General features: G+C 52.0%; 3 protein-coding genes across 6 annotated transcripts; 1 reads left to right on the plus strand and 2 right to left on the minus strand.

Moving 5' to 3' along the window:
* Positions 1-11,720: 11,720 nt before the first annotated feature.
* On the minus strand, positions 11,721-14,767 carry LOC133094936 (tubulin beta-2B chain). The gene is made up of 4 exons (XM_061195674.1): positions 14,607-14,767; positions 13,752-13,860; positions 13,384-13,494; positions 11,721-13,042 (listed from the first exon to the last, which is right to left on the minus strand). Exons 1-4 carry the CDS (start codon positions 14,661-14,663, stop codon positions 11,982-11,984), a joined length of 1,338 nt encoding a protein of 445 aa, XP_061051657.1. The 5' UTR covers positions 14,664-14,767; the 3' UTR covers positions 11,721-11,981.
* Positions 14,768-41,029: 26,262 nt separating this feature from the next.
* Positions 41,030-45,963, plus strand: PSMG4 (proteasome assembly chaperone 4). Of its 2 annotated transcripts, XM_061195679.1 has the most exons (3): positions 41,045-41,298; positions 42,819-42,894; positions 45,764-45,963. In XM_061195679.1, the coding sequence occupies exons 1-3, from the start codon at positions 41,125-41,127 to the stop codon at positions 45,883-45,885; spliced, it is 372 nt and encodes a 123-aa protein (XP_061051662.1). In that variant the 5' UTR covers positions 41,045-41,124; the 3' UTR covers positions 45,886-45,963. The 2 variants fall into 2 exon arrangements, with proteins under 2 accessions (XP_061051661.1, XP_061051662.1); XM_061195678.1 differs by lacking the exons at positions 42,819-42,894; positions 45,764-45,963 and adding an exon at positions 41,838-42,140 and having other exon boundaries at positions 41,030-41,298.
* Positions 45,964-47,355: 1,392 nt separating this feature from the next.
* Positions 47,356-197,785, minus strand: SLC22A23 (solute carrier family 22 member 23). Of its 3 annotated transcripts, XM_061195675.1 has the most exons (10): positions 197,153-197,785; positions 162,583-162,686; positions 157,344-157,498; positions 89,182-89,350; positions 73,341-73,468; positions 68,271-68,373; positions 65,813-66,045; positions 64,223-64,255; positions 62,958-63,081; positions 47,356-50,905 (listed from the first exon to the last, which is right to left on the minus strand). In XM_061195675.1, exons 1-10 carry the CDS (start codon positions 197,783-197,785, stop codon positions 50,548-50,550), a joined length of 2,040 nt encoding a protein of 679 aa, XP_061051658.1. In that variant the 3' UTR covers positions 47,356-50,547. The 3 variants fall into 3 exon arrangements, with proteins under 3 accessions (XP_061051658.1, XP_061051660.1, XP_061051659.1); XM_061195677.1 differs by lacking the exons at positions 47,356-50,905; positions 62,958-63,081; positions 64,223-64,255; ... (2 more) ...; positions 73,341-73,468; positions 162,583-162,686 and having other exon boundaries at positions 89,258-89,350; XM_061195676.1 differs by lacking the exons at positions 47,356-50,905; positions 62,958-63,081; positions 64,223-64,255; ... (4 more) ...; positions 157,344-157,498; positions 162,583-162,686 and adding an exon at positions 195,132-196,983.
* Between the last annotated feature and the right edge of the window lie 88,439 nt (positions 197,786-286,224).

Genomic DNA, 286,224 nt, shown 5'->3' on the forward strand with positions numbered 1-286,224 from the left:
CTGTGGTGAGTCGTCAGGAGAGCCTGGGAGACCCCGCTGCTCGAGACACACGTGGGGTCACATTAACAGAAATCTGGGGTTTTCTCCCCGGACCCCAGCGATTTCGTATGGTTCAGCGTCACACTTGGGGAGCGTCCAGAGTGTTTCCACGCTCCCCTCCTCGCTCAGGGCGCGGTGTCACCAGCTTCTGCTCGCTGACCTGGGTGCCAGCCGTGCCTCCTGAGAGATGGCCAGGGCTTCCAGAAGGGCGCCATGTTCAGGAGGTGACAGTTCTCCTCACCACCTTGAATGTTATCAACAACAACAATGACCACTGATAGTAACATCAAGTGCTGCCGTGTACCAAGCGCTGTTCTAGGGGCTGCGTCTGTATCTGACCCACGGGGCAGGCATAACAACCGTTCCTATTTCGTAGGCGCAGAAACGAAAGCCCGGAGGCGTTAAGTACTTGCCCAGTTCCCGCAGATTGTAAGTGGAATGACACCTGCTTGCATCTGGGCCCCGGTGGCAGAGCTGCCTGATGCTCTGACAGCACAAGATTTCTTGTCACTTCCTGCTGGGCATACACGCTAAAGACTCAGAGGAGCCAGAGACGTAGTGAACGGTCTAAAAGTGGGTGAAGAAAGCGAGGACATGAAAAGAAGCTGGTCATCCATGCCACTGTGGGCAGACATGTTCCCAGGAACCGAGGGGCCCCCCTGGGTCCCACAGTCTGCAGTGTGATCTGGCCCAAGTCTGGCCCGTGTCCCTGGGACACATAGACCTCACTGAAGCACACAACTATCACAGACAATCAGCTGTGAGCGAGGACGGCTGGACAGGATGGGAGACGTGGGGAGGGGTGGGGGAGGAGTGCCAGGCCAGGGCCTGAGACCTCCAGGAGAGAAGCCCCTGAAGGCTTTGTCCAAGAAGCCCCCAACTGGAGGTGCCTTCACCTCAGTGGTCTAGGGGTAACTGAGGGGACAGAACAGAACCGCCGGGGCGGGGGTGAGAGAGAGAGAGGAGCTCCGTCCCAGGTCCACGGCGGCCCGAATGACCGAGTCTGTCTGGTTGGCGACCATCTCAGACAGCGTCAAAGCCAGGAAGGGGAGGCGGGAGGGGAGCCCACGTGGGAGACGGCTGAGTTAGGACGAGACTCCTGGAGCTTGGAAGTCCTCTGCTTCCAAGCCCTAGAATTTCTAATTTCCTCCAGGAAGTCTCTAACCTCATCTTACGGACTTTATCTGGCAAAGGGAACTCCTCACCTGGACGAGGAGTCGGGGTGTCGCTGAACCCCTAGAGGCCAGGAGCAGCCTGGCCCTGCAGTGACCTCCTCAAGGCCTGGCCGTGAGCTAAGGCAGCTGGCGGAGGGGCGGCCGGGGGGCCGCCGACCCCTTCTCTCCCAGACTCCGGTCCTCCTCCTCTTTTGGTCGAAAGCTTTGGGCGGTGCTCACCCTCAGCGGGCTCCCCTCCTGGGTGCTGTTGCTGAGGCTGGCACAGGGGAAGGCCTTGCTGACACCATCGTTCTCCCGCCTCCTGGCCTCAGGGCTTGCTTCTGAGCTCCTGGGTCTCTAGGAAGACATTGCACGTGGACGTGCTGCTGGTTCCCAAGCATAACCACATCGTCTACGTCTCCTTAAAATCTCTCACTTAACCTTTGCGTAATTGAATACCAGATTCAACACTAAAAAACCAAAAACAACCAAAAAAATGCACTCTTATGAATAGAAGCAAGACACGCACATTGGTGCCACGTAATGAAGATCTGCCCACAAAGACTGCTCTGGGTGGAAGCTGGGCGGATGGCAGCCTGCCCTCATACTGTGCCAGCACTCACATCCACCCACTGGCTTTTTCTGAGAAATATCCAAACAAAGGGGTACGATTGTGTGAAATGCCAGCCAAGGAGCCAGCCTGCGGGCCTCCCCGGGGTGATGGGAGGGGCTGGGCTGGGGAGGCTCGTCATGGGTCAGGAATGCAGGTGGACTCAATGCAGGACTCCTTTCCGCAGAAGGACGGAAAGCTACAGTCTGGGGTGTCTGCCACCAAGAGCAGGAGATAGCATCTACACCAAGCACAGCCACCCTGCTTCTTCCCAGACACCTGTCAGGATTGCTGGGGGAAGAGGAAAACAAATCAAAGACGAGGGAGGCCAGGCTCATGGTGATGGTGAGAGGCACGCAGCTCTGTGAAGGAGACAGCACTAATTATACAGCCACATTTTCTGTAATAACAGCTTGGCTGTTTCAAGAGCTATCGTTTAAACCAGCCCGTCGTCTCCTACAAGAGCCCTGATTCTCATTAATATGTGAGTCACATTAGACCTTCCAGTTTGGGGGGATGTAAATGTTGCTTTTCTATGGAAATTGGCCTGATTTCAAGCCAATGAGGGTGCATTGATGCCGTCTCCGTGTTTCCATGGCATCTTTACAGCAGCTACCGCGGCCTGGTTGCACTTAATTGTGCTTCTGTTTGTCTCCCCAGCGGCGTGGAAACTCCTTGAAGGCTGGAGTGTGCTTATTCCTATCTGTATCCTTAGCACAGTGTCACACACGCGGCAGGTGCCCAAAGATTATTTGTCGAAGTAAATGGTTGATGAAATAGAAGCGTGACGATCGAAAGCGAGACTTCAGAAATGACTGGATCCCAGGGTCCTTGGGAGACGGCGGCGGGGTCACAGCTTTGAGTCTCCCTCAACCATCTTCCCCCCATCAAAAACAGGCCAAGAAACTGACCCTAATCAAACTAAAAAATCAAATCTCCCTTTCAGAACTAGCCTTATAGTAAGAAAAGCTGCTGGAAGCAGAGTCCATAATATGGAAGCTGGGATTAACAGCATCAAAGGGAAGAAAAGATCCTGGTAAAAATGAGGGAGGGAGACTGATTGAAGCAGATCTCAGAAAGTAAGCTGGTTAAAAAAAAAAAAAAAAAATCACTTTCTGAAAACAACACAAGGGGGAGCAATAGAGCCATGCAGCTCTTAAAACTATGCTGGCCTTTCTTTTACGCCTAAAACTACAGGAAAACCCATTTCGCTTTAAAAAGGGCAACAGAAAAAAATCGTGCTCAAATCCCATTCAAAATTATTAATAAAAGCAAGAAGAATTATAAGCAGAATGATGTCTCTACAGATAATGAAAGTATGCCAAAAACACAACAGATTCAAACGGATGAAAACTGTAACCTAAAATTTCAAATTATCTAAAAAAAAAAATCAAGCAAAGGATAACAATTATGAAAGAAAAATGCATTAAAGTTACAAAAACCCTGAAATGAGATTCTTGGAAAAAAAGTATTTCTATATAGGTGAAAGAAGTGAGAAAAAAAGTAAAAAGAAAGAAAAATCATAAATGAAGTCCAAACTAAAAGGAATACAAGAGTAAATACACAGGACAGATACTGCCGTAAGAGAATTAGTAGTTGGAAGGGGGAAAAAAACCCAACACCATTTTAATCAAAAGGAAATGAAGAGAGGAATTCTACTTTCAGCCAAGATGGGGCAACAGGAATTGGATTTACCCTCCTGACTGAAACAACTAAAAACCTGGGCAAAATATATGAAACAATGGTTCTCAAGATGTTGGACACCAGGCAATCAATGACTGGCCGCTGAGGAAAGGGAGACGAAGTTAGCATGTGATTGCCCCAGCTGACGGTTTGGAGGCAGCTTCCAGGCTGCAGTGGGGACGGGGGGAGGTGGAACCCAAACAGGGTTCGGTGGTCTCAGTGAGTTGAGGACCGAGACATCAGAATTCAGAGGGCCTAAGTCAGGCAGGGGCACAAGGCAGAAAACAGAAGAGGAAGGAGCGTCACAGAGAGAGCTCTGGGGGTCTGCAGAGAGGGCCTCTCGTGTCTTTGGCTGAGAACAAACGTGCACGTGCAAGGTCGGAAACCACTGCTCAGGAACAGGGGAAAAACTGCTGGAAAGCAGTAGACCAAACAGTTCCTAGAGCTCACGCAGGGCTGGGCATGATTTGTGTTCCTATTAGCTGGACTGAAAGCACCTCATCATGCGTGGGCACTGCTGTAATAGTGGGGTTAAATTATCCCTGGGTCAAAGACCACTTTGGATTTACCCTAGTAAAGCTTAGAAGCATGTTTCCAAAGGGCCCATTTGATTCCAAGTCACGTAACTGTGTGCCAGAACAGAGTCCCATAACATTTAAAGGACCATAACAAAATCCAGCAGTCAACAACATGAAACTCACAATGTCTGGCATCCAATCAAAAGATACAAAGAAGCGGGAAAATATGGCCCATGACCGCGAGAAGGATCAATTATAGCAATAGATCTGGAAATGACAAAGATGATGAAATGACACACAAGGACCATAAAGCAGTTAGTGTATTGTATGCTCCATACACTCAAGAAAGTAGAGGAAAACATGAACATGAAGAGGAGAGAAATGGAAAATTTTTAGAAGACACAAATAGAACTTCTAGAAATTAAATATATAATATCTGAGATGAAAAATACTTGTATGAGATTAACAGCAGAGAACAGTGAATTGAATGTACAGCAGTCAAAACTTGAAGCACAGAGAAAAGACTGAACAAAAAATGAGCAGATTATCAGTAAAGTGTGAGACTATGTCAAGAAGTCTAAAATGGAGCTTCCCTGGTGGCGCAGGGGTTAAGAATCCACCTGCCAATGCAGGGGACATGGGTTCGAGCCCTGGTCCGGGAAGATCCCACATGCCGCGGAGCAACTAAGCCCGTGTGCCACAACTACCGAGCCTGCGCTCTAGAGCCCGCGAGCCACAACTACTGAGCCCGTGCGCCACAACTACTGGAGCCCGTGCGCCTGGAGCCCATGCTCCACAACAAGAGAAGCCACCGCAATGAGAAGCCCACACAATGCAACAAAGAGTAGCCCCCGCTCGCCGCAATTAGAGAAAGCCAATGAAGACCCGTGCAGCAATGAAGACCCAACACAGCCAAAAATAAAATAAATAAATAAATTTTTAAAAAAAGTCTAAAATGCATGCAATTGGAATCTCAGAATAAAGTAGGAGGATGGAAAAATATTTGAAGAAATTATGGTAGAAAATTTTATGAATTTGATGAAACTACAAGCTCACAGATTCAGGAAGCTCAAGAAACCCCAAGTAGAATAAAGAGGAAAGCACCCCAAGGCACATCACCTTAAAACTGCTGGAAAATAGTGATTATCTTGAGATCATCTTAAAAGCAGCTAGACAGAAAAATAAAACATTACATACAGGGAAACAAGGTTGATAATTATTGGTGATGTCTCATACAGCACAAGTTAGGAGACCATAGAATTATGTCTTTAAAGTGCTGACAGAAAACAAGTTGTCCACCTAGAATTCTATATCCAGTGAAAATATCTTTGAAAAATGAGGCAAAATACCTTTCTCAGCCAAACAAAAGCCGAGAGATTCATGGCCAGCAGGTCTGCACTACAAGAAACGTAAAGGAAGTTTTTCAGGCAGAAGGAGATGTGATCCACCCCCAAAGATGAAGTGACCTGAATTGGTAAATATTGTGGATAAATCTGTTTTTCTTAGTTTTTAATCTCTTAAAACTATATATAACATCATGCACTTTGGAGTCAGAAAACCCTGGGATTTATACACAGGTCCTCCACTTAGAGCTGAATGATTTGGGGGCAAGTCACTTAACCCGAGTTCTATCAGGAACGCTCAGTTCCCTAAGGAAGGATGAGACTGCCAGGCACGTGGCCCGTCCTCGCCCACCTCACAGGAGGACAGGTAGTCCAGGCTAGTCAACCAGCATTGCTTTTCTCTGACCACATGACCGATCCAGGGATGGGCACACAACATCTGTCTGGCCAGTCTGGGTTCTTCTTTTCTCTGAGTCTCTAGGAATAGGGTGGAACGAACCTAACGTAGCCACCAGGTGGGGAGACCCTGCCTCAGCATGAAGCCCAACAGAAAACTGCAGAGCCAGGAGAGCAACAGAGAAGGACAACGTTCTGAGAACTTATTTAGAGGCTCCAGATGCAGCCATGAGACAGCCAGAAAGATCTGCCCCTGGACTTTTAAGTTATGTGAGCCAACAATCTCCCAACCTTACCCCTTTTGTAAGTAAATTTTGAATTGATTTTGGACACAATCAAAAGCACCTAAACTGTACAGTATCTCTGAGAGGATGAAATGAGACAAACATGTAACCTACATGTTCAATAAACCCTGCATGTTATCACTTTCTTATCACTACACATAGCTTAATGCCCTTTAACCCTCCGTACAAGTAAGGTAAGAACTCTGTTTTATAAAGGAATTTACAGAGGTGAAGTGACTCATTAAGATCCCGGAGTTAATAAATGACGTGACTGAGAACTGTGTCCCCTCTACACTGTGGTCTCCACAGTAACATTCCTGGCACGCGGTCGGCACTTGGTAAATGTTGATTCCCTGCCCCTTTCCTGTAAACGAGACCCTAAAATCATGCCTGTCCGCCCAGAGATCTAAAAGAAAGTAGAAGCTGAACAGCTGCTTATCTTGATTCTGGCTCATTGCGGTATAGTTTGCTCTTCAGAGCATTATCTTTGAAGGATCTGACCTTCTCAAGGCTTGAATCTTCCCGTCTTAGCCTCCGAAGGCTCGTCCCTCTCAGCTGTCCCCCCGGGGTCTCCGTTGCGTCTGGAGGTGGCTGTCCCACAGATTCCCCGCCCCGGCTGGCCCTCCAGCACACTGACTTGCATTGTTCCCTGGCATCTACCAGCGTCCTCCTGGGCAGGCTGTCCCCGTGACCCAGGTGGCCCCCAGCCGCTCATGCCCTGTGTATGCCCTGTACCCTCTCCTCCCACCCAATTCACCAAAGTCGCCTTGGTTCGTTCTCCTCAGTGACCAGGTGTGCAGGTCACATTGAACACATTCATGAAAAAAAATCCCATTGCTTTGGCCAAACAAATGTTCACAATCGGTGCAAACTGACATGACCACTGCACTACAGATCATTGAAAGGAATTTTCCTAGACGCCATGGGTATGTGCTGTCATCAGTTGACTAAAAGTTAGGAAGGTCCTGAAGTAAGAGGAGTAAACATTTCGATCCAGGAATTTGAATCAAGAATCTTCTTTGAGTCAGTCTTCAGCTCCCTGTTTTAGAAAATGGGAACTCTTGGCATGAAATACTTTGCAAACTCATGTCTGCAGAGAGCCCTGCAGCAGGAGCTAAGAGATCGGGGTTAATGTCACTCCTTAGACCCCCTCTGATTATGGGAGAAACTTCTGGTTACCCATCCAGTGTCCATTCTCCACTTCTTCCTTCCCAAAAGAACCTCTGAGCTGGTGGCGGGGGCAGGGGGATAATGTGTGCGCATCTAAAAGGCTACTTCTCTCTGCACCCCCCGCAAAAAAAACGTGGCCAGTGAAATACAGGCAGAGGCCATGGAGGGGGCTCCTGGCACAAGTCTTTAAAGTGGCTTACTCAGCCAGAAGGTGCCTCTTTACCCTCCTCCTTCCCCCTTCTTGCCAAGAACCCAGACACCATGACCAGAGCTGCAGCAGCCATCCTGCAGCCCAAGGAGAACTCGAGGTTGAAAGCCAGTGGCAGCAACGGGTAGAGAATAAAGAGGATATTGTAGAGCTAAGGGCCTGGACTGGGTGTCTCTAGACTGTTTTAAGTTAGAGGAAAAAAATAACTCCAAGCCACTGTTGCTAGGAGCTGAACGTCAGCCTCAACTGGACAGAGTGACCTGAGGACATTGCTTACTTGGAGCCTTAGTTTCCTAATTTATGAGCTGCTGGAGTCATGTGCCATCTCTACAGTTCCCTCTGTTTCTAAGACTCTATACAGATGCACAAGTACGAAAACCCTAAGGCTCATCGGATCTCTATTCCACCTTGGCCTCCTGGGCAAATTTGAAGGCATCTATATCCCTAGGTGGAGTCACAAGGACTATAAATTTATACCACGTGACCCAGCAATTCCACTCCTGGGTATATACCCAGGAGAAATGAAAACACATACACAAAAAAAGTGTGCATGAATGTTCATAGCAGTATTATTCTTAATAGCTAAAAAGTGGAAGCAACCTAAATGTCCATCAATTGATGGATGGATAAACAGAAGGTGGCATATGCACACAGTGGAATATTATTCATCCGTAAAATGTCATGAAGTACTGACACCTGCTACAACAGGGATGACCCTTGAAAACATTGTGCTAAATTAAAAAAGCCAGACACAGAAGACCACATGTTGTATGACTCCGTGTATATGAAATGTCCAGAAAAGACAAGTTTGTAGAGACAGATTCGTGGCTGCCAGGGGTTGGAGGGAGAGGGGAACAGGGAGCGACGGCACGTGGGTGATGGGTGATGAAAATGTTCCGGAATCACACAGTGGTGATACTTGCACAACTCTGTGGATATGCTAAAACCCACTGACTTGTACTCTTTTAAATGGTGAATTTTGTGTCATGTGAATCATATCTCAGTTAATAGAAAAATAAAAAATGACTATGCAGCATTTTGAGTGAAATAGACTGCACCAAACCAAGCTTCTCTGGGTACGTGTCAGCAAGCATGCCTTAAGAAAAGCACGAAGGGTCAGAGAGGTACGGGAAAAAGCCTTTAAGAAACACAGGTATGAATGAGTCTTTTCAAGTAAATGGCTCAACTTTGAGCCATTTAGAAAAGCATGACCTTGCAAGAGAATTTCTCTTACACACTGGAAATAAATCAGCATTATAATAGTTGTCAAGTAGTGTTGTGCAGTATGCAAGTCACAACTAAAATGGGGGTGTGTAAAAGGCGGTACTCCAAGGAATAGTCATGAACTTCCCACTCATTTTCACAATAAGTACCCCCGATGGAGTATTCTTCTTGCAACCATAATTGCAGTAGGACATACGTGTGGTGTTTCAGAATCAGGAGATTCAGCGTTGCCTGACACTGACCCCATCAGAGACAAAACGCTCGACCCTGTGCCCAGCCCATGTGGGAAGGATGAGTGTGGACCTAGGGACACCTTTGGGTTTTTCCTTGAAGCCAGGACATTTCTCTTTCCCTCCTTCACAATCCTCGTGTGGCCTTGTAAACAACAGGACCTGGGAGGTGCGGCTACAGAGAAAAGAACAGAGTCCAAAATCTGATTTGTACAGAAAGTTCTGTGAACTGAGACAAAATTCTCTGACCCTCCATCTCCTTACTTACAAAATAAGGAAGTCCAACTAGATGACCTCTTCAGGTTACTTTTAGCTCAAATTTCTATTAATCTAACACACTGTTAGTGATGAAATGGGAGCTCAGTTTAGGTCATCAGCTTAGGGCTGAGGCAGAGGTGCAGGCAAATCTGGAGCACGTTGGGGTTCCCATTCCTTCTCAGACGCTTGGGGTGACTCCAGCTCACCCTCCCTAACCCCAGCCTCAGAATCCTGCATCACATCCCAGTGGGTCTTGTAATTCGGGTACCATGCCTGACCAGAAGTGAATGTCCTCCTGGTGGCACCTCAGGGAGGGCTGGAAGAATTCCTTTGTAGAAATGGTGTCGAAAACACACACCGTCACCATCACCCCCACTACTAAATCCCGGCACACGATGCTAACGTGACAAACGAAAGTAACAGTTTCAAAAAGTATCTCATGATTCAGCTGTTGTTCTGTGCATTTTCCTACTGTCGCAGTGTTTTCCTAAGTGTGCATTTCAAATCACTTTATACAACTGGGCTTTTAAAGCTTCGCCCTGGAGCGTCTGCTTGACGGGTTGGTCTGGCACCCCTGTTCCAGTCATGCAGAAGCGAGCCCTGGCAGCGTGCGTGTGTGGGTGTGCCGACGGGCTGGCAGGCTGGCCTGCTGGGTGCCTCCTGTCCGCTCTTTTCTCACAAGGTGGAAAGAGAAGCAGGACGCTTACAGGATGCCAAGAGGCACCTGGCAGGATTCCCTCTCGTCTCCAAAGTTACCCATCATGTGTCTGACAGGTCGTGGGAAGGCATGGCCAAGGGCGGATCCAGGGGGCCCTGGCAGCTGCCCCAAGTGATCAGAGCTCTTCAAACCCATGTTCCCCTTCAGCGAGGTTGTTGGAAGCTTTACACTAGCTCAGCAGGAAATGCACCTGCCTGTTCATTGTTAAATGTAGAAAATTAAAGCAGAATCCACTGGTTCCTGACCCGTTTGACCCTCCCCTTCACTGGGTCTAGTTTTTATGATGTATAATATTCAGAAGGTGAACTGCTGCTCATTTCCATTTGGGGGGCATTTGGTAGAATGAGCTTATTTTCACACTGTTTAGAATGACACTGCTCACACTTTTTCTTTGAAACTGTTTTCATACTCCAGCCTCTTCACCCCATATCTTTCTCCTTCTCATCTTCCTCCTCCTCTTCCTCCTTCTTTTTCTTCTTTAAAAAAATAAAAAACACAAGTAGGAATAGAATCAAGTAGAATGAAATAAACACAGGGTCAGATTTAAAGTAATATTTTCTCTAATTTTGAATTTGTCTAAAAATTAGAGAAAAATCATAAGCCTACAGTTTCCTTGGTGTGTTTTTCTTCCTAGAGGGGTACGTAAATATGTTTTGCACATTTGTTTATTACCTACACTCCACTCTTCTCTTCCCAAAATGAGAAACTGACTAGCCCGGATTAAGGCAGAACATTGGCACATTTTGACGAAGTATAACTGATCCCACAGAAGCGTATAATCTTTACTGAAAGTCACTTGTTAAAATCCCACAGCTTCTTTGGTGATTGAGTTCAAGTCTAGAGGCAGGGTTGGGTTCAAATCCCAAATTCCAAAGCTGCATGGTAAGAACACAATAAACGGAAAATTATAGTGGCTTACCTATTCAAAGTAAAATTCTCCAATAATCCAGAATTTATAATTTCATATAAGTTCAAAGGTAGTTAATGTGCAAATAGTTTGTAATGTAGTATAAACATAATTGCTGGGAGAAAGGTTGCTTGAGAATTTTAGTCTATTAACAATTTATAAATCTATGGTGATTCCTAAGTACAGGGGATTTCATTAACTTAAAATGTCACAGTATCATATACCCTTTGACAGAATATTCCACTTAGAGAACTTCATACAATGATATATGCACAAACTTATTCACTGTGGCACTATAAGATAAAAGTATAAGCCACCTACGTGTCCATTGGTAGGGAACTGGTTAAATAAAATATGGCACAGCTACATAATGGATACTATGTATCCATTTAAAGGAGGCAGCTGCTCTGTATTTTAAAGATACACTGTTCAGTGAAAAAAGGCAGCAGAACAGTATTCGTATCATAACGTGTGAAGAAAGAAAAAGGGACTAATCTAAATAGGTTTCAGGACTCATGGAATATTTCTGCAAGGACGCAAGAAAGATAACAATATAAGAATGCTTGCCGTCCGGGGAAGAAAATGCATCAAGAGACACAGGAGGAAGAGAGGCTTGCTTTCCACTCTCTATGCTTTAGAGTTCTGTGCTGTGCGCATGTCGTAACTATCCCCCCCAAATTTTTTTTGGTAGACGAAATAAAGGTATAGTAGGGTTTCTCCATGAGAATAGTCAGTGTGCTTTCAAGCAGGCATCTCTCAACTCATAACATATTTACTTGAAGGCATCTTCAAATTCGGATTGCTCTCCCCTCTTAAATTGGGTATGATTGTGGTTGGTTCAGTTTTACCACACTGAACAGTAAGTTCATGTGAGATTTTACCCATCCCTTCGCTTTTCTGAAGGAAGGATTCAATATAATGTGTTCTGAAAGTGCCATTTAAATTGCTAATAAAGAGGAGACAGAAAAGAGGACACCATCAGGACACAAACGTTTATGTGATTTTAGCCATTACAACAGTAGTTCAGAAAGATCTCAGATGTTACATGGATGTCATCAATATTACAAAGAGGAAAAACAAAAAACAAAAAAAAACGGACGGGCAACAGTGACGAGAACCAGCTCCCAGCCGCAGTGACCCCAGCCCATGCTTCTCTCCTTCCGCGAGCCCCCCTCCCCCTCGCTCTCCTCCCGGCCTCCAGCCACGCGGCCTCCGGCCACGTCCAGCCGCGCTCGGGGCTCAGGCCTCGTCCTCGCCCTCCTCCTCCTCAAACTCCCCCTGCTCGTCGGCCGTGGCGTCCTGGTACTGCTGGTACTCGGACACCAGGTCGTTCATGTTGCTCTCGGCCTCGGTGAACTCCATCTCGTCCATGCCCTCGCCCGTGTACCAGTGCAGGAAGGCCTTGCGGCGGAACATGGCCGTGAACTGCTCCGAGATGCGCTTGAACAGCTCCTGGATGGCCGTGCTGTTGCCGATGAAGGTGGCCGACATCTTGAGGCCGCGCGGCGGGATGTCGCACACGGCCGTCTTCACGTTGTTGGGGATCCACTCCACGAAGTAGCTGCTGTTCTTGTTCTGGACGTTGAGCATCTGCTCGTCCACCTCCTTCATGGACATGCGGCCCCGGAAGATGGCGGCCACGGTCAGGTAGCGGCCGTGGCGCGGGTCGCAGGCGGCCATCATGTTCTTGGAGTCGAACATCTGCTGCGTGAGCTCGGGCACCGTCAGCGCGCGGTACTGCTGGCTGCCCCGGCTGGTCAGCGGCGCGAAGCCGGGCATGAAGAAGTGCAGGCGCGGGAAGGGCACCATGTTCACGGCCAGCTTGCGCAGGTCGGCGTTGAGCTGGCCCGGGAAGCGCAGGCACGTGGTGACCCCGCTCATGGTGGCCGACACCAGGTGGTTGAGGTCCCCGTAGGTGGGCGTGGTCAGCTTCAGGGTGCGGAAGCAGATGTCGTACAGCGCCTCGTTGTCGATGCAGTAGGTCTCGTCCGTGTTCTCCACGAGCTGGTGCACGGACAGCGTGGCGTTGTAGGGCTCCACCACCGTGTCCGACACCTTGGGCGAGGGCATCACGCTGAAGGTGTTCATGATGCGGTCGGGGTACTCCTCGCGGATCTTGCTGATGAGGAGGGTGCCCATCCCGGAGCCGGTGCCGCCCCCCAGCGAGTGGGTCAGCTGGAAGCCCTGCAGACAGTCACAGCTTTCCGACTCCTTCCGGACCACGTCCAGGACCGAGTCCACCAGCTCCGCGCCCTCCGTGTAGTGGCCCTTGGCCCAGTTGTTGCCGGCACCGCTCTGGCCTGCCGGAGGGAAAGAGTCTTCATAAGACCCTGATGACTGCCTTCAATTCCTTTTCCCCCTAAACCCTTTAATAGAGCTCAGGGAGTCAGTGTTCCGAGAAGATTATTTCAGGTTGTCGTTAAAATGGCCAGACATTAAAATATTTGGTCATGGACATAATTATAAATAAGGAGGGTTAGGGACCTGGCTATTAGAGGTTGAACGGCATTTTGTTTTAGGTTATATTGAGACAAAATCAACACACAGCTCTATACGTTCTCTAAGGCGGTCACACCCCTCCACCCTGAGCTGCCCAGGGTAAAATGAGCCTCCCAGGCCATCAGCCATGGCAGTCACTCACCAAACACGAAGTTGTCAGGCCTGAAGATCTGGCCGAAGGGTCCAGACCTGACCGAGTCCATGGTGCCCGGCTCCAGATCCACCAGGATGGCCCGAGGCACGTATTTGTTACCTGCGGGGACAGAGCAGGACTCAGACCTGCAGGCAGGGAGCTCGGGAGAGGAGGGCCTGGTACCAGCTTCCTTTTTGCAGGCGCTGCTTGTTTCCCCCAAACAAAGAAGGACATAGGATGACAGGGTTCTCAAAGGGGCGCCCGCGGGAAAACCTCAGGGAAAGATGGGAATCCTAAATCCGCTAGTCTACCCTCCCCTGGGGCCACACTCCTGGGGTAAGTCCCCGGGGGAGAGGGGAAGGGGTAAAGGCAATCACCAGTGGCTTCATTGTAGTACACGTTGATTCTCTCCAGCTGCAGGTCACTGTCTCCATGGTAACTGCCGGTGGGGTCGATCCCATGCTCATCGCTGATGACCTCCCAAAACTGAGACACAGAAAAACCTTGCATTTAGCCACGCCCCACCCCTCAGAGAGGCCGTGACTCACAGGGAAAAGCCCCGACTCAGTTCCGATAACCCAACCTCTCAGGAGCTTTAGGGCAGCGGGACCTGCACAGACGCAGGGCTTGCATTTTGCAATGTCACGGAGCTGAAACTGGGCGTTTCCCGGGCGAACAGCTGCTCGCGGCAGGAGGCGGGGGTCTGGCGGGGAGGGGCGGGCGCGCAGGGACCCCAGCGGCGCCGAGGGGGCGGGCAGGGGAACAGAGCCCGGAGGTGGCTGAAGGAGGGGGGTTTTAGGTTCAAAGCACGTCCAGAGACCTCGGGAAGCTCGCTCTCCGCCCCTCCCCCCGCAGCTCGACTCGGGTTCGAGCGCGTCAAATCGATTCTCCTGGCGTCGGGGCCCCGCCCGCAAAGCCGCGCACACGGCCCGGCGGACACACCGCCGCGCTCTCCAGGCCCGCGTGCCGGGCTAGGAGAAGAGCCGGGAGGAAAGGGAGGCCGAGGGACCGGGATTCCAAACGAGTTACAGCAGAAAGTTGAGAGGTTCCTCCCCATCCCCCCCGAAAGTCGCCTCGGGCCCACGTCCCGCTCTGCGGCCCAAAGCAGCCGGGAAGAACTGCGCTTGGCGAGCCGCGGGCCTGCTCAGGACCACGCTCGCGCCAGCAGCCCCGAGGGGCGCTAGGCCGGCGTCCCAGTCCCCACCCCGACCCCTCCCGGGCGCCGCGCCCACCTTGGCGCCGATCTGGTTGCCGCACTGGCCCGCCTGGATGTGCACGATCTCACGCATGGTGCCGGCTCGCTTCTTCTGGCCCCGGTCGGCGTCTGGTCAGTCTGTCCGTCCGCCTACACACCCACTGCGGGGTCACCGGGAACGCGCTCGGGAACCAGCCGGCTGAGAGCGTCCGCCCAGCGGGCTCGGTCTTTTATGCGAGGAGGGTGGGGCGCCCCGCGCAGGCCGCGCCCCCAGCCCGAGCCTCCCAGTCCCCTTCGGGCTAGCGCTCTCCAGGCCCCGCTGACGTAATGCTCCGGGCCCCAGGGACCGTCCAAGGGGCTGGACCACGGGCCCGCGGCCAATCAGCACAGGCTTGCGGACCGGGCGAGGCATGGGGGCTGCGGGGGGTAGGATGGGGGCGTGCGCATTGTCTAGGATGGGGGGGGGATGTGGAAACGCTGGGCACTGCGACTGCGGGGTGGGTGGAGGAACCGAGGGCGGAGGGCGGCGACGCGAGGGCGACCAGGGTGGCAGGCCGGGTGTCTGGGGGGAGAGCTGGCACTGAACGGGTGGGAGCCAGGGGACTGGAGCCCGTGGAGAGGCTGTCAGGTGCGCCGGAAAGGAGAGCGCTGTGCCCCGGGTGCTGGCAGGTGTCAGGGGTGGCGGGGTGGCGCAGGTTTCGCTACCAGCGAGGATTGCGGCCCTCCTCCGCCCAGGGCCGGAGACCCCTAAGCCACCCTCCCTGGTGAGACCACTGCCCCTTTCCCCAGCCCTTAGAGGCCAACGGCTGTCCTGCAGCCGAACCTCGGTCGCACAGAGTCTTGGGAGAGGACAGGCTGCCCCAGGAGAAAGTCCTGTGTGATCAGTTTGTTGGGGTCTGAAGGCGGCGACCTTGGACACCTAAGGCCCAAGAGCCCCGGGGTGCCCTCCGCCCCGCCCCCCAGCATCCGCGCGTCCTCTCTTTTGTCTCTGCCAAGGGCCCCTTCTCTGTGGCGGCAGCATCCAGGGGTGGGGCGACCTCCGCGCCTCCTCCGCCCTGCGCGACCCTCTCCAAGAGTCCACAGCTCCCCGGCTGGTACCCAGGACCCCTCCACCCCGCGGGTCGGCTTTTGTTCCTCGGGAGTGGATGGGGTGGGTGTGGCCGGCCGCGCGGGCTGGACTGTCCAGCGGTCAGAAGAGGGTGGGGTTCGGGGGCGGGGCTGCGGCAGAACAAAGAGCTGGAAAATGCGGGGGCCACCCTCCCAGAGCGGAGCATTTAGAAAGCACTGGGTTCAGTCCATCTATTGTCCAGAAAGGGGATGGGTTCCAAGGGAGGTCATCGCCCGCCCCACCGCTAACATTCTCGTCATCCATCAGGCGCCGGACCCCGAGGCGGCCCCGAGGTCCCCAGCCTTCTTGCTGCTGATGCGGGTGAGGGACACGCCTGAAAACTGCGGCACCGCGAGGTAGAGGTCACCCGAGACCCCGAGGCGCTTTCCGCGCGCGTGCGCAGACGCGCAGCCCAGACACTCCTTCAAACCCACAATTTCTACAGAGTCCAAGAAGGAGCTGATCTCTTTGTTAGTTTTCGTGTGTGTGTGTGAGTGTGTGTGTGTGTATGTGTGTGAGAGAGAGAGAGAGCGAGCGCTGGAACCTGGCTCCCGCAATTCCGGGGGTGAAGCTTCCCCTCCTCCACCCTGACCCTTGACGGGTCTTCTGCGAGGTGACGTGACCCCTTTTCATCCTCAGGCGCGAGGGCCCGAATGACCCGGGTTCCCGCGGCGGAGCGGAGCCCGCAGCTGTTGAGTGAGACCCTCCCAGAAGTATCAGCAAGCTGTCATCGCCTCCCTTCCCGCTGGGGGTGGAAGGGGGGCTTTCAACCCAATCCCTGCGCACAAAGAGAGACAGAACAAAAGCCCAGCCGCCCCCAAACACCCCTTGTGCCCGACTGCAGCTCGGGGCAGAGGTCCCCAGACGCGGCGGCCGGAGCCAGGGTTGGGAGGGGTGGGGCGGGGGGCAGAGGGGCGGAAGGTCGGTCCACATGCCCGCTTGCGGGGCTCCAAGGACCTGAGGCCTGGCCCCGAGTTACTAATCCAGCTCCCACAGATGCAGAAGCGTCCAGGGCGAGTGATGCCCGAGGTGACACAGCAAGTTAAAGACAGGACTCAGGCCGGAATCCCGCTTCCCGGCTCCCAGCCCTGGGCAAGGAGACCGCGTCCAGGCAGAGAGGGCTGTGCCTGGTGTCAGCACCGGACCTGGGGGTGGTGGCTCGGGTGGGACCGAGCCGCGCGGGAAGGACCCAAGCGAGGGCCGCACACACGCTGCGGGTGTGGACGCGCGCCGAGCGGCTAGAGCCCCGCCCGGGCGCAGAGCGCAGCGCTCCCGGGGATGAGCTCCTCGCCCGGCACCTTGAGCCCCACCAGCTCCCGCACCTAACGGCTTATTTCTCAGCTCCCGTTTCACCGCCAGATTTCCGCGGAGTGCCCGGCGTGGAAACGCGTGTTCAAGATTATGTGGATAAAAGGACCCTTTCCTCCAGGGTTTCTTTTTGGGAAGGGGCTTAGGATAAGGCGAGGCTGGAACTCATCCTTCCGAAAGCCTGGATGCCCTTGAGGACTCAGCACTTTTGGCTCAAGGCCTGCCTTCATTTCCTACCATTTGCCGGTGCTGTCCCGCATCCCCGCCTCTACCGAGCGGGCATTCTCGTTAACCGTTCCACGGTCCCTCCACAACTTGGAAGTATGATACTGCGCATTTTAATTTTCACAAGGAGCTGGTTTTGCGTCGGAAGGATGTGTTGATGACAGCCAAGTCTTCCCTGAAGTTTTCAGTTTACCTGCCAACCCTTATCACCCTTATTCTGCGTAGCTCTCACAGAAGAGGCCGGTGAAGGGCTTTCAAAGAAAAAAACAAATCGCTCTCAGTTGGGTCCTTCAGCATCCAAGCATTTCTTTTTGTCTGTGTATTACACACAATTCCTCTCCATCTCGGTCGTTGTACATCAGACATGAAGGCGTCAGAACAGTATATTTCATCGTCACTTACATGCTATTAACTTTAATGATGCACTAACATTTCTAAATTTTCCCTTCCTGAGACCATTGTAGAAATTACACATGTAAAATAAAATTCAACCTTTATTTTATGAATAGCATTGTGTGGCTGAGGTGAGTAAGATACCCCCTAAGCTATTAAAATCCTATTTGCTCTCACACTTTCCAGAGTATTTTCAAGGGCACATTCTCAAGTGATTTTGCATTTATCTCTTACGTGGCCACAGGGTTGTGTTAATTAACTGAAGTCTGATAGAAAGGGGACATTACATAGCTGATTTGGTAGTAAATTTTCAAAGCGTTGTTTTCTTAAAGCAAGATATATGTTTTTACGCACACTGAAATTGCAAGACTTGTAGCTTTCGGATTTTCCCACTGCCTGCTTGCATTCACCACTTAATACACAGCTCACAGGCCCGGCAGCCTGCCAGCAGACTCTGCAGCCGAGATGCACGCGGTTTCCTAGGCAACCGACACTTAGCCAATGAATGAAGAGGAATCGAAAGAAAGAGACTGCAAATCCATCATTATTTCCTTTTTACTCGTCTCAATGCTCTCCAGCTAGAAATATTGGAAAGCTACCAACCCTAACATTTATGCAAAGGAGTCAAATGCCCAGAGAATTGGGCCTAGGAAGGGGTCCAGCCCCGTCTTGTGACTGCGGGGAGGGGGTGGTGGAGGGGGTTCACGGGACTCGCCGAGACATGTGCTTTCTCAGCTTTGTCACTCCCCCTGTTGATGTCCCACTGTCCCCCGTTTCCTCCCAGGCCTTCCCTCCCCCCATGAGAAGCCAGCAGCTCCCGGCAGAGCTGCCCCAGGGGCTCTTTAATCAAAGGGCTGCCTGGGTGGGAGCCTCAAGCCCTTGTCCTTCCGCAGTCGTGGGGCTCTATGGGGACCAGAAGGCCCAGGTAACAAAAGACGAAGATGAGCAGAGGAAATTCCGAGGCCGTGAATGCAGGGCGTGGGGCGACATTTACTTTTGTTCCGCCGTGAGGCTGGCTGTTTTCCCATGGCCGGTGACTGAAACTGGGTTAAAATGGCCTCAGTCCAGACTGAGAGCGCTGAGCTTTCACCGAAGAGCTTTGCCTTCTTTGTCCTACAGATCGGCAGAGGGAGTCGGACCCCGGCTTTCCCGGGCACAGCTTCCCTTTTATAAGCGGCCTCCCCTCCCCTACACTATCAGGGATTTATAAGATTCTTGGGCTGGGGGAGGGCAGGCCAGAGGATGCGGGCTCTGTGAATCCTAGGTGAACGGCATCTCATGACACAGAGTCAGACTGGGTGGAAAATAGAAGCAGAGTAGAAACCACCCTTGAATGGGAACATTATAGCATACTAAGATTGACAGGTGCAGCCCATGAAGTCAACAAACATAGAAATAAACTCCTTATGAAATGAATGCTACACACAGAAGGTACGAGGGGAGCCATTTTAAGTTTCAGCCCAGATCGCTGTAGTATTGATGTGACTGCGGGGCTGCCACCCCCCGACCCCCCAGTAGAAACCGGTCCACCAGCCACTGGTGCTCATGGAGATCCAGGCAGCTCACCATTTTCCCCAGACCTTTGCTTGCTACTTAAATAGAATTAAAACATGTGTTCAGATAGATAGATGCACACATATACATAGAGTAACACCCTTGGCCTCTTGGATTTACATGTCTGGTCACCATTAACGATGTCTTCACTGCAGAAACAGGTCACCTTCTGAGCAGGAACTCTTGGCTTGACGTGTCCAGCCTCCTTTTTAGTGGCCACCACATATTCATGGTACATTTTCAAGAAAATAATGCATTAAGAGTACCTCTGGGAGAACCCTCTACCTCTTTCAAAATAACCACTGGAGAGGAAACGTATCAAAAGATTTGGTTTCTCACATATCTCCGGAAGAATTGAAAGCAGAATTTCGAAGAGATATTTGTACACCCCTGTCCACAGCAGCGTTATTCACAATAGCCCACAGTGGAAGTAACCCTAAGTGTTCAGCAATAGATGAATGTACAAAAAAACCAAATGTGGTCTACACATACATGGAATACTCTTCAGCCTGAAAAAGGAAGGAAATTCTGACACCTGGTACAACATGGATGAACCCTGAAGATATTATGCTCAGTGAAATATGCTAGTTATGAAAAGACAAATACTGTATAATTTCATGTATACAAGGTACCTAGAGTAGTCAGATTCATAGAGACAGAGAGTAGGATGGTGGGGGCCAGGGGCTGGGGGGGAGGGAGTGGGGAGTGAGTGTTTAATGGGGACAGAGTTTCAGTTTTGCAAGATGAAAAGTGTTCCGGAGAGGATGGCGGTGACAGTTGCACGACAACGTGAATGAACTTAACGCCACTGACCTGTGTGTGTAAAAATGGTTGAGATGGCAAATTTTATGTTTATGTGCATTTTACCACAATTAAAAATAAAGAATTAGTTCCTCACTATCTATGAAATATCTAGTGGCACCTTTTTTGTCTTGATGCTAATATGGTGCCCCAAGTTTCTCAATGATTGATAGACAGATACATAGATAGATACATAGATGATAGATACATAGATAGACAATAGATAGATATTTTAAAAACCAGTATCAATTTCATCATTTATTGCTCCTCCTTCTGCCCCGAAAGTGGTGTCAGGCATCTCAGTACTGTTGGCTCCTGGCTCTCCTTGTTCATTCGTCTCCATGGACTCCCTGTGGTCCACAGTCTTAGCGCAGAGTTCAGGCTGCTCCAGCCTGGGTGATCTGCCATCCCAGGGTCACCTGCACCCTCTGCCTCTACAGTACATCCCAGGAGACTTGGATCTGCCCACCCATCTTCTTTCAGGACGTGTTCTCTCAGCCTCTGAGTCTCTGCTCATGCTGTGCCATCGACCTGGAGTTACCCTCTCCTCTTCTTCAGCCGGTGACATTTCAATTGTTCTTCATGCTGCAGCTCAGCTATCTGTGATTCGTCCCCCTGTTGCCAGGAACAACGAACTGAAGATGCTCTGCTCCGCCAGAGGCTTCTTCACGTGGTTAATGCCAGTTTTGCATTTGTTGCATTAAAGCAGTGATCACTGGGCTTTTTCATTGTACACCTCCACCCATTAAAAAAAGAGTTGAGAATGCATATTGCCCAATACTGTATATGTATATTTATTTATCCATAAATTGTACATATTTATTTATTGTAAACATTTATTTTATTTATTTTTGGCTGCATTGGGTCTTTGTTGCTGCACGCAGGCTTTTCTCTAGTTGCAGCGAGCAGGGGCTACTCTTTGTTGCGGTGATTGCCGTGGCTTCTCTCGTTGCAGAGCATGGGCTCTAGGCGCGTGGGCTCAGTACTTGTGGCACGCGGTCTCTAGAGCGCTGGCTCAGTAGTTGTGGCACATGGACTTAGCTGCTCCACGGCATGTGCTCTTGCCGGACCAGGGCTCAAACCCGTGTCCCCTGCATTGGCAGGTGGATTCTCAACCACTGCGCCACCAGGGAAGTACCCTATACTTATTTTTATGAGCCAGTATCTCAAGGTACCATATACTTAGTATGAGTTGTACCGTGAATGATATCAGAAGTTAATCAACCTCTCAAATACACTTTTGTATAACTTTTAATTTTATTCTGGCGAACATCTCGCCAGACTTGAGTTCCTCATGGTTTTCTTACCTGGCAATGGGCTTGACTAAGAGCCCATGGAAGGAGCAGAGTGTCAGCTCTGCCATCTTATTTGTTTATATATTTGCATCACTAATATCATCTTCACTTTGCAATTTCTTTGTTGTAGTGTTTTGAGCCCCTCCCTTGCCCAGTTGTGAGAGTCAGGGGAACAAAATCTAGATAACGTGTTGGTAAACCCATCGTTGTTTCCTCCTTTCCAGGGAATGATTCACAACACGTAACCACAGGACGCAGCGTCCTGCGAGGCGCCAGCATCATTGGGAACATTAACTATTTAAAGTATCATTTCTTTATTTTTATGGGAAATAAGTATAAAGAGGAGTTCTCACAGTTTCTTCCCACGCTGCAAAGGCTGCCTGTCCCACCTCAAGACCTCTGCGTGAGATTAGAGTTCATCCCATCGAGGCCTCTGTTGATGGCAGGAGCCATGCCTTATTAGCCTTTATATCGCCCCCATTGTCTGAAACTAAGTGCAGGCAAACAGTAAATATTCCTCCAGTAAAGAAAATACCCCGAATATACGGCAACCAGAGAACCCAGCTATTTCCAACCCACACAGAAGCAGGTTAGAGACAGAAAAGAGACCAAGTCATTTACAAAGGTGGGAAAAAAAAAATCACAGTTGTCCAGACTTTTCTAAAACAATATTCAATACTAGAAGATGATAGAACAATTCCTATAATATTTTCAAGGAAAGTGTGCCCAAATATTTGTATATCCAGTTACATTGCATTTTAATTTTAAAGGTAACAAATAAATATTTTTGAACGTAGAAGAACTGAGGAAATGTAGTTTCTGTGAGTCATTTTGGAAAGAAAAAAAAAAAGGATCCAGAGAATGTAGAAATAGAAATAAATCTTTGAAAGTTTGGCTGTTTGAAAGCACGTGACCTAAGAGATAATGGTATCTCTGAATATAGCCCAGAAACAGATACAGAAGCCCTTCAGTTGAGGAGTTCTGTGGAAATGCTTTTCCGAGATGCTGGTAGTGACCCTGCCAAGGACCTGAGGCTGCCGGATCATCATCAAGTTCCCTGTAAATTGGAATTATTACCTCCTTACAGGGAATTGGTTGTTTGCCAGTTTATTCTGGAAGCTTCTCTGCTACAAAGAGTAGAAGATTTCAAGTGATGGAACAACAGATGCCCAGACATTGAAAAATGTCCCATGAAAATATAAAATTCTCAACAAATTGTAAGATTTTAGAGAGAAGATCAAAGCAACAAAGGTATCTCTTGAAGAACTCAGGATGCAAAATAAGAGTCTGTCTGAGGAGGTGAGTGGGCTTAGAGACACGCCGGGGCCTTGAAGAAAGGAACCAGATTGCAGTAGAAAATCCGCTTCTTATTTTGATGACTAAGGATAAATGCCATGGAAAGAAACAGGACAAGCTATTGGGAAGTCAAAATTCTATGGAAATAACACAGTTTTTATAAGGAATTCTGTAAAACTCACAGAGGCCCTCCCCCCCAAAATGCTGTAATGAAGCTAAATTAGGAAAGATGAAGTCTAAGGTCCACCAGGCTTACGAAGAAAATGACTAAATTTAAGAGCAGCGCGGAGCAGCGATGGAGGAATGAGAAATGCTCTGAGCTCAGTGAACTAATAAAATTACGTGGAAACTCTTAGAAAGATGTGTGAGGAGGCTCGCTTGCAGAGAAAAGGAAATTGAAGTTTTAAATCATTGCATTTTGCAGTGGAAGCACAGGCCAATCACTGGAGTGACATTATTTTTAAAGAAACCAGAGAAGGAGGAAGATGAAGAGCTCACAGACAAATCTTTGCTAAATCCTTTGTTTCCAACATAAGCTGACTGCTGAGAGGTCAGTTGGACCGACATTTGGCCGAAATTCTGCTGGAAAATGAAACAAAAAACCTTGCAGCGCAAAGCAGAGATCTGTAATGACCTCTCTCAAAAGAAATACCATACAGGGTTCTGAAAATGCAGCTGATTCACGACTGGTATAAATGGGAAAAGAAACGCAGAAGCCGCCAGCTGCAGAGGAAGTGAAACCTTACAAGCAGAGGAAGAAGACACACTGAATGCAGAATGGCAGCAGAGAGATCTCACAAAACCCCAGGCTGATCCTTGTGGGGAAAGCACGTGACAGCTGGCCCGCTGTTCTCGCTGGAGTGGAGGGGAAATATGCCAACCGAGGACAGAAACTGAGGCAGTCAAACCTGTGACTTCCGGAGGGAAATCCCCTTCTCCCCGCTGCTCTGCTCACACCCACGAGGACACGGTACCCAGAGCTCTGGATTTCTCTTCTCTTAGGGAAGAGATACGCCCCAAATGATCTGCGGATGGGCCGAGGGGATCATATGCAGTTTCTGGAACAAATTTGCCTCTGCCACGGGCTCCAGGAGCCATCATCAGTAAACCCAGAAACCTCTTCCCTTTGACAGTAATGATGTCACAGGTGAGGCTGGCCTCAGAGAACCCCGGCTTTCAACTGGAGGACGGAGGGTGCCCACGGGGTCCGGCCTCTGCGCTGTCTTCCACCCCTTGCTCCCGCCGGGCTCCCCCCCCAGTCCTAGGGAACACTGCCCACTCGGAGGGGGCTCTCACATGGGGGGAGGCCCTGCAGAGCCCCGCTCTAGAATCCCAGGCCCTCAGTGCTCTGCTCTGACCTCAGGCAGCCTCCCCTGCCCTCCTCCCATCCCAGAGCCCTGCACTGCTTGCCTCCACCTTTTGCAAGATTCAGGAATGTCTTCAGGCTCCAGAGGTGACCCTTGTCTCGTGGCTGCTCACAGGACGACTCTCAGGCCTCTCCCAGACCCTCGTCGTGACGATGAACGGGCTGCTGGAAACAACCCTGTGCTTCAAATCCATTTCTATTGTTCTCTTTTGTATCGAATTCTTTATTTTCCCAGGCTGACCTGAAGCTGTGCCCTCTGAGCCACAAATGAAGAAGACTCTGCAGATGCAGCCGCCTACAGTAGTACCTGTTTTATTTTGGTTGCCATCATTCGAGTTGGCAAATTACTTTAAACATTATGAAAATATGATGAAAATGAAATACCTTTAACAAATATTTTTAGAGTTCAAAAATGTTGTCAAGGTACCTTAAGAGGGAGAAAGAAAAAACCTTATTGTAATTGGAAGTGTAGCGAGGTGCCCACCTTTGTTTTGCATCGTAACAATTTCCTCACTCGGGAATCAGATGATCTGGAATGACCACAGGGGCCTGTTCCTTTGTCCTAGTCGCTGCCTTCATCCTGGAAACCGATTGAAATTAGGTGTGTTCCCGAGCGGGTTAGCACTCTGCCACTTGAAGGGTGCACAGACTTCTCAGGCCCAGCTTTTTTCATGATGAGAAGGACCCGGGAGAGTGGGTTATGTCACAGTGGAGGGTGAGGGTGAGGAAACAGAGCTCGCTTCCCAAAGCCACTCTGGTTCTGGCGCTTTCCCCCGGCGGGCAGAGGAAAGGGCCTGGTGGGCCTTTCCCGGGGAGGGGAGAGCGGGACGGCTCTGGCCTCCTCCCGAGGGTGAGCTGGGACCCCCATGGTGGGGTCAGGGCCAGGGTCTCGGCCTCTGGAGGTGCTGTCTTGCAGCTGGCACACCCAGCTTGATCCTTTAAAGTGGACTTAGAGGCCACCGAATTCATCCAACAAATATTTGCCGTGTGTCAGGCTCTGTTCTAGGCCCAGAAAGACAGCAGTGAATGAATCGGGCAGAAACCCCTGCCCTCCTGGAGCTAAGCTGCAGCCGAAGTTGTCAAGTTAGAAAAGTATGGTTCCTGGTTTTTGATGTTTTTTCTTCCTTATTTCCTTGCCCTCATTGGTTTTGTTCATCCCGTTTTTATGCTTCTCCAAACCTTTCTTTTCTCTGTTAAATCAAGTGTGTGGTCAGACGGGTAATTACAGGTTGCAGAGACCTGGTGACAGTGAGTCTGGGACGGCTTGTGAGACGAGGTGCAGTCAGGTGCGTCACGCTGACACTCGCGGTAACGACACTAACCCATCCTCCAATCTCCTCCCACCCCCCTACCCCTGTTCTGTTTCTCTCTGAACGATTATAGATCCTGGTGTGAGAAAACAAGCGATTGATTCTGGGATTTTGTTGGAAAAAAAAAAAAAAACAAGGAAGCAAACTCTCCGCCTAAAAATTGGCATCTTTAGTCATTACAGGGTCATCACGAAGGTGACCGCTAGGCCGAAGGCAAAGGTGAACCTACTTTCCATTGTCACCTTGAAGCCCTCTTTGCTACAGACCAGCCACGGGGAGAGAGAGAGAGAGAGAGAGACAGAGAGAGAGAGAGAGGCGGGGGGGGGAGAGAGAGAGAGAGAGGGAGGGGGAGAGAGAGAGAGAGGGGGAGACTGAATCTCCCTAGGGCCCCAATCAAACTCCCGGGAGAGGGACTCCGCGTGGCCCAGGCTCCGCGTCTGCTGGGCGAGCACGCCAGGAGCCCGCCGCGGTGTCGGCCAGGGTGCCAGGGAGGGGCCTTGTCTGGGAAAGTGTGCGTGAGGGGCAGACGGGGCGAGGGGCAGGGGGTGGGAGGCTGGGCGTGGGGAGCTCCGTGACCCTCGTGGAGGGTTTTCATTTTAGCCGCGAGATGGCGATTCACGGAAGCCCACCCGCCGACTGCGGCCCCTTAGCTGAGGCCTGTAGCAGCTGTGAGAGTCTCCAGAGCCCACGGGGCTCTGTGAAGCCGGCAGGTGAGCCCGGTTCTCCTTGCCTCGAGCCCCACGCGGGTCTGAGCGGGGCAGCTGCAGGCCTGCGGCTCCCCCCGGGCTCCTTCCTCCACGGGCTGCAGGGTTTCCGCGGCGTCTGCGCAGGAGGGATGGGCTCGGAGGGCGGCGGGCGGGGCGCTCGCCCCGCAGCCTCAGCGGCCATCCTGCAGGGCCCTGGAGGGCCGCAGGCGGGTGCGGGCCCGTCGAGCACAGGGGTTGCGTTGCTGTCGCTCTTGTTGCTGGACTGGGCCGTGCGGAGGCCAGGGCCGGGATACCGGAGAAGTGCGGGTCAGGGAGCCGGTGACGCAGTTAGACGTGTGGTGACGTCCTCTTGAACCTGGAACGAAGGCTTAAAGACGCTACCAAGGGGAGCCCAGGTCGCACAGACGAAGCGGGAGAGCAGAGTGGGAAGAACGTCCAGTTTGGGCTCAAACCGCGACCTAAACGGAGAAACTAGGGCATACGGACGCTCCCCCGGGTCGCTGACGTGTGGACGTGAGGCTCAGGCAGCGGCCCCCAGCGCCAAGTAGGTAGGTGCCCGCCTGGGAACGACTGTCACCGGTAGATGAGGGGATGGGAGGGCATAGGACCTTGTGCCAAAATGGTTGGGAAGAACCCAGCGTCAGAACTGGGACCCGGAATCGCACCGCCGTGCTGCAACTGGAAGGAAAGTACAAGGAGTTGCGAGGTGGAAGTGGGCAAGGCACAGACTTCATGCCTGGAATCCTGTGGGCAAGGAGGTGGCTCTTCAGCCTTGGCCTCCGCAGCCTGGTGGTGAGGCTCCAGGTGGGCTCGCTGTGGGGCTAGTGATGGCGGGAGGGCAGGCCTGGGCAAGCGGTGGGCAATGGCTGAACAGCGGTACTTCTGGGCTGGGAAGCCTTGCTGGGGAGGGGAGAGGCTCTTAGCAGCAGCTTCCAGAGAGCAGTGCCCAGAAAGGGGGCAACTGACCCAGTGGGGCCCTTGGAAGTGAAGTTGATGCAGAAGTTTAGAGGAGAACTACAACGTTAGTAACAATTTGTGATTTGCTCTGGATTCTCGGAGTGTTACCAACCTGAGTCCTTGGACTCTTTATTTTTTATTCATTTATTTAATTTTTGGCTGCATTGGGTCTTCGCTGCTGCACGCAGGTTTTCTCTAGTTGCTGAGAGAGGGGCTACTCTTTGTTGTGGTGCGCGGGCTTCTCATTGCGGTGGCTTCTCTTGTTGCGGAGCACGGGCTCTAGGCACGCGGGCTTCAGTAGTTGTGGCACACGGGCTCTAGAGCACAGGCTCAGTAGTTGTGGCACACGGGCTTAGCTGCTCCGTGGCACGTGGGATCTTCCCGGACCAGGGCTCGAACCCGTGTCCCCTGCATTAGCAGGCGGATTCTTAACCACTGTGCCACCAGGGATGCCCTGGACTCTTTAAGCAATAGAAATTGGGAAGAGGCCAGAGGAGAACTCCAGGCAAGGCTTTATTAGGACTCTGCAGCACGAGGGAGCGAAAACAAGTAGCAGGTGCCTTTACTTGCTCCCTGAGGAGGGCAGGCTGGTCCCTTAAATGGGCTGCGGATGGGGCGGATCAGAGGTGTGGCTTAGGTGAACTGCCCACCCCTCTGGTGGCGCCGTGTGCAGGGGACATGCGCAGGACCCTGCTTTTGCTCCCGGCACCTCAGAAGTGGCAGCTGGGTTTTGGCCTTGTTGTTCATAATTTGCCCTAGCTGGGCATGCGTGCAGTTATTTTTCATCCCTTATAGTGTCTTTGTATTTTGGTGCTCTAGGAGGTGTTTGTTCAGGTGCAAGCACTGCAGCAAAGGGTCCCAGGTCCCAGGCTGTCTCAAGAGGACCTGGTATAGTTTGGGCAGCAGAGTGCGTGGAGGCTTCTTAGGGTGATGAGACTTGGTTAAATACATCGTGTGAATGTATTTGATCTTCTGAGCTAGGGTCACCCTTTTTTTAAAAAGAATTTTAATATTGGTAAAACACACATAACGTAAAATTTACCGTCTTAACCATTCTGAAGCACACAGGTCTGTGGTATCAAGGACATTCACACGGTTGTGCAACCATCACCACTGTCCATCCACAGAACTCTTTTCATCTTGCAAAACCGAAACTCTGTCCCCATTAAACCCTAACTCCCCATTCCTCTCGCTCATGGGGCCCTGCCCCACCCTCTACTTTCTGTCTCTCTGAGTCTGACCCCTCTAGGGACCTCATAGAAGTGGAACCATCAAGTATTTGTCCTTTTGTGTCTGGCTTATTCACTGGAGCACCATGTCCTCAAGGTTCCTCCGTGTTGTAACCTGTGTCGGAATGTCCTTCCTTTTTAAGGCAAGGTCAACACTCTAAGTGGGTGTCCGGATGCTCAGATGAGGCTTTTCATTGGGGGGATCTTGCGGAATTTAATCCTCCCTTTTCCCCTGTCTCGCTGCCCTTTCTCAGCTCATCTCTCTCCCTATTCATTTAACAGGCTCTGAGCCTGCTCTGTCCTGTGCCCCCAGCTGTGTCCTCAGTGCTGACCCCACCTTCTGAGCGCCCTGCACTTTCCCCCCCTTGGTGCCTGTGCCCAGCCCAGGCCTCCCACCTGGTCCATCTGACTCCTCTGCATCCTCCCACTCCACTCCACCTCTTCCAGGAAGCCCTCCTAAGGGCTCAGTCTGCGCTGGGTGAACCGCCCAAGTCACTCTGCTTACTTTTAGCCCAGTCCTTATTGAGCTGCATTGTAGCTATTTGCTTTTCCATTTCTTTCACTAGAAAGAGCTTTGTCTTCATTTTTTTTTTTTTTTTGTTCCCCTGGTGCCTGGCACACAGTAGTCGTTCAATAATTGTTTGTAGGATAAACATATGCATGAATAAGTGAAAAACTGCTTGGGAACTCACCTCTGTGCAAGCCAGGGGCCATCATTAGGATCAATGGGCTTAATTGCTGCATTTTATGAACTGAGATAAAGACCTTTTTGGTGGAGACGCGATGAAGCCTGGGATGAATACGGAAGGGACCAGTACCGTTTAGATCTGGTTCTGTGCAAAGGTAGTATGTAGAACAGCTGCCTTTAAAGGCCTCCTGCTGTCTGAGTCAGTACACAAACATCTGTAGAGACACACAGCTTCTTAAGCGATTCAAGGATGGATTCAGAAAGTGCTCAGAGCACAGCGCACGGCTCCACGGCTGTCCTAGCGGCCACTGCACACCTTCCAGAGCCCCTTGGTGGCCTCCGTCCCTCGCCCCAGACAGTAACCGCGGTCCTGACCCGTGGCACCAGGAACCCAGCGGCGCTGGATGCGTCTGCGCCCCTCACTGTGAGGTCCATTCATCCCGGCGCGATGCGCGTTCATACACCCGCGCTCCCGGCCCTGCGACGCGGTGCGTGGGTGGAGGGGGGCCGCCCTCCCTCTGCTCGCGGCCCGGGGAGCGGGGTGGGCAGCCGGGGGCGGGGCGCGCGCTCAAGGGCATCTTTGTGCCCCGGGCACTCAGCGCGGGGCCTGGAGCACAGATGGCCTCAGTAAATGTTTGCCGAGTGAACCCGTGAATGGGCGTTTTGTCTCTGGATCTTTTCATTTTTTCCCTTGGCTTGCTCCCCGCTCTCCTTGAAATACAGCTGCTTTCATGGGCCGCGTCTTCCTTTATTGGGTCGCTGGGCTCGTCTTCAGGGCCAGGAAGAAAACACCAGAAACGGACCCGCCCAGCAGCCATGTTCCGGGCAAAGGAGGTGTCCTTTGTGCCAAGAACAGACCCGTCTACACACTAGGAGGGGGCTCGGGGCCAAGGGGCTGGCCCACGGGCCGTGACTCACGCAGCGTCCGGGCACCAAGACGGGGAAGGGGCTTTGACATTCTTGAGACACCCCCCAACGTGCCGAGCAGCCAGCCCCATCGGCCCCTCCCACTGCAGGGCCTCTGCGGATGGATGCCTGCATCACATGATCCTTTCAGCAGGAGACCCACACACACGCACACACGCACACACGCGCGCACACGCAGGCTTTTGTTCCCTGTCCTCCGTGTCTGCTGATGGCGGGCTCAGCTCTGAAGTGTGGCCGAGGATTCCGCGAAAGCCTCAGGGGCTGCGCCCAGAGGTGGGCCCGGCGCTGGGCATAGGGATGTAAGCTCCATCTTACGCCGGCAGCTGTGTCTCTGCTTCCTTGTGAGTCTCATAGTGCCACCGACCCCACCTGCGCCCCGGAGCCTTCAGGTCACCCCCCCCAACACAGTCACACGCACGACGACCACATTTCCCCGCCCCAGGGGGTACACGCCATCTGTGAAAAAGGTCCCCCTCCAGGTGTGTGAGTTTGCTTATCTGAAAAGTGCTGAGTCACAAAGTAAAATCACATTGAGACCAACACTTACTTCACTGAAATATGAAACACCGGGATTGTGGGGAATTCTGAGGTCCGGGAGGAGAGACAGCAGGTCCCACTGACGTTGGTGACACGGCCCCAGCGTCGCTGTCCACCTTCAGGGCCACAGCAGATGTCCGGCTGTGGGAGCTGCCGTGGGAGGGCGGCGTGGAGCAGCCCCACCCCGCCCCCCACCCCGCCGACACCCCGCAGCCCGTGCATCCCCTCCACCCTGGCTCCCGGCGGCGTTCAGCCCCGCCCCCTGATGGGGGAGGGGGGAGGGGGAGGGGGGAGGGGGAGGGGGCCCCGGTGGTGCCCATAGAGGCCATGCTCCGCCCGCAGTGACCAAGTGCCTTCTGGGCCCCTTGTCTATCCTGGGCTTCATTTCCTTGCTTGAAAACTCGAGTCACAACACCCACCTCACAGGATCGTCGTGAGGGTCTCCCACTCGTGACCCCCTCCTGCCGGCTGGGCTTCTCTGCTTGCAGGACACACGCTCCCCGGCCTGGCTCACAAGCTTCTCCCTGTCTGCCTGATTGTCCCCCATCAGGCCCGGCGCCCTGCCCGGACTAACCTGGCCCCCAGCTCCCCTCCCAGTGCGGCCCTGCACCCACCCCCCATTGTTAATTATCGTCAGGTGTCTGCGTGGGGGTCAAGATGAAATGCTCTTCCCCCAGCTCCGTTTGCCCTAAAAGCTGCTGGGAGAAGCAGGGGTCAGCGGCGTGAGGACACACGGCCACGCCCCTTGTTGGAACCCCCTTTCCTGCTTTGCTCCCCTAAATCCTAGGCTCGTGTCGTACTTCCCGGGGACTGTGGGCGCCCACGCGGCTGCTCCCCTGGCCAGCCGGACTGGGGGGAACCTTTTTATTCGTCACTCATGGGTCAGCCAGAGGCAGGGACCAGACCTGCTCCGTCCTAGGGTGGAATTGGGGCTCCTGCCGAGTCCGGCGTGGAGCGAGGGCGTGGGAGGCCGGTCTGCGGCAGGCGCTGAGCAGGTTAACCTCTGGGGCGGGGGGGGGGGGGGGGGGGGGGGTTGGCAGGCAGGGCTGTACTGAAGCGTAGTTGATAAAGAAACTGTATTGACATCTTTCAAAGAGTTACAGGAAAATCGCAGGGCGGATGATTCTGCGATCACAGTGACAACTTGTGTCTGTCCACTTTAAAGTTTGTTTCCCTCTGGAGCAAACTGATAGGATTATCTAATTTTCCTTTGGTGCCAGAGCCTGATGACATCAGGACTTGGGCACGGGTTTCTTTTGCGAGCTAAGGAAAGCTCTGGGACAGCTGCTGCCAGCACAAATATTTTGTCTGCACTTGTGGAGACTGGGCGGGGGAGGCCAGGGAAGAGGTGGACGCACTGGGAATATAGCTTTTGGGGGATTCGAGGACTGACAGGGGAAATTAAAAAAGAAATGGGAACGGTTCTGATAGCCCCCAGGAAGGGGAACATTCTGGAAGACTTCCCTGGAAACAGACTGCTCATATTAGGCAATTTTGGTTGGAGAATCTAATCCTATTTCAAAAATGAGGTAAGAGGAAAGCCACTTTAAAGGACTCACTCTGTTACGTTGAGAATAGATGGTAAGGGGATGAGGGTGGGGCAGGGGGACCATTTAGAAGGTTAGCGCCTGAGTCCAGACGACAGGCGACGGCGGAGGTGATGCACAGCTAGTAGGATTTGCTGATGAGGGAGATGCAGGTGTGAGAGGAAGATGCCTGAACACCTACGAATCAGGGGCCACGTTCCGAGGGGGGAGACAGCGGGGGTGGGGGGCAGGCTTCCTGGGGGACCCTTGTAAAGTTAGAGGTCTCTAGGCACATTCAGATGGAGATGCTGGGTGGGCAGCCGACCTTATAGGGTTGGGGCTCAGGAAGGAGGCTGGCTCCAGAGACACAAATTTGGGAGAAGTCAGTGTGTAGGAGGTTCGTAAGCTATGGGCTGGGGGGCGAGAGGGAGAGCAGCTAGGGGAGAGGGTGGACCCCAGAATAGAGGAGGCTGGGACTGTGACCCAGCACGAGGGGGAGACAGCCTGGAACAGCCTGGAAGCCACGGCAGCCCAGGCTGGGAGGAGACCGTGTCGGGCTCCGGCTCTGACACGCCGGGCTCTTCGGCGGCCTCAGTGGCAGCAGCTCGGTGACGGGAAGGGCAGCCCAGGGGAGTGAGTTCAGGAAAGAAAGGGTGAGGAATTGCAGGGGTGGGGGTGATCAGAGTCAATGGGGAGACAAAAATAGGTTTGAAGGACGTGTCTACACCCTGACGGGAATAGTCTGGAAGCGGGGGCGGGGGGGGGGCGCGGAATCCTCCAGGGCACCACCCAGAGATACAAACCTCTGGGTGGTGCCCTGGAGGTTAGGCAGGGCCAGTGTGTGAGGAGGGCTAATCTTTATCCACAGGCACAGGACGGAAGCGGACTTAAGTTCAGTTGGAGAAGGTTCGTCGGCTTTGGTGGGGGAACAGATCTGGAGCAGGATGCGGGTTATCATATACTCTTCGGGTTAGACAATGACTCAGATAGTTCAAGCACTTGGGGTGGTAGACGCAGCTTTGGGCCTCGCCTCCTGACCTCAGGCCTCTGGAAAATCTGGACAACGCTGGCTGGCAGATGCAGAGGCTCTCAGTAAGTCATGATCTGTTTTGTCACTGTGGCAGGGACATTGGTGCTCATCAAACACTCCATCTGCGCCCCACAGCTTGTAACCCCTCTACCCCCGGCAGGTAGGCAGTGACAGGTGACTATTTCTGGCTAATGGGCTACGAGAGGGTGTGATGTGTCACTTCTAAGTTGGAGCATCGAAAGGCTGGACCCAACCCTGCCGCTGTGACCCAAGAAGCAGTCTGGGTCCTTGAAGGACCACGTGGAGCAGAGACCCCACCCTACCTCTTACCCCCTTGCCTGCATCCCAAGCTAGAAATACATCCTGAGCTGAAGATAGAGTTTGTTACATCACGGCACTGCCATTTCAGGGCTAAAATGTTACCACAGCAGAACCTGATCTATTACTAACCCAGATACCACATTACCAACCATGGCATATAAGAGAGTTTGGGTTTGATTTTGGATTAAAGGCGCAAGGATCTCGTGAGAGAATCCTGTGATGCTGTAAACATCCTCGATGTTCCTGTGACTCACTGGGCACGTGCCCGGGGGCAGCTGCATCTCCAGGTGGGCACATCACTAACCCAGGACTCACCTTTCCTCACTTGGTGGGGAGCTGACAGGTGTCCTCCCCATGGGCAGTTCTCTTAGCCATCATCTAAACCCTGTAGTTCTTGGTTCTTGGTGAATGAAATTCACACCAAAGCTCACAACCCAACCCGGTGGCAGAAAGAAGAGAGGGATGAGTCGAAACACCGGGGCACCTTCCTCTCTTCAAGCAGACAGCTGGTAGGCTGGCCTCTTTCACAGCCTCCTGCTGGGCCTTTGCATCTGTGGGCCGTGGGCTACCTGGGAAACAGGACCTGCTGTTTCATCTGAGTGTTCTAAAATTGCAGAGTTTAGAGAAAAGACTGGCCCTGACGGAGATCTGAATGTTCTAAAATTGCACAGTTTAGAGAAAAGACTGGCCCTGACAGAGTTCCCCGAGTTGAGGGTAGGAACTCAGGCCCTCCCCATCGCTTTGCAAAGCCAAGGCCACTCTGCATGGAGCCCGCCTCCTTCCCACCTGCCACCCTGTGGTCCCCTGCGGAATTACACCCTCCTGCTGGGGTTGGAATGGAAGGATCTGGTTACGGTTCTGCATTCTTATCTGATCTTCACAGGGTATTAGCCCTAGAAGGCGCCCTAGAGATAATCCAAGCCAATCTTCTCCATTTACAGCTCAGGTAACGGAGACCTAGCAGAGGGGCCCAGGGCTAATGAGCGGCAGGCCAGGCCTGGGACCTGCAGCCTTGAAAAGTTCTGTTTATTCTTCCCGCATTTCCTCACTCAGTCAACCACTCAATCAATATTTGCTTTGCCTATGACATGCAGGGCCCCTGCTGGCTACCGCCCGGAAGATGAGAGACCCCGTAGCTGCCCTTAAGGAGCTTCCTGAGAAGGAAGATGGGCATGAAAAAGGCCACTGCATGAAACGACTGCTCTGTGGGCGGTAAAAAGGCAGGCCAGGAGAAGCTGCAGCCCGTCTGCCCGAGGCGGGGAAGGCTTCCTTAAGGGGGCAGAGTCGGGGCAAACCTCCGGGGTTTCCCCTGCAGGAAAGCTGGGGCGGGCAGGGGCACGGCGTGCAGTGGAGCACAGGGCAAACGGAGGTGGTGGGTTCTGGCCGCCTCGTGGAGCTTGGTGTCAGCAGGGCATCAAGTCAGGAGGTGAGGGGCCTTGATGTCTGCAAAGGTGTTAGGTCTGCACACCGTTGAAGAACAATTAGGGGAAGTAACGTGGGCAGGTTTATTCACTCAGTCCATCTCTCCATTCGTTCGTTCGTTCGGTGAGAAAGACAAATTGGGAGCCGGTGAAGCAGGCGGCGGGGAAGCCAGTCGGAATGCCACAGCGGCAGCCCAGGCGACAGACGGGCGGGGTCTGTGCCAGGACGGAGGGCGGGGCGTGCAGGGGGAGGGCCGGAGGGGGCGTGGGCGACGTCTGCACTCTTTGCAGAAATAGAGAGGATTCCTGAGTTTGTGTGGGGAAAGCGGGGGACAGGTGTGCATTCACCAACGGAGGGACGACAGGAGGGAGAGGGCTGGGGGCGGGGGCGGCGGAGGGCGGAGATGGTGGGTCCAGGTGCTTGGGCACACTTAGGAGGTGCTGGCCGGGAGGCATGTGTGCGGCTCGAAGAAGAGCGAGGCTGCCTGAAGAGTCACACTCTGGAGAGTGGGTGATGAGCAAGGTCAGGTCCCTGGATGTAATTGCCCAGGGCAAGTGCCAGGTGAGATGAGAGCAGGCCCCGGAAGGAGCTCTCCCGGGCTGGCTTCTGCAGAAAGCAGATTCAGAGAGCTGAGTGTGAATGCTGATGAGAGAGGACGCTGGGAATCCACACCCATGCAAGGAGGGAGAGGATGGGGCTGGGCAAAGGGAGCAGGAAGGTGCAGACCCCAAAGCCTCGGTTGACCCTGGGAACTGGGACCCTTTGCTGCAGAGCTGGCACCTGGACAAACGTCTCCTTGAGCAACAGAATAGAAAGTATAAGGGACTAAAGGTAACTGCATGCATACGCAGCTGGGGCAAATTATGAACAAGATACAAAGAGACCACAAACCAGCTGCCACTTCTGAGGTGCCGGGAGCAAGGGCAGGGTCCTGCGCGTGCCCCCTGCACACGGCATCACCAAGCGGGTGGGCACACCACCTAAGACACTCCGGCCAGACCCACTCATCCACCTCCACCCTTTAGCCCGTTTAAGAGACCGGCTCGCCCCCTCGCCCACTTAGGGAGCGAGTAAGGGCACCTGTTTCTTGTTTTCGTTAACTTGCGCTGTAGCAGGAGTCCAATAAAGCCTTGCCTGAATTTCCCGTCTGGCCTCTTATCAATTTCTATTGATTAAGAGATTAAAGGGTCCAAGGACCCAGCTTGGCAACAACCCCATGGGGGGCTCCGGAGCTAAAATGGCTGTAGAGCCCCCAGGAAAGACCTTTGGGCAAGGAGGCTCTCGGCAGCCGAGGTAATCAAGAGGGGTGACACTTGAAGGTCCCAGACCGCAGGGCCCAGTGACAGTTCTTTCCTGGAAGGGGGATCTGCCCTTAGGCCAGAGGTGCTTTTTGGTCCGCTTACTGTCACAACTGGGCAGGGGATACCAAATCACTCGCAAGCAGGTCACCTAGGAGCAGGACATTTTCCTCCCTACCCCTAGGGGTGACAACAGCCCTAACCGCCTCCTGACATCGGGGTGCACCTCCCTGCTGGGATGCTGCCTCTGCTTCGAGACTTGCGGGGCTCTGGACACAAGGAGCCCAAAGTGCTAGCGACAGCCATACACAGCAATGGCTTAGCGGACTCCTGCCATGTCCCCTGGGGGCTCTGATCCTGCGGTGAGTGAAGGTTTGGGGAGCACCGTCCCCTAGGTGGATTTTTGGGAGGATGGTGAGTGCGGTTGCTCCTGCTGCCACCCCTGGCGTCCTTGGTTCATGAGGTCTTCCTCTTGGGGACGTGGCATCATGGGAAGCACTTCGGTTCCAGTTGTGTGGGGCATCCTGGGGGATGGCTCCCCATCCTCACCATCTCTGAGCATCTCTTTCTTCGGTGGGCGGCAGCTTGTGGGTGGCAGAGGGTGATGTGACCAGCGGCTCCCGTGGGTCTGGGCCCACTCTCCCACCTCTTTCACTGTCTCAGTGACGTTACGTGGAATGCCACGCAGAGGACACACTCTGTAAGCCCTTGGATGGTGGCGCTCTCTGAGGCCCTGCGGACAGGAGGGCAAACCTGTACCTGGAATGTGGCCCCCATCAGAACAAATCGCTGGTGCCTCTGGGTGGAAGGAGCCCGTCACCACCACCCTGCTCCCACCCTTGGGGAGCAGTGCCAGAGAAGGGCTGGGGCCTGGGTCTCCTGGCCAGTAGGACATCTGGTGGCAGCAGTTGCAGGATCGACTTTGGGAAGTGGGATTCCGTGCTGCTGGCTCTTGCAGAACCTCCATCTCTGCTACCGTGGCTATTTTGTTCTTGGCCCTTTGTGCCAGCCCTGGGTGGTGGCAGACAGGGCCGACCAACATCAAGTGATGGAGTCATTTTGTCACTTAGTTGATAAATTTGTCGCCTGTGGTGCCCATTCTCTGCTGGGTGATAGCACATGACACAGTGATCGCCACACTTCCTGGACAGTCCATCCACACGCCTCTTCCCCAGACTTCCCTGTCCTCCATCTTCCAGTCTTTCTTCCTACAGGTCCTTGACCAGCCCAGCCAGGTCACTGGCCATTGCCCATGAGTCTGTGTATACTCTAACCTTGGGCTACTGCTCTGTCGACACACAGTAGATGACCAGGTGCACTGCCAGAGAGAATCTGTAATGCAACTGCCATCCATTTGTAGCCTGCATTGACCCATCCAAAAACCAAGCTCAGGCTTTTACCCCATTCTTCAGCTATTTTTATGGGATCCTGCATACAGCCATAAGTGTGAGCTGAGGACGACAGGGCATTGGTGAAACAGAGGTGACAGTGATGTAATGCATCAGTGTGATATTATGTGGAACGTCTATAGACAGTGTAGAGCTCTTCAGACTACATTTTGTCAGGGGATGGAGAGCTAACACAGCCTTGGGCTATGAGTACTGTTCATATAAACGAATATTGTCATCCATCCATGTCAATGCAAACTGTTTCTGCTCCTCTTTCCTGATTGGAAGAGAAAAGAATGCATTTCCCAAATCCTGGTCCACCTACCATGTATCTGAAGACTTACTATTCTGCTCTGGTAAAGATACCACAGCTGCTGAGGCAGCTGCAATTGGGACTGCTTCTTGGTTGAGTTTATGGTGGTCTATCGCCGTCTTCCAGCCTCAGCTGGTGACGTAGAGAGGGAGGAGGACCACCGCCACTGCATCTTTTGGATCCACAATGCTCCATCCTCCTCGGGATGCAGTACTGCTTGGCTGAGGAGGGGCCGTATCACAGGCTCCCCCGTGGTGTTCTCCACTATGGTAGCTCCTACCCCAGTTCAAGGACCCAACATGGGGGCGTGCCAACTTCCAAGTGCATCCACCCCAATTACATGTTCAGGGACCAGGCGAATGGCCCCAGATGGGTCTGCAGACCCGGTGGACCCTTGGCCAGCACTCTGTTTATCGTCTGGTTCCTGTAGGCCCCCGCACTAGCAGGAGGGCAGTGATGGCACTTCCGGTCCTCAGATCTCAGCGCCAGCTCTGACCCTTGAAATGCCTGGGTCTCCCTCTTTCCTGAGTGTACCGTTACCTGAGTAAATGGCCACTGGTCCCTTTGGGGAAGGGCTGGGGGTCACAGTGTGTTGCAGGGGACCTGGTCACCTCTTCAGTTATTTGGTTCCCAGAGACGGAGCAAGGGACCACAAGATCAGGGTGACTGCTGATCATCCGTCCTCAATGTTTTGTGATGGTGTAAGGTGACTACTAACCTTGTATCACCCTCACCTTATACCCTTAGCTGACTCCGTGGGCACTGTGGAGCGAAAAGGGCCCATCACAGCTGTCCTGCATTGGGCTGAAACAGCCTGGCCTTTACACAGCTGCCTCTGCCAGTCACTGGGTGTGGGCTGCCCTGGGGAGGGTGTACAGACACTGCAGGAGGCCCCAGTGGGAGGCTCTCTGCTAATGGCGTTGCCAGCAGCTGGGACAACCGGTCCTTTCTTGAAGGGGTCTGGGTGGCACATCTCAGAGTCTTTGGAGAAGCCATTGTGGTTGATGGAGTGGGTTCCTGAGGGCGTGGAGGAGGAGAGGGTCAGAGCACAGGGGGAGAGATCAACCTGGGATGAGGGGAGGGGCATCTCCTGCTTAATGAGGGGGAGAAGGAGGTAGGAATGGGGTCACATGAAGGTAAGGGTTTGAGAGGAGGGACAAGGAGTTGGGGAAATCGAGCTCGATGACCTCTATTTTCTTTGTAAACTCAGAAGCTGGGTCATCTGCTGAATGTGGGCTTGGGTAGGGTTAGGACTTGAGGAGAAAAGTCCTCAAGGTAAATGAGAGGGTGCAATCTGGGGGCCACAGGACAGTGCGTTGAGGGGCAGCTGAGGATGGGGGGCCTGGAGGTTGCGAGCCCTGCCCGCTGGGTCATGTGGCTTCCGCAGCGGTTACCTGAGCCCGCCGGCGGGGCAGAGCACGCTCCCGCTTGTGGGGGGGGGGAGAACAGGGGGCAACAGGGTGTTAGCTTGTTGCCTTAGTTTCCGCAGACAGCTCTTCAAGACTCTTTAGAAAGAAACTCTCTGTTTTAAAAATGGTGTTTGTCTTCTAAGGGGACAAAGCATTAGAGGGTATTAGAGTTGATGTGTGGGTGACATCACCTGTTCCGTCAGTCCAGTTCATCGATTTATTCATTTATGGATCATGCTTTTGGTGTTTTATTGTGAAATCTTTGTCTGATTAAAGGTCACAAAGGTTTTCTCCTATGTTTTCTTCTGGAAGTTTTACAGTTTTAGGTTTCATGTTTAGGTCTCTGAACCATTTTGAGTTCACTCTTGCGTATGGTGTGAAGTGTAAACTTAGGTTCATTAATAATTAAGTAAGTGCAAATTAAAATCACATTGAAATACTCCTTAGAATGGCTAAAATGAAAAAGACTGACCACACCAAGCAGCTGATACGGTCCTGGCTGTTTGATGAGGATGTGGAGGACCCAGAACTCATACTCTGCTGATGGGAACATACAAGGGTACAGTCACTGTGGAAACAGCTTGTCAGGTTCTTAAAAAGTTACACATGGTACAACCATTCTACTCCTAGGTCTTTAACTACAAGAAATGAAAGCATATGTTCATAGAGACTTGTACACATGTGTTCATGGCAGCTTGACTACAATATCCCCAAACTGAAAACAGCCCAAATGGGCATCACCATGTGAGGGATAAACAAGCAGTGGTGCGTCCACCCAGCAGAACGCAAAGGAAGGAACGACTGACACATGCAACAGCCTGGATGAATCTCAAAATAATTGTGATGAGTGAAAAGGCAGACCAAAAATTATACCTACTGTACAGTCTATTTACATAAAATTCTAGAAAATGCAAACTAGTGACCAAGTATAGCACAGTGTTTGGGGGAGGCAGGAAGGGTTACAAGGGGCTTGAGGAAGCCTCTGGGGGTGATGGACATGTACATTCTCTTCATTGTGGGGATGGTTTCATGAGTTACACACGTGTCACAACTTCAATTTGTATACTTTAAATAGTGCAGTTATTGTAGGTTAATTATACCTTAATAAAGCTGTTAGAAACTATTGACCTGAAAATCAAGTACATAATTGAATCATTGATAATTAGCGGAGGGAACAAACTTTTAACAATACTCTCTTAAATGTCAATTTAGTCAACTTAGATCTATTAGAGATTTAAAAAGCACAACTCTGATAGTTCTGACATAAAACCCAACAGTCAGTTGTAACAGAATCTGACAAAAATGGGCGCTGTGTGCGTTTACCACAAACAGTCTCTCTCAACACACTGAAGCCTTCCTATGTCAACTCCGAGTGTCCCAGAGTGACTACAAGTCAAGGTCCCCAGCAGGGATGACAGTGGCCCCCTTTCACCTGCTTCCCACGCCTCTGAGAGGCACCCGTTCTTCCTTCCACTTTGCAGATGGGGAGACTGAGTCTCAGGGGTTGAACGGTTAGCCAAGGCCCACGCTTGTACAGGACATCAGCTCGGGGGGTCTGGGTCCGAAGGCGTGCCAACCCCCCCCCCCTAATTCAGTCCATGCAATTTTCCTTTCTAGAGCTTTCCCCAATGTCGCTGCCATCCTCACGGCTAGCTGCATTCAAGGCTTCCTGCTGTTACGGGGGTGCTGGGAGCAGGAGGATTTTGGAAAATCGAACCGAGCACGAGGGACGGAGGAGGCTGCTTTGAGTGCTTGCGGCACCGACTGAACAGCGCTGCCCTCTGCTGGGCGGCGCGTCTCCAGCAGGTAAGACGCTCCCACAAGTGTACACTGCTGTCCGCAAGGACGCCGCCCCACGCCGCCCCGCCCCGCCCCCTCCCGGGACCCGCCCCGCCCCGCCCACTCCGGGACCCGCCCACTCCCGAGACCCGTCCCTCCGGCCTCCCACCTGGGCCCCGCCCTTCCCCGGAAAGCCCCGCCCACACCGGGATCCGCCCCCGCCCACTCGAGCCCCCGCCCCAGGCCCCGCCCCCCCACGGGATCGAAAACGAAGGCGCGCTCGACCTCTCGGCGCTCGCCTGCTCGGGTCTGGCGGCGGCGGCGTGGCTGGACCGGGTCGGGCGCGTGCGGCGGGGCTTCCGGGCGGCATGGAGGGGCCGGGAGCTGCTGCGCGGGGGAACGTCTCCCTGCACAACTTCAGCGCGAGGCTGTGGGAGCAGCTCGTCCACTTCCACGTCATGCGGCTGACGGACTCGCTCTTCCTGTGGGTGGGGGCCACGCCGCACCTGCGCAACCTCTCCGTGGCCATGTGCACCCGCTACGTGAGTGCGGCGGGAGGGCCGTGGGTGGGGAGAGGGGCCGGGGGGGAGGGAAGGGGCAGGCGGGGAGGGGGACGAGGGGGCTAGGGATGCGGGGGAGGGATGGGGTCCCGGAGGCTGGGCCGGTGGGGGCCGGACGGTGACCGAGGGCCTCAGGCGCGCGCCCCGTGCCCACCAGGGGCCCGCCGGGGAGACCGCGGATTTGGTGGCCCCCAGGGCTGTCCCGGGCCGGGGAGGGGCGCTTGGGGCTCCCCGGGACCGGGGTCGGGGAGGGCTGCGCTACCCACCCGGGGAGAGCTGCGTCCCGCCGCTCGTCTGGTCCTCCTCCTCCATCTCTGGTTGGAGTGTCAGGGCTCCCTCGTGGGACCTCTGCTGTCCGCTCACACTCGCCCTGGGGGGTGGCATCTGCCCCTGTTTTTCTTGCCGGCTCCATGTTGACCACATTTATTTACATTTCCGGCCCAGACCTCTTTCCCGCCCTTCCCCTCCCCTCCCGTGTCTCGCTGGCGAGTGTAATAGGCATCTCTCACTCGGCGTTCCAGGCTCCGCTCCTGCTCCTCCGGCAGCCAGCCCCTCTGTTACAGCAGCTCCGTCCCAACCTTGGGGTCATCTTTGGATCCCCCCTCCCACGCTCCACGCGCCCAGTGTCAGTGAAGCAGCAGGCACTGCCGTCAGCAGACCCTGCAGAGTCCAGCCTCTTCTCACCTGCTGCCTGGGCCAAGCCTGCAGGCCCCCTTTGCCACGTTATGGGTTTCTCAGAGCTGCTGTTGCAAAGTGCCACAGACAGGGTGGCTGAAAACAACGGAGGCTGATTCCCTCCCAGATCTGGAGGCCAGAAGTCTGAATCAAGGTGTCAGCAGGGCTGGTTCCTCCTGGAGGCTCTGGGGGAGAAGTCGTCCCCTGTCTCTGGGCTTCTGGTGCTGCTGGCACCTTGGTGCTCCTTGCTGGCAGCCTCGTCACCCCAGTCCTGCCGCCAGTGTCACAGGTCTTCTTCTCTGTGTGCCTCTGTCTCTTCCCTTCTTCTGAGGACACCAGTCCTACTAGATGAAGGGTCCTTCTCACCTTAACTTACATCTCAATTACATCTGCAAAGGCCCTATTTCCAAATAAAGTCACCTGCACAGGTACCAGGGGTTAGGACCTGGACGTACCTCTTGGAGGTCGTGGCTCAGCCCTCGGCGCTGCCTTACGGCCAGTTCTCCATGGGCTGCAGTCAGTATCGTCACCCCTCTGCTCAGACCTTCCGAGAGGCCAGAGCCTGCACTGAGCTCCAGGCCCTGTCAGCTGCTGGGGTGCCCCTGCTGCTCTGTCTTTGCACCCACTCGCCCCTCTGGGCTGCTCCAGCCCTTCACCGGGCAGGCCTGCCTGCTGCCAGGAGAGGCTGCAGAACTAGGACGACACAGGCCCACTGCAGGGGGAGGCCAACCTGGGACAGGAAGGGGGCCGTGGGACCCTGGGTGCTCAGGTGATCCAGGAGCGTTGGGCCTTGCAGGTGGGGCAGCACTGCTCTGTTTTCCTTGCAGGACCCCATCCCTGTGTCCACTGCCCTCCTTGGGGACATGTCCGACACGACGTCCACCGGCCTCGCCCAGCGCTTAGGTAGGTCCTCCAGCTTAGCTGCCCGAGTACCTGGGGGGGGACCTCGTTGTTCAGCGGAGCCGGGAGGCGAGTCACGGAGGAGGAAAGCTCTCTCTGGGAGGCGGACCCCCGGTCTCTGCGGGAAGGAAGGCCTCGTACACTGGGCTCCTCGGGAGCTGACCTGGTACCAGCACCGCTCGGGGCTTGTGCTCCCCACAGGCTCCCGTGTCGCCCTGGCTGCCGTCCAGGCCGACCGGTGACACGTGATTTGCTCCTCCTCGTGGGAGGAGAGGGCGAGTGATGCCCACAGTGCCTAGTGGGCAGCGGCTCCAGGCAGCCTCTGGGGGTTCGGTGGGGCCCCGCGGAGCAGGAGGGACTGCCCTTCGCCGCAGGCGATGTTGCTCAGAGCTCAGAAGGGTGACGGCCTGGCCTGAGGGTGGCGTGAAAGGGCGTCAAGCAGGGCCCCGAGGTTGAGGGCTCCAGTCCCCCTGCACCCCAAACACGCATCCTGCAGATGCCCAGGTGGTTCAGGTAAAGATGCCCCCAGCTGGTACCCATGACCGCCGGGTGGTCCCAGGCACCCAGGGACTTTGACCGGCAGGGCAGCCTTGTCCCCTGTCTGGCCTTCGTGTTCACAGTGTCCCAGCCACATGCGGAGCCCCGGGTCCCGGCTGGGGTGTGGTGATGAGGCCCGGGCCCTGATTTTGAGGAACTTATTTTGTAGTTGTGTTGACAGTCCTGTTAGCCTGATTTCGGGGGAGTGGGGATGTGTGTGTCAGTCGCTCCGGGACGCACGCATGCGGACAGCACGGCCACGCGGTGGAGGCACTGCCAGTGCGTCGAGGGCCGGGGCTGTCACAGGTGGCCCACAGGTCGCACGAGACGGGGCAGAGACCTGGCGGCTGCGTCTCGGGGACGTCCACCGCGCTTGTCCTTTAGCCTGAAGCTAGAGCAGCCTGACTAGTAAGTTATTTTGGGAACTTTTTATGAGGAAGCAATTTAAAATTTACAGAAAAGCCACAGGACAGATATAAAGGATTCCTGCCTAGCCTTCGCCTGGACTCCCAGGCGCTATCATTCCTGCTCTACGTTCGAGCTGCTAGTTTTTTGTGAACCACGTGAGAGCAGGTGGAAGGCCTGATGCCCCTTTGCTTCACTGCGTATTTGCCAGCGTTTCGGGGTGACGCACCCCCAGCAGGCAGGCCCCGTGTGCCGGGCCTGGTGGAGGAGGGAGGGAGGCTGCTGGTTTGTGGAGCTGGGACCAGTGGGTCCCCCCCAGTGTGGAGAGTCCGGGAGAGGAGGGCGGCGGGAGCTCGTTTGATGAGCCACGAATCAGCTGGTTATTCCAGTGAAGTGAGATGGGCTCCCGGTGTTCTTGAGATGAGGCCTGGAAGCAGTTTGTGTGCGAAAACTAGGGTTCTTTTTCTTTTCTGGGGCATTTTGTGCAAACGTTTAGGCTCTTTTTAACATTCTTTTACGTGGCTTACGTCGATTTATAATCTGCATAATTTGAAACAACACAGACCAAAAAATACATTCTTTCTAACTTAACTAAAGTCAGACATTAATGGAGGCTCCCACCTGCCTGTATCGGCAAACCCTGCAGCCCTCGGCCACCGCCCAGCAGGGACGGGCACACGTGGTGAGATGCCAGCACCCCAGGGGGACAGGCGACGCGTGTGCTGAGGCCACAGGGGACCGTTCCGCAGGGAGGTCACCTGCAGTTGAAAATGCGTTATTAACCGCCGTTGGTTGTCTGGAGGGTGCTGAGAAGAGAGGTGCCCTGAGACAGTGTCTTGTGTGGAAGAGGTGAACGGCCTGGGGGCGCGGGGGGCTTCGGTGTGGACGGGGACCCCTTGCCCTGTGTGGCTCTGGGGGGCGGAGGGGGGGCTGTCGGGTGGCCCATGCAGGCGGGATGGTTCTTGGCTCGCGGAGGGACTGGAATCAGTGGCCCCCGGGGCCGGCGACTTTCCTGCCGCTGAATGCGGGCAGGCTGAGCGGCTGTGGCTCGACTGCCTCGCTCTCCCCCGTCCCCACCGCTTTGCCTTTGCCGATGGGACTGACGTAGCCCCTGACTTCGGTGGGGGGAGGAGGGGCTTGCACCCGCGCCCTGTGGGATGGGGCCCAGGGAGGAGCTGTTTCACCGGAAGAGGAAGAGGGGACCGGTGCCGGTACCGCCTGGCTCGTCCTCGGGACCTGTCCTGCCTTCAGGTTATGGGTGTGCAACCGCGCGTGCTTTTGGCGGTTGGAGCGGCTCACGTCAGCCGTGAACGGTGCCGTAGAAAGGCGCTAAAACACGTCTGTCGCATCGCGTTGCGCAGTCGTACGTGTGCGCGTGCGCCTGCACGTGCGTATGTGTGGGAACGCCGGCTCCCCTCTGTGGGCGGGGGGAGTTGCCGGAGGGGGTGGTACTGAAGTATAGACAGATGTTTTGGGCCGTGCCCCGCTGCTCGCGGGATCTTAGTTCCCCGACCGGGGATTGAGCCCAGGCCCTGGGCGGTGGAGGCGTGGAGTCCTAACCGCTGGACCGCCAGGGAAGTCCCAGGACCTTAGTGTTTTAAATACTTGCACATTATCTGCGGTTTTTAAAAAGCAGCACAACCAGCCAGCCCCGTGTGCAGAGCGGTGGGTCTCAGACGGTAGAGGCTGAGAACAGACTCGGTGGGTCTGGGCGGGGCCGAGGGTCTGCATCTCTCACGCGGTCCCGGCGCCGCGGCCATGGGGACCGGACCTTCAGAACCGCTGTTCGGTGCCTGTAGTCTGGTCTGCAGCAGCTGCCCGTGACGCCGCAGGTGTCAGAGCTCGCTTCTCTCCCTGGAAGCCCGCCTTCCTCTTCCAGGCCTTTCCTGGCAGTGGGTCGCACGCGTCCGTGTGCTTTCTCTCGTTTCAGCCAGGAAGACCAGCAAACAGGTGTTTGTCAGCTATAACCTTCCAAACACCGACAGCAGCTTCACGTTGCTGGTAGAAAACAGGATCAAGGAGGAAATGGAGGCCTTTCCCGAGAAGTTCTAGCCGAGGCGGCAGCAAAGACGCGGACGCGCGCGCCCGGACGGACGTCTGAATAAACGCGTGGGGTCTCGCCAGCCGTCAGCAGGGTCACGCGTGACGTTTGTTTCTACAAGTCGGTCTTCCCGCCGTCACTGGAGTTGGGCCTCAGGGCTGCATCTGCAGGAGGAGGCAGGCGAAGGGCAGGGGAGGTTCCTCGCAGTCCTGGGGGGAGGGGTTCGGGGCCGTTGTGGGACGGAGGGGCTGCTCTCTGTCCCCGGAGGGGAAGTCAGTCACGACTCCGTCAGGCCCGAGGCCCGAGGTCTGTGAGGTCCTTCTGTCGTGTGTCCCCGCGTCCCGCCGCTCCCCGAGTCTCACTTCTCTGGGCCCCATTTCCTCACCTGTGAAGTGGGACGGTCTCACCTGGCTGGGTTATTGCTGGAAATGCTTCGCAAACCCCGGTGCTGTGGCCCCTAGGACCTGGGTCACGGTTTTACCCTCTTTGTTGAACGGATCCGAGTGTGTCAGCCCCTCCCTGGGCTTCCTGCTACCCTGTCTGTCCTTCCGTCCCCTCTTTTCTCCAGGTCCCAGGCCCCTGCTGCGTCGTCTTAATCCTTGGCCTTTTCCTGCCGCTTCAGGTGGAGGAGGCCAGTCTTTCTGGAACGTGTGCTCCTTTCCAGAAGCCGGTGTTTCTCAGGTCAGTGGCTCTTAACTTGACTTCCGGTCGAATTGCTGGCGGAGCTTTTACAGGTTCCCCTCCGCAGACTCAGGCGGCCGGAGGCCCAGGTTTTGTGGGGTTGGAAAGCCCCCCACGTGCTTCTTGGCGCAGCCAAGGCCGAGGACTACAGGCAAAGGACTCTCTGAGCTTTGGGGTCCACGTGGACCCTTTCTGTCATGAGAGGCGGACGGTTTCGGGCCCTGTGACATGGTTCATGCGATGGGTGGCAAGTCCCGTGTCGAGCCCGTGCAGGCAGCCAGAGCGGTGACACTTTGGCCGGGACGGAACGGCCCTTCCGGGGACCAGGTCTGGGGCTCAGGACGCTAACCTGCAAGGCCCTGGCCGGTCGTGGTTTGGAAGCACAGCGGGCACCTTTCTAGGAAGAGCAAGTAACGCAAAATCAGGGCTATGGAGAGGAGAGTTTGGTATAAATACTTTATTAAAGAAATATTGCTTTCTTGTTAAAAAATACTACATTAAAGAGAGCTCTGGGTTCTCAGTCTCTCCTGACCGAATCACAGTGTCAGAATCGTTTCCTGTCTAGGAACCTTCAGGCCACGGACTAGATTAGCAGGACATCCACACACAGGAGGAAAGAACTCTGAAACCTGCTGGTGCCCCCCATTTCTCGGGGTCTGCGAACGGCAGTTGGATGTTTCCTCTGCCTCTGCCCGCCTTTACGACGGGGAATCTGCAGGCAGAGAAGCCACCCGCGGTCCCCCGGGGGCAGAGCCGAGGCTGGGTTTACACAGGCGCTGAAGTAGGGACATAGCGAGACCTGAATCAACAGAGTTTATTACTCGTAGCCAGTGGTCATGAAATGCCCTTCACTGGACACCGTCAGATGAGGTAGGGAAGACATTCCAGAGGAAGTTTGTTAATGGGGCAACATTTTTATTTCTGTACGTTTACATACAAATCTCCCCCCAGGGTACAACAGCTGTGACGTCATGCAGACAGGAACGTGGAAGGGCAGGTCAGGACTGGGTGCGGGTTTGTGCTGGGAGCGGGTTTATGCTGGGAGCAGGCACCTCCAGGCGTCCCGTCCGTCCGCGGGCCACACGGTTCTCACACTGAAACCTCCGGCCCGGGGCTGCTGGGCCACCAGGGCACCCCCAGCGGCACGCAGGCCGCACCGCGTCCCCACCACCCCGTGGCCCAGGGGCTTGTCCTTTGGCGGCACCTCAGCCGCCCTTGTGCGGCGCCAGGAAGTGGTATTTGCGGGCAGTACTTCCTCTGGGCGGTTTCTTTCTCCTGCTGTTCTGTGGCCGGACCAGCTTGCCAGCCCCCCTGCCCCTAGTCGCAAGTGGTCATACAGTCTTTCAGAAAACACACCATTTAGAACGTTTACTGTGTGTCTTGGGTGCGAGTAGGCAGGGTATCGGATGCGTTGTTACCGACTTCCAGACGGGAACCGAAGGCAGGAGGGTCACGCTTGTGCCCGACTCGCTGGAAGGGGCTCCTGGCTCCCGGCCGGCTGGGACGGAGGGTGCGGCGTGATGCCGGAGGACGAGCTGGACCTTCCCGGGCGCTGGGCCGGGGGAGCCGGGCGGTGGGCGTGCAGCGGCGGGCGCCCGAGAAGCGTCTCTACTCGGCACGGAGGGACCGGGGCCGAGGGGCCCCGCGTGACCACGGGGGTCTCACGGAGCAAGGCAGGACCGGCCCCGGCTGGGCTGGGGGCTGCCTCGCCCGCATGGTGTGGGGTCTCACGGGGCTCAGCCCACAGGAAGCTTTTCTGCTTTGGCCACGCTCACAGCTGTCCCTCGGGGGACCAGCCTGACCCGGGGCCGCGGGAGGGGGCACGGGGGAGCCAGGAACCTCCCCTCCCTCACACCTGCCGCGACATCCCCTCCCTCACACCTGCCGGACTTTGGTCCCGGGAGCCCCGGCCTCGCAGCCAGCTTCTCTTTTAGTCCACGAGCTGGTCCTGACCGCGGCGGACATGGTGCTGGGTTCCGTGGGACCAGCGTCTACTGTCGTCACTTAAGATGCACCTCTGAACGGGGGTCTGGGAGTGCTGTGCCCACCTTCCTGGAGGTGCCGGCCGCCCCCTGCGGCTTGAGCACGACCCCTAAAGGTCTACACGGCCAGCGGGAGGGCACGCACGGCCTGGGGTCCGGCGAGCAGCCTGGCTGCAAGGTGTCCTGGCGCTGAGGTGGTGGGTGCAGACACACCTGGCAGGTGTGGCCCAGGGACCCCGCTGGCCCTGTGCCGCACGTCCCGCCCTGGACCAGGGGCCCTGCGGCCGGCACGCTGAGAGAGGCTGAGGTACTTCCCAGGTTTGGCACTCGAGCTGCACAGGTGTGAAGAAAGGCCTTGTAGATTAAGGTGAATGCGGACGGACGCTGAAACACAGAACAGACGTGACTCAAGACACCAGGCAGGGCCCCGAGGAGCTGGGCCGGGGGCCCTGGCACCGTGCGGTTCAGTTGCTGGCACCACGCAGGCCTGCGAGTCTGCTCGCCTCCTCACGACGTTCTCACCGAGCCGGCGGCTCCTCCCTGTGGCCGCCAGCTTGTAGGGGCGCCGTGGGGGGTGGTAAGACAGACCGGAGGGGACGGGAGGCGAGCCACCGTGGGCTGGGAGTCCCCTCGCTGCTTCCCACGGACCCGGGGCCACGCCTTCCCTGGAAGAAGAGCCCACGGCAGAGGCACCGTGGGGAGGTGGACCCTTCCAGGAAGAACCCAGGCTGTCCCGGCGCTGCCACAAGGCAGTGCCTGCCTGGCCAGCGAGGGCTGTTTCTCAGCATCTCCCGTGTTTCTTGTGAAATGGCTCCAGACAGGTGCAGAGAGCCTGACCTGGAAAGGCAGGGAGACGAAGTGAGGAACACGACGAAAACCCTCGGACACCGGGGACGGGGTGGGGCTCGAGCTTTGGTGAGTTATTGCTTCTCTCAGTTGGTCTTGATGCTCTCGGAGGCTGCGGTCAGCCGGGCTCCCCGGTGAGGGGCCCGCTCCTCGCCCCAGGCCCAGCTCCGTGCTGACGGAAGCAGAGGGCACGGGGCCATTCCCCGCAGGCTCTGGGGGTCTCCGCCGGCGGCCAGCGGAGCCGAGGCCTCCAAGCTGGTGATTTCTGCGCGGTGTGTGCTCGGGACGCGGCTGACGGGCCGTATTTGCGGGAGCACCCCTCCCTCCTGGGGGGCTGCCTTAGTTGCCTGTTTGTTTAGTTATTTTCCTATTGGTTTTAGTTCAGGAAGTAGCCGTGTGTTCAAGTCGTGCTGGCAGAAAAGCTGACTGCAAGAGGGGACTTTCCTGCTGGAGCTGAACCGGGAGGAGGGGTCATAACAGTAACTTGTCTCCAACTCGATGCGTCTGCTGCTCGGGAGCTGAGCTGGGCAGACCTGCCTTGGAAGACTGTGGCGATGCCGCCACTAATCAGGATTTCTGGTGAAATCGTTAAGCTTTTCCCCCAAAGAGCTTCCAGCATCAAGTATAAAAGGCTGATCTTGCAGGAAAGACTAAGCTGGTTTTAATGGTACTGTGAGCTGCTTTCCCCCAGCACATGGAGTAGAAGCTCTTACCTTACAGAAAAAACCTTTAGAAACCATACAGACTCTCGCAAAACCCTAACCATTTACATTTCAGTCTGAATAAAGCGCAGCTGTGGGAGTGCTCCAGACGGTGGCTGGTCGGTCTCTGCGCACGGCCTCGGGGACAGCTGGCTCTGAGGGCGCAGCCAACCTCCCGGGGAGCCTGGGCTGTGCAGTCCTTACAGCGTGTCCTCGGCCACTGCGTCCCTCTTCCCTAGGAGGTGGCTCCATTTTGAGATCCGTGAAGGGAAGGGAATAAAGTGCTTCTTGTAAAAATGACCAAAATAAATACAAACGTTTAATGGCAGAGAGGAAAGTCTTTGAAGGGTCGTTTGCAAAGTCCGCTTCCTCAAACATGGGCTCCTCGGGGGTCCCCACGCCGGCCTCAGCAGAGTGGGCCCGCCCGTGGCCACGCTCAGCCCGGTCCGCCCCCAGGGCCCCGCTACATGGGCCGCCCGCCGTTGGCCGTGGTGCCATCCGGCAGCCCATCGCCCGCGGCGGCCGCGTCGTGCAGCCCCGAGTAGTCCTTGAGCTCGGCGTTGGTGAGCAGGAGCGGCTGCTCCCCTCGCCTGGGCGGCAGCAGGGGCTGGCGCGTGTAGTGCTCGCCGTCGGGGATGCTCTCGGGCAGGTTCTGGTCCCGGCTCTCGGGAAGCAGCAGGAGGCAGATGATGCAGATGAGCGTGCAGCAGGCGAAGATGATGTGGTGCAGGAAGTAGCCCTTCTGGTTGTGCAGCTCGATGATGGGCGCCGTCAGCATGCCGAAGCCCGCACTGGCCAGCACCAGCCCCAGGCCGCCGCACCTGTGGGGAGCGCACAGGTCGGCAGCGGGTCGGACCCACAGGCACGGGGCCCCAGCACCAGCGCACGGCCAGCTCCCCCCAACCCCCTTCACCTCCTGCATCTACTGCCACCGCTATTCAGTGAACGTTTTCCTCGCCAGCCCAAAACTTCTTACTTCATTTAGTTTGAAAGGTGACTGTAATAAATACCACCGTAAGGGGACAACCGGCCTCACTCGCCGTGAATAACATAACATTTTGTTTCTCAACCCTGTATCCATTTACGCTGTTTTTCCGAGGCTCGCTCTTCATTTAGAAGCGGGGAGGGTGGCCGGGGGTTAAAGAAGGCATTAAGGACACGTCGACAGGAGAGCTGCCCAGGTGGTGGAGCTGAAAGACCCCCCCCCCAGCTCGCCTCTTCCCATGGGCACGCCAGACTCACAGCTGCACGCAGAGTAACCATTGACGAAAAGGACCAGAGCCTGCCAGAAAAGATCTACAACTGAAGACATAAAGCAGGAGCCACAATGAGACGGGTAGGAGGAGCAGACGTGCGAGATGATCAAGGCTCATGACCCCCACCGGGTGGGCGACCCATACACTGGAGAGGGATTACATCGCGGAGGTTCTCCCACGGGAGACAGTTCTGAGCCGCACGTCGGGCTCCGTAGCCTGCGGGTCCTGTACCAGGAAAATGGGCCCCCAGGGCGTGTGGCTTTGAAGGCCGGGGATGGGGGGCTTTCAGGGGTCCCAGAGGACTGGGGGAAACAGAGACTCCACTGTTACAGGGAGTACACAAAATTCCACGTGCACTGGGACCAAGGGCAGAGCAGTAACTTGATAGGAGCCTGGGCCAGACGTACCTGCTGGACTTGGAGAGTCTCTCGGACAGGCAAGGGGGCAGCTGCAGCTCACCCTGGGGACATAGATGTTGCTGGCAGACATACTTGGGAGCTTTCTACCACGGGGACGCTGGTGCTGGCGACCACCGTCTTGGCTCATGAGCTCCAAGACCTGGTACCACCCAACCGCTTGTAGGTGCCGGTGCTGGGACGCCTTGAGCCAACCAGCAGGGTGGGAACACAGCCCCACCCCTCGGCGGACAGGCTGCTTAGAGACTTCCTAAGCACACAGCCACCTCTGGACACGGCCCTGCCCACCAGAGGGCCAAGATTCAGCTCCACCCACCAGCTGACAGGCACTAGCCTCTGCTGCTAGGAAGCCTGCACGAGCCTCTAGACCCGTCTCACCCACCACGGGGCAGAAACCAGAAGCAAGAAAACCACAATCCTGTAGCTTGCAGACCTCGGCTGCTCACAGCAGGCCAATGCAAGCTTCTGGACACCTCAGACCCCATACCCAACTGTGTTAGGAACTGGCCCCAGCCACCGGCGATCCTACACCAGCTCTGAGATCCCTGGGCCCTGCAGCCAGACTCCAGGACCCAGCTCTGCCTGCCAGCAGTCTGGCACTAACCCCAGGACCTGGCTTCACCCACCAGTAGGGGGTCAACAGCTCCAGAGTTGCCTGGACCCTGCCTTCACCCATCAGTGACCTGGCACTAGCCCCAGGGCCCCCGGGGATTCTGCAGTCAGCCGCCTCCTGACCAGGCCCCACCAACCAGTGGCCTCCACACAAGGCAGAGCTTGGCAGTCAACCAGACCGGGTGCCAACTAAGCCCACCAGACCACCCACATAGTCAGCCCTCCAAAACAGAAGGAACCATGCAGCCCTCATGGGGGCACCCCTAGAGCGTACAGCTTGGGTGATGAGGGGGAGCGTGCTGCTGGGATGCATAAGATGTCTCCTACAGAGGGCCACTTCTCTGAGGTCGAGAAACGTAACCCACCACATACATAATATACAAATAGCAACTCAGACAAGATGAGGTGGCAGAGGAACATGCTGCAGATGAAGGAACAAAATAAAACCCCAGGAGAACAACTAAGTGAAGTGGAGATAGTCTACCCAAGAAAGAGTCCAGAATAATGATCGTAAAGATGATCAAAGAACTCGGGAGAAGAATGGATGCACAGAGCGAGGAGTTAAAAGCTTTTAACAAAGAGTCAGAAAATATAAAGAACAACCAGACAGAGATGAAGACTACAGTAATTGAAATGAAGGCGTCAGCAGTAGACTAAGTGATACAGAGGAATGGATCAGTGAGCTGGAAGACAGAGTAGTGGGAGTCACTGCTACTGCTGAACGGAAAAAAGAATGAAAAAGTGAGGGCAGTGTAAGAGACCTCTGGGACAACACCAAGTGCACTTAATATTTGCATTATAGGGGTCCCAGAAGGAGGAGAGAGAGAAAGAGGCACAGAACATATTTGAAGACATAACCACTGAAGACTTATTTAACCTGGGAAAGGAAACAGACATCAAGGTCCAGGAAGCACAGAGAGTCCCAAACAGGATCAACCCAAAGAGGACCACACCAAGACACACTGCAATTGAAATACCAAAAAATAAAAATAGAATATTAAAAGCAGCAAGAGAAAAGCAACAAATAACATACAAGGGAACTCCCATAAGGCTACCAGCTGGTTTTTCCAGTGGAAACTGCAGGCCAGAAGGGAATGGCATGATATATTTTAAATGATGAAGGGACAAAACCTACAACCAAGAATACTCTACCCAGCAAGGCTCTTGTTCAGATTTGATGGTGAGATCAAAGCTTTACAGACAAGCAAAAACTAAGAGTTCAGCACCACCAAACCAGCTTTACAACATATGTTAAAGGGACTTCTCTAGAAGAAAAATAAACGGCTACAACTAGAAACAAGAAAACTATGAAATGAAAAAACTCCGTGGTAAGGGCAAACATATAGTAAAGGTAGGAAGTCATCCACAAACAAAGCTAGTAGGGGGGTTAAAAGACAGAAGTAGTAAAATCATCTATATCCACAATAAGCAGTTAAGGGATGCACAAAACAATCAGATGTAAAATATGATGTCAAAAACAGTCATCGTGAGGGGAGAAGAGTACAAATGCAGGGTTTTTGTTTTGTTTTTGTTTGTTTTTTAAAAATTTATTTTTGGCTGCATTGGGTCTTCGTTGCACGCGGGCTTTCTCTAGTTGCAGTGAGCAGGGGCTATTCTTCGTTGCGGTGCACAGGCTCGTGGTGGCTTCTCTTGTCGAGGAGCACAGGCTCTAGGCTCGCGGGCTCAGTAGTTGTGGCGCACGGGCTTAGTTGCTCCGCGGCATGTGGGATCTTCCTGGACCAGGGCTCAAACCCGTGACCACTGCGCCACCAGGGAAGTCCCAAATGCAGAGTTTTAAAAGTACATTTGAAATTAAGAGATCAGCACCTTGAAACAGTCACACATATATATAGACTGCTATATAAAAGCCTCATGGCAACCACGAGTCAAAAATCTGTAATAGATACACACATAAAAAAGAAAAAGGAATTCAAACATAACACTAAAGATAGATAGTCATCAAATCACAAGAGAAAAAAGAAGAAAGAGGGATAAAGACCTCCAAAAACAAATCCAAAACAATGAACAAAATGGCAGTCGGAACATACATATCGATAATTACCTTGAATGTAAATGGACTAAGTGCTCCAACCAAAAGACACAGGCTCACTGAATGGATACAAAAACAAGACCCGTATATATGCTGTCTACAAGAGACCCACTTCAGACCTAGGGACACACACAGACTGAAAGCGGGGGGATGGAAAAGGTATTCCATGCAAATGGACATCAAAAGAAAGCTGGAGTAGCAATAGTCATATCAGACAAAATAGACTTTAAAATAAAGACTGCTACAAGAGACAAAGAAGAACACCACATTATGGATAAAATGATCAATCCAAAAAGAAGATATAACCATTGTAAATATATATGCACCCAACACAGGAGCACCTCAATATATAAGACATATGTTAACAGACATAAAGGGAGAAATTGACAGTAACACAATAATAGGGGACTTTAACAGCCCACTCACATCAATGGACAGATCATCCAGACAGAAAATCAATAAGAAAACACTGACCCTAAATGACACACGAGACCAGATGCACTTAATTGATATATATAAAGAGAGCATTCCATCTGAAACCAGCAGAACACACATTCTTTCCAAGTGCATATGGAACATTGTCCAGGACAGATCACATGCTAGGCCATAAAACAAGCCTCAGGAAATTTAATAAAATTGAAATCATATCCGGCAGCTTTTCTGACCACAAAACTATGATACTAGAAATCAACTACAAGAAAAGAACTGCAGAAAACACAAGCACATGGAGGCTAAACAATACGCAACTAAACCAATGGATCGCTGAAGAAATTAAAGAGGAAACAAAAAAATACCTAGACACAAATGAAAATGAAAACAGAACAATTCAAAACCTATGGGACACAGCAAAAGCAGTTCTAAGAGGTAAGTTTAAAGTGATACAAGCTTACCTCAGGAAATAAGAAAAATTTCAAATGAACAACCTAACCGTACTCCTAAAGGAACTAGAGAAAGAACAAACAAAACCCAAAGAAGTTAGTAGAAGGAACAAAATCATAAAAATCAGAGCAGAAATAAATGAAATAGAGACTAAAAAAACAACAGAAAAGATCAACGAAACTAAAAGCTGGTTCTTTGAAAAGATAAACAAAATTGATAAACGTTTAGCCAGACTCATCAAGAAAAAAAGGGAGAGGGCCCAAATCAATAAAATCATAAATGAAAAAAGTTTCATCTGACACCACAGACATACAAAGGACCATAAGAGACTGCTGTGAACAACTATATGCCAATAAAATAGTCAACCTAGAAGAAATGGACAAATTCTTAGAAAGGTACAATCTCCCAAGACTGAACCAGGAAGAAATAGAAAATATGAACAGATCAATTACCAGTAATGAAATTGAATCAGTAATTTAAAAACTCCCAAAACACAAAAAAGTGCAGGACTAGATGGCTTCACAGGTGATTTCTACCAAACATTTAGAGAAGAGCTAACCCCCATCCTCCTCAAACTATTCCAAAAAAATTGCAGAGGAAGGAACACTTCCGAATTCATCCTATGAGGCCACCATCACCCTGATACAAAAACCAGACAAAAATATCACAAAGTTATAGGCCGCTGATTAACATAGATGCAAAAATTCTCAACAAAACATTAACAAACCAAATCCAACAATACATTAAAAGGATCATACACCACAATCAAGTGGGATTTATCCCAGGGATGCAGGGGTTTTTCAATATCTGCAAGTCAGTGTGATACACCACCTTGACAAATTGAAGAATAAAAACCATATGATTATCTCCATAGATGGCAGAAAAAGCTTTTGACAAAACTCAACACCGATTTATGATAAAAACTCTCCAGAAAGTGGGCATAGAGGGAACATACCTCAACATAGTAAAGGCCATATATGACAAACCCTCAGCTAACATCATACTCAACAATGAAAAGCTGAAAGCATTTCCTGTAAGATCAGGAACAAGACAAAGATACCCAGTCTTGCCACTTTTATTCAATATAGTTTTGGAAATCCTAGCCACAGCACTCAGAGAAGAAAAAGAAATAAAAAGAATCCAAATTGGAAAGGAAGAAGTAAAACTGTCACTGTTTGTGGATGACATGATACTATAAATATATATAGAAAATCCTAAAGATGTCACCAGAAGACTATGGAACTCATCAATGAATTTGGTAAAGTTGCAAGATATAAAATTAATATACAGAAATCTGTTGCATTCCTATACACTAACAGTGAACTATCAGAAAGAGAAATTAAGGAAACAATCTCATATACCATTGCAACAAAGAGAATAAAATACTTAGGAATAAACCTACTCAGAAAACTATAAGTCACTGATGAAAGAAACTGAAAACGACAAAAAGAGATGGAAAGATATATCGTGTTCTTGGATTGGGAGAATTAATATTGTCAAAATGACCATACTACCCAAGACAATCTACAGATTCAATGCAATGCCTATCAAAATACCCATGACAGTTTTCACAGAACTAGAACAAATAATTTAAAAATTTTAATGGAAACACAGGAGACCCTAAATAGCCAAAACAATCTTGAGAAAGAAGAACAGAGCTGGAAGAACCACACTCCCTGACTTCAGACTATACTACAAGGCTACAGTAATCAAAACAGTGTGGTACTGGCACAAAAACAGACACATAGATCAGTGAAACAGAATAGAGAGCCCAGAAATAAATCCACGCTCTTATGGTCAATTAATCTATGACAAAGGAGCCAAGAATGTACAATGGAGAAAAGACAGTCAAGGATTCTTTTCTGGAACATCCATGGCACACACTGTGCTTCATAAATGTTGGGATGCTGCAGATCAGATCACCCTGGTTCCTCGGCAAGAGGGCCACTGTCCCAGTGAATGGGGCGGAGTGAATATGATGACCCTTACAAAGAGCGGTGAATAAATAGCTCTTCAGTCCTTGTGAGTCTGGCCACTCCAGGAAGCCACAGGAGGCTGCAAGGGATTATATGGGGCGCTGGAAATAAAGGACGTGTTTCACGGGCCTTTGATACCAGTGAGACACCATTTTCTCTAAAACTGCCCACGTGGGACTTCCCTGGTGGTGCAGTGGCTAAGAATCTTCCTGCCAATGCAGGGGACACAGGTTTGAGCCCTGGTCTGGGAAGATCCCACATGCTGTGGAGCAACTAAGCCCGTGCACCACAACTACTGAGCCTGTGCTCTAGAGCCTGCAAGCCACAACTACTGAGCCTGCGTGCCACAACTACTGAAGCCTGCGTGCCTAGAGCCTGAGCTCCGCAACAAGAGAAGCCACCACAATGAGAAGCCTGTGCACCGCAACGAAGAGCAGCCCCCGCTTGCCGCAACTAGAGAAAGCCCGCGCACAGCAACAAAGACCCAATGCAGCCAAAAATAAATAAATAAATAAAATAAATTTATTACCAAAAAAAAAAAACAAAACTGCCCACGTGTCTGCCTGACCTTCCTGTGACCTGAGTGGGGTGGTGCTGATGAGCATGAGAGAGGCTTCCCCGCTCAGAGCAGTAAAGTGCTCACGTGGTTAGTGCACAGGGATGTGAGTGCACAGCCCACAAGGAATTCCTGAGCAAGGAGCTGGCGTCCCCTCAGAGTCCAGGTGAACTATGTCATGGTAGCAAGTCACGTCAAATGAGATGGAACGTATTTGATTTATGGTAGGGTTCGATGACTTGTTTTTAAAAAGTACCGACATATCTACAGATGCATATACATAACATGCAATACATGTACACATGCATATGTAATATGCAATATAGCCTTATGTATTTTTTTCCACAAAAGCAATTTTCTGTTGGTTTTCTATCAAGGAGACCTTGAAATTAGTAAGATCAGGAACAACTGTGGCAGAATCTGGTATTCCATTTTTGGATCTGTGTTTCTTTTAGACATCTCAGTTTAGAGAATGGGATCATTATGTGCTTCGTTCTAAGGTGCTAACTTCATCTTTCTCCCCGCAAATGCTGACTCTGTACATTTTCTGCTTTTCTCCAGGTTGTCACGAGAGGGCAGCACACGCTCAGGTTTAAACAGGAGAGCGGCAGCCGCCTCGATTTGCAGATAAAGGAGAACCTGGAGCAAGGTTGCCGCCTTGTGCTTTCGGAGCTCAAAGGCTTTTACTGGTTGTCTTTATTTTACTAGTAATAATACCTAAATTACTTTGAGGATAGAAAGATAGGCATACAGGCAGACTTCTTAGAAGTAGCAAGCTTGACTTAATTCTGGAATCTTCAGAAAAAAGTAAAAAGAATAAAGGAAAAAAAGAAAAAAGAAAAAAAAACCAGAAACAACAAAAAGAATCTTCAAATCATTCTTTTAACCATGTTAATACCAGCCTCTTGAACACAGAAAACAAACCTCCTGTTTTCCACTTCCTTCTCTGTATTACTTAGTCTTGACTACCTTTCTGTGAAGTCAAGGATGAACAAATATTTCTGCCAATCTTTACAGAAATAAATATCACTGCCCAAAATATTCAGGTAGGAATAATTAACACCACCAGTTGTCACTTACTGCGGCGAGACCTTCTGTGTACAGTCTGTCCCCCACCGGTCCCCCCACGAGAAGGCCGTCATGACTAGTCTTGTTTTGGGGCAGAGATGAGCCCAGCTGAAGGACGTGCCCTAGGCCGCGCAGGAACGCAGGTTCCCTGCCCGCTAAAGGCCTGAGTCGGGGGCTCTGGTGGGATGTGTCCTGTGTGCTTTGGCTGTCCCCTGTCCTGTCTGTCCCCCTCCTGCTGTTTGACGGTGAGGACTACCCATCATCTCCTCGGCCTGCGGTCACTCATTGAGCATGTGTTGTAAACATTTATATATATATGATGCAAATTTTAAAACGAGCTAAACGACCCCTCATGTCACGTGACACACAGGCCATCTTTGTCCCTGGTGCCTGTTCCTGAGGCATGTCTGGAGCAGTGACAGCGGGTGGGGTCCATTGGGGGTGGGCACAGGGAGGAGCCAGAAGGGAGGTCTCCGGAAGGAAGATGCTCGGAGGAAGGGGTGGGCACCTGAGGGGAGGGAAGAGCTCAGCCGGAGAAGGGGGTGCGCAGCCAGGGAGCGGGTGAGGAGGTGTCAGGAGGTGAAGTGGCTCGTCTCCTCAGGCAAAGGAAACAAAAGCAAAAATAAACAAATGGGACCTGATTAACTAAATAAAGTTAAAGATTTTGCACAGTAAAGGAAACCATCGACAAAATGAAAAGACAACCTACTGAATGGCAGACCCTATTTGCAAATGATATGACCAATAAGGGGTTGACATCCAAAATATATAAACAGCTCATACAACTCAACATCAAAAACAAACAAAAGCCCGACTGAAACAACGGCAGAAGAACTGAATAGGCATTTTTCCAAAGAAGAAATGCAGGTGGGCAATAGGCACATGAAAAGATGTTCAACATTGCTAGTCATCAGGGAGATGCAAATCAAAACCACAATGAGGTATCACCTCATACCTGTCAGAATGGCCGTCATCAAAAAGAACACAGGTAACACATGTTGACGAGGATATGGAGAAAAGAGAACCCTCGTACACCGTTGGTGGGAATGTGAAATGGTGCAGCCACTATGGAAACCAGTATGGAGGTTTCTCAAAAAACTAAAAATAGAACTACCATATGATCCAGTAATTCCACTTCTGGGTATATATCCAAAAAAACTGAAAATACTAATTCAAAAAGATACATGCACCTCTGTGTTCGTAGCAGTATTATTTACAATAACCAAGACATGGAAGCAACCGAAAGGTCTATTGACAAAGAAGATGCGGTATACATATGGAGTGGAATATTACTCAGCCATCAAAAAGAATGAAATTTTGCCATTTGCAACATGGATGGACTTGGAGGGCATTATGCTAAGTGAAACAAGTCAGGGAAAGACAAATACTGTATGATATCACTTATATTTGGAATCTAAAAAATACAACAAACTAGGGAACATAACAAAAAGGAAACAGACTCACAGATACAGAGAACAGACTAGTTAGTGGTTACCAGTGGGGAGCGGGAAGCAGGGAGGGGCGATATAGGGGTAGAGGGTGAGAGGTATGAACTATTAGGTATGAAACAAGCTACGAGGATGTATTGTACAACACGGGGACTATAGCCAGTATTTTATAATTTACCGTTTATAATAACCTTCAAAAATTGTGAATCATTATGTTGTACACGTGAAACATATACTGTATATCAACTATATCTCAATAAAAAAGGAAGAAATACCCCGCAGCCGGGCCCCGGCACTCAGGGAGCCTGAGGAGGTGTCGGGAGGTGAGGGATGCGTCCCTGCCACCAGCGCCTGCCACCCCACCCCCCCGCCGCTTTGTGAGGGCACACGGAGACAGCGAGGCCTCAGGGACCCGTCTGCAGCTTCCAGGTGACACTGGGCCTGCCACACCAAAGCCACCAGCTGCCCCTACACCAGCTGGGCCCCCGTTACCGCCGAGGCCCAAGGGGAGGGTGCCGAGAAGCACCTGCTGTAGCTGCAGGCCATGGGGAGGGTGCCATCAGCGTCTCGGTGGGCACGCCGGACCGCTGTCATGCGTGGACAGCCGACGTCCCCCGGGCTCTGTGCAAAGGAGTTCTTACCCTCCTCTTTGCTTCTCGTTAGCCAACCCCTAACCTTCGCTACTGTCCTTGTTCAGAGGGTGTGTTTTTAACACCGTGTTGTAGAAAAGGCTAGTTTTGCACTAGGCAACATGAAGCTCGCAGACCTGAGCAGCCCTCCCAGCTCCTCCTGGCTCACCCGTGAGAAGTCGGGGGAGGGCAGGAAGTCCATTTCCTCCCAGCGACTCCGCGGGACTGTCCCTAGGTGGACATGGAAGGAAGGGCCGGGACGAGGGGTGTCCAGCAGGAAGAATGACTCGCCGGCAACACCAGAGAGCCTTCTGTCCCCACCAGGAGACCCCCCCGGACCTCATCTCCTTCCTCTGCAACTATAAACGCATCACCTAGGGTCAAGTGAACATGTTTTCTAGTTTGTCATCCTGGCAAGCTGACCCCGAGAACATTTTCTATCCCCAAACTAATCTTTGCAGGTTTGCCTCAGAGAGGAAAAGGATACTGCATTTCCTTCAGTTTAGCTTGTTTAGCTTTTTTCAGCAAAATCTAACGATGATTAACGAGGTCTGCCGACTGCTGGAGGGGAGGGTGGCCACCCCCAGAGAAAGATACAACCACGCAAAGGTCTGACCTCGACTTCTGGTCTCCTGAAAGAGTCCTCCTTGCTGGGCTCCTTGGTAAAGGAAGGACATTAACCGGGTAAAGAAAGACACCGAGGGGCTGCTGTCCGCCTGGGGCGCTTTGCAACGTCCCGCATGAAATGAGCTCCAGGCTCACTTCCCATGTCAGGTTAAGCAGAGGGTTGAACCAGGGTGAATTACTTGCATTGGCTTGCTTTTTCTTAAATGCACAATTCCCTGGCATTTTATTCCCCGGGTATGGGGCAGCCTTCAGGCTTGGTGTGCGTATGTAAGAATCCAGGAGGATGAATCAGAGCGAGGCCAGTGAAGATGCTGCATCAGCGTGACGCCTGCAGATGTGGGCCTCCTCCCAGAGCCCGGCACCAGGGGCCAGATGGTCAGTCCCGGGCGTCCTGCCTGGATGGGACTGGCCCCTGCTTGTCGCCCACGTGGGAAAGGGAGGATGGAACGGTGCCGTCGTGCTGGCTTCTGGGCAGTATCCCACAGCCGATTAACTGCCACACTCCCAATTACATTTTAATAGAGCGTGTGCACTGGGCAAGCTCATGACGTTCCCACACCAAGCTCAGGAGCTTGACCGAAAGTCCCAACGGTTGCTACCGGGAAGACAGCGAGACGGCAGGGAGGCGATGCCCTTTACAAAAGGAAACCCTTCCGTGTCGCTGTAACCTCGACAGCACCAGAGGGTGTGCCCGCCCGCATACTGCTGCCCGGACGGCGCCGGACGGAGCAGACCCCCCCCCCCACCAGGAAAGCAAAGGCAGCTGAGTACAGGTCACCCTGCCTTTCAGACAACGGACCCATCACGGACTCCTGGGGGCCGGGCTGCACACTCGGCCTCTGCCGGACACACGGCGGGTTCTTAACAAATATTTGTCAAACAAATCAGTGATGTAACTTGCTGGGCTTTCTCTGCGGGGCCTTTCTTTGGAGACATTGGCCTCTCAGGCCAGTAGAAAACCAAGGCCCTTTCTACTCTGCTTTGTATGTGAAACAGAGTTCCCTGAGTCCTCCTAGGAGAGTGGACGGCGTTTGGGTTGGAACACAGGCGTAAATCCAGTGGCCTCCCACTCCACTCCTTTTCCAGGCCCTGCCGTGCTGCTTGTGCAACGCTCAACGCTCCCCCTTCCTCCAGCTGCCTGGACGGGACCCTGGGTCCAGCCCTCACCTGACTCCGGGCTCCCCGGGGGTCAGGGCGGAACAGCGGTCTGGGAGCTGACGTCCAGCACGGGCCGCAGCTCGTCCGGAGGCCAGAGCAGAGCTGGTGGTTCATTCGCCGGGAGCCCTGCCAGACGGGAAGCCCCGCCCCCCGTGTCCTCAGAAGAAACACGCCCCTGCACAGCGGCCCGCCACGCACCTTATTACTGTGGGAGTGATCTCTGCACAGAAGAACACGCTGAGGTTCCCCACTGCATGGGAGGCGAACATGCCCACGATGGAGAAGGTGATGGAGAACTTGTCCTTGACACTGTCGCTCATTCCTGGGGGAGAACCAGGGGTTGGTGAGGGGGGCGGAGGGGAGGGAGGATGCTGGGGGCGGAGGGAGCAGGGGAGCGGGGCGGAGGGCGGCCTGGGGCCGACGAAGGGTCTTCCCTCCTCCCCTCTGCCCGGTTTGAGGTGCAGACCCGGGAGACGCAGCAGCATGTCCCGGGGTGGGAGGTCAGAGCCCTTGTGGCAGGAGCCTTTGTCGGGTCCCCCGGGAGTCCCTGCGGGTCTAAAACGGGGGGCTCAGGCTGACTCTGCCGGACGCCGTAGCCTCGAGCGGCCGGCAGGGAGGGAGGCTGGTGGTCTCCCCGATGCTATGGCAACGCCCTCCTATCCAGCCTTCCGGCTCAGCTCCAGAGAAAGGTCTCTGGTTCCAGAGAGCCCGGCCATCCTGGCCTCAGGCCTGACCAGTCCAATACAAGGGACAGGGCAGCCCAGGCTTGACTGAGGGGAACGAGAACTCAACCCCAAGAGGAGAACTTATGGGCCTGGAGGGAACGAGCTGGACCAACTTGAGCACCTTGCCAGTGGCACCGGGTCTGACCTCACCCCCAGGTGGCGCTAGGAGGGCACAGCAAGCCGCTGGGGTCCCACGTTTGGGGCGCAGCCCAGTTCCCCACAAGGCTGCACTGGGAGCCCTGGCGGCATGGGCTCGGTCAGGCCAGGCGCGTGTGCGCAGCAGTGTTGCGTGTGGGGCAGCGGCTATGCCGTCCCAGAGGCCGAAAGCAGCGGGCTTGCATCGCTCACAGGCCGGGACGGCTGCTTCCCCTGGCAGCGTGGTCAGCCAGACCCCCAGGGCCGTGTGGCCCAGCCCAGGCCTGTCCCCAAGGCCCTGCATCACAGTGGAGGCTGCTGGGCTGTGCTGGCCACTGGTGCCAGGGGCAAGGGCGAGGGCAGCGTGCAAGCCGGGCACAAAGGGGGCGGGGGGGCGGCCCGACTTTCTAGAGGCGCAACGGGCAGAGAGGACAAGTGGATGCGTGTAGTGTCCAACCTACGGCCAACTTCAGCTGCAACTCTTGGGGTGAAAGGGGGAGGGGAGAGAGAGGAAAGGGAAACCACAGGTCTGTGAGTCTTTGTGAAAACGCCCTGCAGGTGCAATAAAAAAGACAATGGTGCCGCACGTGCGTTCCGGCTCACCTGAGTCTGGATGCTGGCTGTATTTTCCGATCACTGGACCGCAGAAACGGCGGCAGACGAGGAGGAAGGCGGGCAGGGAGGGGAGAAAGAGAGCAGGTCGGACGGAAGTTACCACCGCGTGCTTCCACGTGACTGGTTTCTAAGCAAGCCCCCTCAGGGACCAGCGGGGGTGGCCTTGCAGCCAGCCCGCCGGGCCCACTCGGGGACCCCAGCTGATGCCGCCAGGGGCCAGAGAGCAGGAGGGACGTGGCGCAGACGTGGGGGAGGGTCCAGGGCATCAGGGCTGGCATTTGACCAAACGGAGCCCCTTCTGTTCGGAAGGGGGGGCCGGGCCCCTCTGGCCTCGTAACCCGGGGAGGACGCCAGCTCCTCAAAGCAGGGGCCCTCGCGCAGCGCCCACCCTCAAGCCAAAGGGGGAATCTTGCCGTGTCCGAAGTTACTCAAGTCACTGCTGGTCTGTGCTCGGGGCACCAAGTGCTGTGGGCAGACCCGGCAGACAGCATCGCTATGCCCTCCCAGCCTGGTCCCCACGGTGCCTGGTCTCCTGGGCATCCCCACTCAGGGACTAAGAGGGCGGCTGTGAGCCCCGGGGCTGCCGTGCCCCTGCACGTCTGCCCAACCGGCGGGAGCTGCAGAGACTCCCCGAAGGGCAGCTTGGGCGGCCCCACGAGGGGACACACCCCATGTTGTCACAGCTGAAAATGAGACCAGTCTCCCAGCAAGGTGCGGAACGCACGTGAACTTGCCCAAGTCAGAAAACTGCTCCTGAGTCTGACTGGCTATTCTAGAATCCAGTTTGCACAGCAAGGCTGAGGAAGTCCTCGGTTTTCTCTTTCTCTTCCTTCCGTTCCGGATACTCCCTCCCCGCCTGGACGTCACGCAGACCTGAAACACTACTGCAGGCTTCTGACTTTCTCAGCAGCGCTGATCGAGCTCTGACAGCTCAGGGGGGAGGGCAGCCATCAGAGCCACGTGTTCCCCGCGGCGCCTGAGTCCACTGCGGGGCACGGTCCTGGGCGAGACGGCTCAGCCGCCCGGCTCACTCCCGCCTCGCCCCAGGCGGTCAGATGCCCTGCGGCTCGTCCCCATGGCGAGGGCTTCTGTTCACCAGGAGCTGCACTGAGCTTGCCTCGTAGAGTTGGGTGGGCTACACGATTGGCTAGCTTTTCTTTAAATTACTTCTAATGTTTACTGAGAAACTCTCCGGCCCCAAGAGCAGCGGATGAGCTTGGAAACACGTGCTGAAGAGCAGTGTCCCAGTGAAAGGGTGTCAAAATGTATTTATCTCGCCCTCGACTTCACATGAGGAAAAAGTCCTTCGTTCCTTCTCATGTGATGCATCACAACGGGAGAGCCTGGCCCCCAGCGGGGTCATCACGTCCAGCAGGACCGTGAGGGCCCCGGGCACCAGGGAGCCCCAGGGCGGCGGGAGGCCTTGGGGTCGGGCGGGAGGAGGGGGGACCCCACGCGCGCGTTCCAGTGAAAGCTCGTCCTTCCCGAAGCGGGAGGGCACCTCGGGCTGCCCGCGCACCCAGGGCTCCGGCGCGCCAGGCCCTGCCCCCGCCCGCCCAGGGCGCCGGGCCCACTCACGGTTCAGCAGCCCGAGCTGCAGCAGCGAGGCCAGGGCCGTCAGGATCATGAAGAGCAGCAGGCCCCCGCGGCGCCCCAGGACCCGCACCGCCGGGCACACGGCCAGGCAGGAGGCCAGGGCGATGCCGGCCGCCGTGTAGTAGTCGGCATAGAAGTTCTCGAGCAGCGGCACCTTCACCTCGTGGCCCATCATGCTGCGTGCGAAGCAGTGGTGGATCCCGAAGCCGGTCAGCCTGCGGGGACACAGTGCCTGAGGCCACCACCTCCCAGCGGGGGCGGGGCACACGGCGTCGCGTCCAGGGGCAGAGCAGCCACTTGGAAGGTGGTGGGGAACGCACGTCAGAGAGGACTTCAGGGGAGGGATGCGCGTGGTCACCTGCCTGCTGTGGCCGTACGGAGGGCGTGGGCGTACACGCAGGGAGACCCTCTGTTCAGACGCCGTCTCTCACGGGATCCAGGGGTGAGGCAGACACCCCCAGGGTCCCTGTGTTTGACCCCGGAGCGTGGGCACCGAGGGGGCCCATCAGACCCACTTTCCAGGCGGGCAGACAGGCTGACAGCGCAGCGGGTGAGCACAACCTCTAAGACGCACCGCCCGTCTACCCCTCTGCCTCTCCCGGGGTTCTGGAAACTCGGGGATCCGCCCCGAGAACTGGCTCCTCAAGCCCCTCTCGCTGCTACTCGCGGCTCACGTGGCCTGGAGGAGCAGGAGGGGTCAGGCCGGTGAGGACACCTGGTCTTGGAGGCTGTTCAACGCTTAATTTACCGTTTCCCTCCCCCTGTCCTGGGTTCAGCCCCCTCCTGCCCCACAGGGTCACAAAAACCTGCAGGGAAACATGTGTCCCAGCCGCTCAGACGGATGTCCGCTCTGGGAACGGGACTAAAGATGTGTCGTGTTCCCTGGGAGCACGGGGCAGCGGGGCTCTGAGGCCCCGGTGGACGCGCCCCGTGGGAGCAGGGCTGCGAGCGCCTGCATCTGTCCCTGAGCTGAAACGCCCTGCTCTCCCAGCCTCCCTCCGTGCTTTCAGCAGACCTTGAGGACGCGTCAAGGTCAACTACAGACCCGGCCCTGCAGGAGGGAGCCGCCCTCTGCCAAACCCATGCGTTTCCCCTTGGGGACAGGCAGACCCGGCTCCCCCAGGCCACGTTGGACAGCCTAACAGGTGTGAGTCCGGCGGGGCTCCTGGTCTCAGGGCGGGTCTCCCACCTTGTTGTTCTGGTGGAAGGATGTCCTCCGGCCACAACAAAGCCGGAGAGACTGGCTCCCCCTCCCCCAAAACAAGAATCATTAAGGTGGAAACTCCCCATCTTGTCTATGTCACAATCTGTGTTTTTTCCAAAATAAACGTTGGAGAAGTGATCCCACTGTACACGGTCCCACTAGCCTAGGCGGCGTCTGCCTGAGTCTGGGCAGCGGGTGGCCGGGCTGGAGCCCCCTCTGCAGAGACAGGCCTGAGGGCTCGGCCCCGACCAGGCGTGCGGCGCGGCTGCCCCTTCTCCTGCCTGGGCCTCGGCTGCTCGGCTGCAGGACGGGGTGTCAGTCAGATCTGGGCTCTTCCACTGCTTTGCTGCTGGGATGTTTTGTACCCTCCCCCAAATTATTCAACCTGGAACCCCAATCCTGAGAGCTGATTAAATGGAGCTGCTGTGATAGGAGCAGCTGGGGGACGTAGGGCCAGAGGCCCGCCCCCGGGCCTTGCTCTCTACCTACGACGGCAGTCCTGAGACTGTGCACGGAAGGGTGCAAGCTCCCCTCCCCCAGTGACCTCTAACCCCCTACTGCCTAGATGACCTGTGACCCTGAACGAGGCCCCACCTGGGCAGCAGGGAAGGGCAGGGTTCCTGAGCTGTGAGTCAGCAGCACAGGCTTGCAGGTGCACACTGAACCCGGGACCGGGCTGGCAGGAAACGGCGTGAGCCACGGGGGTGCAAGTCCAAACCTGGGGCGCCGGGCTGGATGTGGTCGGCAAGGCGGGAGGGCCTCTGGCCACGTGCGGAGGTCATACCCAGGGCCAGGCCGGCCCATCACCACCCGCGGCGCCCTGGGGTCGGGGCCTCTGCAGGCGCTGGCTCCACGCAGAGAGCAAGGACATTCAGCAGCCTGGTCCCCTCGCCCGTGATGGTGCCTGGAGACCCCCACGTGGGGGTCCCGTCCCCCCCCAAGCCCCCCGCCACTGTGCCTCGGGGGGAGGTGCATCCCGGGAGGCGCATGGCCAGACAGCCCCGCTCCCAGGACGTCCCTGGACGTGAGCCTGCTCTCCGGCAGCCCCGTCCCCCTAGGACACGTCTGTGTGGCCCGAGTGGCACGCAGGGGGAGATGCCGGGCTGCCCCGAGGCTGGGGGTCCGCGTCTGCCGGCACTCGTAGCCCTTCAGACAGCTGTTCAGAAGCTCTGACGGGGCTGCTCAGGCTCCCCCCGGCCCCGCCGCCTCTCCCCCGGCCCCGCGCCCGTGACTCACGAGTTCACGCACAGCACCACGATGTTCTTCCACAGGTTCCGGGTTCCCACCACTTTCACGATGCAGACCTTCTTGGGCCTCCGGGAAAGCTCCTTCTCCAGCTCTGCAGGGAGACGGGACCCGTGAGCCACGCTCGGCCAGGCCCGGGCCGGCAGCCCCACCGACGGCCCGATGCGCGAGAAGGAGAGTGTTTTTCTTTAAGACAGGGGTACGGCCTGGCTCTCAGGGTAGAAAACTCGCCACAGAGACACTGACTTGGCAGGTGCAGCTGCCCACGGGGCCCGCAGGGAGGCGGCAGGACACACAAAGCAGCCACCTGCGTGGGCTCCGTCCGCCGGGAAGGGCTGCGGAGGCCGCTGGCGGGCGCGGAGGCCCTGGTCGGGCTTGGGCAGGGGTCCTCTTCCCACGGAGTCTGACCCCTCCGCTCAGGGACCAGGAGATGCACGCACTGCTCTGGTCCCCAAACCAACCCCGTGGGCCAAACAGGCTGAGGCTGCTTCCTCTGCACCTGCCCCTGCACGGCCCGCATATTAGGAGGAGAAATGAGTGACTGGATGAACACGTGTGCGTACGCGTGCACAGAGGCGTGGCCCGTGCATATATATGCGCGCTGGAGCCAGGCAGACGGCGTCTCCGCTCAGGTGACGTGACCAACTACAGCTTGGTCACGAGACCCAGCTGCTCGGGGGGCTCAGACCAGCTCTGAGCAGACGCCAGGCCCACGTCAGCGAGGTCGAGGGGTTTGCCGCCGTCCTGGGGCTGACGGTTCAACAGGGAAGATGCAACGAGGAAACGCCCCAGCCTCCCCATCTCCCGGCATCTGTGAGCAGAAATGCCGCACATTCAGCCCCTGAGTCTGTCCCTGCTCCCCTGGCCGCGCGTGCTCTCAGGGGAGGGGACCCCTTCTCAGGGGCCAGAGAAGAAAAAGGAGACTTAACCAATCAAGACTGCCGAGGTCAGGGGAAGCAAGGAAAGACTGAAAGCGCACCGACCATAGGCGGCTGGGAGGTGAGAGGAGCAGGCAGCCCTGGGTGGGATCCTATGGCAGGGTCACTGGGGGTGACGTCCGGTCCAGGCTGCAGCAGGGCTGACAGCAGTGCAGCGATGGCAGTTTCCCAGTCGTAACAGGTGCAGGAGATGTGAGATGTTACAACAGGGAGACTGACTGGGGGTTTTTCAAAATTCTGTGCTCTCTTTGTAACTTTACTATAAACCTAAGATGAATCCAAAACAAGTTTACTAAAAATAAAGCACGCAGTGGGGTGGGAAGGCCCGGAGGAAGTGGGGTTGCCTCAAGAGGGGCCCAAGAGCTGCAGCCCCCTCGGCGGGTCTCTGAGGTGTGTCCCCCTCCCTGTACTTCTTAGGGGCACTCTCACCCCTGGACGTCCTACCTCTTTCCTGCCATCCAATGGTGAGAGGGTCACCAACCTCACTAGTTACAGCTGGAAGGAAAAACAGGTTGCTTAACCATAACGGTTTAGGAGTTTTTTATTTAAAAAAATGTTTGGATCAGTGTCACCAGCTGGGGCACAGAAGGGAGAAGGGGACACCTGTCCTACGTCTGAGGGATACCATGCTCCCTCAGTTTCCAGAACTTTCTTCCGTGTCAATATTCAGGCACAGAGCTGGAGGCCTGTGCACCAGCCAGAACGGCTGGCCTTTCGGCCATCCGTCCATGGACGCTCAGCTCCCGAGTTCCTCCTGACCTCTATCATCCCCTCTGCAAAACAGGCTCATTTGATTTACAGACATACTCTCCCCACGGTCAAAACACTAGAAAACTTTTAAAGAGCATGGAAACATGGTTAACACATAGCGTTGATCCAACGATCTGAGTATCTTCACTGTTGTGAAACGGGTCAGGAACCTATTTATCATAGCCACACTCGCCCACCATGGAAATCTTCCAGGAAGAAAAACTAAATGTCCATTCGCATGGCTATATAGGTTTAAATTTTTTTTTTTTTTGTAATGCAGCTCAAACTTAATTCCTGATACTTTCTAGTGTATGAAATAGATGTTAAGAAGCTGTAGTAACTGTCATTATGACCTTTTTCCTTTCTTTTTTTAAAGCATTACACTCTGGAGCCCAAGCTGACTGTAGTCTACAGAGGTAACTGCATTATTCTAAGCGGAATTACACTAACCGCTCCGGGGCTGTTGGCATGCTGTCTCTGTCACATGCATCCCCAGCCTCTCGACACCACCACAGAACTTCCCCAGCACCGCGTCTGCTCTGGGATGAAACCCCACCAGCTCTGAGTACACGAAGCACGACGTGACTTCTGAGACCCTTGGGGTAAGCACGAGAGCCCTTCCCGCCTCTCCAGTTCTCTCTCTCCAGAAATCTCAGGACTTTCTAAGGTCCTCACGTGTGGGAATGATGGGAGTGAACAGGGGCACTGAGAGCAGATCAGACTCTGAGCACCAAGGAAATGACAGCTAAAAGCATCTCCTCTCTCTGGACCTCTTCCCAACCTCTCGACTTGGAGCCAGAAGAGAGATTCCAAGACAAAAGCCAAGGCGAGCCTCTTTGATTCCGAAGCCAGGCCTCTCCTGCTCCACCCGCATCCCCTCCGCGCCCCGCTCCCTGCATCTCAGCTGCTCCCGTGATGTGCAGCCAGGGGGCCGGGGCTGGCCGGGTGAGTGACCGCTTTCCCGACCTGGGGGGGCAGCGAGCGGTACCCCAGCTTTCACCCGCTTGTTGAGGCTCCTCGCTCTGTGCCTCAGTTTCTCGTCTGGTCAGTGGATGGATGTGATGAGGACTGGACGCAAGAAGCCGTGAGGCCTTCCTGGCCCCGCGCTCCGGCCGACCCAGACCGTCCTGGCCTCTCCCCACCCGCTGCGGAGACTCCTTCCTGGGCCTACGGGGACACCTGCTGACCCCAGAAATTCCCTCTCAATGCGCGAGGCTCCAGCCGGCCCGAGGCCTCTTGCAGGAGCTGGCGCGGGAGCAGGAAGTAGGCGTGGAGGGTCTGAGGCAGGGCGCTGGGCTCGGCTTGCCTGGGGCCGCCTTGGCTTCATCTCCTGCTGGGGTGTGACTGGTGCAAGTCACCTAACGCTGGGGACCGTGAGGTGGCCTGATACAGGGACCCGCTTCTCACCTCGGGTTCAGGACAGACGGACAAGACAGAGTGAGGCACGTGGGGCGGGATCCCAGCTCGGTTACCGAGAAGGGCTCGGGTAAAGCCCCTGCGGGCCTGATTGGGGGGCCTCGTATCCCCCAGACTCGCTGCCTGACCTGGTGACGCCGGACTCGGCTGCTTCCCTGCGGGTCAGGCTGCCTGGAGAGGGCCTGACGCCGGGGACCCCCTCCCTGCACCTGGCTCACGTCCGAGGAGGAAAAGGGGAGCCGGTTCACTCTTTCTCGGGGGCTCCTTCCACGTGGAGGGAGTGCCGGGAGCAGGGAAGCCGTGCCTCCAACGCTCAGCCTCCTGGGGCCCCTTTCCCGTATGTAAAGCAGGAATGATCTGATCCATAGGAAAGGTTCTGATGAGGGTCAAACGGCCTGTATGGCGTCTTAGCCCCCGAGGCAGGGCTGAGGGCGGGGCAACAGGGAGGATAGAGTCAGGGTGGGTGAGAGCCTGGGTTGGGGACGGGATGCTGGTCGATGGCCTAGATAAGATGCTGGGACGGAGCATTCAAGCAGGCAAACCGGTCCAGCCTAGGGAGGTGCAAGGGGCCACTTTCGAGGAAACAGACACCCGCCTTCCTCCAGCTTTGCCCTGGTGCCGTCACGTCACCGTCACCGTGCGCCTGACAGCTAGGAGGGAGCAGAGACCCAGAGGCGGGTGAGAGCCGCGTGCCCCGGGGCGTAAGCGTATGCCACCCCAGCCCCGAGTCGGGGGCGTCATGCGTGCTGCTGCCTGCCCCCCAGCACAAAGACCAGCACCAGCCCAGCTCCTGAGCGAGGATACCACTTTCTCAAAACAGGAGGGAAATGAATCAGCGTAATTAGGATGGAGAAAACAAGCTTCTCCCAGACAATATTTTAACCTGAAAGAAGCGGAGTGTGGTGATTTAATTAGGGAAATGCCAGAAACAAGGCACTTTGACTTAAGAGCGCTGACCTGCTAATGGATGGGCCTGGACAAGTTTGGGGACAAGAGCCAGACACTCCAAAAGGAGCAAACGAGGCCTGAAAGGAGCGAGGTCCACTCACCCCTCACTCCCCCTGCCCGCCACGCCAGCACGTCCATCTCCCTCCCTCTCAGAAGCAGCACAGGGAAGCTGCTTCTGCTGGGCTTCCTGGGCTCAAGTCCCAGCGCTACTACTCACTAGCTGTGTGACCTCCGGCAAGATACTCAACCTCTCTGTGCCTCAGTTTCCTCGTCTGCAAATGGGGATAATTACAGTACCTTGCACAGAACTGCTGTGAAAAGATTTAAGTTAATATCAATACACTTCTAATATTGATATTAGAAGCTTGCTTTTTCTGTAAAAGTCCGAATAGTCAATATTTTAGACTTTGCAGGTCACAATAAATCACTTCTAGTGCTTATTAAACACACAATGTTCAGGGTTCATGCCAAGATCTACTGGATCAGAATCTCTGGTTGCCGGGAGGGGCCCAGGAGTCTGGATTTTAACACCCTCCAGGTGCTCTCATGGATCTGATCTAGCTCGTGCTGATGTTCCTGATAAACAGGGATTCTGTGGATCTGAACTTTTCTGCTTCCTCAGAGGCCCAACCAATAGGTCCTGACAGATAACAGACAACACAGCAGCTCTCTGAAGGTCCTGCTTGGGAGACAGAGGGAGCGAAGGCCAGCGCCCCCCGGCCAGGACTGCCGGCACCAAACCGCAGGCAGGCAAGGCTGTGTGCCAGGCGCGGTTCAGCCCTCAAGTTTCCCCCGAGGAGCAGGGGCACGCAAGGTCATGCCTCCCTCTGGATTTGGACTTGGCCATGTTCCTGGTCTATCTGAGGACCGACCATCACAGGAAGCTGGACAGCTGGCTGGGCAACGAAGGTACCAGGGGTGATGTGGGGTGACTCCCGGTCCCGGCGGGATGGGTGGCGGGTCCCCCAAGTCTGGCGGGGCTGCGGGTTTGAAGGGAACACATGCTCACCAGGCATCACGCCTTTGATGTCGCTCTCAGGGTTCATGCGGTTCTTCTGTGTGAAGCGTAGGATCAGCTTCTTTGCCGACGCAAACTGGTGGGTGGCCACGAGCCACCGCAGGGACTCTGGGAAGATCCTGCAAAGAGACAGGGAGCGGGTGAGGGTCTTCCCATCGGGTGAGGCGTGAAGACGCAGCTCTGTCGGGGGCTGGGAGCGTCCAGCCGGGTGGGACCGGGTATCCGTCTGTGAGCGGTGGAGGCCAGCGGGTGCTCAGGACTCTCTCTTGGCCCAAGCAGACAAGAGAAGACCGTGGCCCTGGATGTTCCTGGTTTTCTCTTAGAAAGTGTAAAAGTTGCAGTTTTTAAAATGAGGCAGAAAGGAGCAGTATCCTCCCAGCTGTGTCAAGAAATCTGTGTATACTTTTCACCAGAGCGCTGGATTACTAAGGCACGTTCCAGCAATTCATTGAAGGGCTGCTTTTGTGATATTTTGTCTCAAAAAACAAATGTTCAGGGCTTCCCTGGTGGCGCAGTGGTTGAGAACCTGCCTGCCAATGCAGGGGACACGGGTTCGAGCCCTGGTCTGGGAGGATCCCACATGCCGCGGAGCAACTGGGCCCGTGAGCCACAACTACTGAGCCTGCGCGTCTGGAGCCTGTGCTCCGCAACAAGAGAGGCCGCGATAGTGAGAGGCCCGCGCACCGCGATGAAGAGTGGCCCCCGCTTGCCGCAACTAGAGAAAGCCCTCGCACAGAAACGAAGACCCAACACAGCAAAAATAAATAAATAAATAAATAAAAATAAATTTATAAAAAAACAAAAAACAAATGTTCATAGAATGATTTTAAGTTTAAAAAAAATGCCCCCCCATCCTAGCAACCTGACAGGCACTTTCCGTTTTGAACATTTGGAGGCTTTCCCAGGGCTCAACTGTAGAATTATTTTCATCTTGCTGCCAACTGCCCAGAACGCCTCCCTGAGGTGGGTGATGGTTTCAAGTGTAATTAGCAACAGACTCCTTGCCAGTTTGTTCGTGTTTAGGATGAAATCTGGTGAGGAGTCCCATCAGAAAAATAACAAACAAACCAAACTACTGTCTTATCAATGCGATTTGTAATTTTACGTTTATAATGAGATTTGCAAGTCCGTCAAGGAGAACCATGTGCCTGTTTGGAGCAGGGGGTCAGCTTGCTTTTTCTGTAAAAGTCCAAATAGTGAATATTTTAGACTTTGCAGGTCACAAGGTCTCTTGAGAAACCAGCCACTGCCACATGCCCAGGGATGGAGGCTGTGTTCCCTCAGGACTTGATTTTGAAGCAGGTGGCACCCCTGAGTGGAAGAAGCAAAAGCTGGAAGTCAAGGTTGGGGATGACAGCATAGCCTCTGTGGGCCCAGCGCTCCAGGTGTCCCTGTGGTTCATGTCAGTTACAGAGTGTCAAGGAATCATGACTGATGCTGATAAGAAGTTATCTTTGCTACTACCCAACACCTGTCCTACCAGCTCTGGGGAGCCTCTAATCAAAGTAAGCCAGCAGCTGCCAAAGCTATCAGTGGTAAATTTTTATTTCAGAGTCACATCACTAATGATGTAACGGCTGTCACTCCCTTAACTGTTTGAACAAAAATCAAGTTTCTAAATGTTCATGATGTATTTTGCAGAAACAGCTGACTTCAGTGGTACACTGGGATGGTCTGATCAGAGTGTTAATCTACGCTGGGAGACCTGGGTTGTCACCAAGAGTCAAAAAGCCACCGTCCCACGTGGCTGCACAAAGGTGCAGGCGAGCTGGGGGCCCCGCCTGGTGAGGTGCGGCCGGAGCATTAAGACGGGCTCAGAAAGTCTCATGTCTTTTCGCCCAGGAGCCCATATTGGAAAGCTGATAAAACACAGGTTTCAAACTGTAAGCACTGATTCTTTTTTTTTTTTTTAAATAATAAAAGTTAATGTTTGCTTTACTAGCCTCTAGTTTTTACAAATTAATTTTGAATATAAGTCAAGCAAACAAACACTCAGAATATAACATAACAGACATCAATATTATATAGATATTAACATCTTGCCATATTTTATCAGATCTTTTCTTTATAATGATAACCTAACACAAATGCCTACCCTTATAGCTCTCACCTATGTTATCTCCATCCATCTTTCTGATTTATTTGGGTTTAATGTCACTTTCTCATTTCTTAAGATAGACACATAGATCATTAACTTTAATTCTTCTTTTCTAATATATGCATTTCAGACTTCAAAACTTCACCTGAGTATCACTTTAGCAACATTTCACAAGTTTTGATAAGTAGTTCTTGCTGTGATTTGATTATAAATATATTGTGATTTCTATCAGGATTTTTCCTTACCTATGAGAGACAGACAGACAGACATATCTCATATATATACATAACATTTCCAAACATACCGGTTTTGAGAGGGGGTAGTGGCGGGGTTGCAATCTTGTCTCACTGACTTCTAATTTTATTCAATCATTTTGAGAAAACACAGTCTGTGTTACTGCAAACTGGTACAACCAGAATCCTGGCTCCAAGAGGAGGAAAGAGGAGGAGAGGAGAGAGGCAGGGCCCAGGGAGGGGAGGACCCGAGGTTATGGAGGAACAGCAGCCCTCGGACCGGAATGAACCCGAGCACAGAAACAGGGCTCCCCCAGGAGGCCTGGGCACAGGGACCAGGAGGACCCTGCCAGCCACACGCCCCGTCTCTGGTGGCAGATGGCACTGCAAGCCGCCGCCTCCACGCCTGCCTGGCCTACACTCACCCTTCTACACGTTTCCCATGAATTTACGTCTTTCCAGCTCATTATGCTGTAGTAACATTATCCCCACTTCACAGATGGGGAAACTCAGGCAAAGCACTCAAGGACGTGTTCCAGATTCCAGGGCGGTGAAATGCAGAGCTGGATTTGACCCCAGGGAGTCTGACCCAGGACCCCACATCCTTAACCTCGGGGGATGCAGCAAAGAAACCAACCCCGCGTGCGGAGACGTCGCTCCCATGACTGGGGTTTGGGAGATACTGTTCCCCCGCCACCTCCTCAGCCCTTCCAGATGCCACGGTGCCCTCTGGGTATTTAAATCTGCTGAAAAGTCATAAAGAACTCGCTGAATTGTCAGCCTATGAGAAAGCCCAGAGATGGCGGTTCTAGCTTGGATAATGTGCAGTGTGGCCACATTATGGGAATTTAATGAAATGTCTGCTGACAGGCACATAATGTAGTAACACCATGAAAATTAAAAAACTGGCCACTGGCCCAGGATCTGGCAGGAGTGTAGCTGAGCCTCAGAAATACCCAACATTTTCAACAAAAATAAAAGAGCACGGTAGGCAGCTGGAGCCCACGTCTGCTGGTGGACCCTCACGTGTGGATAGTTAAGAAAAAGCGACCTTGAGGATGACCTCTGCAAACACAGTAATGTGCATAAAAGCCACAGCGGCACCTCTCGGAGGGAGCTTTGCCGTTGCTGCCAGAAGGGGCGATGGCTACGGGGACAGGCAGTGGTCCCCCGAGTGGGTGGAGAGACGGGAGTGTTTGAAAGCTGGAAGTATCTGGGTCTCTCAAGTGCATTGTGTGGCAGAACTATTATCACCCCTCTTCCACAGATGGGAAAACTGAGGCAGAGCAGGTTCAAGGGGCAGAGCTGGATTTGAACTCAGGAGACTTTCAGGCTGTGATCCCTCCAAGCCAGGGCTTCAATGGCTCCAGGGCTTCTGCGGGAGGATGTGGGCAAAACTAAAAGTCTCTTCTCGTCCAGTTCAAGTCCTAAGCCCCTGGCGGGAAGCGAGGGGCACAGGAAGGGCAAACGCAGAGCCCTGGGCAGAAGTCCCATCCCCTCCCTGAGGATGGTCACAGGTTGATGGACCTCTCGCCCCAAGGCACGTGGTCCTGAGGCCTCCGAAATGCATTCAGGATGGTTAGAAGGTCCAGGATCCCTCATTCACAATTCCAGAATCCAGAAGATTCTGAAATCTAAAACCTCTTCATTTAACTCACTTGGGAAAAGACCTGAGCTCCCTGAGGCAGAACGGGACCTACTGGGTATGCGCGTCAGCCTCGGGCATCGCTCTCCTGAGATGCAGACACTTCCCTGCAGAAGTGTGAGCATCCGATGGACACGTCAGCATCCCCATGGGCGGTGGCGGGGCTGCAGGTGGACGGTGCCCACCCCCCGCCTTGCCCGCGTCACCTGCCAGGTCTTCCCGGCAGCAGGCATGAGTCACAGGTGAGGAAGCTGTGCTTCAAGACTTCAGCCATGAAGTTAATTTTTAATTAAGCAAATCACAGATAAACCCATTCTCTACCTAAAAAATAAAATATTCCAGAGAGCTCCGCCCCCCTCCGCCGACCGCCTGCCCCAGTCCTGGCGTCCCTGCACCGCCCTCCCCGCCCCGAGCTGACCCCTGCCCCGTGGGTGCACATCCTTCCAACCACTGGAGCCCCGTTTATCTCGAGGTGCTCCCTCTGCTGTCACGCTGCCCCCACCTTCAGTGGAAAATGCCAGTTACGCTCTCCGAAATCCCCTTCCTTCCAGATGGGCACACAACCGCTCCCGTGGTGGTCCGGAGACCGTCACCCCAGGTGTCCACCCCGAGATCCGGGGAAGAAGCCACGCTCACCTCCGACCTGTGCACTGGGGACACCAACGCAGGTCAGTCCTACCTGAGCCACCTCGTTTCCCAGCGCATCCCGAGAACATCCAACCTCCGCCTGGATCTACAGGCCATGAACCCCGCGGCCTCAGTTACTCCATGAAAGCCAAGAACCAGAAATTTAAGGAAGAGGCCTTTGACTGAACGCCAGGGAGGTTACAGAGGACGCGCTGCAAACCCAGGTTTTCTTCAGAGGAGAACCCCCAGGCCTCACTCAGACAACCAAGTCCTGGGTCAGGAAGCCCCAGGCGGCGATGGGGGTCGGGGAGGCGGTGAGGGGCAGAGAGGCTGGGCGGGGGCAGCAGGAAACCCCCAACTGGGGAGGCACGGGCTTCCCGACCTTGCCCGGGGGCACCAGACTGCACCCCACACCACAGACCCTGCTGCAGGATCACACTTCTGCAGCACACGCGTGTCTGTTGACATGATGAAAACCCTTGAATCACTCACAGAAGAAGGCAGAGTCACACATCTGAACTTGAAGCCCGAGGGGGTCTCTGATTTGCACTTAGCCTTTCCCCGGTGGCACTGATTCAAAGGTCTGGGACCTGGCCTTTGAATCCCTAGGGCAGCGTCACTTTTCCCACTTCAGGCTTACAGTACTATTTAAAAAGCAGGAAAAAATATTTTAGAAAGATGCCCACCCTAAATAGCTACAATAAAGTATCGATTCTTAAAGAATTATATGAAAAATTTATTTACGTGGAACTACTTTTCCAATGGTACCAATGTAAATGATGTTACGGTATCAAGAGAGAAAGCTTTCCCTGTTTCCTTTCTTTTTTTCTCTTTAAAGGAAGAATCTTTTTTTAAAATAATTAATTTATTTATTTTTGGCTGCATTGGGTCTTTGCTGTGTGCGGTCTTTCTCTAGTTGCAGCGAGCGGGGGCTATTCTTTGTTGCAGTGCACGGTCTTCTCATTGTGGTGGCTTCTCTTGCTGCGGAGCACGGACTCCAGGTGCGCGGGCTTCAGTAGTTGTGGCACGCGGGCTCAGTAGTTGTGGCTCGCGGGCTCTAGAGCACAGGCTCAGTAGTTGTGGCTCACGGGCCTAGTTGCTCCGCGGCATGTGGGATCTTCCTGGACCAGGGCTCGAACTCGTGTCCCCTGCATTGGCAGGCAGACTCTCAACCACTGCGCCATCAGGGAAGCCCGGAACACTGCATCTCTTGTTTTTCAAAATGATACACGCCTAAGCTCTAGAGTTCTTCCACTACAGCAAAACTGTGGAGGGACTATATCAGGAGGCCGGTTTATAGACCAGTTTTGTGACCTTGGGCAAGTCACCTAAACCTCTGGGCCTCTGTTTCCCCATCTGTAGAATGGGGTGGGCGTGGGGTGTGTGGAGTCACACCAAGGCCTCCCCCCAGCTCCAACATTCTCTCCCTAGTTTATTTCAAGGGGCTGATGGTAACCGTGACCCCTTCTGAAAGTTAAAAAAGATGCTGCTCACGCACTGCACTTGAACAAATATCCTAATGCTGCTTTAGGTGTTGCCAGGACGAATGGAGCTGGCTCCTAAAATGCCTTCGGAGCTGGCCTTTTAAAGGCTAAGCCACTCGGAATGTACAACAGTGTATAACGGCTGCGATAAATTTAAAATGTTCCTCAGTTCCCACTAGAAACGGGAACACCCGGAATTCATCTGGGGTGGTTTCTTCCACTTTCTCTCTCCTTCGACTCTCTCCCTGCTGCTCCTTTTACTAACTTACCCATGTGCACAATGGTCAGGCCGAAGACAGTGTAGGGCACACGGGACATTTAAAACGTAATACGGCAGGGGAGCTAATTTGGCAGTTTTGCAAATGATACAAATAAAATGAGATGTTGCACGACAATTCGAGGAGGTAAGTAGGCAGAAGGAACCGGGGCTTTGTGCGGCTCTGCTTCTAACTGGAATTTTGTCGGCACCTCTGAATCAGCAACCGGTTACAGGGGGCTCCACAGACCCTCCCCGGGGGCTAGCCTCCCCCTACCTGCGGCTGCAGTCTCGTCCCGACAGGATGATAACCGAGGCCACAAACGCCACTCACCATCGGGGGGCCCCTGCTGGTTCTGCCCTGACCTCGGACCCGGCTCTGGAAGGTGGCCTCTTGCGTTACCACACTCACCTCGCCCGACTCCGAAGGAACAGTCACGAGGACAGGCCAGGCCACCCCAACTCCCGGCCGGGACGCCCCCTCCTTGTGGGGCTGGACGTGCGCTTTGCCAGAGTCCCTGCGGCCAGCCGACGGGGGCTGGAACCTGGCCCCTCTCTCTGTATCCGTCCACGTGGACTTTTGACAGCTGCCAGCCGGGCAAACACTTGGCAGCTCTCGCTAGACACCTGTCACCAGAGGGCCATTTCCCCAATGTCTGCCAGCGGCCAACAGCTCGACCTCACTGCTCCCACCACACGCACACGCGCGCGCACACTTGAACACACAGGCTCGCACGCACGCTGCCTGAACCCTGCCTGGTCTCGAGGCTCAGAGATCCTCAAGCTGGCCTTAAGCGACCCCCAGCCTCCTAGGGGTGGGCAGGGGAGCGGGATGGAACATTGGAGCACGTGCCAGGCACGGGGTCCGCGTGGACCACGGTGTGGCTCTGGGGTCAGTGACGCTGGCCTTCAGAGCAGAGGTCAGACCCTGTGGTAGCGCCTCTCTCCACATCTACTTGGAAACATTTCAGTTGACTGCAGGGGTTCCTAGTATTTTACATAATCTCTGCCCACTCAGAAGGCAAAAATGGAGTTGCCCCTGGCCTGAGGGCTCCTGAAAATTCCACACCATCAGCAAATCCCCCAAACGCCAATTTAGAGAACATTTTGATTTCACTTGTAATTGCTCATCCTATGCTTATGAGATTGACATACGGGCTATCATTTTTATGTCTCTGTTTGCCTTTGTCAGTATTACCTAGTCTTCCCCATCTAGATAATTTGTAGACAAACAGGATTTGGCTAAAAAAATTTTTTTTGCTCTAAGTTTCCTGAAACTCTCCCCAAATGAACTATCTGATAACCTGTACAAATAATTACTGCAGATTCATCCAAGCTCCCAGAGGCTACATGCCTTTTATGACTCACTTCTTCCGCGTTCCTGGAAGGAAAACATCGTCCTGTGAGGCTTAACCTTTGGTGATGGTGTAACTGAGTCCAGTCTCCCTCCTGGTGTGCGGGGCGCCCCGAGGCCCTTGTTTTGCCTGTTTGCATAGTGTTATTTTGACCCCCTATTGAAATAAAACTGTTTTCGATGGAGGAAGGTGTTTTGTCCCTCAAGTGTATAGGCAAGAGAGAAAAGCTGGCAGCCGCTGGGATGCATGTATATACTCATCCTCATGCTGGCTCTGGAATGGCCTACCGGCTCTGACCTTGGACCAGTGCTGGTACCAATCTCTGTGCCTTGATTTCTCCATGAGCCATGGAACCTCCTTCAGAGGGTCTGACTCAGAGCAAACCCTCAAGAAACGTTAAAAATTAGTCTTATTTTGGCCAGAGTATTTCCGATGCTATTTAAAAGAGCCAAGTAATATTTAGGAGCACTTATCTACTGGAATTGTTAGTAATTTTTTTTTTCTGGATATTTATCTAACATGAGGTCCCTGAAATGTTTTATTGGCTTGGCCAAAAAGTTCGTTTGGGTTTTTCCATAACATCCTAACAGGAAAAAAACCGAACGGACTTTTTGGCCAACCCAATACAATGGCTTGTTTCTTGAAATTTTTAAAAATTAAGATCGCTTTTAGCACATACCTTTTCCCCGAGGGTTTTAATTGTTTCTCCTCTACCAGTGAGTCCCGAGGTCAGCCCGCTCGAACGTCCTGGGTTTCAAGGTTTATCTTCCATTTGAGGAATGGATACTATTGCTTATTCTCCAATGTCACCAGCGCAGCTTGATCTTTCCCTAACTTCCTCATTATTCCCACAGCGTTCATTTTCTTCTTCTCGTTCTCCCGAACGTTTCCCACGATCACGCTGACTGCCAACAGCACTCGGTTAATAATTCAGCATCTTCACACGTCTCGAAACTTCGAGGCAGTTCACGCAACACACACATCAGGGGAGTCTCAGGTGAGACCCTGTCCTACCCAGGCACTTGGCTGGGAGTCCGGGGAGTGTGAAGGAAAACCGCACCCAGGCTCCCTGCAGGGGCTGAGGGACACTCAGGCTCTAGGACAGGTAAGCAAGGTGGGACCGTTCCCTCCCAGCATCTTCCACCACGGGCCACAGCTGAAGACTCCCAGACGTACACGCATGTGGGTTTTCGTTCTCACAGTGCAGATAAAAATCACTGGATTCAGTACTGAGGGTTTTTTGTCTTCGTCTGTCAGTTCCAGGAATGCCTATGACTTCTGCCATCTGAGATGACTCACAGTGGAGCTGGATTGGGCAGCTAGGCCCTGTGTGGCATCTCACAGACCCTCAAGGATGGCAACTGTTTCACGTCCTTGCAGAACCAAGAACCGCTTCTTAGAAGAAGGGTGTGTTACCCCAGCCAACCCACATCTCCTTTCACTCCTTGACAACATCTTTCACTTTACTGGAAGTGGACCAGGTCCCTTACCCCGTAAGCAGACGCCTGGCTTTTCCTTCTCACTGGGCAGCCTGGTGTACAGCAGCCCTCTGGGGCTTGAGCCATCATCAGCACCCCTGCAGGGCTCCTCAAACCACCCGCAGACACTGTGACTCACTCAGCCTGGGGCGGGGTCTGAGCACTGGTGCTGCTAACAAGTTCCCAGGTGGTGGTGGTGACGCTGGCCCGGTGGCCACACTCTGAGAACCACTGACATTCAGAAACCAGTTTTTAATGACTCGCCACACATGTGTCTTTGGTGCAGCTTTTTGTTGTCTTGGTTTCCCCAGCTAAAAACAGGAAGAATCCCACCAACCACCAGCTTGTACCTAATCTGAAAATATCAGGTTGATACAGCCTCGCACGTAGAAACCTGCAGCTGATCTCGGGAAAAGTGTGTCCTGAAAACTTTAAGATGTGTTCAAGTCGCCATACCTGACGGTGCACCTGCCTCGAAGGAGGCGCGTGAGGTTGCCCTCCTTCGTGAGCTGCTCCACCAGGCAGGGGCGTGGGCGCATGGCACCGACACCTGGCAGGTGCTGCCTGAGGAGAGGCCTCGCTGCCTTGGTGTCACGACCGTGCCCAGCACACGCCAGGTCCGAAGCAGACGTGCACGTGCTCGTTCTCACAGAGCGTCACAGGTACTCGGCACCCACAGTGACGCTCTGAGGCAGTGCCGGCACGCACCGGCGTTTTGGGAGAGTGGCCGGAACATCTCCATCACGTCCTGAACGCCTCTTCCCGGGCTGCCCTCCCAAACGCTACAGGCAGATGCCACGTGGGTGGCCCCCTCCACCACCTCCTCCCCCGTCTCACTCCTCAACAGTGAGTTCCACCCAGGAAAGCCGAGGTCACGTCTTCCGTGTACACCTTCCTGATTGCCCACCCTGCAGTTCCCCTGACGCTCTCACTGCACACACGCCTGGACCCCCGAATACAGCCCGAATACAGGCTGTGCCCATGGGGCTCCGGGCTGAGGGAGGCCCTCTGGCTCCAAGCACGTGCCCTGGAGCAGGCCCGGCCCCTGAGGGACTCCTGTTGTATGCCCTGCACACTGGGAAGCCGCAGCCCAGCCAGCCAGCCAGCCTCTCTCCATCCTGGTGTTACTGCTACCCGCAGCGTGTCTAAGCAGAGCTTTTCCTGAAGTCTCCATCATTCTTGTATTCTGTGGCCCTGGAAGAATTCTACATTTATTCCGGAAAAAAGATCAATCAGTATGACCTCCTTCCAGGTTAGCAGTGAAACTCTGCTGCCTTCTCAAGGGACAGCAAATGCCCAAGCAGGAACCAGCATTTCTGTCCGGTGCTGGGGTCTGGAGTGCACAGGCTGTGTGGGTCTAACTTCCGGCACGGGCATCTGTCGGTGGAAGCACCAGGAGCTGGGACGGGGTTTACGTCCAGGCAGGAAATACTCCCAGGGCTCCCTCTCTTCTGCTCCTGCTTCACGACAAGGCGCTTAAACTTGACTCTGAGAAGCCGTCTGGAGCACAGCATCGCAGCACTCAGCTTACGAAGCTATCCCTCCACCTAAAGCCCACAGGACGACAGTAACTCACACCTCCCGGGCAGCTCCACTTGCCGGGGCACGAATCATCTGCACATCACACCCCCATCTCCAGACCCCGCCTGCGCTCACTACACCCCCTGCCAAGCCCCTCCAGTCCCCAGGCACCTGTACCTCTGCTGCTGCCACCTCTCCCAGCTGCGTCTCCAGCCCTAGGCTCACTTCATTCCAGAGCATTCTGTAACCCTGTAGCCACCCTAGGGCTGTGTATTAATCATGCCTTTTTGTTTTCTGTATTTTCTGATGTTTCTGGGAGGGAGGGCCGCTCCTCCCAGGGTTAGCTAATCCCTAGAGACAGCAAACAACTTGCCCCATGACAGCACCTTTCAGATGCAAAACCGATCCATCCCGGGCCCCCTCCTCTGTGGGCTCTGACACCCTGGCCACCGCCCACCTGCCCTCATCAGCCAGGGCCGGGTACCAGAAAACTGAGACAGCCCTACGCCCCAGATTCCACTGAAATGATTCAGATTAGCAGAGCCCAAGCCTGCACACCTGCCTCACCCCTCCTTCTCCCCAGAAACCACAAGGACGGCTCTTGCCTACCTCCTCTCTCTCCCTCGGCCTCCTGAGACCCTGGTGCTTCCCCGTGTGCCCCCCCCCCCATGGCGTGGGGAGCCCCCTCCTCTTGGGAGCTGTCTTCTCCCCACCCCTGGATAATGATACAGCCTACATTTCAGCATGGGCGTGGTTTCAACCAAGTCGCTAAGCTCTTCCCATCGGCAGCTCCTCCGTCTCCCTCGAGATCAAAACCCTCCCTTGCCAAGCCCTCCCTCAGCTCCTGCTCTCATTTCGGTTGCCCTTCAGACTCTTCCCTCCAGACTTTATGCTGTGCTCCCCAGCGGGGCTTCACGTTTCAGGGGCCTCCAGTCTCCCATTTTGGGAGCCAGTCCAAGCCCGGGCCATTCGCCCTCTTACCCACCTGTGCCCCAGCAGATCCACAAATGAGACCTCCCAGGGCTACTTGCAGAACAGACCTGGACCCAGACCCCGTCAGGTGACTGCCATGCCCACTGGAGCGCAGGTGCCACCGTCTCCCACCAGCCAGCGCAGCATCAGCACCCGCCCTGCCCTGTGGCCACTCCCACAGCAGACAGAGTGAGGCTCTCAGGGCACAGCCCTGCCCCGCTTCGACCACTGGCGTGTTTTCAGGTGGCAGAGGAACCTCAGCGCCCAAGGCCCCCCATGTCTGACCCATCTGTGTCCAAGGTCATCTTCTGCCCCAACTGGACACTCGGGCTCTGGCTACACGACCACTGCCTTCCTCTTCCACAAAAAGCCAAGTGGAGCCAGCTTTTGCCCTGGCTGTCACCATGTGCCGGGCATTTAGTCTCAGTCCAAAGGTCACTTCCTCAGAGAGGCTGCTCCTGACCCCAACTCGTTCCTCTTCATCCCACTGCTTTATTCCATTTCTTCCTAGTGCTGGTTATTTGAAAGCATGTTATTGGCTGACTTATGATTTATGGGCTGTGGGCCCCCATCACCCCATCAAGTACGTCTCAGTGGGCAGAGGTTTGGTGACGTGCACGGCAGTATCCAGAATCCCTCGTGTCTAGAACGGCATGCGGTGTGCGTAAGTGGTAACTACTTATAATAAATGAGGTGAATTAACTTCTCTTTCAGATTGGTCTGTTTTGCAGAATTCCTGAGATGCAAACTCCCTGAAGTATAGTTTTTGGCCTTGGTAATGGGTCCCCTGGGCTCGGTGAGCTCATCCTTGGTGAGAATTCTCTTCCATGTGAGTCTCGGCTCCAGCGATTCCCCACGGAGGTTTCATTTCTGACCCTGAGGTTCCAGCGAGCTCCCCTGGTTCTTCAGCCTTGGAGAGCAGTTGGAATTTGGAACGGAACATGTAGCCACGTGTGGTGCAGACTCCAAGGCGCTGATGTCTTGAGGGTGAATCCTTCCCGCCCACGGCCTGGGGCAGTTGGCCAGCTTTGGAGCTGAGGCCCTGTGCTGCGCAGAGATCTGTTATCACTGATGCTCTGAGGCCCGGCTTCATCCCGGGGGCTCAGTTCTAAGTGCAGAAAGTGCCTGAGATCTCAGCCCCGGGCCCTGTGCAGGGGTTAACCCAGGCCCCTGGGCCCCTTTCTGGTTCAGCTGCCCTGCGGTGGCCTCTGTGTCACTCCAGCTTGAGTGCTGTCCCGGGTCTTTGCCCCAGCACCCCCTTTCCTGCGCTGGAGGTCAGCGTTGTGTCCGTATTTGGTTAATGTCACCTCTTACCTGGTGTGTCTGGATGCTCCCAGCTTCCATCTGGACCAGAAGATCCCTCATCTGCACCCTTTCCTTTGTGCTCCTGACCTGACCCTGCGTCCCGGGGACTTTATGTCGTGTGCTCTGCTTTATGGCCCTGTTAACACACCTGCTCCTCAGGGCTGCTCCAAAGCACCAAGCAGGCTGCCGGGCACCCAGGGCACATGCGATAAATACTTGCTCTTAAAGGAAAGAGTGACTTTCAACATTCTGTCACCAACAGCCGGTCGTGCTGGCCACTGCGGCTCACTGCCCTCCCCAGAGGCCAGTTCATCCTGTCAAACCACAGAGCCTTCTGCGACAAATCTTCTACCGCAGCAGAGGGGAGGAAGGGTGGTCATTAGGGGGCGAGAAAGAGGGGGCACCTCAATGGCCTTTAAAAGCCAGTGACGCCCCTGGAGCCGCTCACGACTGCAGGCAGAGGTGGGACACACCTCTCACCGCGATTCCCTCGACTGGCCCCGGATACACCCAGGCTTCCACACTGGGAAGGCGGGGATATAGTAACAGTAAGACCAGTAGCTGATCTCTGCAAGCGCTACTGCAGGCGGGACATGCATCAGGGGCCTTACGTAATAACACAAGGGATAAGTACACGGGTGGGTGGAGCGGGTCCACCCCGTACTGGGGTGCCTGGTGCCTCCGGACGCTGTCCATCTGTCTGTCCACACACACATCTCACTTATCAAAGTACCCTGGGTGCCCTTTTCACCATAAAGTCATATTTTTACATTTGTGTGTTTCAAAGAATTATTTTTTATGTTTTACAATGGATTTAAATAAATGAACATTTTTACCTTGCCTAACACTAAACCTTGATATGTTTTTAAAATTTAAAATAAAAAAATAAGATAAACAAAACCCCTAATGCTTTCCCACGTGGGCCAGGCCCCCAGACCTGCTCCGGGAAACCCTTCTCTGCCTTTTCTCTCTGTCAGGTGTCCTCCTACCTGGGACAGATGGGAGCAGAGCCTGGGCTGAGCCTCAAAGCCTGGAGGTGATGGAGACAACGCTGCCTATCCTTAGAGTGTGTGAGTCTCCAAGAGGCTGTGTCTCCAGGGGCCGGCAGACAGCACCACTGCCCTTGGGCGCAGTGGAGCCCAGGAAGCCAGAGGAGGGGGGTTGGGGGATTCCTGACTGCAGAGCGGGAGACAGCACAACTCCGGGCTCAAGGGTCAGCTGGGTGTCCTCAGTTTTGTCATCTGTACAATGGGGCCATGAAATGCCCAGACTGAATGATCTACTATTTATACAGTGCTTGCCATTTGCATCTGGCACAAACACGATACAAACAAGTGTTAAATAAGGAAATGTCCTGAAATTCCAAACCAAGCAAAGCCCAGCTCTGGACGCAGCAAGGGGAGGACCAGGAAGAGCCTCCTTCGGGATATAAGGAAGGGCTGCCCACTCCATCCTGCTTTGGGGAACGACTTCGTTCTTTGCCTCTTAAGACCCTGCAGGAAAGAGCAGGATGTCCCAAAACACGCGGGCTCCTGCGGGACGGCTGCCATCCAGCCTCGGGCGGGGGACGCTTTTCCTGGCAGGTGGCCTTTTTCTCATCTGTCCTTGTAGCCTACCCACCACTGCCGAGGCTCTGAGGACACTGTGAGAGAGAACCCAGCTCTTGAGGAAAAGACACGTGAGTCTGGCTCATGTGATTTCTCCGCTGGGGGGGTCTGCTGCCAGGGTGAGGGCGGGGCCAGCCTATTAAGCTGCAAGGTTGCGCTTTCTTCCCCTCCCCCGCACCTCAGGAAAGGAAGCCCAATTAATAGCCGTGTCCGCTAGGGCGAGCACTTAAAGCTAAGACGCAACTGACTTCTGGCCACAAATCGGGTTTTCATTAGTGACTAAATAATAGAAACACAGTGTAGCGGGTAAAATCTCCTCTCCAGTACCTTGTACCCGGTGCGGGCCGGCGGGAGAGTTTGGCACAGAATGCGGATGGGAGGGAAGGAAAGAAAGAAAAGAGGTTTTTACAGAAAGGGTACAACGCTCATTTTTCGGGTAAACATCTCTCTATCCGAGAGCGGTGTTTTTCAACCTTGGCTAAACATTAATCCCCTGAGGAGTTTAAAAGCATCTAGTTGCCCAGGTCATACCCCCAGGCCAGGCCAGTGTGTTCAGTTGCTTTTTCCCTGAAGTCAGCAAGCCAAACACTAAAAGTTACACACGGTTCTAAAAGGCCTAGTGGGCTCGTCCAGAGCAGGGGTGGACAAACTTCTTCTGCAAAGGACCAGAGACTAAATGTTTTCGGCTTTGTAGGGCCACATCGTCTTGGTCGTATCTGCTCAGCTCTGCCATCGTGGCATGAAAGTGGTCACGGATGACACATGTGGAAACACGTGAGCACAGCCGTGTTCCAATAAAACTTTATTTACAGAAACAGACAGCGGGCCAGAGTTGGCCCGCGGGCCGGCGTTTGCCCATCCCTAGCCCAGAGGAGATAGGGGACAGCGGCTCAGCTAAATCTCTCCTGAACACCTCCAAACACATTTCCCCTCCCAACACGAGACCCCGCCCTTTTCACGGAACACCCAGCAAGCGTGTGTTCAGCCAGACCGTGGCGGGTAGGTCGCTGGAGGCGGGCAGGGGCGCCTAGGCCTCGCTCCACTCCTCCGTCTACTTCTGTGTATGTTAGAACGTCTTCCAAGATGAAACGTTTACAAGAGGAAATTTTTTTAAAAAGAGAGGAAAATTCCCTCATTAAAGAAACCACAAGCTGAGACTGGCGGGACGTCTGGGGACCGCGGGGCCCAAGCCCGGGGCGCGGCCCTGGGGCGCGATGCAGGCGGCCCGGGGGTGGCAGGGAGGGTACTCACGTCCAGTAGACCAGCATGAGCAGGAAGGGGCAGATGATGAGGGCCTGCAGCACCTGCCAGTCTCGGCACAGGGCGGCCAGCCCGGGCATGAGGAGCTGCCCCGCCGTGGCCACGAAGCTCGCCACCATCGTGATCAGGAACCGTCTTCCCGGGGGGCAGAGCTCTATGCCTGCAACACAGAAGGGACAGGAGAGCCATGAGCGCCGGGCCAGCACGCTTCCCATCTGGCCAAGGACCGCAAGGTGGTGCGTCAAGGCTGAGATGCTCGCTTTGACAGCTGCATGAGCTGAGGCTCCCCCTGCAAAGGGAGCGAGATCGTTGCTCAGGGCCACAGAGCAAGTCGTGGCCGAAGAACGCTGTGATGGAGAGCAGCCGGCCCAGGAACTAGGAGATGCTGGCTCGCGGGGAGACAGAGCGTGTGCGTCACACGTGGCCCCCGTACCTTCTGCTCTCTCGGCGTCTCTGAGCCCCCCCCGCCGCCCTTCCTTCTGTCTCCGCTGCTGGACCATGTGGCCCTCCCAACCTCCGCACAGGGCACAGGAAGCCCAGCCCAGCTCCCCCCGCCTCACCACCCCTCCTTCCGTCCCAGTGCTCCGGGAACTCCGAGTTCCAGGCAACCCACTCACACGTGAGACCAAGACAGGTCAGTCGCACCCAACCGATCTTCTGAACAAGACAGAAGCCAAACCATGAAGCAGACTGGATCACGTAGGGCGGATCTCACCCAAGCTCCCCCTCCCTCTCAGAATTCTGCTGCCCCCGTGACCTGGGCATCCCACGCACCCCCCTCAGATGACGGCTCTGCCAGCAGGGGCAGGTCTGATTCACCTTCAGAGCTCCAAAAACACCAGTGTCTGCCTTCAATAAATGTCAAGGACAGCACGGTCCCTCCTGTTTGCAAGAATCTATGCTCTTAATTTGACCTTGCGCAAAAAAAGATGGTCACAAAACCTTAAATTGTAGCACCCAAGTGACAACCAGTGCATACCCACTACATGAATTCCTGTAATAAAAGTCCCCAGTACTAGAAAATGTAGCTGGGTTTTATATATTTTCCCCTTATAGAGCCTGTAATTTGTTTGCTATTCTTCCTCAACAATTTGCAGGATTCCCTAAAGCTTGCTTTTTTTTCATTTTTTTAAAAAAAAGCATAGTTAAAATGATTTTTTAAAAAAGAAGAAAACAGACCCTCAGGAGAGAATACTTCTCACGCCTCTGTATCCAGAGACTGTTCGTGGATCAGTGGCTACAGCCCATCTGCTGGTTGTCCAGAGGCCAGAGCAGAGGTCAGAGGTCAAAAGGCAGTAAGAAGGGAAGCGGATGAGAGGTGGCGGAACAGGCAGATTACATCTGGCCACAGGATGGAATCGGCGTTAACAAGGATCATGCACTACGCCAGCCAATACCTACACCAGCTCATGTGTAAGGAAGAAATAACAGTCACCAGAATCTCCATCCTTGCCCCGCCACAGACAAACAGGTCAGCATCACAGCCATCTGTGAGCGAGAGAGAAACCTGGCCTTGCTAATACAGAACTTTTGCTATTTAATTAAGAAAATAGGATCAAACAGCTCTCTCCTGGCCATTTACTGTGCTGCTGTTCCTTTCAGCGCCCAGGCCAGGTTCACATAAAGGATTACTTCCTAGCGGGGCTCAGGTATTTACCCCACATCTGGCGTTCCTTTTTTTTTTTTTTTTTTTTTTAACTTTTTATTTTATTTTGGAGTATAGCCGATTAAAAATGTTGTGATAGTTTCAGGTGCACAGCGAAGGGACTCAGCCATACATACACACGTATCCATTCTCCCTCAAACTCCCCTCCCATCCAGGCTGCCACGTAACATTGAGCAGAGCTCCCTGTGCTGTACAGCAGGTCCTTGTTGGTTGTCCATTTTAAATACAGTCGACCCCAAACTCCCTAACTATCCCTTCCCCCTGCCCATCTGCCATTTCTGCTCTTAAAAATAATTAAGAGATCAGGGTCTTTTAGAAAAGACTAACAGTTGCAGGTTCTAGTTTTCACGTATTAAATAAGCACAAGCAGTGGATACGCTGCTATGGAAACCAGAACTCGGCATCAGCCAGGGCGAGTGTGATGCTCTGAGGCTCGGCACAGGTTAGGATCGGATGAGAAAATTTAGCACTTGGCCACTCCGAGAGGTAACGTCAAGACAGCATAATGGCTTCACGTCCTCGGGTTCACTGTTTCGACAGGCCCTGCGCGGGGCTGGCGGTTCTCCTCTTCCCTACCTGGCTCTTTGATTTCGCAATGCAGTAAGTATGAAAATATCTGCAGCTATCGTTCTGTTCCCCCAGGCCCCCTTTGGGACGTCTAATCCCACACATCAATCTACCCCACGTGCTGTCACACCGAGGATCACAGGCAACGTCCCAAACCCGGGTCGAGGTCTGTGGGCGACAAAGGAGCATCGCCCCGCGACAGGCAGATGATTCCACAGTCTGGCTCCTCTTCCCTCTACCCTCCCTGCTACCACTGCTCAGATGATGATTACCCTGTCATGGCTCTCCTTCTACAGGGTCTCTCCTTCCTCGCCCGCAAGTGGCCCGAGCGATCCTCTAACTCCCAGCTACCTGGACGGAAGCATCAGCGTCACCTGGGAGCTTGTTAGGCACACAGAGCCTCAGGCCCCGCCTAGGCCCCCAGCATCACACCTGCGTTCTAACGAGAGCCCCAGACGCCTCCCTGACAAGCACTGGCGCACTGTGCTTCTCCCAAACCGTGGGCATCACCCACAGCAGGAGAAATGCTTTTGTCTCCCAGGCACACGTCTATGAGAGCGGAATAAGTAGAATCATTTCCCGACCTCTCCAGGGCTTCTGTTTTGCTAGGAATCCTAGCAGAGATTTTGCTTTATCTCATCAGATAGAAAAACATAGAGAATTCCAGCAGATCTACAGTATTTTAGTATTCCTGCCGAGGCAATGGAAAAACACAGCCATTTGATGTAAGGACACGGGTATGACACTTACAATGACCCTTTTGCCTTGACTCACCAGGAATTCGTTCCAAACTGCCTGAAATCAACTGTGTTCTGAAGGTGGCTGTAAAGATGTTCAAAAAAGAGAAAGCAATTATCAAAGAACCTCAGGCACTTTGGGTTTGCCGTTAATCACATGCTCCTTTTGGATGATGAGAAGTCAGCTTTTCTGAAGCGAGGAGAGGAAAGAATACATCAGAACGTGAACGTCCTAAGTCCCCGCATCTGGGAGGGGGTGGAGACCGCAGGTAGATGGCTCTACCCGAGGAAGGTCTGATCCCAGCTCTGCGCACGGGAGCACGCAACCCGTATCCTTTCTTAAATGCATTTTTAAAAAAATTATGTTGATTTTAATTAATTAATTAATTTATTTATTTTTGGCTGTGTTGGGTCTTCGTTTCTGTGCCAGGGCTTTGTCTAGTTGAGGCAAGCGGGGGCCGCTCTTCATCGCGGTGCGCGGGCCTCTCACTATCGCGGCCTCTCTTGTTGCGGAGCACAGGCTCCAGACGCGCAGGCTCAGTAGTCGTGGCTCACGGGCCTAGTTGCTCCGCGGCACGTGGGATCTTCCCAGACCAGGGCTCGAACCCGTGTCCCCTGCATGGGCGGCAGATTCTCAACCACTGCGCCACCAGGGAAGACCTTAAATGCATTTTTAAAAAGCTGTGTATGCTTGCTGCAGGTCCGGGAGTCTACGTTTTCTTGGGATCTCGAAGTGCTCCCAGTTGCTCTGAAATGAGTCTCCAGGGTTTTTCTGGATGGCAGTCGGCCGTAAGGAGGGAACACATGCAGCTGGCTGAGGGCACCCGCACAGAACGAGGAGGAGGTGGGCCCTGCAGGGGAGAGGCTGGGGCGCCAGTGTGGGCGCACGGCAGGCGTGGGGCCCCTTCCCTGCCTCTTCCCGTCCGGGTGACGTCGCTCAACCTCTCTGTGCTGCTCCTTCCTGGCCTACAAAGTAGATAACATTCCTCGGCCACGAGGTGACGCACATCCAACCGCCACTCAAGGCTGTCGTCCCTACAGACCTCAGGCTCAGGCCGTCTGGGTCCGGCTCCGGGTGGGCTCATGTCCCCCAGAGACTAACGCCAGTAAAGTAAGTGCTCCCATGCGGGACCTGAATGATCCTGGGTTTTAGGCAAAACTCGGTCGGAACCGACAAAACGATACGCGTGCAAACCCCTGTGACAGGATTCCTGGACGTCAGTAGCCTCTGCTCTCCAGGGGATGCTGACGGGGCTGCGCGGAAAGAACTGTCTCCTCTGGGTGACGGTCCCGCTCTCGCTGCCTCCGCCTCCCCTTCTGGCTGTGAGGCCCACACCCACCTCCCCCCACCCTCACGAACTCCTGCACCAGGTCCCCAGGAAAGAAACAGGGAGTCTGGACTGAAAAGAGACCAGCCTGCACGTAGGCGCCCGCACACGCTCCCAGCCAGCCCCGCAGGATTTCAAGCCCTGCTCCTGTCCCCACGACTTCTCGAGAAGCGCCGGCCCCTGCGGTTTCCCTGGGGCGCCACCCGGGTCACTGTGGCTGGACCCAGACGTCACCCCACCTGGGACGGGGGTTGGGGGGACTCAGCTCGCTGGAGGAGAGAGACAGGCTCAGGAAAGGACAGTCTCCCCCAAACTGTGTTCAAGCACCAGAACTAAACATGCTTCTGGATCCGCTGGGGAGTGAAAAATCCATCAAAGCCTGGGGCACCGCTGAGCGGCTCGGCCATCCCCACGAAGGGGCAAGCCCACCAAGGGCCACCGGGTCCCTCGCAGCCCCGTGGCAGCAGCACAGGCCACGCAGGGGCTACTGGGCCAGACTCACGTCCTTCCACGCGGAGCCCCCTTCCCATCCTCCCAACCACCTCTTGTCATCAGCCAAGTAGCTGAGGGGCCGCTGGGGAGAAACCGCCTGAAGGAGGAGGAAGGGGGCCCCGCCAAATGGAAAGGGGGTGGCATCGCTGCCCCCCACCTTGGGCACCGGCTCCCTCCAGCCTGGCCCGGCCCAGCCTCTGGGCTGCTGATGCCCCCCCGGGCCCGGGCTCCTCCCCAGCAAGGGGGGTGCGCTCACTGGCCACTGCCCCGACACCCGCTGGCCTCTCTCCTCTTCCCTGCTTCCTGCCCTCACCAAGCTGGCCCGGAAGGGGACACACCACTCTCTAATTACTGCCCTGGCTGAGGACACGGGGCCCCCAGAACCCTGGAAAATAGACCTGTGACATGTGATTTTGGAATTCCTTATTATAGCAAGAGCGCCTGAAATCGCCAGTCACGGAGACTCAAATAGCATCTGAGGGCGTGACTGTAAAAGGCTGCTATTATCACAATAGCTCCACGTCTTCCCTTCCCCGTGAAAAACTTCCTTTTCCCCTCAATTTAGGACCTGCCAACCCAGCGGAACGTTTAAAACCACCTCCAGTTAGAGAAAAGAAGATAAAACAATATGGAAACGTAAATATCTCCTACAAATCACATTCCAGTGCCTGCCAGACACACAGACTCAAACATTTAATGCTCAAATGCAGAAGAACCACTTGACCTAGCTGCTGGGTTACCCATCAGGTGTGCAGCGCTGGGCTAAGGCACAGCTCCGCCTCGCTGCGGCTAAACACGTCGGTGGGCATTTTTCATCCGTTAAACTCACTCAGTCCGCACCTCTCTCTGATGTAGGTACTGTTTTTAATGCTCGTTTTACACAAGAGGACCCTAAAGCTCGGAGTGATTAAGTGACTTGTCCCAGATCACACAGCTAAGGAGGGAACCGGGTAGGAACTGAAGCTAGGTCCCCCGGCCCCCTGGTGCCCCCCCAGCCCCGGCCTGGCTGCAGGCAGGTCTCCAACAGGAGTCCCTGGTGGTGGGTCTGGCCTCTTTGCTGCGCCCACTGGAATCTAAGGTCCTGGAGATCAGGCCTCCTCGGCTTTGCTCACTGCCCTTCCTCAGAGCCTGGGATGGTGCCTGGCACACAGCGGGGACTCAGGTATCTGTCACCTGAAGAACCTCGTGATGGACTCTTCCCATCTAGTTCAGTGGCTTTACCTGTGCTCCTCTTTCCTTAGATTTCTATGATGGAATCAGTCAGGGTCACGGTAGCTGAGATTGGTTAGTAAATCTGCAGAAGCTGGTCTTACACGGGAGCTCATCGTGGTTCACAGATTCACACGCTGCTCGCTATTGGGGGGAACACTGCCCACAAAGCCCAGCGACGCAGTAGGAGCCACGGAGCCCAGTGTCCTTTCCAGATAACGAATTCTTTCTATCACCTTATGTTTCTTTTAAACGAGCATTGTAATTGCTCAAAATGAGGAAAAAGGATTTAAATGCTCACTAATGTTTCTGCTTAGCAATCTCTTCTGTTTAAAAACAGTGACTGATGTTCAGCAGTACACGCTTAAGAATTTAAATTAATACCACTTCCAGTCTCCCAGCATTTAGCGAGAGAGGAAAAATCCAGCGAGAGAAGGGACTTGATACATCAGAACGGCCTCAAGGCCACTGAAATCCTTGCATTTTGCGTCTGCTGAGCACCTTCAAGCTGAGTGAAGGAGCAGTTACAGAGAGTGGGTGATTTTCGGGTCCAGAACACAGGTTTCCGGCTGCCAGTTCCGAAGTGACAATCCTCATTTTCTTTGGTACCATCCATCCTATGGGTCAAAATCGCACTTACTGACCAATCATGTTTGCATCATTAGATTACGCATCCAAGCAGCGTCCTCAGAGACGGCAGATGTGAACCCTCAGGGGAAGGTGGCCCAAGAGAACAGTCCTAAGTTACTTCCAACTCTGCCTCACATTAGCGGCACACAGCTCCCCAGGTGTCGGAGGGCAGGCAGGATCACCCAACTCTTATTTCTCTTCAACAGCACTGTCGACGTTGTTGTTTTATGAGCTTGACAAGCAGTCAGGAAAGTAGGGGTTGGGTTTATGGTAAATAGAATATATCTCAACATGAGGTCACAGTATCATTACTGTATAACACCTGGTAATGGTAAATGTACTTCACTCTTTAGCATATTCTTCCTAAACAGGGAGGAATTCTTAGCAATTAGCCTTTCTAAACAAGGTCTTCCTTTTTTCTCATTTGCCTCTTCTTCGTACCTTCCTGTTTCTCTTATGTCTGCATTTTTAAAAACTTTTGAAAGTTCATACATTCACCAAGAAGAGAGAATCGTGTAATGAATCCCCAAAGACCACGTGTGGGGTCAGCGATGATCAATATTTTGCTTCTCTTGGTTCTTCTGCCACTTTCCTTTCACTGTTTCCTGTAATATTTTAAATCAAATCCTTGAAATCATGTCATTTCACTTCTAAGCCCACAGACGTTTCTCTATAAAAAGGATATTTTCTTACGTAAAGACCAATACCATCATCACATCTAACAAAATCTATGGTAATTCTTTAATGTTATTTATTCTCCAGTCTATGCTCCAATTATTCAATTACCCCCAACATCTCTTTATGGGTGTATGTTTAAAACACCAGGTCCAAACGAAATTCATACGCTCGGCTCTAAGTCTCCTTCAATCTAGAAAAGCCCCTCCCCATCCCCTTTCCCAGGGTGCCGTCTTGTTGAAGAGGCCAGACGGGCTCTGGTTTTGTCTGAATACCTACTTCCCGGGGGGTGCTGACTTGTTCCTTCATTCGCTGTTTTAATCTCTGAACAGTCAGTTAGACCTGAAGGTCCAGCTGGACTCGGGTGCAACATTTTCGGTAAGAACGGCTTGCGGTGGGCCTGTGCTTCCTGCTGCAGCCCCCCAGGAGGCGCACCTACTTTGGAAGATGCTGAGCTTGACCAACAGACTCACGTGGTGGCGTCTCAGGCTCCCATCCGGAGCCGCTCACCAACACCTTCCTCCTGGCTTCAGCATCCCCCGACGGGCAAGGCCCACATCAGTGATTTCATCAGGGGTGCAAGATTTTCTAATTCCGTCGTTCATTGCGCGTTGTTTTTCGCCTTGAGTTGTATTTGTACAGAAGAACTTTTATTCACCAGGGAGGGCCATTCAGAAGAGGCAGCACTACGGAACCACAGTCACACCAGGCGATGGGTAATTTCACAGGTCACGTCACCTCTGAGAGCTCCCACTGTGCTCAGAGCAAAAGCAGGCCTTCACAGTGACCTGAGGCCTGACATGTTCTCCAGCCCCTTCCCCCTCGGACCTCATCTGCCACTTCCCCTGCCCGTCACCCACTGGCCTCCTTGCTGCACCTGCTGTCGGTCCCTGTGCCTGGAACACCCTCCCCAGAGTGTCCCACGCTCCCTCCGCCCACGTGTCACCGGATCAGGGAAGCTCTGTCCGACCACGCCACACAAAACAGCCATCCCCACCCTGTCTCATCTCCCCAAGTTCTTCCTGATGACTCACCACACAGGGGACAGTGGTTCTCAAGTGTGGTCCCAAACCAGCAGCAGTGGCACCTGGGACCGTGCTGGAAACACAAATTCTAGGGCCCTGCTCCAGACCTGCTGAATCCGTACCTGGGGCTGCATCCGGCAACCCGTGTCAACAAGCCCTACAGCGGACCTGACAAATATCACATCATTCAATCCTTCTACTAACCCTAAGAGGTAGCACTGTTTTATCATTAAATTTTAAAGATAACAGAACACAGATTCCTGGGCCCCAGCCTCGAGATGCTGATTCGGGGGGTCTGGGTCAGGGTTCCAGAATCTGTGCTTCTAACAAGTTCCCAGGTGATGCAGGTGCTGCGCGTTCAGGGACCACGCTCTGAAACCCAGCGCTGTGAACACCGTAGGGAGAGTCCTACACATCTTAGCCCTGAGATCCCATATCAATGTCCCCTTTGCAGCATTAGCGCATTAAAACTAACACAGCTCAAGGCTACGATGCAGCTTCGAACACCTGTTGGCCTGCAGGCCTTGGGGAGACTACATGCTTGCTTTTTTCCCCATCACCATACGTGTGACTTTCTTTCCCACTGAAGAAAATAGCTCTTCCAGTGCCCCCAGGGCAAGGCAGGCAGAGGCTTAAAAGACCTGGAGTTGCAAAGAAGTTCAACTCTCAGCCTAATTCACATGAAGGGAAACTCAGAGAACACCCACCGGGGCTGGCAGAGTCCAACGCCAGGCAGGTAAGAAACGTGCCAAACCGGCCTGGGATGAGGGGTGAGCCTGCAGCGAATCACGGCTTGCTGGCTCTGTGTAAAGCCGTTCAAATTCAATTAGAAGAAAACCTCTGTCTAGGTCGCATGGAACCCGGCGGGGGCCAGGGTCCGCCACGCGCTGCCAGCCCACTGGCTTCACTCACGGGGAGAGAAAGGTCGCAGAGGCTGCTGCAAGCAACCAAGCCTGTGCCTCCCTGTCTCTTCAACGTCCAGCGCTGCATCCAGCACCCAGCAGACGCTCAAAAAATGCCGCACTAGAATGACAGAAACAAGGGAGGCACACATTTCCCCGGGAGCCCAAGGGCTGGGTACGTGAGGAACTGCAGCTTCTACAGCACCTCCCCACCCGGGCAGGTGGGTCTCAGATGCAAGGAGCCCCTCGGAGCTGCCGACCACAGAAGAGCTGGCAGCCTACTGGTCAGGGCCACCCCCGCCTGCCCGCATGGCTCCCAGTGGAATTGGCACCTGTGGCAGCGCATTCAGGGGCTGCTGCCTGGGTGCTGGGGGGGCAGCTGTCACCTCTGAGCCCGGCCTGCTCCGCCAGCACACGCGTGGCATCTGTTCTTTTCCTTTCCTTTTCTTTTTACTCTTGGCAGGAACCTACGAGGTAGGTAGTTGTTATCTTTTTTTTTGAATGGGATGGACGGGCCAGGGGAGCTTCGGAACTGCCCTGGGTTCTCACAACGCCGGGCCAGGCGCCTTACACACGCCCCCAAACGTCATCCGCAGGACCCCCTCCTCGCGGGTGTTAACAGTCTTCTGTGTACACACAGCTGGGCAGGGAGGAGGCTGATTCTGGGGAGCCTGGAGGGAAGGTCACAGGAGGGAAAGGGACGGGACGCGGTAAAGCCTCCACGGAGGGTAAGCAGCCAGCGAGGGCCCAGCAAGGCCCTGGGCTCGGCTCTGCCCCAGTGGCCCCGCAGTGTTCCCTCTGCTACTGAGTTCTGTCTTCTGTAGAAGGAATGTTGGAGAAGATTACAAAGCCGTGCAGGGGATCAGAACGTGACGCTTTGGTGGAAGGTTGGTTTTGAGCTGAAGGCAACGGAAAACCAGCAGAGGCAGCAAAAGCTCTCTGCTTTCCTCCCTCCTGCCGGGAGGCAGGGCACAGCCTCCTCTGTGCAGGCCCCCCTGCCCCTGAACCAGGAAGAGGAGACTGGACGACTCATTACTGGGGACGGGGCCCATCTGAGTCCACTTCACACGCCTCCCTGGGAGAGCCCTCCTCTTCCACGAGTGTCCCCCGTATATGTACCTCTGCACAGTTCACCTCCCCCTAGAAGCCCAAACCCCATCCCTTTGTCCTGTCACTTCTACACCCTTTGTTAAAACTGCATATAAGCTTTCAAGCCTAATTGATTCCTTGGGTTTTCACTTCCTTTTCTGTGAGAACTGTGTACACATAAAAATTAAAATATTAACATCAAACAAAATTCGTATGCCTTTCCTCCTGTGAATCTGTCTTCTGTCAGTTTAATTTGCAGGGCCCCAGGCACTATACCTAAGAGGGCAGAGAAAAACCTTTTTTCCTCCCCTCCAGTTGCATCCTCAAAATTGTAACATTTCCTAAGTGTGTGATCATCTTTGTCATAATTATCAAAAGAGAACAATGCTGTCAGAGAACGAAAAGTCTGTAGAGAATTTTAAGTGGAGGCATTAAGATGAGCTCAATCCCACAGGGAGATGTATGTAGGCTTTTCGGTTTTCTTCTTCTGTCTGAGAACGCTGGACCTTTCTAGCCCAGAGTCACTATTCCATCAAGAGTAACTGCATGGAGTGGAGGGGGCGAGAGAGACCCCAGAAAGGGGTTCCAGGAGGAGGGCTTGTGGGTCCAGGGGGCTCAATAGAGGAAGCAACCCCCAGACTGAAGCCTGATGTATGTGGTGGAGGGCACAGATGACCAGGTGGGAGAGGACATGCTGGCAGAGGGGACGGAGGGGTCAGGGGAGAGAGTGGTCAGTCACTCCTCAGGTGACAGACAGCTGTGTGGCTCTCATTCCCACCACGACTAGAATGCAAGTCAGCCTCCTGCCAACTGGGGTTCGTAGCCTTTAAAACTGCCCCAATTTCGATAAAAATGAAACCGGCATTCCTTCCCCAGCCCTCCCCTCTCCCTGCCTCCCCCCGCAATGTGATAACCTGGCACCATGCTCACGGGCTTTGATAGGGACAGACACTGACCATCACTCGCCAGGTGCAGCCGGGTTCCCAAGCCCTGGCCCCGTCCCTCCTGGGGCGAAGTCTCGGCTTTCCAGCTCATGACCTTGAGGAATATCTGCCCCGAGGCCAGCCTCCCTCTGCAGATGTACGAAATTAAAAAGGACTGTATCCGCAAGAATCCACCTGCCGGCTGCTCCTTTCCCACGGAAACAGCATCATCCAAGACAGGTAGCCCAGAGGCGGCAACGGGAAGAGCAGACGTGCTGAAATGGGCTGGACTTTTCCATTTGCCAAGTACCAGCCTCGTGGTCTTGAGCTGAGTACTTAACACGCTCACGTGGTCGCGGGAGAGGGTGACAGGTCCCCGCTGGAAGGACCGGTGACAGGGGGTGAGGTGCCGGGCTGGTTTGCCCCAGCGCCTGACACAGCCCATCTGAGTACCAGCTCAGGGACTCAGTCCAACGGCCCCGGGGCTGCGGGAGCCGCTCACGGCCACCGCAGGGGCTCTCGCAAAACGCCCCTTTAGTTCCAGGTAACCACGAAACAAACGAACTTTTGTAGAAGTTTATAACTCTTGTGAAAGTTGGGGACTTTTTGCATGAGAATGGCAACCTCCAAAGTGCTGGGAATGCTAACCACAGTATACAGAGGAAGGGCCTTTCTACATGATCCACTGTGTAAAGGCGAGCAAGGATTTTCCAGGCCCCACGTGAAAAGGGAGAAGACAACTGTCGTAGCAAATGTGCAAGCAACAGCACAGGCCTCGTGGAAATGGATGGGCCACGGGGAAAGGACAGCCCCGGAAGGCGAGGATGGGAGAGGTCCCAAGAGATTTGTCTGTGGGTTTTGATGGGCTCCATTTGGAAGGGACACACTTAGCATTTGGAAAAGCGGCCCTGGAGGCACTATAGGTTCTAAGTAATTGTATTTAAAAGAGCAGTGTCTTCACACTACGTTCCTTCTTGAAGGGTAACGGTGAACGGCCGGGAGCCCCATCTTTCATGCCCCCTGTGAATGCAGGCGTTCGCATCACACACACACCTCCGTTTCATACCGTTCCAAACGGCCTGAAGTCAGGGATTGTACGGCTCGCTCTAGTTCTTGCTTCTGAAGGAGGCATGTTCAGGACAGACAGCGCTTTATAAAGCGCAGGACCCACACGCTAAGGCTCTCTAGAGGCCGACCTGCCCCGGGTGCCCTTGTGAGCTGCAGTGGGAAGAGTCTCCCAGAAAGCATCCCTCCTCTCAAGTTGAGAGGGGGCTTGTCAGCTACAAGGGATTTAAAGTTTGGAAAAGTTCTGCCACTGAATTATAATTTTTTTTTGTTTAAAAGATTTGATTCCAAAAGCCTACTTTTTATACGGTGTAAGAGTCTGTTTCAAGGCCAAGCTTTGAGGACACACCTGAAGCTCACTGTTAGTATAATGACTGTCAGACCTCCAGGAAACTTCCAAGGTGGGTTTGTTTTGTTTGCTCTCTCCCTCTCTCCCCCTTTCTTTGGTCCAGAACATAAAAGCACAGAAGTCACCCCACTTTGGATGTGATGCTGCAGTCACTGGTAGTCATTGCTGTGGTATCAGGCGACAATCAAATGTAAATGCTGTCACACAAAACAACCCCAGAGTCTGGGGTACGTGTTCAGCCAGCACCTCTGAGACATGCTGGGCCACCTTTGACAAAGTTGACAGAAGAGAAAGAGGCAAAGGGGCAGAAAACAAACAAACTATTCACTTATCATCTATCACGACCAAAGCTTTCCTGCCAGGGAGGGGCTGTGCTTGGAATTAATTACTAGTGGGGAATGACTCCATTTGGTTTGGGAAAAATCAAAACTCGAGTGACGGGCTTTACACAGAATAAATAATGTAAATTCCTTAAAAGAAAATTAATAGATTTAAAAAAATCATATAACTTAAATCTCCACGTACTTCTTTCATTTCCTGAACAAATTCTAGGGTCCAAGTGATTAAATGTATTTTGATTCGTGGACAGAGGAAGCAACCTGCCCAAGAGAGTTAAGAAGGTAACCCAAGTTTCATGACACCTAACCTAGGATTTTATTCCTCTAGGTAAATAATATGGGTTTAAATGCTGGGTATGTCTGTGTGAAAACTTACGTTCAATCAGCATTTTAAGATGGGACCCTGAATTTCAAATTAAACGCATTACAGCGTGATATTTTAAGGATATGAATCCCCTTAACATAGTTCAGCTCCTCCAGAAGGTCGTTGTATGGCTCATACATTGAGATAAAGCAAAACTGAAAAGAACATCTCAATTCATTTAGGCAACCAACTACTAAAACTGAAATGCAGAATGAAGTAGAGCCCCAGAAACTATGAACGAGGCCATGTGCGGTCATCCCCACACCTGTGGTCCTTCTAAACGCGGAGGTTCCCCCAAAGCAGTGCTCCTCAGAGGATGGCTCCCTTAACCCTCTGCATCACCCTCCCCTGGGATCCCCTGCCCAAACCTACAGAATCAGACACTTCCTCGGTAGAAGCCAGAGTTTAGCAGGGCGTCCAGGAGATGCTGATGCACCTCTGTCATCAAGCTCCAGCAAAATTGATGGGGTTCTTCATCTGTCTCAAACTACCATCAGACAAATAACACCTTCACCTGTTAGTGTTGCAGGGGAGGGGAAACCTTTTCCCTACCCTTTTAGGTGCGCTTCCTGGGGGCCTGTGAATTAAACTGACAAAAGGCAGATTAGGAAGAGAAAAGACAAAGTTCACTGCTGATGTATGGACGTGGGGGCTCACAAAGAAGGTGGCTCAGAGAAGCAGTTAGAATTTGGGGCTTATACACCATCTCAACATGAGGAAGGAGTTAGGATTTCAAGGGGCAATAAATAGTGAGAAATGAATGCCAACTACGTAGATGAAAGAAACTACTGGAAAGTAAGGTTTGCTTTAGTAAAGTCTGTTTATGCAATTTCTCATCTCTGGTGACAGGAGTCACTACCCGCACCCCCCGCCCCAGGGATAGGAAGCTTCCCATAAAGGGGGATTATGGGAGTTGAATTCTTTCAGAAGATCTGCTCTTAGGCAGTAAGGCGAGTGCAGAGAAAGCGTCTTCCTGCTTCTGTCAACTCTCAAACGTCTTCAGCCCAAAGTACTCCTTATGCCACCGTGGCACATTCTGGACCCTTTCCCTAGGAAGCACAGTCACCTGCATCACGGCCTTTATTCCTAACCACGTTCTTGTCCTATTCCCATTTTACAGGGTGGCCCCAAGAGGCTGGTGACCAAACAGGTCTCGGGTCATGTGGTTTACAGTACCTAGACCTTGAATCCAGACCTTTTGGATTCTAAACATCAGATGTATCCTTTAAGAACAAAGCAGACAACACTGCCCTCCAAACACGCACACAAAGTCCCATTTAGACACTGTCTGCCTATTAGTCATCTCTTTTCAATAAGACTTGCTCAATTTACCACCATGACCGCTAACCAGACCGGCTAAGCTTATCCACGAGGGCCCACTCCCGTGTTTGCTGAGACATAATGAAACACTCAGCAACCAGCCAAATGTCTAAGGGCCCATAGCTTGCTCTTGAATTGTCCATCTGCTTCCAAACATCACGACACTGATGGATGACCTTGGGGACCGGCGTGGAGTCAGGCCCAGCAAAGAGCTCATCATTGTCAAACACTCGTGCCGACCAGTGAGCAGCTCTCCCACGCAAGAAGGAAGAAAAACATTTTATTTGGAAAAGGACAAGTGGAGGGTACGAGATGGCAGAAGAAGAAAACTACATTCTATAAATATTCAGGATATTATTTCCTTCACTAAATTTTATGCTGGATTCATTAACTTTAAAGAAGATTTTTGCTAAGAAATGGAACACAAATTGGAGTGTTCAGCCCAGTCTCTGACAGCATTCGAGGAATATTCTGGTTTCTACAGCTTTTTCTTCCAGAATTGTACCTGACCAAAACGGTAACCACCTAAGGCTTTTTAAATTTAAACTTAATTAAAGTTAAATAAAATAAAAAATTCGGTTGTTGAGTTAGGCTAGCCACATTTCACATGTTCTATTGGACAGCACAGATCTAGAATCTGATGTCCAAGTGTCGAAATAAAGACACTTTGCCAACATTCTCAAGAATATGTAAGTAGGAAGGAGGGGGAAACTGAACTTAAAAGATTATTTTTAAATTGTGAAATATTTCAAGTATATTGGGAAAGTGTAAGAAATACTAGAAAACACTTGTGTGCCCAAACACTTGGCTTGGTCAAATCTTTACATTTACCGTATTTCTCCACTTCTTTTTGAGTGAAGATAAGAAAGCACAACAGACACAGTGGAAGCCCCAGTGGGCCCCTTCAACGAGCCCAGTGAACGCTCTACTGAAAGTTAAAAAGGAGCCCCACGTTGGTGTCCGGCAACCACGCGGTGAGGACCCTGCGCTCTGGACCAGATGGCACGGGTTCTACGCTTCCGGAACAGCTAAGGGCAACTCCAGGACATCTGGAGATCTGCTGAAGGTTAAAGGAAACTAATTTGAATGTACAGACAGATGCATAAAGATCCTTTTCCTGGAGGTAGAAGTGGAGAGCATGTCTCGAAAGAACCAATTTCAAACTTCAAGGATGTTAAAATTCGTGATCCTTAGGCACAAATGCCTCCAACGAAACCCTTCAATATACCCTTTCAGCCCTTGTAACTGCAGAGACAAGCTTCTTACAACTCTCCCCTGCTGAGGCCTTGAAACCGAGACGTAAACCCACAGAAACGCTGTGCCCTTGGCAGTTCGGGAGCTAGGCAGAAGTAGCCACCACCCTGGGTAAACCATTCAATAAACCTTAATATCAGGAAATGAGCAAACCCACACAGAGCAAGCTTCCTTTATACAAAGAAAACAGCTGTTTATCAGCCAGTATTTGACAAAAGGTCCACTGCTAAGCCTGTAACAAATATGCACGTGTGTCCCAGCGCGAAGGACATCCGGCTGCACCAGGATGCCGTACACACTTTCACTTAGCGTCACTTCTGTTACATCCTCGAGTCCAGTGGACTCCGGGCTCCGACACTTGGGGAATTAGCACACAGAGGTGTTCAGTGGCTAGGGAGTTTCGAATGCCAAGACGTGTGTTTTTTCGTACAGCCCACCTTCATTCAGCCAAAGAAAACAGTTCTCAGAGGGGAAGGGCCCACTTTTAAGTTATAAGGAAAGTACATGTAGCCTACCGTTCTACAAACACGGTGCCTTTTGCAGGACAAGACGCGGGACTTGTGAGTATCCAGGGGTGAGGCGCGAGCTCCCAGGTCAGAGCAGCTGAACGCAGAGTACGTTTCCACTGTTGTGTACAAACCGTTCTGCACCCAGGAGTTGGGTAATGAAGCTGGCTTTTCCTTCAGCATTTAAAATGTTCCACTTACAACTCACGGGCTGTTCAGCCTGGAACCACTGAAACTTTCTCCTGCTCCAGGTGCACAGGGCCAGAGATGGGCTCCCCTGCGTTACAGGACACAGCTCCCCTCCTGTGCGTGAAGGATGCCACCTGACCCGCCAGCACTGCCCTCCCAGCTAAGTCCCACCTCTGCTTCCCTGCTGGCCAGTTTCTGCCACATCTAAAACCCACTACGGTTCATCTAGAGCTAAACTCACCACGGGCCTCCCCACCCCAAAGTCAGCCGTGCCCCTGACTTCTTCCGTCTGTTAATTACGCATCCCTTGACCCCCCCCCCCAACCCACCGGCTGAGGGTCCCCCTACCTGGACTCAGTCTGTGGGTCTGGGAAGCTTCCTTCCTGCAGATCCTCTGAGATCCAACTGTCCTGTCCTACCCTCTTCCATCCCTCCTGCTCCAGCTCAGGCAGGGTCCCCTCCATCACCCTCTCCAAATCTCCCACCACACGGCTCACAAGAGCATCCCCTGCTTCCCCCAACCCTCCCACTGGAAATATTCTGCCCTTGCTGACGCCCAGGACGAACACAGCCCGGCTTCCACGATCCAGCCTGGAGTCCCGGGACCTGGGTGGGACTAGCACATCTTAACCTTCAACCTTAAAGACACAGACACTGGGGGAAATTTTGAAAACAGAGAAAAGTATACATTAAGTGAATCACCGATAATCTACATGCCCGGCCTTCAGATTCCAATGTATTTCCTCCCAATCTTTTAAAGAATTAATTTAAAAAACAGAATTGGCTATCTGCTTGCTTTCCTTATTTTGTAGGACATTGTAAACATTTCCTCAAGTCGTTAAATAGTCCCCCAAACGAGAGGTTTTGAGGCTGCATGAGGTTTGACCCCATTGATTCATGTACCTGTCCACTCTCTAGTTGCTTCCCACCTTGTGCAGTTACACTGCCCCCCCCAAAGGGACACGAATGGTCTCGAGGGCCCGGTCCCTTCTCACACTCCTCGTGTCCCCGACCCAGAGCAGCCCTGGATGACCCCGCTGGACTGACTGATCTGAGTGCCGTCCCCCTAGAGGCTGCGCTGCCCCGGGCTCCGCTCCCACAGAGGCAGCACCCAGCCCTGCAGGAATCCCTACGCTCCTCGGGTCTCCGCCCTCTGCGTCTCCCAAGCTGCTTCTCTCCCAGCACCTCCTTCTCACCGGCGGAATCCGCTCTCACGCAGGCTCAGGATGGGAACCTGGTGATTCTTCTCGACCCCAGCCTCACTCTCCCAGCCTGGCCACCGTCTCTCCACCGCCCCCTACCCCCAGTCCGTCCCTTCCCCCTCTCCGCCTGGGCAGCCCCAGGGGCCTCCCCGGGACCTCCCCACCTCCTAGTTTCCCAGCTGCACTTCAGCCAAAGTCGCCTCTTTAGGACCAAGTCTGGGATGATCTCGTTATTCCTCTCATCTCCACCTGGGGCTCCTGCTTTACCCAGGAGATGGCTCAGGAGGGCCTGCGGTACCTGTCCTGCCCCACTCAGGCCGCGGCCACCAGCCCTTCTGTCCGCCCCTGACAGGCCAGCCCTCCCCAGCCCGGGGCCTCTGCCTGGCCGCTCTCCCGTCCTTCCCTGGCGAAGCCTCCCGGTCCCGCACGCGTGACGCGTCCTCAGGCCGCGCTCTCCCTGCTCCCTCATGTACGTCAAGGTTCCCGGCTCTTTCATGTCACCTGATGCCCCCTTCACAGCACTGTCTCAAGTGGGGACACACAAATCTGATCGTCTGTACGATACGTGCCTGGACCTGAGGCTCCAGGGGGAAGGAGCCCATACCTCTGTCGTCTTTAATACCGTGTCCCCTCCTCAGGGCCTGCACGTGACAGGTTCTCTGTGCCATGGGAGGAGGGAAGTGGGCAAGGCAGGGCGTGAGCTGGCTTCTGACCACCGCCTAGTACAACGACCCCAGCTTGCGGGGCCCTGACCCCGAACAAGAGCCCACCTGCCACCGTCCCTGGGGCAGAGGTTCTATTCCCCATGAGCTGCCGTTTCATCTTCTCCCACAGGCAGGGATGTGCTTCGGCTGGTCTGTGGCCACTGCTTGAAGTGACCACTGCAGCCTGCACATTCGCATCTTCCTCTCTCTCCGGGTTCTTGATTCAGCGAGGCCACTGCCCGGTTCCTGGCCCTGCCTGTGCATCTCCGCGTGCGCATGTGGGACGTAGGCCCTGGTGACGGCGTGACGCATCCTGCCGTCCTGCCCAGAGTAACTCAGCCATCGCCACTGGGCGTCCACCCCGTTCCGGATACCGAGCTGGGCGTGGTGCCCTCTCCTGCTCCCCACACCTGAGGTCAGCCCCTCAGCACGGCCATGGTCACTCCCTCAGACCCACTGGGAGACTGTCCAGGGAGAAAACGGTTCAGACCTTCCACCTGCACAGACTCACTGGACCTTACAGCCATGAGGGGACAACCCCCAGCCGACCTCCCGGAGCTGCCCCTTGAGGCCAGACAGAGGATGCTTGCGAAATTCAGACTCTCTGTTCCAGGCAGGAAGTGACCGAGTCCCCCTCCCTCCCCCGTCACCTCAGCCTTCATCACCACCTTGGAAATAGAAGCTAATCTTTCATGATCTCTTCAGGAGAGTAAACGCTTCTCCCTCTGGGTAAACAAGGAAGCCACGAACCACCGTCTGAGCAGGAGAACAAGGGAGCATGGCGGTGAGCCTTTCTTCTGACAGCTCAGCGTGGGAGCAGCCCACGCACGGGGCCAGGGGCACCCTACGGCCTCAGAGCTGAGAGATCGCCGGCCCTCCAGGGAGCCGGCCTTCAACCACTGGGAAGCACAGGGCTGTTCCATGGGAACCCCAGCGTCTTTGCATCCCCACCTCCCCCTCCCCCTCCCCACCCCAGCTTCTAGAACTGGTCCAGGGCAGGAACCTAAGGGTCTGTCTCTCCCCCGGCCGCATCACTATCAACACCTCCCGAAGACTTTTCAGCCCAACTGACCACCAACAGGCAAAGCCAAAGGCCCAGGGCAGCCCCGTGGCCCTGGAGTTTCTGGAACCTTCTCCAGGCTGTGGATCACCCACAGGGCATCCCCTGTGGGCCCTGAATTATTATAGCGCCCAATATTCCTTCCTTTCTCCACCTCCACCTCCTCACGGCCTGGCAAACAGCCATGGTTGGCATGACTTGTTTTGATCAGATTAAAATGTATCACCCCTCTTCCCACGCAGGATTGTGTTTCTGTTTGGCGAAGAATACTGAATACCCGACCAATGCTTTGAATATCACTCAGTCTGGGGAGACAGAAGGGCAGAGAGATGAAGACGGATTACTGAAATAAGCAAAACATGAAAGCAGGAAATTCATGTTTAGCGGTCAGTGCCCCAAACAACCTAGTAACTTAAGGATGGATATTTGCTCGTTGCTTCTGTCTCTCAGGCTACAGACCTAGGAGAGAGATGTATGCTGAGCATCCTGATTCCTGGGATACAGGAAGGAGGGGGACCACACTCCCCTCCGTCCCCCCTGACGTCAGCACTCCACTGATTCCGAGTCTTTGTGTCCCTTGGGGTACGCAGAAGTCTGGGGGATGGGGAGGGCCACGGTTGATATAAAATTCTGTCCAAGTACTCGGCAGCATCGTGACCCCGTACACACACACACACACACGACAAAAGGTTCACGACACAGTACTTAACCCTTATTATGTGTGTTGCACTAAATTCTACTATTCTCCTTTTAAAATGCTGGGAAGGATCCGCCCAATGGACTTGGTAACCCCCCTAATGCGTTATGAACTGCAGTTTTCCAAATGCTGCTTTAGGGTAGGGTTCAGATCGCTTTAGAAAGCGAGGGCCTCCGAGAACTGTGACCCCGGGCCGTATCCGGCCCGCTGCCTGGCTTTGTACAACCCGCCACCTGTTTGTATTTAGCCTGTGAACTACAATCGGTTTTTACATTTTCAAAGGGTTCAAAACAACCAGAGGAAGCAGGATATGTCTCGTGTGGAATGTATGTGAAACTTGAATCTGAGAGTCCGCCGACAGCGCTGGGCTGGAACACAGCCGTGTGCGCTCACTCCCAGCCTGTCCGGCTGCTCTCGCACCAGTGCACAGACTGCTGGCCCGCAGGGCCCTGAAGACTGAGCCTCTGACCCTTTACAGAAAGAGTTTGCGGGCTTGTGCTCTGAAGCTTTGATAGGTGCAGACTGGACCGTCAGATCGATCTGTCAAGTGTGTCGCCAGGGTCACAGGACATTTTACTTTTACTTCTGTTTGTAACAGGATGATCAGTAATATCGCTTGAAGAGCGCAGTGATTTTTATTACGAGAACAGAGTCCTTAAGAAGGCTGAGCTACTGTCACCTCAGAGAGGCAGCAGTGGAGTTTCTCTGGGTGTCGGAGGAGGGCCCTTCACCACGTACTCCGAGGGCAGTGAGCTAGTCATCCGAGGGCATTTTAATTTTTAATGCTCTTCTCTTACTGAGGTATTTAATTTGTGGTGGGAGAAAAGGATTGTTTTAAAAACCATCCCTTTTGGAACTTAAATCACGAGCCTGCATTTCCTCCACAAGAGCATACACCAGGCTGATGAGAACCAATTTCTCTTAACATTCTAGAAACCACCGTGGATAGAAAGTTCCCTTGGAACGGCTGCCAACAGAGACGTGGCCAAGGCTGACGCCATGTGTATAGAATCGCAGGAAAGAGTGAGCGCGGGGAGGCCCCAGCTTTTGTGAGGCCCACACTGGAGAGGAAAGAAAGCTCCCGCCAGCCCTGCAGCCCGCGGGCCTTTGTCCAGCGTCATCCGAGGACGCGGAAACGCCTGGGGATTTAGCCGCTCGGGGTGCACAAAGGAGGGAGAAGGAAAAGTAAGAGGAAGAGGGGCCTGATCCTGGCTGACGGCGTGGGGCGGGGAGGGCTTGCGGGGCTGCTGAGCTACGACCCTGGGCTTTGTCTGAGGACGTGGCCGCAAGGGGCACTCGGCCATGTCTGCACAGTCAGAGGCGGGGGGGAGTCACTTCAGCCGAACAAAGGGTCCCTTTGTGGCTCCTACTCCTGCCCCCATCCCCCCACCCCAGAAGCTCCAGAAGCCTCTCCCCTGTGCCCCTGCTGGCCTTGGCCTAGGAACGTGCCATTGGCCACTTTGAAGGCTCGGCAGCCCCTCTCGTCCCCCCGCCGCCGCCCACAGCAACTGGCCTTGGGGAGGCCACGCTGCTGCCATTTGGAACCAAACCGGTGGCCAAGGGGACTCGGTGCTTCCGTGCAAAGTGAGCCGGAGACCCAGGCTCAAAGGGCTGTTCATCAGCCATGTGTGCCACCCGGGCGGGGTCCAAGGTGCCGAGGCCGGTGGGCACCTGCGCACGGCGGGGCCCCCGCGCTGCCCGGCTCCCTGTGGCCGTGGCCCGCGAGAGGGCAGGGAGGGGCGCTCAGGGCTGTGGCGCCCCAGGCCGGGCTGGCAGCGCCTGACTCTGAAACTGAGTCACAACAAAGGCATCCCAGGCCTCCCCTGCGCCGGGCAGGGCTGCTGGCAGGGGGGCGACCGGAGCAGAGGGCACGGCCAGGCCTGGGGGACCACGGAGAGGGCAGGTGGGGACGGGAGGGTGGGAGCCTCATTCGCACACAGCTCACACACGTACATATACACACACCATATACACAGCACACACGCGACACACCACGGACACACCACACACAGCCCACACTCACACACGCGACACACCATAGACACAGCACACACAGCCCACACTCACACAAATACATACACACACCACACACAGCCCACACTCATACACGCGACACACCATAGACACAGCACACACAGCCCACACTCACACACACGACACACCAGACACAGCACACACAGCCCACACTCACACAAATACATACACACACCACACACAGCCCACACTCATACACGCGACACACCATAGACACAGCACACTCAGCCCACACTCACACACACGACACACCATAGACACAGCACACACAGCCCACACTCACACAAATACATACACACACCACACACAGCCCACACTCACACACGCGACACACCATAGACACAGCACACTCAGCCCACACTCACACACACGACACACCATAGACACAGCACACACAGCCCACACTCACACAAATACATACACACACCACACACAGCCCACACTCACACACGCGACACACCATAGACACAGCACACTCAGCCCACACTCACACAAATACATACACACAGCACACACACACACACACTATACACAGTCACATACTACACACACACACCACATACACATACCATACCACACACAAAAATACAAATACACACCACAGTCACGCACACACCACACGCATGTACATATACACACACCACATACACAGCACACACAGCCCACACACACACGCGACACACCATAGACACAGCACACTCAGCCCACACTCACACACACGACACACCATAGACACAGCACACACAGCCCACACTCACACAAATACATACACACACCACACACAGCCCACACTCACACACGCGACACACCATAGACACAGCACACTCAGCCCACACTCACACAAATACATACACACAGCACACACACACACACACTATACACAGTCACATACTACACACACACACCACATACACATACCATACCACACACAAAAATACAAATACACACCACAGTCACGCACACACCACACGCATGTACATATACACACACCACATACACAGCACACACAGCCCACACTCACACAGCGTGAGAGAGCACCACGCTTCAGCTATAACGATGGTTGACAACAAAAGGGAAAGAAAAGCTGCTCTGAGGATTTAATTTCCAGAGGCTCTGGTCTTTGCCTCCACCTCATTCTCATTTCTCCACCTTCACGTAAGAAACCTCCATGGGGACTCCCCTGAATCACGGAAAAGGGAATCCCCTGGGTGCTGCCATCCTGTTCCCACATCGTGTGAAAACTGCAGAGGTCTAAGCAGCAAGTCTACGCTCCGAGGACGACGCGTGTGCTGACACGTACCTACAAAACCAGACCTCTCGGGGGGGGCTTGCTGAGACTGAGCCTGACCAACCGTCTGGGGGCGCTCGGGCCTGGCCTGCGACAGGCTGAGGGCGGCGGACGTCGGGGACACGCCCCACCTTCCTGCCAACAGAACCAGCGCTGGCGATTAGCTTTCTTCCAACAGAACTCGGCGGCCGAGGAGCAGGGCAGAACGTCTTACTTAAAAATGAAGGCGGGGGCTTCCCTGGTGGCGCAGCGGTTGAGAATCTGCCTGCTAATGCAGGGGACACGGGTTCGTGCCCCGGTCCGGGAAGATCCCACATGCCGCGGAGCAACTGGGCCCGTGAGCCACAACTACTGAGCCTGCGCGTCGGGAGCCTGTGCTCCGCAACAAGAGAGGCCGCAATAGTGAGAGGCCCGCGCACCGCGATGAAGAGTGGCCCCCGCTCGCCGCAACTAGAGAAAGCCCTCGCACAGAAATGAGACCCAACACAGCCAAAAATAAATAAATAAAATTAAAAAAAAAAAAATGAAGGTGGAAAGTAAATATAATGTACAAATACGGACTGGTCCCAGAAGACGTCAGGTGATGTGAGGTCTCGCCACCGCTCTGCTTAATCTACACAGAGAAACTGCTGCCGTTGAAAAGAACACGCTTTCATCTTCCTGGAGACTCGACAGCAGAGGCTACAGAAGGCACAGAACTGGGGTCCTCACCAGGCCTCCAGCGCCTGAACGCGAAAGAGAAGCGCCGTCTGCCAGCGCCCCTACCGCACCCAGAACCCCGACTAGGAGATGTCTCTGCCTCCACTTCTCCCAGTTCCCAATTCCACCCTCCCCCGTAGCGGACCAGTTTATACCACCTCCGGCGTCTCCTGAGATCTCTCGTCATCCGGCCTCAGGGCCTGGATCACACCCGACAGAGACCCTCTGTGCTGGGCTTGAAAACATCACACTGCTCTGATTAGGGGTTTACCACCCTCTAGAAGATCATGTAGAGTCAAACATCAGGAAGAAGGTTCAACTGAAAACAGAAGGCTAGAGCGGCTGGGATTTTTGTCCCTAAGTCATCAAATTGGTCAAGTGCTGCCTTCCCGGGGTTCGGGGGGAAAGGCTGTACCTCTTTACCCTTTACTGAAGCTCTGACACGGTTCTCTGTCCCTGCTGCAGCCACCCAAATGTGAAGGTTCCCAAGGGCCCTGGCTCAGGGAGCCCCAGGCCCTTCTCAGCAGAGCAGACCCTCTCCTCCACTGGCGGACGTTTCCTGGGAGCCCAGCTCACCCCTGAATGTGACACATGCGGAGGCTCCAAGCCCCAGCCATGGATTTTTCCCGATCTCCCGCGGGTTGGCTGCTTTGCTTTTTCGAGGGAGATGCTGGGGAACACACCATTCCTGGGGCAGCCTCACTGGATGCGCTGCTGTGTTGTCTGGGGTGACAGGGAGCAAAGCCACCTTCCAGTGCCAAGGTAAACCTCCTTGGCACACTTGGGTGGCTCGTGGGGATTTCGATGACGATCACAGGTAGTTCTCCCTCAGAGTCGGCACGGCCAAGACGAGCTGCGTGAAAGGCTCAGGGAGAATTCCAGGCCAGAGACACACAGACCACTCAGCCTGCCGCACGGACCGGACCCTCCCCCAGCGGCAGTCAGGGCACCAGATGGCAAAGACACTGCCCCCAAGACCCTCCATGGTAAATTCAACGAGAGACACACATTCGCCTGGAAGCTGGCAGGTGAGGCCCTCAGAGACCCCCTTCTCCTGCCTTCACATGAGGGCGGGTCGGGGGAGGGAAGAAAATTCCGGAGAGGCTGGGAGTTTGCCTGTCCTGCACCCCCAGTGCATTTGCTCTGTGTCTCCATCATGCGAGTCCCATGTGTGGCCAGACGCCACGGTCATTCCCGAGACCCTGAGCCTCGATGGCCATACACCGTCCTCTCATCTTTAGAGCCCCGCATCCAGCAAGCACTCAATGAGTGATGGATGGACCATTCGTTAGTGGAGGAACGGAAATTCGGTCTGTGTTTTTCAGCAGATGCCCCATTACGAGTGTCGGGGGGAGAGGAGGAGTGGGAGGGGTTGCCCAGCTTTCCGTCATCTGCACCGTCGCTGACATCCCACCAATCACTCAAGTCATTAGTGCACGTCTACAGTGGGAAGGGGCCACCCTGGGCCAAGTCACCGTGGTCGCTGAATCTCATAATTCAATGTCATGTCCTCCCACGTCACTTAGAAGGTAGCTGTGTCAGTCCACAAGTAAGATGGGATCATAGAAAAGTAATGAGCTGAGGGTCACAGGTCACAGCACTGATTCTGTCCCTGAAAGCATGATGTATTCGGATGCCTTTGTGCTGCACCCTTTCCTTTAAATAGGAAACAGGAAAAATACTGAGGCTTCTTCTATTATTGAGTTTAAAACAAGAAAAAAAATAGCGCCTCCACCTGTAGGACATGAGAGTATCCACATCCTTGTCTGTGGTTCCCGTCCTCCACCCTCTCTGCACGGTTACCGCCCTCACCAATCAAAAAAGGGATCTCCCCCGCAAATCTTGACTCGCATCTCTTCACCCTTACATCGTGGAAATAACACAAGATGAATAGAGGCCCTAATACCATCAACTTCCTCATCTTCAAACTGAAAATCAGAAATAAGTGTTTCAGAGGAAAGAGATGAACTTACTGTGCCTGGTAAGATGCCTTTGAACTTAAAATAAAAATAAGGGGAAGCCAAGTTTCCTGTTCATAGATTCTTCATGACTTATTCTTGGCAACATGGCCATCTTTCCTTCTCACCATTTCTACAACAGAATGAAAGGGGGCAGGGGCCGCAGGCCGAGGAAAGGCAGAGGCCCGAGCGAGGTCACGTCCGTGACGTTACGGATGGGGTCTGATCTGGGCCCTCGCACCCCACTCCTGCCATCAGCCCCGCTCCCAGGCTGCAGGCTCAGTCGCTAGCTGCCCCATCCAGCCTTCCCATGCCTTCCAGAATTTCATTTCAATGCGTAAGAAACAGAAGCACAGGATTTTGTGGCTCCTCCACTGCATCCAATTGCTATTTCTTTCTTTTTTTTTTTTTTAATTTACTTATTTATTTTTGGTTGAGTTGGGTCTTCTTTGCTGCGCGCGGGCTTTCTCTAGTTGCGGCGAGCTGGGGCCACTCCTCGTTGCGGTGCGCGGGCTTCTCACTGCGGTGGCCTCTCCTGTTGCGGAGCACGGGCTCCAGGCACGCGGGCTTCAGCAGTTGTGGCTCGTGGGCTCTAGAGCGCAGGCTCAGTAGTTGTGGCGCACGGGCCTAGCCGCTCCGCAGCATGTGGGATCTTCCCGGACCAAGGCTCGAACCCGTGTCCCCTGCATTGGCAGGCAGATTCTTAACCGCTGCACCACCGGGGAAGCCCCAATTGCTATTTCTTAAGTCAAGGCCCAAGTTCAATCCTCAGCAACCCGACCATCAAAGCCGACATGGCTCCAGTTCGTTCCCTCCACCCTGTCAATGCGGGGGGACCTCCCAAACACAGTGCTGAGTTTTAAAAAAGGAAAAAAGGAAGTTCAGAAGAACAAATACATAGAATACCACTTATTTAAAGTGTTCTTTTTAAAGGCAAAACGGTACCACACAGCATTCTAGATACAGCTTAGGGACGCATATAGATGGGCTAAGACGAAAGGAAGTTCACGGGGTGACAGAGCGACGGGGGTTCCAGACGAGTAGGGGGAGGAAGTTGCGGGGCGGGGGGGCTAGACTACTCTTCTCAGAAAGACTGTACTGGAGGTGGAGCTGGTTCCCAGTGCTGGGTTCACCTCTGCCGCACAGCACAGCGACTCAGTTACACACGCATACACGTTCTTTCTCATAGTCGTTTCCATTATGGCTTATCCCAGGACATTGCATAGAGTGCCCTGTGCTCTACAGTAGGACCAACAAGGTCATCCATATTTAAAATTTAGTTATTTATTTTTACAAATTGAAGTGTAGTTGATTCACAATGTTGTGTTAATCTCTGCCGTATAGCGAAGTGACTCAGTTACACACATACATTCTTTCTCATGTTCGTTTCCACTAGGGCTTATCCCAGGACGTTGCATAGAGTGCCCTGTGCTCTACAGTAGGTCACTGCTATTCATCCATCCTATACACACCAGTTTGCACGACGATGCTTTGTTGCTGAGTCTGGGAAGGGGGTGCGTACCTGTGTGACGTCAGGAATATTTCCCAGTGACCACGGATAAAAGAAATCGAAGCACACACCCTCCTCTGAGTGCCTCTCCCACACGTGCCAGCCCTCGGGAGCTGGACCTCGGGCTCCTGGAACGTTCAGAAGGCAATGGTGAGCAACGCAGCAGCCGACGGAGCTGGGTCCTAAGGCAGAGCTTTAGCCGACCCGCAGGAAGGTCAAGGGTCACGGCCCCGTCCTGGAGACACCAGCAGCCTTCTCAGGAAGGGAGACCTCGGAGGAGGGGTCCTGGCAGCCTCTCACTTCCTCACCTGCTGCTGCAAATACAGCCTACCCTAACAGGAGCCACCACGCTCTGCCCTCCGTCAGCGTCTCCATTCCACTGGGCACACTTCAGCGCAAGAGGCAGAGTGTTCATTTGAGAACCGAACCCGCCGGCAGGGACCCCGTCCGCGTAGGACACTTCTCCCCCGGTCTGGAGCTGCGCTGTAACCGTGTTGTCTCCGTCCTCCTCTGCTCAGCAGCGAGGACCAGCTGGCTTGGACCGCTGGGTGTTGAAACTGGGCCCGTGATATCAACAGCCACCCACAGGAAGGTGCATGGTTACACCTGGGCCCTTCAGAGCATTTTGAGAGGAGCGACCTCATAAGCCCTCAGTACATCCTATAAATAAGGATGTTGGGTATTCCACCCATTTCTGAGATGGGAAATGGCATCTTCAAAGGTTGGTTCATCGACACAGGGATGGACCAGAAGTACAGGCTTCTACGTTCCCACCCCCGGGGCCAGCCCGGAGGCTACAGCAGCCTGGACCACACACAGCCTGCAAGCAGACGACCCAGCAATGCAGCCTGGAGGAGACAACCAAAACGGGACAAAAAACGAGAAGCGAGGCAGGCACTGCACGGAACGCTCACACCTCGTGCAGAGTCCACACCACATTCCCTGAGTCTCAAAAGTCCAGTGGCATTTAAAGCCCAGGGGAATATTTATCATTGGTTTTGCCAAACAAACCCCTCCTCACCTTAGGCAAAGGTCAAAAGCACGGCAAAACCCCCAGTGCAAACAACCAGCTTGGAGGGCCCTCCTCGGCCTCCTCGGAAGGTCTGGGCTAATGATTATTCAGACGGCTTTCTTCGGTCAAGCAGGCAGGCGGCCCGGTGACAGCACGGGGACCACTCCCCTAATCAAGCAGCGTGAGGAGGTGACCCCCCCAGAGTGGGTGTGTGTTCCCAGCTCCCTAGGCTCGGCATCAGTCACGGATCTTAACTACTTCAAAAACTGAACTCCATATGCTGTGCTGTTTACCTCTTTCTAGATATCAAAAAACGTGACTCATAAATAAAAAGTCAATATCAACCTTTCTGGTTACCACATTAAAAGCTCCTTGAGATTAGGGACTGTGGCCTTATTCAAAGTCCCATGCCCAGCTCTTGACCTGGAGAAAACCCTGAATAATGGTGGGTCACGGAAAACAGAAGGCTAGCAGTGCACAATGAACGCACCCCGTCTGCTTATTCAGTAGAGACCACGCAGAAGCGCTCTGGCGGGGGAGATGCGCGATGGGTAAGTCGGCCTTAGGGGGCCGACAGGCTGACTAAGGAGGCACGAGACTATGAGATCAGGCAGCTGGGTGTATGGGGGGGGAGGGAGCCCTGGGGAGACCTTGGTACACAGCGGAAAGTAAGCAGGACTGTCCCGCCTTGTGGGTGACGGGGAGGAGGAGGGTCCGGCAGAGGCAGCTCACTCCCGGAAAGAGGGTTTGCGCAGGAGAGGCCGAGGGCCAGCTTGGACGTCAGGATCCGACGTCCCCAGGAGGGTCTGTTTCATCAACACCACCACAAGGAGCCACAGCTCTGCGCGGAAGGCGCTGCAGGGCGGAGCCCCGGGAGACAGGCAGGCGTCTGTCTGGGGGACGGTGCCGAGTCACCGGAGGCCCTGGCTGCCCTTGGGCCACGCGTCCTGGGCGGCCTCTGCTCTCCGTCCCCCTGGCCAGGTCTCTACCACCTGTCCCGTTTCCACAGTGGGTTTGCTGCCCCTCCTCCCCACGCCCACCCCTGTGCGCCCACGGGAGGACAGGGAGTGCAAATTGCACGACTGCCAAGAGGGAAACTCTTACTCATTCACTGCCGCAGAGACGGGTCAGAGGCCGGACAGGCTGCCTCCAGAATCACTGACTGTCTCAACTGAGAAAAGGCTGGGCGCCGAGAACGGGAGGTGAGGACCGCGCCCACTGAGACCCACCTGACCTGGGGACAAGCTGGAAGGCACACCTGCGGAGGACCTGCCACCACCAGGCAGACACAGATGCTGCTGAGCCAGCCGGCTGGTGCTGGCGCCTTCATCCCTCAACACCAAATGGTTCTTCTCAGGCCACACACATAAACATACATCTGAATAAGGATCCTGAGTGCAAGTTCAAAACAAAATGAAAACCAAAGACGACCTACAGGTGGCCAATAGGCAGGTTAAAGATGCGTAACATCACCAATCGTTAGGGAAACGTTGATACAAATGACCATGAGATACCACATCACACCCACTAGGATGGCAAGAATGTGGAGAAACAGAAGCCCTGTGCACTGCTTGTGGGAACGTAAAATGGTGCAGCCGCTGTGGAAAACAGTAGGGATGTTCCTCAAAAAGTTAAACACAGAATTACCATATGACCCAGAAGCTCCACGTCTGGATGTACACCCAAAATAACTGAAAGTTGAGATTCAAAAAGCTACCTGTATACTCATGTTCACAGCAGTATTATTCACAATAGCCAGAAGGTGGAAATGATCCAAATTCCCACTGATGGATGAATGGATAAACAAAATGTGGTCTACACATGCAGTGGAATATTATTCAATCTTAAGAAGAGAGGAGATTCTGACACGTGTTCCAACATGGAGGAACCTTGAGGACATTATGCCAGTCACAAAAGGACAAATCCTGTATGATTCCACTCAAATGAGCTTCCTGGAGTCATCAAATTCACAGAGACAGAAAGTAGAGGGGTAGTCGCCAGGGGCTGGAAGGAAGGGGATGGGGAATTTGGTATTTAATGGGACAGAGTTTCAGTTTTGCAAGATGAAAAGCTTCTGGAGGTGGACAGTAGTATAACAACATGAACGTACTTACTGCTAATGAACCGTACACTTAAAAACAGTTAAAATGGTAAATTTTACATTACTGTCTTTTACCACAATAAAAAATCCCCTTCCAAACAAACAAACAAAATGGAAAGTAGGCATATTTGCCTTTGGAGCTCTGACCCGGTCTGTGCCCAGCTGCCCCACCCACCAGGGTCCCCGCTGTCCCCTTTCCCTTCAGGGGGATCAGATAAACTCCGTCACCACGAGGTGGAAGTGACTCTGGGAGCTTGTTGCGTTACCATCCTCAGGGCAAGGATCCTGTGTGGCTTAAAATAGAGAACTGCATCCTGACGGTCAGATGTCAGGCACCTGCTCAGCAGCAGGCAGAGGTCACTTCAGGGCCTTTTCACCTCCTGAGGTCAACCCTGACCATCTCATTCCGCACACCCATCTCCACGTTTCCACTTATCCCTGTGTCCACTGCCACCTAAGCCCAGACACTACCCCAGTGCCTAAGGAAATGAGCTGAGCCCTCCATGACGACACGGGACAGAGGTGCAGGGACCCCTATGAGGTGCATCCTCTAGCGGAGACCACAGGCTTCCCTGGGATGGAGGGAGGGGGCGTCGCGAGCCGGGTGTGGGCAGAAGCAGCGGGTCAGTAAGAGGGAGTCCAGGTGGGCAGCAGAGGAGCACGAGGCTGGGCCCTCCATCCAGGCCACGGACGGCATCCCACGTCCCCCATTGTCATAGTTCATGGACTTCCTACTTCTATGCATCTTACACTTACCCCAAGTTAAACTGCTCAAGCGACTTCAGCCTGCACCAGCTGTGATCTAGATCAGGGCTTCCTCCCAAAGAAGCCTGGTGACTGCATCTCACAAAACACACCCTCTGACCGAACACATCTTCTACCAAAACAAGGTGTCAGATGGTGCTCTGAGGGAGGGGTGTGGGGTCCCCCAAGCGCTCCCTTTGTAAGGAGCTTGAAGGTTCCTACATCATCTTTTATCTTTTTAAAAGGCTGGACGAGTCAAGTCTGTGCCAATGGCTACTTCATCCCGAATCCTGTCCTCTCTCCTAAGTTCACACCCCTTGGGTCACCCCAACCAGCATCCTAATGGCCAGGTGAGGACCCGCATGTCACAGTGATGCAGGCGTCTGAAGGTCAGCGGCTGAGGTCACACAGGCCAAGGTGCCGAGAGGGGGTGGTGACCCTGCCTGTCATTGGTTCCATTTCCAAAACTCTGGGGTTTGGGTCTTCCATCCCAGTTGTTCTGGGAACTTCTGCTAAATGGTGCTAAATGTTTAACTCACAGTATCATGGGGGGCAAGGGTTAATGTGTGTTAACTGTCTAGTGCAGTTCCTGCCTCAGCAAATAACTTATTATTTTGTTATTACTACCACCAGTAATACATAAAGAGTAACTTTTCCTGAGTTGTTTGGTACTCAGGGTATCTCACGTGGAAAAATCCTTGCACAGGATCTATACAACTGCTGAAGTCCATAGAACTCACTCCGACCTTTCCCAAGCGAAACAGCTGGCCCAAATATCAGTTTTATCACTAAGTTACAGGGCTCCTCCCAGCAGAAGCCACCGTGGACCTCCGGCTGAGGGGTCCTAGTGATGGGAGGGGAAATCTAGGAGAATCCAGTGGCCTCTGTCTCCCACTCCATCCTCTGCACAAAAATAAAACTTCGCCAAGACTTTCCAATGATGCAGCCATCGCCCTGCAAGGAAGGGGCAGGGGCTGATCCCGAGTCTCAGGCAGGAGCAGGTGTGTGGACCCCATGCACAGGCGAGCGCGGCCGTCGTTCAACCACCCCGTGAACTCCTGATGAGAGCGGAGCTTCAGAGAAAGCGCACACAGCGCTCAGAGGAAGTGTCCTAAACCGTCCTGAGATGAGAGGCGAGGGTCAGGCAGGCGCAGCTCGCCGGTGGTCTCTGAAGGCGGCTGTCTCTGCCCACTGTCACCTCTGGCATCAGCGAGCCAGGCCCGACGGCACCTGCAGGGCTGTCCTCCGGGGCCGGGGGGGCCAGGCCTCTGCAGCGCCTGCCGACGGCTCCGTGGCCACCTCACCCTAATGGCCCCCAGAAGGCAGTGCACCCTCTGGCCACCCTGGCCAGGGCTCAGAGAGCGGAGAGAGGGGCCCGGCGCTCACGGCACGCCTTTACCACCTGGCTCACAGCAGCTCCGAGAGGAAACGCGCGCGTCAGCACCTCCCAGGAGAGGAGGCCAGGGCCCGGGAGGCAAACCAGGTCACCCAAAGTCACAGGCTGGGGGGGGCAGATGGGCTGAGAGTGAGTCCAGGCAGACGTCTGCTAGCGTCGGGCGACTCCTGACTGTTCGTTAACCGTGAAAGATTCGTCACGTGACGTGAAGGAGATCAGAAACCCTCGCCCACCCCGTGTCCCAGTGACCTCGAGTGGGGCTCAAACGAGCGACACCCTTTCCTCCTGCTGAGGACCTCTCTCCCTGGGCTGGTCACGTCTGTTCCGACGCCAAGTCCTACGATGCTGTCTTGGCCTCAACCAGACGCTTCTAGCTCTCTGCGTTGTCACGGACAACCCGAGAGGCCCATCACCCAGAACAGGTGGACGGCCCTCCCGGGGCTCCAGCAAGGTCAAGGTGACCGAGGGTGAAGGGCAGAGGCGGGAGGCCTCCTGGGGTTGAAAGTCGCAACCACTTAACGCCCCTCCCGTTTGGACACAAGGTGTTTTCTGGAAACAGGGGGTTTTGACCAAAAATTGAATCCTTGGTTCTCTATGACAAAGTGCTTGCTAGACCCACACCGTGGGAATATGCTTTCTGCCCTGGCCCTTCCTGTGATGCGTCTGCCATACAATCCCAGCACTGGCGACACAAGTCAGGCTCCCCCCAGGGCCCCTGCCCCTCACGCCCAACCAGAGACGTGTAATCTTCAGCCTGGGAGGCACAGATGTGTTTGGGGGTAGCCGTGAATGTTCTGTAGTTTTGTAAGATTGTATGGGTGTGTGGGTGTAAAATATGCATTTTTCCAGGGGAAGAACCCACAGTTTTCATCAGATTCTCGAAGGGGTCTCTGACCCAAAAAAGATTCAGATGACTCAGAAGCACTGCTTTAAAAGGAGCTTTCATTTCTGTCAAATTGGCCACATTTCAACATAAAGTGGGTCAGAGCGATTAGAAGTGGAAGAAAGGCAAGGATGGGCAATTTCATCTGTAAGATTTCAGGGAAATTAAAACATCCTCCAATGGAATACGTTATGCGAAAGGACTGCAATAGAATGGGGGCTTACTGGTCGTGGAAGGGGTGAGTCAGGAGGGAGAACAAGAGCCGTCGGAAACGCGGAGTGGACGAGGGGCCCTTCCATCCCCCCGTGCACTGTTCCCGAGGTGGGCTCCGCAGGCAGCTGGCTTGTTAGCCTGCACACCGGTTCCTATTTTTACTTAAACCTACTGGAAAACCATGTGTGCAGCACAGAAGTCCTGGCCTCCCCCTGGGACCAACCTGCTGACACGTCAGAGCTGCTCAGAGAGATGAGCTAATTAAAATTCTGTGGTCTTTCCCAGAGATGGTCTATTTTTAACCTAATTCTGACTGTCACTTAAAGTGGGAGGTTTACTTTTTTTTTTTTTTTTTTGGTAGGAAAATACCTTTTCCTTCTTAATATTCCCATGAATAATTTAGCCTAGCTGATAATTCCTCCAGTCTCCTTCAAGCATTTCTTCTGAAGACAGATGGGGACATTCCAGGCAGAAGAGAACTGAAAAAACATGTGAATCCCTGCTTCGCACCCTGCAGGGACCCTAATTAAAAATAAAAGAACCACAACACAAAAAGATGAAAGGGACTGTAGCCCAAGCACTTTGAAAATCACTATCATCTCCCTGTAATTTTCCTGCGACTCTGTCTTCAAAGTGATAGATCCACCTCATGAATGTTTCCCAAAAGTTCATGTGTAACTTGCCTATTAGGAATAATGGTGTAAACAAATGAACGTATCTATGAAACAGAAACAGACTCACAGACATGGAGAACAGACTTGTGGCTGCCCAGGGGGAGGAGGGTGGGAGAGGGATGGAGGGGGAGTTTGGGATTAGCAGATGCAAACTATTACATATAGAATGGATAAACAATAAGGTCCTACTGTATAGCACAGGGAACTATATTCAATACCCTGTGATAAACCATAATGGAAAAGAATATAAAAAAGAATATATATGTGTGTATAACTGAATCACTTTGCTGCATAGCAGAAATTAACACAACATTGTAAATCAACTGTACTTCACTTAAAAAAAGAAATACTGATTGACATATATACATTAATATGTATAAAATAGATAACTAATAAGAACCTGCTGTATAGCACAGGGAACTCCACTTTGCTGTACAGTAGAAACTAACACAACATTGTAAAACAACTATACCCCAATAAAAAAAAAATTTAAAAGTAAGAAATAATGGTGTAAACATATGTTTAGGTTCTCAATTTGAGGCCACATTTTTTAGGGGCCTTGGACCAGTCTACACAAGCATTTTAACCCAAAGACTGTTGAAATGCTTCATACTTAAAATATCTGTGTGTTGAAACACTATTGCTTCGGTATTAGAAATGGTTTTTAAAATATTATATTTTAAACATAACTTTTTTTCTCGTGATAATTTCCATCACATACAGGTACACCTCCAAATTCAAGAGAAAAAAAGAAAAACTCAGTCTACGGTATACAATTAATATTTGTATTAATATTAATACAAATAATATTAACAATTAATATTTGTTACCATCACACTTTTGTTTCAGGAGGAAGAGGCAAATTATGAGAAAATAGCTCCAATTTGGTTAGGACGACGATTAGGGCTTGGACTAGTGTTCTCCACTGAATTTCATTTTATGGGATCTAAGCTTCCATTTTTAAGGATGCCTTGCTTGGGAATTATTTCCCCTACACTTCTCCACTGACTTTCTTTACAAAACTAAAGGTTGTTAACCACATCTAGGAATGCAACAAGTCTTTTTAAAATTAAGCTCTTTTGGGAAGTGACTTTAATGGAAATCATTTAGTAAGACAATTTAAATGCTTAAACACATTTTGAAGAATCCCGAGTTGGTCCTGGAGGAACCCAGGGTCTTACAAGGGGCAGAGGGGGTGGGTGCGGATGGTCGAGGGCAGGGGGCCCCGCTCTTGGTTCTGATTTCATGAAGCTTTCTCTGCACGGCATAAAGAGTGGGCTCTCTCCACGGGACCCTGACTTGAGAGAAAGCCGCATCGGGGTGGGCGCGCTGCCCAGGGCATCAGCCAGCCGTGCTGGTCCAGACCTGCGGCCCCTGCAGCCACATGAGGCTCCTTCCTGGGGTCAAGGCTGTGGAGCTCCTCGCTCACCGGGCCGTGGGCCCACCTGCCCGACCTCGGGCTCTATCTCCAGGTTGAGCAAGTTCCCCAATGACCTTGATGGTGCCTCCTCGGGCCTGCCTTGTACACATTTAATGGGGAGGGAACATCGATCCTGCTTGAGTGTCAATAACTCCATCGACCTCTTGAAACCAGCAGGGCCTTCAAAGCAGGACATCGTGGACTCACTTCTCCGCCCACCTGCCAAAGGGTCTCCTGACCACTGACACCCCACCACCTGCACTCAGTCCTACAGCCACATGGCAGGCCTTTCAAGGGCTGACAGCACGGAACCAAGTGTTCGATTTCCTGAAAACAGGTCCTCCCTGGGGCTTTTTTACCCATTCCGCGGCTCCCAGGAACGTGGCCTTGTTAGAAGGGAATCGCTTTATTGCATTTACTCTCTAAGAGATGCTGCAACACAAAAATGAACTTATTTGGAAAAGTGTCTTGGAGAGTTTCCACAACTGGTTTTCTCTCCTTGAGCCGATGAGCATTTTATTCTGAGGTTTATCTGGTGCCCTGGTTACCAGCGCGACTGAAGATCTACGCTTAAGACTCAGGAGCGATTACAGAAATTCGATTTAGCCGCCGCCGGCTGAGTGGCTGCCAAGCGTGGAAGACAAAGATGAACAAGATTCTCCTCCAACAGACACAGGTCGGCGGGCCGAGAACCAGACCAGGCGTCGGCAGCTTTTCCCGTCAAAAGCCAAATGGCGAGTGCTTTAGGTGCTGCGGGCCACATGGTATCTGTCAGGACCACCCAATGCTGGCACCACAGTGCAAAAGCCACCAGCCTGCACAGAACCGTGTGGGCAGGGCCGGGTCCAGCAGAACTCTTCTGATGGACACAGAAACTTCAATTTCTTACAGTTTTCACACGCCACCCAATATGCATCTTCTTCTGATGTTTTACGACTTCTAAAAAATAGAAAAACCACTCACAGCTCACCAACCATATAAAATGGACAGCTGGCCGAGCGTGGCCAGTGGCCGTGGCTTGCAGACTCCTGGGCTAGACTCCTGGGTCTGCCCCCTCCTTGCTCTGTGAGGGAAGGTGAGTTGCCTGGATGTCACGAGACTTGCTTTCCTCATCTTTCAAATGGGGATGAGAATCTTTGTCTCGTGGGTTCTAACAATTAGATACCTAAACATACAAAGCACTAGACGAATGCCAGGTGATCTCCTGCCTGGAGAGGTGGCCTTGTTGATCACAGAAATAACAGCTAAGCTTCCTGCCAGCACGGTGTTAAGTGCTGCGTGCTTTTCATAGTATTTTATCTAATCTACGAGGCCATCGATTTTAAGACGCACCATTACTGAACGGACCACCAAGACAGAAAAAGCTGCCAGTTAACCTCTGACACAGCATCGACTGTAAGATGCATCTTGATTTCACAAATGCTAAAACGTGTGTGTAGTGGTGGTGCTGGGGGGGACGACTGCATTTTAGAACCAATGAAATGTGGCATCTCCTTTAAGCCCACAGCCATCCTCGGAGGCAGGTACTCTTATCCCCATTTTACAGAAGAGGAAACTGAGAAGAGGTCCTAGCCTGTGCTCACACAGCTGCGACTGAACACGGGCAGCCCAGTCCAGAGTCTGAGCTCTGCCTCTTGGGCACGAATGCCCAGCAGAAGCTGAAACAGCTGGAACTTTGAGTAGGAAACGGCAAGGTCCGGGAGTCGGGCACAGATACACCTTGTCCTCGGTCAGAGAGGACACACAGGCCAGCCATTCGTGTCCCTCTGGTGCTTCAATGCAGGGCATGACTGCAGCAGGAAGTAACAGAAAACAGGAGCCTCAGATGTAGAATAAAAATGGCAAGGGGCACCAGCATCTCGGCTGCAGGACCCTCTTGACGGCTGCACTGGGAATCCTGCCCAGTTCAGGGGAGGGTGGGCGCAATGCTAAGAGGATGTGACATGATGTCCAGGACCTGGGACTTGGTTTCCTTGGTTTCCTGACCGACAAGCGTGGCCCTTGGGACCTACACTGTGCATTCAGGGTGGTTCACGCTGAGCAGCTGCTTCCTTCTGAGAGCCTGCAGGCTGGCCCGTGCCAGGCAGAGGGGGCCGATGTGAGCAGCTCCAATCAAATCCCTGGGCGCTGGGCCTCTGATGAGCTCCTGGTGACGCCATCTCACACGTGTGGTCACAGCCCATAGCTGGGGAATGAAGTACCGGCTGCGTGACTCCACTGGAAGCGGATGCTGGAGCTCGGGCCTGGGCTCTCCTGGACTTTGCCCCGTGCTGATTTTGCTCTGTATCCTTTCCTGCAGTGAATCACAGCCAAACTAGACGCTGAGATGCTGAGTTCTGTAAATCCTCAGTCCCGGGGGTGGGCTGGGGCTTCTGGCACAGCCACCCTCAGCTGTTTCATTTCAAAACACCATCCTTCTGAAACGGCGCCGTACCAGGTGCTGGACGGAGGCCGCTGCCTGTGCCGGCCCTGAAGCAAAGGTCGTGAGAAGCCAGGTAGAGAGTATCTGTGTCCTGCTCCATCGACCAAGCACCCCTTCCACGCTTCTCTGGGAGAGGTGACCTTGTGATTTCTGTCCTTCGGGTAGGAGATGGCCCAGGAGATGGCAACAGTGACGGTGATGACAGAGGTGACAAGAGCTTGCACTTACTGGGACCTGCCATGACCACTTCCCATGTTAACTCAGTCCATCCTCAGCAACCCCAGGGGGCAGGTGCCTTTATTATCTCCATCTTTACAGTGAGGAAGCTGACCACAAAAATGCTAAGAGCCGCCCTGGGTCACACACTGGTCACTGGCAACACGTCCTCTGGCTTCAGAATCCAAGTTCTCACCACGACACAGAACTGCCTCTCTCTGGACGTGGACATAAATCTGAACCGGTATCACCGGGCCCAACTTCACCTACCCCTTTAAAAAAATACGGTATTTATTATATTCCACCCAGCCTCAGAATGACCTGTGTGCATGTTTTACTGCCTGCGCTACCCTCTGAGCTGTGTGGCCAGTCCGTGCCTGGTGTGACTCTGGGTCCCACCAGGGCACCACGCTTTGCACGCGGCAAACATTCAGATGCAGACGGACGGGGAGGGAGTCACCATTCGGGACTGGGGGTCAGCACAGACGAGAACTGTGATCTAGGTTTCGGGGGACACGCGGACATTCGGATCTCAAATGGTCAGTTCCCAACAGTCAGAAGGGAAAGCGGGCGTTCACGGGGCAGCAGCAAAGCAGGCAAAGAGGTGGACCCGGCAATGAGCATGAGAAGGTGAGAGGCCTGAGAGACGACTGGACAGAATAAGGGATGCGTTCAGGTGAAACTGGGTGCAATCAAACTGTGACGACCCTTCAATGGAAAGCTCGGGTTAAACAGCGGGAGGGCAGCCAGTGAGATTTGGTAAGAGTTATCTGGGGGCAGAGGGAGGGACGGGCCAGAGCTTTGGGGAGGCGGAGGAGTCGAGAAGCTGCAGAAAGAATCTCAACGCAATGTGAACATGTGAGAAATGCAGCCGGAGCCCAAGACCGGAGGCGGGTTCCACAGCAGATCTGCTGCTTAGACGTGTAAGACCTCGGCCAGTGCGACTTCTCTGAGCTGACGGGCGGTGTTGAGAGTCTCAGCCTTTCCCACTTGAACCTTTAGGATCCTAATAGACCTGGACTGGAATTGGTGGTAGCTGTGGGTTTTAAGCACCATTTCTAAAGAGAGGATTGATGGACTCTGGTATCTCACTAACAGCGGTGGGGTATTCATGATGGCCCGAGAGCGAGCGCAGAAAGCTGGGTGAATGACGGTGATGGTGATGGGGGTAAGGAAGTCAAGAGAGAAAATCAAAGACATTCTTTACTTCACACAGGAAAGTATGTTTAAAGGAAAAAATAACCTTAGCAGCTACTAGAGGTGAGACTCTAAATGACAGTAAGCTACAAGGAAAAAAAAGCAGGAAAAAACGAGAAGCAAGCCCAAGAGAAGACAGACTTGCTGACGGCTGCTTTATCCACCCTGGTCACCAGTTAACCCTAAAGCACCCCCCAGCTTCAAGCAAAGCACCCGTCAAAACACTGCTTCTACAACTGCGGTCAAAGCTGATTAAGTCTCAGGACTGTATCTGAGCACATTCTTTGTTTTGAAATAGAGTATCAGCCACTGACCCTCGGGGAGCTAATTGCTTTTCCATTTTTGAGCACAGTTATGCGTCTAACTAAACCATTCACCTGCCAGGTGGCTGTGCCCGACAGTGAGCTTTACTGCCCGGGGACCAACGTGAGCCCACGGCAAGTGCCAAGGCCACGACCGCGGGCAGAGAGAGAAGTTCTGGGGAGAAGCTGCTCAGTCCTACTGTAGAACCTATTTTCTGCAGATGTGATTTACGGCTTTGTGCACAGTCTCTCTATCCAGGGAGGGAGACTTTAGCCTCTAATGTGTATATTATACGGTTGTATACTGAATATACAAGGCTGGTAGCAAATATGACAGGGTAAGCAATTCTGCAATTGGCCCCTTCCAGTTAATTATCGTGCCTTGTACACATATACTGGGTCACTACTGGCAAAGACCAATTTCTGGTTTAATGGGGCAGAAAGAAGAGATGCAGATACAAATGTCTATTAACTGTCTCTATTCTCATTAAAATATTCCCCTTAGAGGAAACCACACGCCTCATCTGTTTACTTGGATTTGCCTTTAAAGTGGCTGATACACTAGGAATTTTAAGAGTAGAAATAAATTCATTTGGTGCCATGCATATTTCCGTTCCCTTTCTAGCAGGCATCAGAATATTTCATCTCTGAATATTTTGTAGCGGTATATAATTCTTTGGAAAACACATTGCATTTGGGGTAATAAAGATCCTGCAGATTTTATTAAACAATTGTGCCAGTAAGAGCGCAGCAGTAAATGCTAATGCGGGCTTCAGAACACAAACACTCATTGTGCCGTCATTTCAGAGCGAGAGGCTAGTGAGAGGCCGGACCAGAGACCGGACTCCCGGCGCCTCCTCCTCCTCCCCCTCTTCATTTCACTGTGTGATTCGAGCAAGTCACTGAACCGCGGCAAGGCCAAGACCACATCACAGTGCCAAGAGAACCCTGCCATGGCTCTCCGCTGACGCCCACCTCTCCAGCCGGGTTACAGACCCTCCCAGCCCCGCCACTCTCGGCCACCCCTCCTCGTCCCTCGCAGCCCCAATTCGGTCACTCCACATCCTCTCGCTATAGAACGTGCCCTCTTGTCTCCCTGGCACTAAATACTCTGTCTCAGGCCCTCCTCCCACAGGAAGGTCCGTCTCTCAATGCACATGCTGCTCTCCTGCATTTCTGGTGACTTTCAGCCACCTGCATCCATCCTTAATTCATTCACTTGCATCACAAATATCTTGGTGTCTGTTAGATACAGTTCGGCGCATGTAGGCGCAGGTCACTGTATGCACGTTGTGTTGAGTCATTTAGACAAAAACCAACGGGACACACATGAGCCGTGTGGGCCAGCAAGAGAGAGAAGGACGCTGACCATAAGGAGGCGAAGGTAAAGTCGGGCAGGGAGTTCAGAAGAGCGAGACGGGCCCTGCTCAGCCTGGGGGGATGGGGTGGGGCGGGAAGATCTGTCCTTTGTGCTCACGGGGCAGCACGTGTCCTTTAACTGAACGACACAGAGAGGATCAGTGCGGCCCCTGGGAGGATGACGGGCACATCTGCAAAGGCTTCCACATGTAAAAACAGAGACGGGAAGGAGGGCCTCTGATTGGCCCCGGGGAATCTGGAGATGCAAATGGAGGAGGAAGAGGGCATTCCAGGCGTAAGGACGGGTGCGGACAGAGGCTTGAGAGAGGGCCAGGTGCAGAGCCTGGAGGAGAGGCTGGGAAGGGGACAACGGGAATGATGCTGAGAGACCCCCCCACCCCGACCCTGCCTCGCCCTGCCCCTCGGACCCTCTCGGCTGGGCAGCTGCCCCTGAGGTGCGTCTCTCTCTCAGGTCTGTGGGCAACACGAGGGCAGCCGCCCCCTCCCTGGCTTTCGGGCCGGTCACCTCTAGGGCACCGCGCAGTGACCAACGGGTGAAGCCACGCTGCCCAGAATCTGAGCTGTGCTCTGGAAAGATGCCTGGTGGGCAGCGGAGCAGCACCTGGAGAGGGGCGCCTGGGGAGGGGCGCCGGGCAGGAGGCCGCCGAGACCCTCGGGCAGGCGCAGGTGGCCCCTGGGCGGGAGGCCTGTCTTCTCCAGGTGCTCCTGACGGCGATGCTCGGTCCCCATGGCCTGGCGGCCCCCGCGCAGCCGCAGAGCCACAGTCTGCCCGGCTGGGGACGAGCTGCCAGGCGGCTCCTGTGAGCGGCTCCACCACGGCCCAGACGCACACCTGCGAGGGGATCTGCTCCCCCGGCACTGCGACGGCCCGCGGCCAACACGTGGTGCCAGCCCCGCGTGCGCCCGGCTCCCCCAGCATCAGGAACGCCCACGGCTCCCGAGACGCCCCACTTCCTGCTCTGCTGCCCGAGCCTCTAGCGGGGTCCACGCTTGGCAGGTGCCAGAGGTCAGAAGTTCCAGGGCCAAAAGTCCGGCAAGCGTGGCAGTGAGGGCCTGGAGGGGTTTCTCAGGAAGTAAAGGCAGAGGGGACACGAAAACCTTGGCCCGGGTTTCAGCACAACTCCTGCCGAGCTGATACACAGTGACCCCTGCTGTTACTCCTACTCAGGCCGTAGGCCTCGACTTCCCTTGAAAAGCCACCCTTTCCAGGGGCTTCCCTGGTGGCGCAGTGGTTAAGAATCCGCCTGCCAATGCAGGGGACACGGGTTCGAGTGCTGGTCTGGGAAGATCTCACATGCCACGGAGCAACTAAGCCCGTGTGCCACAACTACTGAGCCTGCGCTCTAGAGCCCACAAGCCACAACTACTAAGCCCGCGTGCCACAACTACTGAAGCCCACGTGCCTAGAGCCCGTGCTCTGCAGCAAGAGAAGCCACCACAATGAGAAGCCCCCGCACCTCAATGCCGCAACTAGAGAAAGCCCACGCGCAGCCAAAATAAATAAATAAGTTTACATTAAAAAAAAAAAGAAAAGCCGCCCTTTCCTGTCTTTCCTGGATATTCCCCGACGACCACGAGCCCCTCCCTGTCTGAGGGGGTTCGACTGCGACTCACGAGGTGTGAGTTCTGACTCTGGTTCAGACACCACCTGCCTGGCCTTGGGTGTTTTAACCTCTCACAGTGTAGATTTTCATACGCTGGATGAGCTGGACTGGGGTCTGGGCGCTCAGATGCAGCTCAAGCAGACCTGTCTTCGTAGGACCGGCTGGTCTGGGGCAGCCCCGTTTTCTCCGGGATGTGGGTCTCCCTCACAAGCTCCCTGGAGAGCCTCCCTGCACCCGGCCTGCCCAGACACGAGGCCCGTGCTCTGGCGCGCAGAGCAGACAAGAGCCGGAATCGAAATGCACCTCTCCTCTGCCGCAGGGATGCAGTCCCTGTGCCCTAAATGCGCTCCTTCTTCTTGCAAAAGTCTTACAACCGACCAGATGGGAAGCTCCTGGAGAGAAAGGCCCACCTTGCTAATGATAATCTATGAATGTTAAAAATCACCAAATGCTCCCTGAGAAAGTTCAGGGCACGTTTCCCATTGTCAAGGATGAAATTTATTTTTCATGCTGTGGGACGCTGTTGGTGAACTGAAGAACACCGCACAGCAAGTCCGAGGTGCTGTACCTGCAGGGCCTGGGGATGGCGGGAGGGGAGGGGAGGGTGGACCGCGTTTCCACCTGGCATTGGAAATTCCAGCTTATGTGACACAGAGGCAAACACACCTGTGGGGGCTGGAACGCTGCCATCTTTCCTTTCCCTCGGGACTAAATTTCTCCCACTAATTCTACCCCTGCTCCGTGTCAGCCTGAACACAAGCTGAAAACCGAAACCCGTGGAGCTGAAAGCAGAGACTATGCGATTCAAACTGAAGACCGCGGCTGGGTGGGCTCAGGGCCCCGACCCCCTCCGTGCCCTGCTGGAGCGCTTCAAAGCGTTCCCGCAGTTCTGTTCACCAGGGATGATGAAAAACGTGTGTCTCCCCAGGGTCAGGGATCTTAGAACAGGATCAGTTTAAATGCTTGTCGGGGGGCGCGGGGGGCGGGGGCTGGTGGAGGGACAGAGACAGAGGGGACACCTATGTGTGAGCAAGAGAAAACGTGAAGCACACGACGAGGGAGAAGGGGAGGGTGAAGAGAACAGAACCCCAACGCTGGCTGTGGAAGACACTTAACAGAAAACACGTCCTGGCCGGAGCAGCAACTGACGTGCGAACGCACAAAGCGTACAGGCCGACAGGGCGAACGCGTTGTCCAAACTCGGCAAGTTAAGCAGGTTTTGGAGATGTTTAGATGAGTCTCAGGTGGAGGGGGATCCGCTCAGGCACACAGGGATGACACTCTTCGGCACGACACCCACACCTGCTCTCCTGGAACACCTGACGTCGCTGGGCAAGAAGTGAGGAGAGGGTCTTCCTATGAGGAACCAGTTCCAACCACAGTAACGGGGATTGGTAAGAAGAATACGCAAGGCAGGGGCCGATCAGTGAAGAGTATTTCTGTACCTCTGGGCCCCTGACAACAGCCTGTCCGATGAAGCAAACGTGTCCTGACACCATCACTACACGAGACGTTTTGGTAAACACCAACACATACCAAGTCCTGTGGAACTGGACCCGATTTTTGGAACGTCTTATCTATTCTTTACAAAACTGTACCCAAATTCAACACTAACATTCTTTCCTGCTTGTCCTAACTCATTGACATAAAACAAACAAACAAAAAAACGTGGCACAAGCAGGGTGCCTGCACGGAGAGAAACCCGCAGTGGGTGGTGTGTTAGTCATGGGCCACATCACGCTGCAGGAACAAAAAACTCTGAATAATTTCAGACGCTTAAAAGATCAGAAGGTCATTTCCCGCATACACTACATGCCCAGTGAGGGCTGGCGGAGGGCTTGGATCGTCACTGTCACTTGGGGGTCAGGTGGAAAGAGCAGTTATGAGTTAGAGGCCCCCAGGTCTCTCGCAGGTAATTAAATGCTCCGGCCCAGGAGGGACACGTCACTTCTGCTCACAGCTCACGGGCCAGAACCAGACACGAGGACCTGCCCAACCTCAAGGGAAATATTGGCCAAAGGCACCAACGACGTCCACACCTTGTTGTGTGGAGCTGATTGTTCGAAAATGCTTCAAATACACATCACACGTGAAGAGGCTGGCCCGACTTCCTGGGCGCTTTGCGTCCTGAGATGTGTCTAGACCCCTCACCCCGCCTCGTCGCAGCCCCAGGACCACTACGGGGACTGACTCGAGTCCCTGCCGTGGTTGCCACTGCATCGCGGGAGGTGGCTTAGCAGTGCCGACCCGGCCACTAACTTCAGCCCCGGGATCACCGCGGGGGCTCAGCCCCTTCAGTTTCACACCCCGCTCTTTCCCAGCATCTCTCACTAGGGCGGCTTCTGTCTACTCTGCCAAAGGCTGGGCACCACGGATGGCAGGAGAGCAGCTGGGCTGCCCCACGGCGGCTTCAGGACCTCAGCAGCGTGCCAGCAGCCCAGCGCACGGCGTCAGCCTCAATGCCACGAGAGGCAGCGTCGGGGTGAAGAGCACGGGCTCCCCAGCCAGACTCACTGCGTCTCGGCCTCAGTTCTTCCCTCTCTGGCCAAGCGACTGTCTCGCAAGCGGGGAGGGTGACGGCTCCTTCCCCACCCCCACCCCGGTTGCTGTGCTGTGGAATGAGGGGTGAAGGGGCGCGTCCAACAGGCACTGGTGCCACTGTTCTTTTTCTTCCCCTCATCACCTAACCCCCTTTGGCCACGTTAGTTTCAAACAAATTTGTTCCACAAAGAGCAAGTCACATTCCTAATGTAACCTGGGAGGTGGGTGTAAGCACCCCCATTAAATAAGGAAAAGACCAAGACTGACCCAGGATTAGAATCTGTCTGTCCGAGCCTGCCCTCTTTCCCTGCAACGTTCTCCCAGGTTTGCCCTGACGTTGTGAACACAAGGGGCCAGGTCAGGGTCAGGAAAACAGCTTGGTCAAGGTCGATCCCCCACTTGTACCTGGAACTCTTCAAAGAAGCCGCTCTGCTCAATTCAACAACGATAAGGCGATGCCTTCCCCCCCGAATGCATTCTGTACGCTTGACCCTCCGCTGTCTGCACGCACAGCCAGCCAGGCTCCCGCCGCAGATGCTGGCGGTGAATCGGGAAAGGAAGGGTCGCGGGAAGGACGGGGAGGTGGCCGTCCAAACCCTGTCCCCCCTCCTGCACCTCAGAGGCCCAGCAGCCTTTGTCTTCAAGGCTCCACACGCACACACAGCGGGCTGACTGGAAGGTGCGCTACGGTCCCGGCCTGGAAACCGCTGTCTTTCCCCCCAGACTGGAACCCATCACCTCACCCTCTGGCCACGGCTCACTCTGCTTGTCCTCGTCACGACTAGAGGGGAGGGTCCCCCAGACGGCACGGTGTGATCGGGGGGGGGGGGGCTTCCTCTCACTGTCCTCCTCTCCAACCAGGAAAGTCCTCCAGAGCAGCGGTCAGCAAATAGCTGGTGGGCCAATTCGGCCCAATGGCTGTTTTTGTAAATAAGGTTTTATTGGAACACCCATCCGTTTACGCATAGTCTGTGGCTGCTTTGTGCCACGACGGCAGAGTAGTTACGCGAGAAACCCTACAGCCCAGAGAGCCTAAAATATTTCCCATCTGGCCCTTTACAGAAAGCGTGCTGAGCCCTGGTCTAGGGTTTGCGGCAGGAGAAGGGGCAGGGAGGAAAGAGCTTTGGACCCACAAGGATGGTATGGTGGCCCGTGACCGTCCCCGGCAGACCCTCTGACCAAGGGCGTGGCTTTCCTTTACTAAATACTTTCTTATGTGCTGGATACTGGGACATAACAGTGAGCGAGATAAACGCAATCTCTGCCCTGTGGGAGTTTAAAGTTGTGTGTTGGGATAAAGACGAGGCATAACGGAAAGAGAAGAACAGAGATCCACGAAAAATCAATTAGGGGGTCACACAGCATGGGCTATTCACACAGCAGTGAAATGAGCACATTACACCTGCAAAGAGCCACACATACGCACCTGGGAAAAAAGGCTGAGTGAAAACAAAAACGTCCAGAAGAACACATGCTGCAAGATTCCACTTACTAAAAGTTGAAAAGCATGCAAAGCTAAATGATATACTGTTCGCAGATCCCAGCAGATGAGGCAAAATTATGAAGAAAAGCAAGGGAAGGAGAAACACAAAAGCCAGGCTCGTGGTGACCAGGAGGGCAGGAGTGACCTGGGTGGCTGGGAAGGGACACACGGGGCATTTCAAAGCAATGGTCACAATCCTCCAACGTGCCTGGTGTCAGAAGCCTTCATATCTGACTTGCTGGCATTTTTATGTCTGTTCAGTATTTAAGCAAACTGACTTTTGAAAGCAGACTCACTGTGATGAGTGAGGAAGGCCCCCAACTCAGATGGGAGGGGGATGCCGGGAGAAATCTCTGGAAAAAATGGCGCATCTGTCTCCTGAGGACTTGAGCAAATTTCACCCTGAGAAGAAGTCGCAGAAGGCTGTTCTAGCAAAGAGCACCTGTGCAGAAGTCCAGAGGTGCTACAGACGACAAAGTTTTCAAGGAACTGAAGCAGCAGATGAGGGGGCAGCGGGGAAGCAGGGCTGGGGGTGTCCCCAGGCCATGCTGAGAAGCCTCACAGGCCGCCGTGAAAAACAGGCACTTTGTTCCCAAAGCAACGTGAGCCTTTGGAAGACTGAAGCCATGGAGTAAAAAGACACGGTCAGAGCCGTCTTCTAAAAAGACTCTTCTTGCTGTGGCAACGTCAGTTTATTCTGCTGTCCTGACGTCCCCTTGGGTTTCTGCTGGGTTGAGAGCAATGCTGGTCCCTGTCTGTCACTGACGGCACCACCAGCTACACAAACAAAACTAAGGTGTCAGGCCAAAACCACAAGGCCCTTCGTAACACAGCTGAAGGGTATCAACTATGGACCGTTACGAGCAGGAACACACTGTGTAAACCAATATTTTGCACGCTGAATTAAGTATCAGTGCACCAGTAGAGATTACAGCGATAAAGACATTCCAGCGGTGACGCTTTGCAAAGCAGATGCTCCTTCTCTAAAGCAAAGAATCTCCTAACACATGTCAACTTTACGAAAATAGATTTTAATCTACCAGACCCATTTTAAACAAGCATTCTATCTAAATGCTTCTTAATTCTTTAAGAGAACAGATAAGTGGACCTATGAATGCTGCAAATATTTTAAAATCATATCGGTAGGAAAATCAGTTCAAAAGCACATTTCTCTAGTGGCAAGAAGAAACATGCATATATAATAATAATAATAATAATTATTATTAAGTGCTACAAAGAAAATAAAACATAAAAACAGCACTCTCTCTGGTTTCATCACCCCACCACCTACTTCAAACTTGTAACTTAATTACTAAACAATGACCGTATTTTTTGCCTCCTGTTAATTCTATTTGGAAAAAATGTCAACATAAACTCTTGTTATGCTTGTAGGAAGTTAGCCCAGATAGTCTCCAAAGAAGATAGCAACTTTAAAAGTCCTCAAAACGATATGATCCAGCAACTCCACTTCAGAGTATATAACTAAAAGAACTGGAAGCAGGAATTTGAACGGACATTAGTGCACACATGTTCACAGCAGCGTTATTCACAACAGTCCAGAAGTGGAAGCAACCCAAGCGACCATCGACGGATGAATGGATCAACAAAATGTGCTGCATCCATACGATGCAATATGATTCAGCCTTAAAAAGGAAGGTAATTCTGACCCAGGCTACAACATGGATGAACCCTGACAGCATTATACTCAGTGAAATAAGCCCCCAAAGACAAAAGCTAGATGATTCCACTTCTATGCGCCCCTAGGGTTGTCAGATTCATAGAGACAGGAGGCAGAATGTGGGTGTGAGGGTCTGGGAGGAGGGGGATGGCGAGTTCGTGCTAAATGGGGACAGAGTTTCTGTTCTGCAAGATGAAAAATATTCCGAGATGGATGGTGGTGATGCCAGTTATATAAATATAATTAATGCCACTGAGTTGTACACTTAAAAAGGTTTGAAACGGTAAATGTTACATTACATATATTTTACCACAGTAAAACAAAAAGTTCCAAAACATGGACGTCTTAACTGAACTGCACAACTGCTGATTTAATATTACAGACTCAACCTGCCCCTCACTGTGGCCCTAATCATCTTGGTCCCTTAAAAGTCTCTGGGTTCCTCAGGGATGTCCTCTGAGGGTACAAGTGCTGACCAGAGACTAGGGCACCTGTGTCCTCCCATTATGGTACCAAACACACGTGCCTGCTACTGGCCCCCAACCAAAAACCCCTGGCCTCAAAACAAAGTATTCCTCAGAGAACCCTTTGTTACTAGGACAGAGAGATGCATTACAGCTGGGATGTCATGAGGGCAGACTTGGTCACCGATTATTTTCAGCTCACCTTCTCCAAAGAACATCCACAGAATAATCCATTAGGCCACCGAGATACCGCGACAAGTGCCCCAGCTCTGAATTCAAGCAGGAGGCTGCCACGTTAAGTGCATCGCACTCTGAATGACGCGGGTCTCAAACTCCCCATTAAACATCAGTCCCTGCTGGACACAAAGAGGAGATCTCAATAAGCTTAAAAAATAGCATCTTCCCACACTCCTCCTAGGTCTTTAATTACCTGGCAAATAGATTCATTAAATGACCTGGCTCGACATTAGCAACAAACACAACACCGATGCCACCAGAGCTCAGAGAGCTCCCCAGGCATTCATTCAGAAATGGACCAGAGGGAAGATGAGAGGGAAGCAGAAAGGGATGCTGTGGGGTGGCAGCCCCAAGGAGGCCCTGCAGGACGGCAGACAAGCCTCAGCCCCAGAGACAGAGAAGGAAGAAGAAAAAGCTACTTGTTCCACGGAAACCGTAAACAAAACCCACAGCTATGAACTTGGTTAAGTGGGCATTTGTGACTCGTTCTTCCCCGTCCCCCCTTAAAAAGTTCGCTTGTTTGGAGAGTCGGGGGAGGGGCTCCAAATAAAGCGGCCACGGGAGGCTGGTGGTTCTTCCGAGACAGCCTGTTCTTCGTGCCCAGAGGAGACGGGCACCGCTGGTCACACCCACCCCGCGGGGTCTGCTCCTCGGTGGCCAGGCCACGCAATGCTGGAGACAGCCCGGGGCTCAGAGCTGGCCAGAGCCAACACTTTGGTCTTGCGGATGAAAACAGTGAGTCCATATGATGCAGCGATCCCACTTCTGGGCACACCCCCAAAAGAACTGAAAGCAGGGTCTCGAAGAGATATTTGCACACCCATGTTCCCTGCAGCACTCTTCACAGAAGCCAGAAGGTGCCAGTGACCCAAGTGTCCATGGATGGATAAACTACACGCAGTCTAGACAGACGATGGAATACTCCTCAGGCTTACAAAGGAAATTCAGACACATATCACAACATGGATGAACCTTGAGGACATCATGCTCAGTGAAATAAGCCAGACACAAAAGGACAAATACTGTGTGATGCCACTGATGTGGGGTCCCTAGAGGGGACAGATGCACGGAGACAGAGAGTAGAAAGTGGGTGGCGGGGACTGGGGGGGGGAGACAGTGTTTAATAGGGACAGAGTGTCAGTGGGAGACGGATGGTGGTGACCGCTGCACAGCGACGTCAGTGTACTTAACACAACACAATGACTTAGAAATGGCTAAGATGGTAAGTTTTATATTATGTGCTTTATAACACGATTAAAAAATTTTTTTAAAAAGTGAATGCCAAGAATCAGGGTGTGGTAAGAGAAATAAGCTGGCGAATTCTGCGTGAACTGTCAGGGAAGCGTCTCTGAGGAGGGACAGAAGGTGGAGGGCAGGGTAAATGTCTAGACAGAGCCGGCTGCCATCTTCCATCCGCTGCTCCCTGACCGCCCCCTTCTCCCCCTTTTCAGGCTGTTTTCCTGCAATCACAGCCTCGTCCAGGCTCACAAAGGTCTAAACTCATCAGGGGGATGGAGCCCCTGCACGGTCACCTGGCCGGGGGCCTGTGCAGCAGACACCCAGGGCAAGGTGGTTCTTCCTGACTTGTGAAGGCATCGCAATCAAGTCCCGCAGATCCGGCACGAGGGGAGACGGTGCGGATGCGTGCATTTCAGGTTGTCACCAGCTGCTCGAAACCCACCCCACGCCTGCCGGCAGGGGGCTGCCTTGCTGGAGCCAGTTTTAAAGATTTGCCCTCAGCGTGTGCCTTTTTTTACTAACTCGCAACCCTGATGTCATTTGTCCTAAAAAAATAATATTCAGCCGGCTTTGGTGGGCCACAGATCAAAGGGACATCACAATGCTGTGTTTCAAAAAAGGCCCCGTTTTGGATGAAATGAACAGCCCCCCCTCCTGGCACGGTGTCACCAGGCCAGCTGCCACCATCTGTCTGCTGCGTCATCTGGAACAGCCGCCAGCTGGGAGTCACGTCAGGCATAAGGGAATGGGGCTCTTTTCACACCTCCTGGCCTAAGCTAAACCTCTCATCCAATGATCCTGAAGAAGAAAAAGGCATGACCACCTGGACATTTTACATACATTCAGCCTCTCAAGTAACTGGCCTCAAATCACAGAGCGCACTGATCCGAGTTGTAAAGATTCACCCACAACGTAAGAATGCAGAGCGATCCATGCACACCCTGGGTCCCCTACCTGCCCCCTCCTCCTCCTGCCGTGCCCAGAGCCTAGTCGAGTCCTAGTGCAAACCCTTCACGTGCGGGCCAAGAATTCTACCCACGTCTGCAATGACCTCCCCGGCAGGCTCTCCCACGGGATGAGCTGGGAGCCGGAAGTAAACCTAACGCTCCGAGGGGCCCAGAGCTCTGGGCACACTCAGCGTTCCCTGCAGGTTTACGACCTCCTAGGAGGGGCCTGGGCTAAGCGTATCCCCTGCGGCCACCCTGGCCCCATTTCACTAACCATCTGTCTCATCTATGGAAGACCGGGCGGAAACTGGGGGCCGGCCTGCATCCCGTGTAGGACCCTTGGCACTCCCGAGCCTGGTGTGCATCGCTAGACCCTAAGGGAAGGTACAGAGTCTAGGCAGCTCTGCTTTATTTCGTAAACATTAGTTTCAGGTCCTGAGAGCTTAAATAAAACGCTGGCTACCTGTGAAACCACGGCCGGACAGCAGCGGAGCCAAGGACCCTGACACCGATGCTGGAGTCCGGCCTAAGGGCCCCGCTCGCCCAATGCGAGGGAAGCAGACCGTTTACTGTGGATGCTGGGTCCGCTCTTAAGTGCATCTGGTGAGCTGTGTGGTTGGAGAAGTGACACCCTGACTCTTTACAGACTCACCAAAACCCCCCATGAGATCTCTTCCCATCTCTTAGCTCTTCCTGAGTACCTACCACGGGCAGAGGATACAGGATGGGCTGCGATCCCCCCTCCCCGCCACGGAGCTACGGTGAAGGCGACAGCAGTGACTCGTGGGCAGTCAACCAATCGTGGTGAAGACAAGGAGGACGGGGACCTGTGTCCTCGCTCCTGCTGGCCTGCCCCTCGCTTTGTGCTCAGTCAGACGTCGTCTGCACACAGGGTCACTGAGACCTTCTGTTAGCAGCCCGTATCAATCAGTCGTGGGAGTGCAGGGCTGAGCCGTCAGTTTTGAGCCCAGCCAACTCTTCTGGCATCCAGCCCACATCCGTCTGGCTCACGAGGCTTCCTGAGAAATCCCAGCTATTACCTTTCCTATTCACAACCACCTACGTGACAGCACGCGTCCTTTTCCCTCATCTTTAATAGGCGGGAATGGGACCAAGAGAACTCCAGCCTTTCCAGCTTTCATATTTTACAGCCACACACATACTTCTACTCTGTGACAGTGCTGCACAGATTTTCATCATGTTCCATGCATTCATTCACCCAACTCATATTTAGACACCCTTTCTGTGCCAGGTACAGCCCCAGGTGCCAGAGATACAGGGGAGAAGAAGAATGGGAAGGTTGTGCTCTGTGGAGTCTACTCCAGAGCCGGGGGTGGGGGGGGGTTATTCATGGAGATTCAGATAAATAAATATCTTTCCAGGGGGTGGTAGATGCTTAAAAAAATGCAGGTGGTCCTAAAGGAATAATTTGGCTGATGGTTAGATGGATGGTCTGAGAAAGCTTTGCAGACGTCACATGAGCAGAATCACGGTGACAGAACATGGCCAGGTCTGCAGAGGTCTGGGATGGAGCATCTCAGGCAGAGGGAGAGGCTCCTAAGAATGACCCGAGGAACCAGTGAGAGCCTGGCACGTAGAGAATGGAAAGGAGGTCAGTTTGGCTGGAATACGGAGTGAGGTCACGGGACCTCATAGGCTGCAGTGAGGACCTTGGGCTGCACGGTGAAAGCCACTGGAGGGTGTGGCAAGGACCACAGGTCGTCCCCCAGCACCCCACCCGGTCTCCTGCAGGCTTGCGGCTGTCCAAGATGAGACGGTATTTCCCAGACCCCTTGCAGCTGGGTGTGGGCAGGTTACTGTGGGGATGTAAGACGTGGTACCCACGACCTCCGAGCAGTGACCTTAATGGGAAGGGCATTCCCGCCTCCTCTTTTCCACCTCCGTGCTGGCTGGAATGTGGACGTGACGGCAGGATTAGCAGACAGGGAGGGTCCGGGCCCCAGGCTCAGGAGACCGTCCATGTCCGCCTGGATGACTACGGTGACGGTAGAAATAAACAGCTACTTTGTTTAAACCCCTGTCATTCTGGTTTTCAGGCTTCCGCAGTGAAGCCACTGCTAACTAACCCAGAGGGTTTGAAGTAGATGCGCACGAGGCCTGGTTCCTGATGCACAGGTATCACCCTGGTTGTAAGTGAAGAATCAGCTGCACGGCATGAGCAGGAGGCAGGAAGACGGCTCAGGAAGCTAGTGAGGGCAAGAAATGGAAAGGCTTTGCCTCGGGGGCTGCGGTGGGGTGGAGGGAATCGAGGGCCTCAGCAGGTGGTCAGAGGGACTTGCTGATCAAGGGGGAGAGGGGAGAAAGCGACTCAGACCCTCGGCCGGAGCTGCCGCGCGGTCGGTGGTCTGGACTGAGGTTGGGAACGCGGGGCGGCCGTGGCTGTGAGGCTGAGGGCAGACGAGGGCTCTGTCTCAGCCACACTAACCCCGAGACGCTTTCAAGAGCCAAGCGGGACTCCCACCAGGCAGCTGCGTGGAGGGCTGTGGAACCTGGTAGGAAGGTCAGGGCTGGCGAAATAAACCATCCCGAGATGATTCAACGCCAAGCTTCCAGCAGCGCTGACCAAAGCAGCAGCTGCTAGCCACATGCGGTTACTTATAGTTAATTAATGAAAATTAACTAAATTTACAGATTCAGTGCCCCAGTCCCCGGCCACACGTCACTGCTCAACTTCCACACGTGGTGGGGTCAGAGCACCGGGCAACGTAGAGCACACTCCCAGCCCTGCTGCAAGGTCTCTCGGAAAGCTCTGGTCTAAACCTCTTTCGAGAGAGTTTATGATGATGGATTTGCTCTGTCTCACAGCCTGACGTGTGAGAGAGAATGGGAGAGAAAATAAAGGCGTGTGTTTTCCCATTTTATTTCTTCTTCTATAACTTAGACGTGTAACCACCACACTCCTTCACCCAAATCCTTCAGGTTCATGTTTATAAACTGTTCACAATAATTCCCAATATTTGAAGAGATCAGAGGTCTGTGTAACTTTTCAGAAGGTAACTATCCTGAGGTTTCAACTCTTCTTTTATTCTCAGCTGCCTTATCAGCCCTGAAGAAGGATGGGAGCCTTAAGCGATGCTCTCTCGTGCGCTGAAAGCAGACAGCAGCCCCTCCCGTCCTGCTGGCCCCCCAGCCCCACAGAGATGCCAAAGCAGCGGTGAGGGGACAGAAAAGCCAACTGTGCAAACACTTGCTTCTACTGTCACAAGGTGGATGGGGAAAATGCCAAAAAAAAGAGCCTGGAAAAACAGCAAAAGAACAATTATCCCCTGGAGAGAACGTGAAATAAGACCCTACAGTGACCCCACAAGGGAAACGGAAAATAAACAAACGGGTCAGAGACCAGCACCAGGTTTTTGGGTGATGATCACAAAGGAAAAACAAGGTTTGGGCACCGCGATCCCCTCCCGGGATGTCAGCCTTAAACCCCCGGGGTGGCGTGTTCTGTGATTCAATTACACCCTCTTAAAGAGAGAGATCCGAGTACCCCAGAGCAAGCCGACACCCCGACGACTCCAGGCTCACATCAAAGTTGCAACAACAATCCCCAGCCGTGGCTGGGAGCCCGCGCTGCCGGGAGCAGGGTGAAACACGAGGACGGATGCTGAAGGATGATTCCGGAGGAGACCACCTTTTCTGTGACAAAAGCGCCAAGAAGAGGAATGGCCTTGGTAAATTTCATTCATGGGAAAGAGAGATCTGAACGATGGGCTCTCCACTGAACTTTCTGCAGGGACGCCTTCCGTGACAAAGAGGACATTCTGGTTCAAACTGGTTAGAACTAGCGAGAACTAGAACAGCACAAACTCTTGCTACTTGCCAGCCACCATGGGATGAGAGGGCAAGGCCCCCAGAGCTATCTCCCCGAAACACAGAACGGAGCAAACACTTTCGCAAAAAGCCGGCGATGGCTGTCCTCCGCCTACAGAGTGAAGCCGGGACACCGCACCCGGCACCCATGTCCCTCGGAGGCCCCAGCCCTTTGGGAAAACCTTCCCAGCCCACCACGGTGACTCCCTGTGGAGAGGTCCCACTCGCCGGCCAGGCTCCTGGGTGAGAGGACAGAGGTATCTCTTGGGAAGGTGCCTGGTCCTCAGGATGCTGGGTGAGGCCAGAGAGGCAGCTGACCGGGGAAAGGGAGGGGGAGTGGGGGGGCAGGCCGGAGCCAAGCCATCCAGCCGGTGATGGGGGTGGGAGGAGCTGAGGGCGGCAGGAGTGAGGACAGGGAGAGGGTCACCAGCTGGGGCTGGACTCTAGACTCTAGAACGCGGGTTCCTGAGTGGGGGGAGGCCTGTCTCTGGCCACCTGAGGACACGTTCTTGGCGGTCTGCAGGAACCTTTAAATTTTGTGTTCTCATGTCAATGAAAATCCATTTACATTAACACAAGCATCACCTTGATTGTCTGGCTGAGCAGCCCGGAACCCAGCAGGGACCTGAGATTTCAGACCACGTTCGTGTCTAGATTTACACTCCAAAGGCCGAAGGTCACCATGGCTGGCTGCACAGAGGCAGGCTTAACCGTGGTTTGAACAAAGCAGCAGGAGACAGGAGCCACCACTGTGTTCAGCATCCCAGGACGTGACCAGGCTGAGGCCGTCCCTGGAAAGGCCATGCTCATCAGCACAGGAGCGCCAGGACACAGGACGTAGTGATGGCTTCCCGGCTCAGCCCCGGTCAGCACTGGACTGAGCGCCTGTTTAGTTAATGTTTTAATAATGCCACATATCTCACTTTATGGTCAAGAGAAGCAGACAAGTCAGCAGGGCCGTCGAGGGGCCGAGGCGTGGTGGGTATGAAGGATGAGTGTTCCACGCGGGCAAAGCCTCAAAGCTGTTAACACCATCTTAGACAGCAAAGCTATGTGAACAGGCGTCACGGACGCTGGGATTTTTCAAGTCCAAATGCCAAAATAGATTAAATGTGAGACTGAATCTGAAGCCATATCTTTCTGCTGCTTAACCCAACGAGGCTGAACGGGTGATTCTGTTTCAGGAAAAGACCCTCACCCATCACATTCAAGTGCCATTAATTTGGATCGTACTGGTTTTGGAATTGGAGGTCGTTAACACTTTGGTGTTATAGTCACTTAGAAGTTGTAAGAACTAATGCAAACTCCTTATGGGATATTTGTACACATTTAAGATGATATTAGGGCTGTTAGGAACGACATGGCAGTTACCAACATGGGCACTGGGGCCACCGAGACCTGGGGTCCAGTCCTGGCTCCTCCATCTCTGGGTTTGTGGTCCTGGGCCAGTTACCTCACCTACACCTCAGGTCCCCATTTGTAAAGTGGGGATAACAGTGGTGCCCAAATCATAGGGTTAAGGGGTGGAGTAACTGAACTATTGATACTGCACTCAGCACAGCATCAAGGCACACTGTAAAGTCCAGTCAATGCTAGCTCCTCCTGAAAGGCCCCACTCGCCCGGGGATTAGAGGTCTCAGTTTCCTTATCTGTAAAATGGGGGTCTTAGTAGGATCTACCTTATATAGTTAGTATGAAATTTAAAAAATATGTGTGTGAGATCTTGAAAACAGCTGCCAGTGTTCCATTTCCTTGTGTCTTTCTCAGCGATGAATGGAGTGTTCTGGGTGTGACGGGTACCCAGGTACTGGGTCCAACAGAAGAGCGGAGGCCCCTCGTATGATTTGTCCAGGAGAACCTTTCCTTTAGTTTATTATCTTCTCCTGCCCCTGAACTGGTTCGGAGTTTAAAAATGCAGCCTGTGGGGCTCTGGATGGATGTCGCAGGAGAGGTGGTTTATTAAGCCAGCTGCTGGAGAAACGGTTATGAAGCGGATTTTTACCCCGCCTGTCTCCACCACAGTGACTCTCCTCCGTGACCCCCAGTGAGTAGCCAGCCCCAGTCCAACGTTCCCCTCCAGCTAAAGTGCTCCGAGTCTGCTGTGAGCTCAGGGAAGCCCTCGGATGAGGCCCTTTGGAAAAGGAAAGGCTTGATGATCCCAGCACAGGATTCCTGCTTTCAGCAGAGTGGTGGCCGTCACACGCACAGAAGCACGCGCACGAACACACACGCCCAGCCACACTTCTCTGGATCTTCGTGGTTTACTGACGGCGATTACGTTCATCCTCTCAACTCTCTGCACCACCCTTCGTGGTGAGAAACGGATTTAGAGTCTTTAAGCACCTCGCCCAAGATCACACTGGGCGAGCGGTGGGGCTTGGCTTACATCCAACACCAAACCCTCCCCAGCATCTTCCCAGATGCTGATGTGTGACACACACATGCGTGCGTGTGGACGAGAAGGAGCGTGGGCACACAGCGAGTGTGCAGACCCTGCTTTCGGCGTGAGCAACATGACATCCCTTGGAAGACAAAACTGCATCTCTAGTTCAACTGCAGTTCTGAATTCCCAGCTATTGAGCCAAGAGAATGCACTGTTTCAGGTGACTTCAAGAAAAGACTCATTACTGATTTGCCTTCTAAACTCAATTTTTTCTACCCAATTATAATCAACACTTACTTGTTATTTTCTTGCACAGCAATGTGGATGCACTTAAGCCACTGACTTGTACGCTTAAAAACCGTTGCGATGGTAAATTTTATGTTACATACATTTTACCAAAAAAAAGTTACTTTCCTTCTAAAATACTTGACATGACGACAAGATGTATCCCTCTGGGGAAGACAGAAATTAAAACCTATGCTTGAAATGATTTAGATTACATTAATAACTAAATGGAAGTTGCTTTTGCCCCGGTTACCTCTGACCTACTGGGCGACCATTGCTCCATCCCAGGGCTGTTTCTCAATCCTCTTCTTGCATCATTGGACACTCTCATTGGCCCCTCCTTAGCGCCCTGGTTATCAGGCTATTCTGACTTTCCACTGACCACTCAGGCTACTCCTTCCCACCTCCCTCACTGGTTCCTCTTCCTCCACCCATTTATTTCTCATGTTACACAGGCTCTGGGCAAACTCAGCTATGCCGGGGCCTGTAACTGCTACCTTGATGCTGAGGACATGCGGACCTTGCTCCTGAACTTCTGAACAGCCAGTCACCTGCTAAATCAATCACCCCAGATGCCCCTAAGGCACCACCAACTCGGCACATCTGAAACTGAAGCTGTCATCTTCCCCCGGCAAACCTGCCAGAGGAGGGGAGGGGCCAGTGGCTTCGAAATCTATAGGATTAGGAATCTGAAAGCCTGGGTTGCATTCCTCACCCCACCATTTGGAGGAAAACCTATCCAGGTGCCCAAGCTGGTCACCAGGTCCTCTCCGCTCCCTTCTCCAATCACCTAAGCTCAGGTCCCACCTCCTCAAAGTCTCTCCTTCCCCGTGGCCACAGCCTTCATCCAGGCTCTCCTTCCTCACCCAGATGCTGCAACCGCCTGCAGCTTTCAGCTTGGCCTGCTTCCTTGGTCTGCTCTCCACTGCCCCAGCCTGAGCAATCCCCCCAAAACGTGCATCTAAAACGGTACCTTTCTGCTTGAGACCTTGCAGTAGCCTGGCACTGTCCCAAGGTCACGGAGGACAGAGTCTTTTTGTGCATTGTCCCAGCCTCCTTCCCAGGCTTCACTATTCACGATTCAGCCTCTGGGCTACACCCAGCCCCTAATAACCCACATTATCCAGGATGCTCTAGGCTCCAGCTGGTCCCTAACCATTCACGTTACCCAGGATGCACTAGGCTCCACCCGGCCCCTAATCACTTACATTTGCCAGGATGCACTAGACTCCAGCTGGTCCCTGATCACCCACAGTACCCAGAATGCTCTAGGCTCCTCTGGCCTCTGAGTATCCACTGCAAATAGCTAACACCTACTCCCCCTGACCCTAGCAAATTCACAGCTCGGGCTTGCTTTCCGACACTCTCAGTGCAACCGGGGCCTGGCCCTGCATCTCCCTCACTAAACTCTGAGTCCGGGTGGGCAGGAAGGTGTGTCTGCCTTTGCGTGCTCAGCCCCTGACTTAGGTACCCGGTAAGTGCTCAAGTTAATCACGGTCCCCTGGCACCTAGTAAGCCCTCGAACGCTTGCTGAGTGCATGAGTGAAGGAGAAAGCAGCCCTGTTTTCACGAGAGCCACCAAAAACAAAACCGAGACTCTCTGAAGCCGAGTTGCTCTGGCGTGACACAGAGCCACCCGGTCGCTGACAGCAAGCCTTCAGGGCTCTGCGTCACGGGAGTTACGTTTCTCTCTATTCTCTCAGCCAAGATTATGGGGTTTTTTGCCAACAGGAGTCTGGGCAAACCAGTCATGATTTCATCTCCCACAGATCCGTTTGGATGTTTTTAAAGAAGCCTGGTCTTTTTCACTTGCTTTCCAGGTGACGTTCATTTCCTCTCTTTTGTTTCAAGAGTGAAAAACAAAACAAAGTCAGTCTAACACCACTCTCTTACTTCTCCTCAACCCCCTCTTCCAGTCAGCACAGCTTCCAGCACTGTGTCCCTTCCTCTCTTTCCAGACGAGAGAAGAAAATCCTGTGGCGTCTAACGGGATTCCTGGAACAGACCTGTGGGTCCACCTGGCAAACGTGTGGCGAGAAAGGAGGGTGCAGTGAGCAAGAAAGGCTTTCCCAGAAGTGGCGGGGGGGGGGGGTGGGTGGGGTGGTGGTGGAGCTGCGGCCTAGAAGGCAGGGCCGAGAACCACAGGGACAGGGAAGCAGTCAACTGCTAAGCCTGCCCCTCACTCACCTCCCACGTCACCTCTGACCTCAGCCCCTCAGCGCTGCAGCCTCCAGAGAGCAGCGACTCAGGCTGCCAGCGCGGGCCAGAGAAGGACACCATTCAGGGCCTAGCATCCCCGGTTTCCTGTCCTTCGTGGCCCCTGTTGAGGGCAATGAAACCCTCAGCACCAGGGGAGGCTCCTGGCTGAGCTTAGAATGAAAAGCCATGGAATGCTTAAGCAGGAAAGCACGGGGGCAGCGGTGGTTTTCACTTGGTTTTGTCGTTGCCTTATCTTGACAGCGGTAGTCAATGTTAACACCTAGAATCCATTTGTTTTTGTTTTCTACCCATTTTCTCCACAAATGGTTCCACGGGACACACTTTGAAACCTGTGCCCTGACTTGAGAGAGAGGGAGACAGAAGCTTAGAGATAAAGCAGTTTGCTGCAGGCACAGGGTCGGTCCACCATGGAGCTCACACTACACCTGGATCTCCTGATTTCCACGTCTCTCTCCTTCCCCTTTTAGTGTGTGAGCAGCTTGTTTCCAACGAAGCCCTCACGCACCACTAGAATCCCAGTCTGGGAAACACCCAGTCCTCAGGGATAGACACAGCGTTAATAACATCCTCCACTGCGGGGGGAAAAGGCATCCAAATACTCTCATTTTAGAATGCCAGATATCTAAATATTTTCTATTTTTTCCGCTGATTTTGAGACACGACTCTCTTCACCAAATTCAAAACACCCAAAGGAATATGCACTTGATGCCCACTCACACGAACCTCTGTCCCAACTTCCAGCAGAAGACTGGGCATCCGGGCCTCAGTGATGCCACCAGACGCGTACCCTTCCTCTGCCCTCGTATTTCCACCTTTGACGTGCAGGTGACACAACATATCCTCACATGCCCTAGAGACACACAGACATTTGCACTTTCTTCAGAGAAGAGTCTCCATATAAATGCAAGTAGCGGCTAGTACGTGAGAAGGGGGAGAGAGGTTTCATCATTTTTATTTGCAGAACTGCCACTACTCCGAGAAACACTGTCCTCGGCGGCGCTTCCTGGTTCCCTGCTGGACGACTCGGCCCTCCAGTCTCAGACCAGCCACAGGGCCCCAAGCTGTGCCACCTCAACCCCTCGGGAGGATGGGACCAACCTGCCGGAACCCCTGCCCTACTGCAGCATCCCGAGAGCGCTGGGGTTCCGGGGAGGTGTGACGGGGAAGGCAGGCGAGGGGACCAAGGCCTCGTTACCTTTCTCTTATACATCTGCTCCCTCCCTCGTCACAGTCTGTCTGTGGGTTAGGAAAGTGTTTCCCATGAAGAAAAAGACAGATGGGGAAACCTAAGTCCGTTCTGATTTCCCAACCATGCCGTTTTGAACCTGGATCAAACCAAAACTCTTCTGAAGTTTAAAAATAAATGTTTGCCAAAGGCTCTGGGTAAACTCTGACTCACTTCCTTGGTGGACAAAGCCCTGTAGGTAGAGCTGGTCCCACCAGAACGGGGCGGTGGCTCCCAGGGTGGCTGCAGGGAAGACCCAGGCATCCGAAGACGGGGCAGGTGGGGGAAGAAAGAGGCAACAGATGACGATGGCCAAGCACACGTTCACGAGAAACTGTCCCTTCACCCAAACGCAGTGTAAATATTTGCTCATCAGCCAGCTGGGGTCACTTACACTGAAACTGTCACTTCACCCTAACGCAGTGCAAATATTTGCTCCTCAGCCAGCTGGGGTCACTTATACTGAAACTGTGCCTTCACCCCAAGGCAGTGCCAATATTTGCTCATCAGCCAGCTGGGGTCACTTACACTGAAACTGTCCCTTCACCCTAACTCAGTGCCAATATTTGCTCATCAGCCAGCTGGGGTCACTTACACTGAAACTGTCCCTTCACCCAAACTCAGTGCAAATATTTGCTCATCAGCCAGCTGGGGTCACTTATACTGAAACTGTCCCTTCACCCAAACTCAGTGCAAATATTTGCTCATCAGCCAGCTGGGGTCACTTACACTGAAACTGTCCCTTCACCCCAACGCAGTGCCAATATTTGCTCATCAGCCAGCTGAGGTCACTTACACTGAAACTGCCCCTTCACCCCAACGCAGTGCAAATATTTGCTCATCAGCCAGCTGGGGTCACTTACACTGAAACTGCCCCTTCACCCCAACGCAGTGCAAATATTTGCTCATCAGCCAGCTGGGGTCACTTACACTGAAACTGTCCCTTCACCCCAACGCAGTGCAAATATTTGCTCATCAGCCAGCTGGGGTCACTTACACTGAAACTGTCCCTTCACCCCAACACAGTGCCAATATTTGCTCATCAGCCAGCTGGGGTCACTTACACTGAAACTGTCCCTTCACCCCAACACAGTGCCAATATTTACTCATCAGCCAGCTGGGGTCACTTACACTGAAACTGTCCCTTCACCCCAACACAGTGCCAATATTTGCTCATCAGCCAGCTGAGGTCACTTACACTGAAACTGTCCCTTCACCCCAACACAGTGCCAATATTTGCTCATCAGCCAGCTGAGGTCACTTACACTGAAACTGTCCCTTCACCCCAACGCAGTGCAAATATTTGCTCATCAGCCAGCTGGGGTCACTTACACTGAAACTGTCCCTTCACCCCAACGCAGTGCCAATATTTGCTCATCAGCCAGCTGGGGTCACTTATACTGAAACTGTCCCTTCACCCTAACGCAGTGCAAATATTTGCTCCTCAGCCAGCTGGGGTCACTTATACTGATACTGTCCCTTCACCCAAATGCAGTGCAAATATTTGCTCATCAGCCAGCTGGGGTCACTTATACTGAAACTGTCCCTTCACCCCAACGCAGTGCCAATATTTGCTCATCAGCCAGCTGGGGTCACTTACACTGAAAGTGTCCCTTCACCCCAACGCAGTGCCAATATTTGCTCATCAGCCAGCTGGAGCACCTATACTTGACCACACAGCTCAATGACTCACTCCCTGGTGCCACGGTTCAGTGGACTGTCTTCTTAACGTACAGCACAGCTCTGATGCTCAGAAACCCTGTCGACTGAAATACGTCCCAAGGAATATTAGTTCAGAAGAACATCAAATTATAGAAACACAGGCAATCACGAGGAAGAAAGTCACGCAGCACGATGGAAATTATGCAGCCTGAGTGCAGATCCATCATCTATCTCACGAGCTAGTGAGAACAGAACATCACCCCACCCAGAGCAAACTCAAGGTTCTTCAGAGATTATTTACCAGTTAAGACTTGGCTCCTCATTTTGCAAAGTAATCAGTAACTTAGTCACCTGTGAAATTTCTGGTCACTCCTTGATTATGTGTAAAATTCGTCCAATTATGTATGCTGTCTGGGTTTGAGGAGGGTTATTATAATGAGAACATGAAGCTTTTAATTTTTCAAGGAAATTGTTCAAACAAAACAAAACAAAAACAAAAAAGTAATGTTCGTTCACCCACCGTCAGTAAGGCATGGTCTCTGCTGGCAAAAAGCAGGGCTCATTACTTGCGCTCAGGGTCGGGGGAGGTTGCTAAAAGTGGGGCGGGGAAGACAGAGATCAAACGAGGCGAGAAACTCAAAAAAGTACGCTAAAATCATTCCTCTCCCCCAGGACTTTTTACATCTGATATCAAGTCAACTCAAAAAGGTATAATCTCTCGGGGCTTCTTTTAAACAAGGACACATCTTTACAAAAGCTGCATCACCGTGCCTGTGAGGTTACGAATCCTTGTTGGAAAAAGAATTCACACCACAACAAATCACATCTGCCCGTGTTGAAAAGAGTCTATTTCTTTAGTCTCTGACAAGACTTTATTTTTCATAAACGAATAAGGAAATGTGATGCTCGCTTCTTTTCTTTGTCTGTGGTTCCCTGCTGCTGGCCCAGCTAAGTCAAGACTTTCTACCTTTTTTTTTTTTTTTTCGGGTCCAGAGCTAAAGGGCTACAGTGAAGCCACCAGGGTGGCCCAAGTGTGTTTAATTATTTCAGTGTCTCGTGAGGCCTCAGAGGCGGCAGGAAGCTCGGCTGTAGCTGCCACTAACCATTCAGCATGGCTCGCTGTCTCTGGCTCCTGCCAACATGCTTACAGGTACAGACTCCTGGGAAGATGCCAACCGTCTCTAGTTTATGTCCTAATTACACAACCACATCTCTTTTTGGTGAGCCGAAGGAAACTAAAGTTTCAAGGAGAGAGTCTTTAACTGGAATGTACCTTAGACAAATTCCAAAACAGGAAAAACCTTAAGCAGCCTTGCACGTAAAAGCACAAAACTTTCACATGTCAGCATCATGTCTCAAAATGAAGAGTCCACCTTCATGGCAAGCTCCGCAAGAAACGAAGTCGGCAAAAATCATGACTCTCCCTTCTTACAATGCCAAGAACCTGCAAGGCTGAAAAAAGAATGATATCCAGGTCTCTTCTGAGAAAATTCAGACCTTTCCAGCAGATGCATTAAGTAAGCTAAAAACCTGCCAGTTGAAGGGGGAGAAAATGTCAGGACCGTAAAAAATGTATTTTCCAAATAATCAACCTCCCCAAATGTAAAAACTTTTCTTTAGAGTCAAGAAATACTTCGACCCTGTGACCAGGGTTATGAAGAATTTCCTTTAAGCAAAACAAATTCCCAAGCATTCACTAAGCATATATACTAGTGTATAAAATGCTAGCAAGCACACTAATTAGGAAATTCAGAGTCACCTGCCCTACGGACTGACAGCTGGTCTCTTAAATTCTCGTCACCAGCCTGTCGTCTCCCAAGATTGCCAGAGAGAGGGGCTACCCCAGCCCAGCACGCAGCACACCCACCCCAATGCTGTCTGCCCGTTACAACTCTATTTCCTTTTTTGAGTCTCCTTTCCCAAACTTAGCTTTCCTGATTTACGCTGTTTAAATATTATCTCAATGAACTCCAAGTAATCATTTATATCGTTTTGCTTTATTTTAATTTTGCTGTATCAGATATCGTATTAACTCGGACAACGGGCCACTGGTGGATATTTGGAAATTTTCATTGCAATGGTATTTGTCATGACGTTTGACTCATAATCCCAATCTAAGAAAACATAACTATTTATTTATGCCTTGCTTCATTTCCAAGAAAACTTAAGATTGTGTGCAGAAATCCATATAATAAAATAATACTTAAATTATGGAGATAGGAAAATGGGACAAAGGAGAAATGAAAACAGAAAATTTCAAATAAAACTAGGAGAGGGGCCAGCATTTAAAGCTCAGCTTGTCAAGCCCACACACATGCTAGATCAGATTCTAAGCTTTCCAAGCTTCCCAGCGTCAGTGGAAAGAGAGAGAATCACTTATCAGTGGCTAAAATATGACGGCCCACTGGTCAAATCTGGCCACCATCTGCCTCTAAACAAAGTCCTACTGGAACACGGCCACATCTAATCATTTACATATTATTTATGGCTGCTTTCAGGATATGATGGCAGATCTGAGTAGCTGCAACAGAATAAAATATTTACTACCTGTCCCTTTACAGAAAAAAGTTTGCAGATGCCTGGCTTACATGATCTGTGCCGGTAAGATAACAGCAAAGCCGTCTCCCGGGATAAGCATGCTCTTCGTATGGTTCTGAAGTATGTCAGAGAACGTTCTACTATAAAGAGCTCACTGTGTAAACTCACGAAAAAACAGCCTTAGCTTCATTTTTCACAGTACATACAGCAACAGATTTCACAGGGACAATGGCGATTCCATGTGAGGCTGAAATGATGCCGTTTGGGGGAAATTCTCTCCAGGTCTGGCTGAGTTCAGGGGAGTCTGCAGAGATGGCCAGGGCCGGCCACCCCCTGCCCTCCTTCCTTATCACAGGCCGGCAGGGCTAACAGGTCAGGCTCCTCTCCCGCTGGGCCCCAAGGGTCCTCCCAGGTCCTCTGAGGTCTCTGCCAGCAGTTGGCATGCAAGATAAAACCGATATGTCAGCTTTGCTTTAAGGCTCTTTTCCGTGAACATTCTCTCCACGGAATGTGGTTAAGTACCGGGGTGGTGAGATGGAGGTTATTTCTCTGCTAAGTGTCTGAAGCGCGGCTGTTCCATTCTGCCAGCGTGCAGAGCCGTCCCCGGGAACAGCGTCCTCGAGGAAGCAAAGGACGGATGTCCTCCTGGGGGAACCGGAGCCCCGCGGGGATGGCGGCCTGGAGAGCAGACGCCCACGCGCCTGAACCAACATGGGGCCAGAGGGCCTGAGAGCAGGGCCCGGAGCCTCCTCCAGAAGGAGCGCGAGAGCCGCTGCTCTGCACAGACGGACGGGTGGACAGGGATGGAGAACGGCCCAGGCACCTTGAGTGGAAGCGCTCAGGCCCACCCCCCCCCCCCCCCACCCATGATGTCTGTTCAAAGAAACAAACCCTCCGAATAGCCATCACCTTGACCCACTGCCCTGGAACACGTACATTCCTTAAGAACCCCCGAGAGCAAGGGTTCCAAAATAAATGCAAATAACCTGGAAACGGTGATTTCTAAGAAACCACAATTCAATTCAGTGTCGGAAGAAGATAACAAAACTGTCAACAGTGACTTTAGGAGAACACGTCTGTAGCCCTTTTATTCTCTGTGGTTATAAAGCTACGTTATAATCGACTATAGTTCTGTTCTCTACAGTAAGGGAACAAAATCCGGGCTATCTAAAAGTGTTATTTAAAGGGATCATAGACTAAACTAAGAGAGCCGTACTTTAAGATAATCAGAGCTATCCTTATTGACCCCACTGGAAACTGCTACTTAGTCTATCCTGCCTATGCTGTCAAAGAGAAAGAAAAAGAAAACATGTCATAAATCATCTTACATTAGTCCTAACAGTTCCTCCCACACTGTGATTAAAAAGTATAAAACTAGAAAATAAGTAAACGCCTAAAACCTTCCTTCTTCTTGTGGGCTTGTGGCCCTGTGCTAGGAACCACCAACTACAAAGAAGTGAGACAACCATCCTTGACAGGAGAGTTAAAAGGGCCACAAACACGATGGAAATTGTCTTCACCCTGAAGAGACTGCCGTTTGCTCTCCCAGCACCAGTGTTTAGGGTTCAGGTCCAGACCACTTAAGCCACATGGGGAGGTGGGAAGCCTGGACCTGGCACAGTCTTAAAGACAAAAAGACAAGAAAAACTCTTGAGGAGTCCATCAGAACACCGAGCCCAGACCACACTGGAGCAGGCACTTGGTGTGCTCTTCTGGAACCAAGCGCAGGGATGCCTGGACACGTCCAGGTTTGGCAGTGCACGGAACGTGAGCACAGAACATCCTGGGGGAAAGCAGAAGCCCGTCCACGCCCACTGCGGGCCGATTCCCACTTCTCCGGGCCACGATGCAGCCCCCCATGTCCTCTGACGGGCCCTGAGCCTGAGCTGGAGCTCGGGCTGAAGGGAGGGTTAGAGACGCAACGTGGGAACAAGTGTTTTCACAGCCGATGAGGCCTGTGGTCCGCACCTCCAGAAGCTGCTGCCTCCACAGCCCGCCCCCGGCCTCCCCGCATCGCGGCACGCAGCAGCCACACGTCCCCTCCTTTCTTCAAGACCCGCCGTGAAGGCTCCTACTTACGTAGTGCGTACAGGGTGAGAATCACTCCAGCCAGGCAGAACCCTTCAAAGAACCTGAGTGTGCTGAACATGGTCACGTTCACAGACAGCGCCACGGTCAGTCCAAAGACGAGGATGAAGATGACGGAGAAGAGCAGCACGGGCCGCCGGCCGAACCTGCACACAGACAGGGACACGGTTAGCCGTCACCGCCGGGTGGGGCCGCGGGGCAGACGCCACGGCATCCCTGGGACCGCCGGCTCTTGCTGGGTGCTGGATGAGCACCGCACCGAGTCTGTATCCCTCCTGGACCCAGCTGGGGAGGCCCAGGGGTAGAAGGTCCCCGGGGGATATGCACGCACCCGCTCGACTTGTAGATTAGGGAACACAGGTCAAGAGTACCGCACAACAACAGACGAGAGACGGGAACCAAGTCCTGTTGTCGAGTCTGTTCCCGAGTACGTGGGGGATAATTCAACACAATCAATAATACCTTCCCCAAACACCAACCTTGACACGCCCAACATTCAATGTCTTGAGAAGCTGCTGACCTTTGGAACTGGCTCCAGGGTCAACACAGACCCCGGGGCAAGCGGCTTCAAGCCGTTTCTCTGGGCTGTTAACTAGTCTGGCCCGACCTTACCCGTGGCCTGGTGGAGCCAAGGGCCAAGCCGGTTGCCGACTGGTTTCAACTATATGATGAGAAGAAAATTTAAGGGATCACAGGCTAAACTAAGGTAGCCTGACCTGTACACAAGGGGTGTGGACCTGAAAGTGAAGCCCCCAGGGCCCATCCTCTGCATCTCGGGAAAGGGCAGCGCGCACCCTGGGCTGGTGGGCCGCAGTGCCAGCTGGTGACCACTAGGGGCGATATGCTTCTAGGCGTGGCCCGGGGGGGAGCGGGGAGCGGTGGCCCACTGGGATGGGGAGGCCCTTGTTCTCCATCCCTCCCAAGCTAACCTGCCACGTGTCCCAAATAAAGCAGAACCCTCCACCACACAGATGAATGGGACACAGCCAGAGTGAACTGGAAGGAAAGCTCACAGAGCAACTGGGCTCCATTTGCCAAGGGAACAAAGTCCACGCCTGGTACCCCAAACACCTAGACTTAGGACAAGGCACCTACCTAAGAGCAAAATGCCCAGAGAGGGCAAATGGAGAGAAATGGAGAGTAGATTCGTGGTTGTCTAGGGCTGGGGTGAGAAAGGCGGTGACGACAAATGGGCAGGAGATGGAAATGTTGTAGTCTCAGCATGTGGTGTGACTGCATAACCCTGTAAATATACTAAAACTCACTGAATTGGGGACTTAAAATGGGGGAGCTTTATGGTATGTAAATTATCTCTCAATAAAGCTGCTTTTTAAAAAAGCAGTACTCAGCAGTGCATGGCCTTGCCCTGTGCAAGAGATGGATGTAATTTCTAGAAACTCTGGGGGCGGGAACTACAGGACACAATTTCATTCAGAATTCCTTAGGCTTCTGGGCATCCGCATCAGTCACTTTGGTTTAGAGAAAGGGGGCCAAGGCTGTGAGCTCAACGCAACGTAAGTCAACCTTCTTATCGAGATTTTAGCCATTACCTCCCTTGACTTGTGCTGGGGTCACTAAGCCCTTATCAGCAAAGACTCTATAGGTAGTTTGGTCCAAACCCAACCCGTTTACAGAAATAAATTTAAGCATGGCTTAGTTGGTCTCCTGAAATGAAGGAAAACAAAGTCTAACTTACCCGTTCTTGTTTACCTCGACTTCCCTTCTCTGTAACATGGGGCTAACCGTCCGGCATCACAGTGTGTTGGGATCACTAACAGGGATGACAGACAGGGCACCAAGCAGCTCGTGGGTCCCCTTCCCGCGTCCTGCGTCCCTGTCGCCCACCAGACATGGTCTGCCCTGTCCTGACACTTTAGGAAAGATCCTGGATTTTTTTTTTTAACTTGTAGAAATGATTCTAAATCTTTCCCTCCCAAATGGTTGCTAAAATCATTAAGTGAATTAATTAGGATTAGGAACTGTGGGACAAACATGGTCCTCAGAGCCAGAGCCCCCGGCCCCGAATCCAGGCTCCCTGAGGAAGGATGGAATCTTGAGGAAGACCAGGCTCCGTCAAACGAGCCTTGTGCTTTCTTCAGCAAGGGCCGTCGGGTACAGACACGTGCAAGTGATTTAGAAAGCACTGGAGTTCAAGTGCGCACCGGCTGCCCCAGAGCTGGGGCCCTCCCCCACCAGATGACCGGTAAAATTGCACCCCCAAATCTGTGATGCAGAGCCTTTGCAGTCAGGATCTGTGATGCGCAGAATAACGGCCTCGGGGGTGCCCCGGTCCTAATCCTCAGACCCTGTGACTGTGTCACCTCTCAAGGCAAAAGGGGCTGCACAGACGTGACGAAGGTGAAGGGCCTGAGGTGAGGTGACTGTCCAGGTGGGTCCAATCTAAGGACCCGGAGAGCCTGTCCTGGCTGCAGGGAACCAGAGAGATGACCTTGTGAGAAGGACCTGACCAGCCACCTCGGGCTCAGAAACTAGAAGTGGGCCGGGAGCCAAGGAACGCGAGAAGGTGGAGAAAGCAAGGAAGTGAATTCTCTCCTAGCACCCCCAGAGGGCTACTGCAGCCCTGCGGGCACCCTGAGTTCAGCCTGGCGCGAACTACAGGACCGTAAGTTAGCTCAGCCAAGCCACCAAGTGCCTGGTAACTGTGACAGCAGCCCCAGAGAAATACGACGGGGTCTCAACAGGACACAGGTGTCCCGCGCAAACGGAGGACTCCGAGGAGATTTTAATGGAGGGATTATTCACAAAAGGGTGGGCAAGCTGGGAGAGAAAGCTGGGGCTACTGACAGCAGGGAGTGGGGGGAAGGACACTCTGGAGCTCAGAGACGGGGTGCAGGGGGCCCCTGACCGATGGCAACTCTACAGAGACCAAGCAGGGGAGGGAAATGCCGCCCCCTTGCTGTCCCCTCCCTCAGATCTCCAGCCGGCGCTCCCCCCCGCCCTCCGCCCCGCTGGCCAGGCTCAGCCGGGAGCCAGAGGGCAAGAGGGCCTGCGGTGCAGCCCATAAAGGCAGCCTCCCGGGACCGGCTGGACGAGAAATGCAGGATGTCCAGCAAAAGACCCAGTAAGGAGGGGGGACGAGGTCATCGGGCGAGAGCCGCTGACCAGGCCAGTCCCCCTCTTCCATCTAAGCTATCGCGTGACGTGACAGTACATACTGTCCAGTCCCAGATAGAACGTGTGTGGAAAACAGTCACTTTTTAAAGTTTTCTTAGACGCTGACTGCGGTCTTAGCTTAACCTACGACTTGATCAACTTCCCTACACGGCCGTGAAACGGTGCCAAGGGCTGTGAAATCTGGACTTCCCTCTACATGTGTTTATCTCCTTTGAAGCAAGGCTCTCGCAGGGAGTAAAATGCCAAAAACAAATCAGGCAAGGGTGGAAAACACCAAACTTTCAAACTGGAACTGAGGCCCACTCAACATGTGCAGAAAGCCCCAGCACAAGCCGCCTGCCCTGACTCCCCGGTGCCCCTTGCCCACCCACCGCGACCGTGGTGAAGCGGCCACGGCATCAGACTCTGGCTGCTCGCCAAGGGAGACCCCAAACTCTCCTGTCTTCTGTCCCCAGGCCTGGCGTGCGGTCAGAGAGGCCAAACGGCATGGATGGGCAAGAAGTAAGAAACCACAAAACCACGTCTAAACAATTTAAACCAACACAGATCTGTTGGTCGAAGTCCATATTTACTTCCCCTATTAAATCTCTCAGGAATCAGGACACTAAAACCTCCGTCAAGTCCGTGTTTTTAGAAAGAAGTGACGTGGTTATATTACTATAGCTTTCCCCACCTATTTCAATGCAGGTTTCTAGGAAACAAAACTCCTTGTGGTTAAAACACTGGGGTTAGAGTATCTTTTAGGTCAGTATATATAGCTCACTCTGAAGACCTTTAAGCTCAAGTATTTGGTTTAAAAAAAAACAAACCCCAAACTGTCGCCCTTTCCCCGCCTCCACCCCCCCAAGAAAAGCCACCACCAAACCCCATGCGAGGGCGGGCTGTGGGTTTCCGGAGATCACTGACAGCGTCTCTGTTACCATCTCCAGGGAGTATGTCCTTAAGAAGCACTTCCAAACGATGATTAAGCAAATTCTGAACACTCAGGAAATCACACTTCACGTTAATGCAAGGAACTCCCAAATAGGCGCTAGCTTTGGGGAAGAAAGTTCTAGAACCTGAAAGGGGCCTCCCTGGGCTCCCCCGCCACTCTGTCCCCGCAGGCGCTCTCTGGAGCACCAGCCAGCTGTCTACACCCGTGGAGCCAGGCTCTGGGGCCACCACCAGCTTAGTCTCAAATCCTGGCTCTCCGACCTAAGAGCCGAGTGAACCTGGGGATTTTACTTAAACGTCCGTGCTTCCGTTCTCCACCGTGAGACAGGGGTAATAACAGTACCTTCCTAACGGGGTGCTGTGAGGATGGGATGTCCGAATCCACGGAGACACTCAGCACAGTGCCCGGCAACGGCAGGCAGGCAGTCAGTGAGGGGTGCTACCACTGTCGCTGTTATTATTACCATGACTACTCCCCATAGCCCTCCGACCAACCTGTCACTTCACCCTGAACCACACACCTGGCCCCTGACCCACCCAAGTAAAGCGTATTCATTCTCGCCTCTGGTCACTGCCCCTCTGCCTGCACTGCCCAGCCATTACCCATATGCTGCCCACTTTTCAAGGTCCAGCTCCCCGTGGACCCGCACAGGCATCTGCTGGCCAAGCCGACTACAAGGACTGTCCCTCTCTAAGCTCTGTGCGGCATTCAGGGCGCTCATGGGCACAGCCCCACCGTCCAGTTCTCAGGGGTCAAGAGAGTCCGGCGTGTCCTCTCCCCATCTTTTGACGCCTCTTGTATATCCACCCGCTCAGGGCCCAGCCCATAAAGCCTCGAAGCCACGTCCCCAGGCTCTTCCTAACCGCACTCTGATGGTCAGGAGGAGATGGGCTTGCAGGCTGCGAGCTGGTTTTGCTAGATTCTAGCAGCCGGGGAATTGCAATGAATTTAAATTCTCACTTCAAAAGGGTCTGCTCTGTGCACTGGCCAATTCTTTTCATTCTGAATTCTGCAGGTGGCAGCTACAGGCTTCTGCTCTGGCACCAGCACCAGGGCAGAGGAGAGCCTCGGTCACGGTGAGCTCACACCGACCGTGCCCCGTTAAGCAGCAGAGGCTCGCTACGGCTCCCGGGTTTGTGCGGCGGGCATGTGGGTACTTACCAGTCAGCAATGCATCCAGTTATCAGGTAGCCAAAGATTAATCCAACCAGTAAGGAGAACTTAGCGACATGGACCTTCCAGGCATTATCACACACAAGATCCCACTAGAGAGGGGCAAATAGAAAACAGATCAGAGAGAAACACACACAGAGGCCACTTGTCAATCATAAGGGCAACACATAACTGCGCTCAGGGTCATGACACCCTTTACAGGCTGTGTCACACATACCGCTAAGAGTCTCTTCAATGTTTTTGAAAATCCAACAATGAGAAATATAATCTGCCCACAGAAGGCGGTGTAATGTTTTAGCCCGGGACAGAGGATAAAAGTCTGCAGGGTCTCACACCCCACCATGACATCTGCGGATGAATCTTTCCTCCATCCTGCCACCACAGGCCGGGTGTCCCCCATCACTGGCACAGCTGTCACGCGGCCCTGCAGGTGGAAAGCCCCTGCCAGCTTTTTGCACGGGGTATCACAATAACACGAGGAAATTAAAAGCAACCTCTGCGTTTCCATCCCAAAAAACTCCCCAAACTTTATAAGTCGTCTTAAAAATAAAGAGGGTTCGCAGTAAATACTGAAATATCAACTTTAACCATTCTTACTTTTTTTCCTCATCAATGTCCCTTGTGTTTTCCCATATTACATCCTAAAGCTACCTGCTCCACTTGGAGAGAAAGCCAATCAATCGGTGAATACAACATTTAGACTATTTTTACAATTAAGCTTTATTATTTAGAAAAATAAATAAAAATAACCCTCCAATTTTTCCTTCCTCCTTTTGCAGAAGTGAGAGAGAAATGCACGTCTGTTCCCTCAAAGTGACGTGTGTCCAAGTGGAGCACACGTGAAGACACGGCTCTCAATCCACAAGCAACTGATGTCTGGGCCCAAGGGGCAAACAAATGGGGTCTCGGCTTCCACGGGCTTTGGGACAAGCCGAGCTTCTGCACCAACCACTGCGGACGGAGGGGCCAGCCTGGACAGAGCAGGAAGGCAGCCGCCCGCCACGTCATTCCCTGGACTCCCTGGGACACATCCAGGGCCGGCACTGCTGGCTGCACGTAATCTCATCATTAACAATTCAGATACAGGAGTTCTTTACAGGGGTGACATCCTCCTATGTCTGCCCAGGGACCGGGGGCATCAGCATCACCTGGGAAGGCGTCAGAAATGCACATTCTCGGGTCCATGCCAGACCCCGAATGGCAAGTTCTGGAGGAAGCACAGCAAGCGGTTTAACAAGCCGTCCAGGTGACAACGCCGCCGCCCTAGCCTGCCATTTCCCTGCTGTTTTGAATACAGTGAATGAGCTTCCCAGGCCTGGGCCAGGGCTCAAACAGTCAACCCCCACGAGCAGGGTGAGGCCAAAGGCCGCATGAAACATGCACAGCAGGGCTGGTCAGTGCTTTGTGCAGCAAATGCCGGCTCAGAAACTAGAGTGTGAGCTAAGGGGGGCTTTTGGAGGCCAGCCTGGAAAACCAGCATTCACGGAAGTACCAGTGTGTGCATATTCTGTCTCCCCAGCCTGGTTTGTACATTCTGAGGCTGTTCCTGAATTGTTTTCTCTCCACTCTGCCTAGCACAGGGCTCTGCCCACAAAGTAATTGATTCCAAGGCTAAGAGCTACACCTACCAGCCTATCTGATTCCTCCGGGCGAGGAGATGCTTACAACACCTATAATCGTTACAATCCCAATCACATCACACCTTCCTGCACCTCAGCCTGGCACGTTCCTGGCAGGAGAAGGACACGCCCAGTCCCAGGTTGCTGCCAGGGGGAGGGGGAAGGGAGAGGGGAGGAAGGGGGACCAGCGGCTGGCTCTGTGGCCAAGAATCAGTCACTCCTGTCTCCACCCAGACTTCTCACTGATGAGCTTATTTGAGGTTGGTTAAGTGATGCCAAGGAGCACATTCTGCTTATATGAGATGGCCAGGAGACAAAAGAGATTTTCATAAAAGCATCGGGGGGGGGGGAGCGGATTGCCCACACTGCTGTGAGTTCAGGCCCTCGAACAATAACTCGCCCTGGCCTTGGGCAGCCATGACCCAATTCAGTTGCTACCTAGTCAGATGTTCAGGGCAACCTCTATCAATTAACAAGGCGGGAGTGGAAAACTGAAACAGCTGAGGGAGACAGAACCGCTCCCACGGCCAGGAGGGAAAGGCAGCCTGGTTAGCAGTGTCTGCTGGCCCCGCTGTCCTCAGCCTGGGGGGCGGGGTGGGGGGAGGATCCAGGACAAGGCAGCCACCTGGCGTCTTAACCCCTCAATCAGGCAGCGGAGCAGACAGCATCTCTGAGTCAACAAGAAAACTACTCCAGACCCCAGCAGGCTCCCCAAGATAAAGTTCCTCCTGCTCGGGGTCTGCTGGACACCCCTAAAGCCTGGAGGCCCCTTGAGGCCCACTCCATAAACAAGGTGAGGTAGGGCTGGGAATCCACGGGGACAGCATCCCTTGTCCGATCGCCCCACTTCTGATAAAAATAAAATATGCTCAGATGTCGTACAACCTCCAGAAGAATTTCAGAAGCATGAGGAAGCTTTGAGATCACCTCGCTTTCGAAATCTGTCCCACTATCGATAAGACACGGCAATCGGTCATTTCACTAAGCAAAGGCTAAGGGACGTTAAGAAACCTAACTTGTGCACAGCCAGGACTCAGCGGCACAGGTTCTGTCTCTGACATCATCACCTGTCCCCTCCCTCTTCTCACACCCATCAATCACCGATGCCAGAGGGTACCTTCCTAGCGTACCCGGCACCCATCCCCCACTCCACCTCTGCCACGGACGGCCTGATTTATGGGGAGGCGTAGGGGTTCACTCATCACCCTTTTGGTGTGGGTTCCTGCAGTGTGGGCTGGAAAACACCACTTCCGGGCTCCCTTACTGCTAAGCTCTCACATGTGACTGAGGTTCTGCCCGTCGTCTGCACTTAACTTCCAGCACACAGCCTCGATCTAATTTCCAGGGTGACGTGAATTAAGAAGAGCCTTAAGCCGGGAATAGGTGGGACATCCATTTGGTGGTCACATCAGGCAGGGCTTGGTCTGCAGGTGGCCGAGGTGTGATCCCAGAGCCTGGGTTGGACAGTGACCTCCTGAATCCCCAGCCTCCTAACTGTGACCCAGTCCCGGGAGCTGCTCCAGGCACCCTTCAGGAGGCTCAGCCCTCAGCTGTTCCTGCAATTCGGCGAGCACTGATTTTATGACCAGATCTCCCTGGGAAGGAGTGTGCGGGGCAAGAGGAGAGGGGGCCTCCCCACTGAACTAACACAGGGGTCTCCATGCACTAACCCCTCAAATCCATTCCCTTCACAACAATGAGAACAGCCCTCTAGTCAAGCACTTCTTCAGCAGGTTTAACACGATCGCACAAGCGGAGACGTCATGGCCCCATTTCATAGCCTGACGCCTGCTTCCCTTGCCGTTGTTCCAGGACCGGGGATGGTCCACTGTGATGCTCCATGGTGAGGGAACTGACCCTAGAATGTGATCTCAATCTTAGCTGCACATGTTCTGTTTTTTTAAAAAAAGGCAGTGGTTACGGAAAATCTGGTAGACTGTTTTCCTACCTATATATTTTAAAGACAAGCTGAAAGAAATAAAATTTATACTATTTTCAAAGGAATAATCTAATTGCTTGACTTGCCAGAGGGGAGAAATATTCATCAAGGAAACTAATGAAGTTTCTAAAGAAGATGGAAAATAAATGGGAGATGAGGAAGATAATCTTATTTTCAGCAATAATGAATACTATGATGAAGTAAAATGCAAAACAAGAACATTAAAAAACTGGAAGAAAACAGATTACTTATCCAATTTTGAAGTGGAGAGAGACTCCCTAAGGATAAAAACTAAGAGAAATAAAACTACCTAAGGAAAAGATGATGGATTCTATAACAGTTTATCTGTTACTCCTTAATTATTGTTCATTTTACTTATTATTTAAAACCTCCATGCATCAAAAATACCATAAACAAAATTATAAAGAGATAAATTTGTAAAATATATTGAAAGGGGGATCAGAATATGTCACCCCCAAAAAATGCCACTTTGGCCTAAGGATGATTTTGAGCTGGAGCAAATGAGAATCAGTAGATTCAGAAAGAAGCCTCCTCAGAGCGTCCCTATCTGCCTAAAAGCAGAGGCTTCTGAGAAATGAAGAAGGCCATAAACCCCCTCTCCCGGGGAAGTCCTATGGCCATGAAGACAAAGTCGGCACCAAGATGCGTCTGCAGACAGCCTCACTGACAAATTAGCAGTTTGGGATTAACATGTACACACTACTATATATAAAATAGATCATCAACAAGGACCTACTATAAAGCACAGGGAACTCTACTCAATATTCTGTAATAACCTAAACGGGAAAAGAATTTGAAAAATATGTATAACTGAATCACTTTGCTGTACACCTGAAACGAACACAACATTGTAAATCAACTGTACTCCAGTATAAGATAAAAATTAAAAACCACCTCACTGAAACAACCCTCATCTTCCGTTAGTTCCCCCCATATATTTCCTTCCCAAGTTTGCCACCCCTAAAAGCCTCAACCCCTTTTCCTCTGTCTCCTCACTTCTGTACAAACGGACTGTCCTTCTGTTAAGATGTGAGCCCAAGTTCCGACCACCCCTTTGAGTTACTGGTCACCAAGTGCTCCTGTGTGCCCGGCTGCACTTGGCAATGAACCCTGGTTCCCTCCTGTTCAGCTGCCTTCAGTCTAGTTCACAGGGCCCCAGCCACAGAACCTAGGAGGGGAGAGGAAAAAGGTTTTCCCCTCCCCTACAACAGCCTAAGGGTTACTATCCTTAGTAAGTATTTCCATAACAATATAGACTGATACTCCTACTAGAAATGGGTAAAGCACCAGGCAAATTAACAAAATATGAAACAAATGGTTTAAAAAACACCTGGGAAATGCTCAATTCCACTAATTAAAATCAAAGCTCAATATTTTATTTTCAAAAAAATTTTTTTTTTTAGTTTCCCAAAAATGCAGGAGAAACCAAGAGGACCAAATCTGTGCTGGGCGTGTAAACGAAGCACTGCATTTCTGCAAGGCCGTCTGGCAACATGCGTCCCGTGACTTGAAATCGTGAACACTCTTTATCCCAGCAATTCCCTTTCTTGGAAGTTTTTCCCAAGGAGACTACGACTGATGCCCACAGATGTCCTGGTGCAACGGTGCTCAGTGTTTGTAACTTGTAAGAAATGGGAACCTGCCTGACATCCAGCAAGACTATACAGCATGAAAATGTTTGCTTTTGGCTGTGTTGGGTCTTTGTTTCTGTGCGAGGGCTTTCTCTAGTTGCAGCAAGCAGGGGCCACTCTTCATCGCAGTGCGCAGGCCTCTCACTATCGTGGCCTCTCTTGTTGCGGAGCACGGGCTCCAGATGCGCAGGCTCAGTAGTTGTGGCACACGGGCTTAGCTGCTCCGCGGCATGTGGGATCCTCCCAGACCAGGGCTCGAACCCGTGTCCCCTGCATTGGCAGGCAGATTCTCAACCACTGCGCCACCAGGGAAGCCCCAAATGTTTGCTTTTGAAAGCAAATAATTGAGAAAAATGCTCATGATATAACGGTACGAGAAAGGCTCAGAATAAAAAACCATGAATGGAGGAGATATTTGTGTACACGGGGAAATTAGAAGAAGATATTCCAAGATATTTAAAGTGACTCTCTCTGGAGAGTTGAGTTTTATTTTCGATTTTATACTTTTCTTGACTTTTCCAAACCTTCTACAGTTAATCTATAAGCCTTATAATGAAAGAAAAGAAGTAGAGGTAAAAGTAATGTAAACTCCCACCCACAGTGGTAGGTGGAAGTGATAGTAGTTAGGGTGAGACCAAATCATTAAAAAAAAAAAAAAAAAAAACCTTTTCACCTTTTCAGGAATATGCATTTTAACACAATCTAAACACTCAGGCCTAGCGGAAGCCTGTCTGGAAAATGACTAGAAACAAACTACATCCTTGGAGCCTGAAGATTACTGATGATGTTAATATTCATTGACTAAAGCCAAAAACATTTTTTAGGAAACTAAGTGAAAAATTTCCCGCAAGTTTCATCTTTTGTGCTGGAGAGCCCCATCTGAGGCTGTTCCATTAGAAACCACGAGGGTTTTAGCAGTCACGACGCACGTCTGTTCCAACCCTGAGGAACCAGCAGAGAGAAACGGAGAAGTTTCTGCTCAGGTTGCAAAGGGGGTGACACTGCTTAAAACTTCAAAAGCTTAAATAAAACAAAATTCCTGACTGAGGTGGAGGAATTTAGAGAAATGCAGGGTCAGCATTCTTCTGCAACCTTTTTTTCCCCCTAAAGTGGTATTTCAGCAGACCCTCATGAACCACTGTTTGATACACCGAGGATTTGCCCTGCTCTGTGTTTCTTAACTGGAGACAATAGAAGTGGCAAGAATACCCCCCCTGACACACACACACACACACACACACCCTGGAAGGCTGGCCACATAAGCTGGACCCATGAAGCACATTAGCTACAATCAGCGGCTCAACACTGAGGCAGCCTGTGCGGGTCTGTGTTATTCAGTGGTTTTTTTTTTTTTTTTTTTTTAATGGATTTATTTAATTTATTTATTTTTGGCTGCGTTGGGTCTTCGAAGCTGCGCACGGGCTTTCTCTGGTTGCGGCGAGCGGGGGATACTCTTCATTGCGGTGCGCGGGCTTCTCATTGCGGTGGCTTCTCTTGTTGCAGAGCACGGACTCTAGGCGCCTGGGCTTCAGGAGTTGTGGCTCGCAGGCTCTGGAGCGCAGGCTCGGTAGTTGTGGCGCATGGGCTTAGTTGCTCCGCGCACGTGGGATCTTCCCGGACCAGGGCTCGAACGCGTGTCCCCTGCATTGGCAGGCGGATTCTTAACCACTGTACCATCAGGGAAGCCCTGTTTTTGTTTTTTTTTTAATCTAGTAGTATTTGGATTTTTTTCGCTAAAGATGCTATCAAAATTCAAGAAATACTGCATATTTTGAAAACCCCAAATTATTCTCTGCTTTTTGCCTCTAAGTTCATCCTCCAATTTTAGGAGATTCACAGCAGCCAACATAAGTGCCAATTAGGGCTGGCACTCTCTCGAGCTTCCTTAAATGACATAATGAACGACCTTGCCAGATACTCTGGGAGGTTTTTGGGTTTCTTTTTAGTTTTGTTTCCCTGTTTTTCATTAACTGCTGCTCAAATGGCTCCTCCACTTTCTTTTTCCCCAACCAACTTGGTGCCAAAAACCCAAACACAGCACGCTGAGGGAAAGAGTTGAACCAAAAATCTACTGCAAGCCTGTTGGTGCTCCATGGAAGAGACCAGCAAACCCGCTCTCTCCTCGTGCAAAGGAAACCGGTCCAAAACCACAGTGTCAAAGCTGGTGAACTTCTTCAACCTCACGTAGCCCTGTTTTGGACTAGTGTAGTAATTTTAGACTCACCCTAACCCTTACTCAGTGATCGGTCTTGTTCTGTTTTTCTTCCAGTGACGACTCTTACGCCTGCTGCCCTTTGGCTGTAGTACCACCTTGGTGTGGAGGAAGAGAGATGGACGTGACAACTGCTTCAAACTGTCGCCTTCGGGGGCTTTCCCGGTTCTTACTGAATTTGACCATTTTTAAAGGGCTGGAAGTATAAAACCTCTTACTTATAGCACAGGGAACTATATTCAATATCTTGTAAAAAACTATAATGGAAAAGAATGAAAGAAAGAATATAATGATATATACATATATATTATGTATAACTGAATCACTATGCTGTACACCTGAAACTAACACAACATTGTAAATCAACTACACTTCCATTTTAAAAATAAATAAATAAAAATTTTAAAAGCTAACTTAAAAAGGAAACAGAAAATTAACCACCTAAACAGGCCCTGAGTAGTGGATGTAGGATCATCTCTGCGAGGTAACACAAGGTACTCAATTTTCCTTTACTTTTTCTGAAAGGAAACAAGGAACACTGTACAGTTCTAAGCAGAGGTTTACGTTAATAAACGTCCTTATGAATGTGCCATGATGCCCACTATGGCACTGGGGGATGCTGAATCTATATTCCACAGGCAGCAGAGATGGTAAATAAGCAACAACCTTCTATCAACCAAAACCTTGGAGAGTCTTTCCAAATCCTGCAATGCCTACTTTACTACCTCTAAAGAAGGGAAATTGATAGTAAACCCTATACATTAAAGAGGACTATTGCAAAACCAGAAAGAAAGAAAAAAAACAAAAACAAAAAACTCCACCGCCCTAAACATTCAACCCCAGGGAACTATTCATGCCTTAAGTGAATTCAACACACCTGGCTTCTCCCATGTAATTGATATTAAGTAAGTGAAAGATTCTTAGCGAGAAATTACACAGTTGCTACATGTGTTACTAGAAGAGATCTTTTAGTATTGCGCAGGAACAAAACTGGACTTGAACATTTAAAAGAGCCGCACTAATTCTGGAAAGGAGCGAAGTGTGGAGACCTTTGGACAGCAGGGTCAGGGAATCCTTGGAACGAGAAGAATGTGACGACCAGGTGATCAATCGGGAAGAACTCAGAGGCAGAAGGAAAATTTATCTTTTACCTGCGGAAACAAATGCCTCGTCCCTCCCCACTGCCTGGCAGCTGTGACCCTGCTTCTCTCAGCCCCAAGAAGTGCACCTGGGCCGAGTCACCCCTCACCTCCCTGCCCTGCCAGGGTCCAGCCACGCCAGGGAACCCCCAGCTCCCCAAAAGCCGCAGGGCCCTTTGCCTGTCCTACAATATCCATGCACACCCCGATTTTCCTGGCTCAATGGATGAAACTCATTTCACCCAAAATTATTTAACATTGTAGATCACCTGCGGGTTGGAGAATGGCAGCCTTTCTGTACTCCTGGCATTATTCCTTTCAATGGGCATATAGTAGCTTTGTAAGCACACAATTAATTACAAGGGGTAGAAAATTAGAAAGATACAAAGAATACATTTCCACATATTTAATCAAGTCAATTGAGAAGCTCTCCTCTTCCTAGTGTCCCTGTTCTGTACTCCTATGACAACCTGTACTCAGGATAAACACCCAGACTATTTATCAGAACATATCATAATTGCCTGCTGCTTACAAATCTTTCTTTCACCAGCTCAGGGGTTGGCAAACTACAGCCCGCAGGCCCGATGTGGCCATGCCCCCTGTTCTGCACGTCGAGTTTGATGGGGGCCCGTCTCTGCTGGTGCACAAGTGCGTGTGCCGAGCACAGGGGTGACAACACAGAACACACGGCCTGCAAAGCAGAAAACGTCTACTATTCAGCCCTTCACAGGGAAAGTCTGCCAACCCCAGCACTCGACCGTGAGTCCCTGAAGAAAGGGACCACGTCCTCAGTCTCTAAGCTGATGTCTGGGATGGGGCAGGACAGCACGTGGAGCTGCCACTCCGGAAGTGGACGTGCTCTGTGTTTGCTTGTGTTCACCGTGCCATGCATCTTCTCAACCCTCTTTCTCTCCGTGATTATTTCTTCAAACAGGATTTAAATAATTAATACATAATTACGTATTATACAACATTTATACATGCAATATAGTTTTAAGTGTTTCTGCCATACTTTTCACCATTAGTAATTTTCCCCAAGGGAAAGAAAATTCTAGTTTTATTATAAAAGCCCACAGAATACAGGGTATGAGAAATTTATTTAAAACAATTAATAATTCTCTCTTAATAGAACAAATCTGTTACATAAATTAAATATTGTCTCAACATTTGTTAAGCACCTGCCATGGTCTTGGGGCTCTGCTGGCTGCTTTGACTAAGCATCTTATTCAGGCATCGAAACAGCCCTACAACACGGGCTTATGACCAGTGAGTCCATTTTACAGACGAGGAAATTGAGGCAGAGGGGAATCAACTAGTCCAAAGTCAAATGGTTTTTCAGTAGAAGATTATCAATCCATGTCTGATTAAAACTCATGTTCTTCCTCCACCCCGATAAACTCAAAGAAACAACCCTTGTTCATGCAAATATAAACAATTCTGTGGTTTATATTAAATTGTTATCGGTTGCAGCATTTGTCTTGCCCGGTATTCAGAAGACCTCAGGTACAAGGAAGCAAAGCGTTACTGTGGAAGCAGGACAACCTTTGCTGTTACTTCATTGTTACAATGACTAAACAAGAATAGCTGGTAAAGTCCCTGTGAATAGCAGGTATATACTCAAAGGCATCTATTAAAAATAATATCCCAGTATCTTATTTTTCATAGAATTTTAGTATCGAAATACTGGGAAAAGTCAAGGTCAACCTCCTAATTTTAGAAATGAAAAGCCTGAAGCCCAGAGAAATGACGTAACTTGCTCAAAATAAAAAAAGCTTGGGGACTTCCCTGGCGGTCCAGAGGTTAGCACTCCTTGCTTCCACTGCAGAGGGCACGGGTTCGATCCCTGGTCTGGGACCTAGGATCTTGCATGCCGCACAGTGCGGCAAAAAAAAAAAAAAAAAAAAAAAAGCCTGGGGCTGCTGGACCCCAGCCCAGGCTGCTGTGGAAGATCTCACTTTCTCATAGGTGGCCCTGATGCAAACCGCCCAAGTCCATCACTGCCGAGCAGGACAGAGGTGTGTGGTCCAGCTCCCAACCTCACGGTCATCTGTCGGCACCACGTTCACTCTGGTCCAAAGCCCTTACAACATAAAGAATTTTTAAAAATTATCTCAACATTCTAATTGAGACCAACTCTTGGGCTTCTTGTCCAACAGTCACTTTTTTTTTTTTTTTTAAATAATAAATCAGAGCAGTTGAGAAGCTAAACCAGTTTTCTCCCTGTTTCAACATCGGTCTCACCATCTTGAAAGGACGTGAATAATATTAGGTGAAACGGCCTCTTCAAACAAGGATGTTGTTTGCTGTGTCTGACTCAAATTAAAAGCCAGTACAGGGGCTTCCCTGGTGGCGCAGTGGTTGAGAATCTGCCTGCCAATGCAGGGGACACGGGTTCGAGCCCTGGTCTGGGAGGATCCCACATGCCGCGGAGCAACTAGGCCCGTGAGCCACAACTACTGAGCCTGCGCGTCTGGAGCCTGTGCTCCGCAACAAGAGAGGCCGCAACAGTGAGAGGCCCGCGCACCGCGATGAAGAGTGGCCCCCGCTCGCCGCAACCAGAGAAAGCCCTAGCACAGAAACGAAGACCCAACACAGCCAAAAATAAATAAATAAATAAATAAAATTTAAAAACAAAAAGCCAGTACAAATGTGAATCTAAATGGTCACCTTTTCCACGAAGACAGCTGACACCAACCTGCTAAAACAAGGTACACAGAACCCTCAGCTGCTGAACTCACAAAAGGTCTAGTAGAACACTAGTTGGGGAATTTTTACCAATTTGGCCTTTTCCTCTGTTGTTCTTGGGCCGGGCTATAGTTTACCAGGGTCTCCGCAGAAGAGCATCATCAGATAAACAAGAGCCTGCAGGAGGCCTGGAATTCAGAGACCAACACGGGGGCTGGGCCGGGCCGGGAGCAGCCAGGAGCAGCCAGGCACTGGGCACCGAGGTGAGAGCACAGATTTTCAGCTGATGGACCCGAGTTTCGATTCTAGTCACGTGACCCGGGTGAGTTACCTCACCCCTTGGGGCCTCAGTTGCAATGTCTATGATATAGGAGTCATAAAACTTGCAATATAGGTTTTTTATGAGTCAAAACTAATATAAAGCATGTGCCTGGTGATTATTACTCATTAATTCTGTCTGTCATTTAAGCAGCTCCTTCGGGGCTTATGTCTGTTGGTAACACTTGAAGGAGAGCTAATAAAACTACTTTCAAAAAGGGTTTTGATATTGAGAGTCTGCATTATTCACAGAGGCTGACCCTAACTGATCCAAATGAAGGGGTATTTTCTAGCTGTACATCTTGTCTGCAGAGCTGGCACCAGAATAGAAAGTGGGAGAGGCAAGCACAGAAGATGCCCCCAGGGCACAGCTGTGTCCACAGTGGGGAGGGACTGGACGGGGAGCCGGCACCCTTCCACACGGGGTCTACACGCCTTTCACGTCCTTCCCCAGAGCTCGGATGCGACGCCCTTCGCTTCGATCTCATCAGCTGCAGACGGGACAACATCAGCCCCACGTCCCAGACGTCCCACAAACAGTCATTAAATATACTGTTTCTCTGACCCAAAGGAGAAAAAGGAGGTTGGTTCTCAACAGCTAGCGACACTATTACACCCAAAAGGGTGTTTACGTTTTTTTCCCTTGAACCAACTATTAATCTCCCCAAAACACTGAGCAGAATTGGCAATGTGACAGCCAAAGGTGACAGTGCAGTTTGTTTCCGGCTGCCCGGGGCTCAGCGGGACATGGATGTGCAGATACAGGCCCGAGGAAGGACCCCTGCCACCCACTCCAGGGTCCTCCGACATCCCGAGGGACAAGTTAACAGAGGACAGACAGTTCTCCAAGATTTTCCTCGAATAAAACTCAAAGCATCCTTAAGCCAAAGCCAGAATCAGCTCCTCGAGGGGTACCACCCACTGCCATGAGCCAGTTCTCCTGAGGACAGACCCCAGGGACCCACATCGGGCCCGGCTGGGTGGGAGAGGGAAGCGGATAACAGACTCAGCTGGAAGGGGAAGGAGGGGGCAGAGACCCCTTGGGCCGAAGCGGCTGCGAGTGGCCAGACTGGGCCTCAGGTGGCCTCCCTCACAGGCCCCCCACGGCTGTGTGGATGTTCTCACCCTCCTCACCTGCCAGCCCGGTCAGAACCACATGGGCTTTCATACTGGGGACGGGCCTGGAAGACGGTGTCTTCTGCTATGGATGCATTTGGAAGTACAGCATGCAGGAACTTGTGCGGCAGCCCCTTCCGTGAACCTTTGGAAACCAGGCTCTTTCTTGCAACGGTATTAACTGCATCGCGTTCGGGGCTTGGTGGGCGCGGCCTCGCTAATTAAGCCAGGGCAGCTGAATGCCATCCCAGCCTAAGGCATGCTCTGGAAAGGTGCGCTTCACAGACTGCCAAGTGAAAACCCTCCAACAACCACTGATTCAAGAGCGGATTTTACAAAGCTTGTCGCAGGGCCATCAAAGCCACCCACTGGGCACTCCCCACTCCTTCCCCTCTCTCTGAGGCACACAGGAAGCAGAAGAGGAGGGAACGGTCCATAAACGAAACCTTCAACTGGGCTGTGCTCCCCTGTGGGGCTGCATCTTTAAGACGCATTCACTTCTAAGTCAGCAGCTGAGGCATTTTCTGAAGGTGCTTGAAAGGGCACCAACAGGTGTTCATCTGCAGTAACAGTCAGTCAGAGGGAAGATGGAGTCTCCCCTGCAGGACTTCTCAGAGCCTTCACTGTTACTGCGCACCATGGATCGTGCACAGGGGCCTCTGTGGCTGCGCTTCCCAAACTCAGGAGGCCTTGGACACCCCCCACACACACTTTGAAGGGCATATTTTTAACTGCAGAGTAAGAGATGTTGCCATGCATATTTTGTTTGCCCTACGACCTAACAGACAATCACAACGCCAATTATAATACGACAATTCTGGGATTTTGAGCCTGGGGTAAGACACTTTGGTTACCCCTGCATCTACATGAGGGGAGGAGGGCTGCTATTCATATGTGTCAAAGCATATTTAAAGTAAGCAGAGGAATTTGTTTTCTACCTTTGATCAGAGAAAATAAAAACGATAACTATGTTTCTCTGTCTTTGCAAGAGATTATAAAGGCTAATTGGTAACAGATGGACAAACATTCAATACTCTTAGGAAATGATATGTAGAAGGTCAATGACAGCAAAAAGCAATCACTGTGTACAATTCACCCTCCTCGAAAGGACATGTACCTGCACTGGACGCTGCTGCCTCTCTTGCAGGAGGATGCTCAGTCAGCCCAAGTCCAGTGGTGCTTACGGACTCTTTAAGACGTAGTCTACATACCCAACAGAAGTGAAAGCAGGGACACAAACAGATATTTGTACGTCCATGTGCAAAGCAGCATTATTCACAATAGCCAAAGTGTTGAAGCAACCCAAGGGTCCATAGACACATGAATGGATACACTAAATGTGGTGTATACACAGAACGGAATATTATTCAGCCCTAAAAAGGAAGGAAATTCTGACACAGGCTACACCATGGATGAGCTTGAGGACATTACACTCAAAGAAATGAGCCAGTCACAGAAGGACAAAGTACTGTCTGATTCCACTTATATGAGGTCACTGGAGCCGTCAGATTCACAGAGACAGAAAGTAGAAGGGTGGATGCTGGGGCAGAGGGAGGCGGGGTGGGCAGTTAGGGTTTAATGGGCACAGAGGTTCAGTTTGGGAAGATGGAAAGTTCTGGAAATAGACGGTGGTGATGGTTGCACAATACTGTGAAGGTACTTAACGCTAGTGAACTATATACTTAAAAATGGTTAAAATGGTAAGTTTTACTTTATACATATCTTACCAAAAAAAAAAAAAAGTGAGATAAAATTGCGTTCCTGTTCTAACAATGATAAACCCAAGATGTGACTAGTCAGGGTTCTGTTTAGCTTACACACAGAGGACGCCCCCTTGAAGAGCAGGAAGCACCGGGGCAGCCACTTCCTGCTTGCAGATTCTCAGTCTTACGCGTTAGAGTCTCAGGACAACCTTCTCCAAGGCCCAGACCATTCCCTGCAGGGAGACGTGAGAAAAGGAAGCGTGACAGTCCTCCCGCCCCTCACACTCGCCTGCTCCCTCCCCTGGGCTTCACTTCCCACGATGCTCAAGCCAGGCTCCCGGCGCTTAGGTTCTGTCCTCACGCAATCAGTTTCCTCCCTTTGCGTCCCCGCCCGCGGCCAGCACCCTGGTCCAGGCCCATCGGGGACTCGTCTGCGTATTCAGAGGGTGGCACAGCTTCCATATTTAATGGCTGTTTACTGGTCACTATTGTGTGCCAGACCCCAGGAAATAACAGTGCAAAGTGCTGTCCTTGCTGTCGAGGGTCTAAGGGTGGAAAACAGGCCGTGAGTAAGAAATGAAATACAGCTGAACTTAAGGCGCTGTGAGAGCACATCAGAGGGCCTGGGGCTCTGTTTAGTTAGGACTCTCCCTCTTGGCCGGGCAGGGGGTCAGGAGGTGAGGGGAGAAGGCGGGGCAGGGGCAGACCCGGAGGCCCTGCACCCCACGTTACAGAGGGGAAACGCATCAAAACCAACCTTTAAATGGAGTTCAAATGTCAACTGAAATCAAACCTCATGTTGGCTCTTGCTTGATGCTGCTCTTGTTAGAAACACCCTGATCCAGCCTGGCAGCCTTTCAGAGGAAGGGGACCAAATCCCCGAGCCCGCTGTTCAGGGGACAGGGGAGGAGAGAAAGGGAGAGAGTGACCAGGGGGTGGCGTGCGGACCAAGCAGGCTACAGCCTTTCTACAGACGCACCGATGGGTGGGCACGAGGGTGCAGGCCACACATCCGCCACTGACGAACAGGCTGCAGGATACGGATGAGCCCCAAGGAGAAGGATGAGCTCTATCATCACATGTACCTTGGTGTGAGCTGCTTTATCTCTTAGCGGAGACCAGCTGCCCAGACGTTTTCTTAAGGTGAGAAGGCAGGGTCCCCACGCGCGGCCGCGGCTCAGGTGGCTGCCACGTGCCATGAAGGCTCATTTGCCAGGGCTGATCGTAATTTTGTCCTGAGACCTTCCAGACGTCGTTTTAAACGTGTTAACAGCTGGGAAACTGCGGCGCTTCGTATGATGCGTCAGAGCAGCTGCCCTCCCAGCCCCAATGGGGGCTCCTCGAGAAAAGGGCTCGGAGGAAGCACGGGTCTCAGAGCTCACACCCTGTGGAGATGGAGCCTGCATGTGGGTCGTTACCTTTCATCCCTGCAAAGCCTTCGCATTGAGCGGCATCTCCACCTTGGAAATTAGGGTCCAGGAGGCCAAGTAACTCCAGGAGCTGGAGGTCTGAGTGGAAAAGTGGTGAAGAGCCCAGGATGGAGACCCAGGTCCCTGCCCGAGCCTAGGGCCTTCCCCCCGCCCCGCTGCACTCGGCACAGCCCCCGAGCACGGGGCCGTGTCACTGCTGGACCAGCCCCGGCGCTCACAACCACGCCGTGCTTGTGGTCAAGTCGAGACTGTGAAAAAGCCACGTGTAAAATCATGTTTCACAAGGTCTTTTTTTTTTTTTTCAAATCATGGGGCTGCGTTTACAAAACCTAAAGGAACCGAGCTTCCTGGCTACTGCGCACAAGTGCCGTTCAGAACACCACCTACCCAAGCCCAGGAAAGCCGCCTCTCGCTTTCCCCTTCGGCTCAGTAACTTCCACAGCCATCAGGATAAACGCAGTCTCTCTGCTGAACACGGCGGGGCCTCCAGTCCCTAAACTGCTGTCTCAACACAAGTGCATCAGTGGTGCCTTCACCTGCTTCAACACGAGTGCAGATCACCTTGGACGACGCGCAGGCACGGACGCAAACACTCTGCCCGACGAAATGCCCAGCGACACGCAAACACGGACAAACGTGAAAACCCTGGGGAAAACGCCACGTTTTTCAAGGTTCAAAAAGGGTGGGAACCGTCTGCCTGCACTTCGTTGCTTCCTTTAAGGTCTGTAGGCGGAGGGAAGAGATTGGGAGGGATGATTCCCCTCCCACGCCCCAGCCCTGCTGGGAAACACTCCCCTAGCCCCCTCCTTCCCCTGAAGCGGGATCCTGCCGGGCAGGTCCATCGGAAGAGAATTCCCCTTGCCCTTCCCTACAAGTGTCCCTACACAGGGGGCCGCCGCTCTGTGTTCAGCCGTGGCTGGGAGATGGCGGACACACCGGCTGTTTTGTTTGGCCTCTTGCTCCCAAGCTTCTTTAACCCCGGAGCCGTCAGCCCTCACCAGGCTTACCCAGGTCTTCCTGAGCCAGGAGGGATGCGGGGCTCCCAGCTCGGTTCCCACATGCGGCAGGACCTCCTGCCGCTCCAAGCCCCCCGGGGACGGGGTGAAAAACCACAGCACTCCTGGTACCCGCCCTGGGGTCCTGGCCGCGGCCGGTCCAGGTGTGGCTCCTCCCGCCCACGTGCATCCCCGCCCACGTGCATCCCCGCCCCCAGCCCCACTCCTCCGGCCTCCTCATCACCCTCGGGCCCTGGAAACTGCATCTGGATTCCTGCGTCTTGGAGGCCACAGCCCCTGCCCCACAGGCACCCCGTCGCTCCTGCTTCCGACCCCCAGGAAGAAAAGGGAAAGAGGGAAACCTACCCAGATTACAAGCAAGTCAAGACCTCCCACTAGCTGCTCCGATTCTGTCCACTTGGACGTCTGAGAACTGAAAGGTAATGAGGAGTAGGAAGGGCTTACGAAGTACTGAATTTCACTGTCATGGCAGTCTACGTGTAACGGCCCCAAACAGGAAACACCCCAAAGTCCACCGACAGGTGAGGGGAGAACCCGAACGCGGGGCACACGAGCGATGGAGGGCGGACCAGCCGCACGAGGAGGAGCGACTACTGACGTCGGTGGGAACGTGGACAAACCTCACAGGTGACGCCGGGTGCGAGCGGCAGAGGCCCAGGCCCCGTCCCGCACGGGTCCGTGTCTGCCACGTTCCGCACCAGGCGGCACCGGCTGTGCTGGGGGAAAGTAACACGCCGGCCGCTTGGGCGGAGGCGATGGGAGGCGCGCAGGGGGAGTTCTCCGTGGAGGGGGAACGCGCTGCAGCTTAATTTAGGCGGTGGTTAAGGGGCAGGTAAATGGGTCCAAACCCACTGAACTATACACTTAAAATCTGCCCATTTTACTGTATGTTAATTGTATCTCCATTTTAAAAAATCTGGGAAACGGTTTTAAACAGGTCCCCAAAGATGAGGAAGCAGCACCCAGAGCTGACGGGGCTTCCGTCTCCTCCCCCCTCCGGCAGCTGTCTGGTGACAGGCGGCGAAGGGGAAGGAGATGCAGGGGGTGTGACAGAGCCCAGAGGGCTGGATGACCCTCCAGGAGCGAAGGCGTTTGTTTGTACTTTCCCTTCTGCTCAAGGAGATGGTCTCTAGGCCAAGAGCTCAGGGCGGAGAGGGAGCGACTCGCACAGGTGCTGTTTATTCCAGGGCCCCTCCCCCTTCTCCCTCACCGTGAACAGCGCCCACAGGCACTGCCGCCACCATCTGCAGCCACCTGTTACCTGCCCCCTCTGTCACCACCTGGATTCCAGCCACTGCAGCCACCTGCTTGCAGATCCATCACTCTACAACAGACCAAATGGGCCGGAAAGCACTCTTCTTGCAAAACTGACGTGAAGGACAGAATCACCCGTGTTGCAGGGATAAGAAGCTCTGTCTTCCTGAAAGGACTCCATCGTGGGCTGAGCTGCGTCCCCCCAGTAAGAGCTGGCGAAGTGACTCCTCACCCCGGCGGCTCAGGACGTGAGTGTGGGAGGAAGGGTCCTCACAGAGAAGATGAAGCTAAATGACGTCATCAGCGTGGGTCCTCATCCAGCATGGCTGGTGTCCTTGGAAAACGGGGAAACATGGACGCAGAGACACAGGTAGAGGAACGATGACGTGAAGACACACGGGGAGACCAGGTGGAGATGGAGGACTGGACTGGTGCATCCCCGCCCAGGACGCCAGGGACCGAGGCCGCTCCAGAGGCCTGGACGGACCCTCCCTCAGAGCCCCCGGGGCGAGCCAAGCCTGCTGACGCCCCGGACTTTCCCTCCGACTTTCTGAGGCTCCGGGCCGGCCCCCTCCTGTCACCTGATACGCGAGTGAGTCTGGTCTGCCCCTTGCCCACCCCGTGTGGCCGGGCGCCATCACCCACAGCACAGACGCTGGTGGCCCCGGCCCTCCTCTCCACCGGCACACGGTCTGTCTTCTGGAAACGGGGGTGGGGGGGGGGCTGGTGTTGTGGAGGGAGCACAGGTGGCGGAGCGGGACTGATGTGTCTGGGATGCCGGCTTCGTCGATTAGGAACGCCGTGTCCCTGGCCAAGCCCCTTGGCCTCTAAGCCTTGGGTCCCTCACCTATCAGATGCTGATAACAGGAGGAAGAAGTGAGTGGCCTGCCAGAGTGGCCAGCCCATGGCTGGGACATGTTGCCACGACCTGGCTCAGAAACCTTCCACCCTCTGCTCACCTGCCAGAGACAGTCTGGGGTCCTCTGCACACAGCCCCTCTTCTCCCCGATCCCACTCCTCTTGAACCCAGTTTTGTGCAGGTGCCCGCCCCACGTGACTCGGGGAAGGGGCGTCCCCGGCGTGCACAGAGCACCCCCGGTGAGTGCTGTTGGTCCAGGGCAGGTATGCGACCTGAGGGGGTGCAGGTAAGAGAGAAGAACCCACGCTCCAGGCTGCAAGGAGACGCTGTCATTCCCTCTTTCCCAAGCCAGGAGGGGGCTGGGGCCTCAGAGAGCCACCGTCAGGGGTCGTCACCTTGCCAACACGAGGACCTCGGCACTTGGCCACGGGCTGGATCGTGTCCCCTCAAAAGCCATCTGTTGAAGCCCTGACCTCCAGCACCTCAGATGTGGCTGAATTTGGATACAAAGCTTTCAAGAGGTGATTAAGTTAAAACGGGTCGTTAGGGTGGGACACAACCCAATACGACCGGTGTCTTTAGAAGAAGAGGAGATCAGGACACAGACACACAGAGAGATGACCCTGTGAGGACACAAGCAGGAGGTGGCATCTACAAGCCAAGAGAGGCCTCAGGAGAAACCACCCTGCCAACACCTTGATCTTGGACCTCCAGCCTCCAGACTGTGACAGAACAAATCCTGCTGTTTCAGCCCCAGTCTGTGGTGCTCTGTTATGGCAGCCCAAGTAGTATTAGCCTCTCACTACACAGTGTTAGGATGAACCAGCACTGACGAAGGCCAGGAAGAGACACAGAAAAGACTGTGGACTGGGGCCTGGCCCATCCCTGACTTCCGGTAATGTCTTAAGTTTTCCTGCATATTTCAGAACTCAGTGTGATTTGAGGTTTTCTGCTGTTTGCAGCGGACAGCATCCCTACTGATGCCCAAGGTTTCAAACCTTCACAGCTCTGTGCCTTATCTCCTCCTGGTTTAAACAAGAGCTTCTTCCCACTTCCTGCCACCCAGGACTGACCCCCGACACACACACTCCACCCCTCCCCACTGCCACCCCCTGCTCAGGCTCCCCCCTGCCCAGCTGCTCTCCTTCTCCTCGGTCTCCTGGGACCACCCGATCCTCAGGGCATGACGCAGAGGCTCTCAACACGGCACTCTGCAAACAGAGCTGCCCAGCAAACATTTGAACGACATACCCTCTGGACTTTCCTCCTGTGGTCTCCTCCCCACGTGAATGGGAACCAGATGAGATTAGGCCACCACCTCCACTCTACACACAGATTCCATCAGACTGTGGATCGTGGCCTCCCCCTCGACAGGAGAAATTGCCTTTTGGAGACTGAAAAACCTACTCTTTGTTTCATAAACTGAGCCTGTAAATTCTGATCACCCTCTGCCTGCTCAGGTCATTTGTTTCCCCAAACTGCTGCTGGAGCGAGACCCACAACCAAGGCTCTAGTTTTTCTTTTCTCGCCACCCTCCCTTTAATCACTTGTCTGAGACCCTAGTCAAAACTCTAGTCAAAAGAGGACTAGACTTACAAATGGGGAAAAACAAGATGGCAGGTGAGAAACTAAGGAGAGAAACCACTGCTTATACTTAAACCACAATTCAATTCAATTCAAACCTGTTATCAGCAGACACACAAAAACCAAAAAAACCCCAAAATACTCTCATAGCCTTGATGATATCCATATTTGAAAAGCAGCTTCTTCTGGGACTTCCCAGAAAAAAAGATTAAAAATAAATCTTCTTTTACAATGAAATAATACAAAACCCTACCCTGGAACCTAGAAGATTTGACAACTGACCCACCATGCGACAGCTCCAGAAGCTTCCAAGCTGTGCACAGGCCCCAACAAGATGCGTCACCTTCTCACTTTTCTCTACCTCTCACTGGGTGACCGCTGGTCGAGGCATCTTTATTTCCCATTTGAACGTTACTTCTGAGAGCCAGCTAAGACACTCCCCAGCCCCAGAACACTCGGCGAGGTCTCCCCGCTCGCAGCCTTGGATGGTTCTTTCCTAGGGACACCAAGGATGCCGAACACAGACCCCTGAGAAGGAGGACAGCGAGTGGGACAGACAGACAGACAGCGCTGTGAGCATCTAAGGAGGGAAAGATCTCGCTGGTTGGGGAAGACGGGCAGATGGGGCCCGGGGTCGGCTCCGGTGAGTGGACAGGCCCCAGGCCAGCAGTTGCAGTGACCGCCCCCCAACAGGCTGACTTTCGGAGGCACACGTGTCATGGGGGATGTCACACTAGGACCACTGCAGGTTCACCGCCTGCGCCGAGGGGGGTCGCCCTGATCAGTTACTCTGATACCGTAAACAGCGCTCGCGCTCCGTTCCGGCCCCGAGCGCTCAGCGTCTGTGTCCCACAGGGCAGCTCTCGTTGCCTGCCCCTGAAAACACTATCAAACCACCTTAATGGGAATTATGGAAAAGGCTAGTCCGAACTAGAGCCATTTAGAAAATAAATACCTTTTACTTGCAAATAAATGTTTCCCTTTCAAGTAATGAACCATTATTCTAAGCAGAGGTTCAAAGGGCCTATTTAACAAATGACGGGGTCATCAGCAACATCCATTTGCAGGTAGACCGCACGGATTGGTGCTTCACAACGTGCCTGCCCCGGAAGCCTGGCCGCGGGCAGGCTGAGGCTCGGCTGACGGCACTCATGCGCTCCGCAGACCCTTCTTCCACGGGGCAGAGCGCCCAGCTGAGTGGTCATTCCTGGCAACTCTGCAGCTCCTGCCCGGCTTACAGGGGAGCCTCGGTCTCAGACGGGCTGAGCCCTGGCCATCTGTTGGGTGGGGTCAGGAAACACAACGAACGTCTACACTAGCTTAGACCAGGACGTCTCAGACCTGGCGCTCTGGACATTTGGGGGCTGGATCACCCTTTGCTGTGGGGGGTGGCGGTCCCATGCATCGTACCACGTACAGCAGCATCCCTGGTCCCTACTCACCAGACGTCAGCAGCACCCCTTCCTCCGCGTGACAACCACAACGTTTCCAGACACGGCCACGTGTCCGCTGGGGAAGAACTGCACCACGTGGGAATATCCTAGAACTTTTTTAAACAGCTGGTGCCTGGGTCCTACAGGTATTTCCCAAAGTTCCCCAAGCGACTCTAGGTTTTCCAGACACCACCTCTTCCCCCAGTCCTAGATCCAGAAAGACCAATTCTGTCGATACGCAGCTTTCATTAGAAGGAAAGACTCTGTGGCTAAAAGTTCTGTAGAACACTGGCTTAAAGACATAATGTGCTCCAGAGCCCAGGATGAATTCCAGTTTGAAGAGCTGCTACTTGAGATACATCACACCGCCCTTCATGGTCCTCAGCAGCTCCTTGAACCTGGACTTCAGGCCTGAGTTGACCTGTGATTCTGTCCTCTTTCTATTCTTGCCGTCCTAGAATTAAATCCGCTAACACTCCACACCGGCAGGGCCACAGCCCCCGGCCACCTTTGCCGCGGCGAGCACCTACCAGGGCCAGGTACCCAGGCACAGGGAAAGGCCTGGAGAAGGGGCGGGGTGACCAGGAGGCGGACTCCAGGCTGGAGGACACCGTGTGCAAAGGCTGAGGCTGCCTGAGGAAGGGTCGGGGCCAGAGCACAGGGTCCTGGTGCTGGGCGGTGGGGACAGTGGCCGGAGAGGCAGGCGGCGGCCGCGAAAACCCGCCAACCAGGCCCAACTCCACCCTAAAGGCCAGGGGGTGCAGCGAAGACTGAGCAGGGGGGTCGAAAAAGCCAATCAGCTACGACTTAGGACAAAAGTGCTGGGGTTTGAGGCAAGGGGGGTGGAGGAGATCAGAGACCAGAGGACACGGCCAGTCTTGCTGGTGATGGAACATGCAGGCCTGGAGCCTTGCGGAGATATCCAGGAACAGGCAGAGCTCTGGGGCTGCCCTCCTCAGGCTGTGTGCTGGAACTCAGCTGTTAATGGGCTGAACTGTGTCCCCTCATCCCCCAAGAGACTCTCCTGTGTTGAAGTTCTGACCCCCAGCACCTCAGATGTGACTATTTGGAGATGGGCCCTTCCAGGGGTAATTCACTCAAAATGAGGTCACTGAGGTGGACCCTGATTTAACAGGGCTGTCCTTGTAAGGAGGGGATGAGGACACAGACACAGAGAGATGACCGTGTGAGGACACAGGGAAGAGGTGGTGTCTACAAGCCCAGGAGAGGGGCCTCGGAGGAACCAGCCCCGCTGCCGCCTTGATCTTGGACGTCCAGCCCCCAGACTGTGGGGATAAATGTGTGTTGCTTTAGCCCCCCTGTCTGTGGGGCTTGTTTCTCGGCCCATAAGGAGCTAAGACACCGGGGAACGACCTTAACGGGTGAGTGATGAAAAGGATTCTCGCAGGAGACCAGGAGGAGAGCTGCTAGGAGACAGATGGGAAATCGAGGCAGCGCACCCATCCCGATACAGCTGAGGACTGAATGGTCACCGCTAAGGCCACAGACAGGTCGCCTGACGTCCCTGAAGCCGTCTGCGGATCTGGTATCACCAGCCTGACTCGGCTGCGGCACCGAGACCCCGAGGCCCGGGCGAGGCGGGGACCAGGCAGAGCTGGCACCTCCCAAGGGCAGACACGTCGAGAGGGACAGGCCCTTGGTCAGAAGCCCTGGGAAGGGCCACGACCATGGTTTTCAAGGGCGGAGGACGGATGGAAGGGCTGGGGGACCCCGAGGACACGGCGTGGACAGCTGGGCATGAGCACTGCTCCCCTGCCCCCCGCACGGTGAGCACAGACCTCCCCAGGTGTGTTCACCTCTGTGCCCCATGCCTCAGCTCCCGCCCCACAGCACGCCCAGAGCCCTCCATCTGACACTGGTCTCGGCTGTACCAGGAGCTCCTTCTCTGGGCACAGACGCGCTTCCGTCCACCTGGGTCACTCCCCGGGGCGGAGCAAGGCCTGCCACGGAGCAGATGTCCCGAGAGCGGAAGCAGGGCAGGCTCAACACAGGCGGTGCGGGGTCGCCCGATGGGGAGGGGCTGTATGTCACTGTCCTCAAAACGTAGGGCAGCAGCTGTGTTCACAGCAGCGTTGTCACAAGAACCTCAAGGAGGGAGCCACCCAAGTGTCCACTGACGGATGATGGACAAACAAAAGTGGTATAAACACAATGGAATATTACTGTTCAGTCTTAAAAAGGAAGGAAATCCGGACACGGGCTACAGCGTGGATGAACCACATGAGGCTCAGTGAACTAAGCCGGTCACAAAAGGACAAAAAATGGTTTCACTTACAGGAGGGGTTGAAAGTAGTCAAACTCCCAGAGACAGAAACTAGATGGTGGGGGCTGGGGGCTGGGGTGGGGGAGAAGGGGAGCTAGTGTGGGGACACTGTGGGGACAGAGGTTCAGTTTGGGAAGACGGAAAAGTTCTGGAAAGGATGGAGGTGATGGTCGCACAACACTGAGAATGTACTTAATGTCACTGAGCTGCGCACTTACAAATGGTTAAAATGGCCAGTTTCACGTCATGTATACTTTACCACGGTTACACAAACATTTTTTTAAGTTGGACAAAAACTTTGTGTTTGCTGCAAATGCTCGTGTATATCCATTTGGGAACAGTGGAGTTCCTCAGGATGAAGCAATCAAGGGTGCCCAATTTGTAAAGCATCTTTTAAACACACAGGAAAAGCAGCTTTTAATCTAATCTGGGAGGAAACAGTCTGTAGTGCAAATTATGGGGCTGAGTGCCTAAGCATCCATAATTTAATATGACCCCTGGGAGGCTTGTGGATGGTTTACAGCACACTGTCTCCTTTGCGCTTATTCTTTATTTTTTTTTTTAGTTTTGGCTGCATTGGGTCTTCGTTGCTGCGCGCGGGCTTTCTCTAGTTGCGGCAAGCGGGGGCTACTCTTCGTTGCGGTGCGTGGGCTTCTCATTGCGGTGGCTTCTCTTGTTGCGGAGCACGGGCTCTAGGTGCCTGGGCTTCAGTAGTTGTGGCACGTGGGCTCACAACTACTGAAGGAGTAGTGACAGGCAGTGGGGGGCGGTCCCCAGGAGCAGGGCCCAGCTCAGAAGGGCGGCATGTGGCTTAATGCTCTGCCTGTGGCTCGCAGGCTCTAGAGCACAGGCTCAGTAGTTGTGGCTCACGGGCTCTAGAGCGCAGGCTCAGTAGTTGTGGTGCACGGGCTTAGTTGCTCTGTGGCACGTGGGATCTTCCCAGACCAGGGCTCGAACCCGTGTCCCCTGCATTGGCAGGCGGATTCCCAACCACTGCGCCACCAGGGAAGCCCTACACTTATTCTTTAAATTATGCTAAGAAATAAAGTGTGACTATCACGCTAGCAGGATTAAGTTATACAAAGACTGACCCTCTTCCCCACTTAAAAAAAAAAAAAAAAGGCTGATAAACACTTAACCAGCATTCTTATGACTTGACATTCCTTCCCACAGGCTCCTGTGACTCAGCTATGGGTTCACTGCTCAGATAAGAAAACTGTCTCATTTCTGGAGCAGGGTTTCCAATGTAAGAAGCCTCCTGGCTCCTTGGTGCCACTGCAGGCCCTAATCTAACTATACACCCAGAACTAAACCGGTTAGGGCTGTGCCTCCGCAAAACAGGCCCTGCAAAAGTGAGTTATACTTTCACTGCAAGGAACCGAGAAAAAGACACAGCAAAGGAGTGGAGAAGCAGAAGGACGTGACATCGGGAAGAAGACGCAGAAAGGCGCGGGGAACACTTGCTGAGCTTTGCGGTGGTGACACCGGCTCTGTGAACAGTGACAGGCGGTGGGGGGCGGTCCCCAGGAGCAGGGCCCAGCTCAGAAGGGCCGCATGTGGCTTAACGCTCTGCGGCTGCCGTCTCGATCTTGGGAATCGTTTACGAACAAGGGGCCCTGCATTTTCATCTTGCACTGGGGCCCCACAAGTTTCGTGGCTGGTCCTGACTAGAAGAAAGGTTTGGAGAGACCAGGAGACCCGCCCTGAGTGGGGCAGGGGGTGGGGAAACGCTTTGCTGCGTGTTTCAGCGTCTGCCCAGGGGCTCGCTCCAAGCCCCCTCTGATCTGGAGCTAATAGCTGAGGGCATCTATACCTATTTCCAGAAAAGAAGCCTCAGGAGGGGTGTTCCTGCCAATTCCACACTAAGCTTAAGGAGCCGGGTAAGTTCCACCCTGAGTCTTTGAGAAGAAAAAGAGTACTTTGTCTAAAGCATTTGAGGGTTAAATCATCAATATTCATTTATCCTCCATTAACTGCCAAAAAGATCCATCTCTAGTCTCTTCCACCCCCCAATGAAAAACAGCTACTGCTGCCCCCCACCCCATGGTCTGCAGGGGTCCCCCCGCCCTGGGTAACTGCACCCTGTGCTCTGAAACCCGCCTGCCCTGCCCCAGCTGGACGTCGGAATTGCGCCCAGGAATCTGGTGTTGGACAGAGGGGTGCTGGCCTCTGCCTGACCAGGGACCAGGTGAGCAAAAGCCAGTCTGGAGAGGGGGAGGGAAGCTGATCTCAGGAGAAACTGATGCGGCTTCCAAAAGGGCTCTGAAAGAACCCCTGTCCCACTTTCTGGTCTCAGATCCCAGCCTAGGTTTCCTGAGCCATCCCTGCATCTTTCCTGTCAATTTCTTTTCTATTTTTGTTAATTAATGTAATTTGGAATTTGTTTTCATTACTTGCAACCAAACGAGTCCTGAGAAGAGAGGGTTTGACAGCATGTCATACAGTGCAAGTGATGACCTGAGAGCCCGCTGGCAGTGTTCTATTTCACAACGACTTGTTGTAGGGGAAATCCACTTAAATCAGCCCATAACCCTGCCCCCTTTCCCAGAAATGCAGGCTTGTGAATCTCTAGGCCACTTGTCTCGGTGGTGGTCAGCCCGTATGTAATGACCAGCGCTGGGTAAACGTTGAGAGAAGCAGAGACCACAGAGCCAAGTCTGTGGACCACGGAGGTCAGGGTCAATGCCTCCTACAGACCCAGCAGGGACAACACTCCAGCCCCCCTTTACAATTCCACTTTCTCTCCGATCCACTTCCCCCCAGCACAGCTAACCCAGACTTCTAACTCGGTAGACGGTCCTCCATCGAAGGGCACGGACTCAGATGTCTGGCCCACGACCTCGGTGGAGGTGGAGGAGCAACTGACAGAGCACCCCACTTCATCCTGGGGCCCCCGCCGGCCAGGAAGCCCCTTTCCTTTTCAGATCCCTGAGCCCTGCGGCCAGAGACCTGCTCTGTTTTCACAGGAGAACTCTGAAAACCAGCCAACCCCTTCAAGGGTCTTTCAGACAAACTCCCTGGAGGTCCACCTTGGCAGGACCCCTCAGGCCACCTGCATTGCAGCGTCCCATCTGAAGGGCACACCTGGCTTCCCAGGTCATCAGTTTCTGGGCGAAGGCGAGAGACACCTCCGAACGGCCATGGAATTAACCACCCTTCCAGGTGTGGCCTATCAGGTCCTCCCCATCTAAGCATTTCTGACCTGACTCGTTCAGCCAGTCCTTACCCCACAGAAGAGGAAGAAAGGAATCTGAGATTTCCAGGTGTCTCCTGGAGGGGGGTGCGCGCTCCCATTCCACCCCACAGCCGCCCTGGAGGGGAGGGGAGGGGAGCCCTGAGCCCACTTTACCCGCGAGGTGCCTGCAGATGAACGGGTCATAACCCACACCTGCCAAGCTAAAGAGCTCCGCTCTTCTCATGACATCAACGCAGGTGAGCTCAGACACTTCTGGTGAGGACTCGGTGGGTAAAGGGCACACCTCCACTGGGGAGAGGGACAGACACACAGCCAGTGCTGGGGGCACTGCGTGCGGACCTGAAGGATGAACAGGGACCAGCAAGTAGAAGGAAGGAGAAAAGGGTTCCAGGAAGTGGGCTCAGAAGGCAGAAGGAGCAAAGATTAGGGAATCTGCCCGAGAGGTCCGCACAGCCCACCACGGAAGCCACAGGTAACAGCACACGGCCACGCCCATCCTCAGGCAGGAGCAGGACCATCTCTGATTGGCCAGTAAAGATGAAAAGAAAGGGCAGGTCCCCCCCATCCCCCCTCCCCCGGGCGGGGCCCCTGGGGCGGAGGCAAGAACACCCTGCAGGGTGAGCAGGTGAGCGATTCTAACCCTATAGCTACGGCTCTGGACACGTCAATGACCCCCAGTCTCGTTCTCCTCCCTGAACTGAACTTTGGACTCGAAGATAACACCACAGCTCGCTGTGCCCAGGGCACACTTTTACCTACACTGGGTGCTGGGCACAGGTGAAGCTGGTTGAATGAAGTCAGTTCTAGCCGATGGCTTCCCATTTCAGGGTCCTTTGGCCCTGTGGAAATTTAATTAGCACCCTCCCCTTTTGAGCCAGAGGGCAAGAGAAGATGCTAGAACCCTCCAGGGCCGGTGCTTCTCCAATCAACAGCCCGGGAACAGGGTCAGACCCACTTGACCAAGGCTTGGTCCGAACCTGCCGGCCAGTGGGCTTCTCCACGGCTCCTCCTCAGGCCCCCCCCTCGGGCCAGCGGCCTCCTTCCAACAGAAGCAGGCCCGGCTTCCCCCCTGCCCGTCCGTGGGGCCCCAAGCAGGGTCAGCGCCAGCCCTGTCCTCACCCCACAGGCTCTCCCTGGGTGCCCCCGTTCCCTACCCGTCCCTCAGCTGGCTGAGTTCATCGTCTCATGGCTATGAGTCACCCCATCCCCGTGCTCCCGGCCACCCTGCACGTGTCAACCCCAGGCTCCCGCAGGCCACAAGGCCCTGCAGATGCCACTCCCTCTCGGAGGGAAAGACACACACCCCCACCCCCTCCTCTGCCTCTCTCCTCCTCAGGCCTCAGTCTCATCGCTGAAGCCAGTCCGTCTGGGCCAGGCTCTCTGTTCTCTCTCATTTCCCATTCTTTCCACTCACTTAACTCAGTTTGTAATTAAAAAGTGATGATGATTAGTTAAGGTGCGCCTCGCTTGTTAGTCCATCAGCTCGGTGGGTGCTGCGCTGTTTCCGCCTAGCGCTGCATTCCCAACACGAAGCACAAAGCCTGGCCCAGAATCCGCACTCACGTCTGAGAAAGGGAGGAGGGAGGGGAGGAGAGGTTAGGAAAAAACAGAGGAGTGGCCCAGGGTCACACTCAGTGGCGTGATGATTGCCTAACAACTGTTTCTCGGAAGAAAAACAGAGCCAGGTGTGTGGTGTTTGCAGATTTCCATGGTGTAAACGCTCTCACCGTGGCCGGCTCCCAGCCGCCAGCCCTGCATCCTGAATGTGTGGCCGAGCCGGCTCCCGCACCAGGACTGACATTTGGTGCCCAACGTGTTTTTAAATGACATCAACTTTTGACTCTATCCTGCCTGGGAATGAAGGCCAGAATGAACTGAGACTTGCAAAACAATGCTAAAGACAAGAGGTTTTGCAGCTGGTCCAGAGCAAGAAGATGAAGGAAAGGTGAGACCTGGGGACGAACACTGTCCCCCAAAAGATGGAAGAGCTGCTTAGCAACTGTGCAACTTCCGGTGTCTCCATCAGTGAGGACCACACCAGATTCTACGCTTAGGAGCTCGTCGTGAGCAAGTCAAAGCCTGTGAAAAATGCTGTTATGCCCACTGACCTAACATTTATTTCCCTTCCTAGCAATTCATCCTAATACCTCAATAGAAGCAAATCTGACACCTACAACACCAAATCAAAAAGGTACTGAGATCCTAAAAATATTCAAAGAAAATGTGTTTTTTCCCTAATATTCCAGGATTATAGAAGCCCTAAATCTACCACAAAACCCAGAAACCATAAAAGATTCACTTGACCCTATCCAAACCAAAAGTCTCTGCGTGACAAAAATACCATAAACAAAATCAAAAGACAAACAACAAACCAGGGAAGAACATTTACAAAACATCCAAAATGCTTAATTTACTTCATGCATAAAGTACTCCTATAAATCAGTAAGAAAATAATGCCCCCCCCCAAATATATACACAAGAAGGCAAAGGATGTGAAGAGACAGTTCAAAGGAAACACAAGTGGCTCAAAAAATTTCAGAGATATTTAACCTCCCTCCTAACAAGAGAATGCAAATGACAACAACGACCAAATACAATTTCTCACATGTCAAACCAGGAGACATTTAAAAGTACGACAACCCCCTGGGTCAGGGAGGGTGTGGGAGTGGGGCCTCACACCTTATGAATGGAAGCGTGAAAGGGCAATAAGATCTCTATGGAGAGCACTTTGACAACATCTGTCAGAATTAAAATGCAGCCCAGTTTGACCCTCCACTTCTAAAAGTTTCATGTGTGCGGGAGTTTCATTATATATCATGTAATAACAAAAACTGGAAACAACCGAAATGCCCCCTTGGAAGGTGAGTTGTTAAATTATTACACAGAAAAGAGTGAGGGGCTCCCTGTACTGATACGCACCCATCCCCAACACAGGTGAACAAAAGGCCTGAAACAGTGTATACGAACAGCTTGTGAGAGAAAAATATATAAATGAAAATATACTTGGAATATTTCTGGAAGGATACATAAGGAACTGGTAACCATGGCTGCTTCCAAAGAGGGAAACTGGAGGCAGAGATGGCAAGAAATGTTACTTCTACTGTTTGCTTTTGGTTCCATGTGATGCATTGTCTATTTCAGTCAGTTTCTAAACACAGTCACTGCACAAAGATGTTCGCTGTTGTGTTGTATATAGCAGACACACGAAATAAAACCACACTAGGATGACCTACCGGTGAGTTCTTTCTAAAGATATTCCTATTGCGATGACATTGTAATTATTTTTCACCCTAATTAAATCGTACTGAGTCACTTTAAATAACTTCTAATCTTGAGCCCCAGAAAAAGAATTCAAGTTACTTCCTGGGGTATTTAAACAACTCTCAGGTTACTTACAGGATAAAGGCCAGCAATCTGTGAGAATTCTTGGCGAACAGAAAAAATATTAGAAGACTGGAGATAAACAAACATCTTAAATTTCACGTACAGAAAGAGAGTGTTGCTAACATTGATGGTAGGCAAAATTCTAGGGGTTATTCAAAGAAGTGGAGAGCATTAGAAACCAACAAGGGTTCACTCTGAACAATGCAGGATAAATCATGCAAATTACTGGGAGGAGTATTTTAAAGTCAGCAGAGTTATGTTAAGCACTGACGATCTTTCTACGTGGCTGGGGATAAAACGCAGAGCAATGAACGGCATTTGGAACTTGAGGACCAACTTTCTGGTCCACTCAAGGCTGGTGAACGGACTTAAAATCAAGACAACACTCAGTGTTAAGACTGCCTTGGACGGCTCAACATTCTTAATCAAAGGAAATAACAGGTGAAAATGTTTTGAAAACTTTATAGGGCAGCACAAAAGAAAGGTGGAGTCATCATCATCATCATCATCATTATTACTATTTCGAAGGCATTGCAAATTCTGATTAACAAATACCAGGGACCAAGGCAAAAAACAGAAATAAAAAAGATCCTAACAGGAGAGATCTAATAACCCAAAACTAGCAAGATGAAACCTACAAGGTGCCCCACGTCACACGAGCACAGGCTGAGAAAGCCCTGACATAACGGGATCCCATCGAGGCTCCGAGGTAGACAGATGACACGTCTACTGAAAGCCTTAATGATCGACTGTAAGCTTCATTAGTGAAGTGTCCAATGTCTTCTCTTCTGATCAGAACACACAGGCCGTGCCTATTGTGTTCTGGGTGCCATGCTTAAGAGATACATATGCCACGTGGAACCATCAGAATGGCGAATTCTGTCCCGTATGGAAGGACTGAAGGAGCTGGCGATTTCTTAGCCAGGGAAGAAACCAGTACTTGGGTATCCTCAGATATCTGAGCATGTATTATATGAAGGAAAAAGAATCATTCGGAGGAGAGAGCTGCACAAACAGGCATGAGATGACCCGAGTTATGTCCACCAAAAAGCACGACTCTCTGCAAGGAAGACTAACCAGTTAATGCGGTTCTGTGCAAGGCACAGCCACACCAGGGATGCTACCCAGGAAGGGAGAGACTCTTGTGAGTTCCAAGACCACTTTTAACTATAACGACCTGGGACTCTCTCTGCCTTGGCAGTTTCATGTGTGTAAGTGCTATTATAGCCTGTATACTAGACTATACGATATATGATATAGATATTAATGATATATATCTAGAACATATATTTAATATAATGTAATATGTGCCTGGTGGTTCTTCTGTATCCCCCTCCCCATCTAATACCTGAAGAGAGAACAGGCCCTCTAGCGCAGGGAGGCACACACCTGCTGGAGGAAGTCTGATGATAAAGACATTGCACGGGGCTTCTTTGTGAGTGGGAAGATCGCGGCGCTCAGTGGGGGAAAAGGGTACAAAAGGCAACTTCTCAGACCCTGAACTTTCATCCATGGACAGAAGGAGAAGCCTGCCACTTCTGCTTCCACTTGCAAGCCAAGCTGACAGGCACCTGACCTCTGGAATCAGCACCCATCACAATATGCATTCCACGTCTGTACATCTGATACAGGATCCAGCGGGCACCGCCATCAGAGGAGAAAGCCGGCCTCAGTACCCGCCAAAATGTGCTTAAAAAGCTTTTGAAAGCATTGGTTATGGAACAGAACAGTCCTTTATTTAGATCTTATTTGTGCGTGAAAATCAATATGTCCTTTTTAGTCTTTATCTTACAGGAAAATGCGTCTCTACCTATTGCCCCCAAGTGTTCACCTCCCGGACTGCCTTGTCAGCTGTACATAACTGACGCACCCCAAACCATGCTGCACACCCTCGTGCCATTTTTGACCCCCTCGAGTGCTTACTTGGAACACCTGTCCGGCTCTCCAAGGCGCCTCCATAGCCTGCTTTCAAGAACTGTTCTGGCTTTCTCCTCCCACCAGCCACGTCAGGGTCCCCACCACTGAGACAATGATGCTCTGACCCACCTCCTAACTGCCAAGTTGGCCTCCCCTGTGACCCAGAACAGAGTACCCCCTACACACATCTGCTTCGATTTACATCATTCCTCCTGTACTTTAGAAAGAGGCTCAAAGTATTTGACACGTTGCAAATCCTTACTTTCACAGACATACACACAGTATTAAAATAGTCACTGTTCTTAAGTTTTCCGTGCTGGTAAACAACAACCAGACATTGACCTCCATCGATGGGAAACAGTCACAGAAACGCCTTGGCAAAGGACAGGCTGACTGGCGGGATCAAGGTGAACCAAGCTAGAAGCATCTCCCCATTAACAGCTAATCCAGAGAGTTCCCGGAGGCCAGCTCATTTCTCGCCAGGCTGGTACAAGCTGAAGACAAGGGTCATGATGATGTAAGAGTTTCATCTTACACATCCGTGAGGCACAGCTGTTTACTAACACACGTTTGGGGCGGGGGGGGGAGATACATGCACATAGATTATTATAAACTGTCAAATGTCAGTCTGGCATTTAAACAAAGCATTTCAAACTCTGCCCAGAACTGCCCAGAAGTGGGAGAAAGGTCTACATTTACTTTGAAAGGCAAATTAGTTATTTAAAACACAGAAGGGGCACAATAACACAAGTTGTTTGACACACTGGCATACAATCTCTCTTTATGTTAAGAAATCCAGAAAACTGTAGATGTCTTAGGCATTGATTTTCTAGTACTGCCCCTTCTCCAGCTTTATGATGGCCACATATCTCTTGCAAACACTCCTACTCCATTTCCCAGAATGCAGCACCTCTGCTAGAGGGCCCCCCTGGGCTGGAGCAAGTCAGATGTCCAGGTAAAGCTGGCCAGGATCTGACCTCAACGCCTGGACAAAAGGGCTGCTGTGTGACAGCAGGGGTGGTCCCGAAACACCACAAATTCTTAGCATCCCTCCTATACTCCAATGGTGTTTGCTACAGTCCCGAGAAGACACCTGAGGGAACACTGGGGTGGCGAAATCCAACGTGAAATACGCCGACCTCTGGGGAGGACTGAGCTTGGGGAAATGGAAAGGGAATCTGCAAAAGCTGTTTGCTTCTCTGGCTACAATTTGAGCTCTTTAGTCAGCTTTAGTCTGTTTCCAAAGCCAGCGCTGGATGGCTGAGGTGTGCCCGGAAGAACACCTGGGAATAGGGACTATTCTGGCAGAGGCTATTTCTTTGTGGGAGACCTGGGGACAGCTGGCCCAGCAAAGGGCAGAGCCCGGGGCCGGGCTCCAGCGGGCAGACCTTGAGAGGGGCATCCTCCAGGGCCAGCTGGTGACACATCAGGCCTTGCCCTCTGCGGGCCACCCCTGCCTGAATGAAGTGACAGCTCGAGGGTGGGGGAGGGAAGCTCCAGCCTTTGCAGAGGGAGAGGCGCCCCTTTCGTGTGTGCTTTGGGACAGGAGTTTGGGTGCCAACTCGGAAGCCTAAGGTGTCCCTTGGCGTAGGTAGGCAGGGCCACCGCAGAGGGCTGCCGGAGCCGGCTTCACACCCGGGCAAACACACCTGTTTGGGGGATGGAAGGAGAGCAAGCCCACGTGAGGTGCGAGGACACGCGGGCTCACACCACTGCGGGGACCCGGGTCTGCACGAGGGCGCGGGGAAGGGCGCGAGGACCGCGGAGGGCACAGCGCTCGGGAGGGGGACGCGGGGCCGGGGCGGTCGCGACTCTTACCTTGCTGACCACGTTTTGGACCAGGCCTGTGCGGATGCCGTAGTCCCACGCGTGGCAGTCACAGTTGGAGGCGTTGTCCCCCTTGTCCGGAGGGGACGGCAGGGGCGGCGCGTCGCCCCCTTCCGCGCCGCTGCCGTTGCCGAGGGGGCCCGCCGTCCCCCAGGCGGCGGTGGAGAAGGGGGTGGTCGGGGGGCTGGTCCAGTTGGCCAGGTCGCCGCCGCCCCACCGGCCCGTGGCCGTGACCCCCGCCGGCTCGGCGCCCTTGCCGTCCCCGCGGCACCAGAAGTTGGGCTGGTCCAAGAGGAAGGAGTCCGAGAACTGGCTGAAGCCGATGAAGAGCGCCGGGATCCAGGTGAGCAGCACAAGGGTCTTCTGGTAGCCGCCGCCCAGGCCCCCGAGGAAGGGCAGCACCGACCCGTCGTAGTCCAGCAACAGGAGGCTCGGGTGCGGGCCGCCGGCGGCGTGCGGGGCGGGCAGCGGCTGGATGTCGCCGCCGCCGCCCGGGCCCGCGCGTCCCCCGAGGGGCGCCGAGGCCGCCGCGTCCCCGGGCGGCAGGGCGCCGTTCTCCTCGGCCGCGGGCGGCAGCCGCCCAGGGACGCCGCCCGCCGCCTCGCGCCGCCGGTCTATCGCCATGGCCCGGGTCCGCGGCGCCCGCAAAGGCGCATAGAGCGCAGCGGAGGCTCCCGCGGGGCCCCGGGCAGAGCGCGCGGGCCCGGCGCCGCCGCCGCCGCCGCCGCCGCCGCCGAGGAGGGCCCGCCGCTCGCAGGGACGCTCGGCCGCCGCGCGCGTCACTGCGCCCCCATGGCCGGCCACCCGCGCCCCGGCTGCGGCCCCGGCGGGCGCCGGGCGGAGGGCGGGCAGAGGCCGCGGCCCTCAGCCGCCGCCGCTCATCGGCTCAGAGGCCCGGGCGCCGGCGGCCGAGCCCGCCGCTCTCCGCGGCTCCGCGCCCGGCGCGCGAGGAGGAGGAGGAGGAGCGGCGCCGCGCCTATGCCTGTGCCTGTGCCTGTGCCGGCTGGAGCCCTGCGGAGCGTGGCGCGGGCGGCTCCGCGCTCCCCGCGCGCCCGGGATGTATTTATCCGACCCCGGCGCCTCCCGGAAGCCGCTAGCTCGATGCCAGCCTGCCGCGCCGGCCGCGCTCCCCGGCTCGGCTCCCCGGCCTCCCTCCGCCTCCCGCGCCCCGGCCCGCCCCCTCTCCCCCCGCGCGGTGGAGGTAACGCGGCACCTGCTGCGCCGGCTCCTGCGCGCGAGCGCCCCCTCCGGCCCGCCGCGCCGCCGCCGCCGCAGCAGCAGCCGGGGAGGGGCGGGGACACGGGATGCCCGGCCGCAGGGCACGAGGATCCCCGCCAGGCTCCGCTCCGCCCCCGGCAGGGAGAGGAGGAGGTGCCACGACCGCGGGCTCGTGAGGCTGGGGGCCCGGAGGGGGCGGCGCGCGCTGAGCGGGTGACCGGGTGGTCCTCAGGCTCGGCTCCCGCGGCGCCGGCTCTCGGTGACCTCTGTTCTCTTCCCAAGTGCCCGCCACCAGCTGCCCGCACCCCACGCCAGGTCCCGAGGCCAAGGGTCGCCAGCGTTCGGGAGCGACCCTCTTGCGCTGTTTCGAGGTGCCGACACGGTTGATTTTCGAGTCGAGGGGGCGCATTTGCGAATTTCAGGTCGTGGGTGACCCGCAGCGTCGGGTCACCCGCGACCGACCGCAGCACCCACTCCCAAATCGCCATTTCTCGCCCCACTCCCAGAGGAATGCTATGTAAGCACGAGGCCGGAAAGATATATTGCCAACACCGAGTTATATGTACATGACCGTGAACGGTGCTGGTGTTCCCCACCCCCTCCCCAAGATGCATTCCGGTCTCCGGCGGAGCGCACAGGCGCACACGCGGAGGCCCGACTCCCCTCGTCTCCCGCACTCCCGCGCAGACCGCGCTGGGCAGCGCCGTATAAACAACACCGCCCTGCGGCAACCGGCCGCGTTCGCATGTTTCCTCCCGCGCCAGGGTCGGCGGGCCCCTTCACCAGGCGTGCCCAGTGATAGGACCCTTGACGTTCTGAGAAGTTTATTAATGGGTGTCTCAGATAGAGCAATCCATTTCCAGCCTTGTTTGGGGCGGGGGGGGGGGGGGTGGCGGGGAAGTGGGAGAAATGCTTTTGCTTTCCAAAAGAATATACTCTAAGCTGCATATACTGAACGTACTCTTGCATTTCCATTATTTGCTTACATTTTTAACCTGCAGTTCTTTTTTGTTACGGGCAACACGTACTTACAATTTAAAATACTTGCACACCAGAGAGAGAATTCTTTAAAAGCCTTCTAGAGCACCGGGCCTTGGGGGCGGGGGAGGTCGTGGACTCGGGTGTGGCTGAGAAGGGGAGATTAGATACGCAGGGGCAGGGGCGCAGGAAACACCAAACCTCCGAGAGATGGGTCTCAAAACCTGCACGTATTTTAACAGTAAGCACTTGTTAGTGTTCAGTATTTCAGTAAAGATTGAACTTCGCAGGGTTGGCTTTCTGATACACAGCGCTCACTCAGTCCTCATGGGACCCCCAAGAGGTGGGTCTTAAAGATGAAGCTGTAGGGTTAGGGCGTTGCCCACAGCAGAGCCAAACTTCTGGCTTGGAGCCAGATCTTCTGACTTTACACTCCAGGATTTCTCCGTTTCAAAAGGCAGGGTAAACAACAACAACAACAAAACCTCAACAAAGCAAGCAAAAAAACAGCGAAAAAATCATAGGAAAGAGTTTTAAAAGACATTTGTCAATATGCATTTTTAGGTGGGAGAAGCCCTAGCCCTGGGGGGGAGTTTCATTGCCAAGCTGTTAATAGTTCTTGTCTCAAAAAGGTGATAAAAATCCTCAAATGGTACATTCCTAAGATTTGGGGACACACTCGAAAGGGTACCCTTTAAAACTCAAGCTAAAAGGAAGCCACATAAGATGTTTGGAATTAGACAGCTGCAGCACTGACCCAGGCATTGTAATTAAATTGCTGATTAGATTAGGGGTTTCCCTAAATCCCTCTTGGATCAATATGCCCCCCAAATCTAGTCAGGAAGATTAAAAGGTAGCAGTTAAACTGGCCTTTAATTTATTAAGACATACCACAAAAAGTGACCTCACGGAGGGACCTAGAACCAAAAGAGCAAAGAGAAAGAACTGGAAACTCTGATGACCGCCAGGTTCACTGGCTCCTATACGGCAGCCGCTCAGGCACCTGCTATCACATTACCCTAGTCTACTTTCCTGCACCGTAGTTTTCACCAAGTGCTAGTTTTCTTGTTTACTTATTTATCTACTGCCTCCTACCTCTAGACTGTTCCTGTACTCAGCTGTATTTCTGGGGCCTGGCACACGCAAGGCAATATGTATTTGCTGAATAAATGAGTGTATCCAGTTACTATCACTGAGTGATATTATCTGTTGGGATCCTCCATCTCTGTTTACTTTGCTTCTTAAGTCACCAGGCAACCTTTTCATGTTTGTTTAGTCTCTCAAATATAGTGCTCAGATCAGCCAGCAGGAGAATTCACATGATCTTGACAATTCTATGTCTTAGTGGAAGTTATTGTGGTTGGTGGATTAGCTCCCAATGTGAAGTTCTTGTGGGCAGTTATCAGTCTGCAGATGGACGGTTTGTAGGCCAAAAGCAGCTCACAGACTACACACGATGCTTCCAGAAAAATAACTGCCAACATTTGAAAATCGGGAGATTGAACATTTTTTAAGTACATCGCAGAAGTCCTGGCCCTTGTCATGCCGTGTTTTCTTGGAAGGCAGTGGAAGGACAGGAGTTCTCCAGCTCGCCTTGTTTCTGCTGGGCACACAGGGATGTGAGTACACGTCACTTATTTGGCCCCGGAGAACATCTGAGACTGTGACCCTAAATTTATGTTAGTATCCCGAACTCACTGATCTCCATTTCTCTCCCTTTGAAAGCATGTTAAATAATCTGTCTGTTTGTAATTTTCTTAAAATTGAGAAAGTAACAAGAAGAAATAAAAGATACAACCAAATCACCAATACACTTGAACAATTTTATTTCCTTGGAGATAGCAGGAGGAAAAAAAATATTTAGCTTACTTCTAAAGTTGACAGAAATCTAATTTTAAATCCTCCATAATTCTGTAAGAGTTAGTTTCAAGGAATTGGTGTCAGGGTTAATTAACTTAAAATGTACAAAGCAATCAAAGCAAATGGATTTCACATTGGTTTTTTTACCTGTATGCTCATGTTTTTTCTTTATACTTGAAATATGGATAGATATATTTAAAAATATCATGTCCTTTTTCTTTTTTTTACTGCAGTTTGATTTCTTTCAAATAGCTATTTGAAAAGTAGGTTATCTTGATTTTTGGAGGATGGGAGAAAGTGATATGAAATTACTTCAAACTCGTGTACACTTGAACATTATTTACATCATTCTTTGACTTTTGGAATGTTAACTTTGACTAACAAGGAGTTTGACATTTACAAAACCTATCATAAATGAAAATGCAAAAGCTATTTTTGTTTTGTCGAAGAAGTAATAAAAATGTCACAAAATCTACCCCCCCCAAAAAAGAACTACAGGTAATGTCTTGAGAAAAACTACTTACTCGTGGAGTACAAGCCAATTCATTCTTCCTGATCGAAAGACCAAGTGAAAAGAATTAACAGAGTGAAGATAAGACTTCTATGCAAAAAGCTATTCAATTGTAAATGTGATTGATAGGGCCGAATTAAAAGCTGGGTTAAATTTTAATTTTGAATGCTTTTATTGAGTTTAAAAACAATTAGTATAACAAATTGATCTAGAATTGGAGGCTGGCTTTTGTTTGCTAAAAATCACAGATGTCACGTTTGCCTTATCGTGGTTAAGAATGTTCACTGTGATATCACTTATATGTAGAATCTAAAATATGATACAAATCAACATATCTATGAAGCAAAAACAGACTCACAGATATAGAGAACAGACTTGTGGTTGCCAAGGGGGAGGGGATGGGGAGGGAAGGAATGGGAGTTTGGGAGTAGCAGAGGCAAACTAGTATACATAGGATGAATAAACAACAAGGTCCTACTGTAGAGCACAGGGAACTATATTCAATATCCTGTGATAACCATAATGGAAAAGAATATGAAAAAGAATGTGTGTGTGCGTGTGTGTGTGTGTAAGAGTCACTTCGCTGTACAGGAGAAATTAACACAACAACCATGGGGCTGTGTCAAAGGGATAAGCTCCTGATTCGAGCAACAAAATAAATAAAGTCATTTTGGTTAATAACCCAAAGTATAAAAGAACTATCCCCAGATCCATACTGTTATAAACAAATGATTGAATAAAGAATGAAAGAAATGGGGAAGAAGAGATAAATCTCCCCCGTGGAAGAACTGTAGATACTGTGTGTACGTACATGACCCTCGAGAAGGTGGAGCATTAACTCAGTACGCAAGAAGTGTGGGCTGCCCACAGGGTTTCCTTCCAAAGAGGACAACATCGACAGGGACAAGTCATCTTGAGAGCGTGTAGCCTTGACCTGGTGTGATGAGAAGGGCCTTTACCTCTGGGGTCTTCCTCCCCCAAACCCGTAACCCCACTCTAAGCAGGAGGAAAACACCAGGAGAATCCCAGCTGAGAGGTTCTACAAAATACCTGACCAGAACTGAAAACTGCCCAGCTCATCAAAAACAAGGCAAGTGTGAGAAACCGTCACAGCCCAGAGGAGCCCAAGGAGACGTGAAGATCAAGTGGGATGGGATCCTGGAAGAGAAAAAGGACATTCTGTCGACACTAAGAAAATCCGAGTGAACTATAGACTTTAATCAATAAAAATGTATCAGTATTGGCTCATTCGTTGTGACAAATATACCAGACTAATGTAAGATGTTAATAACGGGGACATTAGGCCTAGGGTATATGGAACCTCTCTGTACTATCCTTGTAATCTTTTTCCATAAGCCTAAAAATATTCTAAAATAAAAATTTTAGTTTTTTAAAAAAGGTGATTTAACACTCTTTCCAAACACGATTTCATTTTAAGCCCTAAATCAGTAATTGCCCTCTGAATAAGTTCTATCTTTGCGATAATACATTTTTAAAAATTTTATTGACGTATAGTTGATTTACAATTTGTGATGATATTTTTAATCAAGTAAAGATTTCATGGTTCGGAACTCAAAGTCGATGGGGGAGCAGAAGAAAAACAAAAAAAAAAAAAGAAAAAGAAATTTTAATAAAAAGCTTGTTTCAGTAAGTGATTTTTTAAACGACTCCAAAATGTTAAAAAGACACCAACAGCACTAAACGTGCCTGCTGTGGTCCAGTCTCTGGTCTGTCTGCAAGGCCGGCGGCGTGGAGGATGAGCCTTGAGCCCAGTCTGAGGGTCATGACGACTAACTGCTCAGATTCTCCTGTTTCATTCTAGTTTACATTTCCATCTTTTATCAAGTTTTGATCATTGACCCAGAAATGCACTTATATCCAAGTTTTCCTTTAATTTTTCAGTATTTTTTCCTGCTGCCTTGTTAACCTCAAAGATTCCGTTTCTTTAAAGTTAACATAGAGGCTTCAGGGAGGCTGCAAAATTCATGGGTGTGCAATAAGCAGCCGCTTTTAGCAAACAGAATAGAGCGGCCGTAGCCTCCAGGTTAATGGTCTTTGACAAGAGTGTTTCCACCAACCAGAAAATGCTGGGAATATAAATCTAAGGGCATTCAAGTAAAACTGCATTTTCTAGTGTATGTCCCTAAAGGACAGAGCCCTGATGTATATGCCTCAGGAGCCCCCCTGCCTGTCACAGGGCCTGGCACTCAGTAAATATTTTTGGAATGAAGAGTGGGGTGATAGATGGGATTTTGCCAGAAAGAGAAGAGGGAACAGCCGAAGGAACAGCAGGAAGGAAGGCACCGAGGTACAGGGAGAATTACACGTTTGTGAAGGTTTAGGGACCTCATGGCATTTCCATCTTATGATTTAATTATGGTATTTATAGAATAAAATTTGATGATACTCTTTGTGAAATAATAAGAAATATATCTATGGGTCTCTGCCCCTGGTTCCCGGCACAGGACTCCAAAAACCCTTGTAATTTCCTAAGTGATGAGAACCCTGGGAGCATCTCTTGTTCTAATGAGGTGACTGGGTGGGCTCCTGGAAGTGGCTGGTCTCCAGAAACACCAAGCCATGATGAGAAGCTTGGAATGTCCAGCCACCCTCCGCGTTTCTCTAGAGAGGGAAAAGGGGCTGGAAGTGGGGTTAATGACCCATCATGCCCACGTGCGGAAGACTCTGTAGGTAAAATCCCACTAGTGTGGGGTTCAGAGAGCTTCCAGGTGGGTGAGCACAGCCACACGGGGAGGGTGACGCACCCCAACTCCAGGGGGACAGAGGCTCCTGCACTCAGGACCCTCCCAGACCTCGCCCTGTGCATCTCTTCATCTGACTGTTCATCAGTATCCTTTACTATATCCTTTAATAAACTGGTAAAGGTAAGTAAGCGTTTCCACATCTGTGAGCCCCTCTAGCAAGTTAATCAAACTCAAGAAGGAGGTCATTGCAACCTCCGCTCTGTAGCTCAGCGGTCCCCACCCTTTTTGGCACCAGGGACCGGTTTCGTGGAAGACAGTTTTTCCACGGACTGGGGCCGCGGTGGGGAGATGGTTCAGGCGGTAATGCGAGCAATGGGGAGCGACGGGGAGCATTGGGGAGCATTGGGGAGCGACGGGGAGAGGCAGATGAAGCTTCGCTCGCTCCCCCTCCACTCACCTCCTGCTGTGCGGCCTGGTTCCTAACAACCAGCCCGTGGCCTGGGGGTTGGGGGCCCCTGCTGTAGCTGGTGGGTCAGAAGCACAGGTGACGGGCGGCCTGGGCTGATAACTGGCATCTGCAGTGTGGGGAGGGGGTGCCGTCTTGTGGGACGGAGCCCTAATCGGTTGGATCCGAAGATAACTCTGGGTCAATAGTGTCTGAATTGAATTAAAGTGTAGGACCCCCAGCTGGTGTCGTAGAGACTTGCTTGATGTGGGGGAAAACCTCCCACACGTGGTGACCGGAGGTGAAGTGTTTTCCGTGAGCAGCAGAGGAGACTCACAGGCGAGAAAGACACAGTAGGGAAGGGCGCGGGGAGGAAAAAACTGCACTTTCCAAAAAACTAGTTTAGGGACTTCCCTGGTGGCGCAGTGGTTAAGAATCCATCTGCCAATGCAGGGGTCACGGGTTTGAGCCCTGGTCGGGGGAGATCACACATACCGCGGAGCAACTAAGCCCGCGAGCCACAACTACTGAAGCCCGCGTGCCACAACTACTGAGCCCGCGTGCCACAACTACTGAAGCCTGCATGCCTAGAGCCCGCGCTCCACAACAAGAGAAGCCACCGCAATGAGAAGCTCGCACACCACAAGGAAGAGTAGCCCCTGCTCGTCGCAACTAGAGAAAGCCTGCACACAGCAATGAAGACCCAACACAGCCAAAAAATAAATAAATAAAATTTTATTTTAAAAAAAAGACTATTTAAAATATCAACATTAGGAGTTTTGAAAGGACGTTAAGAAAATCCTAGGGAAATACGTCACTTTAGAAAATGGCTTTATTGAGGTATACTTTACATACACACATTTTAAATGTACAGTCCAGGGATGTATACGCCTGCGAAGCCCTCACCGCCATCAAGATACAGACATCACCCAGAAAAGTTCTGCTGAGCCTCTTTGCAGACAATCCCCGCCGCCCTCACCTCCCTAGACAGTGACTGGCCCGCTTCTCTCACTGCAGGTGAGTCTTTCCTATTCTCAGCTTCGAGTAAATGGAACCAGGCACAGCTGTCCTGTGTCCGGCTTCTTTCAGTCAGCGTAGCACTGAGGAGACTCACCCATGTCGCCCGTGTTGGTACTTTATTCCTTTGCATTTACTGCTGAGTGGTGTTCCATTGTATGGATACCCCAGGACTTGTTGTCCATTGCTCTGTTCATGGGCGTTTGGGTTGTGTCCAGTTGGGGCCACTTGGAATAAAGCTGCTCTGAACCCTCAGATACAGTTCTTTGTGTAGACACATGTTTTCATTTCTCTTGGGTAAGTATCTAGGAGCAGCATTGGTGGGTTATATGATAAGTCATATCTTACTTTTTGAAAATGATACCTTTTGGGTCATTAACTCACAAAAAGTGTCCTTATAGCCACTATTTGAACAAAGAATCCAGGCTGGATAGAGCATCATCCGAGCTGGCATGGAACAGCTTACGTTCTTAGATTAGAATAATGCTCGTATTCTTTGAGGACACAAGTGACAATGGGGAGATGGCACTGAATATGCTGGTTGGTACGTCTGAGCTGAAGTGAATACTTTACACGTCAGTATCTGGAAGTGGACTCATTTTAGGCAGCATATCAGGGTCTCATACTTGCTTACATAGCAAGAGATCGACAGTAAATGACCAATACTGCGAGTGCATTAGTATTTTTTTCATATGAAAACTATACACCCAAGGCAAACTGACTTATGCAAAAAAAGAGACTTTACTAGCTTATGTAAACAAAAAGACCAAGGGTGACATGGCTTTAGACATGGCTGAATCCTGCTCTGTCTCCACCTCCGGGTTGCTTTCTTCTCTGTCACCTTCATTCTCAGGCTCCACGTGGCGTGTCCCCTGTGCACTCACCCTGGCAGCTCCCACAGAAAGAGGCAGCTCTTCTCTAAAACATCCCAACAACATCCCAGCCGGTCTTGTCAGCTCTGACTGTTGCTGGCGGGTCCCGTGCTCTTTCTGAGCCCATCACCATGGCACCCAGGCTGTGATGCTCTGGCCAGGCTTGGTCACATGCGTGGAGGTGGCCTTAGCCTGGTCTGAACCGCAGGCCTGAGGGGGGAGTAGCAGGATTCCCAGGCGCAGTTACCAGAAGCAGAAACAATGATGGCCATTTCTGTGCTTGTTAGAAACGTTGTGCAAACTGTAGATTTTAAAATATATTGATGTCACTCAGGGTCCTTAATCTGAGAAAGAAAATGGATGAGACATTAGTTACAAGTTGTCAGGAGAGAATCCTCCACTTTTCGGGATAACTCATCAAATAAATTAGAGGGAACTACCACCCACAGAGCACCAGTGACTCCCAGGTACTAAACTCCACTTTCCCCTAAAGCATGTGGGGGAGTGCTACTCACGTGGCCAGCATCATGTGATTGGGATGCAGGACCTTCCAAGGCCTCCTGGCTAGAGGGATGCTTTGCCCAGACCCCACAGGACCCTTGTAACTAGTTTTGTTGGGAGGGCTTGGGGTTGGGGAAAGGAGGCCGGCTTTAAGGAATGTTCATCCCATCAGCCCCCAGTGGAGACTTTTTTTTTTTTTAACATCTTTATTGGAGTATAATTGCTTTACAATGGTGTGTTAGTTTCTGCTTTATAACAAAGTGAATCAGCTATACATATACATATATCCCCATAACCCCAGTGGAGACTTTTCCTCAAAGCGTTGCTCTTGGATGCCTGGAACCCATGGACCAAGTCAGCAGGAAGCCCTGGGAATTCAGTTCCCCTTAACCTGGGACAGGTGAGTGGGGGGCAGTGAGGCCCCCACCCCCTTGCCTGCATCCTCATTCCAGGGTCTGCTTCCAGGCGTCAAAGCCTAAGTCAAGGAGCATAAAAGTTTCAAGCCCCCCAAACGCTTGGCAGGATCCTGTCATGGAGAAAGGAGAGCATCTGAAGTCAGACCTCCTGACGTTTTCTCCGGACCTCACACCTTCCGGCTGTGTGACCTTGAACTGGTCTCATCACCTCTGTGAGCCTTACTTTCCTCATCAGTAAAGTGGGAATAATCATAACACCTGCCTTACCTACCAATCACCTGTCACATGGGGCTGTTGCGAGGGACACATGTGATCATGTGAGCGGGGAACTTGGACGAGTGAACAATTGTACAATATCCAGGATTATTTAGGTGCCGTCAGAAGTGGTCATCTTGACCCCAGCCCCTCGAGAGATCCAGAAGGAGCTTATCTGATTGTGCATCCCCGCAAACTGGGGTCGGATCCAACATCAGTCAAACAGAGAAAAGAGGTTGGAATCCCCAGGACAGTTCATTCCATTAGCTCTGCTAAATAATTCTGCAGCCGAGCCTGAGAGACACAGAGCTGGAGTTTGCTGCCTGCGGTCAGACTTCCTGGTAGCGGATGACTCTGGGCCTGACCTCTGGGTAAAGTCCCAAATCTCCGGTGGCCTCTTTGCCCAGGGGCAGGCCACCCGGTCCTCTATCTTGTCGATGGGGCTAAATCCACATCACCAAGTGTGGAGGACCGCCACACCCCGCCGCCCAGTGTCGCGTCCACCTCCCCACCCCGCCCAGGAGCAGCCCCGGCCAGGCTTCCCTGGTCCCGATTTTATCGCCTGGTGGAGCGAAAGCCTGGGCCTGGCCCCGCTGCACCCTGCCTGCCCTGTGCTGCTGCAAGCACACTGCTCTGCATCTTTGACAGAACCAGAGATAGGACACGCTCCTAACAAACTCAAGAGCCACCCCAGTCACTGACACCCCTCCCCGTGTGCTGCCTCACTTGAAGCACCTGCACGCCTCTGAAGGCCACTGTGGAGGTGAGGACAGCAGGCTTCAAAGGTGTTGAGTAACTTGCCCCAGGTCACATGGTACGCAAACCAGGACTCCAAAACTCAGACTGTTCTCCTGCCAGACTCAGGATGCCAGCCCACTACGCTCAGCCCCTGCCCTGCTCCGCTCCTGTCCTCTCAACAGAAAGTCATGCCAGGGGCCTCCTTGACCCCTGCCTTTGTTCCTGGAGCCGGCTTCCTCTCTGCCCCAGTACTGGTGACCTTGGGAAACCCCAAATTGCTCCCCTACAGGAAAATGCCCTGTAGTAAGTATAGCTCCTCAGGCCAGCACTGTCACCCACCGCCCTCCCTGGGGGACAGCGCCGAGCCCTTAATCTCTCAGGAATCATTTATCTAGTCATTTCAGCATCAACCCTTAGTCAGTGAACAAAATAGAGCCCTAGACGGTGAAGGCTTCTTAGAAACGTGCCTGATTCCCCCTTGTTTTGGGTTCAGAAACATTCTCCCACTGAAAAGGCTCTGGAGTACAAAATTTTGTGTCTTCCCCTCTGTCTTCTGTGTGTGAGATGCTCAGAAAATCCCGCTGTTGGACACGGAACTAAACAGAAGCACAGGTGAACTCCTTCAATCCCTCACCCTTCCCTGGAGGCTCTGGAGGGATTTGCCCTCTTGGGCTGGAGCCTGAGCTGGTCTGAGTGGTCAAGGGAACCGGCTATCACCCTCAAGATGCTGGAGGACTCTTTCTGCAGAAAAGATCCAAAAAATGAGAATCTAAACTCCATTGCCTACAATTCTATTTTATGTTTTTACCTTTTTCCCCACCTAGTTCATTTTAAAAAATGACCTTAATGCCTTGCATCAGATGAGACTTTTACATATAGAAACAGATATTTTAATTTTATTTAAAATTTTTTTCATTTTATATTGTAGTATAGTTGATTAATAATGTTGTGTTAGTTTCAGGTGTACAGCAAAGTGATTCGGTTAAACATATATATGTATCTATTCTTTTTCAGATTCTTTTCCTATTTAGGTTATTACAGCGTACTGAGCAGAGTTCCCTGTGCTATACAGTAGGTTCTTATTGGTTATCTATTTTAAATACAGCAGTGTGTACATGTCAATCCCAATCTCCCAGTCTATCCCTCCCCCCACACCCTTCCCCCAAGTAACCATAAATTCATTCTCTAAGTCTGTGAGTCTATTTCTGTTTTGTAAATAAGTTCATTTGTATCAATTTTTTTTGATTCCACATATAAGCGATATCATATGATATTTGTTATTCTCTGTCTGACTTACTTCATTTAGTATGATAATCTCCAGGTCCACCCATGTTGCTGCAAATGGCATTATTTCATTCTTTTTTATGGCTGAGTAATATTCTATTGTGTGTGTGTGTGTGTGTGTGTGTGTATATAGATATAGATATAGATATATGGATATATATATATATATACCACATCTTCTTTATCCATTCCTCTGTGGGTAGACATTTAGGTTGCTTCCATGACTTGGCTACTGTAAATAGTGCTGCAATGAACACTGGTGCACGTATCCTTTCGAAGCAAGTTTTTCTCCAGATATATGCCCAGGAGTAGGATTGCTGTGTCATATGGTAGCTCTATTTTTAGTTTTTTAAAGAACTTCCATCTGTTTTCCATAGTGGCTGCACCAACTTACATTCCCACCAACAGTGTAGGAGGGTTCCCTTTTCTCCACACCCTCTCCAGCATTTATTGTTTGTGGACTTTTTGATAATGGCCATTCTGATTGGTGTGAGGTGATATCTCACTGTAGTTTTGATTTACATGTCTCTAATAATTAGTGATGTTGAGCATCTTTTCATGTGCCTCTTGGCCATCTGTATGTCTTCTTTTGAGAAATGTCTGTTTAGGTCTTCTGCCCATTTTTTGATTGGGTTTTTTGTTATTTTGGTGTCGAGCCACATAAGCTGTTTGTAAATTTTGGAGATTAATCCCATGTAGGTCACATCGTATTTTCTCCCATTCTGTGGGTTGTCTTTTCGTTTTGTTTATGGTTTCCTTTGCTGTGCAAAAGTTTTTGAATTTAATTAGGTCCCATTTAGAAACATGTTTTTAAATGATCAGAACATGAGCACACGAGTCTCTCCTCTTCCCAGAGAACAATGGACCTGTGAGGAAGGTGCTGCTATTGTTCGAAACTTTCAGCCTCATTTCCTGAAATTGCATTTGGAGCAGCACATTCTTTGAATTTTCTCAATCGTGAAAAAATATTTTACACTCTTGATTTTAAGTGGCTGAAAGTCCATTGAAACCAAGTAGAGTGATTAACCTGAGAAGCATCCCGTGGAGCTTGAAATGACTTTGACTATGAAGTAAGGAGGGAGTTTCCTGTGTGGTCCTACGTGGCTCTGAGGGTCGTGAATTTCTTCTGAGGCCCAGGAGGCTGTCAGGGAGGGGAGGCCTTTCCCCAGCGACGGTGATGGTGACGGTGACAGGCTTGGCCGTGCCACTGAAGGCCTTCCCGTCTGCTCTGTCCTCACTCGAAAGCACCACACTCCCTTTTGATCTTTGCTGAGCGTTTATCCCTCACGTTTTCATTTAATGAGGGTGACACCGTGTCCAAACCCCGGGAGGAAGTGGAGAAGAATTTAAATCATCCCTCGAGCACAAAAAGGCAGTTTTGTGTCCTCCACAAAAAGGCAGTTTCTTAGTTGCTCTCACTCAGCCCAGCTTTCCAACTGGGCAGATGAAAGGATTCCTCTGGGGTCTCTCTTCTCCGATTTTCAGTTTTTTCCCTTTCAAAGGAGAGCACATGTGATGGGCACCGTCCATGTCCCCACCTAATGAGATCTCAGGGTGTGAGGTCCTGCCGATCCTGCCTGGCAAGTTTCCGCACAAAGCACCTTCATCGAGAGTCTGCTAGGGATCTTCAGTAGCTTCAGGTTCACCTGCTGGTCGCCATTCAGGCCAGGCGGGAGGGTGACTCAGGTGTTTCCAGCCCACTTCTCACCACCCAAGCCCCATGGGTTCTGGGCTCAATGCTGATCCCAGCAGCATCTACACTGGCGCTGGGCCTCACTGTTTGAAGCTCTCTGTTGCCAAGAGAGGCTCTTTTGCATTAAACCCAAGTGTGAGCTCACCAATTAAGGCCTCTCAGAAGCTTTGCAAATAGCCGCCCATGCCCCTGCCCCCAGCAAACGGAAGAGGGAAGAAGGAAGAAGCAGCTCTTTCAGGGGCGAGCTGGTTAATGTGTTTGCCCGTGCATCGTGGCTGGTTTTCTTCCAAGAAAACAAAAAAATCAATACCTTCTCCCCATCCCGGGCGAGGGATATAGTTTTGGATGATAACACACGAGGAAGCTAAGCAGACCCTCCAGCCTTCTGACTCTAAGCCTCTCGATTTCTGGGAGAGGAAACTGAGGCCCAGGGAAACCAACTCCTTTGACCAAACCGAAGATTCCGTCGGAGGCCAACCCGGGACTAGGGCTCAGGTCTGATTCCCAGTTAACACATCCTGGGCGCTGCTCCTTAGAAACTGAGTTTGTGTAGGACGACCAGGGTCAATTGTAAAACGATTGACACACAATCAATAGGGCACTTTCCCTGATCTCCCTCCAACCTCATTTCTCTGGAAACAGATAGCTTGAAAGTATTAAAATAGGTTCTCTCTGAGTTGCTCCCTGAAACTTGAAGCTCTCTGAAGATTCGACTGTGTATCCTTCATCGTTTGAACCTAGTAGGGGCTCAGTAAATGGGGAATGAAGGGATGAATAAAACCAGGCAAATCAGCTGTCCCAACCAGGACCCCCTCGGCTCTCCTGATAATAATGCCAATGAGTTTGGTTAACCAGCCATTAAGTAACTGCCGCCACCTTTCCCCCTGTTATTTTGAGGAAGTTGGCTTCTTTTAAAAACATCAATGCAATACTTAAATTAAAATCCAAAATAAAAATGCTACTCACCCAACGTTTCACTTTATCTCCTGAGCTTAATTATACAAAGCCCCCAAAGAAAGGCAATTCTTCTGGAAAGGCCAGCCTCTCTTATGAACTCTGCCCTGCTTGAGATTTCTAAGCCTTTTCAAAGCTTCTGAGTCTTTTTCAATCAACCTCTGACCTCAGCACTCAGAGTCCTGGAAGAGCTGACTTCTGTCACAAACATCGGAGACACTAATAAGGCAATAAACAGGCTCTGAGGCTCAACACCAGCTCACAGCCGCGCGGGTCTTGGTTTCTGTGGGCGCTTGTTGGGGGCTGTGTGGACATGTCAGGGGCTGTGAGCCTGAGGGGAAGAAGAAGTTCCTTTTTCTTTCTGGCAACATAATTAAATTGCTGGACCGACACAAAGTGAAAGAGCTTTGCAAAGTTAAATGCGGTGCAAATACCCATGATGTTGTTGGGCTGGCCAAAAAGTTCTTTCAGGTTTCTCCATGCGATGTTATTATTCTTATTCAATACTAAGCAATTATTATTGAATTATCATTCAATTGTTCAATGTTATTCTTATTCTACTAAAGTACAGGTGCAATGACTGAATGTCAGCGGAAATGACTTTCTGAAGGAACTGGCGGTTTCTTGCTAAGAGGGGAGGCATTGGACTTTTCTTTGCGGGAAATGAGCGCAGCTTGGAGTGGTGAGACCTTAGGATCTGGGCTCCTTACATCATCAGAGTCTCAGCGATGGCTCCTCCCATCTCTCTATTCCTTTGGGTGTTACTTGTTTATTACGCATACACCACGTGCTGGTTAGATGGTGCTTGTGAATAGAATCAAATATTTCCACTGCCTTGCTGACGGCTTCCAAGCCCCTTTTGATGTCTCTAAAGAAAAAAAGCCACTTGATAAAATACTGTCTGGTCCCCGTGGTGGCCTCTGTCCAGTAAATGTTGATCCCTGTGGCAACTTCCTGTCTCCCAGACCTACAGGGGGAAACTGTGGGATTAAACCAAATGTAAAACCCTTCAAAGCATCGCTTTATCAGCCAGCAATGGGAAGAGCTTGTCAGGTGGTCATGATTTGCAGTGTGTTGCCCGTGTTATTTTCCCAGCCAGAGAAACGAGGTGTCTGCCCAGAGTGTCACGTGGGGGGATGTCCACGGACACGTCTTGTTCCAATGACAGTGGGAAACTCCAGGACGGCGCCAGGTGAGGGCGGCGGACCTGGCCTTGTCGACCTAGGGCAAGAGCTCTTTATTTGTGGTCAGTGGACCCGGAATTATATGCCAATTGTGTGCATTTATCTGGGGAGAAGTTCCCATCTTTCCTCAGGCTTTCAAATGGGGCCAAGACATCTCGAAAGATTGAGTTCGCGAAGTGGAGGTCTTTTTAATGTCAGTTTACTGAGATGTGCCATGAAAAAATCGCACTTTGCTACAAAATTTTATCCATGCACTTTTTAAAAAATGTGGATAATTTTAAAGTGAGTTAATTTATTTTAGATTTAGTACCAAAAAAGATGGTAAGAAATTAATTCCATGCATTAATGTGCTCTAGAACCAGGCACTTCCCGTCCCTGGATGAACCGTTTGCAGTTCGGTTGATGGCCTGACGGGTATATCTAAAACTGTGTATTCTTGTTCATTCATAAAACACTCGTTGAACCTTACGCCACATGCCATATGCTGTGACAGGACAACTGCCCAAAGGCTGAAGGGACCGCTGGGGAGTTCACAGTCCGGGTAGCAGCTGGGGATAGTGCCAGATGTTTTGAGAAAAGCAGGTGTAGGGCATCACAGAACTGCTGACCTAGGCAGGGGTTCAAGGAAATCTTAAAATATCCTTGAACTACTTCCGAGCTTTAGGAGTTTGGGAGGTGATGGGCAGGGCAGGAGAGAAGAGGCAACAGGAGCACTTTCACGTGTCTAGGAATCACCTGGGGCTGGTTAAAATGCAGACTCTGAATCTTTGGGGCTGGGCGGGACCTGAGAATCTGCGTTTCTGCGAAGCTGCTGGCCGACCCCACTTTGAGTAGCTCCGGCTGTCTGGGGCTCGGAGAGGGGCTCAGGGTGGCCTTGCTCCAGACCCCTGGAAGAGTCTCTCTCTCTCTCTCTCTCTCTCTCTCTGAAATGTTTCAAACATTCAGAAAAGTACAGGGAATAATATAAGCCTGTACCACCGTGATTTTACAAATGTTGACGTATGTGCCTCGTGGCTTTGTAAAGATACGCTCTCCCTTCCTGCTTCTCCCTCATCCCACCCACACCCCTTCTCAGCAGAACCCTCTTCTGGTCCTGGTGTCTACGTTTTCCATCCACGATGGCAACGAGAGGCAAATATCAAAGCAGGGCCTGGATTTAAAATGATCTGAGTACTTTATAGTACATCAATTCCACAGAGGCTTTCAAACCAGACTCATCAGGCATTTGAAAATCATTTCTCTTAAATGGGGCTCTGAAATGCACCAGGACATTAAAAATGACTGTGAATTCTGTTTACTTCATGTTTTACATTAAAAAATAGGAAGCATCACAATTCCTGTTCCGGATAAAGGCATTTTTCTAATCCCACAATTCGCTCTGCAAACATCCAAAACGACATCTAATTCCAGCCTTTGGAATAGACACCTCTTTTTCAAAAGCCAGCTAATGTATGCATTTGCAGACACAAAGACCAAAATAAATCAAGCAGGGCAGCTTTGGTACCCTTAGGTGATGAGACTCGGGGGGAAGGAATGAGAAGAGGAAGACGTCGCTGGTATCTCCCGCTCTGGAAGCTTGACAACACCCTCCTTGTTCCTCTAAGGTCTGGAGAGGGTGCACCAGGCTTTGGCAACGCAGACTAATAAGGGCTCCTGGGCCACAAGGGCTTCCCTGTCTAGGGAGAGAGACAAAGCAGAATTATGTCGTTACGGTGCTACGTGGGGAGTGCTCAGCACGGGTGAAGAAGGGCCGTTAGAGCACAGAGCAGTGAGGAACACAGGGAAGTCTGCTTGTAACTGGTTATGGGTTTAACGATCTTGGCCTTTGTCTTGGCTGAGGTGTGGCGGTCTCCTGTGCTCTTTGCTTTGTAACTCAGGGCACGGATGCTGGTGGGGTGAAGGCTGGCGGTGCTTCGCGCCTGTTAGCGGGAATTCACTCATCAAACACTCGCTTGACGTGAGGCCCCCTGCTCATTTCTGCAGATACTGAGGACAGACACGGCGGTCGGCTTTGGTTTAATCATTAAGCGGTAGTTACCACCTTGTGCCATCATGATTCTGTACCTTTGGACAACAAATCCCGACACTGGAGGGTGGTGGTGGGGTCACTGAAAGCCTAGAAAATTGAAAAGCAGGAGCCCAGTGACTGGCCAGCAGAGCCCCGGGGGGTCTGGGCTAAGTCTGGCCTCTTCCCCCGATGCCCTTGGTGGACACCATCACCCTCTCAGGCGGAGACTGGACACAGCCGAGACTCCTTTGGAACCCAGTATTTGCCATCCTTGGTCTCTGTTCTAAAAAAGATCCCCCCGCCCTGAAAGAGAATGCCACTCCTCCCTCACTTACTGTCCGGCAAGAGGCCAGTATGGCTGAGCACAGACGTGGGCTTTGGTGGTTTGACTGTCCGGCCACGAAGGCCCCGGAAGCGTGACTAGGAACCCCTTAGGTGTGTGAGCACTGAAATGCCTCCGCACTCGTGGCTGGTTTCACCCTTGCGACAAGCCTGGGAAAAGGTCACGTCCCGCCATCCCCACGCCCCAACGGCAACACTGAGACCCATTGTGGTTAAACGGCTTCCCGAGCAGGCAGGGCCAGGATGGGAGCAGAGGTGGCCAGACTGAGTCAGGCGCTCATTCCAGGAAGTCACAGCCACCCACAGCGAGGGCTGTGGGACACGCTGCCTGGATGGAACCGGGGAACAAACTTCATTTGTTCAGAATATTGGTAGAAACGCGGATGTTAAAGGCCATTCTTAGGAGGCTCACATGGAAACGAGGAGTGTGGTATTGGCAACTGGTTAAACAGTGACAAGGAGCTTGGCTGGCCTGTGTTCTAGGGTTGAGTGGAAGGTGGAACTTGCAAGTGATGAACTTGGATATTTAGCTGAGGAGATTTCTAAGCCGAGTGAAGGAGTGGCTTGGTTCACTTAGAGTAAAATTTGAGAGGAGAGAGAGAAATTAAAAGCAGGGGCTGGAACAGATATTTGCATACCCGTGTTCATACCAGCATCCTTCACAATAGCCCAGAAGTGGAAGCAACCCAAGTGTCCATTGATGGATGATGGATAAACAAATGTGGTCCATACACACAATGGAATATGATCCAGCCAAAAGAAGGAAGGAAATTCTGACACAGGCCACAATATGGATGGACCTTGAGGACATTACGTCCAGTGAAATAGGCCAGATACAAAAGGGCAAATACTGGATGATTCCACTTATATGAGGTTCCGGCAGTCGTCAGATTCACAAAGACAGAAAGCAGAATGGGGGGCGCCAGGGGCAGAGAGGGCGGGAATGGGGAGTCAGTGTTTGATGGGGACAGAGCAGCATTGTGGGAGATGGATGGTGGTGACAGTTATACATCACTGTGAATGTGCTTGTGAATGTGATGTGCTGCCCTGGACACATAAATGGTTAAAATGGTAAATTTTATGTTATGTATGTTTCACAGTTTTTAAAACTAATTAAAATATTTTTAAAACAAAGAAAGAAGAAACTCTCCAGCGAATTCTCATGCCACTAAAATGTGCCCTGGCCCTTTTACATCGCTCACCTCCTGGGGCCTGAAAGGCTCTCATTTCTTCACCCTCTGCATGCAGCCTGTTACCACGTCCTGTTGTCTTCCCTGGGAGTTGTCCTTCTCTCCCGTCCCCGTCCTGCTGCCCCGCCCAGCCTGCACCGCCTCGTGCCTGCCCTGCTCCTCTCTGCTCGGTGTTCCTGCAGCCTCTGGTCTGGACTCTATTCTGCCTGCTGAGCAGGTTGATTTCTCTGAATCACCTGCCTCTCCACGTCCGCTGGCAGCTGGTTACCCTGCCCCCCAGTGGTCCCAGCACGCGCCCCTGTCCAGACCCTTTGCCCTCCATCTTCTGCTCCCACAGTCATCCCCGTCCCTGTGCCCCCCCTTCTGTGCTCCACCTACCTTCCCCCACCTGATGCCTGCCCCCAGTCATCCTCCCGCCCCTCCACTGCTGTCACCTTCAGCATCCACGTCACACCTTGAAGCCCTAGCTGCCGTCCTCAGCGTCCCTGGAGCCTCCCCAGGTAGGGAGGAAGCTGCTTCCCGACGTGGACCACTTTGTGCTTCTTTTGCCCCAAACTCCCAGCAGGTGTTCCACAGGTACCAGTTGATTGAGAGGAATAGATTTCAACTTAGGCAGCTGAGCTGAGCAAACAGCAGGTTATTAATCAGTTTCCAGAACATCAGCTCCGCTATTCTAAAGCTATTTAGGATGTGCAGTCCTGGCCCGGGGTGTCTGCCAGTGGCAACAATGAGCTGGGGCTCCTGGTTAGGGAGAAGGCGGCCCTCAGGTCACCTGAGGGCAAGGCTGGGAGCATCGGGGGACTGCGTGGGAAGGAGCCGAAATGCGTGAGACAGAGGAGCTGCCAAGAGGACACGTCAGTCATCCCTGGAGAAGCAGCCTCCGCAGGAGGGCAGCTCAGATTGCGACTCTCAGACCTCAGTGGTGCAGGGGCTGCCGGGGTCGGTCTGTCTCCAGGGGAGAGTGAAGGTCCAGGTCGAAGATGCCCAGTCTCCCATGGCCACCACCACTCGCCCTTCCCATCCTCCCTCATTCTCTCCCCACTGCCATCCTCCCACATTCCCTGTTCCTCCCCATCCCCCCTCCTGCTAAAGCTGCGTCAATCTGGGTAAATGAAAGTCTGAAAAATCACGGGCGCGCCTCTCGGTGGTGAGAACCTGACTTTCGCGTCCTCAATGCCCTGGTGTTCCTCCGTCACCTGTGGCTTAGCTCCTCTGTGCCAGGTGCTGGGAGAGAGCGGATCCTACAGACCAGACCCCCGGCCCTCCCGGGGGCTTATACCTCGTCTCACGGCCGAGATGCTGCCGTGTGCCAGGCCTGGTGCTAGACCCTGAGATGCTCTGATGGACATGAAGGGCTCACGGTGGAGGGAGGGGACTGCAGTCAGCAGGTAGGTCCAATGCGGCGTGTGACGCGCGTTCCCAGCAGCAAGGCGCTCGGGCCCTGTGCTCACCTGTCACACCTCGACAGAGATGAAAGTAAAACTGTTTAATGGGGGCACATTTCATCTTTGCTTTGTTTTTTCAAATCCTATCTGATTAAAAAAACACTCTTTACAGAATCGTGGACATGCCATTCTCCCATTTACCAGATCCCAGGCTTCTTGCCCTCACTGCCACAGCGGGAGGCCGTCAGAGGCTGGTGCTCAAGTGGATGTAGCTGAGGATTTTTCAAGCACCGGGTCTTGGGAATGTCCTAGTGGGTCTTGCGCCCAAAGGACCGGGGGTGGAAGGACCCCCTCCGGGCCCCCTTGCTCTGCTAAAGCACCAGCGACACCAGAATGCCTCTCTGCTGCCCCCTGAGGGTGCTACAGGTCGTGCACGGGGTGGGAGCCGGGTCTCACCTGGAACACAACTTGATGCATTTCTCTGTCCTAAGTAAGGGAACAGACACCGCGGCCCACGGCTCCACCCCCCGTACTTTCTGGTAAGATCTTACAAAGCCCCAAAATGACCTCATTCTGTTGTTATTTAGAGAACAAAAGACACACGTCTGTCCACAAATATTTTCCCACCGTTGAAACTGGTGGTTGAAATCCTCGCAATTAAGGCCGCTTTTTAAACAAGCGCATCTGTTGAAATGTGGCTCCAGGACCCGCGGAAAGGATTCCCGAAGGTGAGGGTGGAAACAGCTGGGAGGCCCAGCCTAGGCCAGATCACCTGGGCCCAGAGGTGGCGCCGTGAGGACCTTTCTTGAGCTCCCTGGGTGATTCTAAGGTGCTGGGAGGGTTGAGAACCGCTGCCTCGCGTTCCCGGGACTCAAGGAACCACAGAGGATGGTCAGCAATTCCCCTCGGGGTCGCCCTGCCTCTCCTGAGGGTCCCTCACAGCCCAGTCTCTCCAGCCAGTTACTGAGAGATCAGCCCCGCTCGGCCCCAAACCCAAACCCGACTTGAAGAGCTCGACAAATAACATGGACATTCCCGAAGCTTTTCTTGGGAGGTGGAGGAGAGGCTAGTGACGCCCGCAGAGCGGCAGCCGACCGGAATCTGCAGACTCCTCTCCCCTTTGGAAACTGCCAAACCTCTTCTCAGTCTTTAGCTCCCCACCGTACCTTCCTCTCGACACCCCTTCCCCCAGATCTGGCAGTTAGCATATTCTATCCCATCAAACTACAGCCAGGGGACGGCACTGTCCAGGAGCTGCAGGCCAAGACCCCTGGGCACATCTGTGCTCGGACAGGCGGGGTCGTGACCAGCTGCCCCGAGGGGGAACGTCACCACGGGAACGGTGGGTATCTTGGGGGGGGCGCTGGAAGGGACCTGTTGCAGGAGGTGGGTGATTGGGGGTGTCTAGGAAGCTGCCACTGGTCTAGACTGGAGGTTAGATGCTGTTGCAAGAGTGGGAGCGTTTCTTTGTCCAGGCATCTCAATCAGCCTTCCTAAGGAGGGGAGACTGAAGATAACGCTATAATTGGCAAAGTAGCAGTTACTCGCTTTAGCCGACAAAGGGTTTCTGTGGGTGTCACAGTGACCTTGTTTTTGTCTGTGCTTAGGTGAAATTACGACGTGGCCTTGCTTCGTTTCATTTTACCGCGACATCAGGGATTCGTATCCAATAGAACAGCACAGCCAGGCCAGCCACTGGTGGCAGGGTCAGCTCGGTAAAGCGTCTTTCAGTGCAAGACACACCTGTGGGTTTCCAGCCAGTCCCTTTGCCTGCTGTTTTTTAGGCACAGCTCTGGGCAGGGCATCTCGTGTATCGGGTGAGGGGCAGGCAGAGGGGCTTTAGGACGAGGTATCAGGCAGCTCGTATCTGACACTCATCCACTGATTCAGGGCACGCCTGTCCATCAAGGCCTCCTAAGAACCTGGGCCTCCCCGGGCGTGAGGAGTTCTGGGATGACCAGCAGCCAATCCCCAAGACGCCAAGGTGTTCATTGCCTTTGTTGGGGGGCGGGGTTTCAGGGCTGGGAAAGCGAGGTACCTTGTCTGCTAGGGCTGCTGTAATGAAGACCACTGGCTGGGGGCTTAAACGACAGTTCATTCCCTCACAGTCTGGAGGCTGGAAGTGCAAGATCAAGGTGTCACAGAGTGGTTTCTCCTGAGGGCTCTCTCTTTGGCTGGTAGATGCCGCCTCCCTGGGTCTGCATCTTCATCTCTTCTTCTTATAAAGACACCTGTCGTGGTAGACTAGGGCCCACCCATATGACCTCATCTAACCTTAACTACCTCCTGGGGTTAGGGCTTCAACATGTGAATCTGGGGGCAGGGGGACACAATTCAGCCCACGATAGGGGCTCAGGTAGTGGAGGGAAACGGTGCTTTAAGTCCCAGGGGCCAAGGTAGAAACCTGTGGGCGCTGGGATGGTGGTCACTGCAGGGTGGGCGCAGGTCTCAGGGGCCCCGCAGAGGTGACGGCCAGGCCTTCAGAGGTGAGGAACCTCACCTGCGGCAGAGGGGCGGGTGGGAGAGGCAGAGAAGCTTCCCAGCCTCGAGCGGGGGAGTAGCTGGGCGGAGGGAAGAGCAGGGAGGGGCAGCTGGTCACCCCTGCCCTGCCCTCTCGTGCAGCTTTGGGGCAGAAATGAGGGTGCCGCTACCCCGCCCAGAACGGGTGATGCTGGGGCCGTGTCAGGTAGACCTGGGACCTGGTTGGGCAGCCGTGCCGAGAGGCCCACTCTGTTTCCTCGGACCCCCTGGGGCTCTGGTTTATTGGTCTGTGTGTGTCTGCACTCCCACCTCTCCAGCCCCAGCACCTCACAGCGGCCTCTGAGTGGGGCTCACAGGTCCCAGCGTCGTCGCCCGCCAGCTGGGTCACCTTGGGCAGGTTTCATCGCCTTCCTGAGCTTGGTTTCCTCATCTGGAAAATGGGACAAGGCCACCACGTTGCAGGGCTGCCCCAAGGAACACATGAGCAGGGGTGCAGCCCCCGGCTCAGCTCCCTCCCTTCCCCTCGGCCGTGACCGAGCATGGAGGCTGGTGACACCCCGAGAAAGAGAAGGAACACACAAGGGCAAGTTCACACACAATCAGCTCTGTCACACTAAGCTGTGTGGGATTCACGTGCTTGTTACGTATGAAAATTAAACAAGAAGGTATGGCCGGTGTAGTCAGAGTGCGGGAACGTTCAGAGGGCTTCCTGTAAGCTTCAGAAGTTGCTTTGTCTTTCTATGAAAAGGAACCTTGAAAGTCAACTAACCCACCCTCCCATTTTATGGGAGAGGAAACTGGGGCCCAGACACTGGCGGGGCTGAGGAGGGTGAGGGCTCACACACAGGACCCTCGGGGCCAGACTGGGGTCATAGGACAAACAGTGATCGTCGAAATTAGAAGTTTGTATGAGCTCCAACTTGTGCCCGGGTCAGGTGCCGTGCTAAGTGCTTTGTCTCTATTAACTCAGTTCTCCTGATGACCCTGTGAAGCACATACTGCCATGATGCCTGTTTTAGAGATGGGGAAACCGAGGCTCAGTAAGTAATTGTCCCGGGTCCCACAGTGAGGGTGGAGCGAGAATTTGGACCGAGGCAGAGTCTGACTTTCAGAGTCTGTGTTCTTCACCGCTCTGCTTTACTGCCTCAAAACCACTGGTTCTCAAAGAGTGGTCCCTGGACCAGCAACTCAGCATCACCTGGGAGCTGGTTCCAGACGCGGGGCACTGATGCTGGTCCAGATCTTCTGGGGTGGACCCTGCAAGCCCTCCAGCGAGTTCTGATGCTCAAGCTTGGAACCACTGCCTTCCTTTCCCTTCTTCCCCCGGAGGCCCCTTGCTGGAGGTCGAGAGGAGGCTAGAGGGGTCAGGGGAGGCTGGGATGTCCCCTCCAGGACACACTTGGGTCACTGCTTTTGAATTTTAATGAGTGCAAGAAAAGGTCTGGGCTGGGAAGGTGCCGTATTGGTATTTGGTCCATTTCTCTCCGCAGAAGTAAACTTGGGGCTTATTTTTATTTTTCATTTTTCCCCTTGTCTAAGTACCTACCACAGAGTGGACGATTGATAATCAATAAGCTTTTATGGTGCCCTTAAATTATTTGTTTTCCACACAAAGCTAGCCCGAAAGCAATAGATCTCTGCTGGGAAAGGCTTCCTGGATGGAGGCCATGTTTGTGGGAGAGAAAAAAGGGCTCTGGGTGGTGAGGTGGTGAAACTCTAGGAAGCTGGCCTGCTCAAGTGCCAGGTGCCTTGTGTCTCTGTTTTCTTTTTCTTTTCTCTCTCTCTCTTTTCCTTTTCCCTTTCCTTTCCTCCTTCCTTCCTTCCTCCTGCAAAAGACTGAAATTGACACAAAAGACTTGATTTAGATCCCACCAGACTTTTTGTACCAGAAGACCATTCACTGACATCAAAAAGGTTAAGACATGTCTGAGATGTATAATCTTGGCATGGGAAAGAGAGATTTGATCCGGGGGTGAACTGAAAGAAAAAAAGCCATTTCAAGTTATTTTTCCCTATGAGGGCAACTTCTTCAAACACCTGGTCACACCTATGGATCTGACCCATCACTCATGGCCGTGGCAGAGGGCTGTGATACACGCTTCATCAGCCTACAGCAAATTTGAGCTTGGGTCATTTTTTGATGACCATTACCATGCTCCAGGAGTTCCACAAAACTTGGTATGCCAACCAGGAACCATTGCACGCTCTCTAGCACAAGTCTCTAAAAACTCTTAAATCAGATATATCCATTAGTTGAAAGAAAATAAGCAGGTGTCTCAAATATATTTATATTTACACTATTGTACAAATATGTTAATTACAAAACGTGATGCACAGGGTTTAGTTGCAGATGAGAGAAAGTTCAACAGAAGGGATTTAATACGAGAAATTAGATGCTCACAAAGATCTGGAAGAACAAGCTGCAGAGTCCGAGAGATGACTTCTAGAAAAACACCGCAGGACGGCCGGGCGAAGGAGCTTCCGGCCCCGCCGCAGACAAGAGGTCATGGGGTCAGGAAGCTCCCACTGGGTCTCTTGGCTCAATCCCCACCCTGGCCAGTTACAGGAGGACTGAGAGCCTTGCCTACTTTCTCCTTTTCTTCCCCTCTTTCCCTTATTATTATTTCATATACAGATTAACTTTACTGTTTAGGCTTCAGGTGACAGAATGGTCAGCGGGATTGTGACTTGAGTAGTAATGAGCTTGTCTGGCCATGGGTACAATGGCTCCCGGGGCCGTGTACCTTCTCGTTTGGTGGGGGGAGTGAGGGCTTCCTCACTCGCATGAAGGACAGCTGTGTCTCGCTAGGTGGAAACAGAGTTCTACACAAGTTCAAGTGTGTGTGAAAGGGAATACGGAAGCCAAAGGGCCAAAGGGGTGGACTGTTACCGAGACCGAATTGTTGCGCCAAAGCCTCCCTCCTTTGAGCTGCTCTGTGACCGGGAGCTTGGGCTGGTCCTGCAGCCAGCAGCACCGAAGGTCAGCAAGTCCCCAGCACCCGCTCCTGGAGGTTTCACATGGAGTAACTCCAGTGAGACACCCCCCATGATCAGCCTTCTGGGGCACCTTCGAGGACAGACTACCAGCAAGTTCCACCGGTGAAGCACCCCAGCACCTTCTCGGCCACTGGCCGAGCCACGGCCGGGACCTGGCCAGCGCAGAGCAGGTCTCAGCCCGGGGTGGGGCATGAGCTGCTTCCTGGCTCCCTGTCAGCCCTGGGGGTCATCGCTGCTCTTTGTATCTGCTTTTCCTGTACTTTCTGGAGCTCCCTTTACTTCTTCCTAGCCAATCCCTCATTACTCCCTTCCCGTTACAGTTAATAGTTCTTTTTATGAAAGTTCGCCTGTTTCAAATTGCTGCGTGGTTCTCCCTCCTGATTGGACCAGAGTGATGCCCTTTGCAAGATGAAGGGGCTTCTCTCCCTGGACCCAGGGCCGTTTCCCCTCCACCCACGGCCTGGCTGCCCGAGGGAAACTTCCCTAGTGCTGGTGGGTGGAGCCCTCCCTCCGGTGACTTTCCCAGTGGCCGGACTGTGAGACCCCACAGAGGAGGGCTGGGGTGTGCACTCTGGGGGAGGGGGGGCGGGGCAAGGGTGACAAGGAAGGCAGGAGGCCCGGGCCGGGTGACTCAGGCCTGTCACTGGGTGCCTGTCTGGGACACGTGTGTAGGACAGACGTGACAGCATCCAGTTGACAGCAGCTTGAACCGCGGCTGATGCACAGACATCGCTGCTGGCAGCACAGGGGCCTGGGAGGTGTGGATTTGGAGCTTTCCAGCCTCGGCAGGTAAGGAAGTCAAGCCAGGAGGTTGGAACAGAGCCAGAGAGGGTCCCCTCAGACGCACAGCGCCCCGCTCCACAAATGCGCCCAAAGAAGAAATGAAATGTAAAGCTTGGGAGTAAAGCATTCCAGGCGCCCTGACATTCTCTTCCTGCACCACGATGGGTCCCTTCGCAGACCTCTCTGTGGAAACCAGGCAAGAGCAGTAATAAAAGGTCACGTGACAGCGTTCTGTATCCGGACAGCCTCACACCCTACAAAGCCTTCCACCAGGCATGCCATCACTCGAAACCAAACACAGCTTCCTGAGGGCCAAACAGGTGTTTCCCCGTCTCACACCTGCAGAAGCTGAGGCCCAGGTGGGGTAACTCACCCCCCGTCACGTGCTCAGTGGTAGCCCACCCGCAGCTTCAGTTCTGCTGTCTTCTTGGCCACACACCATAGAGCTTCACGAATATTCCAGAAGGGTTGTTGGTGTGGAAGAAAACTGTGGTCTCGTACCTGGGTTCTAATAATTGTGTCCGTCTCTGATGCTCTTTCAGCTCGAGGCTGAAAGCTGCATAAACGTTGAAGAAGAAAACTTCTTTTGAACTGTAGGTAAAATAGTGCCCATTGCTGTAAAAGCCATAGAATTTAAGAGCTTTGAAAGGTGTGTGGAAACAGTCTATCCAGTCTCCTGGCTTCAACCGTCCAATATTGACAGACACTTCTAGGGAGGGTGGCCGTTTCGGATTTCTGTGATAAAGCAGCCATGCTTACAAGTCACCGCTGCGCACCGACTCAGAGTCATAAAGGCACAGAGCACGTGGTCGGAACGTTTCTTAAGTCACGTGAGCAAATTCTGAAATAGAGAATATGGAACAGGTTGGGTTCTGGGTTGGGCAGCCTGTTTCTAGAAAACCACATGGGTATTTTGTCTTTTAATTATTTATTTTTATTAAAGTACATTTAATTTACAGTGTTTCAGGTATACAGCAAAAGTGATTCAGTTACACATATATATGTGCATATATATGTATTTTTTCAGATTCTTTTCCATTATGGTTTATTACAGGATATTGAATATAGTTCCCTGTGCTATACAGTAGGTCCTTGCTGTTTATCTATTTTATATATAGTAGTTTGTATCTGCTAATCCCAAACTCCTAATTTATCCCCCCCCCTCCCTTTCAGCTTTGGTAACCATAAGTTTGTTTTCTATGTCTGAATAAATCACATGTTTTGAAAAAAAAATACTCCACAGAGATTTTTTTTTAAACATCTTTATTGGAGTATAATTGCTTTACATTGTTGTGTTTCCAAAGAGATTTAGAAAGAACAAGTTCAAAGATACCCTGAGGGAACTTGGTGACTCAGATGGCAGACAAATAAATTACACCTTGGTTCAGACTAATTCTGTGTGTGCGCTTCTAAAAAACATATGCAAGCAAATGTGAATAGTTCCCAGAGTTTAATTGGTTTAATGTCTTAATCACTATGTTGCAAAGCTAGCAAATATAACTGCGGAAAGAAAATCCAGTTGAAGATTTCATTTATTAGGGAAATATTTACCTCCGTTCTCTGCAGATTTCTATTCCAGCAGTGAGTGGTCCTCTTCATTGAGACATTGTGTCACCAGAGAAACCAAAGTGCTTCATTTACCTTTGCAACATTGAACTGGAAAAGAAATGGGCAGATTAGCTGGGATCAGCTAGAAAGATTCCCAGTCTGATGGGGAAAACCCACAGGGACCCAGTTGTTTGTTTCTTACACTTCATGTTTCTATGAAGGAAGCCCAGGTCACCCTCAAAAGAAATCTGTTTTTGAAACAGACTCACAGACATAGAGAACAGATCTGTGGTTGCCAAGGGGAAGCAGGGGAGGGAGAGGGAGGGACTCGGAGTTTGGGGTTGGTAGATGCAAACTAACATTTACAATGGATAAACTACAAGGACCTACTGTAGAGCACAGGGAACTATATTCAATATCCTGTGATAAACCATAATGGAAAAGAATATAAAAAAAAAGAATGTACGTATGTGTGTAACTGAGTCACTTTGCTGTACAGCAGAGACAGGCACAACGTTGTAAATCAACTATACTGCAATTAAAAAAAAAAGAAACCTATCTTTAAACAGGAAAGGGGCCAACAGGGTATTCTCTGCCTCCGAGTTTATGGGGGTGTGCTCAGAGCCCATGAACCCTAACCTTAGAATCACGTGGGAAGGAGAATGATTAGAATGTTTAGTCCCCTAAGAATGTATCGCAGAATACATTCTACACATCACTAATCTTTGCTGGATTCCACGGAGGAAACAAAGCATCCGAAAATACTGTTCTCTGGCCTCAGGGAGCTTGGATTTTTATTTGAGTCTACCTGGGACACTCACCATCTCCCTAAGGGAGAGAAAGAGAGAAAATAAAAAGGAGACGATCTGGAGTCCAGGCTTGATGGAGGTGCACAGGCGTTTCCTGGCAGCAGCTGGTGGTCTGTTCTCCCTTCTTTCCTCCCTGCCCTTGGATAATTCCCCAGGGAGGTCCTCGAGCATCACGATTAAGAAGGTGAGCGGTGGGGTCAGCAAGACTCCACATCAGGTTCAAGTCTGAGTTAGTGGGATCTCAGGGAAGCTACTTAAATGTTCTCATCAGTAAAATGGGGATAATCACACCTACCTCGCGGGCAACCGTAAGGCCTCAATGAGCCAGGACAGAGAGGTGAGACAAAAAGTTCTGGGACACGGGGCCATTTCTCCCACACACATGCCCCTTGGTGAACGTAATTCCTCACGGCCTGGGTCCTCGCCTCCAGAGGCACGAATTGACACAGGGAGGGAACACAGATGCTGAAGAGTTCCCGTCTCAGCTTCTGAGCTCCAAAACGGACTCTTCTTTTCCTGTTCTTAAAATTTTTATTGAGATGTGACAAAGTACACAAATTGTAAGTGTACAGCTCAACCACGAAATACACACATTTCTAAACTGAAAGGTCTGAAAAGTGACCCACACAATGAATGGAAAGACGCCCTTATTAAGGCACCTTGCTGAGATATTAAAACACCAGGAGGAAGAGAAGACCCTAAAATCTTCCAGAGGGGGGGAAAAAAAAAAAGGTCACATACAAAGACAAGAGTATGCAAATTTTAGGAGGGCTTCTCAAAAGCCGTAATGGAAGCCAGAGGACCAGGGAGACATGATTCTCAACGTACCCAAGCATCCATCCAGAGGGAGGGTAGAGTAAAGGCATTTATCAGATATTCATGGTCTAAAAATATTGACATCTCACGCACCCTTTCTTGTGAGTTATTAGAGGCTGTGCTACCAAAACAGAGAATAAGGAAGGCATGGGCTCCAGAGAACAAAGCATCTAAAACCAGACAGAGGCAGAGAGCGTCCAGGCTGAGGCTGGCAGGGGCGCAGAGGCCGAGCGTGATCCCGTGTGGATTGTGGTGGAGGACCGGGAGGGAGGGTTTAGGAGGAACGGATCCTAGGAAAACTGGAGCTGGTCAGTTAGATGTCTGCTGTGTTTGGCCACGTAGGCAAACAATAGTATTCAGAGGACTTTCATGATGCTGTTGGAGGTGGAATTAACAAAGCAAACAAAAATGATTAACCCCAAAATGACAACTATTATTAGATCCAGGGGCAAGAGTTAAAAAGATGTGTAAGGAATGAATTAAATCACGTGTTCCTGGTTTTCATAAGGTGATCTGTCCCATGATGGGAGGCACTGCAGGCCAGGTGATGCTGGGGACAAACCCCGCATTTTTCATGACAGGAAGTCAGTGGATAATGTCTAAAATCAATAAATCAAAAAGTAATGGTCTAATGATAATAGAATTACTGCCGCAAACAGTGGAATAGAAACGTTAGAGGTGCCGTGTTTCATCACGAGACTTGTGGTTCTGTTTGATTTTAATTGTGTAGATGTATCACTTTGATAAATTTTAAAAAGAAAAAGGAAACTCAGAGGCGATGGTCTTGTTGAGAAAAGAGCTTTTGGTCTGCAAGAGCGTGTGCTGCAGAACTGAAAAGTTTAGGCGCTGAAGCATCCAGGCGTGAAGCAAAGGCCGCGAACAGTGCCTCGGAGGGGCGGACGGCCAGCAGCGCCCTGGCCTCGGAACTAGACCAGCGTGCAGGGCAGGGCCCGGGGAGGGCAGGATAGCTAGAGGCAGCACTACGGTCGACTTTCCACTCTGTGGGCCAGACCTCTGGTGGGAAATGACAATAGACGCCTCCAAAAAGTTTGGGAATTCGAGAGTAGGAGAGCCTCGTGCCCCACTCCCAGGAGAAATCTGGGGTCACAGCAAGCCTTGTAGAGAAGGCCCCAGCCCATTGCGGTGTGGACTGTGGCAGCAGCAGGGGGCAGGTGACAGCCAAGCGTGCTGGCTGCACGGGGCCCCCGAGCACCCCCCTTACCTCCTGGCCCTGGACCTCCACTCCCCCGTGTTCGTCAGGATGGCTAGGTGTGTGACGGCCACACCCCGCGTCCCAATGGCTTAAAGTGATGAAGTTTCATTTCTTGCTCAGACTGCACGTCCCTCCTGAGAGGGGGTGTGTCTGCTTCACCCGGTCGTCACCCCAAGACCCGGAGGGATGGAAAGGCCGCCGCGTGAAGCATTTCTGACGACCGAGGTACAGCGAGGGGGTGACCGGCTCCCGGGCTCTTCTAGGTCTCCACCTGGAAGTGACTGACGGCAGGTCTGCTTGCATTTCATCGACATGCCCCAGGGTCCCCCAGCGTCCAGGGATGGGAAGTGCCATCCCTTCACGAGCCCCAAGAGGAAAGAAGCCCGAGAGAGTTACTGAAGCCCCAGGGGCCTCAGCGCTGGGGAAGGGAAACAGAGTGTGTGGCCGAGCCGGGGAGGGGGCGCAGGGCCCTCGGACTGAGCGGGAGGGGCCGCTGGGGTCGAGTCCCACGCCCAGCGGCCGCAGGCAGAGGCGGTGCGCTTGGGAGCGGGCAGTGTGGCCTCAGGCAGACCCCCAGCCCGCCAGCGCCCGAGAGGCCCGCTTGCGGAGGAGGCCGCGGGGCCCCCCAGCGCGGACTGCGTTTCCCGTGGAGTGAGCGACGGGTCCTGGGGGCGGAGGTTTCGGCCTCCAAGCAGAGCGGAGACTCGAGGGAGAGATGAGACTGAGGAAGACGGACAGTGCGGCCCCTCCTGCGCACCTGAGCTCCGTGTGCTGCCACAGCTCTCTGTTCGTGGACCCCTCGCCCCCGCACAGCAGCTGGCAGGGGGTCTCCGTCCCCCCGGGCGGAGGGGTGGCCGCCCTGCCTGGGCTTCGCTCCGTCCTCGCTCTAGAGCTCGGTTCTTGTTCCGCGGCTGCCAGGCTGAGGATTCAAGGTGCAGCAGCCAGGCCTCTCCGGAGGGGAGGCGGTACGTGGAGGAAGACTTCGGTTGGCTGGGCCACACGCCGGGGGGTCCCGCGGGGCCCCCGCCGCGCACACCCTCCCACGTGCGGACAGGACCGTGTGATGGGCTCCGTCTCCACCGCTGACGGTCAGGCGGCCACTGAGTCGCAGGCGTGGGGCACTGATCTCGCTTAAACCCCAAATGACGACGTGATTCCGGACCCGGTTGCTTTCTGAACGCGAATGAGGAGTGGAGAGATGACGCTTCCCTCCCATATAGGGCCTGGGGGCTCTGGGGTCAGCTGGCGTCCGGGAGCCGAGCGCAGAGGGCCCGTTATGGGAAGCTGGCTCCGGTCCTGGTCTGCGACCCCGGCGGCGGTGGCCCGGGGCAGACCCTGACTTGCTGGACCTTGGTTTGTGCGTCTGCGACCTGAGTGGATTCAACGGATGGTCTCCTAAGGTCACCCCTGGTTTTAGCTTTCGGGTCGTTTGTGACTGCCGAGGCCAAGGGGAAGGGAGGCCGATGGGGGGGAAGGGACACGAGAGACGAGGAGAGGGTGAGTGAGGAGGGGACCCCGGGGCAGGGCGGGCCCAGCGTGGCGTGTGCCCCCCTCCCGCCTCCTGGACATGCTTGTTAAATGATGGAGCCACAGCTGAGCAAAGAGCCCTCAGCCACGCATCTCAAAACAGAAGTCTCGGTATTTATTTCAAAGACAGTAATTTCATTTTCCAGGGAGAATTTTTGGTACCAAGAGTTGACGTGGGCCATTAAATTCTTACCTTTCAACATACCTGCCTAAAAGCTATGTGAACAGCAATGTCTTGTCTTTCCTATGAGCCAGCACTTTCTAAGGATGGCAGTGACCTAATCCATCCTCGTAACACTGTGACATCAGTGCTGAGAAGACCCCCGTTCCCCTGGCATGCCCCCTGAGGCTCAGAGAGGTCAGGTCATTGTCCAGCGGGAAGGCAGAAACACCAAGGTTCAATCCGAGGTCTGCTTTATCGTGAACCCCGTGCTCTTTGCCCCTGGCCGCCGAGGCTGCGACCCGGACACCCGTACGGAGGAGGGCTCCCTGTGCCCTCGGGCTCAGCAGCGTGGTCCATTTCTCCGCCTCCCCTTCATCCTCGTATCTTTTATTCTCCATCCTTTGGAACAAGCACCACAGTCATAAAGGGAAGCAGAAGGGAGGGCCGGCGTTGAGATGTCTCCCTCCTACCCGCCTGGCACCACACTCCTCAACCCTGCTTCCTGGTGCCTTTGGGTTCCTTTCTCTTTGCAAAAACAGGAACTTAGAAATGCGTGTTCTTGTTTCCTACTTTCTTACCCCAAAGTTGGCACACCAAATTATACCATACTTTGCACTTATTCTGTCATTACTCAGCGATGTGTCCGGGAAATATTATGATTTTAGTTCCCAGGGAGCTTCCTCATTCCTTCTCACAGGGACAAGCGATTCCACCGGGTTGGGAAAGTCATCGGTTTACTTAGCCAGGTCCTCGGATCCGGCCACTCGGCAGTTTCCACATGTTTTAGAATCACAGACAATGCCTTCTGGGAGTCACCTTGCAGAGGTCCGTGCCCACCCGTCAGCTGTAGCCCCAGGAGCGGGTCACTGAGTCAGGGGAAACTCCATTTGACACCTTGCCAGCCGTGACCCTCATATGGGCAGTTGGGTAGACCCACCGAGAAAGGAGAGCAGTGTTGGCCTCGCTGGCCCCCGGGCAACAGAGTGTTTTGTCAAACTTTTGTCATTTTTCCAATCTGATCGAGGAAAACTTGTATCCTTGTGTAGTTTTACTGCTCATGTCTCTGACTGTGAAGCTTGCGTGTCTTGTGGACCATGTGTATTTCTCATTCTGTGAACTGCCCATGATCTCGGCCCATTTTTCTGTTGCTCCTGTGGTCTTTCTTGCTTTCATCTCTGAGAGCTCTTCATATATTTTGGAGAAAAACACTTTTCTGTGTCGTGAGGTACAAGTATTTCCCCTAGTTTTTGCCCTTTTTTTTCCACTCTGTGTTGTGCTTTGGTTTTGATTTCTCTGTGGACATTGCTGTTGTTTACATTTGCAATTATTAATCTCTGCTTTTTGGCTGCTGGATTTTGAGACATGGTTTGATATGTCAATCGACTCTGATGTTATTCTATCAAAGTCCCAACAGGAATTACATGGCACACTCAAATTAGGGTGATTTTAAGGCGGGGGTTACGTACAAAGGGACTACTGACAAGGGCCTGGGCAAGTTTTAGGGGCGTCCCAGGGGCAGTGCAAGAATGGGGGCCCAGCAGCAACCGAGATGCATCACCCCTGGGCCCCTGGGGATGAGGGGACAGAGGAGTTATGCAGCCCGGAAGGAGAGAGTTGTGTAGGCCAGGCCTCCTAGAGAGGGACCCTCATCTGCAGAGGAAACCAGGAAGGGAACACCCTGCCCTCACGTCCCTGCTTCCCTCCTGTCTGGTCGTGGCCGTTGGGAGAAGCCTGCTGGCAGCGTCCATGTGGGCAGCCGTCCAGGGCACAGAATGAGGGGGTGAGTGGTCCGAACTCTGTGGGGTGGGCGTGGGGGGGGAGAAGAGATGAGGCCCACTTCCAGAAACCCCTCGGCAGCACTTACGGGGTCTTACTTTTACATTTACAACTTTGTCCCGGTGGAGTTTCTCTGGATGTACTATGTGTGGAGTGGGTCCTGCTTCTCCGACAGCTATCCACTTGTCCCTACGCTGTTTATTACAAAATCCACCTTTACCCACATTAGTCATATATTAATGTCCCACGTGCACTTGGGTCTATTTCTGGCCTTTCTCTTTTGTTCCACTGGGCTGTCTATTCATATTCTGTATTAATCACCAAGGCCTTGTGATGGGTTTTAAGAAACGGGGAGACCAATCCCTCCTCATTTTTCTTCTATTTCAGAGTTTTCGTGGGCTACCTTGCTGGTTTATTTTCAGTGGATTTGCTTGTCCACTTCTGAAGGAAGGAAACTTGTTAGGACATTTGGGGAGATTATGTTAAATTTATACACTTATTAACTGAGGACTCACATCTTTAGAACATAGTTGATTTCTGCTTTAAAACAATGATTTGTCAAGAGACCTGTTTGTTCCTGGGTTTTGGCACCGACAACAAGCAAAGAAGGAAACCTGACAGACATGACCTTGCCAGGTGAGGAAAGCTCTCGTTTGCAGTGATGGGACAAGCTGACATCTGGTCCCTCCTGTGGGATGGATTGAGAACACATCTCTCAGGCAGTGTTCCTGCCAAAATGCAAAACCTGCACCCAATCATGAGAACACGTACGCACAATCAAATTGGGAGCACTCTCTAAAAGAGGGGCCTGTAGTCTTCACAAATACCAGTCCTGTCACTTGTACGTCAAAGCTGAAAAAAATCTGTATCTTTAAGGACAAAGAAATGATGAGGACCTGTTCTAGATTAAAAGAGATGAAGGGGACATGGCAACTCCAATCACCGTGTGGTCCTGTGTGGATCCTGGATCAGGGAAAACATACCCATCTAGGACGTGAGGGGACCACTGAAGACAGAATCCACAGGGTAGGTTAGATCAGAGTGTTGTTTCAATGTCAAATCACCTGACCTGATAACTGTACTGTGGTTATGGCAGGGAATGCTCCTGTTCTTACATAATGCATGATGAAATATTTTGGGGTAAAGAGTGTCTGCTACGAACTTCCAAATTGTTCACAAAAAATAATTGTCTACATATAAATGTAGAGAGGAGTAATAAAGTAAATGTGGCAAAACGTTAATAATCGATAACTGGGTGAAGAATACCTGGGAATTCTTGGCACTATTCTTATAACTCAGTGCTGGAGGTCGGCTTCTAGACTGTGGTGCTCACGGTCTTCTCTGTGGCAAGTCCACAAGGGCCAGCATCAGGTGCCGCTGGGTAGGGGTGGTGAGGTGCCAGGCGGCTGCCAGGCTCCGGCCACAGTAAAACTGGGAGAAACAACAATAATCGCTGAGATCGGATAACTCCGGGCCTTACGAAGCACGGACAAGGGCTCCAGGGAGCCAGAGTCCTTGGTGGCGGGGAACCCAGCCTCCAGAAACCCGCGAGAGGTTTGGGGAGGCTTTGTACACAGATGTGCTGCTCCAGGAAAGGACTCACAGATAAATCCTGTGGATGCAGAGGAAGGCTTAGGGTCAGTGACAGAAGGAAACAGGGCTCAGGAAACAGATGCTCTTTCTCAGACGGTCCCAGAAGCGCTAAGAGGTGGGAGCCGGAAGGAGCAGCACGGGCGGGGCGGGGGGTGGGGGGGGGGAGGCTTGCATGAGGACGTGGGACCCGGGAGCAGGGGAGGCGAAGGGGCCTCCCACCTGGGCCGGAGTCTTGGGAAATGGGGTCCAGCTTTGCTGACTGCTCTTGGGCTGTGCTTGGAAGGCAGCTGGAGCGTGTGTGAGCATCTCTGCTGTGTGTGTGCATGGCTGAGACAGCGAGAGGTTAGGAACGAGGCCCATCTCGGTCACCTGCTGGTGCCGGATTGTGACTGGGTTCCACTAAGTTATTATCCCCCATCCTTGGCGGCAGCAGGTTAAGGAGTGGCCCAGCTGGGCAGCAGTGGCCCAAAGTGCCACTCGGCATGGACCACCGCAGTGGGCCTGGTGGGTGCACCACCCAGGTCCCCACGGTCCCTCTTAGGGTTCCTGAGTTCTCAAGCTGGGGTGTCCTGGGTCCCTGTGCTTTGCTTCCGACGGCAGTCCTGATGCAGGACGGGCCTTGGGCGACCAGAGCCTCTGCTCCCCGTGCAGGGGTCCGCAGGGGCCTGGGGGCACTCCTTAGCAACCAACTGGTGAAGGAGTTTGAAAGCCCAGGCCCTTGCTTTGACGGAAGACAAACTCCAAGGTGTAATTTTCACTCCAGAATGCCTCTATGGAGGGAATGGATGGGCCACCCCCCATTTCCTGCCCTGCTGCCCGCACCCCTCAATCAGCTTTCCCAGGGGACCTGCCGGAGTAGATCACATGCACACAGCCCTGGCCTCGGGCCCTGCTTCTGGGAAGCCTGACACGAGATGACCACTAACACGGTCCAAGAAATGACCGAACGAGGGAGAAATCTACCCTCAGGACTTAGAGGCCATCCACCCAGCTGAGCATCCTGGGTAAGACTCTGCTCTACCAGCCTCCTTTCCGCAGTTCCGAGAGAGCTGGTGTCGAGTTCGAGCTTTGCCTGGAGGGGCGGCTGGGAGCGAGGCTGGGAGCGGGGCTGGGAGCGGGGCTGGAAGCGGCACTCAGTTCTGCCTCGGAATAGACGGGGAATCATAGTCAATTGCACTGAAATGTCAGCTTTCTCGGGGCCCACAGGAGCCTCCAGCTGACCCTGCTTCCCGGTGAGAAAGAGGAGGGCTTTCTGCTGCGCCCTCTGAGGGGCAGCCAGGAAGGGCAGAGGCTGCCAGGATGGAGAGGGGCGTGGCTGGCGGAGGTGCTGGTCCCTGTCTTGCGTCCTGAGCGTCAGACGGTGGAGCCGGACGTGACGGTGGTGCTCCACGAGCGTGTGGGACAAGTCATAGCTGGGCGTCTGGCGCCATCCTGGCAATGGCCTGGGCTCTGTAGGTCTGAGAAGCACCAGAATGTTCTTTACAAGGTTGACACGGGAGCCGGGCCCTCCCACGTCAGCCCCGTCCTCCCTGCATCTTAAGTCTGAGCTCTGGTGGGACTTCTTTTTTTTTTTTTTTTTTTTTAAATTAATTAATTAATTTATTTATTTTTGGCTGTGTTGGGTCTTCGTTTCTGTGCGAGGGCTTTCTGCAGTTGCGGCGAGCGGGGGCCACTCTTCATCGCGGTGCGCGGGCCTCTCACTATCGCGGCCTCTCTTGTTGCGGAGCACAGGCTCCAGACGCGCAGGCTCAGTAGTTGTGGCTCACGGGCTTAGTTGCTCTGCGGCATGTGGGATCTTCCCAGACCGGGGCACGAACCCGTGTCCCCTGCATTGGCAGGTGGATTCCTAACCACTGTGCCACCAGGGAAGCCCTGGTGGGACTTCTATATCAAGAGCGAATTAACAGGATAAATGACATTCAACTAAAGAGTTCAACAAACACACTGTGATGTAGCCGAGCTCGTGTCTGAGCAGAGGACAATCCACACAGGTGTGAATCGCTCTTCTGAGGCTGATTTTAATATTTCCAATGTTAGCATTGAAATGTTGGAAGAGCTTGTTTCCCTGGTGTGAAATTCAGGATTTATAAATTCAAATAGACTATGAAACGATTTACAATTAGTCATTGATAGCCTCTAACTGAATAAATCACTGGCTTGCTTGCTACTTCTCCGGGATTGCCAAGATTATACGTCCAAACGATGTGGGAGTTCCCCCTCCCCGTGCGCGCGTGTGCACACACACACACACACACACACACACAGAGTCTCCAAACTGTGTCACAACAGAGTAATAATCTGACTTCTGAGAACTGCATGCGAGGATTAGAGTAAAGGCTGGAAGATGTGGGGCAGCCCATCCTGCTCTGTATGAGGATGATGCTCTAACAATCAGAGCTCCCCCAAATCAAACGGGGGTCCATCCGCAAGGAGACCAGCTCTCTCGGAACTGTTGAAAGGGGGAGGATGGAGCAGAGTCTTACCCGGGGTGCTCAGATGGGTGGATGGCCTCTAAGGCAGGTGGCTCTCAGCTCTGAGGTCCATGGTCCTGCGATCGCACACCTTAAAGGCAGTACCTGGGAGGTCTTCCGTTTCCTCCCTCACGTTATTACTTCCTGCCCACGGATCCACCAAATAGCCTATCTGCATTCTCCTTTGAGAGAACCTGGGCTGACTCACCCTGAAGGAGCAGTTTGGCTTTGTGAGCCCCTGACACTCACCTTCTCCCCTTAGTTTGTGAGCCAGTGTCCCCTGAAACCCCAAACTTCAGCTTGATTAAACCTGTTGTTTCTTCAGGGTCACAGTGCAACAGCCAGGCCTGCTGAGGGAAGTTCCCCGCTCCCCATCATCTCCCCTCCCTCCCCCTCCCCCTCCCTCCCCTCCCCCTTCCTCCCCCTCCCCTCCCCCTCCCCTCCCCTCCCTCCCCCTCCCCTCCCCCCTCCCCTCCCCCTCCCCTCCCCCTCCCTCCCCCTCCCTCCCCCTCCCCCTCCCCTCCCCCTCCCTCCCCCTCCCTCTCCCTGCCCCTGCCTCCCCACCGCCTCCATCCTCTTCACCCCCGCCCTCCCTCCCCATTCCCCTCCCTCCCCATCCCCCTCCCTCCACATCACCTCCCTCCCGTTACCTCCCCACAGGCTACCCTGTATCTCCCCTTACTCCCTATCGTCCCCCTTCCCCCCAGCTTCACTGCAAACCGAGGGAGCTGAACTAATAGGAGCCAAGCACCACCTTTCTGCAGAGAGTTCCACAGACCAGACAGAGAACTTTCCAGAAGAGATCATGGTGCTCTGTGACCTCAAGATGCAGGATGCCAAATTGCTCATTTCCTTCGTTCAAAATCTCCACTGGGGCCGGTTTGTCTGTCCTCTGCCCCTGAACCATAACCGGGAGTCAGATAAGAGCCTCCGCTCCCGTAATCCCCAGGGAGTCCTCCACGATGAAGCTCCTGCCGCCATCCCCGGCCCTACCCGGGGCACCCTGGCTGCAGTGTGACCACCCATAGCCAATGTGTGGAAGGAAGTGAGCTTTCCCTTCCCAAACAGGTCTCCACTGGCATCACTATCAGCTGACTGGTTCACACCTTAGACATTGCAAAGTAAAGCACTTGACAGCATCACGATTTCGGATGGTTATGCACAGGGACCACTCTCCAAGGAGGCAAAAAAATAGCCTTGGACTGGGGCAGGACGCTGTTCCCCCGTGGGACCTTCCTTCGGGGAGCCATGGCCCATCTGGGCATCCCTCTGTCTTCTCCTCCATGGAGAGAGCACCGGGCACAGTGATCTCCGAGGTCCAGCCAGCTCGAAACCTGTCCCTTGACAACTGGGGAAGAGTTTAAATGAGTATGTATTTTTCTCCACCCTTCCCGCAGTTCTTCTTAGTTAGGTTACAAAATTAGGAAATCAGACCCAACCTGGACACAAAATCCCACCCTGGGATCAAGCTATTTGTAGAGTGTGTATTGGCGCCAGCCCTCGACCTTGGTCACCAGTGTCTGTGCTTCCCTCTCCTGAGCAAATGACCCTGATACTCACGAGGGACACAGCTGCTTCCTGCCCACCTTCCACCAGAGTTCTGCAACCTCCGTGCCTGCTGCGTTAACACCTCTCTGGGGGATGACAGACGCGACATTGCGGGGATCGGAGCAAAGATGAGCCAGAGCTGGACATCCCAGCGAGTGGCTTTTCAGGCAGAAGGGAGCACTTGGGTCCTGATGGGCTTGGTGGATGAGTCAGCACAGGGACGGCAGACACAGCCTGTCAGGCCCCGGATCTGTAATTGAGCAGAATATCGACTGCACTGGGGTAGGGAGGGAGGGAGAGAGCCATTCACACCCGATGGTTGCAAATCAAAAGGCATGAGGCATGCAGGCCCGGCTTTCCTTCCCAAGGGCCTGTTAGTAATAGCTAAGGCCAGCTCCGTGCTAAACCTGAGTCCCCTGTGCTGCCTTCCAAGTAGGCTGGAGGTGAGCTGGCATGGGAGGGGAGGGAGGACAGTGGACATCACGGCGGGTCACAGTCTGTGGATGTCCAGCGCGCCTGGCGGCATCTGTCAGCGGCAGCATCTGCTTACTTCCGAGCCAGGCTGCATTCAACAGAGCAAGGATGCATCTGCGTGGACGTGGCTGAGCCCCAGGACCTGGCGGGTATCACCCCTGGCTTCTCACAAGCAGATTCTCTGGTCCAAGGATGCAATCACTATGTCGCCAGAGAATATAACTTTAGATCAGGGGACATGATATACACTCCAGAGAAGAAGAAGGGATTCATTTTCCTTTTCTGCACAGGGTTCAGCCCAGCTGTGGACAGATGTGCCCTCTCCCCCTCAGCTCTGTCTGGAATTAACCTCCCAGAGTCAGACTGTTGGGTGCAAAAGAGAAATGAAACAATGTAGTCCTTGGAAACTGGACACCATGTACCTCCAAGGGTGCAAGATTCCAGAGGGCATATGGGCACTGGCTTTGTTGTATGTTATCTGGTACAACACGGCTGCATAATTAGCAAAAAAAAAATCCAATTTAGCAAACATGAAGCAGCAGCTATGTACCGGGCGTGCTGCTAGCTGCCAGGGCTTCAAATATAACTAGGTCTCTGGCTTATTGATACACTTTCTGATGGTTTTGATGGTTGTCAGGGAGGAACTTAGTATTAGAATTGCTTAATGGAACAACCTCTTACGCAGTCACTGGGGTCTTTAAAAGAATACGAATCATTACATTTAAAATTTATTTATTTTATAAAAGGACAACAATAAATTAAAGTTGTTAAGACTTAAATGTTTCTTTACCACAAAAGAGATTATTCCTCTTAGTATAAGAGATTACAGAAAACTGAGCGCACGCGCACACACACCTATAGTGGTCTATACTGTATGTCTCGACTTTGGGAAGTATCAATCGTCTCCTTCCAAATGCTGCTTCCATTTTCTCTCTTCTTCCTCTTCATTTTATTGAAGAAAATAATAAATATTATTTATTATATTATATTATATATTATATATTATTATTGTTGGTTGAATTGAGTTCCCCCAAAAGACATGTCCGAGTCCTAACCCCTGGTACCTGCGAATGTGACTTCCTTTGGAAATAGGGTATTTGCAGATGTAATCACGTTAAAATGAGGTCATATTGGATTGTAAGTAGTGGGCTCTAATCCAGTGATTGGTGTCCTTACAACGAGAGGGACATTTTGACACAGACACACAGAGGAAAGAAAGCTGCGTGGAGACAGAGGCTGAGGTCGGAGCGGGACGTTTACAAGCCTTGGAACGCCAGGGGCTGCGGGCAGCCACCAGAAGCTGGGAGAGTGGCCTGGAACAGATCCCCCTCGGAGCCCCCAGAAGGAGCAAACCCTGCCATCACCTTGATCTTGGACTTCTAGCACCCAGGACTGTGAGACAAGAAATTTCTGTTGCACCCAGTTCGTGGTACTTTGCTATGGCAGCCCCGGGAGACTAATACAGTCATTTTCACATTGTCCAGGTTTGCATTAATCACAGTCTGTTTGGTAACGATAGTTCTTATGGTGTGTGACATACGCTTTATCTTTAGACAGATTCACTGTTCGCCACCTGTGCCTTTAGCTGCGCACTCTCCCTTTTCTCTCCGCAGTTATCTCCTCATCTTTGGACTCTTGGTGAATTCCTTCCCCCTCCCTCCCCTCCTCCCTTCCTCCCCTCCCTTCCTCCCCCTTCCCTGTCCCCCCTCTCCCCTTCCATCCTCCCCCTCCCTCTCCCCCTTCCCTCCCTCCCTCTGTGCTGGATGCTGGCATAGCTGCTCAGCGGGTCCTTTTCACCTGACACCTGCTTGAGGAGCTCCCTCCAGACATTCTGTTTGCCCCGAATTAAAGCAGTGACTTGACATGACTCCTTCCTTCTCTGAGACTAGGTTGTTTTTCTCTACAAGCAGTTTGAAGTCTGTTTCTCTTCCTGTTGCCTTGGAGAATTGCATGGGTGGAGGGAAGCGCTTGGATTGACATGATCGGGTATGTTTGTTGGACTATCTGGACTTTCCTTCATGAACCAGGGGACCTGTTCTACCTCACAGCGGAGTGCACCCTGTTCCCGTGGGGAAACACCCCGGGATTCGGGGCATTTCCCTCGGGCAGCGTGCTCTCCTGCAGCCTGACTGCAGCCCTCGCTCACCCTCCTCCCGATTTTACCCGTTTCTCTCTCACAACTGATTCCACCCGCTCAGAGGAGAGAGACAGCCCTCCTCTCAGCTTGGTGGACCCTCCAGTGTGGCTTCCGGGACGGGGGCTGTGAACACTGGCCCCGCTGGGTCTATGCCCTGTGCTCCACTCCGGAATCCGCCCTTCCTTGGCTTCCAGTTTTTTAAATGTACTTTTTTGGGTTATACTCTTTTCCTCCTTGGTGCTGCTGGGAAATTCTCTTTTTTTTTTTTTTTGCCAGCTTAAATTTTTTTTTCTTATTTTTATTGAAAATTGGGAAGAGAAATTCTGTAAAGCCATCTCATTTTTAACAGTGAACTTACGCTGAACTGATGTTTGAAATAATAGCAGCTAATATAATAATAATAGCAACTAATGCTGACTGGGTAGATGGATGAAGGTATTGTTACTCACACTTCTAATCCCATCATCCTTATCCTAGGGACTTGGCGAAGAGGAAAAGGACCACCAGGGATGATTTTTGTTTGAGAGGCAGTATATTAGGGCTCTCCAGAGAAACAGAACCAATAGAATCTATGTCTATATCTCTATATCTATATCTTTATCCATATCTATACCTATATCTGTCTATTTTTCTCTATACCTTTTCCTCCTTCCTTTCTTTCTTTCCTTGTCTCTTTTTCTTTCTCTCTCTCTCTCTTTCCTTCCTCCCTCCCTCCCTCCCTCCCTCCCTTCCTTCCTTCCCTCCCTCCCTCCTTCCTTCCTTCTTTCTATCACCTACAGAGAGGTTTATTATGAGAAATTAGCTCATCTGATGATGGAGGCCGAGAAGTCCCATAAACTCAAAGGCCCAAGAACCAGAGAAATCAATGGTGTGAGTCCCATTCTGAGGCCCAGGACAGGAGAAGATTCATGTTTCAGCTCAACAGTCAGGCAGAGAGAGAGAGAGAGAACGCCCCCCTTCCCCCCATTTTTTCTCTTCATTCAGTGGATTGGATGCAGCCCACCCACACTGAGGAGGACAATCTGCTTTACTCAGTTTATGGATTCAAATGCCAACCTCTTCTGGAAACACCCTCACAGAAATATCCAGAATAACATTTAACCAGGTATCTGGGCGACTTGTAACCCAGTCAAGTTGACGCATCAGATGAACCATGACAGCCAGTATTCAGCAGAATAGCTAAGAATTTAGATCCCGGGGTCAGAAAGACACAGGTTTGAACTTTTGGCTCTGCTATTTACATGCTGTGTGGCCTTCTCTTAGCTTACTTAACCTCTCTGTGCCATAGTTTCCTCATCTGTAAGATGGGAATGAAAAGAACTAGCACCAGGGCTAGTTGTGAGGTTGAAAGGAGATAATAAGTGAAAGTTACGAGTTTTATGACTGGAATTTTAGAAGGCTTGAGCTGGAAGGTATCTCAGAGTCAGTCAGATCCTTTCTTATGTATTAGATGGAACAATGAAACTGGATCCCAGAAAAGCTCAGCCTACCCGCCTCCAAGGAGAGGGTAGGGTAATAGCATTTGTGCATGGTGTCCAGAATGGAATTATGAGGTCTGTTATAGCAAAGTTATAGATCTCACCACCGTGCAGGGTACTTCGTGAGACAGAGAGCTGGGCCAGTCCGCACGGCCTCCTCAAGTGACCCTAGTTGTCAGGGCCGGCCGTGCTGCCAGGATCTGAGAATCTCAGGTCACTCATCGTTGGGTTATTCTATTTGTGTAAACTGTTTTATTTACCCCAACGAAGCAGTCTTCATATCCCCCCATTTCTCCATGAATTTTATCTTTTCGCTCTTACTAAATATGACCTTTGGGGGAGGAATTTTTTGAAAAAGCAGTTTGGGGAGGGCTGGGAGCCCAGCCATCATCAGTCACGCGTCGATACTTGCCATGATTTATTCATCACAGCAAGCCTTCTGAGCCCAGAGCCCTCGTCTGACATTCCCTCCTTATCCTCACGTGGCCCGATGATACAGCAGAAAGCGGTCTATCCTCTTCTTTGGGTCATCCGTGGGGAAACAGAGGCACAACAGTGGTCAGTGGCCACCCAACAACGGCATGTCTGAACAACTCAACCTGCAGATGTCCCTCCTGGGATGGGAAGGGTCTCAAGCCATCAAGTTCCCTTGCAGGCTGCACGGCCTGTCGGGTGGGCGCCCACCCAAAGCCAGGGGAGCAGGACCCCTCGAGCAGGGAATAAGGCTATTCGACATTGTGATTTGAATGGCTCTCATTTCCATACGGTGTTTTCCAAGGAAACAGCTTTAGGGCTTAAAACTCCAGCCCTCTCCTCCATGTCTTCCTGGCCACACCCTCCACTGGCCTTCCAGGTGTAGCTGCTGCAGAGGTGTCTTTCTGGCCCCCTCATTCTCTCCCAAACACATGAGGTGCTCAGTACACACTTGTTGAACTGACTTGTATCAATGAATTCATTCATATTCAAAGGATGATGATTTGATAGCACTGACAATATTCCAAGTAAATTTCAAAGGCAATTCCAAAACGAGATTTTTTTTGGCCAGGGAAATTAAGTGAGCCCTGGCTGCTGTAAAGGCTTAACACCACAGTGGTTCGTCTTGCAATCACATCCAAGTCCAGTGTGGGTCCAGGGTGGCTCTCCTCCAATGGCACTCGGTCTGGGCTGCTTCTGTCACTGCACCACCCAGGTCATCCCTGACGGAAGGCCACCTCCAGGGTCAAAGAGGGATGATGAAAGTTCCAACTTCCACTGAAACTATGTTGGGTCTTTATAAAAAATGCTAGACTTACAATGCAATGTTGATTTAAACCAGTGATCAGAGAAGCTTAATGAAAAAGTATCGTTACATTCCAAATTACCTTTATCGAGTCATTCTGTTCTTTAAAGAAATGTATTAACTAGTTATCATGTGTGGAGTCCTGTGCTAGATGGTGTGGGACGCAGAAGAGGTAGAAGGCGTTGCCCACGAAAGTGAAGAATCCATGTGTGGAGATCAACGTGCAGGGAATAAAAGTGAGAGTCTCTGCAGGGGTGAGTCAGTTTCCTCCAGGGGCCCACGGGAGGGACCCTAACCAGGTTGGGGTGAGACTCGGGGGAGGAGTGATGGACCAGCGGGACCTTCCGGCAGAGTGGGCTGGGGGAGGAGTCAGACAGGGGCTTTGGCACAGGGAACAGCATGGGAAACCCTGGGGCAGCGAGAGCGCGGTGCATTCAGAGATCAGAAAAGGCTCCCGAGGCTTGAGCCTCTGGGCGCAGGAGCCGAGCCTGGCAGAGAGTGAGCAGATGCCAGGCCCCGAAGTGGCGAGCAGGGCTGCATCAGGCTCCCACGCTTTATCCTCTCTCTGCCAGGCCTGCCTTTCCCTCCAGGCCAGGGACTCTGTCTTGAGCCCTAAGCTAGCTCTTGAGCATCGGTCAGGCACAGAAGTCCATGATCGCAGGTGAGGTGTTAATGGAGAGATACAGGTGTTCATGAAAGATGAGCCACCGGTCTGGGGGAAGATATTGGCCACTCGTGTAACTGATAAGGATTAGCAACCAGAGGACACAAAGAATGACTACAGATCAATGAGAAATAACCCAACAGAAAAATTAGGAAGTGCACTGAAGGGGCATTTCACAGAAGTGGAACCATGAATGGCCAATAACAAAACAAGATGCTCCCAGATCAGTGATCAGGAAAACGCAGAATAAACCACAAAGATTCAGGTACTTTCTCCTCCAGGATACTTGCATTTTTATTAAGGATATCAAAAACCAAAAAGCTTTCTGACCCAAAGGGTTGGCCTCAGATGGTGACATTTCCGGTCTTGGGTCAGGTTGGTAGAGAAGATATTTGGGGCAAAGAGTCCCTTGCTTTTTAAATCTCTGCCTCCTTTTATTGTTAGGGAGGTGAGGTAGAAACTGCATTTTTGGTTAATCTAAGCACTTCCTTTAGTTTAATCCTGGTCTCCCTATAATAATTAACACAGCCGGCAGTATCCCTGGGAGAAGCATCCCAAAGCTATCATCGTAGTGGGGTCCCAGCAGACTTTTCCAGCCTCAGCTCATGCAGCAGCCTGATTTCTCATCCCTCGCCTCCTGTACCCCATACTCCAGTCACAGAAAACTATTTAAGCCCTCCAAATATGCCACAATGCTTTAAACCTCTAAACTTTTGCCTCTACTTCCTGCTCTGCTTGACATGCCCCCTTCCACCCCACCTGTTGGAAAACTCATACTCATCCTTCAAGACCCAACTGAAATGTCCCCTCTGTAACTCATTCTTTTCCTGATTTTCCCAGGTGGGATTAGCACGGCCCTTCCTCTGTGCTTCACTTAAAACAAAACTCTCTTCAGTTATAGTACTTGCCCCACTGTGTTGTGACTATTGTATACTGTTTGTCCCCTGTCCCCCTGCCCCTCAGGTGTGAGCCCCTAAAGGTAGGGCTTGGGTCTCTTCACCTTTGCATCAGGGCAGTGCCAGGCCTTCGAGGAATGGTGAGTGAATATCCTTTTACGTGAAAATGAATATCTACAGTTTCTCTGAATATTTTTAGGATGATCAGCTAATCTGTGAGGCATGAGCGTCCAGGAGAAGGTTTGAATGGACTGCGGAGTCGAGTCCCACAAATTCTAGGCTTCCATGAAGTGCACATTTGTTCCCTACCAGCGAGCTCACATAGATTGCTCAGCTGCAATTTTGCAGGAAGAAAGAAAAAGCACAGAAGTGTTTTTAGCAGGAGCTTTTAATTTTCTCTTTCAGAAAAATCTCTTAGGAACGTCTTTTACTCAAAGTACAAAACTTGGCATTCGGGGCGCAATTTTCAGGTTCCTATGAAACCCTGGACGGGTCCTGGACCATCTTGATCGTGTTTCTGAGAGAAGAGGGCAGATGGTCTGTGGTCTCAGACCAGGGTTGCAGGAAAGTGCAGCCGCTGGAGAGCAGGGCTCTGTCCCCTGACTCCTCCCCGCCCCCTCCCTGCTTTGCGACAATGGAGCCCATTTCCAATGCTGGCTGCGACGAGGGGGCAGCGGCTCCTCCCCATGAGAAGCTGACTCAACCCTGCCGGGCCTGGAAACCCTCACGGTCCTCAGCGGAGGGTCCCTCTCTGTGTGAGGTGGTCACTTGGCCTTCATTCAGAAGTGACCAGGTCTCCTCAGCACATGGGGGGTGAACGGGGGCACCGGACTCTAAGGGGAGCGGGGCCAACGAGATGCAAGGACTCGCTGAGGATCTCAAAGGTGCAAGTGTGTGGTCAGCTGGCTAACGGGCCCATTGGAGAGCAGGTAGCCCAGAGCACCTGACAGCAGGTGACACTGGAATTGCTGGGTGCGGGCCGCTGTGCACAATTACCCAGTGCCCTCTGCACGCCAGCGAGGGCACAGGCACTCAGGCTGCACGGGAATCGTGCTCTCCAGGGCCTCGCAGGGCTCAGCCCGCAGGACCCCACGTGGCTTCGGGCTGCTGTGTGTCTGGCTTCATCCAGGCGGGATGCCTTCAGCAGGCCAGCAGGGCCGTGTGCCTCTTTCCTCACGACACCGGGAAGTGAGGTACCAAGGAGGTAGGTGGCCAGCCAGCCCATGCCAGACAAGGCCCCTGTCCTCCTGACAGCCCAGGTGGTACTCTGCTGACCAGGGCCTGCAGCGTGGGAAGATGGTGTGGAGGGTGATCTCCAGACAGAGACGCCAGACGTGGATTCTTCCTGGCTTGCTATGAGAACAGGCACCTGTGGTCTCAAATCCCATCCTTAGCCCCCAGATCACAGCTCAGGACCATCTGATAAGTTTTGCCTTGGGCATGTCCTGCAGGCCTCCTTGCTCTCTGCCCTGGAGAGGCCACACTTCCCCCGCTCGGTTCTGGGAGGCATCCTGCCTGCATTTCAACAGTTAACAACATGAGCTTCCGTTCACTTCCTCCTTCCCTACCCAGTCCCCTGCCCGAATTCCTGGGCTCCGATGCCGAAGTCACCTACTTGCACCCAAGTCTGTCTCAGGGTCTGCTTGTGAGGGAGCCCAGCCTAAGGAAGTTACCTTGTGCACCTCACTTACCTGGGCCTTGGTTTTCTCATCTGTATTATGGGTGTGTGTGTCACCATCAGGCAGCTCACAGGACCCCAGGAGGTGACACCTATAACACATTTCGCACAGCGGGGGCCCTAACAGAGCATTTCTTTCCATTTGACTGAGAGGATGCTGTCTACTTGCTAAAGGGACCACATATGCTTTCCTGCCACCTAACATTTTGTTATTCCCAGAAATAGTACCTTAATCACTATTTTGATTATCTGAGCCCATCCATGGGAAAAAACACCAACTGCAAAAAAATAAGAATAGTCTTGGGAAATACAAAACAGACAAATAGTAAAACAAACAAAACAAACAAAAAGCATCCTTACAGGAATGAGCTGGCACTTGGACGTTAATTCTCCCTCCCCACCCAGAACCCGGACATAACCTGCTGTGCTGTGAGGGGTGATGCTCGTCCCTCAGGCTTGGGAAACCCTGTCTTCCTGAGTGTCAGTAACAGTGAAATTGCACCTCAGTGTGTGTCCTTTTTCTCACAGGGGTCACATGGGGTCTCCTTTATCTTTGCATCAACGGGATGCTTGCTCCTCAAAGCCTCGATGGGGGGCCGTCGTTTGCTCCTCTTTGCCTGTGACATTTACTGACCTCACTGCGGAGGCTATTTGCTAAGCAATGCTTCTGGACTCAGAGGTCACTGCCCAGCTGAAGAGGACTTGCTCACATTACAAAGCAAAACTTCCCGAGGGCAGGACTTCTCGGGAGGGAAACTTGGACATCTACCCAGGGCTCTGGCTGGAAACATGCGCCCTCCTTGTGGTTCTATGGCAGAGGTGAGTGTGAATCTAGAAACAGGACGCACCTGGGGCACCTGGTCCTGGGGCCCCAGGTATGAGGTTAACTGCTCTTAACCCGCCCTCAGCTGTGAGTTCACCACAGGTTCCAGAGGCCTCCAGGGGCCAGTAGTTAAGGAACTAGCTTTGAATCTGTGAGTCCACACAGCTGGCCTGGTGATTCAGAACCTGCTGACAATGAAATAGGTCAAAATTTTCTGCTTTTTAAGGGTGAATGAAACCTTTTATGGCACCCAGAGAACGATTAGACCCCAGACAAGGGGCTTCTCGATGCCATGGCAGAGCCTGAAAGAGTTAATTAACTCTTCGTAGGGGAGAGATTTATTGCCAAGGATCTTAGGAAGGGGGTGGTTGATAAGATTATCTGGATAATACAGATAAAGGAAGCCCTTGCTAGGGTGGTGAATTAACTGGATTGTGCTTCGATCCCCACGCAGAGCCCTGGCTAATAAACATTTTTTCTCATTTTGGAATCAGGCTTATTTATGCTGAGCTCTAGACCAGGGAGAGGCAAGTTTTTTCCATGAAGGGCTAGATAGTAAATATTTTAGTCTTCATGGGCCAGATGGCCTCTGTCACAACAGCTCAACTCTGCCGTTGTAGCAGGAAAGCAGCCACAGACAACAGTAAACCTATGCGTATGGCCATGTGCCAATAAAACTTTATTTACAAACACAAGCCGTGGGCCGGATTTGGCCTGCAGGGTCTTAAGTGGGGGCAGGTTCTTTCAGACACACTCTCTTTTTGAATTACCTGATTGAGTCCTCCCAATGGGCAGATTCATTTGGCAGATTTTTGTTGAGTGCCTATTACTGAGGTTTTCATGGACGTATCATAGTGAATCAAAGTCAAATCCTCTCTTCATGTAGTTTACAGGCATGTCTAGTGGAGGATACAGGGAAATGAACAGGCCAGGACACCCTGTATGAAAAGCCCTGAGTGGGGTCATCTAAGGCGTGACAAGAGCAGAGGACTCTCCACCCAGACTTGAGAGATCAGGAAAGACTTCCTGGAGGAAGTGGCCTCAGAGCTGTGGCTGGAAGGAAGAGCACACATTGGCCAGGCTGTCCAGGGAGGAGAGCTGCAGAGGAGGAAAGGGACCATCCCAGTGAAGAGGAAACGGTGTGAATCTGAGCAACAGAAAAGAAGCATTGATTCCTGAAGCGTCAGATTCTGGGGCCAGGGGTGAGGGGTGAGCGGGAGAGGAGGGGGCGGTGAACCACACAGGGTCTCAGGAGCCAGGGAACCGAGGTTGAACTTTGTCCCCAGGGCTACAGGGAGAAGTGACATCATCAGATTTTCATGTAAAGAAGAATCTGTCCACTAACGCTGCAGAGAAAGCACCAGGGAGGATGTGGGGCAGGCGGAGAGGATGGCAGCTCAACCAGAGCAGCGTTGCAGAGCAGGTGGGGATAGGCACCTGCACTTGAGTTACTTAGGAGCTGAAATAGTGGACGCTAGGGAGTCTACATGGATGATCAGCTATTTCTTAGATGAGGAATATGTGGGTTTGAGGCCGGGGAGGCGACAAGAGTTGGCCTGGAGTTAAACTTGGATTTAGGGTCAAAGGGGCCCTGGAGAATTCCGGGTGGAGAGATGGGGTGGTGACCGTGATGGAAGGATGCTGATGATTACGTACTCAGGCAAGAGCGGGGAGGCTGGCAGTTCAGAGGAGGCTAAACTGAGATGCCACAGTGACTGTCAAAGATACACAAAGTCAGGCTCGAGTTCAAGTGGGAAGGACGGCCTTTAATCAGGAATAAGTATTGCCATAGGGAGAAGAGTCCAGCATGAACACGACTTTGTACACAGGTGGACAGAGGGGATGGCGCTTCACATGGAGAGGTAAGGGACAAGGAGGGGTGATAGGGCTCAGTAGAGTCGGGGAGTGAAAATCTACAAGGGGGGGTGGGTCCAAGTGACACCACCTGGGGTCGCTAATTGGCGCTTATAGAAGTTAGGTTCCCGCAGAGGCCGGGAGACGGGATGCATCTTCAGGTGTGGCTGGAACAAAGGGTCAGTTCTTTGGCGGGCTTGAGTTTTCTGAGGCAGGCACTTGGAGGGGGCCTCATGTCCCCTGGTGATGCAGCCTTGAGCTGTTAGAAATGATGTCACTGTTTGTTCATGTCTTTTCGGGCCAAGGCCGAGGCCGGGCTGGGAAGAGGGCTCCGAGGAGTCTGGCAGAGTTTGGTAAGGAGTGTCCATCACCACAGGACGCTTAGTTGCCACGGGGGACTCTGGAGCCAGATGGCCCTCGGGAGCTGTTGCACGTGTGACCAGCCGTGGCCTGTGGCCGCCCCAGGACGGTGGTGTGACCTCAGTCAAGTGACTCTCTTTGGTGGTGGGCAATTCCTGGAGGGGACTCAGCCAAGGGCCACCCGGGAAAATGCGTGCCTCTGTCCTCGGGGGGATTCAGTTGAGAAAAGTTATGAATCTGAGGCCCGAGAATCGGTTCTTCCCGTCAAATGGCAAGTTCCAAACAGTAACCCAGCTCCAAAGCAGCCACGGCTTAGGAACGTCCAGAGTTAAGTCATTTTATCTTCAATATTTGCGGGGACAGGAGGCTGGCAGAGGCCCAGAGACAAGCCTCACGGCCCCGCATCCTGCTCTGTGTCTGTGAACTTGGTGGGTTTGTGTCCCTCTGTCACGTCAGGTCCCAATTCTACCAGCAGACTCCACACTTAGTGACCTAAAATTTACTGTCTTCATTTTGTTTTAGTTAGAAATACCTAGACTTCATACCGTCTGTCTGAACCTCCGCAATGCAACGAGGATTAGGGAGGCAATTAGCTTGGTGGAGGTGCGTTAACGTCCCTGTGCCCTGTTCCCCTCCCTAAGGTGCGCGTCGTAGCGGAGGCCACCAGGGTTCCCACGGCAGCAATGCCACGGGTCCCCCCGCCCAAAGCTAGGAGGCAAGCTGGCTTTGCTGAATGTTAATCATCTGTCGGGGTCTTATCAGTCATCCCGAAGCGATGACAACATCATTCTGACCAACCCCTAAGTGCAGAAAAGGGCTTTTTCAGCTTTGATTTCCCAGGAGTGAACGTGGAGCTCAGAGTGGACAATTTCTTGCAATTTCTTCCAATCCTGGAAGAAAAGCCAAACAGCCATTTCTAGTATAAGGGGTCAGGCTTTGATCTGGGTTCTCCGGGAAGCTGCACTTGCTGGGTTCTGGTGAGTCGGGTCCCCTGGGGCCACCTTTGCTTTCTGCAGTCACTGAGGGCGCACCTGTGGTGGGAGTGTGGCCTCTGGGGAAGCCAGGCCACTGAGGGAGGGCGGGGCTCAGCTCTGTTTCCCATCTGGGAGCATTAGGCTGTATATTTACTACCTTCACCATCATGTTTCTTTTCAGATACAATTTAAAAAAAGACATTCAGGAGAGCCTTGAAGGGAGTTATTCAAGTATCCCAAAGAGTTTCTCCTCTTCACTTTAGTGTGGAATATCCCAAAATGTATGCCCGCCACTGTCTCCAGAAACTGCCCGGCCCTCCAAGACCCAAGAGAGGACGCAGGCAGCAGAATCTGTATAATCAGTAACCACATGGTATTTCTTGGGGGTGGGAGGATGAAACCATATCTCAGGTTGTATGATTCTAAGAGATTATAATTTATTATTCAGAATACAAGATCAAAGTTTAATATCAAAAGAAGATGGCCCCATTTGAGTTTGGAAACAAATTTAAAGAAAAGTGACTACTCTTTGAGTTCTTAGGTCAGGATGATGGGTTGAATTGCAGAATAAACCCCCTTATTCTATCATTAACCTAACTTCACAGGTCGCTGGGGCACACGAACATCTCTCAGGGGCCTAAAGCTGGGAATTAAGTGCTCTTTTATTCTTTCTTAGAGGCACATAGATTCCGGTGCTCCACAGCCTGGGTTAGAATCCTGGCTCTGCTATGGGACGGCAGGCAAGTTAACGCACCTCTCCGTGCCTCAGGCGCCTCCTGTCTAACACGGGAATAGCAGTGGCTTCTAGCTCAGAGAGTCGTGAGCGAGGGAACGGATGCTGAGGGCTCAGGGACCGGTACACGGTAGGGAGCCCACAAAGTTAGCTGTTGTTACTATTTCCCACTCCCCCCAGGGCGGGGGGTGGCACATCCCAGGATCAGGGGAGTTGGTTACAGTATCAGCCCCTGATCTAGACAATAGTTGTAGAAAGAGACCCAGCCTTTGAGCTCAGGGGTCATGTGAATTACCTTTTCTTATTTTCAATGTGTGGTTTTCACAACTGTTGTAAAAAGCAGGGCTCCTGAGCTCTGCTTGTCGCCGTGGAGGGTGACAGGTGATATTTAGTGGAGGCTTCAGGACAGGGGCTATGCTGAAGACTACCATTTTAGGTGCCCCTGGGGACTCCAGAGTCCCCAGTTCTCATCGGCCGCGGGGGAGCTGGCACGGCCTGCACTGAGGGGCTGGACTGGACAACCTCGTTCTGACCTCGAGTCTCGGTCTGCACTCCTTTGTGGTCCTTGTTTCAAAGGCAGGAGCAAGAAAAACACTCCTCACTCTCACTACAGAGTGTGTACAAATTATTACAGTATAAGTCTTTTCTGGACTCTTCGAGGAAATATTTTGTTTTATATTTTTCTATATCTGTCGTCTCCTTGACATCTAACCCTTGGCCTTGGAGCAGTATCTACGGAGAGCAGAGATCGATACGAGCACCTAGGTGTATTATGGGAGCTCCATGAATCTGTGCTGGATGAATAAAGGGTTCAAAGTGCTGGGTGGGTGAATAAATGAATCAGTGAGGCATTCGGACGGAGGTGGAATCACCCCAAACCCCCATCTGAAGACCGGTGGGTGACATGGTCCCCCAAAGGTGTCCATGAGTTTCCAGAGAAGAGTGGGAAACCCCATGGTCCAGAGGGTCTCCAGGACCCTACCTGAGGGTGTGCCGAGGGTCCAAGCCCACAGGCAGTGCCGAGGATGCAGCCAGGCTGGCGGGACGTGGGCATTCATGACCACGTGGATGCAGAGGGTAAGGGTGCTTGTTTCACGTTCTCCAGGCAAGTGGCCACAAAGCCATGACTGCTGAAGGGGACCCCAAAGCAGGGCAGGCCCCCAAACGAATGCTGGCTGGGGGCTGCTGGGACAGTACAGTCAGACGGGAAACGCACATGCAGGGGACACACAGCGCGGAAGGAGTGCCCTTTGATCTTTGCTATTTCAGGCCACTGTTTTCAGGAAGTAAAGTGTACAGATTATGGACAAGTGTTCCAAGCAGGCAGCTGTCAGGCGGGGTAGGATTTTAATCCAGTGTCAAGGGAAATCACATGGTTTGACAATGTTTTTGATCAAAAGGAGGCAGCAGTGTGCCTGAGCCCTACTCACATTCCTGTTAATGGTTTTCCCACAGAAGCCATTCGGATCCAGCTGGGAACACATTTCCTTCCCTCTCTGGTGGCAGAAGTGGTGGAGTCAGGGAACTGCATCAAATCCCTGCTCCTGGCTTAAAAGCTGTGTGACAGTGGGGAAGTTGCTCAACTTCTCTGAACCTCATTTCCTTTTTTAAAAAAATTTGAACCTCATTTCTTTGTCTGCTCTGGGGATGGGATGTAAACGTTTGGGATAAACCTCAGTAGAGCTGCTAAGGAATAAATAAAAAAATAAAATCCACCTTAAAAAATTAATTGAGATACATTGTGTGAAAACACCTGGGGTGACACCTGGCACACACGTACAAGGTAGACGGTGCTAAATGAAGATTTCCTTCTCCTCCTTCCCCTCACCTTCCCTCCGCTCCCTTCCCACACCCTCCCCAGAGGGACACGGGTTCCCTAGCCCCTCAGGAGCCCAAGGTGTGGAGGGTGAAGCATGCTCACCCTGACTTGTGTGATTCCCAGCGATTCCCAGACCCGGCCCTCCGGGGCCAGTGGTGAGCAGTGCACAGGCTCGAAGCCCAAACCCAAGACACGAGGGCGAGGCGGGCAGGGAGCCCGGGGGGCCTGCTTGTTTATTTTTGTCCTTTACCCCCAATATTTATTTATTTATTTTATTTTTGGCTGCGTTGGGTCTTCGTTGCTGCGCGCAGGCTTTCTCTAGTTGCGGCGAGCGGGGGCCGCTCTTCGCCGTGGTGTGCGTGCCTCTCATTGTGGTGGCTTCTCTTGTTGTGGAGCACGGGGCTCTAGGCGCGCGGGCTTCAGTAGGTGTGGCACATGGGCTCAGTAGTTGTGGCGCATGGGCTCAGTAGTTGTGGCACATGGGCTCAGTAGTTGTGGCTCGCGGGCTCTAGAGCGCAGGCTCAGTAGTTGTGGCGCACAGGCTTAGTTGCTCCGTGGCATGTGGGATCTTCCCGGACCAGGGCTTGAACCCGTGTCCCCTGCATTAGCAGGCAGATTCTCAACCACTGCGCCACCAGGGAAGCTCCTTTACCCCAAATATCTTTTAAATAAGATTTCTCCCCTAGTAAACAATTGTCAGGAGCAAAATACTGGGTGGAGCAAACACAGGAATACTCCCCTGCTTTTCCTTGTGGTCACTCGCTGCCGGTGAAGAGTGGTGGGTAGATCTTAGGAAATGCGGTGGAAAAGAAGGGAAAACTGGAGTTCCTTGTGCGAAAGGAACTTTAAAAGAAACAAACTTTCAAATAAAAAGAAGACTTTAAAGATTAAAAAGAAAGAAAACTGAAGTTTCAGTTTCTTGTCCGACTGATTATTGAGAGAAAAGCTAGAAACTGAACACTGGTTGTTAATTACAGGGCCTGTGAAAGGAAACGGGACCCCAGGAAGTGTGGAATGGGGGAAACGTATGAAAGAGAGAAATTGCCTTTCCAAGCATTTGTCAGGTGTTTCTTTTTATGCCTCTCCAGATCTGAAGTTATTTTAAGAGTAATAGGTGTACAAAGTAGGAGGGAAAACATCCCTCAGCCCACACGCCCTCGGCCTCCATTCGCTGGGACCCAGCCTGCTTCCCAGAGGTAAAGGTCTGGGTGTCTTACTAGGCCTTTACCTCACACTGCGGCTCAGTGGTGCTGAGAAAATTAGGTTCATGTCTTTATCTACATCTGATTTGGTCTTCCTTCTGAGCCCTACCCACTGGTTAGCAGGGGAAACGTGTAAAATTAAGCTATATTTTTAAATTAAAAATGTAAATTAATGTCCAGTGTGATTCCAGTTTTGATCTGAAAATGTAAACGATTTCTTGGGATAATTCTCTTTCTCTGGGCAGGTATGCCCAGACTTTCAGACTGACTTCCCTCCCCCTTCCTGCCTCTCTCCTTGTCCAACAGGTAGAAAATGGGGGCTGTCAATGACCTTGGCCCTCCACCTGGCCCTCCTGGGCCGCGTCATCTGCCGGGGGACATCCCACGTCCCCACTGACGCTGTCCTCTGGCATTTGCAGTGGACGCTGTGCTGGGGTCCGTCTCCTCCGGCCTCCCACTGGTGTCCCCCTGGCAGAGGGAGCCTCGCCTGCCACGGCTGCAGGCCCCAGAGCTCTCTCTGCATCCAGGCCCCTCACTTGCTCCCCTGGGCTCTGCTGTGGGATCCTTGCAAGTGGCCACGACAGGCCTGCGGCTGGCCCGTGGGTGTCCGTCCATGCAGGGTCCGTGCCCCTCTGACACTGCGGCCACCCAGGGCCGCCTCTGCCCTGCCCGGCTGTCCCGCAGGTAGATGTGGCCACCCCGAGGTGGGCCGGGAGTGCTTTTCAGAGACCGAGATAGGCAGCAGAAGCAAGAGGCCACCGTGCTCTGTGTTCCCTCCTTTACCCGAAGCACCTCGTCTTCTCTGGGCCGAAGCCAGCCCCCCACATCACACCCATCCCACCGGCGAACCCAGGGCTCGGCCCTGTAGGGGGAAAGCAAAGGCGCCTCTTCTGTACAACGCAAGACAGCTCTGAGGGGACAGAAACAGCAGAAGGTCCTCCTTCAAGCCAATCCCCTGGCTTGCTGCCATGTAGATGACACCCCTGTCCCTTCCCTCCTGGGCTCCTGGCCCATCTCTCGTCTCCTCGCCTCCCTGTCGGTCAGCATCCTTGGGGAGGGGCAAGAGCCCACAGGTGGCCCTCAGGGGCCAGGTCTGCGTGTCGCTGAGGTGGACCCCGGCTGTGTGGACCCTGGCTGAGGTGGACCCTGGCCATGTGGATCCTGGCCGTGTGGACCCTGGCTGTGTGGACCCCAGCCGTGTGGACCCTGGCTGTGTAGACCCTGGCTGAGGTGGACCCTGGCCGTGTGGATGCTGGCTGTATGGCCACCGGCCGTGTGGACCCTGGCTGTGTGGACACCAGCCGTGTGGACCCCGGCCGTGTAGACCCTGGCCGTGTAGACCCTGGCTGTGTAGACCCTGGCCGTGTAGACCCTGGCTGTGTAGACCCTGGCTGTGTGGACACCAGCCGTGTGGACCCCGGCTGAGTGGACGCCGGCCGTGTGGACCCCGGCCGTGTGGACCCTGTCAGGCGGACTCCATGGACAGCACAGCCCTGGCAGGAGGGCCAGCTCCCGTCTTGCTCAGTTACTGATGGCAATTTTTTGTTGCTTCTTTTGCTGTTGGATGTAAATTAGGGGGTCGGGGGAGGACTCTCCAAGTAGGAGGGTTGAGTTGCGGGGCTGGGAACTCTCAGTCCACAAAGTGAACACATGCACGCACGCGTGCACACACACACACACACACATGCACACACACGTTTATTTCTGTTTCTGGGGACCTTTCTGTGCATTTCTCTGTCAGCTCCAAACTTGACGGCCCGGCTGTCCTGTCGAGTGACAGCTGAGGTAAAGATTAAGCTCTAAAGCAGCCTATTGGGCTCAAATGGCACATAGACAAACTTGCTGGAGAAAATCCCTGAAGTGGACCTTGAAGTGCTCTGTGCAGAGCGCTGGGCTCCGTGAGCTCCACACAGACCGTTTTCTTCCGTCGCTGGATCTCTTCTCTTTGCTTCCGCTTGGGTGCTGGGGAGTGGATGGCCTTCTATGGGGGCAGAGTCGTGTGAACTACACGTATCCTTACATCAGACCCCACTGGTTCAGGGAGAGCCTCACATCACCAAAGACCCGGCCCCTGGGGCTGGACGTCCCAGATCAAGGTGTCACGGGGCTGGTTCTCCTGAGGCCTCTCTCCTGGGCTGTGGACGCCACCTCCTGCCTGTGTCCTCACAGGGTCATCCCTCTGGAGACTCTTCATGTGTATAAATCACCTCTTCTTCTAGGGACACCAGTCAGAATGGATTAAAGCCCACCCTAACGACCTCATTTAACTTTAATTAACTCCTAAAGGCCCTGTATCCAAACACAGTCACATTTCGAGGTACTGAGGGTTAGGACGTCAACATGAATTCTGGAAAGGGGGACAAAATATGAATTTGTCAAGATTTTCTTTATGGCACAGTCTCTAAACAATTTTCGTAAACAGTCCATGAGCATTTAAAAAAGATTTTCTGTTTTATACAAAAATAGTATTTGTTTTAAATAAAGCTTATGTAATTCAAGTACTCTAATCATGTTAAGCCTTTTTCTACTAGATTTGTTAAATTTTGATATAAAATCTTAAAGCTCATCGTGATCTTGTCAAAATACCCTTGAATTCCTAAAATTTTTTTTTGTTTCAAGTATTTCCATGCAATGTAGCTTAGTGTGTAAATGTTTATGGCTGTTACAATTTCTTTAGGGATGATATCTTTCATCACTAAAATTCCTCTGTGCTTTATTTGATGTTTTGACCCTAAAGTGTACTTTGTATCATGTTAATATTTTTGCCATTTGTCACTGTTAGCATTTTCCTGATATATTCTTGCTCACTTCTTTATTTCTACCGTTTTCCTTTATCATTTGTTGTCGGTATGCACCTTAAAAATAGCAGCTAGCTGATTTTTTTCTCTTTCACTTAATCTGTTCTTTTCTTCTCAAATGTAAGACAGAGCAAGGAGAATAATTTTATCCATGCATATTATTTACTGTGTTAATGATACATTCAATCTTTCTCCTGCCATCTTATTTTATGTTTTATGTTCATTGTGATGTCTTGTTGCTTCCTTTTTTTCCACCTTTCCTGCCTCTTCCTTGTTTGATCATTTTATGTCTTTTTTTCTCCTCTAGTGGTGTGAAAAATTACATCTAAATGTTATCCCAATAGTGGTTACCCTTAAATTATTACAAACATATTTTATCCTACTTTCTTCTCTCAAAGCCAAGAATTAGACATTATTCATAACCACCAGCCTTCACATAGTCAAGATTTTGAACATGCATTTATTTCCCTTTTCCCTCTCTTATCGCCTGGTTTTTGTTAAGTAATCTGGAATTTTCTTCATATTTCTCCCTCTCCCATTCTTTCCTCTAAAAATACTTTAAAACTCACAACATTGTAAATCAACTATACTTCCAAAAAATTTTGAAAAAGAGACAGATCCAAAAATAGTTTCAAACTCATTAATTGTGAACATTACATGTAAAGGTGAAGACTGGCAGTTGCCGCAGTTTCAATGTTTTAGGAAGGAGAAGAAAAGGATTTGGGAGGGTGCACCGCTCTTTATTTGAAAGTACGTTTCGGTGAACACTTTTGTCATGTAAGAAAAGCATCTACTCATCAGGGGAAAGTAACCCAAGTGCAGCTGCTTCGGACTGATGTCAAGGGTCTTGCTCGGTATAGTGAATTTTTGTGAATCTGGATAAAGGCTGACCCGTGGTGAGACCAGTGCTTGTTCTCGGGGGATGCGGACTTCTTCCTACAGGCTGCTTGCTCAGGGCGTGGTTGGTCTATGGCTTGGGTTTTAGGCGACGCTGATTTCCTCTCCGTGTCACATGGAAGGAGTGACTGGGCCTGGCACACAGAGCTAACTGTTTTGGAGCAGAGCTGTCGCAACACGTTTCTTTAGGATGGAATGCCCAGGTGTTCGGGAGAAAGCCCTGTGGGTAATTCGGATTGTCTTCACGGGCCCGTGAGCATGGAACATAAAGTTTTGGGTTGGGTAGGGCCATCTCAAAGGAAATAAAAGTTTTTACTGTCGATCGTTCAGTATTTCTGAATACTCGCTTTGCTCGTTGTTTATATTTTTTGTTTCTGCAGCTGCTTTCAAAGAGATGGCTACTGACTCTGTGAGACGTATCCTCGGAGCTCTTTTCCTGTCTCCCCTCCACAGTTTCTACCCCTTTGCCTCTTTATCCTGGGGGGCACCTTCTTCAGTTCCTCGATCAACTCCAGAATTGTATTTTCAACAGTGTTCTTTCTGCTGCTTGGTTCCTGGATTAAATACTGTACTTCTTTAATTATTGTTTTCTTTCTACAACTATTTTCCATGTCTCTAGGGGGTTCTTTTCCACGGGAGCCTTTGGTGGTGGTTTTATCCTCTTGGACGTCACTGTGAACACGAATCAGAATCTACAAAAGATTCTCTTCTGTTTCCTGCATCTTTTTAATTGGGAGCCATTCGTGCTATTCCTCATCTTCCTCCGGAGTCTAGTGAGTTGCCTTTGTGTGATCGTATTTATAAGTTACAGTCGGGGCTGGTAGGGCACCCTCAGCATCTAGGATGGGTTAATGTGTAATTCCCGATCCCAAAGTAGAGCACGCTGATCTGTACTTCTGCTCCCACCCAGGGAAGGTGCTAACCGGAGAATGTTCTGGAATCGAGGAGGGCAACCAGCTGCTTTGCTTGAGAGACTTTGAGGGGTCCCAATGGCTCCCGGCCCCCTCCCCAGCCCATCCCCCAGCAGATTCATTCAACGTATTACATCGTTGTCTTTCAGTGAATCAGGATGGCATTTAATTCAACCCAAACTGTGTTCAATCCTGCTGATAGTTCTTCAAGTTGGGAAAAATGACACAGAAGATTTCCTCAGTTCCAGTGTAGTTATAACTCTTAAGATTCCTTTGGGGAGGTTTTTTTCTTTTCTTTTTTTAAAATTATAGGCAATATCATTATCATTCTCAGAAGTCTCCCCAAAATTTTTAACAGACTAAATGTACCTTTCTGTATATTTAAATACCTTGTAATGACTGAAATCATGAAATCGGTTTCAATTTTCTTATCTGTTAAATGAAGGTAGATTATTCAAACACCTTGCATCCCACCAAGATTACTCGTTCCTTCATTCAGCAGGGATCCATAGCCAGATATGGAACTATGCACACGAATATAAAAATAAAATACTAAAAGAAGAAGAAGAGGAAAAGGAGGAGAAGGAGGAAAAGCAGGGGGGAGAAGGACCAGGAAAACCAGTAACTGGAAAGAATTCCTGCTTAATAATTCATCACAAGTATGATATTTAAATTTAAAGGCACAACGGCCATTTAAATTAAGTTGCTGGCCGGTTCAAACAGAGCCATTGGAAAGTAATGGCAGCCCGATCACTACTCCCTACATGAGCTGAGTGACAACACCGTCCCCTCCCCGGCCATGTCCGGCATGCTGCTGCCAGCTCCCCTCCCAGCTTCACCTGGTTGCTAGCAATTGCATCACAAAGCTCTTCCAGTCAATGGCTCTTGAGTTAGAAATGGCCACTGACAATCGTGGTGCAGATTCCCACAGGTAACACATGGCCTTCAGAAGCTAATTTGTATGTAAATGTATTTCTAATTACACAACAGGAACAATCATTCCAAACAGGGCCAGCTCAGCAGTTCCCTGCGTCTCAGGTAGAGGCTGGGACACTCAAGGTGGAGTCGTGCTGGGGCAGGGTGGGTGATCCAGTCAAGGCACGGGCTTGTCTAGGGAACACCCACAGCAAGGATGGCATTACTAATACAGAGTAAGATGATTTCACCTTCCTCGACACGGACCTGCAGCCATCACTTATTGGGATACACTGTGGCTACTGTTAGAAATAAGCCACGTCACTAGGTACACAGTCCTGATGCATTGTCAGACACCACCTAGAAAGTATACACATCTTAATTTTTCCTGCTATGGTTTTTCTACCCTACATTTGGTTACTATACTTACTTCATATCGACTCCCGCAAATCCTCTAGAGGCACTTGGAACAAATTCCTGCCACCTGGGAACAGCTGCCCAAGCCGTGCAAATCCCCTCCCCTCTTGCAACTCCTAGGACACCTGGTCACCCCTCTACCCCTAACCCCCCACACTCTGGATTCCCGGGCGGGCAGCGGGAGTCCTGGATTTATTGCCGAGGCTGCACCAGGGTGAGTGTATTCCTGGCATCCCAAGTTGGAATGATAGTAGCTTTGCAAAACAATGTTTAGAAAGAGCGATTTGGTTGTCTGGAATAATTAGTAATGTGGTCACAGTGCAAAAGAGCACTTGGAAGGGGAGACATGGTGTAGCGGTCTTTGGAAACACAATCTTCTGCAGGGTCTTTCCAGGTGAGGGGAAGGACCTGGGAGAATGGGGAGGATTCTGATTCTACCATAGGAGACAAAACAGTATTGTGCTTGCCAGAAGCTGCATTATTTACTTCTCCCAACGCTCTAATAGTATAACACGACGAGTATGCCCATCTTACAGGGGACCGTTGAGTCATGGAGAACTTGTGTCATTTTTAAATGTCACCCAGTTAGTAAGTAGCGGCGTCAGGATTCCCACGCTGTCCACACAGCTCTAGAATCTGCACCTCCTTTGCAACTGGTACCATCTAGACCCGTGGTTCTCCTTCACAAACTCCTCCATCAATATTAATCGGGGTAGGGAAGGTGACACATGCAAATTTCAAAGCCCATCTCCTCTTGCTATGTTTTGAGAAAGCCCGTCTCCTCTCATTATGCTCTAGCTATTAATCCTATATTTTTGTGGTATCTAATTTCCACGGTACTGAAATTTGCAGGCCTCTCCTATTCCCTGTAATGTGGTCTGCTTTATCCCCATCCTTAAAAACATGTTGATGTTGAATTCCACAGTCCCTCTGTCTGTGACCGTTCCCTGCTCGGCAGAGCACAGGTAAGTGTATTTAGAGATATTTCCCAGCCTTGAAGGTAGCTTGCAGCTGCTGGCAACACACTTTAAGCTTGCAGGCGCTAGGCTTCACATGCCGTTGGAAAGCTAAAGGCTTCCATTGTGGGAACAGCACAGGTGGCCCATCGATTTTTGCTCTAGCGGTGAAAGCAGCTATTTTAGCCCTGCTCTGTAATCTGCAAACTCCAGCGAACCTGGCATTTTTTTGTTTTTCCCAAATGGAGCAGGCTATAGATTTAGCAGCTATTCAGAGAAGTGGTGAGTGTGTGTATGTACGTGTGTGTTTCATAAAACAAACCCTGAAGTCTAAAAAGAAGCAAGTGAGCACTCCCGGCTCCTGACAGCAGGGGCTGGTGCCTCTCCCCTCGCTCCTGCAGGTGGGTTTGGAGGAGACTAAGGCCCCCAGAGCACATAGACACAACGTCTGTGTTAGCGACCGAAGACCAGGACAGGCGGAGTGTGGCTGTGTAAGGAACAGAGTCTCATCTGCTTTTATCTTGTTTATTTTTTCAGTTCTAATATTGGAGTTCACGCTGATCTTGTCGTTTTTCTGGGAAGGGCTCCAGGTTCATTTTGTCCCTACTCTTCAAGCATTTGCACACAGTAGGTGGTCACCAGATATTTGTCAAATGAATGAATGCGAAATTTTGCCTTTTTATTAAATAACTTTGTACAATGTGATGCCGAGGCAGGCCTAGATCTTACCAGATCTCACTGCTAACGCCAGGATGTCGTAGACTTCTGTGGCTGAGGTCCTGGCATCACCTTCCCATGTATCGAACAGCAGGTGGGCAGGCAGGTGGGGGGAAGGATTGGTCACCAGTGCAGAGAAGACTGTCTGAGGTCTCAGGGACCGGCTGCTGTGTGTATAAACGGCCCCGCCTGTGTGAAGGTCACTGTCAAGGCTGCTCCGGCACAAGTGGGAATCCCGTCTGGATTTCTGGGGGCCAGAGAGTACAGATGTGGAAGCACCGAAGAATTTCACCCATGGGAGGGCCTCACCCAGAGCCTGCCTGCCCTCATTTTAGTTGCAAACATGGTCATTCTGTTTCCCATGGCAGGTTAGAAGCTGTAGGTCACACGGGGCAGGGGTGATGCTGCCAGAGCAGCCCAAGCAGGTGTCCTGACGGCAGCCTCTGCCTCTCGGTGGAGGAGCTATTCGGCCACTGCAGAGACCATGAACCACAAGTGGTCTCGGCATCCTTCTCAACCCAAGCTGCGGGCAGCTCATGGGAACCTACTATTCTCTGCTGTTGAGGGCGACCTCGGAGGGCATCAGGATTAGGCCTCGGATTGGAGTTCTTGACAAGGCAACTCAACGTGGTCCTCCTTGGGCAGGTGTTTTTCTTTTTAATTAAAAAAATGTTTTTAATTGCTCAGAGTTAATAGTTTTAATGATTTGGTATGAAATTTGTAATTTGTTTTCCATGGTCAAACTTTCCTTCAGTAAAAAAGCAAAATTTTCATAACTGTGTTGTTGTGACCCTGTATCCTCCCTCCTTCCCCACGGGGGACAGGCAGAGGGACATGTGTTGTTTTGTTTTGTTTTTAAGCACTCATTTTTAAACAGTTTTTGTTTCTCGGGTTTATAATCACGGTCTAATTCTATATGCCGTGGAGGCAGGGCCAGAAAAGGATGCCTTAAAATGTATTTGCAAAAAGAAACCCATGGAATCTGGTCTGGGGAAGGAAAGTTATCAGTACTTAAAGTTCTCTCTCTCTCCAAAGAGAGTCTGGCCCAGAGTCTCTCACGAGGTTGCAGTCAAGCCGTCAGCAAGACTGTCTCATCTGAAGGCATGACTGAGGCTGGAGAAGCTGCTTCCAAGCTCAGTCCCTGGGCTGTGTCGGGAGATGCCGTGGCCTCAGATCCTCCCCGTTCCTGACGGAGTGGGGGGTCTCCACAGTGCAACGTGCAGCCCCTTCCGTGAGTGAGGGGTCCACGAGAGCAAGGCAGAGCCAATGACTTTAATACCCTGGACTCTGGGGGACTCACCGTCACTTCTGTACTTTTGGTCACACAGACCAACCCTGCCAGAGTGTGGGAAGGAACACACAAGGATGCGAATGCCAGGAGGCAGCTTCATGGAGGGTCACCTCAGAGCCTGACTGCCATGACCCTGCTCTGAGGGGCTGATTCATACTCGTCCTTTCATGCCCAGTATGTGGCACAGGTCTGTTCAGGTAGGAGGTACCCAGAGAGGTCTGTGGATGACAGATGCTGGACTCTCAACAGAAGCTGGAATTTAAATACTCCTGAGGATGAGGCATGATCAGAAATATTTCCTAATGAGCATAATAAATCCTGCAGAATATTTTTCTGATTTTTTCAATGGTTTTCATTTATATTAATGAGGTAAGGCTTGAGCCTAAATAGAACACAATTAAATGTCTGGGGGAAGATCTAGATGGGCTCTAGCTGATTATTTCCTCCCTAACAACCATAATAGACACTGATTCTGTTCAAAAACCATCAGAAAAATAAGGCATCATCAGAGAATAACCCTCACACTTACATCTCATGTCATTCCACAGGGATTTATAGTGAGTCCTGGCCTTTTGTATTCTCAGAAAACTGAAGTTGGACTCCTTGGGAAGAATGAAAAATCTAAATTCAACAGCCGTTAACTAAGGATTTGTTTATTTATAGACTTGAAGGAAGAAGTCTCCTCTCCTAACTTATTTGTTCTCCATGAGTTCTTAATTCCCAAGACCAGAAGAAAAAAGTATTTTTAGGTATAAAAAAATTTTGGTATAAAAACTTCCCCATCATTTTTCACACTGTTTTCCAATTTACAGAAAAATAAAGCTGAAGTAAAAATAATGACAGCTACCATTTATTGTGTGCTTCTAATATGCCCTACACTGTGCTGTGAGGTGGACTCATTATTTTTCTTCCTTATTTCATGGTGATGGAGACCCAAGACTAAGGGAGTAAAGTAACTTGCCCGAGGTCATAAATGCACCGTGCGATGTCGGGGTCTTTTAACTACTACCTTATCCATCACAGTCTACAAAAATATAAATCTTCCTTCAAGAGAAAATGGCACTGAATTATAGAGTTTAATAAAACTTTATATGAGAAATGACTGGGAGTTATATATGCAAGGATAACTTTTGGTAAATGAGGTCTCAGTATTTAATGTTTTAGAAAAGATGACCATACACTGGCCTTTCTTCTACTCAATTCATGCTTTACCTCCCAGAATAGGCTTAAAAGACAAGTCTGAGCAATACAAATTCCTTTTAAAAAATTTTATTGAAATATAGCTGATTTACAATGTTGTGTTAGTTTCAGATGTACAGCAAAGTGATTCAGTTATACGTATGTATATAAATATATATATTCTTTTTACATTCTCTTCCATTATAGGTTAGTACAAAATACTGAGTATAGTTCCCTGTGCTATACAGTCGGTCTTTGTTGTTTACCTATTTTGTATATAGTAGTGTGTATATTTTAATCCCAAACTCCCAATTTATCCCCCCCTTTCCCCTTCGGTAGCCATAATTTTTTTTTTCTCTGTCTGTGAGTCTGTTTCCGTTTTGTGAATAAGTTCATCTGTATCATATTTTTAAAAATTTTTATTGGAGTATAGTTGACTTACAATGTTGTGCTAGTTTCTGCTGTACAGCAAAGTGAATCAGTAATACGTATACCTATATCCACTCTTTTTTAGATTCTTTTCCCATATAGATCATTACAGAATACTGAGTAGAGTTCCCTGTGCTACACAGCAGGTCCTTATTAGTTACCTATTTTATATGTAGTAGTGTGTATAAGTCAGTCCCAATCTCCCAATTTATCCCTCCCTCCCTTCCCCCCGGTAACCATAAGTTTGTTTTCTACATCTGTGACTCTATTTCTGTTTTGTAAATAAGTTCATTTGTATCATTTCTTTTAGATTCCACATATAAACGATATCATATGATATTTGTCTTTGTCTGACTTACTTAGTATGATCATCTCTAGGTCCATCCATGTTGCTGCAAATGGCATTATTTCATTCTTTTTTATGGCTGAGTAATATTCCATTGTGTATATGTAGCACATCTTCTTTATCCACTCATCTGTCGATACACTGTGGGTGGGAATGTAAACTGGTGCAGCCACTATGGAGAACAGTATGGAGGTTCCTTTAAAAACTAAAAATAGAGTTACCATATGACCCAGCAATCCCACTCCTGGGCATATTCTGGAAAGGATGGAAGCTCTAATTTGAAAAGATACATGTGCCCCAATGTTCATTGCAGCACTATTTACAATAGTCAAGACATGGAAGTAACCTAAGTGTCCATAGGCAACACAGATTCTTATTTAATAAAAGCCTGCTCTCCTCTTGATACACTTGATGATGTTGGGTTGAAATATCATAATAAACTATAAAGCCAATAAGAAAAATTGTCACTAGAATTTGGCTTACAAGTGACATTTAGGTCAGTCTAGATGTATTGAAAAGAAACTTTGGAGAAAGAAAGACAAAGGAAAATGGAAAAGACTCACGTGCTTGTGAGCTTCATCCAAATGCAGCAGCGGGACAGGCATCCGATCTCATTGTTTCCATCGTGTTAAAAATGGTCCCCTGATCAGCTCTCAACTGACTGACTGTTCTTTCTTTCATTCTCCAGCAAGTATTGCTGAAGAATAGATTTCTATACGCCAATTACTTTGTCCCTCCAGAGCCTCTCACTCCCAGCCACCCACACGGACACTCAGCAGGGACATGGTGGGATGAAGTCTGGGCCCTCTTGCTGGGAAGAGGCAGGTCCCAGAAAAGCACTAGGACAGCCTCCCTTGGAAGGCATTCCTGCTTGCCTGGCCGAGGTCCTCCTTGGCCTTTTCTGAGGAGCACAGCCTCTAACACACCGAGGCTGATTAGAGCGTGGGGAGGTCACGGCTGTCTCCTCACCTCTTAGGGGGAGCGCTTGTTCTCGGAGCCCCCGGGAGCTGTGTCCACAGTCATTCGGGTGTCCAGGGAGCTGGCGCCTTGACGTGAGAAGTGAAGCGGGAAACTCCTCTGGGTGTTGCTGATCTTCATATTTTGTGGTTATTCTGAGAAGTTCCCTGACTCTGTAAACAGCGTGTGGGCTCAGGACTCCGAGGGCAGAGTGGCCGCTGGGGTCGTGCTTGTCCCCCGCGTGCTGCCGTGACTGTGAGCCTCAGTTTCCCCACCGGGGAAGTTAGGCTGCCGTGGGAATTATATGGGACGATACATGCAGAAAATTCACAATAGTTCCTGGCAAATAGCAAATTCTCAATAAATGTCAGTATTTTCTGTCCACGTGGTTGAGTGCATTTCACGGAATCCGCACAGCTGGGTGAGTGAGGAGGGGTTGCGATCCCATTTTACAGATGGCGAGATGAGTTTGGAAGGAACTCATTTACCAGCCCAAGGCCACCTGGTAGCAGGTGGGGCCAGAAGGTCTGAATCTCGGGCTTCTGACCCCAGAAGCAGAGCTCGTCATGGAGGCGGCAGCTGCCTCGGAGGGAGAGGCTGTGGTCATGGGCCGGTTGGGGGGGTGGAAGGATGGAGAGCCCGGGACTGGACCAAAGGGGCTTCCGCTGTTCCTCCCCCGCTTCCTTCACCACAGACCGAGCACCTGCTGGGACCCTGGGGGGTGAGGGGCCGCAAGGCGGGGGCGGGTTCCTGCCCTCGGTCCACAGACACGGCGGACTTCACGCCCTAATCGTGAGGAGCGGGGCACAGGGCAGGGGGCGTGTGACCCGCGCTAAGGAGCTACTTTCTTGAGGAGGGGCGGGCGTCTGAGCGGACCGCTGCGGAGGAGGAAGAGCGCACAGGGGGAGGGGAGGAGGGAGGCTGCAGGCCAGGCGCTCTGGGGGCAGGAGGCCTGCGGACGGTCTGTGGTTCTTCGAGAAGTCGGGGAGGCTGCAGCCGAGGAGTGGGTGGGTGGAGACGGGGCTGGAGAGAGGTCTGGACCAGGTCAGTGGCCGTTCAGCCTCGTGAAGGATGTCACCCTCGACGTGACATGAGGAGGGACGTAGGGATGAAGGATGGTCTGGCCGAGGGTGGAGAGTGGTTTGGGGGGCAGCACTTCGGAGGAGGGAGGAGACCAGCTAGGCCTCCAGCTCTCTGCTCATCCAGCCTCGTCCCCTGCAGTGCCCCCCGCCCCCACCCCACCCCCCCAGGAACATTCTAGGCACCCAGGACCATCCTTGAGTCACTCGGGACGCTAAGGGGCTTCAGACCTTCCACCACCGGCTTCCTCACTCCAGTCAGCCCTCCCGCTTTCCCTGTGCCCGGAGGCCGCCCCCTTGTGTCCCCTCTACCGACCGTCTTCTGCCTCTTCTCTTGGCCTCCTTGCCTCCACCCGCAGATGCTGCGCTTATTGTGATAAAAACGTTCCACAGCGCCGTCTCCCTGGCAATGCTTCTCCACTAACGTCAGAATTAATGATCTAAATTTGATTTGCACGGGGGCTCACGTTTCATTTTAACATTTCCTGAATTAAAAGCATTTTAATAAATGATATTTAACATAGCAATGAGGTACCAAATATTAAAATAATTTAATTTCTTAATATAGGGCTTTTTTTCATAAAATGAAAAATTTTTATTTTTCATAAAATGAAAAAGAAGAGTATTGCCAGTGAGAAACTCCTTGCCTGGACCATGTTCTCATTGTAATCTGTAATTTTGCTCTAATCTCACGTTGCATGGTGACACATTTTGTAAGGGGGAAATGACAAAGAATTGGTGGTCCCAGATAAAAGCTTTCCAATTGGTTTCGGCACCGTCCTCCTCTCCTAATCCCAGGGCTGTCACCACTCTCTCCCCTGTCTTGGCCTGAGATGTGGACTGAATCACGTGATTCCAGAAAAGCATAGAAAGGGGTTGGTTGACCTCTGGCTTATGATGAGCATCGGCTGAAAATACGGTTTCTTTCACTGCGTTATGTTGAGAAATAAGAATGCTCGTGTGTGTTTCATTGTTTGATCTGAACGTTACATCTCACGGCAAATATCATGCGTTTCATTATCCCAGCAGCTATGTCCACTGAAAGTGACATTTCTGATTATCATCCCGGTTTGAGGAATTCTGACAAAGGGACTCATCCCTCACCTCCACCCCATCCCCTGCCCAGGGCTGCCCATCCCCACCTGTGTGCTGACCTTGGACCAGGGAAGGGCTGGACAGGAGAATAATCAAGGAGACACCTGGCCACTCATACCTGTCTTGAGCCACCTTGGCAAGCTTCCTGCCTGCCTAGCTGGGGTCCACCTCAGCTCCGGACACCCCGTGTGCCCTGCGTCCACCTCCTAAGCAGCAGGTGGCCGGGGTCTCTCTCCAGCTGTGCTCGTGGCCCCTCTAGACACCTCCACTCTGCTCTCATGGCCCGTGGCTCTCACCTTGACCCTCTCTGGTCCTCTGCATTTGGTGTTTGCCCATGAGCTCCCCATGTTTGACCCTCCCCCAGGGACTGGACCTCGCTTGGCTGGTCCCTCTCGCTGGGCACTGATTCTGGGGGAGGCAACGTCTTTTCTTGCTGGGAACAGAACCTTGTCCTCAGGCCCCTGTGCCCCCCTAACCCCATGCATACTGTAGGCCGATGGTCAGGGCTCCCCGCCAATGTGGGTGGTCCGAGGTGTTTCAGAATGTCAGGCTTCTGAGCTCAAGTCCCTGTTCCGACAGCCTGGCGCTAAGTTACACAGGGTCTGGTGTCATGCACCCGTGGTTCTCAGACCTGAGGCCCTCAGAGCCCCCTGGGGGGTTGTGAAGACAGATTGGGGCCTACCCCAGAGGTTCTGATTCGGCAGGTCTGGAATGGGGCTGAGAATGTGCATTACCAACCGGTTCCCAAGTGACGCTGCTGCCCCTGCCGGATGTTTGGGAGACAGCCAGGCCGCCGGTGGGGGGAGGCTGGCCATCCCCTACAGGACCCGCACAGGGTCAGAGGGCACCTTCCAGCAGCCGGCTCAGTGGTGGAGGGGGCTCTTTTATTTGGGGGCCTGGCTTAAAGGCAGAGCCACCTTTGCTGTGTAGCTGGGGAGCCAAAGAAAGAACGTGGGCTTTGGAGTCAAGCACGCCTGGGTCAGAATCCAGCCCCCGTAAATGAAGGCTTGCGCAGCCTCCCTGAACCCACAGGAGGGGGGAAAAGCATCCGTCTGGAGTATGAGGCTGTCATGGGGCTTCGATGATGCAGCCGGGGGCTGCGGAAGGAGCTCACTGGGGGGTGGGTGTCTCTATGAATAGGTCCCCAGGGACTTTTCTCCTGAATCCCAGCCTCTGGGAATGCAGGGTGTGGGGAGCCTTGGATGTAGTTTTCCTCAGTATTTTTCCACCCCCTGCAGAGTTTCCATTAGGAGGATTCCGACAGGCAGGAAGGGGAGGGAGGGAATGCACACCAGCGTCAGGAGCACCGTCACACTGGGAAAAGCAGGGACGGGAAGTGCGAAAGGGAAACACAGATAACTGTGTGCCTGCTCCAGGCCAGCATCGTGCTGTGTGAAGAAGGCACTGTACCCATTTTACAGATGAGGAGACTGAGGTTGAGGGACTCGCTGTAGGAGAAGCAGAACTCATGGGTTAGCTCCAGGCAACCTCATTTCAGAGATGAGAGAACCAGAGACGTTGAGACGTTGACTTGCTCCAGGTAACAGCTGGTGTGGTGGTAGAGTTATAGGACAGGCCCCTGCTTCTAAAATCTGGACTCGTCTCACTGTATCATAGGTTCCTCCTCACCCTGCACATGGAACAGCTAAACCAGGAGGAAAGGGGTGAAAGCATTTGAGCTCTAAATAACTTTCTGGTTCCGCTATGGTTGTTTTAAACAAATGGAAGCTGGCGTTGGTTTCCTCTTTTGGGAGACTAACTGTCATTTAGGGAAGGCTGAGGGTGTCTCTCTTGATGACGGACTTTGATGTACAAAACCTTAACCCCAGTGGCCACGCCACGCCTGAGGAAGTGGCCCCAGGACCCTTGCCCAAGGCAGCTGTCACCTTCAATAAGTTTTGTGAAATGTCCTGCCCCCAGAGATTCATTTTTATGGACCAAATAATGCGTGATATGTGGTGATTCCAGCTCTGGGCAATTCCAGACCCCATGAGAGGTTTTCACATCATCAGTAGCAGGGGACGAGACCTCGGCTCTGAAGGATTAGGGTTAGCTCCAGCAGAGCAGCCTTAGGCTCATGGTTGATATGAAGGGACCCATCTTCTGGATCTGCCCTCTGGTTTCATATCCATCCCCTACACACACACACACACACACACACACACACCATTTCCTCTCTATTTCCTTGTATCCACAATAGAGTCTGCATGATATGGAGTCTGAATAAGTAAATTGTTCATTAAAATAGGATAAAATAGGATATGATCCCTTGCTTCTGTTTGGGTATTTTATTTTAAAAAATCTGGACGTAGAACGTCTTAACTAGTTAAAAACCCCATCACAATCTAATTTCACTTTTTCTCCATCTGAGAGCCATGGCACCAATATCCACCAGCACCTTCTTAGGGGCAGATGGGGTTGTGGGTTGTGGTGATACATCAGGGGACAAAGCAGACTCCGCCCCCTCACCTTAGCAAACGGTAAACGAAACGACGGGCTTGGTAAATAGGGACATTTTTAAGGAGATAAATGCTAAAAGGACGAAGCAGAGCATGGAGGGGCTGGGGCGGGGGGTCCAGTGTGCATGTGCTGGGGGCAGTGGAGGGGAGGTCAGGCTAGGCCTCACCAGGGGAGAGAGGTGAGCGCAGGCTTGAAAGAGGTACCAGGTTATGGTCTGTAATGCGGGGAGGGAAGCAGATTTTCTCTCCAGGGATTTTCCTTCCTACTCACAGGGAATAGCTCTCTCGAAGCAGCATGGGGATGAGGCTTCTTGCTCAGGGAAACATCTAGAAGTTCTCCTATTTTCTTGGTAGGCTTTGCTGACATGAGTCAGCTGCTCATATTGAATGGGATTTAGAAACACATCCTTTCAAGGCGACCTGCGGCCTCCCTGGGACTGATGTGGATGAGCTGTCCCGGGGTGACTTGGGTGACGCTGGTCTCCACAAAGGCAGAGAGGGACACGGGCGAGGCTGCTGCCGTGCTTGCTGGTTTTACCGCCAGAGCAGCCTTCCCAGCAAACCCTCACAGTCGGCAAGGCCAGGGACCAGGACGGGGGCAGGGACGACCAACAGAAACGCCCCTGGGATCCAGGGAGACAGACACAAAGGATGGACCGCAAGGAAATAGGAAAAACCAGCAAACACACCTGACGGAAGACGCCCCGGCCACCCCACTGGCCTGGAACCTTAGTGTGGCAGAGCCTGGGGTCCTGGGGTCTGATCCTGTTCTGAAGACGGGTGACCCAACTGCCAATGTTTGTTTTTATGGGAGGGATCGCTCTGTACATTTGGTATCGAAACACACACAGATGCTCTGAGCCTGCTGCCTGCCCGGTCAGGCTGGCTGCCAGATGGTGCTCTACCCACAGGAAATCAGCCTTGGGGACAGGTGCTTGGCACTGTGGGGGCACCGGGGTGGAATTTTAGGGCCAGGCACCGAGTTTCATCATGCCCCCTCTTTGCTGTGTGGCCGGAGGGTGCAGCCCTTTCCACGTCCTGCATTACTCAGAACTCGCTGCAGGGCCCACAGACGCCAGTGTGGTCACACGAAAGAGAAGGGTGACTTTACAGGCCTGTGGCCTGTGTACCCGCCTACCCTCGAGCATAGACACCAGGTGCTGTTCCATCAAGTTCCAATTACCATGGTCCTTAATGTCACCACGGGTGGAAAAATGGATCCTCAGAGCTTGGCTCGCTGCTGTGCCTATCTTGAAAGATACGTTTTAAAAAATTCCTGCGGTGACGGATAAAGGCCAGTTGGTGCCTTACCTTCCGTTAGAAACATGTCTTCAGCAATGCAGCACAGAGAGTTCTTAGGAAACATCACAGTGGTGAATGAGACAGGAAATGCAAGTGGTTCACATCAAAGAGATTCAAAACGAAGGTTTGACAGGAATGGAAGTCCTTTCTCTTTTGATTTTCAATTCCAAGTTTAATTACTGCCCAGAGAGATAGTCCTGGAAAGTTGTGAGTATATTGAATTTTTATATATTCATTTCCTTTACATCCTTGATGTATAAAGTCAGTACCACCCTTTGATCCAGGCAAGCTGGCTCCCGCCTGTGGAGGCTGGGGATGGCAGGGTACCATGAGCCTGGTCTGAGACCGCGTGGGTCCCAGACCTCATTTCTCCCTTTGGGACAGTCTCTCCAGCCCACTACCCTCCGTCCTCAGCCTAGGGTTGACCAGATGCCCAGATCTCTAGGTCTTGCACAGCAGGGTCATCCTGGAGGGCTGCCTGGCAATCTCTCACCAGCTGGTACCCAACTTCTTTCATGGCATCACATGAAATCGGGCAGCCAAATGATGCCAGCAGGCTGGCTTTGAGTGACTCATATTGTTTATATAGTAGGGACCCCACACAAAAAAATTGTTGCCTCCCTCTTCCCACAGTAGGTGTACATAGAGTACAATTTCCACTAATTCTGAATTTCTGATAATTTGGCCAGGAGATGATTTTTTAAATTTTTTTAAAACTTTTTATTTTATATTGGAGTACAGTTGATTAACAATATTGTGTTAGTTTCCGGTGTACAGCAAGGTGATTCACTTCTACATATACGTGTATCTATTCTTTTGCAAATTCTTTTCCCATTTAGGTTGTTACATACTATTGAGCGGAGTTCTCTGTGCTATAGAGTAGCCAGGAGATGATTTAACATTTTAATTTTTTACCATTAAGTGTAAAAGTGGTGGGATTAAAAACTGTCCTGTCAGCACATATATGATGGTCAAAATATTATATCTTGCTTTAAAAAATATCAGGATAATAAACCAAATTATTATACAATTTACCCTAAATTTTATCAACTCTTATGAGGTTGGTAAAGATTATAATTATGCTTTAGACTGAATCATAACTCTTAGAGAAAATTTACAATTAATAATTGTGTTTATTATTTTTTTCTGTTTCCTCAGTTTTATTTATCTTGATAAGCAGCGTAACCCTCAAACTTGATAGTACAGTATATGTGAAGATTTTTTCTCGAATGTATTTCTTCACTGGGATTAGAATAATAGCACATATTTGGCTGTTAGAAAGCTTGTTACCTGAAAGCCCCTTTTCTCACATTCTTGTTTTTGCCCTCAAGTCTTTGTCTCTCTATGAAAATCACTGGTTAAGGTGAATTAATGGTCAACTAAATACCTGAAAAATAATTTGCCTTTTACTTCAGCTGAGATAGTGTCAGTTGTGGGACCCTGGAGCAGGTGACTTCACTTCTCTCAGGCCCCAGGTCCGCTTCTGTGAAATGATGGGCTGGGCCAAGTGGCCAGTGATTTTGCGTCCCGCACTTGTGAGGTATTTTCCAAAATACAATTCTTTTTTTTTTTATTTTTATTGAAGTATAGCTGATTTATAATGTTGTGTTAGTTTTTGGTGTACAACAAAGTGAATCAATTATACATATATACATATTCTTTTTCATATTCTTTTCCATTATGGTTTATTACAGGATACTGAATATAGTTCCCTCTGCTATACAGTAGGTCCTTGTTGTTTATCTACTTTATATTTAGTAGTTTGTATCTGCTAATCCTAAATTCCTGATTTACCTCTTCCCTCTTTCTCCTTTGGTAAACATAGGTTTCTTTTCTATGTCTGTGAGTCTGCTTCTGTTTTGTAAATAAGTTCATTTGTGTCATATTTTAGATGCCACATATAAGTGATATCATATGGCATTTGTCTCCTTCTGACTTACTTCACTTAGTATGATCATCCCTAGGTCCATCCATGTTGCTGCAAATGGCAATATTTCATTCTTTTTTATGGCTGAGTAATACTCCATTGTGTATATATACCACATCTTCTTTATCAATTCATCTGTCAGTGGACACCTAGGTTGCTTCCATGTCTTGGCTATTGCAAATAGTGCTGCTATGAACATAGGGGTGCATGTATTTTTTTGAATTAGAGTTTTCTCTGGATATATGCCCATGAGTGGATTGCAGGATCATATGGTAGCTCTCTATTTTTAGTTTTTTAAGGATCCTCCATACTGTTCTCCATAGTGGCTGCACCAATTTACATTCCCACCAACAGTGCAGGAGGGTTCCCTTTTCTCCACACCCTCTCCAGCATTTATTATATGCAGGCTTTTTAATGATGGCCATTCTGACTGGTGTGACAGGCATCTCTTATCGTAGTTTGGATTTGCACAAAATATAATTCTTTATAAAAAGGAGGTGCATGGCCAAATAAGTACGGGAGCTGCCTGACATTATATTGTCTTCTTTGGAAATTCCTAGGCACATTTGCATAAGACTCTGAGAAGCACTACGTAAAACAAACACATACAACTTGATTTAACTCAGTGCTTCCCTACTTCATTAGATCGGAAAACTTTTCTCCAAATAACGTCACTGAACAGCCCGCAAAACTAGGGTCGCGCAGCAGAGCACTCTGGGCGGCCTAGCCCACAGTGTGAGCACCTAGTAGGTCCCCGTGCGTCTGCCTTCCTTGGTTTGGGTCTCACCCCCAAGCGGAGGGCCGGAACTCTGGGGCTTCTGTCTGCTAAACCCAGCCATTGACACAGTTTCCAGTGAGGACCCAAAGTCTAAGGAGGGACAGTAAGGTTGCGGCTGGGGCCAAGAGGAAGACACACGGGTGTCAGGCCACCATCCCTGGCCCAGCTTGAGGCTGGAGTGTGTTCACAGGAAAGGGACACCACAGGCTGTCACGTGTGTGTGTCTGTGTGTGTGCGTGTGCACGCGGGATGTGCCCGGCCATGGCACTGGGAGGCCAGGACTCAGTGCCTGCTGTGCGGTCAGCACACACACACGCACACGTGCACACACACGCAAGCACACACACGCGCGTGCACCCACAACACCTCGGGGAAGCGTCCAGGGTTTAACGCAGATGAGCTTTTGTCACAGGCAGTTGAAATTTAGGGTCGATCGAGGAAGGAATCAGGATCACAGACCAGGAAAGGGAAAGAAGTGGTGTCTGCCTGGAGCTTGTTTTCCTAGAAATGAGCGTGAGGGTCTCACAGGATGATGGCAGGGTGGATTCCCAGGACGCGGAACAAGGGGACCCCAGAGACTCTGGCTCCGCTGGGCTCACTGCGCAGACAGGTGAGGGCGAGGGGTTCCTTCCGCTGCCCCACCAAGGGGACAGCAGCTGCAGACACGGAGACATGTCGAGGACAGACGCTACAGGCTGTCCGTGTTTCTCCGCTTCTTTTTCTTCCGTACATTTCTACGGTCTTAGGCGGTTTCACATTTGTTCCCTCCCAACCCCTCCTCGTGCTTTATTCTTTGAACATGTTCTTCGGTGAGCTGATATTTTTGAATGCCCAGAAGTAAAAAAACAAATAAATAAATTCTTAACTTTACACTGGTCTCCACCAGACTTAAATCTAAAACTACTAATCTGATCTCTGGCTCCTACAGGTAATGTGGAAAGAAATGCGTTTCCAAATATTTATAGGAAAACCCTCACTCACCCCACGTTTGTGCCAGGCCCTATTTTTGCCTCTGAGAGTTTTCGTGAATAAAGCAGACCCAAATCTCTAACCTGTGGAACCAACATTCTAGTACAGGGAGTTAGGGCCGTAAACAACAAATATCACAAAGAAGTAAATTATGTTGTCTGCTGGAATCGTGCTTCTCAAACCTCAGCGTGCCTGCAGATCCCCGGGGGCCTTGTTCAATGCAGACTCAGGTTCAGTAGGTCTGCGCGGGGCCTCGGAGCTCCCAGGGATGCTCACGTGCCCGTCCTGGAAGCACACCTCAGAGCTCCCAGGGATGCTCACGTGCCCGTCCTGGAAGCACACCTTGCAGAGTATGAAGGTGAGCGCAGCATGTAGTGGGGGTGGGGGTGCAGGGGGTGAGAGTCTGGCCGCGCTCTGAGTGGGGGAGGAGAGGCGGGAGCAGCGATGAGCAGGGCCAGGCCACGGAGGCGCGTGCGGTCCACGGGAGAAGCTGTGATTTTCTGCCGAAAGAAATGGGAGCCATGGAAAACTCTAGTAGAGAAATGCATCCATTTTACCAGCATCCCTCTGACTATTTGTTTAAAATAGGCTGAGTTGGGCAAGGGTGGAGGCAAGACCAGTTAGAAGACCGGGAGGCAATTATCTCTGCCTTTATCCTTGGGGAGGGTGGCGGGAAGGTCTGGTCTGCCTGCTTCCTCTCTGTGCTCGCTCCTCTTACGAGGGTGAGCAGCTTTGTGAGGCATCCTCCCCCTCCGCCCCGCATCCCCTTCCCCCAGGTCCCAGTGCACGTGACACTGGAGGTGGATGCGGTCACGGAACCACCGAGTGGCCTGGACCAGGTGCGGGCATCAAGCGGCAGCTCCGTAGCCGTGGACCGGGTGCAGTGGCTTGTTGGCCCTGAGCGTGGGAAGCGCTCAGACCAGGCTGCCCTTTCCCATAGCACACAGGCCGGCTTGGCCCCGCTTGCTAGATGAAGCATTTCTGTCTGTGTCGCCTGCCTGAGGATCAGAGCCCGGCACGACTGGCTCTGTTTGGGTTCTGGTCCAGGGAAACGTTTTCTTGATTTTGAGAAATGCTGTCTCATGGCAACTTTTCTGATTTTGCTTTGTCTGCCACTGATGTGTGTTTGGAGCCTAGGGGTTAGGGCACCCCTCAAAGAGGCCGCTTGCAAAGCCATCTGGAGCAGACATCTCCTACCCCAGTCTATGCTCAAACAGACTTAATTTTCCAAGCACAGTGATTTGTGTTCAACAGAAATCTGAGTCTGCAGTTTCCATCCACTGGTGGTTGTACATCCTGCAGCCGCATAATGTCTTTAGACTCAAAGCAAATGTGCTAAAGGGGAGGAACTCTAACATGATTCTTCCCAGTCACATCACAGGCTCACAAACGTGAGGACTGGTCTCCTGTTTACACCTCCTGCTATCAGTGAGGCATCAGAGAATGGAAGTCGTTTTCGTAGGATCACACAAGTGGGTGGTGGCAGAACCAGGAATAGAGGCCAAGTCCCTTGCTTTGTGCATAAGTCCAAAGCCAGAGGGGCTCTGACGCCATGAGGCGGGCTTGTGTGATGAGTCATGGGCATCGCAGACTGAAACCACGTGATTCAGTGTCCCCATTGCTCAAACCCTTTATCACAAGGTGCACTTGTTCTGCAGGCATTTTTCACTCTCTTGATGTGGCGAGTGAAAGAAATATCCTTACTGAAAAGAAATCAGAACTTTGCTTAGAAATAAACTCCCAAAACAATAGTAGGGAAATTTCAAGTTCGTGAGTATATGTTAAGCTATTTCATTCTTCCTTAATTGGATGAAGGAGTTTGAAAGGTACCTGCCAGAATAAAACCACTGATGTCTACTAATTTCATGTTTCCGATTGACATACAGATATTAGTTCAACTCAGCAAATTGCTCTATGTAAAGAAGTGTTCTTTATTATCGGATGTAAAGATTTTGACTACCTATATCTTACATTTATGTGGTCCTTAAACTTTTTCAGACTAGTTTTCATTCTATTTTTATCCTCCTTTAACCTATAAAATCTTCTGAGATAGACACTGTTTGTTTAGTTACCCCCTTTTAAAAGACGAGGAAACAAAGGCCTGGAAAGAATACATGACTCATTTTAAGATGGTGCCTCTAGTTAATGTCAGTCTCCTACCTCCCACTTGGGCAATCTTTCCAGAAGACACAAGTTCTACAAGATCTACAAGATCAGGTTCCGCCCTACCTGTTTCAATGTTGTCTCTGATGCTGACACCAAAAAAAAAGAATATTGTATAAGAACACAAGCCCCCAGCTGAGACTATGCTTGGTGGTTATGATTTACAGCAAAAGTGGTTTGACCTCCTTAGCATCTTGGATCGCTCATTAATGCTCTTACATTTTACTGAATACTTACCCTGTGTGTCCGCTGATTTGACTGGGATCAGGGTGCCTGGAGGTGATGGCTGGGTTCTCTGGGCTCCCCATACCAGCCTCTGGAACTTGGCCGTGTGCTGTGAACTTGCACAGACCCTCCTGGATTCCTGTGACCAGCACTTCCTCTTGCCTTTCTCCTGAGTGCCTGATGGTCCATGCAGCCCTGAAGGTGATGCAGGACAGGTTCCTGTGAATTATGATTTCATATCCCAAGCTTGTCTCAATAGCTTGCTCGACAGAGAAATTCTATTAGCTCCAATTTTTTCTGCACTGCCCTCTGGCCCTGAATTCGTCCTGGCCCCTTCAAAGAGGCAGGTCGGCCCTGCTCCTCTGGGCATTTAAATATGTGCCTGGATTTTCACTCATGACCCTCTCACACATCATTGATATTTTAAGGTGACGAGTCAGGTAAGAAGCCTCAAGAATTAATCCAATGGTGAACCCAGGAAGAAAGAGTTAAAATGGTCCCAGGAATCTCTGGAAATCTTCTTACAAGTATTTCATGAGATCAAACATTCCTAAATCATACTGACAAAATTACAGGAGAGTTAATTGTTGTCCAGGGCTTTTTATTCTTGCCTAGAAGTTGTAATGAGGTAGAGTTCACATACAATAAACTACACATATTTTACCTGTGCAATTTGATGTTTTGACCTATGAATGTACCGGTGAAACTGTCACCACAATCAAGAAAATGAACATGTCTATCACACCCCGAAGTTTCCTCATTTCTAGAATTTTATGTAAATCGAACCACACAGCATGTCTTCTTTTTTGGTCTGGCTTCTGTCACCCGGCATAATTACTGTGGATTTCTCCACTTTGCTGTGGACAGCAGCACACATTTTATCACTGAGTGACGTTGAATGTGCACCATGGTTTGTTTACCCATCCAACTGTTGATGGGTACCAGGGTTGTTTACAGTTTGGGCCTCTTCCAAATAAAGCTGCTATGAAGGTTTGTGCACAAGTCCTTCATTCTTTTGGGGGAAGTGCCGGGAGTAGACAGCTGGTCGTAAGGTGGGATTAGTAAAGTAACTGACAAGCTGGTTTCCAATGTTTTGGCACCCTTTTGCATTCCACCAGCTGTGTACGAGAGTTCCACTCCCTCACACCCTCTTCCACCTCTGGCCTCATCAATCTTTTCACTTCCAGCCATTCTAATAGGTGTGTAGCAGTAGCTACGCGCTGGCTTTATCTTGCATATAGGGCTGTGTTTAAAATGTAATTTAGAACACAAATTCTGGGATCATCATCTATACCACAACGTACATATACCTCTATGTAAGTCATTCAATGCCTTGTAATTCTGTTTTGTCATCTAAGACTTAAAGATATGAACACCCTACTTCTTCTCCGAGCAGAGTCAAGGGAAGTGTAAAATGTTTGTGGTCCCATGATCGGATGCACTGACTATTCCTCACCTGCCCTCAGGTATGGAATCTCACACGTGCTCCTGCAGCCCCCAGATCCGCCGGGCGCCCCGGACTTGGCTGGCGCATGTGGGCATCAGCAAGGCCTCTTGCTGGGGTTTGGCTGCTGGTTCCCTGAGCCTGTTCTCTTAATCCTTCACGAGCCCTTGCAGATCCTCACAGCCTCACTGTCAGTGTCTTGCACCCTCAAAATCGCAGGGAAGTCTTGGGTGGGGTTGGGGAACTGACTCTCTCCTCCAGACGTACCCTGGTAAAGGGACCCCAAAGCAGCGCTTGGGAAAATCTCCGTTTTTACCTAGAGCCCTCTCACCTTTGAAAATACACACCCCTTATTTTATTTCTGATGAAAGCCGAGGTTCAGATTGCTTTAGTGATTTGCCCAAGATGACCTCTTGAGAAGATCACAGGCACAAGAAATAAATCCAGCGTGAAATTCATTCCACTAAATAGCACTCTCTTGTTCCGTGTTTGTGTATGTGTGTATACACGTCCACACAGGTATTAAAACTTGTGTGCAAGTGAGGCGTACCTCTGAAGCACGTGGTGTTCTTATAACACATTTGACACAAGGCAGCGAGGTGATTATAATGCCATTTCATTCAAATAAAATGAATAATTCAAAACAAATGAATAATCAGTTTTGTCACGCTGATTAGAAATAATTGATAAAAACTGCTGAAGATAAGTCATGGGAAATAAAACGAACTTTCAATTAGCGATGTGTCAAAGGCGAAAAAATGCAATTAATAGTAAATACACATGTTGAAAACCATTGTTCTTTTATTTTTCAATATCCTCCCTGAGCAGGTCTTGAGTAACTTTTTTCTTTCTGAGGAAATAAAGTCCCTTTTTATTATACTTAATATTAGCTGTACTCACTATAAGTGATGAAATGAAAAGCCCTATTTTTATTGTCGGGAAATCTAGTAAAATAACACCACCGAGAGCTCATACAGCGATTTGCGATTTTCAAAACATTTTGGCAACAAGAATGATCTGAAGTCTTAAATAAAATAATCGTGTATCTTGCAGAGCTCTGAAATTTCTAGGATGAACAAAGGGGGTGATGGAAGCCAGTAGTTAATTTTCCAGAGCCGTGACGGGCGGTTTTATTGGAACATGGGCTTTTCAAACTCAGACGTATCCTCACATCGTGTCATTAGTGGAGTTTAAAGAGAGGGTGTAGCTTAGCGGTTAAAGAACGCAATCAAGGAACACAATGTCACCTCTCTCACGCGGAGAGCCTTTGTAGCACCCACGGAAACGTTGTCTCAATGTGTGGTCTGAGAATCAAATAAACCAGAACCTCCCAGGCAGCTTGAGAATTCCGATCCTTGGTCTCTGTTGCCTCTGAGTCAGTGTCTGGGGGGCCAAGGAAGATGCCTTTAAACATCTCACCAGGTGCCTCTTGTCCTTCTGGAGTGTGGGAGCCCCACTGCGGAGGGCATTCTTGCTCAAGGTGTCACAGACACAGGCAGGGAGATGTAGCTGCAGCCGGAGGAGAAGGGTGGTGGCTTTGGGCAGACACCGCGGGACGCCTATCAATATTCTAGCGTGACCTGGGGCTGGCTCGCGGGTGATGCGCTCCCTCCCGTGGCCTGCAATACGGCGTCAGTGCTTTTGAACGGTTCCCCACGGTGCAATTTCTCCACCTGGAAACCAGAGTCACATACACAAGTAACACAGTTCCGGCCCGAGCCCCTCAGACAAAGCACACTGCGCGGTCACCAAGAGCTGTGTCATCGTCACACCCCTGGGTCCTGGGAAAGCCTCTCAGACTCGCTCACCGGACACCTGGCCGATGGTCTTGGACAGTCGGGCCCTGCGAAGGCTCAGGAAACTCTATCAGTAAGACGTTTCTGTTCTTCTCTTTTTTCTCTCTCTTATACTAAGTGAGAAATTATTTAATTCAATTCAACTTGGTACCCACTAAGAGCTTAGCACTTACTTAAAATTTTTCATTTATTTTATTCAGAAAACAATAGCCAATAACAGCACTGAGAGCTGACATCAGTGGCACACGGGCCGTTGGGCCGTTTGACTCCTGCTGTGTTGAAGGTCTTCACAACCCCGTGGGGGAGGCACCGTAATTAACCTCTTTTGTACCTTATTAGGCGTCGTCCTAACCTCCATCATAAGGAGACAGAGGCTTGAGGAGCTAAGTGACAAGGCCGCAGATCTTGTGGGTCTTGGCCCCGGGCCAGCGCCGCTTCTAGCACAGATGACAGGCCGGTAGCCGCCGACTTCTCCCTTGGGGCTCCATCTGTAGAAATAGTTTGCCATTCAATACACATTACGTGAGAATCGACCACGTGCAAACCTGTGGGACGAAGCCCAGTAAACGTTCCTCGAACACAAGGGACTGGGCTGGGCTACAGTTCGGGCGTGGGGAGTCAGCGGGGCAAGGAGCCCGGCGCTCCAGGCAGAGACGGGAGGGGAGACACAGCTGCTCGTAAGTGACTCTAAGTCAAGGGCAAAACGTGCCACAAAAATGACACTGAAATCTGCTGTGAACATCTGGTAAAGTGAGAAAGTAATCCTGATCTGCAGACAGAGACTACAGCAAACCTGAGGACGTTCCATTGAAACGGTGCAGAAGGTGACCTGAAGGTCTGGCCCTGGGAGCAATTAGATAAATTGTTAATCACCCACTCTGTGTGATATAAGACAGCGATTTTAAACGACGCCACAGCAGAAAGAGGTCTATTGGTGTGGAAAGACGTGCACAGTCCAAAAGCAGAAAACAAAACAAAGTGCAAATATCACCTTACACAAGATTAGGTTATACATCACCTATTTTTGAAAAATAATAGATATACACACATATAAAGGTACACATGATAGGCATGTATGTTCATATGAGCACAAAAGACACGTGAGGTTCATATGTGTTTGTAAACATATTAAAGTCACACATTATACATCTGTGTTTGTGTGTCTATGAAAGGCACAAGTGACTTGCATGTGTGTTTGTGTACATGGGAAAGGCACATATAATGTATGTGTGCACCTGCAAGCATGTGAAAGAACCATCAGAGGTACCTATGTGTTTGCCTGCATTTGGAAGACACACAATGCATGTATTTATATGTTTATATATAAGACACATATAACGTACATGTCTGCATGCACAGGGAGACACATGTGACGTACTCTTTGGAAAGTGTGGAATTTGCCATTTCTACCTGATCTTTCCTAAATGAAAATTTAGGAAGTAGAAGTCCTTTGTAAGGCCTTTCCTCCTCCAGCACAAGATACACACACACTCTCACACATGCACTTTTACACTCACACACATATTCACACATACACCACACACACACACTCTCACAGACATACACTTTCACACTCACATACACACCCACTCTCACATACACACACTTTTACACTCACATACACACACTTTTACACTCACATACACACACAGTCTCACATACACACACTTTTACACACACGTAAAGACACTCTCTCACACACATACACACACACGCCATACTCACAGCCTGACCAAAATAAACCAGGTTGGGGTGTGGAGACAGGGGGATTCCTGTGACCTTTGCAGGCACAAAGTGTCTTTTTTCCCCCTCCAGCTGATTTTAAGATTTTCTCTTTATCTTTGGTGTTTAGAAATTTCACCCTGAATTTGCCAGATGCGGTTTTTTAAAAATCTTGATTTATGGTACACTAAGTTTGGGCCATTGGTTGATCCTCCATCATTTGGAAAATTCTCACCTATTCTCTTTTCCAATATTTATCCTGCATTATTCTATCTCCCCTCTCTTGGGACTTCTATGTCCTGGTCTTAGCTCATTTGATATTGTCCCACAGATCTTGTGCACTTTGCTTCTTTTTTCTCCTATTCTTCTCGGTTTGGATAATTTTTGCCAATCTGTCTGCTGCATCCAATCTATTGAAAAGCCTATAGATTGAATTCTTCATTTGTGCTATTTTTTATATCTAGCATTTCCATTTGGCCCTTTTTTGTAGTTTTTGTCTCTATGCTGAAATTCTCCATCTGTTCACACATACTGCCCACCTTTTCCACTACATCCTTTAACATATTTATCACAGTCATTTTAAAGTCCTTCTTATTTTGAAGTCCAACATTTGGATTTAGTGTAGATGTAATTATAGTTACTGTTTTCTCTCTTGACTGAAGGTCATATTTTCTTCCTTTGTTGAGTGTATTGCAATTTTTATTGTGTGCCAGGCACCGTGTGCAAAGCAGAGTAGAGACTGAAGTAAACATTTGCCGCAGAAAAGGACAGACTCTTCTTCTTCCAGGCTGCATGATGGGTGCTGAATCAGTCTCATCTGCAGTCGAGCTGGGTCTGAGTTTTGTTGAAACTTTAGTGACACTCAGGTCACCACTAGTTTCAAATGCCTTTGAGGAAGGGGGTCGCAGCTTCTCCCCAGCACAACTCAGTGTCTGAGTCCTGGCAAGACTCTGGGATCTCTTCCTGCTGCACGGCTCGGCCACCGGCCACGCGAGGTGTGGGGGTTTGCTCTGTGCCAGTTCTTTGGCTCACTGGGAATCCTTGCTGGCCTCCAGTACCACTCGCGTCTTTCTGCTCTTCACTCCACCTGCTGCCTTGCCCCGGCCTTTGGACTTGAGCCTGGATGGAAGTCTGACCTGTGGTGTCTCGGAAGGGCTAGGTGCTTGGTTTGACCCTTGCTGGCTGTGCTGAAATTCCTTAGAGTCTATCTGTGAGTTTGTGCTTTGTAAGTGACGTCTGATGGGCTCACGGTGTGCACACTGTGGAGAGACACTGGGCAGCTGTGCAAACACGACAGGCCCAGGCCTGCCTGCCGACGTGGGAAGCAGTGTGGGCACCGAGGCATCAGCCGGGGGCCCAGGTGCGTGCTGCAGGGCCGTCCAGGGCACTGGAAGGGGGCCAGGTCAGAACACAGGCCCAGCCTGGCAGTGGCAACAGTGGCAGCAGCCATGGGAGTGGCAGTGGCCATGGCTGTAGGAGAGGGCAGGGGCCTGCACAGGACCGCTGGGCCCCGAGGTAGGAGGCCGGCTCATCTGTCCGTCTGTAGGTCCCATCTCGGTGGCATCTGCACAGACACTCCCCCTGTGGCCTGACCCCCAGGACAGGAAGTGCTGGCGCTCAGGAAGGAAACTCTGTCAGCAAATCATTACAGAAGGAAAGCGTGGACACTGCAATCAAGCAGATCGGGGCGTTAATTTAACAACCTCCATCCAGAAATATGTTCTGTTGGGCAACCCGCTCGTAAATCATGCTCTAACGCAGACCATCAACATGCGCTTGGTCAGGCTTGAGCGCCCAGACCAGCCGTCTTCCCACTGGCATCTGCCTGCATCTCCTTTCTGCTTTCACCACCCGTCCCCTCCCTCCCCTCCCCATGTCCTCCGGCTTCAAGATATGACACACTTTTAAAAAGTACTGTGATCTCTCAGGATGGGAGCTTTATGGCCCTCACTTAGGGTCACCCCCGGAGCACAGGAAACTGGGGGAAAGTGTCCCTAGTGTTCACGCGGGGATCCTCACTCCAGGATGTGGGGAGCGGCAGGCATAGGCCAAGAGAAGGGGGCCACTTGATGAGAGAACCTTAAAGAGACCATGGTCACCCCTGAGCCTGGCGCCGTCACCCCTCTGCCAGCAGCGCCTCCCCTCCCTCTCCCCTCACTCTCTGGCTTTCTTCTTTGGCATTGCCTTCAGTGTTTATTTTAGCCCATTTAAAGTGCTGGTGACGAGGAGGGGTGGGGAAGGCAGAGAGGCTGGCTAAGCTGTGCTCATCCTCCAAGACCCAGCTTGGCAGCCATGCCCCGGGTCCCCCAGGCCCAGCCCGACACTCCCCGTCCTGCGATGCTGCCGCCCTAGGCTTCCCTGGCTCCTGCCCCTCCGATCCCCGGGGCAGGAGAGGAAACAAACGTCTACAGATTCAACGAGGAGCTTAGCTGCTTGGGGTGCCCTCTCCCTTTCCCATCTGAGAAGGGTTTGGAATGGAGGTTTCAAGGCTTTAGGAAAAGAGGATTTAGGCCCTTGGAACGATGCTGTCTTGTTCTTGTGGAAGAACAGGAGGGGAGAAGAAAGAACTTGCTGGAAGTTACACAAGGCAAAGGAAAGAAGATTTACACACACACACATGATTTTTTTTGGAAAAAAAT

Source organism: Eubalaena glacialis, chromosome 7 (assembly GCF_028564815.1).
Source record: "Eubalaena glacialis isolate mEubGla1 chromosome 7, mEubGla1.1.hap2.+ XY, whole genome shotgun sequence".
NCBI lineage: Eukaryota > Metazoa > Chordata > Mammalia > Artiodactyla > Balaenidae > Eubalaena > Eubalaena glacialis.

Excerpts from the sequence above, each read along its gene's own strand:
- PSMG4 (XM_061195678.1), top strand. The coding sequence starts at position 41,125 with ATGGAGGGGCCGGGAGCTGCTGCGCGGGGGAACGTCTCCCTGCACAAC. Across the intron at positions 41,299-41,837 it reads TGGCCATGTGCACCCGCTAC|GCTCCGCTCCTGCTCCTCCG; the intron begins GTGAGTGCGGCG and ends TCGGCGTTCCAG.
- SLC22A23 (XM_061195675.1), bottom strand. The coding sequence starts at position 197,785 with ATGGCGATAGACCGGCGGCGCGAGGCGGCGGGCGGCGTCCCTGGGCGG. Across the intron at positions 157,499-162,582 it reads ACTGGATGCATTGCTGACTG|GTTCGGCCGGCGGCCCGTGC; the intron begins GTAAGTACCCAC and ends GTCTGTGTGCAG. Across the intron at positions 68,374-73,340 it reads CATCAAAGGCGTGATGCCTG|AGCTGGAGAAGGAGCTTTCC; the intron begins GTGAGCATGTGT and ends GTCTCCCTGCAG.
- LOC133094936 (XM_061195674.1), bottom strand. The coding sequence starts at position 14,663 with ATGCGTGAGATCGTGCACATCCAGGCGGGCCAGTGCGGCAACCAGATC. Across the intron at positions 13,861-14,606 it reads GCAACCAGATCGGCGCCAAG|TTTTGGGAGGTCATCAGCGA; the intron begins GTGGGCGCGGCG and ends TCTGTGTCTCAG. Across the intron at positions 13,043-13,383 it reads GCCTGACAACTTCGTGTTTG|GCCAGAGCGGTGCCGGCAAC; the intron begins GTGAGTGACTGC and ends TCCCTCCGGCAG.